We start from the raw sequence: 271,551 nt of genomic DNA on the forward strand, positions 1-271,551 counted from the left end.
CTCCAATTCTGCAGGAAAAAAATTAGAAATTGGCAGGGAAGTTGTTCCACATTTTTATATGTAACTCATTTGGGTCTATATCATTCAGACCTAGGCAGGGCTCTTGAAGGAAAGCAGCATTTCCAGGAAGAGGGTGCTCCAGGAGGAAGGGGTCCCAGCGAGAAGGGGGCCAAGGACTCTTCTTCCCACAGAAGACTAGATTGTAACCAGACTGTTCCAGGACCCGGTGCTGCTTTATCAGCTCCATCAGTCTTGGGAAAAACCTATCAATTTCTCTTCCATGAAGCCTGGATCCTTTACCTTTTATGGATCCCTCCCTATTTCACCCTCTTCATCAACTATTCTGGATCCCTTGGATCTAGCTTTCCTCCTTGCCACTTCATACCTTCTAGAAGGTGCCAAATTAAATTTGTTTTAAACCACCCTAAAAACGAGCAATTGCTTCCCAATACCTATTCTGCTGCCAAACAATTATTCCATGTCTTTTAAATGGAAGGTTTACCATGCTCATATCAAGCAATTAAAATGTACACCTGTTCCTGGCGCCTGCTCCCAGAGGAGTCCTTGCAAGTAGTGGAAGGTTGGCAGTCATTGATGTGAGTTCAAAGCTTTCTTGATGTCTCCATCACTCTACTAGTCACTACCCAAAAATGTAAGAGGAAGCTTGGTACAAAGTCATTCTGGGGAATGGGCTGCATTGTAGCTTTGAGACTACCACCAGTGAGGCCCCAGGGGAGGGGCTCTTGGATTTCTCACCACAGCATAGACAAAGGGAGAGGAGGGGGTTTTTCCACCCAAAGCAATCCTGGGCAATCCCTTAGATACCCAAGCCAAGCAACCAGGTTTAGAACAAGTCCCAGACTGATGAGCTAGGTGGTGCTACTTGGTACCATGATATTCTTGGGGGAAATGATGGTAGTAAGGAAAAGAGCAAACCAACCCCCACGGACACATATAACAAGTAGCCTCTGTTTGTGCACTCCAAGTTTCCCTGGGTGTGATCAGAACCATAGGGGTTCCTCTAAGGCCTTCCTATCCTCTAGCCTTTGTTCATAAGCCTCCTGTGACACATCCAATGACAGGGAGCTCACCACCTTCCAAGGCAGCCCCACCCACAGACACTGAATCCCAATCAGCCTCTTTGCACCCTCTATTCCTAATTCTGCCTTAGAAAACAAGCAGAACAATATGGATCCCTCTTCAGGACCCCAGTCTATCCCATGGTAGAAGACAAATTTGTGAATGAAGTCCACCATGTTCTGCCTCAGTCTTCTCTTCTTTGACTAAGCTTCTTTAGTGATTTTCACTGAGACTGGAGCAGTTCTTGGCCTAGGTTCCATGAGATTGGTTTTAAATATATATATATTGATAACAATATTTCAATAAAATGGGTTTCCTTTGTATTGTTATATGTTTTATGCATTTAAGAATCTTATTCTAAGATGAGGTCCATGGACTTCACAAGCCTGACTATCCAAGAAATCCATGACCCCCCCCCAGTAGAAATGAAGGACCCTGCTAGATGATGCAGTCACTAGCCTCTTCTCCAGCCTCATGACCCATCTCTGGATGCCTCCAGTCTAGGACTATCCTTGAAGTATGCTTCCCAGAAGTGATTGTGATCCTGCTGATGAGTTTGCCTCTGGATAAACAACTCCCTCTCCTCAGGCTTGAAGATCCCTCTTAATAAGACAAGTGATGATTCCCTTAAATTTCAGTGGTGGTCAGGTGGGACTGAGGATGGGAGGTATAGGTCATGCTGTTGACTCGTATTGAGTCTGCAGTTCACTAAAACCCCCAGATTGTTCTCATACAGAACAGTTGTCTAGCAACACTCTCCCACTTTGGACTTGTGAGGCTTATATCTCTCGAACCTGAGGATAGAACTTGGCTCTGGCAGTTTCTCAAAGCACCAGTTCTGCCCTCCTTGTACATTGTCCTCCAGCTAAGACTGAGGTTCAAGGTGTTTTTTTGGTCTCCAGACACTCCAAACGTTTAGCTCATCAACCCTCACCGATGAGTTCACTCCTCCAAGTCAATCAGTGGACATAACTAATCCAGGGACAATAATACATTTAACAAAGAAAGAACAATACACGATTCCCCCACAAATGTGAAGGATACTCACCCACACATGTCTATGCCTTTGTTAGGAAGAATATGAGGAACCTGATGGAGAGGCACCTGTGGCCAGGTGAACATGTGCAGGGACACATACTTGGGACATGCATGTGGTATGGTTGGAGGGACATCTCCTGCCTCCAAGTGTCTCTGACTCTTTCTGCTGGCAGCTTCCTCCTCCTAGACTATGGGGCCCAGGGTCCACCAGACATCTAGTCTTTGCTGGATACATGGCTTCTGTTGGGCCTGGCTCCTTCCAGCTGCCACTCCAGCTTTTGGTCTGATGCTGCTGCTCTCAGAATCAGCATCCTGGCCATGAAGTGCAAGGTTTTCTTCTGCTTCTGACTTTTGGTTTCTGGCTTCTGGCTTCTGACTTCCTCTCATGCCCTCAACCACAATGCTGTCTCTTTTCCTCCAAGCTTGGGCTTTGCCACATTCTTCTTCTTTTTAAAAATTTATTGATTTATTTTGAATTTTATAATTTTTCCCTAATCTTGCTTCCCTCCCCCCACAGAAGGCAGTCTGTTAGTCTTGACATTGTTTCCATGGTAGACATTGATCTCAGTTGGATGTGATGAGAGAGAAATCAGATCTTTCAAAGTATGAGAGAGCAAAATTACATAATAAAATCATGTTTTTTTTAAATTAAAGGTCATTGCCACATTCTTCTTGACTAAATCCTGGATACTGTCCCCAGTTGAAGCCTCAAAAGGACTCAGCCATTTAACTTGGGAGAAATGTTTTCTGTGGCAGAGGAAAACCTTTCCTGGCTTTTCCCCCATGAAATGTATTCTATCTTTTCCTTCCAGAGCCCAGAAACTCCTGGGAATACAAATCATTGTCCCTAGTAAAAATGTGAACCTGCCAAGTAAAAGGAGAGAGGCCTGGGAGCCTGGCCACATGGAAGCAAGAAGGCAATGAAGTGGGAGGTGGTAATGGAGGGGACTAATTGAGCAGCACCAGCACAAACAGCAGACTTCATTAGCAATCTTTGGCTCTCCTAGGCCACCTTCTGTCACAGCCCGATGAAGACTCAGACAAGATCGACCCAAAGCCAGACTCAGCTGCCCCCAGAACCTCTCGCCAGGACAGCCAGGAGGTGAGGTCCAAGTGGCTGAGAGCCGCAGAAGGAAAAGGCAGAGTGTTCATCTTTTAGCAAAGTTATCTTGTTCCCAGGATAAAAAAAAAGTGATTGTGATTAATCTGTCTGAGTGAACAAGATTGTGCCCCCACTCTCAGGAAGCAGGCACTGTGAGCTCCATGGGCAGCCTTAGAGAAAGATAAAGGAACCAAGCTGGGGACCAGGCACTGCCCGGCTCTCTGGAAGCACCATGCCCAATCCCCTTCTTGGGTCTAAAACTACAAGAGGAAACATTTTTGTGCATTCTGCAACCTCAGTTGACGAGTTTGACTGTGCCCAAAGCTTCTCTGACCTGGCCAGGATGTCAGATGCCCAGGTTGCCAGTCCTTCTCAGAGCTCAGCCTTCACTAGCCGACCCCAGCAAGCTCCTCTTGCTGATGCCAGGTCAGAAGGCTGAGGTTCTGAGAAAGACAATCTAATTTCTCTCCCTCTGGCACTTCCATTCAACTGCAAGGAATGGGCTGGAAAGGCAGGGACCCAGATGCCTGCCAAGAGGGGGAAAAAACCTAAGTCAAAACCTTCTGAGCAAGGGAAACAGGAACAGCAGCAATGACCAGTGTCTTCTCCAAGGGAGAATGCTTCAAAACCCTCTGAGAGAGGAATTCCATTAGGAAATCATCCTCCTCCCCCCTGTCCAGCAGATTAGCCTCAGTTTACAGATGAGGAGCCTAAGACTCAGAGCATTTCAGTAGTTAGTAAATGACCCTGTTAGTAAAGGATGTGGAAACAAGGAGTGACAAATCCTGCCCACTGGTGCCAAGCTTTGCTCTTTGCCTCCCTTAGGACCACATTCCCCATGTAGGAGATCATGGAGTGGGCAGCAAAGGCACCTCCAACAAACGGAGTCCCTTATTTGTCATTGACAGACCTCATATGAGTCCTCTGGAAAATTTAGCTTCCTAACTATACTTTGTTCAGGATGATATTTTGGAGCACCCACCCAGTGACAGAACAGCAAGGAATTGGGAACTATCAAACAGTGCATGCCCTTTAACCTCTCAACACCTAGCAGAGATGGAGTCTGCTCTGAGAAATGAGGAAGGGGTGAGGTCAGGGAAAAAACCTAGGAAGACTTCTGGGAACGCAGGCAAAGTGAAGTGAGAACTGGGAGGGCAGCATGGTCATGCTGATCAACTGAGAAAGGCTTGGCTACTGGGCTCCGATGACCCTGGACAATCCCAGTGTTAAATCCAAGACCTGGATTCAGGAATTTATAGAAAATTGGGGCTTGGGAAGCTGGTACAAACAAGAGATTCATGCTTACATAACCCAGCAAGAAGGCAAATCCAAAGGACAAACACAAGTAATCATGGCATTAGAGAGGGTCATCCCTACCCGGCATGGGGGAAAGGGAGTCCTGTTGAGGACTTGGGGTTTGAGTATAGAAGTTTATTCCCTAAAAAATGAATTTGGTGCAGAGCAGGTAAACTGCCAGATGGGGGGGCATTTATACTCAAGTCCCACTGTGGTAGAGAGGATCCTAGAATCACTCATCAGTGGCAGCCTGGAGGCTGTGAAGCTTGTTCTGGGGGAACTTCTTTTCATTAGGACTAGAAATTGGGAGAGGGTTCAAGCTGGCAGCGACGCAGGCACTGCCATTGGCCAGGAGCTGTATCCATCCAGAAGCTAGGAGCAGGAACTGCTTGCTACAGGGCTGACAGCAGTCAGAACAGTGGAGCCAGGCATGCCCATCTGTCTTTGCTTTATGGGGCTGGAGCCTCCCTCCTGGCTCTAACATCAAGCCCAACACCATGGCAGTGATCACCTCTTCCTTCCCCTCCTCCCCCACAGCCAATCAGTGACAGGCTTGTCAACTGTCTCCTCACCTCATCCCAGGGTCTTAGCATCCCTGGCTTCTTGAAATCAAAGCTCAGGTGCCAATTTCTACATGAGACCTTTTTTGATCCCCCAAATCATTAGCATGTCAGCATCTTGAATTTTGATGCAAGCTTTTTTCTAACTTGTCTCTCTGACTCTTTCTCCCTGCATCTCTTGTCTCTTCAATGTCCTTTTCTTCCTCTCTGTGTCTCTCACTCTCTTCCCCCAATTCTCCCCCCACCCATTTCCTGTCTCTTTTTCCTCTCTCTGTCTCCCTCCTCTCTCTAGGTTTCTCCCTCACACCCCTCTCCCCATCCCCATCTCTGTCCTCCTGCTCCTCTGTCTCTCTCTCTGTGTCTCTGTCTGTCTGTCTGTCTGTCTTTCTCTGTCTCTGTGTCACTCTGTCTGTCTCTCCCTCTCTCTCTCTGTCTCTGTCTATCTCTCTGTCTCTCTCTGAATCTCTCTGTCTCTGTCTCTCTGTCTCTGTCTCTCTGTCTGTCTCTGTCTCTGTCTCTGTATCTCTCTGTCTCTCTGTCTCTCTGTCTCTCTGTCTCTCTGTCTCTCTGTCTCTCTGTCTCTCTGTCTCTCTGTCTCTCTCTCTCTCTCTCTCTCTCTCTCTTACCCCTCCTTTGGGTCTTTGTCATTCCTCTCATTCACTTTGCTGATTGGCACAGCAGCAAGAGTGAGCCAGTAGTATCAGACAGCTCAGACTGGCATTGAAGTGGGGCTGCTGCTACCTCCTGCAATCCCTGCTGGCATCTTGCCCCCTTTCCCCTGTCCCCCCCTTCCTCCTCTCCCCCACCTCCTCTGTCTCCCCTTGCAGGAGCCTTCTCTGCTCCCTCCCCTCACTGCCCTCTAATGAGGCTACATACTTTGAGGAAGCCTGGGCCAGGCAGGGCAGAGGCAGGGGCAGGGGCTGCGCAGGGCTTGCCATTCCCCTTCCGAAGCCTGCCAGGCTGGTTGGGCCTTTTCCCTCTGGGCCCAAGGCTCTGCTCTGTTAAGTTTTGCTTGCTGTTAGTCGGCAAGTTTTAGATGGAACTTCAAAGCTAATGGGCGGAGCAGATTGCTGTCTTCAATCAGTCTGAGATTCCCTGGCAAGACCCTCCCGGGCTTCATGGCTTGTGGTTTGCTGACGGGCACATTTTTCAAACTTCCCAAAGTCCACAATTTTTAGAGAACAAGCCCTGACTTTCACCCATATCTTGCCAGCTGGAGAAATGGCCTTGAGCAGGAGAAGAAGTGCCACAGACCTTGCAGGGGGTCTGGCCACCTTTCTCAACCCCAGGTTCCTCTGGAGGAATGAGTCAAGGTGCAGGAAATGGCCAAGGACAGCACTAGCCACCACCAGCCCCAGCTGCCATTTTGTTCCCTTCCTCCTTTTCACTGACAACCTTCTCCAGTGTGCTAGGAGGGAAGCAAAAGAACATTGTGGGGAGGGGAACAGAGCCACTGCTGGCTGGCAGGGATTGGGCAATAGTGAAATGAGGACAAGGTTATATAGGGCCTTGAATGTTAGGCTAGGGCAACCCTGGTGAAGGGAGCCCTGGAAGGTTGGGTAAGGGGAATTGCATTTGAAAGCAACCTTTTACAGAAGATTCAGCTCATAATAGTGCATAAGTTCACTGAAAGGTGGGGATGGGGTGAAGTTTCAGAGTCCTTCCAGCCCAACCTGACAATTTGCTCTTGAGCTTCTCGTCAGAGGGAAGCTCAAGATCTCCCAAGGTAGCCCACAGTGACTTCCAACAGTTCTGATGATTATGACAAGAATTACCTTCCTGTAGCCAGGCAGGATGGGGTGGAATGGGGAGTCTGGGACCTTCTCCTTGCAGGTTCTTCAGATATTTGAAGGCAGGGATGTGCTCCTCACCTCCTCCCCTAAATCTTTTTTTCCCTGTGTTGCACATCATGCCCACATTCCTCCAGAGGATTCTCCTTTGACATGGATTCTCAGCCTCCTGACTTCCCTCCCCTAGATGCCTGTCAGTTTGCCTATGGATTTTCTCCAATGAGGCACCGATACCTGAACATCATCCTACTAATGGGGTCTGACCAAGAAGAATACAGTGAGGCCATCACCAGCCAGGAGCTAGACCCCCATCTGTGTGTGTGTGCAGCCTGAAGTGGGTCTGTTTTTAGAGGCTGGTGGATCAGTCTATTGAGTTTTACCAAGATGGCAGCTCATTAGGAAAAGGGGAGAACAATAATTAACATGGTGCCTACTGTGGACTGAGCACTTAAGAAAGATTTTCTCATTTGAGCATACCACCACCCCCTCCCTCCTCCAGATCTTTGTCAGACAAACTGCCTCCTCTCGGTCTTGGGATGTTGACTCCCCAAGTAGAACCCTTTACATTGCTCCTTATTGAAATTCAGCATTTTAGATTTGTGCCAGTAGTCTGGCCTGGCGGGATGGCTTTGGATCCTGACTGTCACCCAGGGTGAAAGGTGCACATTTGCTGAATATGCTAAAGCAGAGCTCAATGCTGCCTACAATAAAGCTCCAAATGAAGAGTTTTGGACAGCAATTGGACCATGCTAAAATACCCCTTGTATTGTCATTGTAATTAGCTTTGTAAACTTTGAAGCACCATGTAGGTGTGAGATGATTGTCTGTTCCTTGGCAATGGAGACTTCCAGCTCTATGGGGAAGAATATAATTCACTGTCCCTCTTTCTCTTACTCATGTACAATTTGATGCTCTTAGACAAGTCATTAACTAAAAGATGTTCAAGGATAGGGCCAAGCACAGATGCAAAGAGCACTCCACTGTAGGCCTTCTGCCATGCTGACACTGGACCATCATATTTTCTGAACTGGGCCTTTCAGTCCATTCCAAATTAATTTATTTGCATTATGATTATCTAACTCATCCATAACTTTCCATCTTACTCACAAGAACAGTTCAATTAAATTTGTTAGGCTTAGGAGCGAGCTCAGTGAGTAGAACCTAAGTGTTTCTGGGTCTGAAAACTAGAAGACTTGAGTTCAAATCCAGCCTCAGAAACTTAAAAGCTGTGTGACTCAGGCCAACACAATGGATAGTTCTAAGTTTGGTTTCCACAATTGTCAAATGGGGATAATGAGAACATTGATCTTGCAGAGTAGTTGCAGGGGCCAAATGAGAATAACATATGTAAAGAGCTTTACAATCTTAAAGTGTTGTATAAATGCTGAATAGTATTACTATAATTGAGGTCAACTTTATGTCATTCCTTGACCTGTTGGTCTAAGAACCATAAGAAAATGAAAGGCAGAAAGAAAGCAAGAAGGAGAAAGAGAAAAGAAGAAGCAAGGGAGGGAAATAAGGGAGGGGGGAGAGAGGAAGGAAGGAAGGAAGGAAGGAAGGAAGGAAGGAAGGAAGGAAGGAAGGAAGGAAGGAAGGAGGGAGGGCAGGAGAGAAGAAGGAAGAAAAAAGTCAGTTTAGCTTCTGCACTAGCTGTTCATTAACACCCCTTTTAATAATATATTGGAAGATTTTGTCAAAAATTGATATCAAACTCACTGTCACTCAATAAAACCATAGCAAATGAAACTATTAACATTTAGGAGATAGAAAATGACTGACTTCCAATGAGAACACCTCTTTGAGCATAAACTATAAAACCAACAACAAAATAGAAAATAGACTAAAAATGCTAAAGTCTGATGTGCAAAGTGACTCCAATCTGACCCATCTGAATGAACCATTGACATCAGAAATGTGAGGTTATTAAAATAAACAGGCATCAGTGCAGGCTATCACCATTTCCAAAGGAAATTTAACCAATATAAGCCAACTCCCACAAAGCAAAGATCAAAAGAACCTGGATATGCCTCACCTAGCAAACATTCCCCTTACATGCTTAGCTGAGAGATATGGTAACAAGGGTAATGTTCCTTTATAATATAAACAGCTCACAGTCTTATGGAGGACGATGGCAGAAGGTGAGTAGGGAGTACTGTTTTCTAAAACACCAAGGAGCCATGAAGGAAATATCTGGGTTAGAGAAGGTTTGGTAAGGCAACATTCAGCTGGTGTTTGAGGAATTAAATTTGGGTCACAAAGGTAACAAAAAGTGTGATCAGGTAGCAATGTGTTGGTTGGCTGGTTCTTGTCCTTCATTATTGAAGAAGACCCAAATGACATCACTATGTTTGAGACAAATGACATAGTCTCCTACTGTGGCTGATCAGACCAATATGAGCTCAGAATGTCCTGCCACAGACTGGACACAAATAGTCCTCTTGGAGTACTTACTCTAAACTTACTGTATCTCACATTCCCTTTGAACTGCTTCCATTCTGCTTTCCTCATAGAATACAACCTCCTCACTGATGAGGGCACGCCATGCTGGGCAGTCTTGTGCCAGTGGCTCCCATGCTGTAAATCAGTTCTAAAGTTCTTCAATGAGACCTTCAGGGTGTCCTGGTATGGCTTCTTCTGAGTTCTCCATAAAATAGTTGTTGGCAAGCATACATCTGGCATCATAGTTGCCTCTCTGTAGTCATGTTGGAATGCTCGGCAGTTTAGCTTGAGAAAGGACCTCAGTGTCTGGGCTATTCTCCTGCCAGGTGATCTTCAGAATCTTCCTAAGACTATTTAAATGAAAGCAACTCAGTTTCCTGACACAGTGCTGGTGGACCATCCAGGTTTCATAGGCATTGAGGTCAACACAACAGCTCTGTAGACCTTCAGTTTGGTGATCAGTCTAATACCTCTTCTCTCCCACACTTTCATTCAGAGCTTCCTAAATATTGAGCTAGTTCTGGCGATGCAGATGTCATCCTCATTGTCAATGTGAACCTCCCTGGAAAGTACCTTCCACTGCCAAGAGAAGTGAATTTGTCCACAGGACAAAGAAGGCAAAGAAGCTTCTCAATTTGCTGTTGGTGGTTCCACATATGGATGGGGTGGTGTTGGCTGATGGAGTGCCTGGATTGTCTTGTTAATTGTTAGACCAAAATTGGCACAAAAAGCAGAGAACTGATCCAAACTCTGTTGTGTCTCAGCTTCAGAGGCTGCATTGAGGCACCACCATCTGCAAACAGAAGATCCTGCACCAACCCTCCCTCCACTTTGGTCTTGTAGCTTTTACAAGTTGAAGCATTTGCCATCAGTGCGATAGCTGACCTTGATACCATGTTCACCCTCAGTAAAGGTGTTTGATAACAGGACTGAAAACATCATGCTAAAAAGTATGGGAGCAAGGACACAGCCTTGTTTCACTTCATTGGTAACTGGGAAATCAAGGAGTATTCCATTCTTGGGATCATGGACCTATTGAAGTATGAAGATCTAAGAAAAGCAAAGGAACTAGACGAGATGACTTCTAGTGTTTCTTCTTTCTAAATCTATGACCTCACTTTGTTCATGGGACACTGAAATTATTTTCTTTCATTAAATTTTCTTTACGTGTTTTTAAAAAATAAAAAAACTGCCCAGAGTTCTTGCCTAGCTGGGAAATCTGGAGTGGAGTTCACTTTTATCCTGACGCAGCCAAGATCCCTATGTTCCTGCCCTCAGGTCTTGGTACTCACACATGTACAATATCTTGGCACATAGTTCTCTACCTTCACTGCTTCTGTTTGATGTTTCCTTTGCCCAAGCTAAACCCCAGTATTTCATATTCCAGTCACGAGTCTCACCCCATCAAGTCTCAGAGTGACCTCTGATTGGGGCAATGAACATTTCTCTCATTGTTGCCAGTTCCTGGTATACTGTAGGAGCTAAATAGTGCTTGGTGATTAACAGAATAATTGATGTTAAGAAAGACCTTCTCTTATCACATTGGCTACAAAATTTAGTGCTATCCAGTGTGATGACTTGATTTCTGAAAGTTGTGCCATGACAAAGTATGTCACCTTCTCCTATAGACTGCCTCCTTGGAGTGTTTTCACTGACCTGGCAGACCTCGTTTCATCACGGTTTTGACAGCAGCCTTCCTTTGAATGACTGACAGAGCTGCGAGGTTGCATTTTAGTTTGGTCGGCCAGTCCACAAAGAATATGCTTTTCTCGGCCAGGGCTGAATGCTAGCATGGCTTGGGTGAAGCCAAAATTGTCTTATTGTCACTTTAGATCAGAGGCTATAGAGTTAACCTGTGGATGACCCCAGAACCTAAATCCAACTCCTTTATTTTACACATGAAGAAACCGAGGCCTAGGGTGGTTCAGTTATTGTTCCAGGTCACAGCTCTAACTTAGACTAGACTTGAAATTCAGCACTTCACTATTCTCAAACATTTCTCTTTGGACTTCACTATATCCTAAATGCTCTTCTCAAACCAGTCCCACTTCCCAACCCCTCCCCATTTCCCTCCATTCTTGTTGCCAACTGACCTCATGTCCTCACTTTTCCTATGTCTTTGTTCTTGACCCTCCATCCTTCCTCAAAATTCCCCATGGTGGCTGCCCCACCCCGCTGGGGCCCTTGGTCATCCCAGTCACCCCTATCTTTCTCCTCTTCTGGAAGTCCAAACAGCAATGGAGGAAGAAAGGGGGAGCCCAATAACGTGCAGCTCTCAGGTTTTGCTCCATCACCTGTCTTGTGCCCCCAAAGCAAAGGAGATCACTGTGATCCTAGAGTAGGGATGGGGTTAAGGAAGGGCATCCCTTTCTCTTTACAGGACTGTCAAAAACTGCTGCCAGCCCTCTGAAAAGCAATTCAGAAACACCTGAGGACAAGCAAGGCACTAGATCCTAACCTGAGATTTTTAAGTGGAAGGAAAAAAAGGAAAGAGAAAAGAAAGGAAGGGAGGAAGGAAAGGAGGAAGAAAAGGAGGGAGGGAGGGAGGGAAAAGAGCCCTAGAAAGTCCAGGACATGTGCTCCTTGGATCGATCAGCTTAAGGGGTGCTCCTGAAGAGTCTCCCCATGTTCAACACTAACGGGTAGCATTCAGCATTTCTGATGGCAGCTCCGGCGTCTTCTCCTGAACAATTCCTCTTGGCTTTCTCAGTCTCATGCCCAGGGTGGTAGGCACTGGGATTTCTCCAGGAGTTTTTAACAAGCTGGGAGCAGCACTCAGACTGGAGTGGAGGAAAAGAGCGAGTGGTAGAGAGGAGGTTCAGGAGATGCTGGGGTCTTTGCAGACTTGGGGGACAGGTCAGATAGTGGCCAGCAGCCCTCCTCCCCCAGGCCCTTGTGAGTCCCCCAGGCTGGCCCCATGAGTGCTTGTTGGAGGCTGTACAGAAAAGCTGAGCTAACAACCAGTGCTCTGAGCCAGGCCCTGAGGAAGTCCTGTGGTTACAAAAAGAGTCAAATGGGATGCAGTAGCATGCCAACAAATATGTCCAGTCCAACTAGGCATCAGAGGGAAGTCATGAGTGTGAAGAAGGCCCAGGCAAGGCTTCTGGTGGAGGGTGGGTGGAAGCCAAAAGAGATAAGATGCAGGGTTAAGGAGAGGCATTCTTGGCAAGGAGCACAGCTGAGATAAATGTCCAGGGTCTGGAAATGAAGGGCCACATGGGAAGCTGTAAGGAGGCCAGGGCCTCAGTCTGTAGGGTCCATGGTAAGGAGGTCAGGAGCCCGGGAACATACAATAAAAGGGAAGCAAGGCAAGAGAGGCTCCTGCCACATGCCCACCCCCTCCCACAGCTTTTCCTCAGTAGCCCTTACCCAGGGCTGACTCACTGTCTGGGAGCCAGAGCTGGTGCATTTCTGAACCCCTGCCAACAAACCATGCTGTTCCAGTCTTAGAAGCAGAGATATATTCCATTATTGTCAGTGAGCCATTGAGATAGTGCAGGGCTTTGAGTGCTGAGTTCAAATCCTTTCTCAGACACTAGTTGGTTATTTCACCCTTGTATTCCTCAGTTTCCTCATCTGTAAAATGTGGATCTTAATAGAACCTACTTCCCAGGTCAGCGACATGACCTGTGAGAATCAAATGAAATGAAAACTGGCCCATAGGAAGCATAAAACATATAAATGTTGGCTATTCACTGCCACGGTTATTATCTGCCATGGTGTCCATTCCATCAGAAAGCATAAGCTCAGCTTAGAAGGAGAAGAATTACATGGATGCCCCCCCCAATCCTGGAGGTCCCTGCTGAGTAATCATGTGGGACCCCAAGGGACTAGGCCCCTCCACCTCCTTCGAGTCCTGACCACCAGGCTCTGGGGATGGGGAAGGCCAAAGAACACCAGCTGCCCAGGATTGCACAGAGTTTGCCTCACCTCTCTGCTGCTGCTGACTCTCTGAGTTTTCCTTCAGATATGCTCCCTTTCTCCAGCCCTCACCTCTGAGGTGTCTACTGATAAGTGCACCCAATCCAGGTCCAATCATCACACCGACCCATCATAAGCCTGTCTCCTCTTACAGAAAATCCACAGGCTCATCCCTTCCTGCCGGCTGACCCCCCTTCCTGTCTCTACCACTTCCATTTTCTAAAGAAATTACACTTTAATCCTCTCAGACCCCTTGAGTGACAGCTGTCCAAAACCACTCATCCCAGGCTAAGAAAACACAATTGTGGGGAAAGTCAGAAACCCAAACAGCATGACTGAAATCAGCTCCTTTGCTTGAATCTGAGGTTTGAGGAAGGGGGTCGCCTCAGAGTTTGGACTGGAGAAGCTGGAACCTGAGGCAGCTAGCAGGGCAGGGCCCAGGGCTGGTGCCCAGGGTCAGGCATCACTATGGAGGCTCAGCCACTGTTGGGGCTCTGCCTGTGACTGGTCAGTCCTGAAGGGAATGCTTACAATGGGGGCAGTGAGTGACTCCCCTGCCCCCACCCTGGCAGTAGTAGGCAGATTCATGGAGACAATCAGTGTCCATCTATAGGAGATCTTGGATCTCCAACCTCATGGCACTCCAGGGAAATGAGCAGTAGAAGCAACATCACCCTCATTTTACAGATGGAAACAGAGGAATGAGGCAGAGCTGAGGTTTAAAGCCAAGCCATCTACATCCCATCTTTGGCCTCATTAGATTTGCTGATGATACAAAGTGTAGAGAGCCAACATCTAGAACCCCAAGGATCTTGAGAGATCAGAAAGCTGAACTGCAGATAATACTATGCAATCAAATAGGGTGAACACAAAGTTTGTGGGGTTTGTAAGCTCAGCCAGACAAATAAAAGTAAGACTGAGACAAACGGCATTTCATTAGCCAGAGATCTGCAATGTCGGGCCCTTAGAGGAGCTTCATAGACTCTTGTTGACTGCCTGGCTTCCCAGGCTTGGGCAGGGTGGGGCTGCTGAGGGACAGACAAGAGGAAGCCCAGACTCTCTGGGCCCCTCCGGGCCTCTGGCTCAGAAGTATTTACCCCCAGGGAGAGAGAAGTGGGGTCTGAGGCCAATGTCTTTGAGAAGTTGCCTAGAATGAGCTTTGGGGATACAGTACTCCAGTTGCAATTTTCACAATCGAGGAGAAGACGGACTGAAAAACCCATTTCAGGAATGGTTCTCTCATTCCACAATTCTGCCAGGGCGTCCAAGCACCATCTGCTTTAACACAGGCTGGCCCATCACTCCTTGCTGCCACATTAGCAGGCTAATGAAGGCAGGGTGCTGAGAGAAACTGCCTGTGACAAATTAAATCTCTTGTTTCTATTAAAGGGCCTCTTTCAGGATGAACCGATGTGGCTTGATGTCCCCAGAGCTCCCTGGACCGGACTTGTGGGCAGCAGCTTGGCAGCTGTACCCAAAATCAACTCCAGTTTACATCCTCTCTCCTGAGAGCAGAAGAGGGGTATCCAGGACGCCATTGGTGCTCTGTGCACCTCAGGTGGAGATGAATATGGGCTGTGGGCTTCGGGGAACCCAGAGCCAGCTCATTATTTGGGCAACGGATGGATGGTCGGACTTGTGGGCTGTTTCCAAGAGAGGCACATAGCATCATTGTCCTCCAAGACGACCCATTTAGGGGTTCTAAATAGGGCTTGTTGGAAGTAGGCCACCACCTGAGAAAGCCAGATCGAAAGACATATCAACAACAGAGATCTTCCTAGGCCTCTCTAGTCGATTCTAGCTAAAGGCCCTTGATTCTATGATTGTGTGAATTTATGTGATTAACCTCTTGGCTCCAGCCCCCACCCACCCGGGAGACTCATCTCTTCTCCTTTCCTTCTGAATTTCCATTCAATGCTCCCTAATCATTTAAGCTCCACAAGGAAGTTGAGCCCTGGAGTATGGCTTAACTCTATGCAGTCATTATCTGCTTCATGGAACCTAAGGACTAAAATCAGGATGGTATTTAAAAGTTAAAAAAAAGTTAACGCCATTCCTTTTGCTCCAAAATTTCCCTTGTTCTCCCCTCTCGGTCCTCCCAGAGCCCCCAAATTGGATTGATAGATTTATTTCAATTTGTCCTAAGTCCTAAAGGGTTCCATGGTCAAACTAAGGTGAGAGAAGTTGCCTAAGAAAGTGCAGTTGATAATGGGTGGAAGGGCCAGAGAGTGAGTTCCCATTGCAGGATTAGATCTCCAGACCATGGACAGCTCCCACCTCCAAGGCCGCCACTGTGTTCCCCAGGGTTATCATTTGCCATGGAGTCAGGAAGACCCCAGTTCAAATCCAAGCTCAGACCCTTAGTAGTTGTGACTCTGGGCTAGTCCCTGAACCTTTGTTCTGTAGAACTGAGACAATAGCAGCTGCTTTTCCAGGGTTGTTGGAAGGACTGAATGAGATCATTGCAAAGCCCTGTGCCAGAGCATCGTCTGATAGAAAAGGGAGTTGATACTGTTAGTAGGAGTTTCATCAATGTTAGTGGAGAAGGTAGGGCTTGTAGAAAACCAGTCAATTCTCCAACATATCCCCTGGACTGTTGACTCAAGACTTGGGCAAGGTCTGGTACTACTCCTAACCCCGCCCCCACCCTATCCATCTGAAGCAAAAGCTGGACTGACCCTTTTCCTTCACTGGACAGACTTCAGGTGAGAGAAGGGACAAGGTTGTTGGAAAAGAAATACTTCATTCACAGAGTGTCAGGGAGCAGACAAGGAGACATTTCACTGAAAAAATTTCCCACCTCCAAGGATGATTGGGTGCTGAACTGTGGTCTGGTTCTCAAGGGGGACAGGATGTAGGCTCAGGACTCAGAGTCACTTAGGAGTAAATGGGCACAAGTTCCCTTTAGAGGACAATGTGAGATGGGGTCATGGGGCTGATGAGATGTGCTCTGGTCTCCATTTGCAGGCTCCTCGTGAACTCTATGGGAGGAAACTTGGAGAAGTAAGAGAGATGAGATAGGACTCAGACCTGGCAAGGACTGAAGGAGGGGCTAAGGTTAGCATAAGTAAATAACTCACTTCTCAGCATTCTTAGAGATCTTTCACTGGGTTCCAAGTGACTTACCTTCTCTTCATTCAGCCAATCCTCCCAAATTCTAGAAGAAGAAAGGCAATAGATAGATTCTGCTGTCCCATAGTGTCCCCAAATAGAAATATGGGGGCCCATGCTACCATCTAGCCCTCCCCTTCATCAGAATAAGTGATATCAACCTTAATATTCTCAGGATAAATCAGGGAGTCCATGAACTTTAAAAAAATTTTCATATTTCAATATAATTAGTCTCTTTTGGAATACTATTTATTTCATCTTATGCATTTAAAATAGTATTCTGAAAAGGGATTCACCAGACTGCCAAGGGATCTGACACCAAAAAGATCGAGAATCCTACATGAAACAAGGATTGAGGACCCTAGATCTAGAAGAAGACTTCTCATTTTACAGAGAAAGCAACTGAGATCTAAAGATGTGAAATGACTTGTTCAAGATTTCACAAACAGAAAGCATCCAAGCCAGGGGAAGGACCCAAATCCACCTACTAGAGAGGCAAGATGTTTTTCACTGCTTCTGACCTAGGAAGAAGGACGGTACAGCTAATGGGAGGCCATCTCACTGGTTTGTTTTTGTGGAGAGATAAAAAGGAAGATGATGGCCGTTAACTTGATTGTTCACCCAAAGACAATAAGAAATGCAGTTTTGAGAGATGGATATCTTGTAGTACAATGCTCATGAAGGGCATTTGCAAAAATATCACCAAGAAAATAAGAGCAGCTATTGTGGCAACATTTCTTGCAGAGGATGAGGAAGTTGAAATTCTGCGAAGAATGGGACATGAACTTCCAGGCAGAATCAACATGAGCTTGGCTGTTTGATGACTTTATTGCAACCTCAGGCAGTTGTGGGGCAGCTGGCAAGAGCAAAACTAGTCAGCAGTCCAAGATTGAGAAAGGAGAGAAGTCAATGGCTTCGGAACACCAGATGCCTCAAGCTTATACCATGCCAGGCAACAATCAGGAAATGAGAGGCATCAAAAAAGATCCCTTCAAAAGAAACTGCTTATAACTCCCTGGCTTGTTGTCTCCTCTAAGTCACCTGAGGTGAGGTTAAGTACCTTTAAGAGTGGGCTTTTTCATCCCCAGCACCCAGCACAGTATCTGCTTGTTGGTTGGTTGTTTGACTCAATCCTCATCTCTTTCCTGGGCTCTGGTCTCTCATCACCAATTGGCTGTTGGACATTTCAAACAGTATAGCCTGTAAGCATCTCCAACTGGATGTCCTGGAAGCATCATTAACTCAACATGTCTAAAACGAAACTTAACATGTGTTCCCCTCCAAAACCCAGATGCTCCCATCTTCCTAATGTCCATGTTGCTGTTACTGTCTCTTCCTTCAAGTTACTCAGGTGCACAACCTTAACAACGATTATCTACTTGTTATTGCCTCCCCCCAGTCCCAAGATCTCCCCCTCCAACGAGAAGGTCATGTCAAGCTAAGAGGAGGAGCATGGAAGGTCCAGGACCCCATCCTTGGGCAGCAGACAGGATGGTCTTGGTTTGCTTCTTTGTCCTCATGGACTTTCCTAAAACACAGCCAAAGCACTCGGAGAGATGGCTCTCCCCATCTATTTGGGGCAGGGGAGCCTCGGGGATACAATGGCCCTGCATCATCCATGTCAAGTGCTGAACTTCCTGTGGGTAGAAAAAGATAACAGTGAACAGGTGAAGGGAACCTGGACAGAAAAGGACTGGAGGAGGGATGATCCACACTTCGGGGTTGTCATGACAGCTCAGAAATCGTGCAGGAGGGGCTGTGGCTGTGCAGATTTGCTGCTCTGGTTGTTTACTGGCTTGCCTTGTAGTCTTCAGAAGTGAGAACTGAACAAGCTGCTTCTTTTCCTCCCTCCCCATCTGTCCCACTCACCCAACCGTGAGCTAAGCTGATTAGCTTCTGGGCAAGCAGTAGGACAAACAGTGGATGAGGAGGTCACTGGGTCCTGGCTTTAGTCAAACAGTCACATCCCTTCTCTAAACAATCCTCCCAGGCTCATGGCAACCCAGCTCTCCTCCCTTGACTTCACTTTACTAAAAATGAGATTAAGGTCCATGAAGAGATGTGGGCTTGGGAAAACCAGCCTTGGGGTTGCTGTGACCTTTGGCCAGAACTGGCCTTCTGGATGCCCTCTGTGTGCGCCTGTGCATATAGTCATCACTGAAGAGGCCACAGGTCGGCATATTGGGAGGGGGCAATCTTCAGTCCCTTTGTCTGCAAGAGCGGACATCATGGGTGGGTCTTAAGAAGGAGCTTGGAGTATTCAAAGGACACAAGGTCGAGACCCGGTGAAAGGGGCTTCTGGGTGGTTCCTGCCCATGCCTTTGGACTCCAGGGTCTTCCAAACCATCTCTTTTTCATCACCAGGACTTCTTCTAATTGTCTGCTTTAGGTAAGGGCCTTCTCAGGGCAGGCTTGCACAGGATTGTGGATAAAGTTCTGCTCTTGGAACCAGAGATGGGAGAGCAGGCCCTGTCACAGATTGAAGCTCCCCCCCCCCTTGAAAATCTATGTACCTTTATACAATGCCAATTCCTACTCTAATTAGGAAGAGATTCAAGCAGCATCCCTTCTGATGAGGGCAGAGAGCCAAGAGCTAAGACTCATTCTCTAGCAGAGCTGGTCAGTCAGTCAGATATCTTCCTTCTGACCATGGCAAGCGACCGTAGGAGGCGGGTCCTGAGGACTGATGATTTCCCCTCCCACCTGAGCTTGCATTCTTCAGTCATAGCCAATGTCCAAGCAGTGGATAAAAATCAGTACATTTACTCCAACCCAACATGCTACTGGAGTTGTTGGTCAATGTATAGCTATAATGGTGCTCTTAATCTTTGGACATGTAAGCATAGATGAGCAGAGCTGTAAGACAAGGGGACATCTGGAGCCAACTTCTTATCAGTACTATCTGATAACTGGACCAGAGAGGCCAAGTGTGTCTGGTTAAAAAAAGGGAGAGATGGAACTCATTTTATTTCCTTCCAAACCCAATTATCTTCCAAAGTTCCCCATCTTTGTTGATGGCATCAATAACTCACCATAGGTTGGGGTGTCTCCTTCCAAGACATAATAACTGAACCCATGGCAGTTGATGAGGTTATTAAAGGAGAGAGAGAGAGAAAAGGGTCTAGGACAACACCTTTGGCGATGTTCAAATGGATAGGCTAGGCTACGGGTAAGAGGATCGTAGAATGGGAGCATTGGAAGGGACCAGCAGCCCACTGGACCAGTGCCTGCACAAGGAATGAGAAATCACGTAGACCTGCTCCAAGGAAGGGAAGCCCACTCCTTGAGGCACAGAGGCCATTCTATATTGGTTATGGTATTTCTCCTGCCTTAACCATGTTCACCCATTTCTCCTGGTTGCCTTCAAAATGTTCCCCTTGAGTCTTTAAGTCAACTGAGCCTCATGACATCCAGGAGAGTCCCTGCTCATGAAATGACAGTATTACAGGTTGGGCCAAATGAGGTCAACTAAAGGGTTTGGGTCTGATCTATTTAACCTGAAAGGGCCAGGCTAGAATCAATGGGAGGAAACTGCAGAGAAACATTGATTTTAAAGTTTGGAAAAAAAACTTCCTGGAAGCTAGAGCTGCCCCAAGATGAAATGAGTGACCTTGGCTTAGCTGGGAGACCTCCATTGAGGTCTTCATTTGCCTGGAGTGTTATAGAGAAAATCTTTCTTTAGGTTTGGATTTAATTAGTTGCCTCTAAGGTCTTTTCCAGCTGCGAAAGTCCATAATTCTCTGAATTGTGGATGTTTAAACTTGGTAAATCCTATTTTTTTTAAATCTTCCCTTTAAAGATAAGGAAATAGAGGTTTAGAGTAGCAAAGTGACTCGCCCAAGGTCACATAGCTGGTAGCATAAATGGTGAAGCCAGGACTGGATCTCTCTTTGGACTCTTTGTTCTTCACCATTTCTGCTATATGGATTAGTCTCTAAGTTAACAGATGGCAGAGAAAAGGTAGAACTCCCTCCTCTTTTGTGGGTAGCACAGATTTAGAATGAAAAGAGACCTAAGAGGCCATCTGATTCATTGCTCCTATTTTGCAGATGAGGAAAGGGTCCTTCTCCCTGCTGGCCTTTTTTTTTTTGTTGTCTTTTCCAGACCAGTGGTAATTCTTCTTGCAAAAAATAAAAACAAAAACAAACAAAAATAGCAATCAAGCTGCTTTTGTTTCCCTCTCCTTCCTTGTTATCATGATCTCTCTTACTCCAAGTAATAGTTCTGTCCCTTTTTTGAGTCTCCACCCACTAGGCATGTTACCCTCCATTCCTTCTGAGCCTAAGCCCTCCCAACAGCATGAGCTGCATATGCACAATGAGCCCAGGGCCCTCCAAGAGTGAAGGGCTCTTAGAAAGCACCCATCAACATCACTATCCTCCAGGAACAGGCTATAATCTGGGGCCCTTGGACATAACAAAGGCTCCCTGGATGGAGTCCAATGTGGTAGGATGACAATGAGTGTACATATCTTGGCCACTCTTCTGAAGCTTGCACTGGAAGTCAGTTGGTGGCAACCTATTTCTCAAGTCCAATGATCATGAAATCATAGTGGTTGGTGCATCAAAAGAAGTATATGGCATGTGACTCACGACGCCTTTCCTAATCTTCCACCCCAGCTGTGGGGGTGCCCCTGAAATGTCCTCAAGGGCATGGACTGATTCACTTTTGCTTGTTAATTAATTGAAATGTGGGGCAACATTTCCCAGGAGCCTCATTCAGTGGTTTAGTCCTGGGCACTCCACTAGGGCCTGGAGCTACAAAGGCAGAAAAGGAGATAGTCTCTGCCCTTCAGGAAACTTAGATTCTAATAGGAGAGAGATCACAAAAATAATTAAGCTGCAAAGGAAAAATGAAATAATTTTTTACCAGGGGAGATCCACCAATAATTAGAGGATCTGGATAAAACTCATGGGGCAAAGGTATTTGAGCTGACATGGAAGAGATCTTGGGAGTTTTGAAAGTAGGGATGAAGGGGCGGCTAGGTGGCGTAGTGGATAAAGCACCGGCCTTGAAGTCAGGAGTACCTGGGTTCAAATCCAGTCTCAGACATTTAATAATTACCTAGCTGTGTGGCTTTGGGCAAGCCACTCAACCCCATTTGCCTTGCAAAAACCTAAAAAAATAGTAGGGATGAGGAAGTCACTGCTAGGCACTGAATTACAACATATGTTTGGAGACGATTGTAATATTGAAGGGGAAGAAGAGTGCCAAGGCCAGCTTGGTGAGACAGAACCAGAACCATGGGTAACATGCCCGAAAGGGTTTGAGCAAGATCGGGAAGGGCTTTGAATGCCAGAGGAGTTTGCCTTTGATCCTCAAGTGACAGGAGTCATTGGAGCTTCTGGACCAAGAAAGGGATATGATCATTCCTGCACTGCAGGAAAAGTGCTTCCATGGCTGTAAGAGGATAGATATTGGAGAAGGAGACCAATCACCATATTCCAGGCATGACATGGTGAGTGCTTGCACCAGTGTGATGTCAGAAGAGAGAAGGTGCCTATTGGTGAAAGATTTGATAATGGATATGATGGGGGAGGAAGGGAAGAAGGGAGAATGACTCTGAGGTTTCCAACCTGGATAACCAACTAATAGAGTCCTCACTAGTTTGAAAGAGTTGTTTTGGACACATTGAGGTCAAAATGCCTCTGGAACATCCAGTTGCACCTGTCCAGTTGGCAATTAATTGGCACAGAGTCAGAATTAGGGGGATCTAAAGCTATCTGGTCCATCTGAGAGCAATCTGCCCAGAGATGATAATGGAACAGATGACACAGCTGAGACAGAGTTGAGACAGTACAGATGGAGGACCTTATCTAGGAAGCTACAATTGCTGCTTCAGTTTGGGTCAAAAAATAGGGAGAAATGCTAATGAACAACCTCAATTAAAAACTAAAGTCATTCATTTGTTAGAGTTCAATTAGGTTAGAGCCTTGCTTTGGGACCCAAAGGTCTTCCAACATCACTTGGAGCAATCCCCAGTCCCCTAGCTGCAGTCACTAGGTCTGTCTTCCCACTCTGGAGACCTCCACCACTGCATTCTCCCATCTGTGCCCATGTGGTGTCTCTGAACCTGTGAGATATTGGAAAATTCGCTTCTCTGCTTTGGGGACGGATGCTGACATTCTGGCTCTTTTTTCCCTCAGTTGTCCCTTCCCTTTAACCTCTTGACTTCTGGCAAGTTTCTGGCTTACCCATGGACTGCTTTCCTCGGTAGAATATGAACTTCTTGAGGACACCCCCCCACTTTTCTTTGAATCCCCAGCTTTCAGGTGCTTAATAAAAGTTGGTTAATGGAAGTCAGATGCCAAAATCTGGAGACTGACTGGGTATAGGAATTGTGGGAGAGGGAAGAGGAATGGCTGACTCTAAGTTCTAAACCGGGGGATTGGGAAGGTGTCCCCTCTCTGTAGCTCCAATGTCCACCGAGGCACAGGTCATGTGGGTGAAGATGGAGCCTATACCCTGGTCAGCAGAAAACATTACTCTGAGAGACTACATGGTATAGGTAAATGTATTTTTATTTTGAACACTTTAAATCCCTTTGTCTACATAGGACAGCGTCTCATGCTCGTTTCCGGCTAGGTCTCAGTGTGAGAGAAAGCTCATGCAGGCCATAATATTGTCTATCTATACAGAGAATACTGCAGGGTTAATCTTAGGGACAAGTTTAGTGGCTGGATTATATTCATACAAATTGACCAATTGCTAAAACCACAATCCAAAGAAAACAACCCAAAGTCTGGAAAAGCGAATGACTGTAAGTTACTTGAGGGCTCCCTCCACCAACCTTCACAAACTGTGCTTTTGTAGACTGGGCTGCCAGCACCTGACCTGCCCCCCCCCCCAGCAGGGCTGGCATGGCAACCAGAGGTGGCCTTTGGAGGGACAATACTGAAACAGAAGTCCAGGGATTCCTCTGGCAATGAAGGAAGCTGTCGGCACAAAATGGATAAGACATGGCCTGGCCCTGGAGGGCTTGGCGAGCCTCTTGCTAATCACACCAAAATCCTCATCCCATCAAGTCCAATCTGGCAGCCCACAGCTGTTCTTCAAGGTCCCAAGAGATAGCACTTGAAGAGATTCCATGGAAAGAAACCCCACATTCATTCCCTGAATGCCAGGCTTCTGCCCACAGAGCCACAGCCTAGTCCACAATCTACAAAGTGGAGAGGGGCGCTGCTTGTGAGTTCATCTACCTGTCTGGAGCCTGGTCTTAACCTCTAGTCCCACTGAGGACACCCACTCCACGACAACGAGGATGAGGAGGGGAGCCACTTACCAGGACTGAGGGGCTCTCGGGTCTTCCTGCCTCAGGCATCATCCTGCTTAGTTTGGATTTGATTGAATTATTTCCCTGTGGTCCCCCTCCCATTAGTACAACCATTTCCCAGAATTGAAGAATAACAAAGGCAGACTAATTTCATTCATCTTTCCTGTGCAGTGACTTCATTTTAATACTTGAAAAGGACCCAGTCATGCTTCTAAGATGACTGTGAATGACCCCTGCAGCTGAAATGATTGGGTGGAGTGGGGGACAGAGATGAAACCATGCCCTTCCTGTCCAACAGCCCACCTGGCATCCTGAAAGTGCCATGTCCAGTGCTGGACACATTTTGAAGATTGGCTACGTCTAAAATGCAATTCTGACCAAATCAACAAACCAACAAATATTTATTAATTACCTATTATATGCAAAGCACCGGAGATACAAAGGCAGAATACTTTCCAAATGTTTGTTGGGACTCTGAGGGGCATCCTGGAAAAATCTAGGACTTGAGCAATAAGAAGCCCCAAGATAGACTCTCTCTCTCTGGGTAGGGAGTCCCATTGCCTCAACTGGTGAGGATAACAGTCTCAGTTGGGGATTGGCTCTGTGGGCACAAAACTGGTGAATGGGGGTGAGAGTTTCCAGCATCAACAAGCCCCCTGCATCAAATGGTCACCCATGACCTCCTGCTCTGGCAGAGTCACAACTGAATCTCCAAGGAGCTCAGGAAGAGACAGGACTTTTTCCATCCATCCTATCAGATGACTAGACCCCAGGGGCTGCAACAGTCCATCTGTGAGTGACCAAAGGGTGATGGTAAGGGAAGCTCCCTCCCAGAGCCCAGGAGGGTGTCCTCCATTCTCTCCATCTTCCAGAGAGACCTCTTTTGAGGATAAGGACAGTTGCTATGAACCCAAATCATTAAAAAAAATGAAACCATGGTAGACAGTCATGGTAGCTGTTGGAACAAATCTCCCTTGCCCATTTGCAACCTGAAGCTATTCAAGGCTTCTTTTTCAGTGCTATTTGAATCATTGGGTGTACAATTCAGATTTCTGATGACCCAGGGTTCAGCATTCCCTTAAAGGGAAATTTCAAATCATGTCCAGGAAACTAGGGAGCTGCAGGTAAAGACATCCTCTTGTTCTGGCAGGAGGCCCTGAGTCTTTGCCCCCTTCCATCCCATAGACCTGCAAGCTGTTGTCCTATGCATCCTAGCATTCATTGTAACCCTCAAAGGATCATGGGAATCCCCTGTGGGATGAATCCAGGTTCTGGGGCACTCAGGCTACCCCACATATAGAAGGGAATCCCTTCCTTACAAGGGAAGCCTTTGATTACAGACTTAGTAGTTCCCAAAGCCTAGAATTCCAGAGGACAGCAGCACCTGTGGGCATAGCCTCCTCTACCCTGGGAACAAAAGACTCCCAGTAAAGGGGACAGCAAACCTTAAGGAGTTTTGTCCCCACTCAGAAAGTATGACCACAACTGGGGCAGAGCAGCAGGAAGAGGAGAAGCAGGGTCGTGGACTTCTTATCACACAGCCGGGACATGCTGGACAAAGCGGGACAACTCACTTTCCTAATATTTCTAGAGCAGCGCTTCAATAGACAATTTCTTAAAAATAGCAAGATTTGAATTACAAGCTCTCCCCACCCCCTTAGAAAAAATACAACATCTTCTCTATCGACAACAATAAAAATGCAACAACAAACAAGGTATTCTTCAGTGCAAGAGGTCGCCTCCATCCAAGGCAGTGACACCATTCAGACGCCTGTTAGCTTCTAGGTAGGAAAAAACAAAGCCCCACCCCCTTTCACCTGTCTTTAATAAGACAACCAAAAGAGGCTCCATTTTGATTGTATCACAGGCATGGTGGAGATTCTTCAAGAGTTGAGTCCTTAGTAAATAAGAGACCACTTCTTGGTCATAGTGAACACGAGTCGAGCCCCTATCAATGTGCAAATGGCATTCAGGTGCCCAGCGTCTTCTCTGGCGTGGGCTCTCAAACAGTCAGTGCCGGGTCTCCCTTAGGGCAACGTCCCAGAGAACTGGCCTCCCAGCGATTCAGCAGTCACCTAATACAGACAGTGGCAAGTTTGACACTAGATAAGAGGATGGGTATTGCATTCATCCTTGACAGGTTCCGGTTTCTGCAACTACGAGAGATGAAAAATGTTCCCTAGGCGACGGCTGGTGATCCCACCATAGCAAAGTCACCCAGCTGTCCTTGTATGTGAGTCCTACTGCTAAGTGACCAATGCTTGCAGGTGAGGGGTCTGTGGAGACCTGCTTCGCAGCCAGAAAATGTGTGCTTCAGTGGCAAAGGGTAGAGTCCTTCACTAATCCTGAGTGTAGCAACAAGGTATCTCCCACAAATCTTCTGAGGCTCACATCCACTCCACCTGACCCACTCCTATATAATATTGTCTGGTAGCCTTCCAGGCCAAATCATTTCAGTCTGTTAAGCATCTTTGATAAAGCTAGAAGAAAATTGAAGAAAACCTTGCTATATATTTTTCAAGTATTTACATCTGTTTAATTCATTTTCTTTCAATTTTGGGATGATCCTGAGGCAAACATTCTTATTCACTCACTAGAATGAAAATAAGGAGGGGGAATTCAAGACAAAGGAAAGTTCGAGGCCAGCCCAGGAGCTGCCACCACCAATCACTGCCAACTGTTCTGTGACAATCAAGGCCCAAGCAGTCCTCAGAGGGATGGCCTGACTGGTAAGACTAGGGGAGCCCCATACTTCCGTGATCATTAAGGGACACATTTTCATTGTTGATTGTACAAAGATAAAGAATCGAAGGCTTTCCATATCTGATGCCATATTAACCCACAAGAGATTTGAAAGAGATGGTAGTAAAAGGGGGTGAGGTCCCAAGCTCTAATGAACCCATTGGCCAGAGTCAGCCCTGGGGCTGGGCAGACTGCAAGAATGCAGAGAGCATACCCCAGCTGATTTTTCTGGTGGGAGAGGGAACCCCAGACAAACCTGGGTGCTCTCCCTCGTCCATTCTCTTCCTTCACTTCTGCAAACACAGACGCCTCCTTGCTGATCAAGGTGACTAGCCAGAAAGCTGATCAGACATGATGACAATGAACAGACTCCCTGACACTGCCATGCCTCACCTGGCCCCGTCCTTGAACCTGAACTGCTCAAGATTTTTGTGCAAAATCGCTCCCATTCTTTTCCCCATTTCAAGGACTGTGAAAGGCCCTATTCCTAAGAGCGCAGATTCAGAGACTTTTTGTAAAAATAAATTTTTTAAAAATAATTTGAGAAAATTATAGAAGTGTCCACTCCTTTCTTAAGGGAAAAAAAAATTCCCTTATAAACACAATACACAATTTCTATTTCCTCTCACACAAAACCTGAATTTCTAGGTTAGGTATTTCCGATCTGTTTTCCCCAGAAATCCTCCTCCTCATTCTTCATGTTCCACCTATTAAGGACCCTTTAACAAATATGGTTCACAGTTGCCCAAGCTCCATTTTTTTTCTTGTCAGAAATCTAGTTTCCTTTCTTTTGCAAGGACCTGAAGGGAATAATCACAGTCACTCGGGCTGGTTGAGGCTGCCTCCTGGCCACCTTCCCCTCATTTCTTTCCAAGTGTGGGTTGATCCAAAGGGAGTGACTCGGTCTGAGGTAGTTACTGCTCCTCGTTCAGCGGGTTTTGGCAGCAGCAATGGTGGAGGTCCCCTTCCTTAGCGTTGGCTCTGTTGCCACAGGATGCTGCTGCTACATTAGGCAAGTGAGACCTTTCCTCTCCTGGAGACTCCCACCTAGGGGAGAGGCGCCTTTTTACCAAATGGCTTGGAAAGCCATCTTTGACAATGGGTCCATGGGAGGAGGCATGCCAGGCCATTCTGACCCTTCTACCCAAAGTCTGATAGGCAGGAGAAGCAGCCCTTGATCCCTCTTCCTTGATATATATCTTTTTTTGGACTGGCTCCGTGGGCAGACAAGGATGGAAAAGCCTGGAAGAAAACCCGAGCCCATCCTTGCCATAGCTCTCTGAGCAAATACAAGGAGCTTTTGGACACCTGACCCCCAATCTCCACCAACAGGCCATTGGGTTTGCTAATTCAAGTTCTACGGGACACTCCCCCCCCTCACATCCATGGGACAAGGGGTCAGGTCAAAGATGAATGTAACTAGATCAGGGAAGAGTCCTAAAGTGAAGGTTCACAAAACAGAGCTTCCCCCAAAGACCCTCCTAGTGACTCAGGAAGGAGAGGCAGGGGGGGGGGGCTGGCATTCAAACATTGTGCTGGCATTCAAACTTTCTTAACTAAACCCGCTGGTTCTTAAAGGTGCCCTAGGAATGCTAAAGCTGTGATTATATTCTGAATTCCGGGGATGTAAGGTCTGTGTGTGTGTGTCTGTGTGTGTGTGTGTGTGTGTGTGTGTGTGTGTGTGTGTGTGTGTGTGTGTGTGTGTGTGTGTGTGTGTGTGTGTGTGTGTCTATATCTACCTACCTATAGAAGGAGACAGGGGCTGGGGGCTGGAGGGGATCAGCTACTAGGGGTCCACATCGTCTACGCTCTACAGACCTAGTTGTGGAACTTACAATAGACGTCTACTGGTTTCCAGTTGATAATGTAAAACAATGAAGACTTTACAGCTGGGGAAGGGGTGGTAAGGATGAGAACTCGGACCCGGGTCACAGACTCATAAATCCGGGTGGGCAAGACCATGCCTCGGCAGCTGGCTTCTTCAAGGACCCGGGGGGGGGGCTGAGTGGAGACCACCCTCCTGGGTCACCCTCTGGCTCCAGGCCTCCCCACGCATCCTCTCAGTCCACACAGCTTGCCCAGGAGGAGCAGGGAGGAACGTGGGGCTGAAACCCTTAAGAGGTTGCAAGTGTGGACAGCACCCTGAACCTGCTCAGCTGACCTGGGCCAGCTGGGCATGCAGGAGAGACAGGGAGTGAGGCCTGGTCTACACTGTCTACACCGGGGCTCTGCTAGAGAATCACACCATCACACCTGAGGCATCAAGAATAAAATGGGACAACACAAGTGGATGAAAAGGAGATGAGTGCGAGTTGCTGGTTAATCCTAAAGAGGCTGTCTGCGTGCACGGGTGTGTGGTGGCCTGGACACGTGTGCGCCGCGTGTGAAGGGCTGTGGAAGCATGTGTGTGTGTGTGTGTGTGTGTGTGTGTGTGCATGCGCATGTGGCCAGCGCGGTGGGGAGGGGTCACACGCGGGGGCTCAGTGGGGGTCCAGGCCATCAGGGAGCACAATTGAGGGAGAATTGGTCCTGCTCGATGGGCTTTTCCACCCAGGCGCCGAGGCCCGCCTTGAGGAAGGCCCGGAAGAGCGACTCTTTGGCAGACTGGTACTCCACGGCACCCTGCTTACACTCGTGGTACATGTGGGGCTTGCCGATCTTGGTGCGCAGGTGGGAGGAGAGCTGGGGAAGGAAGGACAGGAGGTCACAGCCAGGCCAGATGGGGACACTCTTTTACCTGTAAGGAGGGTGCCCCCCCACCTAAAAGGACGTCTCTTTGTGGGCTGATGGAGTCAAGACAGAGCTGAGTGTGAAAAGGACCTGTACACCCCCACGAGGCAACAAGGAAGAAGTCCCCCAAGAAAGGCCGCAGGGAAGGGGGATGGCAAGGGCCTTCCCTGGCTCTGGAGGCTGGCCACACCTCCTCTCCACAGAGGGGAGACCAGAACCTGCTTACTCCAGACCAATGCTCTCTACCCAAGCAGCCAGGGATGGATGAGGAAGCTTCCTGCCTTGGATGCAGAGTCATTGGGACCAAACTCAGAACATTGGGGCTAAAGTCAACTCCTTAAAGCCAAAGATGAGGAAACCAAGGGAGCATGGGCATCCTTTTACTGCCAGTCAGGCGGAAAATGTGCCAGTCCCCCTTAAGGACCCCGGGGGCATCCCAGCCACTGCTCCTTTTATCACAAGATGGGTTAAAATCTGGCTGCAGGTAAGAGTGATGGGGTGGATGCTGCTCTGGCCAGCTAAACAGAGGAGGCAGAAGCCCCATACTGGGCACCCCTAGCCTCAGCCCAGAAGAAACCCTTTTGAAGGGAGGGAGACAGACCTACCTTGGCATGGATGCGTAGCCAGCGACTGTAAAGCGCTTGTTTGCAGAGGCGAGAGGCCCGGCCCATCTCATCCTTGCCGGTGGTGGCATTAATGACCTCGAGGTTGGAGTCCCCGACTGTCCAGTTGACACTGAAATTTGGGGCTTTCCCTGGTTGTCGAGCTTCAGCATTGCTGATTCCTGGAACAGAGGGAGACAAAGCTCTTGGGAGCCAGGCAGAGACCAGTCCATCTGGTCCCTGAAGGAATTCGTGGTAGAAAGTCCCAACCACGCACACTGTGACCACACACAAGCACCGGGGGTCTCCCACTGTCTCTGAGATGCAGCCGGACCAGCCATGCCCCTCACCACCCGGCTGCCCCGATGCACAGCCCAGGAGCAGACCCACAGAATCAGAAGAATCGTGCAAGCATGTTTCTGAGGACGAGGCGGGAAGGACTCGGGCAGACAGAGGCAGCATGGGAAGGACCGTGGACATCCTAACTATGCTCCCTGTGCCAGCCTACCCTCTACCGCAAGGGCTCCAGAGCCCACTCTCCAGGGCCCATGGGTGGCCTCAGCCCAGTTTGTCCTCTACTCTATTCTAGGTCCCTTCATTCACCGGTTGGACCCAGTCAATGAGCCCCTCCTTGGGCTCTCCTTCTGTGTCCTTGCTGCCCGTCCAAGTCTCGGGACCATGCAAACTTCCTTGTAGAAGAGGCTGATGAAAGGCTGCAGATGAGGCCTACAGCTGAGAAGCTGACCAGATTAGGGGGAAGTGAGTCAGTGGTCTGGGCCAGGGTCTTCTCCTTAGTCAGGCAGCTGGGGGGAGGGGGTGCCACAACATCCAGAGCACTATACCTGGAAGTAGGAAGCCCTGAGTTCTAATCCAGGCTTAGACACTTTCTGGCTTGGGGGAACCTGGGCAAGTTCCTTCATCCCTGCATGCCTCAGTTTCCTCAACTGTAAAATGGGGAAGCTTAATGATCATATCTGTAAAGTGCTTGGTGCAGAACTCAAGAAGGCTTTCTGCCTTTCCTTTCTTTCTCCCTCTGAAAGCCCAGGGCCCTGATTTAGCAAACTCAGTTAAGAGTAGAAAGACAAACCTCAGAGAACCAGAAGGACAGTGAGGGAGAAGAGGGAGGGGAGAGAATGGAAGGAGGGAGAGGAGGAGGGAGAGGGAGAGGAAGGGAGTAGGGAGAGCAGAGAAGAGAGGAGAGAGAAGAGAAAGGGAGGAGGGAGAGGAGAAGAGGAAGAAGATGGAAAGGAGGGTAGGAGGGAGAGAAGATAAAGGAGAAGAGAGAAGAAGCCCCTGGGCAAGGTCAGATGAAGTGCTTCAGGGGTCACCATAGCCCCTAGACAGCCCTGGAGCAGCAGCCCCTTTCAGGAGTCTCCCTGTCCTGATCTGTCCAATGAGAGCACTAGTCTAGAGGATGGGGGTGCCTCTCGGCTGAGCCATTTGCTGGTCAACTGAGAGCCCATTTGTCCTGCAGTGACCCAGCCCTGGGAGCAGAGGCTTGGCCCCCAACCTTTCACCATTCTCTCACAAACACATCATGCAAACATCCTCTAGACAGAGGTTGATGGTCGCAGTATCCTTAGACTAGAACTGAGGGGACTCAGGCCATCCAGGCTAAGCCACTCATGGGACAGAGTACACTGCATTCTTGGGAAACGTCCAGGAAGCAGGGCCCAGGACAATCTCTCTGAGAAGGAGCCATGCTGGAGACCTCATTGAGTGACATTTTTACCAAACACCTCCGAAGCCTCTCAGGCTCAACTCAATTTGACATACAGTAAGTGCTTCATATGTACAAAGCCCTGGGGAAAAACTGAAGCCACTGGCTCTCCAAGGGAAGCCCCTGGAGACACAAATGACAAGACAAAATCAGAATCGAAAAATATAAGAATGGGGAAGGGAACTAACTGTAGACTTGAAGGCAGGGCCAGTGCCTCCAGCTGAGGCATCCATTGGCAGGTCTTCTGGAGGAGGTTAGAAATGGTGGCAGAGATTCCTTTGGGGGATGGGCTGGGCCATGGATTCCATGTCAGGGCAGCATCTTCTAACGGGGTCATAGAATCAAATGGTCTTGAGTCTAGCCAGGGCAGTCATCATGCAGGATGTGTGTGGGGATGGGTGTTTGAAGAGAAGTCACTTAGAATGACATTGCTCAGTCATTTCAGATACCTCCAACTCTCCATGACCCCATTGGGGGGATTTCTTGGCAAAGATACTGGAGTAGTTTGTCATTTCCTTCTCCACTTCATTTGATAGATAAGAAAATTGAAGTAAACAGGGTTAAGTGACTTGCCCAAAGTCACTTAGCTAGGAAGTGTCTAAGGCCAGATTTGAATTCATAAAGCTGAATCTTTCTGAATCAGGTCCAGCACTCTATTGACCATGTCTCCATCTAACTGCCCACTTGTAACACAAAAACACTAACAAAGGGCCTTGTGGCATACCATTAAATAAACCCCATATGCAAAAAAAAAACCCTTTCTTAAAAAGAAAGGAAAGAGTAGGGGCTCCCTGTTATAGTCCAGCTTGGGTGATGATGGAAGGATGGTGGGATGGGACAGGGCAGGAAGGGTTGTGCAAACTCACTGGGTGAATGGAGCAGAACACTGAACCAGGACATGCACAGGAAGAGGGTCCAGAAGAATTATCAGATATCCTCTCTACCATCAAGAGGCTTATAGTCTGGTGCACCAAAGCTTGAAGAAGACAAAATATAGAGCTAAGGTCAGGAGCAATGATCACTGGGGCCATCAGCTCTGATTGATGGGCTCAGCCCCCAGATAGCAAGCATGGAAGATCTGGGAAAGTAGAGTTTTCAGTGAGTTAGGACACAGGCGGGTACACAGCTGTCTTGGTGAGTTGTAGGTCTACTAGCCCAAGACAGGAATGAGCCAAGTCAAGGGCCTTGGAGGAAGGAAGAATTTTCTACTGAGATGGAATCTCCTCTCCTCTTGGACATCTAGTCACTCACCTGGCTTGTCTTATTCCCTCATCAGAGTCTAAAAACTTATAAGACAAAGAAGAGTCATTACTTTTCATTTAATTCTGACAAAATAGGGTTAACAGGGAGAAAAAACCCCAGGTGATCAAAAGGTCACTGACTTATTGCAGTGTCCAAGCCTACAATTCCAGCCAAATTCACCATAGCTGGAGTATGGGGACATATTCATCTCTCCCTATAGTAACCAGGCCAGATTGTGGGGTCATTTATCCCCTTAGTAACCAATCCAGAGGGTCAGAATAGTTCAAATTCCCATGATCCCTCCTAGATGAGGCTAGATTTTTCACTATGTTTTCATTTGTGTAGAAAACAGGCCCACTGCCAAAGTAGATCAGGCTCTCCCCCACTTATGCCATGGACTGAAAGGGAGTCCAAAGTGCTGTCCCCTCCCCCCTTGGGAGGGTTCATGACCAGAGGATCCATAGCCCAGCCCATGCCTCAGCCATGAAGGAGATGAGAGGATGGAGGTGCAGAGGAAAAGGAGGTGAAGAAATTCTTGAAGTTCATGAGAGCTTGTCTTGACTCCTGACCCACTGCCTCTCTTTATATTGCCTATGGGTGGTCATGCCCTTGCCTCCTCCATCAGGACACAGGCTCCATGAAGGTAAGGGGTGCTTCCTTCTGTAGACTTGGATCTGTGCTGACACCTCATCCAATAAGCATTAATCAGTGTTTGGTGATTGATAAGACATGACAAGTTAAATCTTTGATCATGCCACAAAAAAGTAGAATGTGAGAAAACAGGTTGGAAATATGGATCAAGACCCAGAAATTCGAGGTCAACTTTTGCTGTCTGTGGCTGTGTCTAACAAAGATTTGGCAGAGATTGGGGATCTTGGGGTTCTTTGACTCTGCTTCTTCTGCAAGTGGCAACAACCAAGATTTCCCCCAAGAATATGGGGTCATTTTTCAAGTCTCTTGAGTATTAGCAACCTTTCATGATCCTAAATTGTCCCTCTGGCTCCCTTTAATGTGATACAACTGCTCTCTTTTTCCCCTTTCTTCCTCCTCAAGGTCACTTCTGTGTCCTCATGAAGTACACGTTTGGGGTTGTGTTGGAAAAGCCAAACTGGGGGGGCGGGGCATGGCCATGGTCCAAGAATACACTTTGTTAGCATGCTATTGATGGAATGAAGTTGAAATTTAGAACACAAGCATGTGGGTTCCAATATGTGCAAGTGTTGGGGGGAACCTTTATCTCAAACTGTGAAGGGTCCAGAAATGTTACAGGTTTAGCAAGAAATTTTAGAGAGGGAGAAAGGACCCCCTAGCCTTGAAAGAAGAAAAAGCAGCAGTTCATCCTCTCCATCTAGACTAGGGACTGTCTTGACACATGGGTGCGTGTGCTTGTATGTGAGTTTGTACATGTGAGTATGTATGTGCAAGTATGGGAGTATGCCCATCTGTGAGTGTGCATGTGCAATCCATGTGTCTGGGACCTTGCTGGCTGCCTCGTGAAGCCTATCCAAGTTCTCAGAGGCCCTGATATTCATCCACAGACCCTTTGGGAAGGCCATGGACCCACAGTAAGAATTCCTGATATAGACAGAGACATAAGAACACTGGGGAAAGCTGTTTGCTATTAATCTAAACTTTACTCCTTTCCCCTCTCCGCCATTAAAAAATTAGCCATCAAGGGATGATGCTGAGCAAACAGAAGCAAGCAAAACATTAATGACCTTTTTTTAACACAAAGCCGGTAAGTGCTTGATCCCAAGTTGGGAATAATAGAAATGAACTGATGAACAAAGCCATTTGTTGTCCTCTCTCCAGACATCTGTGTGGATGGGGCCAAGAAACCAGACGTCAAGGTACAAACTCACTTCTAACCAATTCCCTTCCTCAGAGAAGATTTTGCTACATTCTCCAGGTCAGGAGCTCCCTGTAACCTTCTCAGCCACAGAGGAAACTGAGGGCTTTGCCCATAGAAAGCCTTGCAAATACTTGGCAAGAGCTCACTTTTCACACCAAGACCACACCACTCCACTGTTTCAAACTGGTTCAAATAGACAATTTCTCTTCTATGAACTCACAACTATCACAGAAACTCAGTCAGAAAGGAGCCCAGGGGCCATCTTGTCTCACCCTATACCTCTATAAGTGGCCATTCCTGGCTTAACTCCCTCCAAGGAGGAAGAACTTGTTCCTTACTTGAGCGACTCACTGATTCCACATCACAAGAGTTCGCATTGTTAGGAAGCTGTTGTTGTTTTTTATCTGTTGTAAATAATATGTCTGCCATTTCTCAATGACTCCCTCTCCCAGCATTCCTTATAACATAGCATGGGGGACAAAAGAAAACCAGGGCAGTAGTCAAATTAGCATCTCTGACTTATGAAATGGAAGAATATTTACTAAAATATAAACTACCCAGATTAACTGAAGAGGAGATAGAATATCTAAGCAAATCCATTTTAGAAAAAAATTCTATCAACCATTTAAAGACCAATTAATTCCAACTATCTAGAATAATAGGCAAAGAAGGAGTCCTACCAAACTCCTTTAATAAAACAAATATGGTGATGAAAATCAAATGAGGAAGAGCAAAAACAGAGAAAGCAAATTCCAGACCAATTTCATTAAAGACTATGATACAAAAAAATCCTAAATAAAATACTAGTTAGGCAACTATAACAATATATTGCAAAGATTACACACTGTAACCAAGTGGGGTTTATAGGAGGAATGCAGGGCTGGGTCAATAGAAGGAAAACCTGTAACATGATCATATTGATAACAAAAGCAACAAAAATCATATAAATGTATCAAGAGATGCAGAAGATGCTTTTGAGAGGATACAACACTCCTTCCTATTTTTAAAAAAACCTTGAAATCATAGGTATAAATGGATTTTTCCTTAGTGTAATAAGAAACATTCACCTAAAACCAAGAGCAAACATTATCAGTAATGGGGACAAGCTAGAAGTCTAGCCATTGAAACCAGGAGTGAAACAAGGATGTCCATTATCACTAATATTATTTAATATTTTACTGTAAGGCTAGCAATAGAAATGAGAGAAGAAAAAGGAAATGAAGGACTAAAAAAGGAGCAATGAGTGAATAAAACTATCTTGATCTGATAGTATACAAGAGACTCAACTAAAAATTAGTTGAAATAATAATTTGAGCCAAGAAGCATTCTAGATATCACCAAAAAAGACTTGCAAGAAGAAATAGTAAGAAATATTTCATTAAAATAATCTCAGACAAATCCAGGAACAACTACACAAACATAATTCTAAAACGATTTTTATACAGTGATGTCAGATTTTAATCACTGGAAAAATCTTCATTGTTTATGGATGGGCCAAGTCAATAAAATAAAAATGACAATTCCACCTAAACTAATCTACTTATTCAGTGCCATCCCAATTAAGCTACCAAAAAATTATTTGGAAGAATAAATGGTCAAGCATATCAAAAAAATTATGAAAAACATGTAAAGGAAAAAGGTCTAGTAGTCTGAATTATAAGGTTGTAATTATCAAAAGTATCTGGTAATAGTTAGAAAACAAAATAATGGATCAATGGAATGGAATAGGTAATCATTATAATAATCTGGAATTTGTTAAACTAAAGATCTAAACTTTTGGGAAAAGGATCCACAGTTTGATAATAATTACTGGGTAAACTGGAAAGCAATCTGGCAGAAATAGGGTATATAGACCAACACCTCACATAATATATGAAGATAAGATCAAAATGGAAACATGATCTAGACATAAAGGGAAGTATCATAAATAAATTAGAGGAGCATGAACCATATTACCTATCAAATTTATGGATAGAAGAAGAATTATGAATAAACAAGAGATAACACTGTGAGATATAAAATGGATAATTTTGGTTACATTAAATTTTTTTAAAATTTTTTTAAATTTTATTTCTGTAAGGCAATAGGGTTAAGTGATTTGCCCAAGGTCACACAGGTAATTATTTAGTGTCTGTCTGAGGTCACATTTGAACTCAGGTCCTCCTGATTTCAGGGGCAGTGCTCTATCCACTGTGCTACCTAGCTGCCAATGATAACATTAAATTAAAAAGGGATGTAAAAATAAAACCAATGTAGTCAAGATTAGAAGGAAAGAAGAAAATTGGAGGAGGAGGGGAATGGATAGCTTCTTGGATAAAGGCCTCATATCTCAAATAAAGAAAGAACTAAATCAAATTTATAAGAATAAGCCATTCTACATCTGGTAAGTGGTCAAGGGATATGGATAGGCAGTTTTTGGAAGAATATGGTAAAACTATATACAACGATATGAAAAAAAATTCTCTAAATCATTATTGATTAGCAAATGTAAATTAAAACAACTCTGAGGTACTATCGCATATCTATCAGATTGGCTAAAATCATAGAAGGGCGAAATGACAAAAGTTGGAGAAGGTGTAGAATAACTAGGAATCTTAAAACACTGTTGGTGAAATTGTGGACTGATCTAACCATTTTGTAGAGCAATCTGAAATAATACCCAAAGAGTTATAAAACTGTATGTACTCTTTGACCCAGCAGTGCCACTATTAGGTCTATTTCCCAAGGTGATTGGGGAAAAAGGAAAAAATATTAATAATAACTCTCTTTGTGGTAGCAAAGAACTGGAAATTGAGGGGATGTCCATCAGTTAGCCTGAATAAGTTGTGGTGTATGATTGTGATGGAATACTCTTCTGCTACAAGAACCGAGCAGCTTGATTTAAAAAACAACAGAAAGTGCATCAAAAGTGCATACTGTAATGAGGACCAAGAGAACCTTGCAATATTGCTGTTCAAAGAGTGAGTGACTAAGCTCTTCTGAGTAATATGATCCTTCAAATCAACTATGTTCTCAAGAAAAATGTTCTCCACCTCTAGAGAAAGAACTGATATATGAAAATACGTTTTTGTAAGGTTCCACATATATATCTATTCCAAATGTTGGCCTTCTCTAGTGCAGAGTTGGGAGGGAGAGAAGGAGACAACTTGGAATTCAAATTGTTACAAAAAAAATACAAAAAAAAATCTGTACTTCATTCCACTACCTAGAGTCTGTCTACCATGCTTTGCTGAAATGTGGGAGGAATGCTTAAATCTCAGGTCACTGACAAAATACTTGCTCACTGCAGTGTTGAACTGAATCTTATTAAATTCACCCCAAAGCTCTAGCTTGTCCAGACTTTTGGAATCTTGAGTCTGCCATGCAGTGCATGAGTAATCCATTCAATCTTGTGTCATCAGATAACTGGAGGGGCATGCCATTTTAAGCCATGGCTTGAGTCACTGGTGAAAATGCTCAATCAAGGACCAATGAGAAAGGTCACCTGGAGCAAGCCAACCCTTTGGAACTAGCCATTCCCAACCCCATGTGAATGGATTCAATGGGATCACTGTCATGCCAACAATACTTCATTTTGTACCCAAGAAGAGGCTCAGAGATTTTGTCCTATGTTTTACTAGATGAATTCTCAGCAGTCTTCTGTTAAGTGGCAACTGTCAAAAAATAAGAAAAAAGAAATCAGGCTTATTTGGTATGAATTATCCTTGATGGTACCATGATGATTCTTGGTAATATTGCTTCTTTTTTTTCATACCATCTATTGCTTTGCAAAACTATGTTTTAAAATTCTCCAGGAGTCAAAGTCAAGCACTCTGACCTATGGTTGGCAAGGTGTTATTTTCCTTCTGGAAGAGTGGGACATTTCCCATGCTTCAATTCTGTGACACTTCAGTCCTTCTCTTTGAACCTTTTAAGATCATGTCCAGGAGCTCAGCAATTGCATTTGTCACTCTTCCTCAGAACCTGTTACTTGAACTCATCAAGATGGCTAGGTTGTCTTATTATCCTGGGCATTAGCTCCCTCTTAGTCCTATTTGTTTCCTCCTTTCCATTTCAAGATTCATTCTCTTTGATAGAGAAGACAGAAGCCAAATCATCAACCCATAGATTCTACACCATGGGCCTGGATCACTGATTCTTCTCCACTGCCAAGGAAAAAAGGCTCCTACTTCCCTGCCCAAGAGTCTCTTAAACCTCTCTTTTAAGCCAGGATTCAAAACTCTCAATCCCATTTAATAAAGACTATGAAACATATATGCTACAGAAGAGTTTTATCTTAGTCATAACTGTCTACACAGTGGAAGTTGAGACTATGACCATAGAATTCTAAAGGATGTATCTAGTCCTGTACAAACATGCTGGCTTATTTAGAAGAATAGCATATATACTGCAAATAGACTTTCTAACAATAATCCTGAAATATGAGACATGATTATTGCTAAAAAGAGGAAGGCAACAGATTGCTAGATCTTTGTAACTCTTAGCAAGGAGGAGAGCATTACTATTGTTGTCATTTTTTTAGTCATGTCTGATTCTTCATGATGCTATTTAGGGTTTTCTTGGCAGAGATACTGGAGTGTTTGGAGATTTCCCTCTACTCATTTTATAGATGAGGAAACTGAGGCAAATAGAATTAAGTGATTTGCTCAAGGTTACACAGCTAGGAAATGTCTGAGGTTAGATTTGAACAGGAGGAAGAAGAGCCTTTCCTGACTGACCAGTTAATCTGAGCACGATGGTGCTCCTTTGCTGTCCCTGGGGAGGGGGAAAGAGAGAGGAGATGTAAATACAAGAGCACTAGTCTCTTTTGAGCCATGGTGATGCATTCTCAAGAAGGTGCTCTACTTCTCTGCTGAACCTCAAGCAAAAGAAAAAGGTTGGAGCACAACCCAAAGATTCCTGTTCCTCAGGTCAAGCAGAAGGGAAGTGAGTCAGGTGAAGAGTCTTGGCTCCTGGGTATCAGGATCCAAGATCACTGTTCAGTTGCCCCATGAAGATGAAGCACCAGCTGAGTTCTATGCTCTTCTAAGACAAGGAACAAGCATCCCCTCACCAAAGAGGGAGTGTCCTAATCTGTTCACAATAGAAAATCATTGCCTTCCTTGAAGGTCCAACTCAAATTTATTAATTCAATCAATATTCATTTGGAATCTCAAGTGATGAGTGCTGGGGGAACACAGGAGGAGGCCATCAGAGTGAGGAGACAGCATAGGCTTCCTTCTCCAGATTGTTGCTCTGTTGCCTTGGCTCCTCTCAAAGTATCTTGACAGGTACCTCTGTGGCACACTCACCCAGCCCTAGAACCAAGGGTCACTGCTCTTCTTCTTCTCATCCTGCCTAGCCCCTGGTGTTCTTGCTGTGTGGTTTCCATGGATTGGAATAACAGTGATGGTGATCACTGGCTTTTATAGAAATAAAAGGTTTGAAAAGTGCTTTGGGCATATGATCCCATCCCAAGAGTTTTGGGAGAGCAGTGCATATGAGTGCATGGGTCCTGCCCTTGTTCCATTTTAAGATCCCTAAAGACATAGTATGTGCATCAATTATCCTTGTCTTTCTTCAGAGCATATAGCAAGTGCTAAATAAATGGTACAGGAATGTTGATTGTCTGTTGATTGTCTGAGGTGATTGGTGAATAAATTGCCAGGCTGGCCATTCAGATGTCTCCAAACTCATTAGTGTGAAAAGAACCTAGGGTGTAGGGGTAGGTTTGGGAGAAGATGGCCTCCATGGAAGGGTTGCTGATGTGACCCTGACACAGTCACAGGGAAGCACCTCTTGTGGGGCCAGAGATGACTGGATTGACAGAAAGCAAACATCACTAAGATTCTACACAGGCTAAGGAAAGTGCTGTCTTTAGCAGAAAGAGAACAATGAGGCAGCCAACGAGAGTTAGCCCCAAGGTTCCCATTATCTCTGCATGTTTCTCTGGAAGCACAAAGCTTTCACATGATCCCAAGGATGGATTTCAGCTGCAGTGGCACAAATGTACTGTCCCAACAGGCAGGCACTAAAACGGGCACCGTCAACTAGCAGAGGAGCTTATCTTTCTGAGGCTGTAAATTGAGAACTAGGGTAATGAGTTAATTATAGGCCACCCTGAAGAGAGCAGGACTGACTAAGAGACTCTCTAGAGTGTCTAAGTAGTTTTAGTGAACGGGTCATCCCAAAGGTTTTATAATGAGGTTCCTGCTTAGCAGCAGGTGTGCCCCACTTTGGGGATATCGAAATAAGAAGGTAGAGTTGACAGTTCTCCATTAGATCCTCTTTTCTGCCCCTTGAACATTAGAGCATGGTGCCGCACTGATACCAGGGAGCATGAGAAGCTTCAGAGGAGGGACAGCCAGGTGAATGACAAGTGAAGGTTCAGAGAAGGTTCATGGAAGAATATGGGATGGGGAGGTGGGGAGTCCTGGGGAAGAACTGATAGCAATACAGGAAGACCTCCCAGAGACTCCACCTTAGGCCCAACTGTATGGCTTGGTATAACTTGGTCACAAGGATGTCCTTTTCTGTCTTTATTCCCTGACTCTGGAAGGTTCATCCACTCCCTTGCCCAAGGGCCCCTCCCTCTATAATAACTATAATGTCAGTTTTCCCAGTCTGACACTGGGTCCCTCTGGTGTGTTTGGTGAGTCTCTTCTACATCTGAACTCTGTTCAAACAGAGAAGGCAAGTTCCTTGAGAGAAAGGATTGGGTCTTATTCCTCTTTATGTTTTCCAGTGTCTAACAAGAGTGTCTTACAGGGAATGCCTAATCAGCAATTTGTACGCATCATTCTTACTATCTGCAGTGTTTTCCAATACACTTTCTTGAATATGGAAAGATTATTAATAGATGCCTTAGGGTGAACATGCTTGTCAATACAATTATAGATTAAGTCACAACTATCTTGGATTCTGTCCCTGATCACAAGCCACCTATTCCTCTTCCCCACTGCATTTCTTTTTCAAAGAAAGAAAAAGTGGCCCATTCTTTGGGTCCAAGAACTGGTAGAAACTGGTGGAGACAGGGCCTGGGTAGTCCAAGCCCAATTCAGTACAAGGAGACAAAGAGAGCATTCCCACCTGAACAAAAGAAGTAGTCTTGAACAGCAGAGTCTAGAGAGAAGGCCTTAGAAGACTTACAACCCTGTTTCCACTGCACCTATTCTGGGCTTATCTTATTACCTTCTGCTCCTCAGGGCCAGGAAAGCAGGGAGGTGTGAAGATAAAAGTTGTGAAGCAGCCAAACCAATTAAATCTGAGGGGGAAAATAGTACCTTCAACTGGCCTTGTTTTGTTTTTTAGTCAGGAAAAAAAAAAACTCAACAATTTGTGAGCTGACCAGAGAAATAAATGAGATCAGTGAGACCAAATGACAATGATTACAATGAAATCATCTGCTTCAGGGAGACTTGGTGTGGTGTAAGAGGGACAGTTAGAAAGGCCTGGCTGTGGGATCTGGTCCAGTTCCCTAAAATTTCTAAGCTCTCTATGCCCCAGGCTTCTCTCCAATACTAGATATTGCAGAAGAGTGCTGAGGCCAGGAAGTTGGTCAGGTTTTCTCCTTGCCTTGGAAATCCCAAGGTTGACACTGAGTAGAAAACACCATCCTTTATTTCATGAGTAGATGCAGGCCATCACCAGTGGGGGCTCCCCTTCCCAGCCCATCCACACTGGCGTGTTGCAGGTGCCTTGTCTTGAGATCCTCTCCTCCTGAGTTCCCTCAGAGTCCACCCCAGGGCATCCTTCAAGACAGCACAGTACCAGGCTCTGATCACCTGTGATCAGACCTCCTCTGGTTCTCACCAGGACTTGACTATCTCTACTGCCAGTCATACATCTCTTAGAAGAGAATTTGTCCACCCTTCTTGTTACTAATTCATTGCCTCTATTTCTAGAATTTTTTTTAATCAGAGGAGAGTTCAAGGTTTTACAAATTCATTTTGACAACCAGATCCTCCCTTTCCAGTTTTCTTCTACCTTATTCTCCTCCTCATTCACGGCCATTCAGCAACCCTAGCCTCCTGGGTCTTCATCCCATTCCCACTCTGGACATTCTCACTGGCTTTCTCCTCCCCCTCCTCATGTTTGCCTCCTGGCTTCCCTGACTTTCTTTAAATTTTAGCTAAAATCCTGCCTTCTGTCCTCATCCCTCCTAATGTTGATGCCTTCCTGAATGGATCTTGTTCATGCAGCACCGTTTGTATGTTACCTTCCCTACAGACTGTGAGCTCCTTAAGGGCAAGACCTTGTTGAATAGTTTTGCCACTAATTTCTTCTGTATCCCTAGTTTTATCACAGTTTCTGGCACTCAGTGCAAAACCATGCCAAGATAGGACAGAGAATCCTCCCATCCTGTGGGGAAACTGAGCTCCCCAACAAAGAAGGAATTTCTATGTACTAGTTTTAAAAGAAATAGAACTATGAAAAGCACATTCTTCTATGTCTGGTCATGGGAAAAGGAAGAAATGAGGTAGGAAGGATGTGTGAAGCTGCTTCCTTTGCACCATGTGGAGACTGCCAACCTTTGAGCTCTTAGTCAAAAACCAATGGAAGATGGCAGCCCCACCTTGCACCCTTTTGAGTCCACTGATGAAACAAAGAGCAAACTCTGAGCCACAACGGTTGAAGAGATGAGGATTCAAGGGATGAACCAAACAGGGAGGGGGAATGCTGAAGGAGATCAGCCTTTGGGTCAGAGAGCCTCCCAAAATGCCAAGAAGTGTTGGAAATGGAAGATCCCCCAAACAGACCCTGCACTAGGGAACCTTTCTGTATCCCTTGCACAGACACGTGGGCTTTGACTGTTTCTGGAGAGAACCAGGAAGTTGTTAACTCAGTTCTTTCTTAATCACTGAGAACCTGCCTCCCTGCTCCTTGAAGCCACTCAATGTCCTCAACAATAGATTTGAGTCTTTTCTTTCTCAGAGAGTGGTCCAAATGGACAAAAATAGCATATCTGGGCCCTTAAACTTTCTCTTCTCCATGCTAAAAACTCTGAGCTCCTCCCTACATTGTTTGGACAAGAAAGTCTGCCTATACCACACCAGCTTGGACTTCCTCTGAAGTCTACATCCTCTCCTTATGGGGGACATCCTTGAGTCATCCTGACTTTGTGAAACTTTGACCTCAAATTAACTGAATTCAATCCAGAAGTCTTTGAAAATATTTTTGTCTAATAACTAATATTAATAATAGTTAACATTTATAAATGTGCCAAGTACTAAACTAAGCACTTTACTAAATGCCAGGCTCTTTAACAGACTCTTGAATTACAAAGATAAATGCCCTCAGTCCTCAAAGATTTGGAGATGATTAAATTTGGAATCAACCAATCTCTCCAGTTTTGTTTGACTTTATGGATTTTCCAAGCTAAGCTGCTACAATATGCCTAATTGATTTTAAAATAGTTTGTTTTTTCTTTAACTTTACTTAGATTTCCCAACCTTCCAGAAAACCATCCATTATGTCAAAGTTTTTTTTAAGAAAAGGAGACCCCCCCCCAGCAAAACCAACTGACATTAGAAAAAACAGATCTTATCCACAACCTTTCATAATCATGGACTCCAACTCCTGCAAAGGAGAGGTGGGATATGGGTATTTCTTCATCTCTTCTTTGGAGCCCACCTTGGTCATTCAGATTTCACAAAATACGCTTTTGATTGTTGTCCTTTCCATTTTCACTATTGTGGTGATTGTGTAAATTGTTCTCCTGACTCTGCTGACTTCCAAGGCATCCGTTCACATAAGTCTTTCCGTGATCTCTCTGTATCCATCATGCTCATATTCATCTACCCTCTGTGTATTCATATTCCCTGAATGATGAGCATTCCCTCTGTTTCTATTTCTCTACTACCACAAGGAGTGCTTCTGAAAATATTTTGGGCTAATAGCTAATATTAATAATAGTTAACATTTGTAAATGTGCCAAGTACTAAACACTTTATAATTCTTATCTCATTTGATCCTCACAACAACGGGGGTGGGGTAGGAAATATTATTATCACCATTTTGCAGATGAGGAAACTGAAGCAAACAGGGTCACCCAGTCAATAAGTCTCTGAGACTGGATTTGAATTGAACTCAGCTCTTCCAAATGCAATGCCTAGTGCTCTATCCTCTACCCCACCAACTGTCTCTGTTTCGAGTCTCTTTTTTTTAAATCATAGATCTCCTTGGGGAACATGATGGAATCTCCAGATCAATAAATGATTTATTTTACAATCAATGCTAGTGCATCTCATTGGACAATTTCTTCTGAAATATTTGCTGGGAACAACAAGAATTGGGTTGATCTAGGATTTCTAGAATCTACTTTTTTCTTTTCTTTTTTGAAAATCCCAAGTATTCATCAATTTCAGGTCCCTGGAATCTTTTCCATTTTCTATTTCTAAAAGACTTCGAACAATGATCCTGAGATTATACCAGCAAACTGGGTCAGCACAATAGCATGGTCTAATCTAAAACCTGGAATTCATTATACCTCTTTTAAGATAACCTGGGAAGATAACAAGGAAATAATTCCTGCCTACAGGGGCATTAAGAACCCTGAGGGTTGATCCCTCCCAGGTGGATTTGGAGGGAAGGGCAGGAAATTAGTTTAAAGAGGACTTTCTCTGATCATTTTCTTTATTACTTGCCTCTAGACCCAGGTGGTCCTGGATGAGAAAGTGAGGCTGGAGACTAGCACAGCACCCCCTCACTTAAATCCAAGTCACTGGTATGTCATAACATTACCTCCCTGGTGTTAGGGTTCTCTTCAAGAACAAAGAATAAGAAGCCATCACTGAACTCCCTAAGAAAAAATCTCCAGGGCCTGATGGATTCACAAGTGAATTCTACCAAACATTTAAGGCACAATTGGTTCCAATTCTATATAAACTCTTTGGAAAAATAGGGGAAGATGGAACTCTGCCTAACTCTTTCTATGACACCAATATGGTGCTGATACCTAAACCAGGAAGAGTTAAAACAGAGAAAAAATTACAGACCTATCTCCCTGATGAATATAGATGCAAAAATTTTAAATAAAATCTTAGCAAAATGATTACAACAAGTTATCATTAGGATAATACACTATGACCAAGTAGGATTTATCCCAGGAATGCAGGGTTGGTTCAATACTAGGAAAACTGTCTCTATTGACAGTTAATTCTATTATTAACTATATCAATAACCTATCAGAAATCATATGATTATCTCAATAGATGCTGAGAAAGCTTTTGACAAAATACAGCACCCATTCCTACTAAAAACACTAGAGAGTGTAGGAATAAATGGATTGTTCCTTAGAATAATTAGCAGTATCTATCTGAAAACATCAGGAAGCATTATATGCAATGAGGAAAGGCTAGAGGCATTCCCAATAAGATCAGGGGTGAAACAAGGATGCCCATTATCACCACTATTATTCAGTATTGTATTAGAAATGTTAGCTTCATCTCTGAGGTACCACCTCACACCTCTCAGACTGGCCAATATGACCAGAAAGGATAACGATCATTGTTGGAAGGGTTGTGGGAAATCTGGGACACTATTACACTGTTGGTGGATCTGTGAACTCATCCAACCTTTCTGGAGAGAAATTTGGAACTACGCCCAAAGGGTAAAAAAATGTGCATTTTTGATCAAGCAATACCACTACTGGGTCTATACCCTGAAGAGATCGTGAAAAAGGGTAAAAACATCACTTGTGCAAAAATATTCACAGCAGCCCTGTTTGTGGTGGCAAAGAATTGGAAATCAAGTAAATGTCCCTCAATTGGGGAATGGTTTAGCAAACTGTGGTCTATGTATGTCATGGAACACTATTGTTCTATTAGAAAACAGGAGGGATGGGAATTCAGGGAAACCTGGAGGGATTTGCACGAACTGATGCTGAGAAAGATGAGCAGAACCAGAAGAACACTGTACACCCTAAAAGCAACATGGGGGTGATGGTCAACCTTGATAGACTCGCTCATTCCATCAATGCAATAATCAGGGACAATTTGGGGCTGTCTGCGATGGAGAATACAATCTGTATCCAGAGAAAGAACTGTGGAGTTTGAACAAAGACCAAGGACTATTACCTTAAATTTAGAAGAAAACTGATATCTTATTGTCTGATCTTGCTATCTCTTATACTTTATGTTTCTTCCTTAAGGATATGATTTCTCTCTCATCACACTCAGTTTGGATCAATGTATACCATGGGAACAATGGAAAGACTGACAAATTGCCTTCTGTGGAGACTGGGGGGAAGCAAGATTGGGGGGAAAAATTCTAAAACCCAAAATAAATAAAATCTTTAAAAATAAATAAATAAAAACTGGTCCCTTTCATGTAGGTGAATAATTTACATGGATTGGGCACATCTATGTCCACAAAACAGGCAAATAGTCATCCATGTATTTTTTACATGCAGACTGAACAAGCCCCATTTCTTCACTGTTCCCCTTCTGATCTCGGAGCTCTCCTACTGGCCATGTCTGCTATTGAACTGATGAAAGCAAAGACAAATCCTTTTACCTCACAACTCCCCTGGAGGGGAGTATGGGTCTCATACTTCCTCTGTGGTGTTCCCCTGGAACCAACATCTGCACACTCTTCACGCTGCATCCCTGGGCAATGCAGACAAGCCTGACCAACCAGTCAGTCGAAAAGGACTGAATCCAATCATCTTCAAACCATACTTGAGTAGAGTAGCTACAAAGGCTATCTTCCTCCTGGCTTCTCCCTATCGAAGGCATGGGGCAGGACCTCTTGGAGAGGAGCCAGGGAGGTTGCACAATTCTCAAACTACAGTAAAACTCAGCTCCTCCTCCAATCAGAAGGCCTTTAGCCTTTTCTTTAGCCAAGCCAATAAGATGATGTCCATATTCCAACCAACATGCTCCAAGAAAGTAGCTGAAGCCTTCCTCTTCTTACTAGCATCTTCTCCCTTCTCTTAAACTGCCTTAAAAACTCTCAAGCAGAGCCTTGTGTGGCCAGTGGCTCCTCTTTCTCTATGAGTTATAACTGACAAAATCAGCAATGAAAATAACAGTTCTTCCTTAATCATCTAAATGATGATGATGATGATGATGATGCTTGTCCTTTGTTCTTGAAGAAGACCACAACATCAGGGAAGGCAATGCCATGACAAGCATATGTATTTGATGTGAGTGAGGTGGAACTATGCTAAGTCACCTCCAGAGCCACCTGGGTCCAATGGTCAGATATGGATCAGGATGACTGGAGGTGACCCTGAATGAGAGGCAGTCAGGGGTAAGTGACTTGACCAAGGTCACACATCTAGTAAGTGTCTGAGGCTGGATTCAAACTCTTGTCCTCCTGACTCCAAGGCCAGTGCTTCAGCTACTGTGCCACCTAGCTTCCCTTATCATCCAAATAGTTATCTGATATATCCCATTGTGACAACAATGCTCTATCATGCCAGGTTTTTCTCTTCTGAAACAAGTTTCTCGATTTCTCTAATTTTTCCTAAGCATGGACTTTGAAAAACTTTTTATGCATACTAGTGCATTTCTTGTTCTTATCAACAACCAAATCGTCCACATTAGAAAGGCACAATTACTTATACACACATATTTGTGTATTATGCATTTATATATACACACATACAATAAAACTTTTACAAGAATACAGTTAAGTTTCATGGCTGAGAAGCCTTTCAGAAATTCTGGGAATCCCATTTCACCAAAGCTAGCACAATTTCTCCCCCCAAACCCTTGACAATCTAGCTGTTAGTTATTTCTTAGTAAAGAACATATATTTGCACAAAATTAATCATTCAAAAATATAGGGTTAAATGTTTAGCCACGAGAATAGAATGACATACTCTTGTTCCAAATATAGTACAAATGAAGAAAATTATTTTTCTCAGTCATGAAAAATTAATTTGCTGAGTTATTATACAACCAGATCCTAGAGAGTATGTCTTAGACCCATAAATAGAAATAAGGATTGCAATTTCAGGCTACCGCATTTGGTCTGTTTTAATCCCTGTATTTTGTTTTTCCTCACTCCAGCTTTGTTTGCAAAATGCTTGTAATTTATTAAACATGCTGCCAAATAAAATTCCATCTGGCTTTTTCCCCCCTCTAAAATCAAAGACATGCCAGTAGCCAAGCACAAGAAAATAAAGCAGAGGATGCCCGCAAAGTAGGAAACACATTTGATTGGTAATAAGAGCTTCAATATTAAGCTTCAAAAAGGAAATATTATAAACAGTGAGCAATAAAGGTTTTGAAGAGGATAAAAAATACCTTCACTGTGTCCTTTTAAATAAGGGTGAGCTTAGAAGTTAGGACCCTTGATTCAATTGCTCTTGTTCACTTTACCGCTAGCCACTGACACTCTAAAAAACAGTAACAAAGCTTTAAAAGCAGCTCTGAGACATAGGGAGCAATACAGCTACATGTCTTAGCTAGAGGCTGAGATTCATCTTCTCACCCCAACTTAGCTCCATGAGTGAACTGGAGAAGATATGGGGGAGGGGAATCCATCAAGCAGCCTGGGGAGCATGCATGACAAGATCAAGATCACCCCCCAGCCGGGTGGGCAGTTGGGGGGAGACCCATGGACATCTCTCTGCACTTGAGTATAGGATTCATGTTAAAAAGTTGCTGGGAGAGACACTTCCAGAATCAAAACCAAGCTCCATTTTCAGGACAAATTTAGAACCTAATCCAGGAAGGAGCCACAGAGAAATTGGAATTTACCAAATCAGGCAGAAAGCTTCAAGAAGAGAAGAACACCAGGCAAGTAAAAACAACAGAGGGCCCACAGAGGGCCCATGGACACACTCCAGCTTCTTTCTCCAAAGCTGCTGCAGTCCTGTTCCCTCCCCAGGGGTCACTCTCACACAGTCTCTAGTGGAAGGACCATCTACCTGGAAGTTGCAGACCCTGCTCCCTCTCCAAAGGTTGCTCTTACACAGTCTCTAATGGAAGAACCAACTACCTGGGAGTTGGAGCCCCTGCTCCCCCTTAAGGGTCACTCTCACACAGTCTCTAGTGGAAGGACCATCTACCTGGGAGCTGCAGTCCCTCCATAAGAGACACTCTTCCTAATGGAAGAGCCAGAGGACGTCAGCCAGAGCAGAAGCATTGCCATCTTTCTATTAGATACTTGCCACTCAGTAAAGGCCGGTTGAGCACATACAATGGTGGAAGTTCTTCGATGTCTGAGATCCGTTGGTAGACTGCTCTGGAAAGGTGGTCCCCATGGTATAAACTTCCCAAGATGATGCTTGAGAAGTAAATTGGCTCCACAAAGAGGCTCAGCAAGGATCCCTGGATGCCCAACACGTTCCACCTACAGGGCAGAAGAGAAGCATCTTCCTCTTAATGCACCTCCTGGAACCCCCTGCCCCCTGGGAAAGCAGCCACCCCTAGACCTTCTGAATGGACATCCTCTCCTGATACTGCATCCACCCCAAAGGAAAGAGTCAGTTGATTTGATAGGGAACTTTTGGAAAGAAAACCAAAGTTAACTGGCAGCGTAGCTTGGAAGCCCAGGCTTCTTCAATGGTGCTGGAGTGACAGAGAACTTATGTCAGACACAATTCATCATGAGTTCATTCAACACAAAAACTTCCCTCTTCCCAAAAGGCCTTCTCAGAAGAATGTTAGCCATCCCCTCACATACACAACATCCAACTCCCTTGTTCACTCTGGTGCCTCTAGGCTGGACCAGTCTTTGGGTCCCAAGTGAAGTTGGTGTTTGATCTCAACCCAAAAACATCACTGGGTCTCAGGACACCACTCTGCATCAGAGAACCAGGAAAATTTCTGAGAAGCAAGCAAATAAATGAGTATTTTTCCATCAAGGACTATAAAAAAACAAGAATGGTAGAAAGTCTTGTCCTGAAAGGTACAAGAGCTTGGCCATCTGGGCAAATTTTTATGGGACCCCCAAGTCTAACTGCGGTTGATATTTATAGATATTTATGTGTGGAAGAAGCAAACATTACTTGATGTTGCTGAGCAGATCCTCTAGGGAGCCAGGATGTTGTCCTTCCTAGCTTTGGGGTTGGTGCTAAAGGTTTTAACTGAGTTCTAACAGCCCTGTGGACATATGGCTGATTGAGTATTATTAATTGCCCTGAGAAATGCAGAGAGTAAAATAAAATTCAAATTTTATTTGAACCTGGAAATTTATCCTTTTTACTCTTACTAGAAATAAATCTGCATTTGAGTGCATTTTGTAGTTTACACCTGCATTCTAACCTGGATCTTGAATCACTGAATTGGTCTGAGTTAGGCCTGGTGCAGAGTAACTGACCTGACTGCTAGGAGTTAGATGTAATGACTTCATGATTAAGTTCATTGTGGCAGTAAAAGAAACTGAGTCTCTGGTGACCATACCCAGGCTAGATGTAGGGACCCTTCTGTCCTGGGGTTATAACATTCTTAGAGATATTTGGGCAGTAGGATAAGGACAGAGCTCCCACTAAACCCCTAGAGCTGTTCCAATGGATGCTCGAGAAGCTTGACAGGAAAAGTGAAAACTTAGCAAAATTATGCATCCCTTGGCTCTTTCTGAGATTTAGAAAAGCTGGATTAGTCACAAGGAAAATGAAGATAAACCATCCTTGTGTATTTGGCAGTTAGAGGCAAAGGGTAATGAGCTTTCCATCTTTGAAGGAAGAGAGGGGCTTATTTATGGATCTAGTTCCAGCCCTGATGAAAAAGACAGTGCTAATGGGGGGTGGGGCTGATAAGCTACAGTTGGAAAGCATGATCTGCTAAATGGAAGAAAGGGTTCAGCCCTGCCTCATTGTGAGTTATGAGGGAAGACAATAGTAGAAGTGCTGCTGAGCACTGCAGGCCTGGACTGATGGGAAGAGAACCTCGAGCCATTCCCATGACTCCTCTCAGTCTCCTAATCCTCCAAGAGTCAAATAGTCCATTGATTACCACTAAGGAATTTGGGAGGTCACAAGAAAGGTTTACAAAGCATGTTAATGAATCATTAAAACGATAACTATCAAGAGTGCAGTCTAATGAGGTCAGTTCAAGCCCTCAGAGTTCCATAGAACTTCATGCTCGCCATGGATTTGTGTTGACAAAGTTAACTAAGCCAGCAGGAAAACCAAATGGGGATATCGTTTTCAAGTGGCTAAAATGAACTCCTCCAATGGGGTAAAGGGGAGTTGATCTTTTTTTTTTAAAGCAATATGTTTGCTAGACTGAATATATGCCCCATAGTCTCTAACTACCATTTTCTAAAATCAGCCAGATTCGGGTGCAATGTGGATGGAACCCCACCTGAATGGGATGAGGCCTTCACCACCAGACCTGCCTAGGAAGATCAACTGGGGAAATTTGTGTAGGAGAGCTGGCAGCTATTCCGGAAACCGGGAGGGGACAGGAATGAGATTCTTTCACATAAGAAATTTTGGGTCTGACTTTTAAAACATGGTTGAGCTTCAGGCTTAAGAGAATGTTCATAAAATCTTATTGGGATATCTGGTCTGGGGAATGACACCAAGAGGAGAAATCTCCTTCCCAAGTGGCAGTGGCTAGAAGGTCCCCTCTATGGGGATTGAAGATATTGTGCATGCTAATCAGAGGGATGCATCATGAGCAGGGGGATCATGAGACCTAGAGAGTATCTCTAGAGACATTTAACATAGTCAGTTATTTTGGGCAGAACCAAATGGAAGCTCCTGGCATTGCCAGAACCATCCCTCCAGCCCAACCCCAGACATATCCATATGTACTTGTGAAGTGTCTTTTTGCATAGCTTTGTTCTGTCTGTTTTAAGGAAGTTAAATGGCCATTAAATTCAATGATTTGGTACACCAGGTATTGGGAGACCTATTAACTCTTCCCATGGGGTCAAGTGTCATAAGCAACATGTGAAAATGCCTTCAGTGATGGGTCAGACAAGATTTATATTCATATTGATTCCTGACTAATTGTCATGGAGATCTTCATAGCTGAATAGTCTGGAGACTGGAAAAAACAATACTAAGAAAGCAATTAAATTTGACCTTTGGGATCAAAACCAATGGAGGAATTTTGCTGACATTTCCCATCACATGCAGGTGTTTGTAAGGCATGTTAAAACCAACCAGAGATATCATGCATTCTCTACTGAACTGAACAATCAGGCTGATACCCTTATAAAAATGGCAGAAATTGGGGACTGGATCCATTATCGATGAAGACATGATGCATGGTGAGACAAGCATAGGACCTTATGACCTCCTTAACTTGGAACAATGCAGTTCTGTTCAACAATGGTCTTTGTGCCAGTTGGAGAAGATGCCTTTGAAGAATCAGGAAGGCATGATCCCACCAAATATTTCTCAATCTACTCCAGACTAACAGATTATGGATAGAGGATTGCAATGCCAGTTAAATTTGCCACCACACCAAACACAAGAAACACTCTTTCAAAACACATCCATCTTCCTTATAGGCCCCTGATATCATTGCCACTCATCAGTGCTCCCATTTTACCACTAAAAAGGTCCAAGATTATTCCCTTCAAAATCATATATACTGAATTTTCCATTTTTGTAACTATCTTTGGCAACTCAGAAAAATTCTATCTTCTCTCTCTCCTTGCCTTCACTGCTGCCACCCTCCCCAACTCTCAACTGAAATAGAAAGAAAAATAAAGCCTCTGTTACAAATATTTATAGTTAACTAAAATAAATTCCTACATTTGCCCTATCCAAAGAAAATGTGTCTTAAACAGCACTTGTGAGTCCTTCGCCTCTGTTGGGTAAGCAGCATGTTTCATTATGAGTCCTTTGGAATTGATTGTGGTTGATCATTCTGCTGAAAGTTCCTAGTTTTTCAAAGTTGTTTGTCTTAAAATACTGCTGTCATTCTATGAATTGTTCTGGTTCTGATCATTTCCCTCTTCATCAATTCATATAAATCTTCCCAGACTTTTCTCAAACTGTTCCCTCAATCGATTCTTTCTGCATAATAGCATTCCAACATATTCATAAACTATAACTGATTCAGTCATTTCTCAACTGATGAGCAATTCTTCAACCTCCAATTCTTTGCTACTGAAAAAAGAGCTACTATAAATATTTTTGTTATCTTTAGAAAATATTTTGCTTAAGACTTTTCCCTATCATAAATTTCCCTTATTATTCCCCCTTTCCCTTCTTTCTTCTTGTTTCTCTGTTGAGTGAGATTCATTTCTGTATACAATTGAGGGTAGAGGTTCAAGTGTTGCCCATTCCCCATACTTTTTATTCATTGTTTGTATATATTTCTTGCACACCATTATTACATGAAATAATTTCCCCATTCTTCCTCTTTTTTCTCAATATATTTCTCTCCCTATCTTTTCATTCTTTTTTTAAGATCAAGGTACAGCAGAACCAGTCCTAGGTCTTCTAATTAGACTCCCTCTTTGACCCTTGGTGATGTCAGAGTTTTGGGTGAATACATGTATTATTCCTCCATGTTAGAATAGAAAGTTCACCCTTGTTTATTTCCTTATGATTTTTTGTCTTGTTCCTTGTTTGACTCCTGTGTTTGTATTAAAATATTTCTATAGTTTGTCTTTTTTTTTTATCAGAAATGTATGGAAGGGGCAGCTAGGTGGTGCAGTGGATAAAGCATCCACCCTAGAGTTAGGAGGACTCGAGTTCAAATCCAAACTGAGACAATAATTAGCTAGCTGTGTGACCTTGGGCAAGTCACTTAACCCCACTGCCTTGGGGAAAAAAAGAAATGTATGGAAGTCCTCTATTTTATTAATGATCTATTTTTCCCCTTGTGGTTTATACTAAAATTTTCTGGATAAACTGTTCTTGGTTCTAAGTTTATATCCTTTCCCTTCAAGAGCATTTGTCCTAAGATCTCTGCTCTTTACAGCAGGGAAAGGGATGGCTAGAACATGTATAATGGTTACTGTGGCTTATTAATTTAACATTAATTTCTAGCTGCTTGTAATATTTTTTCTTTGACCTAGAAATTCTTAATTCTATTATACTTCTAGAAATTTCCATTTTTCAAATTTTAGGAAATTATCAGTGGATTCTTTCTATCTGTTTTTAAAAGATCTGGGAAGCTTTCTTTTAGAATTTCTTGAACTATAATGTCTAGGATCTCTCTCTCCCTCTCTGTCTTTTAAAGTCAAAGCTTTCAGCTAGTCCAATAATTCTTATATATCTCCCCTTGAACTGTTTTTCCAGGTCAGTTGTTTTTGTTATGAGATACCTTACTTTCCTCTCTATTTTTAAAGATCTTATTGACTTTAAAAAAGTATTTCTTGTCTCATAGAATCATTGGCTTCTCTTTGGTCCTCTCTAATTTTCAAGGAATTTGTTGCTTGGGCAATGCTTTGTACCTTCTTGTGCTAAGTTGTTAATTCCTTTTCCATTTTTTTCTTCCACAGTTTTCATCTCTTTTCCAATTTTTTCCTCTAGTGCTCTCATTTAATTTGCATTTAGTTTAAAATCATAAAAAAAACAACTTGTTCCATCATTTTCAGGAATTCTAGTTTAACTTTTGCCCAAGCTGTGCTTTTCTTTGAGGTTTGCTTATGGCACTTGTGATGTCATTGTCTTCTTCTGGGTCTGTGTCTTGAGTGGATGACTATTTAGGGGGATCCTTTTTTGTTTGTTTGTTTGTTTACTTGCTCATTCTTGTAGTCTACTTCCTGCCTCCCACTTCTGGTGGGAATGACTGGGTTTCCCCTGGGACAGAGACTAGAGATGGCACTGGAGGTTCTGCTTTTCTAGCAGAACATTAGTCCCCAGTCCAAGAATTTAGAAACTCTTTTTTTATATTGGTAATTCTAAAAAGACTGTGTTGTTTTTGTGTGTATTATGTTTCTTCTCCATCATTACTTATGAGCTCAGAGTTAGTTTAAGGTTAATTTTCATGGTAGAAGCTCTCCTAGAAATTTGGGACTTTTCCACCAAATAGTGGGATATTGTAGGAAGGAACCTGTAATTTGTAGGGTAAGGGAGTTCTTTTAAGGAGGTAAGGGGATCACTTTACTGCTTTGCCTTCTAAGGCAGAGCTGTCCAAAATGAGGTCCAAGGGCAGCATGTGGCTGGCAGGGAGATTTTATGTGGTCCTCCTGTGGGTTTACTATATGCTTTAATAAATGAAGCCAAGCTATTTACAGAACTCTCATTAAATGGCAAATCAAAATATATTGTCTGTTGTTTCAAGAAAAACTTTTAAAAGTAAGGTTGGATAGTCCTGAAAGCATCAAAGGCTCAGCCACAGGAGGTGGGGTGGGAGGTTTCAGAAGAATTCTCATTCACACTTTACATGTTGTCTCCCCAGTCTCAATCTAAACCCCTGAAGGGTGGGACTCTTGAGCTTCTTGGAACCTTCTGTGCTTGGCGTAGCACCTAGAACAAAATAAATGCCTCTTCATTGCCTGGAGTGACTTGAATAAGGAAAAGCCTAGAATCTGAGGATCAGTCATTGACTTCAGAAATCTTTCAATCTATTTATGACTAATGTCGTAGACCCTCCATTACATCCACCTTTCTAACCACTTGGAGAGTTATTCCATGACCATGAAAACTATATTGAATTATACACAATGAGCTTGATAGCAACTTGGAGGCAGACAGTCTTTCTCTGGTTTTCTGACCTCTACCCAAATCCTAGAAACACCTGGTAAATTAAGTCTAAGACTAATAATAAAAGCTCACATTTCTACAGAGTTGGTTCTGTGTTGGACATGGTGCTAAGGACTTTACAATTGTCATCTCATTGAATTCTCATGGCCATCTTGGGAAATCAGGGCTGTTATTGTCCCTATTTTATAGATGAGGAAACTGGGACAAACAAAGATTACCACAGCTCCCTCAGTAAGAAAGTATCTAAGGTCATATTTGAACTCAGAACTTCCTGACTCCAGGCTGAGTGCTCTATCCATGCCCCTAATTCATTTTAATCTTCTAAGCAGCAAGAATAAAGACCCATTTAGCTCAAGAGCAGTCCAGGTCAGAAGAAGCACTGTGGGGCTCACTGCAGAGTGACATACTTCAGATCTGAGATGTAATCCAACTCTGACACAAACCCTTTATCTTAGCACCAGGCCTGGAGGTAGGAAGAACTCCCTGAGTTCCAATCCAGTCTCAGACAGTTTCTAGCTGAGTGACCCTGGGCAAATCACTTAACCCTGTTGTTAACCTATTGTTTACTGAAATTTCCTCATCTGTAAAATGAGCTGGAGAAGGAATCTCCAGAATCTTTGCCAAGAAAATCCTAAATGGGGCCCAGAGAGTCAAGCACAACTAAAAATGACTGAACAACAACATCTATCTTATGGAATCAGCACCTAGAGAAAAGGAAGTGAAGGGCCCTGGGTCCAGGCTGACTGAAGACAGGTCTAAGGAATATGGGACACTGAGTCTACAAGGATATGATGTGTCTTTGTGTATGTGAGGACCTGTCATCTTCAAATGGGATTGAAATGGTTTGGTTTCACCCAGAAGGAAGAGCCATAGTAGGGGAGTGGTTGTTGTGGATGATTTGGATGCAACGCGAGGAAAGCTTCCTCCCATACTTCAGTCAAATGGACTGGGTTGGAAGGTGGTAGAGTCCCATCTGTTGAAGTTGGTTGGACTCAGTGGTCCCTGATGTACCTGTCATCTCTGAGACTACGATTTTGGGACAAGTCTTGGGGGGGGGGAGTGGAGTTGAATCTCAGTTTTTTTAAATCCGTAAAATAGGCATAGTACTATGTATCTTCCCAACTTTAGATAGCACTTCGTGAGTTATTTCAGATGTACAATGACTTGAATAATAAATTTAATTCAATGCCTCACTTCTTGGAGCTCTACTATTGGCTTTAGAACATAAGGAGAGACACAAAGCACATTGAGTCATGTTCCCTATCCCCATTCATTGATATGGCTAGACTGGCAAGATCTGGGGGTTGAAGTGGGATATGCCCACAGTTGCTGCTGCCAGTGTACCCACCTTGAAGTTACCAAATCACCAAGAGACAGAGTGATAGTAGACCAAGACCTGGATCTTAAGGGAGAGGGACCAGGTTTGAATCCTTGGACACCAACACCCTGGCCCTCTCTGACCCATTGAGCCCTAGACCTGGGAGTCTCCAAATCAAACCATCAAAACCAGCTCCCCTAGTCCTTCTAGGATAACAAGATGAGGTGATAACCTGCCCCCCATCTCTGTTCCCGGGTCCCCATACTCTATCAATGATGTAGGAGAATCAATGAAAGCTGACCTTAGAAAACAGGGCCACCAATAACATCCCTTGGGTGATCTGGAAAATTTTCAGCAGCCAGACAGGATCATTGGTCATGATCTCACTTTAATGAAGCCTACCATTCTACCAGGATTCTGTGTTCATCCTACCAACTGTTTGATCAGACACTTGTCCTCCTGATCCTCTGTAATCTTATTCAAATAACAATTTGATAAGGTGTTAAATCAGAGAACAGAAATTCAAAACTCAAATCCAAAGTTTTAGAAAGCCTGTATGTAACTCTGGCCACCTCAAATATCTCTCCTTTGCTTCAATCTCTGATGAAGATGGGATTCTCCTTGCCAAGACCAAACTAATGGTTCCTATTTTTAAATCCTCTCCTATCCCCTTCAGGAGTTTTCTCCTCTAATTATTCCCCTTTATCTCGCTTATTTTCAGTCTCTCTAGATACTGATTCCTTCCCTGATGCCTATGAATGTGACTAGATCTCACCCATCTTTCCCTGTGACTCTCCATTTCCTCAGGTTATTAGCCTCCATCTGTCTTTCCTTTCATAGAATAACTACTAGACATGGTTGTCTATCTTCATGGGCTCTACTTCCTAACTTTTTGCTTTTCTCACTTAAATCTCTCTTGAAATCATACTCGCTACTCTACACAAACATTGCTCTCCAAGATTACCAAAACTGAGTCTTAATGGCTCTATCAAATGGTTTTTTTCTGTCCTCTTCTTTCTTGGGCCCTCTGTAGTATCTGATGGTTCTTGACTGGCCCCCTCTACTCTCTCTCCTTCTTGAAAGTCTTTCTTCTCAAGGTTTTCATGAAGTGTATTCTCTCTTGATACTCCCACCATCAATGAGACGGCTCCTTCTCAGGCTCCTGTATAGGACCATCATCTACATCCCACCAACTACCTGGGTGTACCTTAAGACTCTGTCTTGGGCCCTCCTCTCTCTACATGATTCTATCTGCCACATGAATTCAAATATCACACTGATACAAATGGCTCTCAAGAAGACATCTCCTGCCCTTAATTTCCTTCAGCCCCATATCTACAATTGCCCTCAAATATCTCCTCTTAGATGCCCCATTGTTTTCTTGAACTCAGCACATCTAAAACAAGTCATATTCTCTTTCCCTATAAATATGTCTCTATTTAGGACTTCCCTCTTTCTCTCATGGGTAGCACCATTTTCCAAGGCACCAAAGTATCAATATAATCATTTTTGATTCCCCATTCTCCCTCACCCTATATCCAATCAACTCCAGAAATGGTAGATTCTCTCACCTGTCCCCTTATGGTCTTCTTGCTTGACCACTGCCTTAGTTCAGGCCCTCATTACTTGGTCTGTTCTCCCATGGACTGTTGAAATATCCCAATAATTATTTTTCCTAAACTCATCCCTCCTCTCTCCGGTCCATCCTTTCAAAAACCATCAAATTGATATTTCTAAAGAACAGACCTGTGCTTCCATAGGGTCCCAGGACTTAATGCAAATGCTTCTGTTTGGCACAAGTTGATCTTTCCAGACTAGTTTGACATCACTCGTTCATTCTCTATTCCAGCCATTTTGACTATTTGCTTTATCCTCCAGGTAAAGAAAGATGAAATCACAGAGTTGAAAACAGGTTGTATCTGACCACCTGCATTTCCTTTTCTGAAAAGGTTGCTTGTTTGGTACATTGGAAAACAGAGCCTCTGATGCTATTCCTGTAGCAAGGGCAAAGACATAGGTCAGAAAATCCCAAGTGTTAATTCTTTCAAAGTCAGTCAAATGGCTGGATCCAAAGCCTCATCATTCATGGATCAACATCCCCAGGAGGATCTTCCATGGAGGGCCCCAAGGAACTGGATTTGACCTGCACTGGTAAACTTTCTTCTTTTTAAGTCACTGGCTTTGGATAAAGACATACCTGGAAGGATTAACTAGCCTGCTGGATAAGAGGCAGGCTTCAGAAAGGGCTCCACAAGTCAGGGACCGGGCTGAACCATGTCTAATGAAATTTAATAGGAACAAATATGAAGTCTTCCACATAGATACAGAAAAAGTAACATCACTAATAAAAGCCAGGAGAAACCTGACTAGATCTCTGGGGGCACAGAGGGCTAGGCCTGAATTCAAATTCTGCTTCAGACATGAGCCATGGGACCAAGTGGCTTAACCTTTGCTACTGCCTCAGTTTCTGCAGTCATAAAGTGGGGGGAATAATAGCCCAAATCTCACAGGGCTGTTGTAAGGACCAAATGAGACAACATCATGCTGAGCACACAGAAGATGCTAAATAAATGCTTACTTCCCTCCCTGACAGTGCTGAGTAGGAGAACATCTTGGGGTTTGAAGGGCTATAAGCCCGATTTCAATTGACAGGAGGAGATGATGGCTAAAAAAACCCCTACAGCTTTTTTTAGGTCACCCATGAAGGCAGGCATTCACCATGTGATAGGTAGGCACAATCGAGAGACTCATCACCTGCCCCTCCAGGTGGGTGGTGCCCTGCCCTGAGCAGAGGATGATGAGGGAAGTGCATTCATGGAGAAGCTGGCATCTTCAGAGGAAGGCAACCACAACAGTGAAGAGTCTCTACCACTCAACCAATAAGTGTTTAAGAGTCTAAGCGAGGAAGGTCTAACCTAGAATTCTGACCATCAGGCTCTGTCTGTAGAGGTTGAGCTTGGAAGGGTTTAGTGACCCTGGGTCACATTTAAGAGGGGCTTCTTTGAGGTCAGGCTAGGTCTCCTACAATCAGATCTCAATCGAGAAGCTATGTAAGGAAATAATGCCTAGGCTGCTCCCTGGGTTGTTGGCATTCTGGGCAGAAATACAAATGAAACTTCTTCTTGTCCCTGGAAAGGATGGCAAAGGAAGTAAGCCAGGCCCTGGCATGTTCCCCAGGCCACTCAGTCAGCACTTGGGTTGTGCTGTTCCCTCCTTTCCAAAAAAAAAATACCATCATTTCTGGTCTGAGGCCTAAACTGGGATGTACTAGCACAAAAGCACAAAAGCCAAGAAAAGAAGGGCTGAGAATGTGCCAGCACTGCTGGCCTCACTTGTCAGGAATGAGTAATGGGTTCAAGTGCTGCCTTTGAGGGATGGGTCCCCAAGACCTTCCTCCTGCACCATGACTGGCTGTCGATAACAAAGGTAACAGGTCCAACCTCCACTCCCACCCTCAAAACCTAAGCCTCAAAGACACTGGTCCCAGTGATTCACACCAAGATACTGAAGAAGATACAGTCTTCCCATTGGATGGTGAAATGGAGAAGATGTAGAACAACCAGGTTCTCAATAATTTCCAGCCAAGAAAATGTGGGCCTGGGTTTTGACCACAACACAGGAATGGGCAGTTGGCTAGGGCCACAGGAAGAGAAAAGTCAGGATCTGAACTCTCGAGTCCACTTTGGATTTCAATCATTTGCTCACGGACCAACGTCTGGCTTGACCTGACTCCCTGCAGCTTCAGACTCAGGGTCTGTGGTCTTGGAAGAGAGGTTGTGGCCTGAGCTGGTTAAGGTGCTTCTGGAACCTCTCCATCAGTCAGGGAGGATAGGATGAAAAAGGCTTTGGGGGGGTGGCCTTTGGAGAGGTGGAAGCTTCTCCATTCCTTGATGCCAGGTTTGGGAAGGAGAAAGTCTCATTGAGCAGGAGATTCCTGCTGTGGCCTTCCAGGGGATCACGGGGAGGGCTCGGGAGGAAGGGGGTGACAAGCATAAGAAAGTGGTCTCAGCCTGAGTTCCAGAGAGAGAGAGAGAGAGAGAGAGAGAGAGAGAGAGAGAGAGATTGCCAAGTCTAGCAACTGCTGTCCTCAAAGGAAAAAACAAACCATTGCCTTTTTAGACTGAAAATTATCTCAAATAGAAACACTCCTCCAATCCCTCCAAAATATGATTTTCTACCATTTTTAGACAGAAATGAATAAACACGTTTCAAACTTTCAAAGTAAGGTTATTTAAAATCATTCTCTACAGAGAAGAAATGCCAACATATTGATGCCCCCCGCCACATAGGAATAAATGGGTCAGTCATCTACAGGATGAATTCTTGATTCTGATGGGAAAATCCAAGGTAAAAATCCAAATGTGACCCTTGGCTAAATCTAATTTCACTGTGAGATGTTGGCCTCATACCAGGACTTCCACATTCCTGGCCCAGCCCTTCCCTTGGCTGCAGGACCTAAGACTACCCCCCTGAACTTCCTTTGACTCAGTTTTCTCACCTGAAAATGGGGATGAAAGCATTCAGATGATCCATGTCACCTATGCTCATGACTGCCCCAAGGGAGGCAGAGGCTTCCTCCGTAAACTATCTGCATCATCATCAGAGAAGGTACACCCTATCCTGGACTGCGTTCTCATAAGTCCCGAGTGGAAAGTCTATGGGTGGAGGGGGCAGCAGCTCCTTTTGCTTACATGATTTTGGCCAAGCAGATCTGAGACCCAGGTGGAGGCTCTGAGGGAACTCTCACAGACACTGACCCCCACACAAAGGCCCCTTCTGGCCACACCACACTGGCAGCTGGCAGACAAGCTCCAGTCAAGGACCAGCTTCTATGTGCCATCCTAAGGCCATGTCCCCTCTCCAGCACCTCCCCAAAGAACTAGAAGCCCAACCCCCCCTTACTTTACAAGCAAGGAAACTAAGCCCCCAAGAGATGGGAGACAGTCTGCATTCCAAGCAGATTCCATGGCAGCCAACTCAGTATTTCCAACCCATCCACCAAGTCTTTTGGAGGGAGTAGCCTAGCAGCTGCACAGCTTAGAAGGAATGGTTTTCTAGAAAAACAAAATGGCAGACCATGGGCTGCCTCTAGCTCTGTCTCTCTCCCCAAAAGATAGAGGTGAGTATGTGGTGGATGGAAGGGTAGGAAGAAACCAGAGGTGAAAATGCTAAGGAGGAGGAAGATTTAAATGTGGAGGTAATAATGACTGGAAGGATCAAAACACAAGTTCCCTCCAACAGTGAGGCTGGCCAGGAAAGGAGGCTGAGGAGGGCTGGAAGGGTCGATGGCCAAGGACTTGGACCAGGGATGCAGATACACAGGATGGCACCGAAAAGCATTAATGAAGTGTTTACTGTCTACTACACCTTGGAAAGACACAGAGAAAAGTAAGCCTGGAAACTGGGCTGGAAGATGGTGGGAGTAGAGAGGTCAGTCCAGGGGAAGGCCTGGAGCCAGTTTCTAAGAAGACAGGAGTGGCAGCCATGCTGGACTACCCAGCAAAGAGAAGGAATGGGCTGCTGGGAGGGGTGGCTCCTGTCTCTTTCTCTGTCTCTCTCACTCTCTCTCCTCCTCTCACCTATCTCCCTGTCTCTCTCACTCCCATTTATCTCTGTCTTGGCCTCTGTCTCTTTATTCTGTTCTTATTCTGATTCTAGCTAGGAGTTCATATGGGAAGCCAGTCCATGGGCAGTGACTGAGGGCAACTAGGGCAGAAAGACCTTGAGACCTCAGCCAGGCACAGAACTGACATGCTAAGAAGAGGCATTCCCCCCACCCCAGTCCTCCTTGCTTCCAATTTTCCAGAATGTCTCAGGAAGTGAGGCACTGAATGGACAAACCCAAGTGATGGCTGCCCATGGTCACTGTCCTCTCTAAACATAGAGAGGGAACAGATCAGGAGTGTGGGGAGGGCTTTCAGTTGAGGCCATCATGGGGTTCTCCAGGGTTGTGACCCAGATCCATGGGCACAGGCCGGGAAGTCCTCCAGCAACAGGGGTTCCAGTCCTTTGCAATTATGGTAGCAGTGCAGGCCCCCATCTCACCTGGCAATCTTGTCACTGCAGGACATGGTGAGTAGCCGCTCCCCCTGCAGCACTCCATCCCAGGTCTGGATCGTCGTTGTTGACCTCACAGGAATGGTCCCCTCCCCTGACTCGATCTTGGTCCGGAGCTGCCCTCTGGCCTTCCTGTTTGGGTGTCTGTCTGCCTGATCTGAGAGAGAGACAGAGGTGAAGTGCCCTGGGGAGGCCAGTCTGCAGGAGCGGAGGAGACTCACCCTCCCTACTGCCAAGACACACCCAAATCTGGCCCTTGGGGAGAGAGTCAAGGGTGAGGTATCCCCTTGAGTCAGTGTTTTGGACTACTCTGGGATGCTGAGACCATTCGCAATAGCTCAGTTATTTGAATAAGCCCAGAGGAACCAGCCTTGGAAAGGATGTCTATCTTCAAGTCTTAATTATTGATTTAGAACATCATTGACTATCAGCTCCTTCCTAGCCCGACTCAAGTAACTGTCTGTCCCTAAAGAGAGTCACCGGAGCAGCCCTGGAGTCAGGAGTACCTGAGTTCAAATCTGGCCTCAGACACTTAATAATGACCTAGCTGTGTGGCCTTGGGCAAGCCACTTAACCCTATTTGCCTTGCAAAAACTAAAAAGAGAGAGAGAGAGGGAGGGAGGGAGGGGGGAGAGAGAGAGAGAGTGAGAGAGAGAGAGAGAGAGAGAGAGAGAGAGAGAGAGTGTCACCTACCATCCTGCGCTGCTTCATGGGGTGAGAAGATCCTGGCATCTCCACATGGAGAGGTGCTGATATAGAGATGAAATTGGACAGTCTCCTTCAACTTGAAGCCTCCACGCTGGGATTTCATGAAAATGGATCTCTGCTGGTCCTCTCTTGTACTGAAACAGAGCAGAACTGAAATCAAGGGACTGCACTGGGCCCTCCCGGCTGGGGACAGTTTTTAAAGGTAGAATACTCTGATTATCTAAGAATGTTGACAGCACACACTTGAGTTCCCAGCTGCCCAGGTCCTCAATTAAGTCATACCTGAGGACCATTGCTGGTGCTCATATCCTCCAAACCTAGGATCATTTCCTTCTTCATTCTCTCTTCATTTATTTTTAAATTAAATTGTTTTTAATTAATAAGCACTGATTTCCTCTGTCCCTTTTGAAGAAACCAAGCCCTTGTAACAAATATTCATAGTCTACTAAAACAAATTCCCCCATCAGCCATGTTCGATAGGTGTAACTTTATATCTCATCATATCTTTGTCTCTCTCTCTCTCTGTCTCTGTCTCTCTCTCTCCCACAGGCAGTAAGGAACCTGCTTGATCATTATACTTGGTCATTATACTGAGCAGAGTTCTTAAGTCTTTCAACATGGTTTGTCTTTATAATACTGATTTTATTGTATAAACTCTTATCCTGGTTGTGCTTAATTCACTCTATAACAGCTCATACCAGTCTTCCTAGTTTCTCTGAGACCGTTCCTTTCATTATTTCAGATGACTCAATACTATTGCACTTATATATCAAGATTTAGGAAGCCATTCTCCAGTTGATCAGCATTACCTTGATTTCAGTTTTTGCCAGTATAAAAAAGAACAACTATTCTTGCACATGTGACTCCTTTTGCTCTTTCTTTAATCTCTTTGGGCTATATAGGCCTAGTAGTATTTGTACGGTTTATTCATTCTTGACCATGCTTCCAAATTGCTTTCCAGAAAGGCTGGCCAATGCAAAACTTCACTACAGAATATGAGCCTGTTTCCCCACAGCCCCTCCAGTATTTGTGATTTTCTTTTTTGCCAATAATGTTAATCTGATAGGTATGAGATGGAACCTCAGAGTTGATTTAATTTGCCTCTCTCTAATTAGTAGTGTTTTGGATAATTTTTTTCATATGACTATTGATAGAGTGAGTTTCTTCCTTTGAAAACTAACCAATTTGAAACAATTTTTACAACTAGTATTTCTGACACAGGACCCATTTCTAAAATATACAGAGAACTGAGTCAAATTTTCAAAAAACAAGCCATTCCCCAATTGACAAATGGTCAAGGATATGCAAAGGTGATTTACAGCTGAGGAAATCAAAGCAATCCATAGTCATATGAAAAATTGTTCTAAATCATTACTTATTTGAGAAATGCAAATTAAAGCAAATCTGAGGTGCCACCTCACACCTCTCAGACTGGACAATATGACCAGAAAGGACAATGATCATTGTTGGAAGGGATGTGGGAAATCTGGGATACTATTACACTGTTGGTGGAGCTGTGAACTCATCCAACCTTTCTGAAGAGCAGTCTGGAACTACGCCCAAAGGGCAACAAAAATGTGCATCCCCTTTGATCCAGCAATACCACTACTGGGTCTGTACCCTGAAGAGATGATGAAAAAGGGTAAAAACATCACTTGTACAAAAATATTCATAGCAGCCCTGTTTGTAGTGGCAAAGAATTAGAAATCAAGTAAATATCCTACAATTGAGGAATGGCTGATTGTGGTATATGTATGTCATGGAACACTATTGTTCTATTAGACACCAGGAGGGATGGGAATTCAGGGAAGCCTGGAGGGATTTGCATGAATTGATACTAAGTGAGATGAGCAGAAGCAGAAGAACACTATCCACCCTAACAGCAACATGGGGGTGATGATCAATCTTAATGGACTTGCTCATCCCTTCAGTCAAACAATCAGGGACAATTTGGGGCTCTCTACGATGGAGAAAACCATCTAAATCCAGAGAAAGAATTGTGGAATTTGAACAAAGACCAAAGATTATTACCTTCAATTTAGGGGGAAAAAAACTATTATCTTATTGTGTAATTTTGCTATCTCTTATATTATATTTTTCTTCCTTAGCGATCTGATTTCTCTCTCATCACATTCAACTTAGATCAATGCATACCATGGAAACAATGGAAAGACTAACAGACTGCCTTTCTGTGTGTGGGAGGGGGGGTGGAGGGAAGCAAGAATCGGAGAAAAATTGTAAAACTCAAAAGAAATAAAATCTTTCTTTTTTAAAAAAAGAAAATTAAACAATTCATATTCTTTTTTCTCAGTTTTTATTCTTACAAATTTGATTCAGTTCTATATATAACTCAGATATGAAGCCTTTTATCATAGAATCTTGTTGCAATCTTCAATTTTTGTATTAGTTTTGTTTTGTGTAAAAAAATAGTTTTATGGAATCAAAATTGTTCATTTTATCTTCTGTGTTCTTCTCTTTGTCCTATTTGGTCATGAATTGCTCCCCTATTCATAGAACTGAAAAGTAATTTCTTTTTGATTCTCTAATTTTTTTATATCAACCTTTATGTCTAAGTTGTGTGCCCATTTGGAACTTGTCCTGCTATGTGATAAGAGATACTGGTCTTTACCTAGTTTCTGCCAGACTGCTTTCCAGTTTTCTCAGCATTTTTGCTCACAATGGTGAGTTCTTAACCAAGAACTACTGCGGTCTTTGAGTTCATTTGCTTTTGTCTATCCTGTATCTAAGCTTTTGCATTGATTTCTAAAACTAACTCTATTTTGTAATCAGTATCAAATTGTTTTGATGACAGAAGCTAAATTTAAATAGTTGTTTTAGAAGTAAAAGTGGTTAGACACCACTATATCCAGCTGCTTCTGGACACAATAACTGGACCAAAGTGACATCTCCATGACTACATGAGGTCTCTTAAGAAAACAGAAGTACCTAGCTGTGTGGCCTTGGGCAAGCCACTTAACCCCATTTACCTTGCAAAAAAAAAAAAAAAACTAAAAAAAAAGAAAAGAAAACAGAAGTAAGTGACCTGGGACAGACAGTGGGAGCTGAGGACCACGTCCCCCTCCTCTGTCACCCTCAGCAGCTCTCTTGGGTTGGCCTTGTCTACACTCTGAATTTTTGCTGCTGCTTCCCTTTCCACTATGCTGAGTTACTCCAGGGCAGGGACCAACCTCTCAAATGTCAAGTGTCTCAAGTGCTATCGGCCTGAACTTACCTCAGGAAGAGTTCAAGCTGCGTGTACAGGAACCGGATCAGGGACCTCCGAGATATGATTTCTGCATGACAGTCATTTAGGGCGAGGCCTCGGTCACTCATGTACTCCCCGTTAATGCATTTGGTTCCCGTGGAGACGCTTATCACCTGGGCATCTTTGACATCTGTGCCTGGGAACCAAAGATGTGTCCCCTTGGTCCACGAGCCCTCCATCCCTGATTGGTCACTTCTCTGGAGACTCTGCCCATTCTCTAATGACTGACAGACTCTAGGGGATGACTTGGTATCTTGGAGATTCACCCCACAAGCCAAGTCATGGCAATCTGGATCATACCAGGCTCTGATGAAAATTATACTTTGGTTTTACAAAACCCCTCACCAATGCAGAACAGGCCAGGGGTGGTTTTCACAGAACTGAGTGGCTCATAGTACTCAGAGGAACTCTTTGGGGAACACTGGAATAATTTCCTGGGATATACCTAATATCCTTCTTTGCACAGACAGCAAACCATCATTAAGACTTATCCCATTGCTTGGGGGCTTCCATTGGCCTTGTGACCAGTCTCAGCGGTCAAGGTGTTAAACAAGGTTATGAGGTCAGCCATGGGAAAACAATGGAAGAAACCATTTAAAAGTATGTCACCCACCAGGCAGGTCTGTCATCCAGGAATTATACTGAATCAAAATACAAGACAACTGAACTTGCAGAAGAATTGAAATCAATCCCTCCATTGCTTGACCTTCTTTTCTTGAATCATTTGAAAAACAAAACCAAGTGACATTTCTGGAGAAAAAGGCCCCTCTGGGTCCTTAGAAGGGCAGATTTCTGTACAATGGCACCCATGAAGAACTTCCTGCCTGGGCCTCCCCACACACATATATACTCTAAGACACAGTGAACCCCAACTCCGTTTTTGCCCAGATTCAAGGGAGATAAGTAGCTGAAGTTTCCCTGAGCTTTGATGGCCAATGAAAAAGCTCTTTATAGTGATAGTAATGATAGAGATCCTTCAGTCAACCACTGGATACCCCCGGCGGGGAGGGCAACCCCACTGATTAGCAGCTTTCACAAATCCTGCATGTTTCGTAAGGCAAAAGGAAAGGAAAACTATCTTCCTGTCAGACTGTTTCTGCTCTAAAAAAAATCCCAAAGCATGTCATAGATGCGGGCCCCCCTCTGGCCCAGCTGCCTTTACCCTGAAGACTTCATAGGCATGCTCTCTGCCTCATGAAGGACCAGTGAATCTGAGATGAGTGAGTCAATGAGTGAGTAAGCCTACTTATGTGAGTGGGGGAGAAGACATAGTGGCATTAGTTGGGTCCCCTTTATAGATGTGAAAAGTAGCAAAGTTGGAGAGATGGAAAGATAACTTAAAAAAAACACCTTGTCTTTTTTCTTTTGGTCATGCCATTTTTTTTTTGTATTGACCACAATAACAAAATGGCAGTCCTGCAAACTAGGGCACTGCCCAGGTTGTGTTTGCGACTTCTGCCAAATCCACTGGGCCTGTCCAGGAAGCTGTTCTGACAACCCACTTAGGAAGGGTGATCTCTTGAGTAGTAACAGAACCACCTTACTAGACCTGTCAGAAGGTAGAAAATACCTTGAGAAGTCCATGGCCAACTGCCAACAATCCCCTGCCTGATCTATGATTTGAGAAATTCTAAGCAAAGTTAAAACAGACTGTGGCAAATGTGTCTAAAGGGAATGTTAGCAAGCTTTTGTCCTTCAATAAGAAAAGCAATCCATATACAAAAGAAGCAGCCACAGATGAACAGGAATATACACCCTTGTTCACAGGAAAATTCTCTCATGCTCTTTCTCTCCATCCCTCCCTTTTCCCTCTTTTCTCTCACCCTTACCCTCCCAAGAATTAGTCTGGTCAGACTTTTGCCACCCCCCCCACCTAGAAGGACTCTGGGGGAGCCAGGAGGAGGGAGCACCAAAGAACCACACCAGGTGTAGTTCAGCAGCAAACCTAAGCATGAGGGGTCTGGATGGGAGTCCCAGCTGTGCTTTTCTCTAGACATTCAGCTCTGGGAGGGTCCATTTCCTGTCTATGAAATGGGACCACTTATCCTTGCATTCCCACACCTTCCCAGCTTGGAGAGGAGAAAGCCCTTGGGCAGTAGAACTACCAATAAATGGGCCACATTTGTTTTCCAATACTGTAAAGATGGGTGGCTGGGAAGTTGAGGGAAGAATTTTCCTTTGTGGGTGGATCAAGTTTGTCCCCCCGCCCCAATGCTGTGAGGAGCCTCCCCCACCCCCTTCCTTCACTGCAAGAAAAGGCTCCAGTATCTGCCAGACAAAAATCCCTTCTTGTCCCTCCCCCCCCCAGCCCCTATCCAGGCCACAAGAGGATACCCTGCTCTTCCATCAGCCCAATGACTCCATTACCTGTTGTCATGACAACTCCGGAAAGTACTTTTCTCCGAGCATGGGGCGACGTGAAGTTGTCCGTCAAGTCACTGAATTTCTCCACAATCAGGCGTGCCACGGAATCGGCGAGAACCTGGGAACCCCAGAAGACCCCCCCCTTAGGTGCTGATCCCTCTGGCAGAAAGTCCTCATCTCTGCTTGGGCCATGCTCTGCTCCCCACCAGCAAAGGGGGGCAAACCAGGCTCCTCGGGGGGCACTGTTGCCCATACATGGCCACCCTCAGGAGATGGGTTCCCCATTGTCCTGGGGCAAAAGTGCAGCGAACCCTGATCCACCTGGCCAGGGTGATACTCACCTTAAGAGCAGCAGCATTGTACCTAGGATATGACAGGAGAACACTGTCTTATGACAACCATTTAAAAACATTCATTTTCCTGAAGAAAGCCACCAATTCTGTCTGGATTCTCTGACATCACCTACTACAGAACATTCCCTTCAAAATAGCTGGGACCTGGAAGGCCCACGCTGCAGGGCCTCTCTCTTAGGAAGACACTGTTCTGCAGATCCCTCTGACCCAAGGGTAAAGCCCAATGATAGTAGAAAACAGTCTGGGGCCTTGGACCCAAAGAGGAGAAACATGTCAATGAAAAGGAACATTTTTAGATTCAAGAAAGGTTAAGTTTTATTTAATCGAGAGGCAGCTCCCAGGTGCAGTCGAGAGAGTCAGGTGCTAAAGTTAGGAAGACACAAGCTTGTGACCCTGGGCAAATCACTTCACCAAGGCTTGCCTCGGTTTCTTCCCCTGTAAAATGGAGCTAAAGACAACACTGGCCTTGCAAGGTCATGATGGTCCAAGGAGACGGTATTTGCAAAGTGCTTAGTGCAGGACCAGCCTAGTCCACAGTGAACACTGACTAAGAGATGATTTTTATCTGATCTACTCTACATCAGTTTATCCACCTGAGTTGTCAGATCACAAATGCTTCAGAAATGAAAGGGATAATAAATAGAATAACAATAGTAAAGAAAGGAGAAAATAAATCTATCCGACTGCATGCTCAACCTTCTCTCTAGGTAAAGACGTGTGAGTAGAAACGGCTCTTCCTTCTTGGTCTGGACCTAAATGTTCATTGGTTTGGGATATTTGGGGGGGGCGGGGAGAAGTCCATCCACCAATGCAGCTCAGAAATGCCGCTAACTCTGAATGGCCAGAGAGGGTTGAGCTCCAGATTTCCAGGCCATGAAGTTGGCCTCCATGGCCCAGCTCCTCTACCCAAGTGGACTTTTTAAATAAAGTAAATGCCTTTATGGCCTCAAGAAAAGGAAAATGTTGGAACAAAACTATTTGTGTGAAAAAGCTGCAGGTGAGAGGGGTCAAGTTACAAATCAAATTGGCTTCAGATGTTTTAAAGGCCAGAAGAATGTCCTGCTGACCCCACATCCATCTGATTAGGAGTAGATTTGATTGAGTGGTTGGGAGGTGGAGGTTGACTTGTGAACTCTGGCCCAGGCCACGGGTTGGTTGGGCTCAGCTAGACCCCAGAAAAGAAAGCTTCCTTGGGGGGCAGGCAGTCCCCAGACATAAACTTGACCCACCTGAGTTATTCCAAATTTCAGTGAGTTCAAGCCCAGCCTCAGGTTGGCCTAGACCAGGGAAGGACCCACTGCACCAGTCAACCTGACTGATGAAGGGATCCAGGAAGCAGGGCTCCCTGTCCTCATCCCACATCAGCAGATGGTAGGGACTTCTTCATTCTTGGTCATCAGGCACTGAGAATGTCCTTGATTTCAAAGGAATAATGCAACCAATCAAACCCTTGCTCTTACAATGAGCAAAGGTATCTGAGTGTGGCTTTCCTAACAACACGAGACACTCGAGACACTCGCTGTGTAGGTCAGACAAAATGAGCTCCATGGTCTTCCTCAGAGACTGGGATCCCTTCCCCACCTGACCATCATTCTCCAGTCTCTCCTTGAACCATGGTCTTCTGCAAGGGAATGATGGCCTTGGGGTAATGGAGAGCTTCAGATCTGATACCAACCCTGTTGCTCCCATGCAACTCTCCCCAGGAATGTGTTGTTTGACTTAACCTTGGTATCACCTGGCATCTCAGGTCTGGATGGCTTGTGGTCAGGTCAGTAGGTGGATGTGCACACTGTGAGAACTAGGGTCAAGAGTAGAGGAGGAGGTGTGGACTCAAAGAATGGCTGTTCTTTGGAAAAGGATTCGGGTATGAGCTATCATCTTGGAAGAAAGCCTCAGAGCTCCTCTTGTTCAACCACAGAGGATATGAACCTTCTCTACATGTTGGTGCAAGGGGCTAATACACTGTGGCAGCCCCCTCCACAGTGGTCGAGAAGGAATATCTAGTTATATTGAGCCTCTCCCTAACCCTAGGATCCAAGATTTCTGTTTCAGTCATTTGAGCCAAGAAAAAAGCATTTACTCATTTTTCCAGATGAGAGTCTTTCAAATCCTCAGAGGCAGCCAACATGTGTTCTTCCTCATCCCGACCCTGTCAGGATGAACTTCTGCATTCCTGTAGCCTGGTTGACTGCCCTCATCCCTCACCATTTTGCTCACCTGTCTTTGATGCTGTCCCAGCCTCCCTAAAAGGGGTCCTCCCTGAAATTCAGCACCAGGCTCAAAGAAGATGACCTCCTTGAGCCCAGATACTGTGCCTCGCAGGCTAAGATGGCATTGTTTCCTGGCCCCTGGCTGCAGGAAAAGAAGGATAAGGGCCTGCCACTCATAAAAGGGACTTCATACTGAAGGAGGATGCTTGCAGCCCATGCCCAGCTTTGTCACACACACATACACACCACCACCACCACCACCAGCTTGTACTTCCAAAACATGTTTTAGCCAAGGGCAGGAGGATGGAGACATACAGCTCTTTGGGAAAGAGCTGGAAAACAAAACCCAACAAAGGGTCAATTATCAAGAGAGTCATTGAAGAGAATATAGTACGTGGGGTAAATGGCACAAAGCTGAATGGGAGAGGAGCCATTAAAGGACAGGTTGGGGGATTGTACAGAAGGGACTCAATCAGTGGGAAAAGAGAGAGAAGGCAGTGGGAAGGAATACTGGCATGGCGCTTTGGGTGGTGTGGGCCATCCCAGTCTGAAGGGAAGCTTTGGGTGGAAAGGTAGTCAACCAAGACACACGAGCTGCCCCAAAGTCTCCTAAGAGAAGGCACAGCTCTGTTCTTGCTGGTTGACCTGAACACATGAAATGACCTTCAGCATCCAACACAACAGCAACTGGCCTTGGAGGACAGTCACCAAAAGCATGAATGGGTCTCTACTGGGTCAGTGTGCTGGGCCCTTCCCAAGATGGACTGGTCCTTTCCCTGTAGTTCCTGAGTTTAGGGAAGCTTCTGGAATTTATCTCTGGGCTCCCAGCTTTCTCTCTGGCCATCCCCCCAGGCTTGGACTGCTCTGACCATTGAGTTCCCTTGCTTCCTTCAAGTCCCACCCCAAATTCCATCTTTTCCGGAAAGGCTTCCCCACCCTTCTCAATTCCAGGGCCTTCCCTCTGTTCATTATTTCCTCTTTATCCTCTAGGGCCAGCAAGGGGGTTCAGCAGATAAAGCTCTGGCTTGGAATCAGAAAAACTCCTCTTCCTGAGCATCAGACACTGGTTGTCACTTAACCTGGTTTGCCTCAGTTTCCTCATCTGCAAAATGAGTTGGAGAAGGAAATGGTCAACCCCTCCAGTTTCTTTGACAAGAAAACACCAAAAGGGGTCATGGAGAGTCAGACATAACTAAAATGACTGAAAAGTTTACCCTCTGACTTGTTTGTATCATTATCTAATTGTCTATAAGCTGCAGGAGGGCAGAGAGCACCTTTAGGCTTTGTGTCCCCAGCACTTAGTGCAGGGAATGGCCTATAGAAAGTGCTAAATCAATGTGGATTGATTGACTGATTGATTGATGGGCTGATTTAAGACTAGGGCAACCATTCTGAGGATGATCAGGGTAACCCACTTTAGGTCAGCATCACGATGCCTCCCATCCCCTGGAGATGCGAGGCAGAAGCAGGGTCCTGGGCAGGGTCTCAGCAATGGCAGCACCTGTCCCCAGAGGCCTTTGGATTGAGCCTCAGGGAATCAGGGGTTATAGAGGGCCTGCTCTATGCTGGACACCAGCTTCTTTTACAAAGATTATTTCATTATTGCAGCAACCCAGCTGAATGGGAACCCAGCAAGGTGTCCCATTTTGCAGTTGAGGAAACTGAGACAAGCAGTGGTTAAGTGACTTGCCTAGGGTCACACAGTCAATAATTTTTACAATAATTTTGTGAGGTTGGATCTGAACACAGGTATTTCTGCCTCTAAGCCCAGGGTTCTGGACACCATGGCACCATCAGCTCCCTCTCCTTGATGACCAAGCTCGACCCAGAGGAAGAGCAGGAAGAGAAGACATCTCTCTGCCTTTACAGAGGTGGGGGCCTATGGGAGTAGAAGACTGCTTATCACTCAGGCAGAGATTGGTATGTGTATTCAGTGCCACTAATTTTGAAACAAGAGCTATCCATTAAAAAGAGAGGGAGGGTGTGAGCCCCCAGTTCTGGGCAGGCCTGGATGGCAGATTCCGGAGGGCACCCCATAGTATGGGCAGACACTTTATGTCAGCTGGGAAGCTAGACCAATGACTGGCTCCCTCCAGCCCACCCCAGGACCCTAGGCCGGCGAGGATCCCCAGGACTGAGCGAGAGTGCGAGGCTCTCTGCCCACCCACTGGCTCAGAAGACCAGGGTCTGCCTGCCCAGAAAGGGTGACCAATTACTTCAACAGCGAGCTCAGGCTGGGGGGTGGGGGGATGGTGGCACAGCTGGGGTTTTCTGAGCTCTTCGCATGGTGACTGGAAAACTCTTAACTAGTTGTTGAATTGCTATTGAGGAGACAATTGGCATTTCCTGTTCCCCCAAGCCCACAGCCAGGTGGGGTGCTCAGATCCAGAGCTGCTGCCTCCTGCCTTGGTGCCAGAGGCCGACTCTCCAGAAGGGACCCTGATGAGCATGTATGTCTTGATCCCCATACCCCTTGAGGATTGTTCTGCCATGATCAGCCAGAGAAATTCTCCAACTCCATTCACCTCCAAGCATTCAGGGGCTCAAAGAATGCTGGGTCTAGAGCTAGAAGGTCCTCAGGTGTGGCCCCTCATTTACTGAGAAGGAAGATGAGGCCTAGAGATGGCATGGGGGAGAATCACAAGATTCACATTCAGGCCTTCTTGACTCAAGACTAACATGCCACTCGTATACCTCATTGTTTCAAAAAATATGACTTTGACAAAGTACAAGCTTCGAGCCCCCCGCAGCCAAAGAGACCAAGGAAGGAAGAGATTTTTATTTTATCCAGACATCATGGGTCTCTTCTGGATGGTACTTTATATGGAAATGATATTCCTTGGGTCACCTTCGGCAAAAGGACAAAACTTCCACCCCTTGGCCACGGGACTTAAATTGGCCAATTCTGGCAACAGTCTCAATGAGACTATTTCAATGAGCCCACAGTTGGCTCTGATAGATTTTAATTTTTCCAACAGAAATGAGTGCTGCCCCACCAGCCAACCTTGAGCTTCACAGAGAAAACGTCTTATCAGGAAATTGGAGCAGAGACTTTGACAAGAGGCCAAAAAAAAAAAAAAAAAGAAAAAAGAAAGAAATGATTAGGCAGCCAGCATCTCTCCCTGAAAGATCAGACCAGAAGGACCTGCAATGAATGGCCCAGAGAAGAAGGGACACTGAGCATGAGGGTGACAGGTGCAGAGGTTGGAAGGGCAAAGACAAACCTCCTATGGAGACTGGGAATACAACCCCAGGCACTTCCAGCTTCCCTTCTCCAATCCCGTTTTTGATGGCCCATAAGGCTGGGGGCAGCTCATGAACTTCTTTTGACCTCACTTGCTCATCTACAAAATGAGGGGGTCCACCCAGTGCCTGCCTGCAGAGGGACAACAGCCAAGTTACCCTCATCTCCAGAGTTGGCGTGAGCAGGGCAAGCAGAGAGATGCTCCCTGAGGACAAGGTGGGGCACTTGGGACCTAGGAAGACAAGGAAATAGCAGGGGTTCCTGAGAAGCAGAGCCCTCCAAAGACAGATCTGGGGCATCCAGCTCCTACCTGTCCCTCAGATCCCTGCTTTGGAGGGAGACAGCAATGTGGTTTTCCTGTGAGAAGTAATCATGTTTATGGAAAAGGAAAAGAGGAATTGAGAATCCTACTCAAGGTCTGATTGTCCTTTAAACAGCTCATCCGCAGCTATAATGTAAAAGAAACGTAAAGGAAGCAGACCCCACTGGGGAGGAGAAGCAGAGGGCAGCTCTGGGGGTGTTCCCCCAACAGAGAAGAGAATAATACCCACTATTCAAACATGGGGGGATCTGACCATTCCAGAAAGGGAAGGTGAAAAGATCAGTCTGATCAGCCCTTTGGGGGGAACCCCTTTAGAGGTGACTTTGGTTGCAGAGGACACTGAAGGGACATCTATGGCCCAGACATCCTCCTGAGTGCTAGTGAATTATTGATCTGGGATCAACGCCCATCCGGGCAAACTGAGAATTCAGTCCCCAAGGGAAGGGCTACGTCACCTGTGTCAGGGTCAGCCACAACCCAAGTCCATCATGAGCAATTCCAAGGGAGAGGGGAGCAAAGGGATGGTGAGTCATGAAGGGTTCATGGCCCACCGTGTCCCAGGGAGAGCCAGCTGGGGCTCTGGGCATCAGAGTCACTGTCACAATCTCTACTCACCTCTAGGAAACATGGTTCCAGTGCCCCCCTAGAACAGCCATTTCCTACTTTTCAAACCAAGTAAAAATGCTACACAAGCTCACCAGCAAGCATTCCCCAGTCAAGACAAGCTAAGAGGTTTATGCTGCATGGAAAAAAATCACCTGGAACCCACTGATTCCCTGTGAGGGCACAGCCCAGTGCTTGCAGGATCTCACCTGTGGCAGATGCAGCTGCAGGCCCTCCTTGGGGATGGGTTGCCGTGAGGGCGTCTGGTCCAGCTGCATGTGGAAGAGACAGGCGAGAGCAGACTGAGCAGCCCGGGCTTTGGCCAGCTTCTTGTTTCTCCCTGACCCCTCAAAGCTGTGTCCATCCACAGCCACTGACATGACAAAATTCTTGGCGTGGCTCTCACCACTCTCTGAGAGAAACTCGTACTTCAGGCCCGGCCGTAACTCATTCAGGATCATCACCGGGTTCTTGCCACTCGCTGATGGGTAGGGTATAGGAAGGGGAAGGGGTGACTGTATGAGGGCATTAGGGACTGCAGACACTGACACACCATAGTCTGTATTGGGACTGAAGCCACCATCTCCATTGGAACCCAAGTAAAAGGGACCTTCAGACGGAATGGGAGTTTCAAATCCATTGAAAAGGGTGTCGGGAAAGTCAGCTTGATCTGACGTAAAGTCGGTATTGACAGAGAGGGTCCTGCCCATGGCCAGATGAGCCTCGGACGCATTGGGGAACTGGACGAAGGAACGCAAGGCCTTCTCGGCAGCATGCAGCTTGGCCTTCTTCTTGGTGGGGCCGGAGCCTTCAAAGGCCTGGCCATTCACCTCGACGGCCATGACAAAGACAGGTGCGTGCACAGGTCCTGTTTGGGAAAGGAGTTTGTACTGCAAGCCAGGCTTGATCTCATTGAGCTGCATCAGAGCATTCTTGGGCAAAATGGGCCCTGGGATTTTCTTCCTTCTCTTCAGACGGAACTTAGGGTGGCCATTGGTGCCATCTTCCAGAGGCCGTTTCCTGCTGGTAGCACCACCTCCTCCATTGGTGAGCTGAGCTGCCTCCCCAGAACTCGGGGTGCTGCTGTCTTTGGGTGGAACGTTGTCCAGGTTGCGGTTTTCCTTGACATCGGTGCTGCTGGAACCTGCGTGTGCCCAAAAGAGTAACTTACAACGCCTTCGTTGTAGGACCTTGTAAATGCAAAATTTATAGATTCCTTCATCTCTCTTTGTAACTGGTTAAGTGATGTGTGCTCCCCAAACCTCCTCTTCTGGGCGACAGAACCCCACCCCACCTCTGCCTCAAGCACTAGCTAGGAATCAGGGTGGGCACAGCAGAGTCCACTGAGATGGGCATCCATGCTGCTTGGGGTGAAAGGACCTCACACTACACCATTCTGGAGAGTCACCCAGAGAGAACGGTGGCAGGTGGTCAATGATCTATTAATCCAATGATCCATCAATAATACTAATAGAATGGCAATTCCCTACCAGCACTAGCAAAATGTGCATTTGGCTGTAGCTATACTTTTTTCCATTTTGTTTGACTAGAATCTAGTTTGTGAGGTTGAATTGAGGCACCATTTTGAGTTGCTACAATACTTTTTAGAAATATGTATTCAAGACATAGAGGCTAATTGGCTTTGTGGGTATAAATATTCAATGTCTGTGCTTCTTTGATTTGGTTCACATTCTCACTAGTATAAGAAACTGTTTTTGTAACTGGTGCCTGTTATTTGGGGCAGCTTTGATTGGGGGAGGAAAGGGTTGGAGCTCTGCTTTCCAGCCTCATTCTACCCAGTGAGCACATGGAGCTCTGACTCTCTAGGGCACGTCATCAAAGAGAGTTCCATCTGCCAATGAAGCAAATAGAAGTTGGAATGGAGAGTTCCACCAGCAAATGATGCCAGCAAAGCCCCCAAAGAGACCCCTCAAGAACTGTGTCACTCCGCCTCTTCCATTTCTGCTTTTAATAAAGCCCCAAAGAAATATTGCGGAGGAGAATCTGATTGCAGGGCATGATGGAGAGCTGGCATTCAGCCCCCCAACAAATCACTAAGTTCATGGCAAAAAAATTATTTTGGCTTCAAAAGAAAGGAAAAAAATCACAATTCCCCCTAAGTTTACTTATAATTTATTTTAAAAGATGGGGGAAATGATTCACTTTTCTTGATCTGATTAAATTTGATAGGATCTACCATGAAGCATATGGGTAAATAATTAGAGATTTAAAATTGGAGTGTCTTAAAAAATGAAGCCCCTCTATTCTTAAAAAACAATTTCCCTTTATGTGTTTTAAAAAATACACAATAAAATGTTTTAGATGTTTTAGATAATCAAATTAACCAGCCATTTTAGACCTCTTGGAATGGTCCCTCAAGGACCTCATAATGAGGGATGCTTTTCATGAAGATGAGCAAACTGTCTCAAATGTGTGACCATTGGCACCAGGTATGCCAATGAAAAAGTCAACCCTTACTCCAGGGACTAGGCCAAGGCTCTCGGCCTTCCCCTTTCAAGAACTCTAATTTCCAGTGGAAGACTCATTCAGGTTGGTAAAAGGATAAGAAGGTTTTTAAAGCTTCCTCTAAGCTATCCCAAGTGGAAGGGTGCTTGCCAGTGGGAGATTCTAAGCAGCCACTTCCACTGATCGAAAAGGACCTTTTCCCACCGTCGGCCAGGCACACACACACCACTTCTCCCAGTTGACAAAGCTGATGGAATGATTATTAAATTTTCATTTATAACATCCTCCAGCAAAAGCTCGATAGGTTACTCCTTTCGGTGCTCAAAAAACAAAGGAGAGAAACAGAGCCAGAATGGAGATTTAGAGATTGACACAGGACAAAGAACATCGCAGGCGCAAATAGCACGCATGGCACCATCTCTAGAAGTGGTCTTTGATCCTTGGTTTCACGGACTTTCCTGCAGCTACTGGAGGAGTCCCAGCAGCCTCTGGGGAGTGCTAAGTCCTTATTGTCTGATGCGACCTTGCAGGGGAGAGCTAGCCATCTGAGTCAGGGAATTGGGAGGATGAAGCCCAAACTGAGGGTCTCTCGAAAAGGCTGCTCTCTGCACACTTTGGAACTAAGGGTGGGGACAGGGCAACCATTTCCATGACATTGTTTCTATTGAGAAGAAATTAATATTTCAATAATTCATAGGATTTTGCTGATTAATGAATCAGTGCCAAAGGGTCCTATGGGCAAGCCAAAGTAGTTTCTCTGAGCTGCTCATCTTTAGGTGACTTGTGAAGGTGAGATTCCTGACTATTGACAAAGACAAGTCAGGTTCAAACCTGCCAGGGACATCAAGGCAAGATTCTGAAGGGAAAGCTCTGAGATGGCAAGGAGCCCCAGGACTGCCCAATTCAAGCACATTGCCATCAGCAGGGTGGTCAAATGGCATCCAAAGCAAACCTTGACCTCAAATGGATTTTTTTTTGTCCTTCAAGGATTTATTTTCCTCCTCATCACTTAAGAGTCAACCATCCCCTCCCTCTCTGACCAGGCAGTCAAGTGGGCACAAGGGGCCCTGAACCCTTTCCACAGACCTTGGGTGGGGGTTTCTCTGTTCTTGGATCATGCCTGAAGCTAGGGCGTAGGGAAAGCCCTTCCAGGGAGCAGAGGAAAAAAGAGATTTTTAAAACTGCCTCTGTCTTGGGAGCTGATCAGCCCTGTTCCATGGGTCCCTGCATCTAGACCAAAGCCTTGAGGACCAAGGGGAGGCACAGGCTTCTCCCCTGACATGCCCTGGAGACCCTCATCATTCTGACCCTTTGCTGAACTTTGGGCAGTGACTCTGGAGAAAAGGGAACTGGCTGCACGGGCCTGACCAGGACTGAATTCATGAGCAACTTCACTTCTTCAGCTGAAGACCCAGTTGGCTCAGGGTGGGTGTGGGGGTAGAAAGAGAGGGGACTCATCTAGCTCCTGGAAGAGCATGAGAGCAAACCGGATTGGGTGGGGACACTGGGGCTGGATTATCAGTGGAGAGGAAGCAGCTTTAGCAGGGGAGAACCAGTCATGGAAAGGTTATTTGCAACAGTCCCTGGCACCCTGAGCAGACCCTACCTTAGGCCTAGAGGACTGTCCTTCAAGTGGGAAGGGGAACCTTTCTAAACCAAGGAGAGCACCTGAAAGATGCATCTTCCCTGGAGTCTGAGACATCTGAGTTCAAATTGGCCTCAGATAGTTACTGGCTGTGTGATCCTGGGCAATCTCCTCTGCTTGCCCCAGTTTCCCCATCTGTAAAGAGGAATCATAATAGCACCTACCTCAAAGGATTGCTGTGAGGATAAAATTAGATAATAATTATAAAGCTTAGAATGTGCTCGAACATAGTGGGTGTTTTACAAACACTTGTTTCCTTGTGAACCCCCTGGCAGTGGGCAGCCTGTCACCCTCTAGAATCACCAGTATAGCCCCCTTACAAGAGGGCCTTTCCATTCCATTCCTTATTAAAATAAAGATTTAGAATGAGGTGATCAGGTGGGCCTACTTCAGGGGCTCAGTCTGGTGGTGCTAGACCATCCTCCCTCCCCAAGCTGTCCCATCCCTTTCAAATGGTACAGATCATCTCTGGAATCTAAGGGCTGTTCCAGAGGAACTGGGGGCTCCCCTCCCCCCAAGGCTGTATGGGACTCTGCCAAGCGAGCCCAGATAAAGAAAGACACCCTGCCTGGAGCCTCGCTCTCCAACACAGGACTTCAACCCCACCAGCCACCAGGGAATCAGCTTGAGGATCTCAAGGCAGATTTCTTGGGGGTAGGTAGGCACGTCCTGGAGCCCAGAGTGGCCTCAGAAAACAGACAAAACCATCCCATCTTCTGACCAGCAGGCCTCCTAGTATATATAACATATGACCTACATACCAGAGGTGTTCAATAGATGGGGATAGATTTTTGGAAAGAGCTGGAAGGAATATGACGCATAGAAAGCTTTTCTGCATAGCTTGTCAAGACAAGCAGTTTCTTTGAAAATAAGACTGCTGAAGGCCAGAGGATCCCAGCCTTGGGACAGGGATCCTGCCCCACCAAGGGTCCAATCAGCCTTGTCCGAGGTGCAGAAAGGAGCTACCAGCAGGCTGGGCCCCTCATACCCTGCCCATGCTCACTGCCTTCTGGGGAAAGGACCTGGGCTGACCTTGCCCAAGGAAATTTCTCTAACTGGAATCTTTATTTTCCTAAATTTTCAAATGGCAACAAATATACATCTCCTGAATAGTTTCAGGCTTCTTTGTTTAAAAAACCAATTGACTCCCCTTCTCCCCCTGCCCCGCCCTGCCCCCAGTTCATAGTGATTCAGTGATAGTATTTTACAAGCGGTTCTTCTTGCTGCTTCCCCAGGTAAGCGAGGAGGCTGCCCAGTGGCATTCCTTAAGGATCTGTGAGATTGGTCTGAGCTGAGCTAACTTCCTGCTTCTCCTCAAGACTTGTCTCAGGATTTTGCTAATGCCCCTGGTCCTGGATTGCATGCCACATTCAAGACAGGCTCATGTCTTTAACTCCTGAAGACTGAAAGGATGTTAGGGAGAGATCCTCCTGCCCAGTTCCCACTGCCAGTGACACGCCATCTAAGCTGCAGAAGACCAAAGCTCTCCCATGGGCCAGGAGCAATGCCAGTCCCAAATGAGACAAGACCAAGGACCGCTCATGCTCAGACACAGTACAACCAGTCAGGGAAGGCAGGGCAAGCTTCCAGTGTGGCTGGGCTCCCTAGCCTCACGGGAGCAACTGACCCCCAACCTGGCCCTGATGAGTATGACATGAAGCCATTTTAAACAAGACTAAAAAGCTCAGGGTCTCAGTAGAAACCATGCTGGGAGATGACCCCTAATCAAAGAAAGTCTAAAGGACATTGAGGCCTGGAGCTCCTCCGGGGCCACTCCCCAAAGTACAGGCAGAATGTGCTTCTAAGGTCTGATCAAGACCACAGAAAGGATGGGACCCATGGCTCCCCAAGCCACCGCAAGGCTAGGAGCAAGACCTTTGCCCTAGCAAAGAAAACACAGTGATGACATCAGTTCAAAGAAGGCAACGAAGTTCATCTGACCAAAGCCTACTGGAGGGTCTCCTGGCAGCCTTTCAGGGATCCACTGCAATATGCAGGTGATGACCAGGGCATTTTATTCAACAGACAGAAAAACAAGCTTTTCTCAGTTCATTTTATTAAATATATCGGTAGCCAGTCCTGGCAGGAATCATTAGCACATTTACAGTTCTTCAGCTGGAGATAAAAGAGGTCTCATCCTTGGACTCCCTCAGACATAGCCACACACACACACACACACACAAGCGTATGCCCATGCACACTTACATGTACATACACCCCTTGACGCTCACACCCATGCACAATAAACATGTGACTAGACACACACACATCCAGGAATTCAGACACACAAAGGCGTCCATGCATACACAATGCACATACACTCACACAAGCACACATAAACACACACATGCATGCATACACAAACCCCCCCAGACATACTCATAAGCACTCACACATGCATATATACACAAACACACATTCACAGAAACATTCACACACACACACATTCACACACATACAAACTCAAATATTTATGCACATAAGCACACACATTCATCTCTTATACACACATACACATACACCCCCCCTCCCCGGTGTCTGATGGCTAACATAGAAAGCAGAATAAAGTGATGGAGGTCAGAAGTCTTGTGTGTTCAGATATAGGCCACTTCCAGGCCAGCCTAGGCCCAGGGAAGTTGATCTGGGTTGGGCTTGGTCTTCAAGGACCATTCCAGCTATAGGAGCCTCTGGTGTGTCCAGTTTCTTTGGAGGTGCTGGATCAGCCCTCTATTCTTATTAATGAGTCTGAATTTAAGCTTTGAGCTGGCTCAGGGACTGTGCATCTAATTCTGGCAGGAAAGGAAGGGCACATTAAACTGGAATAAGATTAAGAGGACCATAAACACAAGCAATATTTTTGTGACTGTTTGGTCAGGACCCTGCTCCTCAAACAAAAGGGCTGCCCACCAAACAGGGAGCCTATGCATTGCCCGCAACCTCAGGGGAGTAGTTGCAGGGACAACACAATAAAGGAGGGTCCATGTGGGTGTGTGTAATTCTATATTGGTTGGCAGGCAATGGCAGCCAGTGAATTCTGCTGTGCTCAGACTCAGATCAGAAGGTTTGAGGGAGGTTGGTATGATTCTTTCATTAGGATGAAGACAAAACCATAGGAAATATGCCATTCAAGGTTAGAAGCAGACTGATCGCGCCATTTGAAAATTACTTCCCTTAAACTGGTCTTGTATAAGCTTATAAAGATAAAAAGTTCATCTAAGAAAATTAACTAGTTTTACAGTATAGAGACCTAAATCTTACTCATATTTTCTTCATCATCTATATCCATGGTGAAACACTTTGGCTGGTTTCTTGACTGGCGGAGATTGCTTCTGTCTGAAAGACAGCAAGAAAATTGAACTTAGGTTATCTGTTATACGAATTATCTTTTATAAGGAAGTAATTGCTGCATTATTATGAATTTGGGAGAAAAGCAATTTGCAAAATAATTGTAGCTGCTGAAATCTAACCACGCACAAGAGAAATCCCATTCATGATGAAATGCCCCACCTCAGAACTGGTCTTCCTACTGGATTGCTTGCCTCGTGCCCCCTCTTCCTCTCTCCTTCTTGTCCTCTTCCTTCTGTTCTGTGCTTCAATTTGGGATCTTTGACACACATTCATGGTTTCTGAATCGGGTCCATGAAGAAATTTGGAGGGAGAGGAGAGGGAGACTGAATGGGAACAAACTGCACTTTAATTTTCACTACCCTTTGATTTCTAATCCTCACTCAGCATTGTGTTTTCTTCATTGAGAAACAGGATGTCGAGGAGGGGTCCACAGGTTGAGTGAGGAGAGCCAACTAGATCTTGCCAGCCCCAGACCCATCCTCCCACCCACTGAGGACAAATTAAGTCCTTCCCAGCTCAAAATGCATGCTCCTCCTTTAGGATGTCTACATGGAAGTTATTCCACTACCGGAGCCCTTTCCTTCTTTGTAAGGGGATGGAAGGCTCAGGGACCACCTTTATGAAGCCTTTCCTTAACCCCCCAGCCCCACTTTGCCTGCCTTGTATTTCACTGCTTTTGGGACTGCACCAGTTTGTGTGTGTGTGTGTGTGTGTGTGTGTGTGTGTGTATAAAATATACATATAATATATATTATGGGTATGCTTACTTCCATAGATGTCAACTCCTTGTGAGTAGGGATGGTTTGATTTGAACCTACAGCCCCGGCTCCTAACCCAGTGACGGACACACAATAGACACCCCAAACTGGATGACTGACTGACTGACTGTTGGAGATTTCCCCAATGCTGGAGTATGCAGTGAAGAATGAAGACCAGTCATGAGCACAGAACTGGATTTGGGAAGCAAATCTTTTGAAATAAGTCATTTTCTTCCAAAACCTGGAAGAACAAAATCAAGTCTTGTCAAAAGAATATATGGACCCAAACCACACCAGAGTCACCATCAGCCCCATTAGCCTGAAAAAATCATGGGAGATCTAGAAACACTTTCCATTATTCCCCATGTTGAAACATCCGTAAGTGTCTTAAGGCAATAAATGAATGCTAACAAAAGGAACCATGCAGCAAATTACCGAGAATCAAACTGTGCTCACTGAAGAAAAGATTCAACATGATAACAATGGAAAAAAAAATGAGAACCAGCTTGGAAGATGCCTCGAATGCTATTAAACCACCATTTCAGAACCAATACTTTGCCATTGCCCACCATTCACGGCATTGAATTTCTCCTATAATTTCTATGACAATGATATTCAAATAAAGGAAAGAAAAAATTACACTGTGCCCAGCCAGAAAGGAACTAATTGTTCTGTTTGGCTGAAGACGTTGGGAACAATCCAACTGCTAGTAAGAGTAAGGGTCTTAATGCTCTCCAAGATTCGACACCCAATTCCAGAAATAAAAAACTTGGAATGAAGGCACGATGCTCCCAGTCTGCTCCCTAAGAGGGTGGCAGGGTGAACCTTTGTGTCATCCAACCCCAACTGGTCCCTTTGCCCAAAGTCTTAGGTTTCATGGTCTCTGCCCATTTGGGGCTGCCCTCTAGGGGCACCCAGTACACATAAACAAACTCTTAAGGAACAGCCCTTAAGTACTTAGAGAGAGGATCATGTCCCCCACCCTCACACTTTCTTCCCAAGGCTAAACATCCCCCTTTCCTCAAGCCTGTTCTACTGCCCAACTCTGTGGTCTTACACCAAATGGTCTACCTTTCTTGGGACATTCCCAGCTTACCCCCCAGTCTTTCCTACATTATCCTGACCCCCCAGACCTTAAAGGACAATTATATTTCTGATGTCTTCTGAAACCATCTGTGTCCTAATCCCTTAGCTTGGCTCAGTGTTCTGCTTGCTGAGACCTTCCCCAATCCTGAAATCTTTTCCCCATCTTTGTCTCTTCTGCTCATTTATGGGTGGGTCTTGATTATTTGACCAAGTCACTGTTGAAAGTGTGAGAGTCCCCAGCCAAGGGGCAGCTAGATGGCACAATGGATAGAGCACCAGTCCTAGAGTCAGGAGGCCCAGAGTTCAATTCTGGCCTCAGACCCTTAATGATTGCCTAGCTGTGTGACCTTGGGCAAGTCACTCAACCACACTGCCTAGCCAAAAAAAAGTGTCCCCAGTCAAGCACAGAGAAGTTAACCAGTAGATAGACACTAAGTGAGCACCTACTGTGTACTAAAAAAGCTGTGCCCAGCAAGGAGGTCCCTGATATAGAGCCAAGGGAAGGGAACAAGCATCAATAGGGGACCTACTGTGTACCAGAAGTGGTACCTGGCAGGGAGGGTTCCAACACAGAGCCCTAGGAAGGGAATAAGCATTAATGGAGAATCCTGTGTGTGCCAGGTACCAGGTTATCTCATGGATCCTCACAACAACCCTGGAATGTTGGTGCTATTATCGTTTGTATTATAATAATTATTATCATTATCTCCGTTTAACAAATGAGGAAATGAAGGTCAATGGGACTAATGACCAGGTGAGGCTGGATTTGAACTCAACCCCGCCAGGCCCAGAGCTCTGTGCCCTGTGGGGCCCTTCAGCAGCCTCTACATAATCACCTGATGCCTCCACTAAAGAAGCAGATGCCACAGGGCCCCACAAGCTGGTACAGTAGGAGAGAGTGGGTACAAAGTAGTGAGGGAGGCGAGCCTCTCTCTTCCCTGGTCCATCTCCCTGGCCTCGGACCCGGGTCTCCCTGGCCTCAGCCTGCCGTAATCTTCCTTTTTCTGGCAGGATCCCAGCCCTCCAAACCTGGCTTCCATTTCTCTGCTGCCATTTTCTAACTGGACTAGAAGGCGAGTCCCTGGGCATCAACTGTCCTCTGGAGACAACTCCCCATTTTCCTTTTTTGCCTGACTTGTTTCTCTTTGTGTCTTCAGGATTCCACTCTCTGAGGCGACCCATATCTCTGGGTTCCCTTGTCTTGGGGTTCCCTTGGGCTGTTATGAAATGGAGCAGATCCTTCCCAAGGTGTTTCCCCTCTGGGCTCTCAGGGATCCCTCATCTTTGGGAGGAGGAAGGACGACGCAGGAACCATGAGGGGCCCTGCCCTGGGCAGGGGGAGTGCCAGAGCATGTCTGGGCACCCCGATACCCCATCCCTGCTGTCTATAGCTGGTGAGAAAGAGGAGGGAGGAAGAGGAGGAGAAACAAAGAGATATAGGCAAAAAGAGAGACAGAGACAGACACAGAGACACAGACAGACAGACAAGCAGATAGAGACAAAGAGAAACAGAGAGACAAGACAGATTGGGGCAGAGGGTTTCTGGCTGTGTTGTTTGCTCTCAGGACGTCCCAGGGTCCCGAGACCCACCTGAGCAGTTACGTGCAGTCATCCCCATTTTGGAGGCGCTTGGGGAGACAGTCATTAAGAGGCACAGCAGGGACACTCGGCAGGCTCCCACTCCTGCAGCATCCCCCAGGGTCCGAGGTCCTGCCCACGACGAGGGAGGTAGCTGCTGCTCTTGCCCCTGGGCCAGGGGAGGACCCTGACATGACCCAGCCTTGTGCTGGGATGCCTGGACCACGTCTGGCATATGCCCCCCGCCCCTCCCAATGGCCCCACCATCACACGGCTGCCTCAGACTGCCATGACCCCAGCTTTCAGCGCCACCTTCCTCCCTTTGGTGGAGGCTCTTGCCTCTTCTTTCCCTGGCCAGCCTAGAAGGCTCTGGCCACAGGCTTCTCTGCCTGCTCTCCTGGCTCCCTCTACTGCTTCTCTCCAGTCCGCCGTCACCACCCTCTAGCTATCCTCTCCAATGCTCCCAACTCCTACTGAAGAGCATGGGCATTTTTGATGGTGGCATCCAAGGCTTCCTCGGTGGAGCTTTTCCCCACTCCATATCTGCTCCCTGTCCTCCCCCACCCCTGCGTCCTTGTGCATCACACTGTCCCTCAGCCCCGCTGCTCCCATTACCCAGCTGAATGCTGACTGGATTAGAAGGGACTTTCTCCCATATATATACCCATAGCAGATAAGGGTCTGTCTCTGGGACCCTGGGCACATCCTCCTCTCTGACTTTTTCACAATTTCCACTAAGACCCCGAACCATCTGCTTCCTGAAAGATGCGGGTGGTCCTGAAATTCCCACCTGGGAAGGGCCTTGGGTCCCAGAAACTCCACTGAAGACCAGCCCTCTTCTCATTTGTCCCCAGGCCACACCTAACCTTAACACTGCCCCATTTCTGCATTGTTATCCCCATTAGAATGTAAGGCCATGGAGGGCAGGCCTGTATTTGCATTCCCAGTCCTCAGCATAGGGCCAAGGCCTTCAACAATGCTTGATAACCCACCAACAAGGAAAGGGAAGGAGCTGGAATGGTCATTGCTAAGGTCTCTTAGAACTTCCATAGTTGAATTCTGGGGGGGACCAGCTCACTCATAGTTGTGAAGTGACATGCCCAGGGTCCTACAGCTCATGGGAGCAGACTCCCAGGTTTTCACCTTAACCCTCCTGTTCTTGACCATCCATGCCAGAGTCAGAATGGAGCCAGCATTCCCGGGGGCACAAGAGAGTTGTTGCAGCTCCTCTGCCTGGGGCAGCCACCTCCTCAGTTCTTCTCACAAAATAACATGGCCCCAGAAGCCCGCCTTCCCACCACCACCACCACCACCTTCCCCCTGCCCTGGGAAGATTCTCAAATAGGCCAAGATTGGGATCTCTCCCCTCCCTCTACCTAAGCCCTTTCCTGAGGGATAACTCTTAAAAGCTATAACCTATTTCTTAGCCCTGAGGCTGGTGCTAGCAAGCAGATTCAACCAAGACTGGGCAGAGAGTCCCAGTTGCTCCCCAAGTCGCTGAGGGGCTCTGGCCTCTTGGCTCCATGGAGGCTCCAAGGCCAGAAAGCCAGCTCTTCCTGGCCTCCAGGCCTGAGAAGCTGCTGGCACCACCAGCAGAAATGGCTGCTTGGGCACAGTACCAGCTGGGCTGCAGACAATGGGTCTAATGCTCTGACGTTGGGTCCAGATAGACCACCCAGACTTCCCACCCTTTCCCTCCAGACAAAATAGCCAAAAAACTCTGAATTCATGGGGCCTGAGGGGGTGGGGGGATCACTTGAACATTAAAGTGTCTTCTATCTTCTTTGGAAGAAAACAGGCTGGTGCAAGATCCCACCCTCTCTGAGTGCCAACCTCCCAGAAGGTGCCTGGTGATGGCAGCTCTGGAGACAGCTTTCTCCCCTGCCCCATTCCCCCAGTGCTTATGGCTGGAGCAAAGGGTGAAATTCCCCAAGAGTCAGTGTGCCAGAAAAGATGCCCCCGGCATCCTGCCAGGCTGTCAGAGCTGAGGTGGAGCTGGGACACCAAGAGAGACTGGGCAGGAAGCTTCAAAGGTCTTAGGAGATGCCAAGCATCATACAGACAGATCTAAACTAAGGTCCTGTCCTCCCAAAGCAGAGCACACACTCCAGTGGTGGAGAGGATGCTCCTCCCCACTCTCCCCCTCTCCTTTGCAGGGTAGGGTATTGGGGAAAGGACTGGAGTCTGGGATCTCTCCACTGAAGCTGGAGCTCAGGGGAAGGGAAGGAGATGGCCAAGACCCCCCAACAAGCTGACAGGAGAGCTGCCTCTTATCCATGTATACCAGCTCTTGAGTCCAGGCTCTTCCCAAATATGTCCCACCCCCTAAGAAGACAAACACCCAAACCTGGTAAGAAGACAAAAGCAAAGCTAATAGAAAAAACAAAACCAAACTGCCAACCTAGCAAGCCAAATTGAGCCAAAGCTGCGCAGAGGAGAGCCCCAAGCCACTCCCCAGGCCACTGAGGGGGACTCTGGCTTCATGCAAAGGGTCCAAGGGCAAGAGTTCAGTAGAAATAAACAGACTCAAAAATGGAAAAAAGAAAAGCAAGTTCCTCCTGTCTGATGCAGGCAGTATTCCCATCAGTGGCTACTTGGACCCTAAAAGGTTGATCTCTCATTTAGAAAGAAGTTTCCACCTCAGTCTGTGTGGGAATTTTGGAACACCCCATTCAACTCTCCCCAAGAAAAGTGCATGTAGCCCTGTTGGCATTGTGGGGTTCAGGCTGAAAGTGCTCCCCAAAGTAACCCTGCAGTGTCCCCTGCGCAGCATCCCCTGCAGTCTCTTCTTCTCAGAGATCTATATGAAGATGGCTGGTCCTCAAGACTTTGACAAGTAGGAACAGCCCAGAACCTGCCCTTCCTACCACAAAAGAAGACCAAAAGTTCACAAAAAGACTCTCCAAACAGGACACTATTGTTCCTATGCTGGTAATGTAATGCACCCCCCCCACACACACACACACAAAGTCACAAAAGCTCTGGTCTTACAAGCCTCCCTTTGCTCTTTTTTATATTGAAGTGTTCCTCTCTTGGATGACTACTGGATTTACAACCTAAAAGAAAATTAGGGCTGCCAGGAGAGTTCATCACACCTTCCTCATCTGTCCAGGGTCTGGTCAGGGCCCTTCTAGGAGGGTCACCATGGGAAAAGATCAACCTGGATCATCACTATCTCCTCAAAAACTTAACTGATACAGGTCAGTTGCCAATATGTGGAGCCCAAGAGAGCCCAGGAGCCTCTTTAGCCAACAGACAACTGCTCACCATGCCAAGAGGAAGAAGCCAGGGTAGCCCAACATAGGGCAACCTGCCCTAAGCACAGCATGTTCTGGTCCTTTAAGCTGGTTGGACAGAGGGCAGGAGTCAGAGAAGAGGCTTGAGCAGGGTGGTGGTCTGATGAAAAGTGCCCTTCAGTCCCATTCACCTGGTCCAGGATACCTGGGGAGCCACAGAAGGAAGAACTGAAGTGACAGGAGGACTCCAGGCTGAATCAGACTGTGAGGACAATGTCTGAGGCTAACGTTGGGACCCTGAAGTGGGAGGTTGCTGAGTCACAACTAACTCACTTCCCTATTTCAATTTAGCAAAAACCTACCTCACCCTATCAAGCCAGTATTTTTATTAAGCCCCTGCTAGGGTGTGCAAGAGGCACAAGGACGAAAATGAACCAGGCCCTCAGCAGAGAAGGATCCATCCACACAGGAGGACAGAAATAGATTACAAAATGAAGACAACTTCATCTGAGAAGGGAGGCCACTTGATTCCAGTTTATACTGGGGACATTTTTAGTATTTTTCCATTTCAACCAATGCTTGCATTTGGCCCGACCCAAAGGCCTGTTTCAGTGAAATGAACTATTTCTCCTGTTCATTTGAAGGGATGCATATCAAACCGAACGTGTGCAGATTTTGACATGAGATGTAACAAACCCTGAAGCAGAAAGGCTTTCCCACTTGCTCTGTGGAGAGGGCCATTTCCCCATGACTGCCATGTTTCCCATATGAAACACAAATGTAAATGCACTATCAGTTCCCCTGAAACATAGCAGTTGGAGAGCAACCCTCCCTTTGTACCAGCTTCTTTGAAAAGCAACTTCAGAAGAGATCTTTAACTCATAACTGGACTACCTCTGGCCTGTGAATTATTTTCTATTAGAATCCATACACTTAGCAAAAATTCTATGGCACTTTAGAAAGAAACTCGGAATACAAGAAAGGGCACCTTCCAAAGTATTTCCATTCTTCATTTTCCTTTTTAAAAAGAAAAACAAGCACCACAGACAGCACATTTGCACAATGTGAGATCAAAGTCAGAAATGACTCTTCCCCATTGGGAATCCTATCATTCCTGTCTCTCACCTTCAGCTGCAGGTGGCCCAAGGGGCTGCTTTTGTTTCACCTGGATTCCCTTTGATCAATGGCAGCTCTAAGGACAGCTTTGCTCTACAGCTGACTTTCCTTCTGAGCCACTGACAGCACAGCAAAACTGAGCCAAGGTTCAGAGGATGAATGAGGCCCAGAACATCATAGTCTCAGGCAGCTCTCCATTTGCCTTTGTCCTTGATGCCCTCCTTCCTGCCAGGCCCATCCTCCAAGGGCACATGGCTCTCTGCGGACAATTCACTGCCATACCCACCTAGCAATGAAGCAGAGGCCGACTTGGCACCAGGTTCTTTTGGGATGACATCACCAGTACCATACGGCAGCCATCGCCACTCTCGAGACACACACCCTGCTATAAAGTTGTTCAGCCAGTCACCCAAATTCAAAACTGTCATCCCTGTGGCACCAACTTGTGTAAGGTCTTCTCTCCTAACATTAGGTTTGCTACCAGTTTTCCAAATCCCCTGGCCCATAAGTGGCAGCTCCATTGAATTCTGTTCTCTGTTGGTCTAAAGCCAGCCATATCCTGGAATCTGGGTAGTCACTGAAGCCAAATCATCCCAGGTAGAGAGGAGAAGACCAGTCTGTACACTTTTAAAGGTCTTACATATGGGTATCTTCTTTCCACTCTGATTTTCTAATTCTCCTTTGCTGCCAATTCTCAAAACAGCTGCTCTGGTTAGGGCTCTGGTCGTCTCTGTTTCCTGAATGAACACCCCATGGGAGAAGATTATTAAACAATCACTGCAACAAAACAAACCTTCAAAATGCACCACCAAAGACCCCCTAAAAGCCCTTCATGAGCAACAGAAAGACTACAGCTGCCATAGACTGCCCAGCTCCAGGTTCCATGGGGCTCTGTATACATCTGTACCATGACTGGCCAAGACTAAATGAACAGTAAGGACCCTGCATCAAGGAGGAAATGCTCCCAGAAGGCCAAAGTGAAGAAATGGGAAACAGCAGTGAGGCAGGTCCTGCAACATTGGAAGACAAATTCCAAAGACCAGAGAGGCAGAACAAACCACACATCAGAGAGTACTCAGAAATCAGAAAAGCAAACAACACATACATGTCAGTCCCTAGAATGAGGAAAAATAAGGGCAGGGCAGAAATTGTTTATTATGACTCTCAAATCTGAATGAATAAATGTCAAAGTAGAGTATAATTATTCTAGTTCATCTCAGCATTGGAGGTAGACCTTTATCCAAGGGTTTCATTTTGGAGACTGAAGAAGAAATGGCAGTGGGAAAGAAAATGCCAATGGACAATGCAACCTTTCCTGGAAGAGGGAATTATGAAACAGTGGAAGCCTCAGTAGAGTTGACAGACCACCAATGGGTTCTCCAGCCCTGCCTTCTAAAAGACGCACGCCTCCCTATTATATGACCACCCCTGTGAGGTCCCAATGAACTGATCTTGGAGCTCTCACAAAACCAAGTATCTGCCTCCAGGAGGTTATTTTAACTTAAGAATTCTTCATTTAAAAGGCATGCTGAGCTGGGTCAGAGTCCCAGGAGCAAATGTGTGAAGAATGGAATAGTCAAAGACTCCAACCCACTCTTTGGAATAAACTGAGTATTATGAACAACAGGTTTTTAAGAAACATATCCAGATAAGCATTGCTGACTTCAGAGAAAATAACCTTTGGAGGATAGACAGAGACTTTCATTAGGCTGGAGAGTTGTATTTTGGGGCCTTCAGTCAGTTGCTAAGACACACACACAGACACACACACACACACAGACACACACACACACACAGACACACACACACACACACCCCTCCCTTGATGAAGCTTAAGGAACCTTTTCCAAAATACCATTTCCTCACCTAACTTCAAAAGAGAACAAAATGATAGATTTCAGTTAATAGTGAGTTAAAAAACAATGTTCCTTTTCCCCCTCTGGCAGCCTGACTTGTGGAGCCCAGATGCAGCCCAGATGTAGCCCAGCAGCCCAAGGCCCACAGCTTTATAGCTGACCTTCCCTCAATTTGGTCAGGATGCAGGATCTGGGACAGTCACCAATATTCTTCCCCAGTCTTGGCTCTGAATGACTTTTCTCAAGTCCTCTCCCACGGTATAAAGATTGGTTACAACTGGGAGCCTTCAAAGAAATGGCCAGCAAATAATACTGGACATTCTAAAGGCAATTGGAGCTTTCATTAGTCCTCGAATAAACTGATCTCTGAAGCCTTCATTCTGGGATCAGCACTTGGGCGTGTTGTATGTTCTGTGGTTCTGTTGGCTTTTTTCTAGGTTTTTGCAAGGCAAACGGGTTAAGTGGCTTTCCCAAGGCCACACAACTAGGTAATTATTAAGTGTCTGAGACCAGATTTGAACCCAGGTACTCCTGACTCCAGGGCCAGTGCTTTATCCACTGCCCCACCTAGCTGCCCCTTCTGTTGGCTTTTTTTTAAAAAATTCCATTATTTTGCAGGCATGTCACTCTTACCAGAACCATAAAAGTGCTCTGAACCAGGGCAGAAAGCTTGAGTTAGTCATGTTCCAAAGAGGCTTGGGACTTCTGAGCCTTAACCACCCCCTACCCCCTTAGTCACCAACCCTAATGAGCTTTCCTCAGTCTTCATCTTTCTCAACCTCTGCCTCCTCGTCTCTCTAGATTATGTGACACTTCTGTGTCCTGGCCATCCCCCACTCTCTGACCCCTCCTTCTCACTCTCTTTGCTGTATCTTTGCCCAGGTCATGTCCATTAGCCACAGTTGTCCTCTTCTCTTCTCCCTCTAGATTACATCACTTGGGGACCTCCTCTGCCCACATGGATTCACTTCTCATCTCTGTGCTGATGATTCTCAGATGACTGGATCAAGCCTGAAAGCTCTCTGCTGATCACTGGTCTCTTACCTCCAGTTGCCTACTGAGCATCTCCACCTGGATGTTCTCCCCAAAGAAACCCATTAGTAATCCTCCCCTTCCTAATTTGCCCTGCTACTATCAAGTTCAGCCATCAAGACTTGACCTCTCCCTCATGACCCATATGACCAAATAGGAACCCTCTTTAATATCCTGAACCATTGGATCTCCTCCTACCTTTCAGGTGTCCTTATACCTTCATTCCCACCTCACCATGTGCCACCCCACACATATACACTCTCAGCATCACAGGAACAATGGTCCTCACTTCTTCCTCCCACCAAATCCTCTATCTCCTCATTCCAGTCATTTTCCCTGGCTGCCCCTGCCTCCCATCTGGAATTCTACCCCCCATCTCTACCAAGTCCACAGGAAGCCTTTGTCCAATCCCCTTCCTGACAGTGCCATCCTGCTGCCAGTGACTTCCAATTTCTCCTGTATGGCACCTGTTAGTATGGCCTTGTTTGCATGCTGAATTCCCCTTGAGGGCAGGGACATTACATTCCTTTGCCTTCCTTGCAGGCCCAGCTCTCAGCACAGAGCATTTAATCAATATTTGGGGATGACTCGTTGAGTTTCACTATAAATATTGGTTTTACTGAGCACTGGATCTCAGCTTATCTTACTTAAACTGTATAATCTGATTTAGAAAAATCCTCTCCCCAAGGTTTCTTCATTAATTTTCAGGATTTTTCTGGATGCTAATCAAAAATCTAAATAACAGAATTTTTTATTTAAAAATTTTTATTTTTATTATTTTAAAAACTTTTATTTTTTCTAAATGTATGTAAAAACAATTTTTTAAATTCATTTTTAAATTTTGAGTTCCAAATTCTCCCTCTCCTTCCTTTTTCCCTCCCTGAGATAGTAAGCAATTTGATAGCAGTTACAGATGTGCAATCATGCCAAACATATTGCCACATTAGACATCTTAGTCAATGTATAGCTGTAAGAGTTGGACTACAAAGAGAGCTGAGGCTTTGGAATGGTGGTGCTGGAGAAGGCTGTGGAGAGGCCCTTGGGGAGAGCAAGAAGGTCAAATCAGTCATTATTTAAAGAAATTAATTCAGGCTCTTCACTAGAAGGTCAAATACCAAAGAGGGACACCAAATGATAAGGTAAGATTCATTGGAAAAAACCCTGGTTGGGAAAGATTGGAGGCAAAAGGAAACAGGTGGCAGAGCAGCCCACAAGAGTCCCACTCAACAGATCCCAAGCTGCTCTCCCAATGAGCCTGCCTGGTAGACAGAGGTGGAATGGTCCCTAATAGGACTCTAGGCTAGAGGGTCAGCCCCCCACCATTACAGCTGGATTGCATTGGGAAGGAAGCTGCCTGCAGCTCTGGGTTCCACAAGCCAACATCAGCGCCCCTGCCCTGTGCCGAGCTCATTATGGCAAGGACATTGATGGTGCATTTGCTGTTCCCAATTTTGGAGAACCTGAGATCATGTTCATATTGCCAGCAAGGCAACAACCACTCAGAAAGGAGAACCTTAAACCCAAAGTGACTGTTCATTAGAAAAAAAGAGGAAAGAACCTTCTTTGTTTTAAAAAAGATTAAGAAATTCATATCCATGAATCAACAGGATGGTCTCTTCAGCCCAGACCCTCACATACAGGCTGACATATAGGGTAGACAATTATTCAAAGTGATTGTGAAAGGAGATCTGACATATAGAAAGATAAACAGGCATGAGGGAAGGGGAAGAGAGGGAAAGGGGTGGAAGGAGGAGGAAAGAGAAGAAGAAGGGGAAGACAAAGATAAGGGAAGGGGAAGAGAAAGGGAAAGGGGAAGATAAGAGAAAAGGGAAAAGGGAAGAGAGAAGGGGGAGAAGGAAGGAGAAGAGAAAAGGGGAAGGAAGAGAAAGGGGAGGCAAAGGGAAAAGGAAAAAAAGGGAAGGGAAAGAATGGTGCTTCTATGTAGGTCATTATTCAGGGAGTTGCTCCAATAACCCAACCCCTTTACTTCAATATTCAAGAACATTGTCAGCTGTTGTCTGAAGCCCTTAGAAAATGTCTGCTCCAATTTGGATCCTGGTCTGGGGCTCTCAGTAGATGAACACAGGATGCCTGAGCAAGAGAAGTGAGAGTGTAGTAAAGAACTCTCTCTTTGGCTCCCCAAAGACTTGGTTTCAATGCCCATAAATGAGCCACTAAGACTTGGGCAGGATGGGACCCCCTCAAGTTCAAGGGAACACACATTCTCTCTTGACCCTCAGAGAAATTTGGGCCCAATAGGGCCTTTGGACAGAATGGTAAATGTGGGGACACACCTGGAAGTTTGGAGAGGGCACATGTAATCTGCCAACCCAGGCTAATTCTGCAGCACCTTGGCAGCAGGGAAATGGCATGGGAAGTCTGAGACAAAGGAGCAACAAGCAAAAGGAAATTGGGGTGGGGAGACCTCTCTGAAAGCAGAGAAGCCAAGACCAGAGGCATTGAGCAGTCCAGCTGGCAAAAGCTGAGCCATCATCACCAGGGTTGACTTCTGTCTTGTCATTGGACGTCAATGACTTTGGAAGGGAGAGTGAGGCTGACATTGGGTAGATCTACCTCCATTAAATCTAATTCATGTACCAGTCCAGACACATGTCGTCACTGGTCCACTTCAAAAGGGAAGGACCAATTCCAATCACTGCCACCTCCTGTGTGCCTAGGGGCCTCCCTTCTCCTACCTATAAAAGAGGCAGATGGGGTTGCTGGAAGTCAGAAGAACCTGTGTCTGGGGAAGCGGGGTAGATGCCAAAGTGCTCTTTGCAGGTAAGGATGCCTGTGATGGGGAAGATTCTCAGCCTGTCCTTCCCCCCCCGCAAATTACTATCAATGTGGCCTTTCTTCACTGTCCACATTTTATTAGTTTCCTTGAAACTTGTCTGCCCTAGATAAAGTGCAAATGTATCACCGAGAAGTCTTACAGCAGAAAGCTAGTCTATTTTAGTTGCTAAACCAGGTTGCTAGTCAGTGGCCAGTCCCTTCTCAGAAAGTCAAATGCTGAACAAGTCACCCATGGACATGCACTGGTCTCTCACTTGACCAGCTCTAGAGTGCACCTTCCCATGGCGGACTCTTTATTAACAATTTTGAAGCCAATTCCTTCTAAAGAAACAAACGAAAATTCCACATTCCTTTTTTGTGAGGAGAGCAAGCCTGCAGCCTCCAATGATCTTGGGCGAAATGGAAAATGATACTAAGTATGGCACTAGGGGATGTATCCCCAATATCAGTTAATCTAGCCAAATTCTTCCCAGTACAAATCTGACAAGAGATCTAAATAAAAAGTCTTGTCCCAAGGAAAGCTGGAGTGAATTCCAGGGAAGTCTTCTTTCTGAGTAACTTGTGCTTTTTCCATTATGCCCAACCTTCAACCCAGGGTGTTTGTGGACAGAACCACACCACCCCAGGAACCAGGGCTTCATTTGCGGGCACCACCCATGAATAGCAAATGGGCAGAGGAGCAGCCCAGTACTGACTCTCAACTCTCCCAACAAACCATTTTCCATAACTAAATGACTCAGCTCACATAAAAAGCTATCTCCTATAGAATGAAAGCCTAGCACGTTAGAGGCCTATTTATAGCTTCCTCGGATGAGGTAAGCTCTAAAAAATGGTTGCAATCCCATCAGGGCAAATAGGCTTTTATCTGTGCCTGGGAAGAGGTGAAGCCTTCAACATTAAACACCAAAACATTCAGCTTTTATTCAAGTCCCTTCTTTTTCTCCTCAATTAACCACATGTGACAACTAGCAAATCAAAGGGAATTAAACTAACAAGGATTTTTTAAACAACCACAAAGTATAATCTCAGGGGTCACCCAAGAGAGGGGGAACATCTGGGTCACATCCTGAGGTGTTCCATGTAAGAGAGAGCCAGGCAAGATGTCAGAAATGAGCTGACCTTGTGGCCCACCCTCAGTCAAGAAAAGCCACCACAATAGAAGCAAGTCCCAAAGACTTCCATTCTGGCCATTTGTTGTGTAATTAAGCCATCGTGGGCTTCTTTAAGCTCCTGCTTGTCATTATTCTTTCCTAGGTCGACTGACATGGGGTTCTTTCCCCAAAACTTGCCAGAGTCTAATTACATAAGTTTAATTCCTCAGGGTCCTCCATTTGCCCTATCCCCAGATCCAGTCTGTGCCCAGAGTTCTATCTGCCCAGGTGGACTGGCACAGACTCTGCAGTTGGGTCTGGCTGTCACCCAGGGCAGGGGTGACTCTGAAGCCACACCAAAGTGCTTCTCTTGCTTGCCCCAGTAAAAGATCAAGTGCAGAAATACTAATAATGCTTAATGTCCCTACAATGCTCGAAGGCTCACACCATATCTTACAAGGGTTATCTCAGTTCCTCCTCACAACTCCCCTGAGGTGGGGGCTGATGAGGCAGAGAGAAGGGACTTTCTAAGCTAGGCTGCCCCTGAAGCAGGATCGAACTCAGGTCTCCCTGCCTCCAAGTTCAGCATTCCATCCACCAGGGCATAAGCTGTCCATTTTTAATTGAGAACTTAAAGGGCTTATTAAACTAAGGAGTGCCACAATTGAGTGGTGGGCCCAGAGCCAAGAAGACTCATCTTCCTGAGTTCAATTCTAGCCTCAGACACTTAATAGCTATGTGACCCTGGGTAAGTCATTTCATCTCTGTTTGCCTCAGTTTCCCCAATTGCAAAATGGGGATAATGATAGAACCTACCTCACAAGATTTTTGTGATCAAAGGGGACAGTGCCTGGCACACTGTAAGCACTGTTGAAACGCTGCCTTTCTCATCCTAGAGGCTAAATGTTCTAAGGCCTTTAAATCCACCCTTCTACAACATGAACTCAAGTCATGCCCCTCCTAGTCACCCAGGCCCTCCTGGCTGCCCATCCCACTCAGATGGAGGAAGCTAATGGGCCCTGGCCTGCATGTCCTTCCAAATGCCCAAGCAAGGCCTTGGCAGCTGGTCTGGCTGCCCCATCCCACTGCTGCCTCACCCTGAGCCTGCAGACCACAAAAGTATCTGGATGTTGATCCCATTTTCAAGCTTCACTTCTCCCATCCTGGCTGAAGAAATGACTTTCCTCATCTCAGACTTCAAGATTTCATTGTTCCTGATGTTCCTCTCCATTATTTCAGCCCCTGCTCAAGCCTGAAGAGATCTTTGTGGAACCTGACTCTGGGGTCCAATGTGTTTGTTGGCTGTCTCTCTGAGATCTGTGGGGTCTGCAAGTCTGCTTAGATTGGTCCCTCTATCTCGAACAACGTCAATGCTAAGAATGGAGCAGGGAATGGGTGCAGACTCTTTGAGTTGAACCACTCAACCAATTCAGAAGCCAGCACTTTGGACCAAGGCCTAGGCCACCTCTTTCCATCTTCTCAACAAGAATGGAGGGTACTGCCTTCTCTCAAGATCTTTACTCAAATCCCCCAATCATTCAAAAAGGAAATGAGGCTAGCTTGGCATGACTTGTGATTATGAAGAGTGCCATGTTGGCTCTTTTGACTGTTGCTTCTTTCCCTAAAAGTTCATTGACCCATAAACCCTGAATGGGACCCAAGCCTGAAGCCAGGCTCAACTGCCTGGTCCGCGTGTGACCCTAAGCAAGTCACTTTACTCTATATCTCAGTTTCTTCATCTGCAAAATGAGATGATCTCTAGCTCCATGAGTCCTATGACCCTGGATTCAACTGACATTCCTCTGACACATTCTCACACACACACACACAATTCCCTGATGCAACAACAGTACCTCCTTATTGTCTCTAGGATCCAATACTCCTTCATCTTTATCTCAACTCTTTCAAAATCTCTACTTTTCGGTGCTTTTATGATGAACACAACTACTAGTGCAGCAGTCTCTGTCCTATTTAGATCAGCAGCTATATACATATTGGGAGTGTGTGCTCCAGTCACTGAGCTCTTAGGGGCCCTGATGGCCCCAGACTCAAATCATCCTTTACCTGCCTGCTATTCCTGTGCCACTACCAAATTAATGGTGCCATGAAAGGGTGTGCTATGTGACTGTCCCAATGGCCTATTCCCCACCTCTGGGACTCCTCAGAACCAATACATTCCTCTCTGAGTCTTACTCAGTCTTCCTCCCATTGATAACATGAGGATAACCTTCCCTCTAGATTCTACCTGCTGGGGTTGTTAGGAGACATACAGTGGACAAGAAGTTGGGCCTAAAGATGATAAAAATGAACAGAGCAGACTAGATAGCTATTGGGAAATGACCCAGAATTTCAGTGACCCCAATTTTCCTTGACAGTCATAATTCATCCTTTCAATACTGACATTTTACCAATAATTTTACTAGCATTGTTGAATGACAGTGACACCTGGAAGATGACAGTCTATAAACCATTAAAGATGAGTATCATAAGGAGAAAGCAATGGGGAGATGAGCACATGTTGGATGTGAGGAGGAAAAGGAAAAAACCCTCAAATAATCAGAATAAAGGACACCATCTAACTGGTTATGAAAAAAGAGAAGATGGGTTGGCCACAGGGCAAGACAGAGGACAGCAGGACAGCCATCATGGGTGTCCTGAATGATGGGCTTGGGAAGGACATGGGATGAGACCTCACTGGATGGGCAGGCAGAGGGGGATGTGATTGGCTTCACTGGAAGGGTCTCCTGGATGGGGGAAGTTTTGGTCAGGGACCTGTTTTTAGTCAATTTCTCCTACTATACTAAAGAACAACCCCCACAGCCCCCCACTCCCCCTGCCCCCCCCACACACAGGAGGGGAGTTACTTGGAAGCAAGAGAGCCCCACCCCAGTCCAATTCTGCTCACGCCTAGATGCATGATATTGGGTAGATCACTACTGCTCTAGGCCTGTCTCGTCACTTCTAACATGGAGGGTGGGCTGAATGGCCTCTAAAGTCCTAGGCCTCTTTCTCACAACAGCCAAGTCAGCCGGATTCTAAAAGGAACCCCAAGGCACTGGCAACCACTTTCTCTTCAGATTTCCCATGATCACCAAGTCTACCCCCAGAGGGTAACTCAAAAAAATGTTCTTTGTAAATATAGCCTAACAAAGCCATTTTAACATTATGTGTATGTATTTAGATGAAACACATACACACACACACATTTACAAATATATATATATATATATATATGTGCATGTATATAAACATATATATATGGAGACACACATAGAATAAAAGCAGAAGCCACATTATTACAGAAAGAAGACAGGATGGAAGGGTAGCACATTGACCCAACAGCGCTGCAGTGGCAGAGGCCTGACTTGGGACACCCCCAAACAGGCTCAGGAAGGAGTCCAGGGAGGCCAGGAGGCATTTTGCTCACTGTCTTCATCATTCCCACTTCAGCTCAGGGACCAGCTTCTCTTAACTGCCAAGGCATCAGTTGGAATCTGCGATGCTAATAAATCTTTAGAAGATGAACTTTTCAAATTAATGTGTCTATGGGTAGCTAGGATTATGTCTATATCTAAATTGGTCACAAATCAGAGTCCATTAACTCCAAACTTTTAAAAATGAAGTCCCACTATTAAGGAAAGGATTAACACATGTAAATGACCATTTCAATCAAATAGGTCCCTATTGGGAGCTGGGGAGGAGAGAGTGCGCAGTTTGGGCCCAGCTCTACAATCCCAGAGAGACAATCGAGTTTCCTGCATTTTTGACTCTGAAAGACCAAAGTCAGTGTTTTTCGAAGCCTTCTTGCAACATGTGCCTCATACATGGGTCAGAACCGTATGAGAAGCCTTGACCGATGCCACAAGAGGAGCCAGCCACACTGTTTACCATCTGGAGAGCATGTCCTCCACCCGGTCCAGATGGTATAGGACCATCACAGGGATGGTGAGGCCCTCAGTGGCATCAAGCCTCTCCTCCATGAGACCCATGCTCACTCTGTCCAACCAGAACAAACTCCATGGGGTACAAGGGGAAGGACGAGGTCCATAATTTCACTGGCAGAAGGAACTTCCAGGTGAGGAAAGACCTTCTACCAACACAAGTTGGCACCCTTATCCCTGTCATTTTCTTTGGTGAAGCTGAGTTACACATCAGGGACACATGGTCACAGACACCGGCAGAGAGGCACATTCAGAAAAAAGAACTGGGAAGCGGCAGGTATCCCCGACCACGGCCTTCCCTGTGCTGTTGAGTACCTTCCTCTGGCTATTTCCATTACCTGCCTCACACTCCTGCCCAGCTACCAGTGTCCCCCTGAAGCACAGGTCTCACCACATCCTGCCCTCTGTTTAGCTTTAAAAGACCCTCCTAACCTACCCCCCACCCCGACCTTGGCTAGTGCTGCTCAATTCCCTACATATCAATTCATATAAGTCTTATCAAGTTTTTCCTGAGACCGGCCCCTGCTACATGTCTTGAGGCAAGAATTGATCCCTGTTCCAGGACACTCCCCCATCGGTGGGCTCTCTCTCAGATGCTAGATCTTTGGCACCATCTAAACAGCTTAGTTCCAACGCACCCTCCAGTCCAACTTTTCTACTTCAAATGGAAAAGCTTGTCTAGGGTCAGAGACCCCTCCCCACAGCTTCTCCCAGGACCTGAGCAGATCTCCACCCACAGGGAGTACTGAAATGTGCACTGAATTAAATGTTCAGGTGGAAGCTTCCCTTAAAGGGTGGTTATCAATGACATATCAGTGGCTACAGTTAAATATATATCAGACTTACTGACCCGGGATGCTCTTATAATGGGGTGAAGAAGCATGGAAGGGTTTCTACAGGCCTTACAAACTACTTGACCCTCCAGTGACCTGAGAGGTAGGAGTTAGATTATTTTGAACACTCCACAGATGAGGAAACTGAGGCTTAGCATGGCCCAGTAGAGATAGTAGCCCAGGCTGGTCTGTCCTGAAGACGTTTGGCTTTCTTTCCTCATCTAGATGGGAACTTCATGCAGCCCACCTCTAATGTGATGTGCTCAGGTCCCAAGGAGATCTTTGTCTGAGACTCAGAAAGGTTGTGGGCCATGGCCACAGTCTCAGGGCTCAGGAGTCTTACACCAGGATCTGAGCCTGGGTCTCCCAGTTTCTGAGACCAGGACTCATTCAGAACAACTGTGTCTGAAGCCTCCCAGGATCATGGCCAACCTGACTACCCATCATCTCTCTACCTATTATAAGCTGCTTCATAGTCAATGCAAATGGAAAATTAATTCGCATAGATTGATAAGAGGGCAAAGGGACACTTGATAATTACAGGGGCAGGGGAGCCAGGTCCTGAGCAGAAGCAGCCTTGGCAGCTTAGTGAGAGGGCAGCCGGCCAATCTCTGGGCTGTTTCTACCACCTCCAAGTCCAAGTTGAGAGTGCAGACCTCTGGACCTGGACAAAACATTTGATTTGATCCCTGAATTCTGCAGATGAGGATGCCTGGGCAGAGGGCCCAAACAACTGGGGCAGGACCAGTCTTGAAGGTTGAGTCTGACTCCTGCTCCTTACTTGTAAGTGTGTATCTAGGGTCAATGGCAACTGCTTCCACGTCTACATCAGCCTCTGAACCAAATGAAAAGTCTAGAGTGTAAAGCACACATACTATCAAGTGTGGCCCAGGGGCAATAGTCAGCCTTGGGCACAACCAGAAGACCATTGGTATGTGCTGACTGTGTGATCTTGGCCTCTCATTTGGATGGTAAGTTACAGAGGGAAAGCTGCCAGTCTGTCTTTCCCAATGACATAGGGTCTGGCAAACAGTGCTCTCTGACCAGCTGACCCAATTCCTACCCATGTATAGATGGCTTGCCCACAGAGAGCCCACTTCATTCAGGGCTTAAACAATGACCAACCTCATCTTCAAAAGCCTTTTGAGTTTGAATTGAAAAGCAGCTTTTATTTTGTTTATGCCATGAAAGATGAGCCTAAAGCACTGTGGGTGAAGTCAGTCTAAGTGCTCACTCCTGGAGATCCCAACCCCAAACCCAGACAGTACCTACTTCTTCCAGGAGCACCTGTGGAAAGCCCCAAGACATCCAGCAACAGAAACTGATGGATCTTGAGGACTCGCAGCTGGTTCGGATGTTGAACCATTCAACAGTACCAAGTGACTGGGAAGAACTCCTGAATCTTCAGGATCCTCCAACACTCTCCCTGGATAATGGCTTTGAAGGCTGGGCCTAAGTAACCCCAGTGGTCAGTTGGTGGCTGCTATTTCCATTTTTTTCCAGGTATGACTGTAGAGAATGGACTGTAAGCATCCCAGTAACCAGAAGTGGGTGGGTGGGGATGCTGCTATTCTCTGAGCTCTTGGGCTCTGCCTCCACATGAAGAGGAGGGGAGATGATGGCGGCATGATCTACACCTCACATGCCATCTCTCCTGCCCTTCTTGGGAGCCTGGCTGCTTTTTCCAGGCTGACTCACCTACCCCAGCAATAACACTTTCTCCTGTGAAGAAAGGACCTAAAATAGTTTCACCTTTTGACTCAGAGATTCGGCTGCTGGTCATGTACCCCAAAGAGGTCAATGATAGCAAAGTCTCCTAGATCCCCCAACATCCTTTTTGTGATAGCAAAGAACAGGGAACAAAGTAGGGAAGTTGCTGAACAAATTGTGGGACAAACATGTGACAGGACTGAGTTATGAAGGGAAGAATTCAAAGAAGCCTGGGAAAATGACCTAATTATTCTTACCTTGCTGTTTTCAACTTGTTCGTGTTTTGTACTTGCAAATCAACTTTTCTCTATGTTTCAGAGCGATAATACCATAGATTTAGAGCTGAGGGCCATCAAAACCAATCCTCTCATTTACATTTGAGGAAACTGAGGCACAGAGAGGTGAAGTCATTTGCCCAGGCTCCCTTGGCTAGTAAATGTCTAAGGTAGGATTTTACCCAGGTCTTCATAATGCCAAGTTCCTTCCTACCATCACAGTGCTCCCATTTCTTAAGAAGCTGAAAGACTGGTCTTCTTGCAAATGAGCCAGTTTCCATATTTGCATACGTAGGCAGTCATTCCACTGAAAACAGTGGCAGTGCACATCCATACTGACTTTCCTATGTGAAGCCATTCAGGGCATCAGCTCTCTGCTGGGGCAGGCTGGACGCTGAATGGGCGGACAGCATAGACCTCTCTTTATGGACTTAAAGAAAGGATATTCCCTTTGTGAAATCTGCCTCAGGAAGGCAAAAAAAATCATGACTCATGGGAAATAGCTATACACATACATATTTCCAAATAGTCACTCTTCTCAGTATTAATTTGACAATTCACAGTACATAATGCTCATTTTATTATCTGGGCACTGAGAACACTGAGGCACCTTGCCCAACATGAACTGAGCTGGAATCTCCTCTGCCAAGTCTCCAACTTAAACACCTCTTGGATTGGGGAGTTCACTACTCCTGGGGTATCCGACCTATAGAGATCATTCAGATGCCATCCTAAACCTAAAGGAGCTCATTTTTCACTTCCATTCCCTAACTAGCCCTTCAGGCTGCTCCCCAGCTACTCCATCCTCCCTAAATCGTGCTGCCAGAAGTTGAACACAATTCGCCAGACATGAGTAGAGGCGCCATGAGCTGCTGCCTCCCCTAGCTGGACGTTCTGCCTGTGCCGCAGCCTCCCAAGAGTCTATTTTCAGGCAGCTGGCCCTCTTCTGTTAGCAAAGATTAGTTCAGCTTCCCTCCTTTTGATCAAAAAGGCCCCTCATAGGGGTGAGCAAAAACTGACCCCACAAAAGCCAAGATTAGCAGGACTTTGGGGTTCTTTATAAGAAGGACATGAGAGAAAAACATATGAAGCCTCATTTGTGTCTTCCTAGTTGGGAACTCATGACCAGTCTACCAAGGCAAAGGCCCAAGTTAATTCTGTCTCACCAATTAAAGTGTTAATTAGGCAAATTCATGGTGCAAACAACATGGTTGAAGAGACAGAATGAAAAAGAGGGAAAAAGAGAAAGAAAAGGAGGAGGACAAGGAGAGAGGGTCACTGCACCAACAACCAGGTTTTTCCTTTGGCAAGAGGCAGTCATTTCTGGTGTAGATAAAACAGATTAAAAGGATTCTGACCATGATGACCAATTGAACCAATTACTGTGAACATGTGAAAATGGTACCCTCTCTTTGAAATGACTACACCATAGACTTCTTCCTGGGTAGGTCACACCTCTCCTCCGGTACACACTGTTTCTACCTGCAGCTGACCCAGGCCATTTTGCCCTCTGCTCCAGCCATCCATCTTGCCACAGCTCTAGGACCTAGCCCCTTCAACAAGTCCCATCTCCTAGTTCAGGGGAAGCAAATTTGCTAGGTTTGGAAGCACTCTTCCCAGGACAAACAGCCTAGCAAGGAGAATGTGTGCTGACCATAGGAGCTCTTCTCTACCTTGTCACCCCCAGCCCAGACCATGCTTCACACCCCATGCACCTAACTCCTCAGACCAGTTTGGGGCCTCACTGTGACTCTGGGAACCTATCAATGCCCCCACTGCTTCTGGAAGAAGGTTGGACAGTTGGCCTGGACCACGATTCTAGTCACTCACTCTGATTTACCAGACCCAAGCACTCTCTTCTAGGGGGCCACTGGTATGAGAGTGTTGTCTCCCCCCTCAGATGAGAAGCTCCTTGAGGGAATGAACCATCACTTTTTGCATTTGCATCCCTAATGCTTAACCCAAGGCCCAGCATACAGTAAGTGCTTAAATAAATACTTGTTCATTCATTCATCCATCCTTCCATCCACCTATCCATTTGATGGTTTGTTCATTCAAGTGTCCACCTTGAAGATAACACAAGCTATCAGGGAGGGACCGAGCCAGGGGTTTTTTCTTCTAACTAAAGAACTAGAAAAACAATGTAAGTAATGGCACCAATTTAAGGGGGCTAGATGTAAGAGCTCTGTCCAATGGAGCCACCAGCCCTGATTCCAGAGCCCCCATGATTAAAGAGCCTCTGTGATTCTGGAGCTCCCATGATTCCAGAGGGCCTGATGAAGCCAGTTCCCCACCTCCCTGGAGAAAGAGGAGAGGGAATGGATTCAGGGGCTAGAACAAGGCAAGCATTTTCTAAGACTCCATCCCTGTTTAGGGCTCCAATTTATTTTCCTTAACTAGGCATATTTGTTTCAAAGGTTCTTTCTTTCTTTCTTTCTTTCTTTCTTTCTTTCAGGTAGAGAGAGGTAGGAAGGAAAAAAAATAATGCCTGCTAATTAAAAAATTATTTAAATGGAAGAAAAGCAGAGCTATCCAGCCCTCTTTCTTTTCTAGCCAGCCCCCAATGCCCTCTTGTTCTGGTCCCAGAACCCATTGGGCCAGCGTGGTGGCTGTCTTGCAGAAATGGCTTCAGATCCTCAGGGTTGCTCCTCAACCAGCCTATGGTTCCAAACATGTACCAACGGAAACATGGTAGTTCCCTCTCCTGGCTAGGAGCCAAAAGACTGGCCTTCCAGGAGCCTAAGAGGAGCCAAGAAGGTCTTAGCTGAACCAGGACCCTTAGAAGTCCCAAGTGAGCAGCTTGTGTTCTACCAGGCTTAACAGGACAGAGTCCTTCTCTTCCTTATGGGAAGCTGGGAAGAGTCAAGACACATGTCACACAGAGTTGGCATATGTGGCCTCCTCACACTGGCTATAGGTGCTCCTTACATATGTCACAGACAGAAAGTTTATTCTAAAAAGTCCTGAGAAATAACTATGGAATAAGGCTTAGTTGTTGAAGGGGTTAAAAGTCTTTAAAGTCTAAAATACCCCACCAATCTGAAATGATGGAAGGAGAGCCTGTTCTCACAGTATTTACAGAATTAAAGGATTAAAGCAGAGATTTTTATTCATTTCAAATACAATTGACATTGGAAAAGAACCTAGTCAGGAGTTCCTTGATAAAGATGAGCTGAGGTAAACACGACTAGTCCCCAGAGCGTCTCCTGCTGCCAACGTGTCCCAGAAAAACTAAAATCCTTTACTCAGAGAAATAAGGGCCTGACTAGGTATAGCCATGAAAGGGGAGGGCAAGGAAGTCTTCCTTTCTTCAGTTTTTTAGGATGAGAAAGTGAAGGGTGCAGGCCTCTAATCATTCAGGAAGGAGGAGGAAGTGGCTCTGAACTTCCAGGTAGAAGCAGATTTCTCTCTGGCCTTGGGAGACTCAGATTTCAAATTTTCAAATGAGCGGTCAAGAATTCAGGAAGCCAAAAGCCGGCTTCTCACCAGCTATCTTGTGGTAGGAAAGGGGGTGGGGGTGGGGGCCACAGCTGAGGGTCTTTCTTTCAACCAGTGCACTCATTAGACTTGAATTCTCCCCAAGAGCTTTCCTGGATCTCCTGAGTGCTAACGTTTGGGTTAGCTCTGAGTAAGGACCCTTCCTTCATGAATCTTTAGAAAGCAATCCTGCTGATTCCTCTGGCCACACAGACTGTTGCAGACAAAGAGGAAGGGCCCCCTCCCGAAGAACTTTTTTTTTTAGGTTTTTGCAAGGCAATGGCGTCAAGTGGCTTGCCCAAGGCCACACAGCTAGGTCATGATGAAGTGTCTGAGGCCGGATTTGAACTCAGGTCCTCCTGACTCCAGGGCTGGTGCTCTATCCACTGCACCCCCTAGCCGCCCTGGAAGAACTTTTAAAATGGAATATAAATGTAATATTAGTGAAGTCAAAATGCCTCGGAGCCAAATAACAGCGAGCTGCCCAGACGTTATAACGATCCATCTGATTCGGATCCTGAACCTCTTTCTCCCTGGATCTTTTCCTATCTGCAATAACTCGGAGGTTATTTTATAGAATAAGCCAATGAAAATGGGGCTACAATCTAATGAGCATTATAAACTATCATTTCTTTTCCCTTTGATTCAGTCTTTGCACCATCTCTCCCATTTAACCTAAAATATTCTCACACTTACTGGCTGATGTATGAAAGAAAGACTCGTCAACATTCTCATTTTCCAGCATTGACTAGCACACAAAGGGGCTGTGCCCTCCTCACTGAGGTTCCCAATGAGCCCAAGGAGCCTTCCTCTCCCAGGATCTAACCAGGAGGCCGCCGGCCCCCTCCCCCCTTCTCTTGAGGGCCATAGCAGCCCAAAGCACAAGAGATTGAGTATCAGTGAGTTCCATCTAGGATTTGGGAACAGCTTCCAAGATTACCATGTTTCCCCGACTTTTTTTCCTACCATCCAAGGGGTTTCCATGCTCCCTTGGGCAGCTGAAGGCAGGAGGACCTTGGGGCAGGACCCCTTCCCCCAAGGTGGTTCCCATTCCTTTTGTCGGTTACACACTCCCCCTCCAACGGGGACCAGCTGGGTCTTAATTCTCTCGGGGGGTCCCTGAACCGGCAACGTCTCTAGAAAATCAGGGGGCAGGGAAGGTAGCCTCAAGCAAAAGGATCCAGAACACGGGGACACCTTTCAGTCATTAGCCCCGAGTTCTCTGGGAACGGCTGCGGTTTTACCTCACCAAGAAAAGCCTTTCCCACCAAGGAGTCTATACTCAGGAGTCAACCCGGGCACCCCAAGCACTGCGAGCCTTGAGGCCCTCCTGGGTCATTTCTGGAGACCCCACAAAGCCTGAGCTCCTTCAGGAGTAAACCCACTGAGGGGCCGCCGGACCAGAGAAGCTGGGGGGGGGGGGCGGTCCGAGGGCGTCTCACAACTCTGCACAAAGGTGGGGGGCAGGGAGGAGGGAAGTGGGTCAGAAGAGGGGTGCTGCTCCTGTCCTGGCCCCCCAGAAGGCCCCTGGCTGAGTTCCATCTCACACTCATTTTCACACGAGCACCCCTCCACACACACACAAACACACCCCTTCTAGACAGCTACAAAGCTACTAACTTCTGGAATTTGAAAATGAATGTTCTGGACCCAAACGCTGAAGCTGGGGCGGGGGGGGGGGGGGGGCCGCACCAGGTAGCTAGAGGGTCCCCCGGAGGCTGGTTGGCCCCTTTCCTGGGATGCTAATGGGGACCGCCAGCCACCTCTCGGGAAGGGAAGCCCCATCACCACCCCGGACCACCGGGCGGGCAGCCCCCCGACAGGCGGGCCCCCCGGCGGGCAGGGCCCCTCGCTACCTCTCCTCTCCGAGCGCCTCCTGCGCCTCCGCTTCCAGCGCCGCCTGGCACCACTGGCCAAGGTCCCCATGGTCATCGTCCCCGGCAGCGGCCCGGGCGGCCAGGCGCGGCTCCCCGGCGCCCCCGCGGGGCCCCCCGGCTCCGGCTGCATCGGGCCCAGCGCCGGCCGGACCCCCCGCGGCAGCCCGGCCCCCGGGGCCGCCGGCGCATGGGATCGCTGGTCCACGCGCGTCCGCGCGCGCTCCGGGGGCCCCCAGGGGAGTCCACGGGGGCAGGAGGGGCCCGGGCCCCCAGCGGCCGCCGCGATCCCGGAGGGAGGCTCTCGGGGCTCCAGCCCGGGGCGCCGGCGTGGGGGGGGGGAGATCTGGGCGGAGTCAGCGCAAGGGTCCAGGACCCCCGGCAAAAGCTGGGGACCCCGAGAAGCGGCCCCGCGGCGCCTGCCGCTCACGGGGGGAGTCTACGAGAGACAGAGACAGAAGGTCCCGAGTTCAAGTCTCCCCGCTGGCTCCTACTGGCCCCGCGCCGGGCCAAGTCCAGGTACCGGCCATCTGCAGCCCCGCCACAGCCACAGCCCGCGCGGGCGGGAGGACGCTTGCCCAAGGACCTACTCCGATGAAATCTCGGGTCAGGACCCTCCCCCTCCTCCTCCTCTCCCCCTCCTCCTCCCCTTCCTCCTCTTCCTTCTCCTCCTCCCTCTCCTCCTCCCCCCTCCTCCTCTCCCCTCCTCTCCCTCCCCTCCTCCTCCCCCTCCCCTTCCTCCTCCTCCTTCTCTCCCCCTCCTCCTCCCCTCCTCCTCCTCTTCCTCTTCCTCCTCCCGCCTCGCCCCTCCAGGGCCACCCCTGGCCATCCTGCCAGCTCCTCCCGCCTGGGCTCGGAGTCCCCAAACTACCGGTGAACGAACTCTGGGACCCCGAATCTCACCGAATCCCCCTTGGTCTGAAGGGAGTACTAACCCGTAGCCCACTGTCCTGTGGCCTCCCCCCCCTTGGGGTGACTTCCCCTGAGACGGCCCACCCCCTCCCCAAACGAGCCTTGTTCCAATTTTCACCCAGACAGGTTGAGTGATGGTGCATGTCCAGGCATTTTCAGGTGGCCCATCAGACCACTCTCTCAATCTGAGGGAACAAGAGGGCCTTGGCAGAGCAGGGATGGATGCTGGCACAAGACCCCAGGAGGCAGTCATAACAACTGGTAATTTACTGAGAGAGATCCCCCTGAGCTCTGGGGGGAGGGAAGGTCTGCAGCTCTAGGAGATATTGAAGCTCCCAACCCCAACCCTTTCCTTTGCAGCCCATTGACCTTAGCCCCCAGAAGCCATCCCAATCCACCAGGTGGCCTCCATCCCCACTAGAGAGTCTAAATGTCCACCGAGTGCAGGAGCGACCGGGAGCTCCCCGTTGCTCAACTGGGCTGGTGACTGAACCTCCTGTGCTTTTGAGGCACCAAATTCATCTGTGGCAGACTGGACCCAGATAGAAATTCCTCTGGGTTTCCGAGGTGGAAGCCATCTGTCTGGGGACACTGGTGTCATGATTCATGACTTTCTGCCCAATGAACATGGCCCTCCTGCTTCTTCACCCTTTTCAGTCCCTCCTTCCAAGGTCACAAGGCCAGCCTGATGGCTCTCCACTCTAACAACATTCCCCAGCACACTGAGTTGGCCAGCTGGTGGTTTGGGCTATCTCTGCTTGGCAATGCTCTGATTTATCTGGGGTGGAGGTCTTCCAGAAGTCTCTGCCTCTGGGTCCAACACTGACCCAACATCAAAGCACAAGGACATTAGGGAGGGTAGGCAATGGGAGATCCTCCAGGTCGGAGATCTCCAGCCCTATCCAAAGCCTGTGATGCAAAAGAGGAGCAGAGAACGGGCAGGAGAGGTCTGAGACTTAGTCTTCGTCCTCATCTTTACACAGATTCACCACATCTCCTCATGATCCCAGTTCAGAACACATGACCTAGACATGCTTTATTCTCTCACAGTCTTGGCCTTACCAGTAAGCAGGTCAACTAGAAAGGCAATCCTCTGCCCTTCAGTCCTGCACTTAGTGCATCCCTTCCCCTTTTACCCAATCCAAACCCTGAATGAACTACTACCAGTCAACTCCTCCCCACTCCCTCCCCAGCTATATAATGAAGCTCACAAGACATGGCTCACTATTGCATGAGAAGTCTTTTCCCTGCCATATTTCCCATCCGGTCTTCGAAAGTCAGCTATACCAACTCTGTCACTTCTTCCTTGCCTAATACTTTGCCAAGAACACTTAGAAAACCAACACATTAATAATGGCAAAACACATAGAAAAAAGGAGATTATGAAGATTTAAGACAAACCAAACTGACAAATAGATAATTTGATAATAGCAATTAAGTACAAGTGCAAAACCAAACTGGCAAAATAAAAGAGAAATTCATAACAGATAGGGAGTGAATAAAGAAAGTTATCAGAAATTCCATATCCCCAAATCAAAATGGAATGGATGGATATCTACAAAGGATGGAATGCTAAGGGGTGGCTTGGCTGGCACCATGGAGTATAGAGTACTAGTCCTAGAGTCAGAAAGACTCATCTTCATGAGTTCAAACCTGGTCTGTGTGATCCTGAGCAAGTCACTTAACCCTATTTAACTCAGTTTCCTCATCTGTAAAATGAGATGAAGGAAATGGCAAACCACTCCAGTATCTTTGCCAAGACCAAGAACAACAGCATGAAATACCAAAATCTACAAACAGAAACTAGATGATCGTTGTAAACAAAAGTATCTCAAAAAAAGAAACTGGGAAAGTCATGAATAACTACCATGAAAACAAACTCCAGATCCAGATAAATTCCCAAATGATTTCCATCAGACATTGAAAAAACAAACAAATTCTTGTGCTACATAACTTGTTTCCAAGAATAGAGAAGGAAGACAACCTTTACACACAAACATGGCACTGATTTCCAAATCTTAGAGGGATAAAACAGAAAAAAAATAGAGATCTGTACTACTCACAAATGTGGGTGGTAAAATACAAGTGAAAATACTGACAAAGATTGCAGTAATGTAAATGATTCATTACAATCACACTGGATTTAAAGTAGGAATTCGGTAGGACTCCAACAATAAGAAAACAATAAGCAAAATAAGTTTTATTGACAATGAAAACAAAACTGGCATTATATCATTAGATGTACAAAAACCATTTGATAAAAATAAAGCATTCTTTCCATTAAAATACTATATTATAGCAACTATTATAACTATATAATATGTAACTATTATATAACTATTATAACTATATAAAATACTATATTAAAATACTACAAAAGCCCCTTTCCTTAATATGATCTGTAAAAATATAGTATCAGTAAAACCAAGAGTTAGCAGTATTCATAATGAGAAACGCTTCTCCAACAAATTCAGGAGGGAAGCAAAGGATACCTACTATCATTATTATTATTTTAATATATATTAAAAAATATGAGTCATAGCAAAACAAGAACTGAATGTACTAAGTAAGAATAAGGAGACAAAATTTTCTCCATTGATCAATGGACAAATGAATTAAGCTGCAAATCTCTACCACGGTTGAATAAGGTGCTAAGTATTATATGATTTACCATTATTAGCTAATCAATTGTTAAAATTAATCAGAAAAACTGCTTCAGCAAAATCATGCACACCTGTTCTTGTAGTCATTTTCCATAATTCTCCTTCATCCATTGGAATGTTTTACCCATTTGGCCTTTCCTTTGCCTGGACCTCCCCCTAGGGCTCGGACCCTGCTCCAGGGACCCTGGGCTTGGGCAGGTCAGCTCTCTCCAATTTCTCCACAAAATGGAAATCTCCCTGAAGCCAGGGGCTGTCTTGTATTTTTTCAGTCCTCAGCACAGTTCCTAACACATACTGAGTCCAGGTACACGGGTCTCACTGGCATTCCATGGGCATGGCTCTGCCCTCAGAAGCAAACAGTCCTCACCCTAGAAAAGCAAGGCATCACCAGCCTAACCCCAGAGGCCCTGGAGAAGTTGACTGTTTCTCATCCATCCCCTTGATCCTCTCAGATCAGGTCCCTCATTTCTTCCCCCAAACCTGCTCATTCTCTGGAGCTCTGTTACGTCTCTAAGGTCATTAGCCAGGCAGACAAAGGTCCTCCAGCTACACACAAGTCCTAGTGGGGTTTGCTGGCCCCTTATTCAGATGCCTGATATCCTGTTGGCCTTCAAGCTGCAGCATCACCAGAGAGAGACTATCAGCTTTCCTTGGAGAGCTGCAGCCCCAGGCTGACCACCACTAATGGAACACCTGCCATAGGGCAGGGAAGGAAGACCCCAAAGTTGAAAAAGACATCTCTCCCCGGTGTCTGGGAGTTCCTGCATTAAGAGAGATATAAGACTTGTTGGCTGAATGAACAAGGGTCTAAATGGAAAGCTCAGAGAGTTTGGAATCAATTGGATGGTGCCCAGACAAAGGAGTCAGGGTCTAAAGACACACAGACTACCCTAAGGGCAGATCATCCAATGGCTCCTCAAGACAAGTGCAGAAAAAGCCCACTTCTCAGGAAGCCAGGAAGAAGGAGGAAGAGGAGAGGCAGCTAGGTGGTGCAGTGGACAGAGCACTGGCCCTGGAGTCAGGAGGACCTCAGTTCAAATTCGCCTTCAGACACTTAATAATTACCAAAAAACATCACCTGTACAAAAATATTATAGCAGCCCTGTTGTGGTGGCAAAGAATTGGAAATCAAGTAAATGACCTTCATTTGGGGAATGGCTTAACAAACTGTGGTCTATCTATGTCATGAACATTGTTGTTCTATTAGAAATCAGGAGGGACAGGAATTCAGGGAAGCCTGAAGGGATTTGCATGAACTGATGCTGAGTGAGATGAGCAGAACCAGAAAAACACTGTATATCCTAACAGCAACATGAGGGTAATGATCAACCCTGATAGACTTGCTCATTCCATCACTGCAACAAGCAGGGACAATTTTGGGATATCTGTGATGGAGAATACCATCTGTATCCAGAGAAAGAATTGTGGACTTTGAACAAAGACCAATGACTATTACCTTCAAATTAGAAAAAAAACGTTATCTTATTATGTAATTTTACTATCTCATGCTTTATTTTTCTTCTCATCACATTCAACTGAGATCGATGTATAACATGGAAACAATGTAAAGACTAACAGACTGCCTTCTGTGGGGGGTGGGGGAGGGAAGCAAGAATGGGGGGATTGTAAAACAAAATCAATAAAATCTTTCAAAAAATAACTACCTAGCTGTGTGACCTTGAGCAAGTCACTTAACCCCATTCCCTTGCAAAAAAAAAGGAGGGAAAGGACAAGAGCTCATTCAGCAGGGAATGGGCTTACAGAGACAGGAGCATCTATTCCCTGCGGCCAGCTCCGGGAATGAGTCCAATCATGGCAGAAAACCATTTGGAATGATGCCGAGAGAGTGACTAATCTGAGGGCAGCCTTTGGCTCAGAGAGCCTGCTGGGAAGCAAACCTGCCCCAAAGAGATCACAGGGGAAAGGGTCCACAGGCACAAAACTATTCACAGAAGACTTTTGGCAGAAGCAAAGAACAAGAAGAAAGTAGACGTCACCACGAATGAACTTTGACTAAACAGGTTCTGGTCAAGGGACATAGCTGTTCTGTGAGAAGGGTCAACTCTTGGTGGACCAAGGGAAGCCAAGCCAGGAAAACAACGTATCTAGTGAAGGGTCTCGGCTGGAACAAGGCTGCATTGATGAATGACCTCTTGATCCTAAAGAAGAGCTGAGAGCGCTCCCCCCCTTTATTCAGGGGACTGGATGGGGGGGGGGGCTAAGAGTACAGAATACTATTGATCTGATGTTCTAGGCTCAAGCCAAGCCAAGACAAAAGTAAAACCAGTCCCTCCCTGCCTTGGAGGAGTTCTGCCCGGCATGTCTCCACACACAGCAGACCCCAGCATCACTGAGCAGAGGCAATTAGTCTGAAGGAACCAATGGATTCTAAGGGGCAGGAAGGAGAAGGACCATCAGGGCAGTGCCAGCAAGCAGCTTTGAAGACAGGAGGTAGATGGAGGTTTCCATGTGTGAAGGGCCAACAAGAGGAGTCGACATTCCATCCTCAGAGTGAGAGGAATATGACCCCCAACCAGAATCAGCTGACACTTCCTTTCAGAAACACACTGATTATATAAAGGGCTTTAGTTTAAAATGCACAAAAATCTTGTTATCAATCCAATTACACACAAAAAAATGGGTTATTCCCACCATTCTGGAAGCTCATTTTACATGGATATAAGGGAGACATTGTACTTGGAAGAATGAAACTTTGGATAATTCCGAGATTTTTCCAGCCTCCTGACATTGCTAATAATTGAGGCCTCAGCCACTGAACAGATCCTCCCTGGGGGGAGAAATGGGAAAATGAGTCACAAAAAAATGAAGAGGAACAGAGAGAAGGGGCCCCACCCCTGTCCCTTAGCCAAAATCGAAGTAACCCTCCCCTCCCCTAATTCAAGGATGCTGGGTAGAGTATAAAAATATTTACCTAAAATGGATAGTCAAAAAACAAAAAACCAAATAAGAGACAGAAACAGGGCAAAGTTATGGGGGGGGGCATATTATTTAATTTTGTTTTCATGATGAAAAATGTTTTGAGAGGATCAAAACCAACCAGCCTTGGAAGAAAACCCTAACCCACTGGAGGCTCCCAGGCAGCAACGTTCCTGGCCTCATCCTTCTGGCACCACAAGGGAACGGTGGTCACCAGTGGTCTTTACACCATTTTGGTCTTTAAGCCACAGGCTAAAAGTTGTTTTTCCTTTTTAAATGATTTCATCCAAAGCCCAGTAAATCTTCCCAACATAATAAATGCCATATTTTTTCCTTTATTGAAAGTCAGAGTAATTTAAGAATCTTTCAGCATGACAAGGCAAAGGATTCCTAATTATGGTAAATGTGTGCACGGCGAACTAGAGATTACACCTAATGGGGCGTCAGCTCTTTTCCCTGAATGTTAATGCATTTGAGTCTCATCCTGGGGAGGGCAGCCAGGGTGGCATCATTCCCTTCCTCCACAACTGGGGCCCGCCGCTTCTCCTCTCTTCCTCTGCCTCTCCAGATCAGGGAAGAGAACTATAGGAACAGAACCCCCTCAGGGGAGCCAGCAGGGCTCCCCCAAAGAGCAGACTGGGCACTGTCAGACTTCACCCTCTGAGGAAACATTCTCCACCTCTCTACTCCGACTTGACTACTATGTACACCAGACTTCTACCTCCAGTTGCCATTTATTTGCAGATTATTAAGGGTATAATTCTGAGAGAAGGTCATAAATAATCATATGTCATTCAGCCCCTGACATTCCAAGTATTCAATTAATTTTATTTTTGCCTGTGCTCTTAGAGTCACCAATGTTTAATCAGGTTTTCATTATGTTCTTTGGCAAAACGATCACAAAAAAAGGGTTCCTTCATAACCAAAAGAAAAGAAAACCTTTGCCCTTTTGAGTTTTTAACTTCTTCAGGTGAGTCCTTTAGACACAAATGGTCTCCTTTGCCCTGGGCCAAACTTTTTCTGCCCCACAGAGATCTGAGAGTGACCTAGAACTGAGGTTGAAACACTCAAAGATGTTTAGAAATTGTCCTGAAACGCTCTCTCTTCAGAGCTGGCTCCCTCACCTCCCACCCTCTTCGGAGACCCTCCCAGGACCCTTGTGGCCTGCCCTCTCTGGCAGCAGCACCCACTCTACTGCCAGAGACAGTCACCTACCACCATAACCTGCCGTCTCAGCTGCTGATGAGGATCTTCCCAAAGGGCACTCCTTGGCTTGGTGGCCTTCATTAGAAAGCCTCCGATGGGCCATACTTAGGCCACCAGACCTCTGCCACTGGACTGTCCCCCCACCCCGCCACAGACACACATACTCTATGACTAGTCCCACCAGGAGCCTCCATCCTCCTCTCCTGACCTCTCCCAGCCCCAGTCATCCCGCTTCCTGGGCTTCCCTGCAGACTTAGCTCAAGTCCCACCTTCCACAGGAGACCTTTCCCAAAGATCTCTGCAGCATTGGGCTGGTTCCACCTCCCAACTACTTCAGCTATCAACAGCCCTCCAAGTCCCTCTGACTGAGGCCAGCCCTCGACTCTCATTCTTGCCAGGGTCTCACAAAGCTGCTCCTCCTCTCCCCATCACTCAGCACTGCCCATCTCTCATGGTCCAAAATACTGCTATCATTGCTCCTCTCTTCCTATCTTACCCTGCCCCCCAAGCTCGTCCCATCCTCCTCCTGACTAATAGGCCCTCTGCGCCTCGTTCTTCTCCCGGACCACCCTTGATGCTCTGGGCTCCCGTTTCTCCTATCTCAACCCCGACGCTTTGGATGACCAGCTCATCCATCCGCTCCCAGAGGGAGCTCCCACAAACCTAGGTCCTTTGGTCTCTGCTGGGCCATCCCTTGGGGTCGGCGATCCTTTCCACCTTTCCTGACTTTCTGGTATTCCCAGTAAGCACACCACCCACTCTGACTCCTACTTCACCGACTTCCTCAGCCAAGAAGTCCTTCTCCCCCAACTTGCCTTCCTCCTATCTTGCTCGGGCCTCAGATGCAGCCTCTCAGTGGTCAAGGCTCATTCCTCTCCATCAGCTCCTGGTCCCATCCTCTTCAGAACTTCACCTTAATCATTCCCCTACTTTCTCTTAAGTTGAGTCTTCTTGTCCCTGGATCCTCCTTCTCCCAGACCTCCAAGCAGCCTGGGGCCTTCCTCCCAGATAACTTCTGCCTACACTGGAACGCCTGGAAAGGTCTGCAGGGTCTTCATCGCCGCCATTCCTTCCCTCCCAAGCCTCAGACATGCAGCTGCTTCATACCAGGCCAGGGAAATTCTCCGTGTTAAGCAGTGGTCTGGTCTTCATCCTACTTGACCTCTCCAGGGCTTTGACCCAGGCAACCTCTCTGTCCGCCCTCTGTCTATGGCTCTGCCCCAACCTTAACTCTCTCTCCTTGCTGCCGGGGCTGGGGCCTTTCTTTTCTCACCAACCTCTGGCTCAGGAATCCTTCTGGGGCCTGGGGCTTCAAGGGTCTGTTGGCATAAGAATGGTGGGAAGAATGAACTCCACATGTGTCTAGCCGTGTAGCCCAGAGGCACGCCCAAATCCCTGCAGAGGGCACATCATCCTTCCTGCCACCCAGGTTGGCAGGCTCAGAATTCCCCAGGGGTTCTCCCCTTGTCCTCATACCACCCCCACCTGCTCTGAGCCCATCTCTCTAGGTGACTGTGTCTCTCAACCCCACCTTCTGAGTCCCTCGGCCTGAACTCTCTCCGGCTCCTTGTTGCTGCCCCCCAACTAGTCCTCCTTGAGGTCGGCTGCCAGGCTGGTATCTCTAGAGCACTGTTCTGTCCATGACAGCCTCCCACTCCAAGAGCTCCCTTCGTGGAACCAACAGATTGTCCGACTTCCTGGAGTCTTCCATCAATTATTCCTCTTCATGTGGCTGGTGCTGCTGCCAGGATGGCATCTCCTGCCTTCTGACCTGGTCCTGAAGCTGCCACCTCAGACTCTCTGGGGTACTGGCCCTTGCCAGCCACATCCTGAACAGTACCCCCCTATTCATTTCTTTTCTGAGTCTTTGTCCTGATGGCAACAAGATGTCTCTGGTCAATAAGGTATCATCCCCTATACCCTAGTAAGCAAGCCTGGCTCAAGTCTTCAGGGCCTGATGCCCACATGCCAGGATAAAGGCTGGAAGGACACACCAGAAGGGAGGAAGCAACTTCCCCTTGGACTTGGCGCCTCAGATTCAAATCCTGCCTCCTGCACTTTGGAGTCATGTGACCACTGGCAGCTGCCTTAACAGAGAGGGGGTCCGGGGAGTGTGAGGCCGACTGCAGTTTCCGCTACTACCAGAAGTTTGCTTTGGCTCCCAGAGGACACAGGGAAGTTCTCATGGAGAAGGGAGTGAGCTGATCCTGGGGGCCAGGGAGCAGCTTCCAAAAGCCCCTGGGGCCTCCCAGGGACCCACCTCTAGAGGTCGGTCCCTGAGCCAGATTTCAGGGAACATGGGAATGAAGAAAAGGAAGCCTCCCTCAGGGTGTCTCTGGCTTGGCTCCATCCCATGGGCGACAGCTTGCTGGCAGCAGTGAGCACACAAGGCTTCCATGACACTGCTCCCCAAGGGGCTGCCTTGGCAGGGGGCAGCATCCTTCCGGCCTGGAGGCAGGTGGATGGGAGGCCTTCCTTTCCAGGAAGCCGACGGTCTATTCACGGTTCAGAACAGTCGCTACAGCCACCACCTCTTGGAAAGGCCCCGGCCTCTTGGGGCATGGCCCCAGCTCAGCCACTCTCCTCCAGGCAGGCAGTGTTTAGGAAGCCCCTCCTGGGCTAGGCCCTACTGAACATGGGCACTCCATGTGAGGGAGCACCTTTCTCTCCATGACCTCCAAGAAGCCACAGACGAAGCTGACCAAGAAAGGGTATCACTGTGGTCCCCACACCTCAAAAGAGTCTCAACTGTGCTGAGGAGGCCTCCGAGGTCCAGTCTGGGGCAAAGGACGGTCCATATGGCCCAACAAGAGGCCAGACCACCCACTACAGCCTTTCACAGGCCTAGCACCATTCTAACAGAGTAGCCCCAGCTTTAGGGGATGAAGGATGGGTCTGAGGCAATCCCTGGTGACCCTGGGAAGTCACAAGCTCTCTGGGCCCAAGCCTCCACCTCTCTGAAATGAGGGGTTGGATCCTGCAGTCACCATGCCAGCTGCATGCCCCACTAGACAGGACACCAGATTGGAACTCGTTTCTCAAAGGAACTCCAGAAGCAAAATGACCAAGGAGGGCCCTTTTCACTCCAGAATTCTCTAGTCCTGTGGCAGCAGCAGGGACCGAGGGTGAAATTCTGCTATTCATTTTGGGGTGCCCTCAAACTAAGAACAGTCTTTACCAACTAAAATCAGTTCAATTGGATTGGAAATGCTCAAGCCTCTCTTAGCTGGAAGGCTGCAGTCCCATGCCCAGGCTGGACCTACCCAGCTGGACCTGTCCAGGCTAGGCCAGGAAGGGCTCCTACCCTGAATGGCTAGTGTCCTCTGGGAGAACAATCAATCTCCTGAGGCATCCCCACCCTCTCTCGGCTGCCAGGGGGCCACGAAATTTTGCTCTCTGCTCCAAAGTTAGGGGAGAGCCTGGTAGGCTTTGGAGGGTGGCCCAGGGCTTTCCAGAGTGGACACCTGTGTCCCCCGCCTGCGGCGGCTGCCTCCACCAGCTGCCTCCACCGCTGTCCAACAGCGCCATCTGCCTGCCGCAGTGCTCCAGACAGCCGGAGAGGCCAGGGCAGAGCCCACAGACACCCACAGACATAGCCACACTCACCTACAGACACACACACTCACAGACACACAAACACACACTCACAGACACACACAGAGACACAGACACATGCACTCACACATAGACACACACTCACCTACAGACACACATGCACTCACACACAGACACACTCAACCAGACATGCACACATTCACACACATACACACACTCACACACACACACACACACTCACCTACAGACACACACACACACAGACACACACTCACAGACACATACAGACACACACTCACCTAAAGACACAAATGCACTCAGACACACATAAAACACATACACAGACACATACATTCACTCACACACAGACACATACACTTACCTACAGACACACTCACGCACAGACACTCTCACATACACAGATACATAACACACAGACACAGACACACACACTCACCTACAGACACACATAACACACCTACATAGACACACACAACACACCTACATAGACACACACAGACACACACTCACCTACAGACACACACTCAAAGACACACAGACACATACACAGAGACACAGATACATTCACCCACAGACACACACAGAGACACAGACACATACACTCACACAGACATACACAGACACACACTCACCTACAGACACACACGCACTCACACACAGACACACATACTCATCCACAGGCACACACACTCACACACATACACATGCTCACACAGAGAGACACAAAAAATACACACTCACCTACAGACACATGTGCTCACACACAGACACACACTCACCTACAGACACACACACATACAGACACACACACCTACAGACACATACAGACACAACACACACTCACCTACAGAAACACACACTCACACACAGACACACATAAAACACACACTCACCTACAGACACACATACTCACACACAGACACACACTCTCACATACATAGATACATAACACACAGACACACATACATAGACACACATTCACCTACAGACACACATAACACACCCTACACAGACACACAAACACACAGATACACTCACTCACCTACAGACACACATGCACTCACACACAGACACACATAAAACACAGACACATACACTCACACACACACACTCAGACACATACAGGCACACACCTACAGACACTCTCACATACACAGATACATGACACACACACTCACCTACAGACACACATAACACACCTACAGACACACACACACACACTCACCTACAGACACACTCTTACATACACAGATACATAACACACAGACACACTCACCTACAGACACACATAACACACCTACAGAGACACACATATTCACCTACAGACACACTCTTACATACACAGATACATAACACACAGACACACACACACAGACACACTCACCTACAGACACACATAACACACCTACACAGACACACACACAGACACACTCACCTACAGACACACACACGCACACACACACACACACACACACACACACACACACACTCTTGTGACAACAGAGAACTGGATAGAACATGGTGCTACAGGGCAATGGCCAAAGAACAAAAGAGCTGGGATCGAGAGAGGAGAGGAAAAGTGAGACAAGAAGGCCTCAGGGGCCTAGGGAAGCTGGGTCAGTACCTCTGACAGGGCAGGCATGAACGAAGACCCCACTCCTGCAATAGGGAGACGACCCATGAACAGAGGCCAAGGAGCACCAGCAATGAAGGAGCACCTTCACCCCAAGCCAGCACACTCCCCACCACCACATTGCCTCTACCCAGATCAGAAACTGAGGCAGGTCAGAAACTGAGGGTCTAAGGGAGTTTCAGGCCCAGAACCTTCTGGGCTCTGCGGCCATCTCTCTCTGACCCCAGTCGTGTGGCTACCCAGGGTTAGGAAACTCGTGGTCTTTGGCATCTGTGCCCCAGAGCTCCCCTGCACATGCCCTTCACAGCCAGCCATGGGGAGGGGAGGCCTAAAGCAGCAGCAGTCCGACGATCAGGATGCTCAGGGGTAAGTCACAGAAAGTCTGGGCTCCCGTCTCTGGTGCCGGCATCAAGAGCCAGACCCAAGAGAGCACCCCCTGAAGTTTGCTCAGCACTTCCATCAGACCCTCCCTCTTTGGATCCGGCCCCATCGGAAGGCCAGAGTCATTTAGAAACATTTTTCTTCTTGGCCACTGGATGGCACCCACTCCTAATAATGCCAGATGGCTCAGCCATCTCGTCCTCTAGGCCCTCTGAGCCCCTCTCCATTGCCCTCACCCTTCTGATCGAGCCCCACGCTGTGCCCCGGCCCCCCAGGGTCACCTTAGGGCCGCTCCAGGAGCAGCACCAGGGTCTGCTGGGGAATGGTGGGGGCACAAGGGGAGGGCGCTCTCCGTGGTGCTGCAGTAGCCCTTGGTGACAGCGCCATCATCTCAGGAAGAGGGCGCTCTGCCACCACAGAAGAAGGCCCCAGGCTCTGTAGTCCCAGTGCCACCACAAGCCAGGCAGTGCCTCCCCCCACAACAGCCTTGGATTTAAGAACTTTGCACATGTCCCTGTGCACACATCTTTATATTTACATCTGGCACCTACGTCACTTTGTCCTGATGCTGCCAGCATCTCGATATGCTCGTGCTGACCTCCCCTACCGGAGCAGGAGCCCATCGCTAGCAGGCCTGGGTTCAATCTCTGTCCTCCTATCCCCAGCGCTGAGCCCACCCGCTGGCCCAGAGCAAGCTCTTCATCAACAATGTTTGACTAATTCATAGCAGCATTATTGATTATTGAAAGCAAAACAAAGCTGGAAGCCACCCAGCAGGTCCACAGCAGAACCTCAGGGCATATGATTCAATCAACTAAAAAGATCAAGAAATATGGGGTGGGACCTCTCCCAATTCCCAGTGGGAACTGTGGGTTTAGAAAAATAAGTGAGGGGCTAATACAGCCCGTCCATAACCGAAAAGTCACTAATGAGGACTTGAAGGAAGTGACTACATGAGGAAAATCATTACCATGCGAGGCATCACCAAGCTGGGTTAGGGGGTAGAAGGAAGGTTTCTGTGGAACCCACTGTGTCAGAAGCCCAGTGAGCACACGACCAATCTCATTTCACTGGATCCTCACAACAACTCTGCGATATTATTATCCTCAACTTACAGATGAAGAAACTGAGGCAAACAGAGAGTCAAATAGCTAGTCAGTGCCTGAGGCTAGATTTGAACTTGAGCTTTCCAGATTCTAGGCCCATGATTCTGTGCCTGGTGGCACCACTCACTGCCTTAGTCAGGTCCATAAATGTTTAATGATTTACTGTCTGGTTTGGAGGCTCAGCAGCCCAGAATACGTAAAAGGCCGGAAGGAAAGGGAAAGCATTTCCTGAAGACTCAGGGGATTACTGGGGTGGTGAAGGGAGCTGCTGAGGGGGGAGGAGCCCCTCGAGGGTCCCAGAGGAGCCCAGTTAAGTGCCCCCCTTGTATCTAGAGGTAGAGTATGTTTGTGAAGGTCCTTCTCTTAATACAGGCATTTCATTTATTTATTCATTCTCCATGCTCTTTGCCTTCCTCTAGAAAATCTTCAGTGAGAAAACCTCCTTCCCAAATGTGGTGCCCCGTGAGCAGTACAACACAACACAGCCCTTGGGGCCTCTCTCACCTCTACACCTTTAGGGCAAGGGCCCTCTTGATGGGGCCCAAGGTGGTGCCACCTCATCTGCTACCACCTCAAAACATGGACCAGCCTGGAGCTTAAGTCTCAGCTCCTCGGATCTTCAGACAAATTACTAACTCCTGAACCCATGCAGCCAAAATATCGAACACAAGTATCAGAACTGCCATGTGTCCCAGCCTAAGCGAACCTCATTCGCTTCAGCCCAGTGCTTTGTCCTGGCAGGCCCCTTTGATGCTTGACTTAGTCATCCCGCAGGGAAGTGAGCCCGCCTAGCTCTGGGTCAGGTGTAATCTGAACAGCAGGCCTTCGAAGCCAGTAGAGAAGCCTTAGGTAAGAATGTGAAGCCACACAGGACCAGATGGAGAGCTGCTCCAGAGACCCTCTTCCAAGCACTCTCCCCTTTGGACCCTAAAAAGCAATTCACTTAGTCCATCTAACTGGACAATGACTTGATCACATCTGTTCATGCTTTCTATAGGAATAGCATGTGGTACATTATTAAAAGCTCTGGTAAAGCCAGGGGGACTGTCAGGAGGTATGCCCCTAGCTTCCTAAGTAAATAACCCTGACAAACCAGAAGGAAAAGTCTGGGGGGGGGGGGTGCTGCTCTGGAAGAGTCCAGAAGCCAGAAGGCTGGGGGGGAGCATGGCTTCCTCTTCTGAACAGCACTTAGTCCTCTCCTTCCTGACACCTGCAGAGCTTTGCCAAGAATCAAAGTCAAGTTCACTGGCCTGTAGTTTCCCAAAGTCATTCAGGACACGAACCCCTCCCTGGCTTGGCACTAGGACCTCATCATCTGAGATCACCAAATGTCACCTACTCTTGGTCCAGATCTCTTTGCAATTGTCTTTTTCTTCATTTCTTGTATTCCATCCATGGGCTACAGCTAGATTCAGAGCCTTGAGAAAGGGGAGGCTGTCCTCCTCACATGCCCCTACCACCAGAGAACTGCTGGCGCAGGTGCCCAATCAGAAGCACCTTTGGATGTGTCCCCATGGACACTGGGCTAGCCTGACCATGCTCAGAGGACACAGGCCTTCTCTTTTTCTCTTTGTCTGTCCATCTTTCTGTCTCTGTGTCTCTCCATCTCCATCTCACTCACTCCCTCTCCAGTGGCTAGAGGGAGGTGCAGGGAGGAAAAAGTTCTTGATAAATGAAAAAACTCTATAAACTGAAAACAGCTGCTCTCTCAGGCCTAGAGGGTGCAGCTTGCCTGGGCCAGGGAAGAGCAAAGAGTGGGCAGGTTGACAGCAGGTTGGCAGCAGGTGCTCTCACTAGTCTGTCTCCTACTGATCTTGGAGACTGAGTCCTGTTGGCCATCGAGAGGCACTGTTGGTAGAGAAAATGGAAGGCAAGGGTCCAGCAGCCCAAACCCCCTCACTGCTCTATGTCCTCAGTTTCCCCATAATGTCTACAATACAAAATGAAACAGAAACTACCCTTGGTTTGTTTTCTTGCCCTTGGATAGCCCTAGCTTGTCCTGGGTGTCACCAAGACTGGCACTACTATGAGATGCAACCCCTGCCAGCTCTGTTCTCTGCCAGTCCCAGCCCCACCTTTCAGTTCAGCCAGCTCCTCTGAGCTCCAGGAATTCTGTTATCACCCTCTGTCCACTCTCCAACACCTTGGGACACACATGGCTCCCTATTGCTTATTGGATTAAAAAAGAAACTATTGATGTTTATTGAGTAGAGGAATGATACGGTCAGGTGTGGACTGAAGGAAAGTAGCTCTTAAAGCCTTACTCCCCTGGCCCTGCCCCAAGCCTCCAACTTGAGAGGCCACTGATCCTCCTCCCATAGCCTGTGACCAAGCTGAACCTCATTGGTGGCATTCCCTCTTGGTCTTCATGCCCCCTACCTATAATGTAGTCCCTCCAAGATGTGGCTGAGGTGCCATCTTGGGAGTGAAGCCTTCTTCAACTCTCCCTCCCAAGTGGCTCCATGTCTACACAGTGTGTCTGTCCCCATTTATTCACTTCCTATGGATTTTACATGTACCTGTCATCTCCCTGTCCTTAGGAAGAAGGATTTCATTCTTTGCCCTTCTATTCCCACACCTAACACAGTGCCTGGCTCATGGTCAGCACTTTGGATTCTGACTGATGCAGTGACCACCCAGGACTCTGAGGACTGGTGAGGAAACCTGTTCCCCACCTCCTATCAGAGGCAAGGGTCTGAGGTACAGAATGATACATGCAGCTTTGGATAAGGCAAATGTAGGGTCTATTTTGATTGATTCTGAATATTTGTTACAAAAGTTTTGTTTTTTTCTCTTTTTTCAATAGAGAAGGAGATAAGAGGAGGAAAAAATAGATATTTTTTTAGGTTTGTTTTTTGCAAGGCAAATGGAGTTAAGTGACTTGTCCAAGGTCACACAGCTAGATAATTATTAAGTGTCTGAGACCGGATTTGAACCCAGGTACTCCTGACTCCAGGGCCAGTGCTTTATCCACTGTGCCACCTAGTCGCCCCTTCTAGTCTTTTTTTCTAAAAATAAAAACAACTGAAATTTTGAGTCGATATTGTTTAGTCCCTTGAATAGAAGGATGGGGCCTAGATGTGCAGTTTCATTAGCACAAGGCATTCCAAAGGAGGAAAGCACCCACCTTCTTTGCCCCTGAGAGTTCTCCAGTCCCCTGAAGAAGCAGGTGAAATATTTACCCAGGGTCACGGGCAAATGGCCACAGGCAGACACATGCCTGGCCTCATGGGAGCTCCACGGACCTCTCTCCAGGAATGGAAGGCATTCCCACAGAGGTTCTCTCCAGGAAACCTGTTCGCCAGAGAGCAATCAATGCTCCAAGGAAACTGGAACCTGCAGCTCAATCAATACCAGGGAATGGTCGTTTGTCAACCAAAGGAAATGCAGACGTATCCTAGTTATCAGGGACCAAATCAAGGCAGAAGGTGTACCTTGCGCTGCCATCGACCCAGTGGAAAGTGGAAACTCCCTCGGGTTTTTTGGGCAAGCAGATCTTCACCAAGTCTGTGTACCAACATAAAGATCGATCTCTTTGGGAATTCTGAAAACTGTAACGGGGAGAAGCATTTGTATGTCAGTGGAATTGCTCTGCCGGTTTCATAATTACTATAAAATGGGAACTGGTGATGGATGGTTGAGGAAGAAGGGCTACCCACCAGGAGGACTTCTGGAAGGGAGTCTCTGGCTGTCTGACTCTCCTCTCCACCTGCCATCTGCTGCTGTCTCTGTCTGTCTGCTGTCTCTGTCTGTCTGTCTGTCACTCCTCTCCTCTCTACCCCCCCATCTGCTTCTGTCTCTTCTCTCTCTCTCTCTCTCTCTCTCTCTCTCTCTCTCTCTCTCTCTCTCTCTCTCTCTCTGCTTCTCTATGGCTGTCTCTCTCTCTGTCTCTGTCTGCCTCTCTGTCTCTGTCTCTCTGTTTCTCTGTCCATCTCTCTCTGCTTCTCTGTCTCTCTCCCCCATCAGTCTCTCCCTGTCTGTCTCAGTCTGTCTCTCTCTCTCTGTCTCTCTTTGTCTCTCTGTCTGCTTCTCTCTGTCTGTCTCTATCAGTCTCTGTCTCTCTCTCTCCCCCCTCCCTCCTTTTCCCTATCTCTCATCTCTGTCTATCCCTCATGGATCTCTCGTCCCTCCCAGTTTTGGAACACCCACCACCTCCTGGATCTCCTCTTCCCTTTCTGACAGCTCTTTCTCTGTCTCCTATGCTGGATCCTCCCCAAGTCACACCCTTTAACCACGGGGGTCCCAAAGAGCTTTGTCCTGGACCCTCTCTCTCCAGACCACTTCCCTGGAGGACTGAATGATCATCTCTATGTAGATGATTATCCAAGTCACCTTTCCTGCCCCAAACTCTCTCCTGACCTCCAGTCCTGCACCCCTAGTTGCCTTTCAAACCTCCCAAACTGGATGTCCACCCTCCATTCAGTACACACACACACACACACACACACACCACCACCACCACCACCACCAACTACAACAGACCCCAGCAGCTTCCTATATTGATTCTACAGAATCAATCACAAGATGCTCTCCTTGGCCCTTCCTAATGCACCCCCTCCTCCCTTTCTAGTCTTATACTAACTCCTAGAGTGTGTTCTTTCCCCACTGCCCCCCCCCACCCCAGCCTCCTGGTTGTAAGGTGAACAAGACCCTCCATCTCTCAGCAGTTGAGATTTTCTCTGGCCATCCCCAGCCTTGTGGAGGGCTCTCCTCATTTCTATCTCCTGGCTTCCTTCGAATCCCAACTAAAACCCCTCCCCCTCTTCATTCTGGAGCCTTCCTCTGTTCCTTCCTTCCCCTCGATCCTGTCGAGAGCTTGCTTTGCACCCATTTGTTTGTCTGTTGACTCCCCACCAGATTGGAAGCTCCTGGAGCGCAGGGACTGATTGTATTTTGCGTCTTTTGGTATCCTCAGTACCTAGCAAAGGGTCTGGCTCACAGAAAATTTCAGGAGGAGGTACCCAGCAGGAAGCCAAACATATCTGCTCAAACACCAAAGCAGACTGCCATTCAGGCGGACTCCCCAGGACTCCATTTGGGGGATTTTTTGGCAGATATCCTGCAGTGCTCTGCCATTTCCTGGACCCAGCAGGGTGAAGTGACTTGCCCAGGGCCAAACAGCTAGAAGCGTCTGAAGCAAATCTGAACTCGGGTCTTCCTGATTCCAGGCCTGTGCTATCTAGCGGTCCCCACCAAAGCAGAACAATGCCCTGGGTGGCCACCGTCAAGGCCTCCTGAACAAGCAGCAGATGAGCAGAACAAACTCCCTGTTGGCCACAAGGGGGAAGTGTTGGCCACAAATGGGGGCTCTGGTTAACTAAAATGTAGCAAGAGATGGGGGGGGTCTGTCTTTTTTTTTAAATGTCCCATCTCAGACAACCTTAAACAATGAGAATGCCTTCATGAGGAATGCCCACCCGGGTCAGGGCACCCTTCCCCATGTTCCTCCCACTGTGCTGCTCACACAATGAACCTTTAGCCATCTGACCTGAAAAGGCAGTTGAGCCAGACTTTCCAGGGCGAGCCCCTGAAGCTTAGGGCAGTCTGAGGGCCACCGGGGTTGCCAGGAGCGGAGGGTAGGACTCCAAGGCTGCACACAGCAAAAGCCTGAATCCAGCAGTGGAACCCGGACACGATGAGAAATAAACAAACGCTCCCTTGGCCTAACACAATCCCAGCCAGGCACTCCTCCAGTATCCCAGGAACCCCATGGACAACCCTCCCTTGGCCCGCCGGGTGCCCTTCAGGCAGGTTCCCCTGGGCATTCCGGGGAGCATGCGACCCTCTGATGCTGCCACTGCTAAGAATCTCCCCACAACTGAAGACCGGGGACAAAGGGAAGCAGGATCTCTACAGTGAGCTCAAAGTCTGTCACCCGATAAACTATCATGCCGATAAACCGGACAAATGAGCCACATCCTTCAGGACCCTCTGCCAGGGTCTCCCAGTCTTCACCCCTTCTCAAAGACTAAAGGACTGAACAAGAGGGAACACCTGGGGGCCAGGGGCCCCACTCCACCCTCAGGGAGCACTTCCTCTATGGGGAGGTCAGAAGAGCCAGATGATCTCAGGAGACAATTAGGGCTGGCAAGGAAGGTGGGGAAAGGTGGAATGGGCAGTTGGAGGAAGAAGGGTGGACAGGCTGGGGTTGGGAGAAGAACCAGAACACAGCTTGAGGGTGGAGGCCAGAGCCAGGTCGGAGAAGGCTTTCACTGCCCAGCCGAGGACTCGGGCAAGAGGGAGAAGCCAAGTGAGGGGGCCAGATGAGTTGCTGGTTACAACTGACACCCTCCATGGCAGAAGATGCCAATGACCCAAGCCAGCAGGAACGAACACATGTCCCCTGGGAATGCACAAAGAGCCACCCAGGTAAATTTGTTGCTTTTTGGATGACTTGGCGCATGACCTAATATATCCGGAGATGGGGCACAGGCTTGCATGCTGGTCTCCCAGATGGGAGGCCCAAGACTGCCCTGGAACCCGGGTCTCCTGGAGCTCTGCCCCACTCACTGCTCAACCTGAAGCTTGTTCCGGTCAATACGCCCTTACCTCGAAGGCTGCTTTTGCGGCGTTTAAGGCGAAGGCCCCTGTGCTGGAAGGAGGAGTCGGATGAGCGAGGGGCCACCCCGAGGATGGCTTCCTTCCGTTAGTCAGCCAGTTTGCAACTGGACATGGAAAGCTTCACTCTGAGGAACCAAAGAAACAGACACTAACTTTAATATCTTAGTAAATTAAATTGAAGGCTGAGACCATTTTCACAACAGCCCATGTCAAAAGCATCTCCTGGGAAGGGGGGCCTCAGCCAAAGAGGCCTTGAGCAGACAATCTCCCTTTGGAAGGGGTTCCTGCCAAATGGTGGGAATGGACCCCAGGTTTTAGGCATTTACCTTTCAAACCCGGGGACTCCACATACAAACCGACCCATCCAACAGGGAAAGGCATCTGCCCAGAGGGAGCAGGGCACTGGTCAACACTGCAGCCTGCCTCACTTCTAGCTCTGCTAGTCATGATGCTCACTGGTGACCACAGGGGCACCACTAACCCAGCACATCTGGTTGGACCACTGCATCTCTGCTCCTAAGGATCCCAGAGACATCCCCAAACCCAACAGGCTCACCAAGGAGTGGCTTTGCCTCAATCCCTGCTCACCTCCCAATGTCCCCTATGTTCCAGACCAGGGTACCACCATCATGCCAGGCATCCAGGGTTCACAGCCTGTCCCTCTTCAACTCTTACTTCTCAGTTCAAGGCCCTTCCCAACCTGGTTCCATCCTGCCTTTCCAGATTGCTCTCCTCTAAGGCCCAGCTCAAGTCACCCAGCCTCATTCAGAGGGCGCTTCTTGAATCACTGGTCAGACTGCTGCCCTGCCCCGGTCCCTCACTCTTTATGTTGAGGCTATCTTATCTTATCTATGTTTCTCTGTGGACAGACTAGACTCCTCCAGGATAGCCCCCCCCCTCTCCCTTGGCCTGGCAGAGGAGACACGAATGAGCCCTGGAGTTCATGCATGGGGATACGGGGGAGCTTCTCCAACAAGCCACCCCCAAAAAAGTGGTCAGAGTACCCTTTCCCAGCCACCATGCCCCCCTTCACTTCCTAGCATACAAGTGCCAGTTACCCAATATAGAAAGACACTACGAGTGGAGACCGGTTATCTAAGAAAAGAACAAATCCCAAATGGGAAGCCAAGCTGATGGGCACTGGAGGACACCAAGGCCCTGTAGAAGGTGACAGTTCACAGGAAACCATGAGGGGAGGGGACAGAAGTTTCACCACGCATGCAGTCTAAATGAAGATGACCTGCTGTCTGACAGAGCCCAGTGAGATGAGACCGATGGAGGCTCCCAGAACGGGGGGGGGGGGGGGGAAGGCTGGCTTCAAGGTCAAAGGAAGCTTTAAGGGTTATAAGCATAGTTTGAACATGAATGGATTTACTCCTAGCATAAATTGTGAGGAAGGTAAAATATATGGTCTAAAGTGAATTATAGGGAGAGAGGGCAGGGCCCAGAGTCAGAAAAGCTCCTCTTCCTGAGTTCAAATCAGGCCACAGACACTCACCAGCAGAGTGACCCTGGGCAGGTCATTTCACCTTGTCTGCCTCAGTTTCCTCATCTGTAAAGTGAGAAGGACATGGCACACCACTCAAGTATCTTTGTCAAAAAAAAACATCAAATGGGATCATGGAGAGATGGACACAACTGAAAAATGACTCATCAACAGCCACAGATGAAGTATTTTCTATTAGAACAGGGGTGGGGAACTTTTATTCTGCCAAGAGTTGTCTGAATATTTATGACATCATTCTTGGGCTATATTGCTCATACATTTAATTAATTCACCCCTAAAAAGTACTAGATTTATTGAATTTCAAGTCCCCTCCCACACTCCCCTCTACCCCCTATCTCCCTCACCCCCTTGCAATTGCCTTGACAGCATCAGCCCAATAGGACCTGCATGCAGAAAGGCTGTCCAACACCTATATTACTTATTTGAATCAGACCCTTTTAGAATACAGGGTACCCCAGGGGAGGCACCTGCCCTCAGAGCCTCTGCACCACCAGCTGATTGAGATTATCACCCCCATCCCCCCAAAAACTCAGCCTTCCTTCCCACTCGAAGGGCCAAGCCTCTCCTGCTTCTTGCAGATACCTCAACCCAGCAGAAAGGAGCCATGTCCACCTTCCCTCAAGGAATAAGCTCTGGATTCACGGGCCTCAGTCAGTCTCTTTCAAAACAGTAAAAAGAAGCAGGTGCTCTCTAAGCATCCAGTATGAGAGCCACAGTAGGAGCCCCCCAGCAAAGCACCCAAACATCCTTCTAAATCAGGACCCATGCTCTTCCTGGACTCTTTGGCACTGAAGAAGTGGGGAAGCCTAGGGATCCTTTCTTAAAATCCCACTTTTAAATGCACATAGGATTACAAAGGAAGCCCATTCCACTGACACACAACTATCAAAAAGTAAAAGAAAAGGCCACAAGGCCCAGGTAGGATACCCGGTAGGATGACCTTGATGCTTGGGATTGAGCCTTTTAGTGGAGTCATGTCTGGTCATAGAGGTATCCTGGTGAAGAGGCAAGCCCCCCCCCCCAAGAGGACTGGGCAGCCCCTCAGAGGAGACCGGAGCAGTGGGAATGGGGTCCAGGGGATCAGTCGGAGAATGTCCATTAGCATCAGAAAGTGGAGCTAGGCAAAACCGGAGCATTTTCCTAGAAATTGGCTGGACAGGCTATCATTTTTTTTTTGTTTTGTTTTAGGTCTTTTGCAAGGCAATGGGGTTAAGTGGCTTGCCCAAGGCCACAGAGCTAGGTAATTATTAAGTGTCTGAGGTCAAATTTGAACTCAGGTACTCCTGACTCCAGGGCCAGTGCTCTATCCATTGTACCACCTAGCCGCCCCAGGCTATCAATCTTTTAAAAAGTCTGCTTAGCCTCTTACTAAACAAAAGATGACCATGTCTTACATAAGAAAAATTTGGGAAAAAAAGCAGTTGCTTCATTTCACAATGAACAAGTCAATGGACTAGACAAATGGCAAAATACCCAGATTACTGCTGATAAAAGGACCAAGCAGCATCTGCCACCATTTTTCTGGGCACTTGCTTCTGGGCCTCCCATGCGTCAGAGAAGAACTGGAGAGGAGGTCTGGCTGTGTGTCCATGAGCCCGACCATCCGCCTCACCCACAGTGTGGTCAGTGAACAAGGCATCTTCGGTGCTGTCTTGACAAAATGCAAAATCAATTTCCTAGTGCACTAATGTAATATATTTTCTAAATAGAAGGTATTTTCAGCTCCCTGTCTAATTAGCGTGAGCAAGCCTTGATGATCTGACAAATTCTGCTTCCAGTGGCATGCACTTCAAATGTCCTTGAGCCTCCAGCTAGTCTGGCTGCGAATGGCCAGGAAGAATTTGTTGACTGCTTCCTGAGATCTGCCCAACAGGGCTAAAATGAGTTGGAAAACTTGGCAACAGCCTAGACAGAGAATTGCATACGTGGAAAATCTCTATTCACCACAAGACTTAGAGCATGCTTTTCTGACGGCCACAACCATGGGTGAGTAACCGCAGAACCACTATCAAAGGAAGAATACCAAACTACAAGTACATGAGAAAAATCCTCAAATAAAAGAAAGGCAAATCCAAACACCCCTTCTCTCTCCCTCTCCTTCCCCCACTTCCAACCCCGCTCCCAGCCCCTGAAGGACTTCACTGTCTGCTCTCCTGCAGCACCTTGAAGCCCACTGGGCCTTTCCATCTGACATGTTATGGACCCTCTTAACAGAGAGAATAAGCTCTCTGAAAGCAGGGACTCCAAGGCTTTCCTATGGTTCCCACAATGCTTTACACACTGTTTGGTACATAATGAGACTAAATAAATGCCTTTTCATTCCATTACACTTTGGCAAAGATGACAAAAGACAGGACTGGAAGGACTGGAAGGACTGGACAAGCTGTGGAAAGGACTCCCTGATGCACTGTTGGCAAACTTTGAAGAGAGTCAACCCTTTGAAAAAGCAGCTTGGGATGAAACTAAGAAAGTGATGAAAATGTCTATGCTCTTTGAGCCAGAGAGGTCACTGCTACAGCCCAAGGAGGTCAGACAAAGAAAGGCTCTAGGTACCAGATGCTGGAAGGGGTTATCATTTTCTTTTCCAGCTCATTTTATAGATGAGGAAGTGAGGCAAACAGGGTTAAGTGACTTTCCCAGGTCACACAGCTAGTGAATGTCTGAGGCTGGATTTGAACTCAGGGATCCCTGTGCCACCTAGCAACCCTACCACTTTTTGAATTGTCTTTAAAAAAAAAATAGCAACTTTATTTTGCTTCTTTCTATTAGCTTCAGTAAACGTCTTTCATTTCTCTGTTAGTAGGATAGTCCCTTGGGGATCATGCCAAAGCTGGAAAAGAGAGGTAAGGGTTCTGGGAGGGTCAACTTTAAGTTATGATGTAATTAGACTTAATAAAGGCTTTGTTCTCTGAGGAGTCTTTCTTTTGGTCAGTGATCTCATTAAGGGAGGGGCCTAGCTATGGAATCTCTGGGTCAAAGAGTATAGACTTTTAAACACTTTATTTGCATAATTCCAAATTGTTTTCTAGAAGACTAGTTAAACACATCCAAAGCTGCAGCAACAAAGCATTGGTATATCCAACTTTACCTGTAATTCCACCTAAGAAGTAACCATTTGGTCTCCTCTCCTGGCTCTTAGGCCTAGTGACCTTGGAAGGGCATTTTACCCTTGGCTTTCTCATCCTGGAAGTGGTTTTTTCATCTGATTGGTTGGTTCTTTCCAAAGCTTTCATTTTAAGGAAAGTTTTCTATTTCTATCTTGCATATGGACACCTAATAAACATAAATTAAAATCAAGGTAGCCCAATGGACAGAGTCCTAGAATCAGGAAAAGCTCTCCTTTTTGTCATTTTTCAGTTGTTCAGTCAGGTCCAATTCTCCATGACCTCATTTGGGGTTTTCTGGAGAAGCTGGTCATTTCCTTCCCCAGTGGATTCATTTTCTCAGGGAATCATAAGTTAAATGACTTGTCCAGGGTCACAGAGGTAGGAAGCATCTAAAGTTAGAGTTGAACTCAGGTCTTCTTGACTCCAGTCTCAGTGTTCTATCTATTGAGTCACCAGCTGCCTCTAAGACTCATCTTCCTAAGTTCAAATGAACTGGAGAAAGAAATGGCAAACCACTGCAATGCTGTCAAGAAAACCCCACATGGGGTCACAAAGTGTTGGAGATCACTAAAACACCAGAACAAGACAGAAGGTCAGAAGTAGTAGCAGTCACCACAAGCACTACCTTCTCTGCTTTCTGAAGAGTCTGCCCCGCATCACCCTATAGCAAGAGTGTATGGGGGGCAGCTAGGTGGCACAGTGGATAGAGCACCTGCCCTGGAGTCAGGAGTACCTGAGTTCAAATCTGGCCTCAGACACTTAATATTTGCCTAGCTGTGTGAACTGGGCAAGCCACTTAACCCCATTGCCTTACCCCCCCCCAAAAAAAAACTAAAAAGAAAAAAAAAAGAGTGCATGGAAATGAGAAATATCTCCCCACCCAAGGCTCCCAACTCCCTTGCTGCTTCTTGGGTAGCCCATGTTTGAGCCACCTCCTGCCCCAAGATGGTCTCCCAGAGAACAGGTCAGGATGGTGTTTTTTAGTTTGGGTTTTGTTTTCTTGCTTTTTTTTTTAATCCCTACTACCAGACCCAAGGTGTTTGGCATAAAGTAGGTTCTAAGAAATGCTAAGTGACTGGAGTTGACTTGACAAGAGCAAACACCCATCAAGTACATGCCACCACCTCAAACCCTGGAAGATGCAGGCCCTGAGAGAGAAAAATAGAAAGAGACAGACACAGAGATGGAGAGACGTAAAGATGCCAAGAGACAAAGAGAGAGAGAGAGAGAGAGAGAGAGAGAGACTTTCTCCTGGTTTTCCTCCTTCTCTGGCCACTTGCTGGATTCTCCTCCAGATCACTTCTTCTCATTGCAAATGTCCCCCAGGGTTCTGTCTTCTCTTCTCCCCCTATACTACCTCCCTTGGGATCTCATCAGTTCCCAAGTTTTTAATCATCATCTTTATTCAGATGATTCTCAAATCTATGTTTCCTGCCCCCAAACTCTTTGCTGGGCTTCAATCTCACTTCTCCCACTGCCTTTCAGACATACTGAACTGTATTCCTATAGATACTTTAAATCTGATATGTTCAAAATATGTTATTATCTTTCCCCCTAAACATTCTCTTCACTATGACAGAGTGTAACAACCCCCTCCAAGTCCCAAAGGCCTGAATCTAGAAGCCATTCTGGACTCCTCACACTCTCTCCCTTCCCATATCCAATATGGTGAAAAGGTCTACCAATTTCACCTCTGCCACAACTCTTGCAGGTCTCACCTTTGAGAATCTCCCCAATGCCTCCTCTTCTTGGCTCTGACTCGGCCCCTCCCCTGGGACACCCTCACCACCTCACACCTGGACCCTGGCAATAGCTGCTAGACCTGTCCACCTCAAGTGTCTCCCCAATTCCATCTGCCTTCCATTCGGCCACCAAAGTAATTTTCCTAAGGCACAATTTCAGCCATCCCATCCCACCCTTACTCTGCATTCAGTAAGTTCCAGGGGCTCATTATTGTCTCCAGGATCAAATCCGAAATACTCCTTTCAGCATCCATAGCCCTTCATCACCCAACTCCCTCCTTTCTTTCCAGTCTTACCTTAGTCCTTGATGCCTGTTCTTTGACCCAGTGACCCTGGTTTCCTGGCTGACTCATGAACAAGATCCTCCATCTCTCAGCTCCAGACATTTTCTTTCTTATTTTTAGGGGGTTTTTTTGCAAGGTAAATGGGGTTAAGTGACTTGCCTAAGGCCACACAGCTAGGCAATTATTAAGTGTCTGAGGTCAGATTTGAACTCAGGTACTCCTGACTCCAGGGCTGGTGCTCTATTCACTGTGCCACCTAGCTGCCCCATTTTCTTTGACTTTTCCCATGCCTAGAATTCTCTCCCTCCTCTGTTCCAACTATTGACTTCCTTGGCTTCTTTTAGGTCTCAACTATAATCCTATCTCTTACAGGAAGACTTCCTCAACTTCTCTTAATTCTAGTACCTTTCTTCTATAATTATTTTCTATTTATCTTGCATAAAACTTGCTTAGTATATATTTGCTTGCTTGCTTGCTATCCCCCTATTGGATTCTGAGCTCCTTGAGGGCAGGGATTGTCTTTTGTCTCTTTTTTGTACAACTGGTGACCAGCAAAGAGCCTGGAACATGGGAAGTTGGCTTAATAAATGCTACTGACTGAAATCCTTCCCAGTCAGAATCTGAAAACAGCTCAAACCAGATTGACTATCAGATGAATGGTAAAACCAGTCATTGCTACAAGGATTAAAAACACAGATTATATCAGTTTGGCATGAAGAGACTCAGTCAAGGAATATGTGGTAGAAATGGAGAAAGTACTGCCTTCCTATGCATGGACAATGGGATTGTCTCCAAGAAAAGAATGAGAGTCCTCCAGTATGCTCCAGTTTACCCAGATTGCCTCTGTTGTTGTTCTGGGGCTCCTATGACCATCAATCATTCTCTCCCCCACCCCCCAATACAGGAATTTCCGAGGTAGAGATGGGTCTGAATTAATGCTGATCCAGGAACTTGGCACTGGTGCCAGCAAAGTGCCTGCCACTGAACAAAGCCTGGAGGTTGGCTGATTTTCCCTTCTTTGTCTTTCTTTTGAAAACAGAGCCAGGAGAACATCTTAAGTCTGTACAGGTCCTGGTTGATTGACTTCTGCATAGGGTTCTAGAGCTAGGGCAACAGTGGCCAAACCAACCTGACCATAAGAAACTTTGGGGACCCAAAATATAGTGACAGAACCCAACAAATGCTAGGGTGGAGAAGGGGTAACTGAGGTCTGAATGTCTTGGTGTTAAAGGAAGAGCCCAGAAGACTACTGCTGTAAATAGGCCCTTTTCAGGCATTGAAGGTTGGGACTGGAAGGTCACAGTTTCCTTCTAACTCTGTGATTCAGAAATTTCAGTGACCTGGAAGAAATTAAATTGATTTCCAGAAGGAAAAAAATTGCTAAACAATTAGTATTTCTGACACATATGCACTTAGTTCCACACTTAACATTTTGGAGGTGAAACATAGCTCCAACAAGAGAAGGTTTTCTCAAAAATCCTGCTCCCAGAGAAGAGAACTTCAGAAAGCCAAACACCCAAGCCGGGGATGGAAGCCAGCTATTGCCAACCAGAAAGGTAAACATACATGTATTGGCAGATGAGCTCAGGGGATTTGGAATTCCCGTTGAACAAGTACTCTCGGCACCCAAATGACCACTCATCACATTCACAATCAAATCTTCATGGTTCTCGGTGCTGGTGAAGCTTTGCTTCAGGAACCAGGCAAGAGCTGCTCCCCCTACCTGCCCATTCCTAATCGTGTCCACTGGTCACAGCATTCTGAGGTTTTCCGTTCAGAGTTGCCTTGATTTTTGGTGTTTTGTTTCTTCTCTATACTTCCTTCCTGAGTACATGAAGGCCTGGGTGAGAATCAGAGTTACTTAGTAACTGGGAGAATCAAAAGAGCCAGAATTGTATCAGTTTGGTAGTTGGAAACAAAAGAATTTACTATTTCCCTGTTTGCCCTTCCTCCTTGAAGAAGACTAGAAGACAAGCAGGTGAACTGGATTTGGATGGGGAGGTGCTGTGCTAAAACACCAGTCTTCCTAGCAACGCGAGCCATCTGGACCAATAGCCAGATATGGATCAGGATGACTAGAGATGGCCCTGGATGCGAGGCAGTCATGGGGAAGTGACTTGCCCAAGGTCACACAACTGGTAAGTGTCTAGTGCCTGAGAGCAGATTTGCATTCAGGTCCTCCAAACTTCAGGCCCCTTGCTGTATCCAGATGCTTTCTCTATTTCCCTCTAAATAAGAAAAGCACACATCTATGAGGAAAAGTGGTGAGGAAATTCATATAATTCTGTGTGTATGTGTGTGTATATTATACATGTGTACATATAAATATAGATTCTTGTTTATGTTTGTTGATGGTTACTAAATTTGGAAGGAAAAGGGGAAGAGAAAGTACAATATTTTCTACTCTACTCATCACATCTTCCTGTCTTCCTCAGTAAATAAATCGACATAAGACAAAGATACAGCTTGGTGAAGGGGTCAGAAGACTGGATTTGTAATCAGAAATACCTGAGTCTGAATCCTGCTTTTATAATTATTTTCTGAATGACCACAATCTCTCTAGGCCTCAGTTTTCTCACCTGTAAAATGGGGCTAATAAGAGCCCTTACCCCACAGGTCATCATGAGATTCAAAAAGAGCTTTGCAAGCCTTAAATTATGCAAGAAATGGAAACCCATTTCATCAGGGACTTTGTTCTGTGCAGACACACAAAATGGGAACATGTATTAAATAACCACTTAAATGAAATATAGAAAGGAGAAAGAACAAAGCAGGATGACACCTTGGGTGAGGGGGAGCAGAGAGGAGGACAAATCCAAATGTTACCATCACCTTTGAACATCTCTAACATGGCCTCCAAAGCCTTTGGATAGTCACGGCTGCAGAGCAGAGACTTTGAGCTGGAAAGGACCTCCCTCAGATTGAGGAAGGGGAAGAAAGTAGATTCCACTACAACCTATCACAGAAGTGACCAATTGGTCTTTGCTTGAAGACCTCCAAGGGAGGGAGAGCCCAGAATCTCTCAAGGCTTACCTTCCCAAGCTGGAAGAGTCCTAGCCTGAGCCTCAGGCCTAAGTAAGTTTTTTTGTAACTTTCTCAATTCTCCAGGTTTTTCCCTCAGGGTCAAAGAGGTCATTGCATATGAAAACACTTCAAAAACCTAAAGAAAGCTATCTAGTTCTGTCTTCCCCAGACCCTTTTTGCCTCTAAACCAAGTTCCTTCAAGTGACCTTCACAGAAGTATGGACACCAACCCTTCCCCACTTCCTCTAGACACTCTGAAGCTCATCACAGCTCTTTCCAAAGGGTTCTCAGGGCTGAACAAAGCATTCCAGATGGTGTCTAAGCAGGTAAAGGCCAGTGGTCAATCTCCTTCTTCTGTACCTTATAAGAACACCTCAGATCAGTCTTCCTTGATCAGTTGCCCCATCCAACTTGTGCCACGAGGTGAACTTGCAGTCTCCTGACCCTCCCAAAATTCTGTCTTTCTCTCCTGATCCCCCTTGTCTGGGATGGAGAGCAGAGTGAGCAATGGTCTTTACTCTTGAATCAGTAGCTGCTGACAGCTGGCAGCTATAAAAGCAGCCCTGATCCTTTTGGGGATGTGTCTAATGATTTCCAACTGTCTTTTGGAAGAAATTAGTCACAAGAAGAACCAGAATCACAGGTATGGAGAGAGCCTCAGAGCCCATGTCTGAGCAAGGATATCCTTTCTAGGACATTTGGGTTTTGTTTTGAATCCTAGTAATACAGTGCCCACTTCCTCCCACCCTCAGCAGACCATCCATTTGTGGGCAGTTTTCACATTAGGTAGGCTGATCTCACTGGGAGTCAGAATCACCCAAGTCTTATTCCTACTTCTACTATTGAGGACCATCAAAACCAAGCATCTCTGTGTCCACACACATCTGTCTAACTCATCTAGTGCTAGGAAGAAGACCTGCTTCTCAAATCTGCTTTTTCACCACCTGAGCTAGGTGACCTTGAGAAAACATCTTCTCCTCACTGGGTCTGTTGCCTTTGCAGGCAGGAGACTTTGGGAATGTCTACAAGCCCTTGGCCTCCTCCATTTCAAGGGATCTGTGATCTCACCACTGTATCAAAGAGCAGATGGTGCAGAGAAACAGTTGCTATGGAAACGATTGAAGGTAAATGGTATCTTTCCTTATCCCCAGCTAAGCTACTGCAGCTCAAACAAAAACATAGCCAGCTCCTGGAAGGGTTTTACACAGAAGAAGCATATCAAAGGACATTCACACCACCGTGGCTCCCCCAGAAGCCCAAGAGTCTCCTCATTGACCAGGACAGCATCTCACCCCAGCCACAGATTCCACCAGTTTTGGCAGAGCAAGAGGTTCTGAGGAAAATGAAGACAAGCCTCCAATAGAGAGTGAAGGAGGAAACAGAGGGTTCACCTCCATCTCCCTATATCCATCCACAGAGAGGGAGTGGCAAGTGCCTCCATCATCTTTTATCCAAATTCTCTCTTTTCTTAGTCCAGCATGCAGAGTTTAATTGAACTAAGTTAAATATGAACCAAATTCTACTGAAAATCACTTGCAAAACTAGTCCAGAGAACCCTAATGGGCTATCCCCAAAGGCAATCCTCTGTCTTATATACTATGTATGCATGAGGTACTGACTGCCAGGCCTAGATGCAGGAAGACTCACCTTCCGGAGTTCAAATCAGACCTCAGACACTTATTAGCTTTGTGATGTTGGGCATGTCACTTAATCCCATTTGCTTCAGTTTCATCATCTGTAAAATTAACTGGAAAAGGAACTCCCTCCCCTATCTTTGCCAAGAAAACTCCATATGAGGTGTGAAAAGATTAGCTGGCTTGTTCTTGTCCTTCATTGTCAAAGAAGACCAAAATGACATCACTGTGTTTGAGACAAATGACAGCATGTTCAACTGTGGCTTCCACAAGTTGGGCACAAATAGTCCATGGGAACACCTGGGGTGGGTCCTCTGAGCTGCTTCTATTCTGCCCTCCTCATAGAGCACAGCCCACACTGATGAGGGCATGCCATGCTGGGCAGTCCTGTGGGCAGTCAATCCTAAAGTTCTTCAATGGGGCCTTCAGGGTGTCCTGGTATCACTACTTCTGACCCCCTGGGGAGCACTTACCCTGAGTGAGTTCTTTGTAAAATAGCATATGTCTAGCATTCTAACATGTCCAGCCCATTGTAGTTGCCTCTCTGTAGTAATGTTAGAATGCTTGGCAGTTTAGCTTGAGAAAGGACCTCCGTGTCTAAGATCTTCTGCCAGGTGAGCTTCAGAATCTTCCTGAGACAATTTAAATAGAAGTGGATTCACTGACATGGCACTGGTAGACCATCCAGGTCTCACAGACATAGAGCTATGAGGTCAGCACAATGGCTCTTTAGTCCTTCAGTCTAGTAGGCAGTCTACTCTTCTCTCCGCCTTTCTTTCAGAGCCTCCCAAATACTGAGCTAGCTCTGGCAATACGAGAGTCAACCTCAATGTGACCCTCCCTGGAAAGGACGCTGCCAAGGGAAGTGAATTTGTCCACAGGACTTATAACTTCTCCATTTGCTGTTATTGATGGTTCCACATATGGATGGTGTGGAGCTGGCTGATGGAGCACCTGGGTTTTCTTGGTGTTCATTGTTAGACCAAAGATAGCACAAGTAGCAGAGAATCCATCCAGACTTTGTTGCATCTCAGCTTCAGAGGCTGCATTGAGGGTATCACCATCTGCAAACAAGATCCTGCACCAGACCTCCCTGCACTTTGGTCTTGGCCTGGAGCCTTTTCAAGTTGAAGAATTTGCCATCAGTGTGATAGCTGACCTTGAGGCCATGTTCATCCTCATTGAAGGTGTTTGATAACATGGCTGTGAGAAGAAGGATTGATACAGAGGCAGTAGATGGGTAAAGAAAGCTGGTAGTTCTGGAAACCTACTCTCATCGGGAATGGGTTATGGAGGGAACAATATGTAAGAAGGCCTATAGAAGGAGACATAGATTAATGGGGAGGGAAAATAGAGGGCACTTAAGGAAAGAATTTTTTGAAGGATAGTTGATTAAAGAATAGGAGAGCAAATCAGTGAGTAGAAGTGGAGTAGAGGATAAAAATAAGAGATGCACACAGATCAAATATGTCTGATATATATATGGGTCTATATCTTAATGTAAAAGTGTGTGTGTGTGTGTGTGTGTGTGTGTGTGTGAATTATAGCAACCTGCAGGGAAGTGGGAGAAAAAAACACAAAGTAAACATCAAGTTCAGAGAACAGAAGAAAACCTACAAGGAAGCAAAGAAAAAGATGAACAATTTTGAACACAATGTGTAGTATTTATTATATTGGCTTTCTTGAAATCAAAATTTATGGTTTGATATTATTAATCTTCTCTTATGTTTTGCTGTAAATATGACAACGTGTTTTTTACAAAACAGCATGAAAGCTCCTCAAAAAGAAAAGAAAGAACTTACAACCACCATATTATATGTAACACAGAATTCAATTAAAGATGTTTTCATAGATGAGACCCATACACCCTTTTACAAAAAGAAAATCTCAAAATACTCAGTTAAAGGTGAAGTAAGCATTTAAGTCACAAGAGACAAAATAAAAAGACAATGTGGTTTTATAAATTAATGGGAGTATAATGTTGGTTATAACACAAATATGCAGAACATCAGTGACAGCTCTAATGAACTTGAAACTTTAAAGGGATCATGAAACAAAATGATAAAATCATTTAAAGAAAGGGAAAAGACACCAGAGCCCCCGAAAGTTGACCATGATGAGGCCAAGTTCCCACTTCTGACCCTGAGCACCACAGTCTCTGACTGGGGATGGGGAGTGGGCAAAGCCCAAAGCACAGAACCTTTTGTATCTTGGGAGCACTTCCTACATGAGAGGCAAGAAGTAAATGTAGGAGAAACACTCATTGATCTAATTCCATGGGTCAGAGGAATTGACACAAAGGCCAAGTCAGGAGGAAGGCCTCAAGTGAAGTGATGTTCCAGCAAGACCACCTGATTCCTGGCTCAGGAAAGTCATCTCCTAGCAGGAACATGTGATGCACACTTGGGTCCAGTTCATCAGCCTGGTCAAGGCTGAAGAACTCTTCTGGGGATCCTCAAACCAGCCTATCAGGGTCATTAGAATCACTGCAGGCAAAGTAGAGTCAATAGGGTCCCATTAGGGGAAGCAGGAGCATTCAGTGACAATAACAAGCCCATTTGTAACTCAAGAGCCACGACACTTCCCCGTCTAAAGTTAGTCCTGTTATAATTTAATTATCCAGAAATCAGAATTCTGTTATACTTAAAAAAGGAGTCATTTTCTCTCTTAAGAAAAATGAGAGGGGCAGCTAGGTGGTGCAGTGGATAGAGCACCAGCCCTGGAGTCAGGAATACCTGAGCTCAAATCCAGCCTCAGACACTTAATAATTACCTTGGCTGTGTGGCCTTGGGCAAGCCACTTAACCCCATTTGCCTTGCAAAAACCTAAAAAAAAAAAATGAGAACCAGAAGAACATTGTATATCCTAACAACAACATGGGGGTGATGATCAATCTTGATGGATCTGCTCATTCCATCAGTGAAATAATCAGGGACAATTTTAAGGGATCTGCAACAGAGAATGCCATCTGTGTCCAAAGAAAGAATTGTGGAGTTTAAACAAAGACCAAAATCTATTACCTCCAATATAAAAAAAAAGGTGTCTTATGTACTACATAATTTTGCTATCTCTAATATTTTATTTTTTCCTTCAAGGATCTGTTTTTTTCTCTCAACACATTCAATTTTGATCAACGCATAACATGTAAACAATGCAAAGTCTTCTTTGGGAGGGGGAAAGGGGGGAGGGACTGGATGGTGGGGGAAAAAGTATAAAATTCAAAACCTTACAAAAACTGATAGGTAGAAACTACTATCGTATAGAATTGGAAAACAAATAAAATACATATATAATCAAAAAAAAGAGAAAAATCAGTAGCCTGACTGCTATTCCTACAGACCATTTAGAAGCATCAAGGCAAAAGCAGAGATGACATCTGTCATGGTCCTTGGTTGGTCCCAGTGAACTCTGAGAACCCTGTGGGAGTCATGCCTGGTGGTCAGCAAAGTCCCAGACTCTTCTGGTTTGATCCACATAGGATGTCTCCAGCAGGGACTAATGCTGCTCCATCCTGTCTCCCCCTTGTCACCCCACTGTCAGAGCAGTTCCAGTCAATGGCACCAAAGAGCAGACACCTTCCTCCAACAGACAACTAAGGAATGTCCTTTGTGACCTTGCCTTCCTCTTCTAGGAGCTCAACTAACAAAAGCTCTGGTGGCAAAAAGTGAACACTGTGGACCTTTATAAAGGTCACCGAGTTTGAGGCAGTTGCCCCTGGGCCACAACCCTGACTGGCCGGGGCAGGAAGGGCTAGACCTGAGTCACAGGACTTCAGGAAAAGAGAGCACAAGTAGCAGAGAATCAGGAGTCAACCAACATTTATTAAGCACCTGTGTTAAACCCTGGAGGAGCTCTCAGTCTGATGGAAGAGACATCATGTAAACAAATCTCTACAGAACCAGCTCTACAGACTAAACAGGAGATAATGAACAGAGGAGGGCTGGCAAAGGCTTCACCCTGGGCTTTTAGTTGGAACTTGAAGGAAGCCAGGAAGCTCAGTGGTCAAAGCAGAGGGGTTGGCCAGAGAGAACACCCAGAGCCTAGAGACAGACACAGTCAGGCCCAAGGCACTCCTTCAAAGAGGAGTGGGGTGTGAGAAGACCAGCAAGGTCGAAGAGAGCTGAATTAAGAAGGACTTTGAATGACAAGCAGAGCAGTTTGGTTTTGCTTCTGAAGGCCACAGGGAGTCATTGGAATTTGTTGGGGGAATGAGGGGTGGCATGATCAGACCTGCACTTGAGGAAAATCCCCTTCTTGTGGGTGGAGGGTGGAAGAGAGTGAAGAGAGAGCAGGGCTTAGGCAGGCTTAATATTCATCAACTGACTGATTGAAAGACCTGAGGTAGGAGACAAACCAGCAGCTTGGCCATGACCAGGTCTATTCTAAGTAGCTGCATGGCCACCTCCTTGGGACTTTCCAGTCCAAAGTCCCAGGCTAAGTTTCTTGTAATAAAATTCCAATTCTGATTAATAATGAAAGGCAAGGGACGTCTAGGTGGCACAGTGAATAGAGCACCAGCCCTGGAATGAGGAGTACCTGAGTTCAAATCCGGTCTCAGACACTTAATAATTACCTAAATGTGTGGCCTTGGGCAAGCCACTTAATCCCACTGCCTTGCAAAAACCTAAAAAAATAATGAAAGGCAAGACCAATTTAGGGGGAACATTAAACTTAGCCTCTCAGACACAAGTGGGTAAAGTCTCTTCAAGTCTTGGCCTCAGCATCTTCATCACTAAAATGAGGATAAGAATAGAGCCAACCTCAGAGGCTGCTGGGAGGACCCAGGTAGAGAAAATACCTTGGCAAACCAAAAGCCCCCAACCATTCTGGGTGACTGCTAATAGCAGCCACTGCCAGCCTGGCAAAAGGGAAGGAAGACAGAGTCTCTTAGAGCAGAAGTTATTGAGAAAGCCTCTGGTACATGGAAGGACAACCGAGCCAGGCTGGAGCATTCCCTGGTCAGGAACCTAGAGGAAGGGCTGCTGTCACTTGCGGTGAGAATTTTGTTTAAATCAATAAGATCTGAGTTATCCCCAGCCAGGATACCTTGACTGAACTCATGGGTTAGAAAGACACTGAGTAATCATTCAAAGCAGTCTTTGTCTGGCTGGGTCATATGCTATGCACCTAGGAGTAGTCACTTCTCTGGGGCCTCCCTTAGTAATGTTTTCCCTCAGTGGTCATCATTGAAGGGACCAGCTGGAAGGCAGAGACTGGCTGGGATTACATGGTGACACTGGAACACCAGTCCAATGGCATGGGCAAAGGGCCTGATAGAAGACTGGAGGAGAAAGCGTCATCACTGGCAGAAGTGGCTGGCAAGGAAGCTGAACTGGACAGAGGCTAGCTCCTAAAGAACTAGAGTAAGGAAGACATGCCAGGCAGAGAGCAAATAAATACACAGAGGCAAGAAGCCCAGTGACTTCTGAAAGCAACAAGTTCAGAAGCGAGAGTGAAGGGGCGCGTTCTCCTAGGGAGGGTCAGAGGGCAAATCTGGAGAGCGAACAGGAGCCCAGATTGGAGAGGGCTAGGCATGCCAGGCTCTCCAGTTTGGGCTTGGCTCTGTGGGAACAAGAAAACAATGTAGGTTTATAAGTAGAGAAAAAGAGAAAGTTAAAGAGAGAGAGAGAGAGAGAGAGAGAGAGAGAGAGAGAGAGAGAGAGAGAGAGAGTCCAGCTTATAGTGATGTGGGCAATAGGGCTGAGAGTTTGGTGAAGAAACATCAAGTGCCAAGGAAGAGTTGGAAGCTCATGGTCTCCTTCTGCCCATCTGGGAGTGACAAGGAACCAAGGGACTGAGAAAAAAAGGTGGCAGCATGGAGTGAAGCATGGCTATTGGAGGGCAATGAGCTGGAAAACATCGGAAAGACAGAACCTTTGGAGAAATTGGGACAGAATATTTCATGGTCTTTCTAGTTCATGGGTCCTAATTAGGAGTTGTGCTCAAGCAAGAGTTCTGGTCCTGAGGACAGATCTGAAAAAGTTTGCAAATTTACATGGGATAACAGGACATCTCTATAGTCACAAACTTCTAACCAAAACGTGTATTTCCTGCAATTATTTAAAAACCTGCTCCTGAGCAGGGCTTCCCAGGCCTCACCAGATGCCTGACACGGGGTCTAGGACTCAAAGAAGCCAAAAAGCCTCCCACTCTAAAGGGAGATAAGATCACAGCAGCCTTAGGGGAGAAAGTCATGAGGTTGGGCAAAAAAAAAAGAGCAGGTTCCCATGAAGATCTGTTCCCAAGGAGGGACAGCCAAGGTGGAAGTACCTTCCCTCTGACAGCTCATTTCCACATCTCAAGATGGCAGCTCTAATGTTTATACCCCCTATCTCACTCATGGGTTGTTGGAGGAATGCCCTCTGTTGACCCTAAGATGCCATGTGATTTTTGGGTTATCCTTATCACTTGAATTACTAAAGAAAAGTGCATGGAGATAAGGAGAGAGCAGGACAATTCTGGGAACTGAAATAAAGCAATGGTGGAATTCAAACAAAAATGGCAGCTTAGACATTTTTATTAAGCTAGAAATTAAATAAAAGTTAGCACAATATTCAGTTTAAATGCCAAAAGATCAAGATATTAAACAAGAAAGCAATTAGAACAAAGAAACAGGATGATAGGCTAGAGAATGAATGTGACAGAGAAAAAAGGTGAGTTTCTGGAACCATTGGTGGCCACCCCATGCTCGACACATCATCAATACTTTAGTAACAAATGGTGTCAAACCAACAAATTCTTTAAAACTTGACTGCTTTGAACTGAAGCTGAGTGAGAGGAGCAGAACCAGAACATTGTACACCTTAACAGCAACATGGGGGTGATGATCAACCTTGATGGATTCACTGATCCCATCAATGCAACAACCAGGGACAATTTGGAGCTGTCTGCAATGGAGAATACCATCTGTGTCCAGAGAAAGAACTGTGGAGTTTGAACAAAGACCAAAGACTATTACCTTAGGAAAAAACCGTTATCTTATTATGTATAATTTTGCTCTCTCTTATACTTTATTTTTCTTCGTTAAGGATATGATTTCTCTCTCATCACATTTAATTGAGATCAGTGTATACCATGGGAACAACGTAAAGACTAACAGACTGCCTTCTGTGGGGTGGGGGTGGGGGAGGGAAGTAAGATTAGGGGAAAAATTGTAAAACTCAAAATAAAATCTTTCTTTAAAAAAAAATTCACTGCTTATAACATTTTAACTTTTCTAAAAATATGACACAAAGCACCTGTAAGAAAGAATGGTTCCTCACCACCAATGAGGAGGAAATTAAAGTAATAATTCGAAATTATTTTGCCCAACTCTATGCCAATAAATTTGATAATCTAAACGAAATGGATGAATATTTACAAAAATATAAGTTGCCCAGGTTAAATGAAGAAGAGATTAAATACCTAAACAACCCTATCTCAGAAAAAGAAATTGAACAAGCCATTATTGAACTCCCTAAAAAAAAAAAATCTCCAGGGCCTGATAGATACACAAGTGAATCCTACCAAACATTTAAGGAACAATTGGTTCCAATTCTATATAAACCCTTTGGAAAAATAGGGAAAGATGGAACTCTGCCTAACTCTTTCTACGAAACCAATATGGTACTGTTACCTAAACCAGGAAGAGTTAAAACAGAGAAAGAAAATTATAGACCTATTTCCCTGATGAATATAGATACAAAAACCCTAAATAAAATCTTAGCAAAACGATTACAACAAGTTATCACTAGAATAATACATTATGACCAAGTAGGATTTATTCCAGGAATGCAGGGTTGGTTCAGTATTAAGAAAACTGTTAGTATACTCAATCATATCAACAACAAACCTATCAGAAATCATATGATCATATCAATAGATGCTGAAAAAGCTTTGGACAAAATACAGCATCCATTCCTATTAAAAACACTAGAAAGTGTAGGAATAAATGGACTGTTCCTTAAAATAATTAGCAGTATCTATCTGAAACCATCAACAAGCATTATATTCAATGGGGAGAGGCTAGAGGCATTCCCAATAAGATCAGGGGTGAAATAAGGGTGCCCATTATCACCAGTACTATTCAATATTGTATTATAAATGTTAACATCAGCAATTAGAGAAGAAAAAGAAATTGAAAGAATTAGAATTGGGAAGGAAGAAACAAAACTCGCACTCTTTGCAGATGACATCATGGTCTACCTAAAGAATGCCAAGAAATCATCCAAAAAACTACTGGAAACAATTAACAATTTTAGCAAAGTTTCAGGATATAAAATAAACCCTCATAAATGCTCAACTTTTCTATATATGTCTAGCAAGATACAGCAGGAAGAGCTAGAAATAGAAATCCCGTTCAAAGTAACCTCGGACAATATAAAATACTTGGGAGTCTATTTGCCAAGACAGACTCAGAATCTTTTTGAAAACAATTATAAAACACTTCTCACACAAATTAAATCAGATTTAAATAATTGGGCAAATATCAACTGCTCATGGATAGGTAGAGCTAATATAATAAAAATGACAATTCTAGCAAAACTAAACTATCTGTTTAGTGCCCTACCAATCAAAATTCCAAAAAATTACTTTAATGAGTTAGAAAAAATTGTAAGTAAATTCATATGGAGAAATAAAAAGTCAAGAATTTCCAGGAGCTTAATGGAAAAAAGTGCAAAAGAAAGTGGCTTAGCCCTGCCAGATCTAAAATTATATTATAAAGCATCCATCATCAAAACTGTTTGGTATTGGCTAAGAAATAGAGTGGTGGACCAATGGAATAGACTAGGTGTAAAAGCAGGAGATCATTATAGTAATCTGCTGTTTGATAAACCCAAAGAGTCTGGCCACTGGGATAAAAATTCCCTCTTTGATAAAAATTGCTGGGATAATTGGAAGTTAGTATGGAAGAAACTTAGATTAGACCAACACCTCACACCCTTTACCAAGATAAGATCCAAATGGTTACAGGACATAGACATAAAAAACAATACTATAAGCAAATTAGAAGATCAAGGACTAGTCTACCTGTCAGATCTATGGAAAGGGGAACAGTTTATGACTAAGGAAGAGTTGGAGAACATCACCAAAAACCAATTAGATGATTTCAATTACATTAAATTAAAAAGCTTTTGCACAGATAAAACCAATGTAACCAAGATCAAAAGAAATGTAGTAAATTGGGAAACAATCTTTACAAGTAATGATTATGACAAAGGACTCATTTCTAAAATATACAGAGAACTGAGTCATATTTTTAAAACAAAAAGCCATTCTGACAAATGGTCAAAGGATATGCAAAGGCAATTTACAGATGAGGAGATCAAAGTAATCCATAGCCATATGAAAAAATGCTCTAAAATCATTATTAGAGAAATGCAAATTAAAGCTTCTCTGAGGTACCACCTCACACCTCTCAGACTGGCCAATATGACCAGGAAGGATAATGATCATTGTTGGAAGGGATGTGGGAAATCTGGGACACTATTACACTGTTGGTGGATCTGTGAACTCATCCAACCCTTCTGGAGAGCTATTTGTAACTATGCCCAAAGGGCAACAAAAATGTACATACCCTTTGACCCAGCAATACCACTACTGGGTCTATAACCTGAAGAGATGAGGAAAAAGGGTAAAAACACTAGTTGTACAAAAATATTTATAGCAGCCCTGTTTGTGATGGCAAAGAATTGGAAATCCAGTAAATGTCCTTCAATTGGGGAATGGCTTAGCAAATTGTGGTATATGTATGTCATGGAACACTATTGTTCTATTAGAAACCAGGAGGGATGGGATTTCAGGGAAACCTGGAGGGATTTGCATGAACTGATGCTGAGTGAGATGAACAGAACCAGAAAAACACTGTACACCCTAACAGCAACATGGGAGAGATGTTCAACCTTGAAGGACTTGCTCATTCCATCAGGGCAACAATCGGGAACAATTTTGGGCTGTCTGCAAAGGAGAGTGCCATCTGTATCCAGATAAGGAGCTGTGGAGTTTGAACAAAGTTCAAGGACTATTCCCTTTAATTTAGAAAAAAACAGATCTAATCTTGTTACCTCTGAGACTTCTTGTCTCTTCTTTAAGGATATGATTTCTCTCTCATCACACCCAATTTGGATCAAGGTACAACATGGAAACAAAGTAAAGACTGACAGAGTGCTCCCCATGGGGGAGTAGGGGGAGGGAAGCAAGATTGGGGGGAAAATTGTAAAACTCAAATAATATCTTTAATAAAAATTAATTAAATATTAAAACAAGAATGGTTCCATTGACTGGCTGGAGATTCTAGATTCCCACCAAATAGCAAGGAATTGTGACTGAGAATCAGCCCATCCATCACACACCTTATGGAGAGCTCCAGAAAGACTACACAGTTCAGGATGGGTTTAGCTCCACGATGCTTTGCCTTTCCAACAGTTCACCTAAGGTGAACAGGACACAAATGCCCAAGGAAAGCTGAGTGTGCCAAATCATCCCATTCAAGAGGAATCTTGTTGGTCAGTTGAGTTTTGGTACTGATGGGGCAGGAGAGACTAAGCAGAGTCTACACATTCCATCATAGACTCGAGTAAGACATCTCATCAACAGAACAGTGCCCAGCCCCCAGTCTAGGAGCACCTTCAACTCCCCTCAAGACCTGGCACCTGACATAGCTGTAGCACCTGTATGATACAAAGGTATCTGGGCTGGGAAGGAGACAGTTGAGAGCTGCCATGTCCTCTCCAAGGTCTTGTCTGATCCAAGTGAACCCGTTAATTCCCTATGCACCATTTTGGTATATTCATTATCTTCCTTTATTTGGGTGCATATTGAATCCTGCCTCCCACTAGACAGTCAGCCCTTGGTTGATTTTGTCTCTGCATCCCCAGCTTAGCCCAGTAATTAGTAAAGAAAGTTGACAAAAAAGGAAAATGCCAAATGGCAGAGGAACTCTGGGTAAGCAGACACATTGGTGGATATTCTGAAAAGCAATCTAGAACCAGGCTCCAATAGGGGCCTTTGACCCTTTGGCCCTGCTATTAAGTCTCTATACCAAATAGGTGTAAGAAGGAGAAAAAAGACTCACATCTAAAACTATTTCTAGAAGTTCTTTTGTGTGGTGTCAAAGAACTAGAAATTTGAAAAACGACATTGCCCATCAGGAAATGGCCGAACAAATTAAGGCAGATGAATATGATGGAATACAATTTTGCCATAAAAAATGATATCAGGGAGGGTTTCAGTGAAGCCTGGGAAGATTTGTACAAACTGATGCAGAGTGAAGATAGCAGAGCCATTTATACACTGTCAACAACATAGTAAAGACTTACATCTCTGAGAAACTTAAGCTCCCCAACTCCCACCAGACTCATGATAGATGGTGCAGAATGAGAGATCTATTTGAAGAGAAATGACCAGTGGAGAAACTTGTTTTGCTTGACCACACATATTTGTAGTGAGGGTTTTGATTTCCTTTTTAAACTATATGTGGGGGGGGGGGAGGAATGAGTTAGATACATTTGATTTTTGTTCATTTTTTAAAATAAAACTTAATTTTTTAAAGAGATCCAGTGATGAGATCTACTTATCTCACCCTACTGATAGAGAGGTGAAGGACTTAAGTTGCAAAAATATTTTAAACATGGTCAATGCAGGGATTGTTTTTTGCTTGACTATGCACAGCTGTTACAAGGTTTGTTTTTTCTTTTTCAGTTTGCAGGGGAAATAAAGTAGGAGGGAGAGTGGGGCTAGAGACAGCATTCCCCTAAAAAAAGAATAAAAAGAGAAGGAAAGTCAAAGAATTTCAGACAAGCAGGATGCCCTTGAAAGTTACAAGTGGAACAGATGTACTATCTAGTAAAAAAGAAAGACAAGCTTTACATAATAGAGATTTGTATACAACCCGATTTTTCTGTTCTCCATTGAACATGGAAATATTCTCTTTATTTGGTATTTTTTAGGTTAAAAAGAAAAAGGGAAAATGGGGGGGGGAGACTCCAAAATGTTTGTCTAGCATCTTTCTGAACCTCTGCTGACATCCTGATCCAGGGTTTCCATGTAGATATGACCATGAAGTCAAGAGAGAGTTCACTAGGTGGAGGCAGAGTGAACACACTGAGGTCCCAAGGACTGCTGTGGACTCGTTCTGAGAGTCTCCCTACCAGAAGTTTGTCCATCCAACTAGCTCCAGTCCACTTGGGAATTCACTGGAGCTGGGGTACAGGGGAAGGAAGCCTGGCTGGGGAGCCAGAGCAGCAGGGGGTCAAAGCCTGCCTCAGACCTCACCACCAGGAGGGATCTTGCACCAGGTCTTCACCTTCTTGGGCTTCAGGTCCTTCTCCACAGACACTCAGGGTGATCAAGTCAGGACTTGGGGCAGGGGGTGACCTCAGAGGTCATTCAGTCCAACCTCCCTTTGCAGCTGAGGAAACTGAGGCCCAGCATGATCTAATATCTCAAGCAAGGCCCCACAGAGGCTCAAAGCCTCTCAGGTCCCTCCAACCTGAGATCCAGGCTTCTGGATCTGGAGTCTCCTCAAGGGGCAGAGCCCACAGGAAGAAACCCGGATCTTCTGAAAAATACAGCGAGGTCAGCCATGGTTGAACTCTTCCTGGTCCCAGGACAATTCTGTCAAACATGGCCCTTGGCTCCAGACCGATGAAAATATGCAGAGAATTTGAATAATGCCACAACTTCCCGGGGAATTCCTAATTAGCACGAATCAGGACCCGGGTACATTTTCTTGTTTTCTTGTATGGAGCCTCATCTCAGGGAATCCAGGGCTAAACTATACAAGTTAATTTAACAAACACATAATAAACACCAACTGTTTGTAAAAGGCTGGGGCTGCAAGGACCCTGGCTTCAGATACCTAACAATGACAAGGTAAGGGGCAAGCAGAAGTAACAATCAGGTGGTGATCAGGGCAGGCTGCTGAAGGGGAGGGCTCCTGAGCAGAGCCTTGGTCACGGGGGACAGAAGGCTGAAGGCAAAAAGCCTTCCATTCCATTGACATCAAGTGGCTCCCCCAATGAGAAGGGAGCCCCTACTTGACACATTATCTCAGAGAGTGGCCCTGAGGACTGAGAACTCATACCACCAGTCTTCCTAACCCTTGTGTCAGCTCACAGTCTGTAGAGGCCAAGATGGACTCTGGTTGACCTGGGGTTCTTGGGCCCCAGAGGAGCCCTTCAGCTCAGATTCCATCTTTCTGAGGCTTCCCAAGAGAGACAGGCCTAGCAGAGTTCACAGGGAGAACCAAGGGAGGAGGGAGAAAATGATCATCCTACTAAAAGGCTAATTTAATCATAAGCATATTTTATACTTAACCCCAAAAGATAAGAGAGCACAAGATCTTTGATGTGGACCCCTGAAGTTACCAAATTCAACCCATTCCTCCTACAGAAGAGGAAACTGAGGCAGAAATGAAGTGACTTGGCCAGGGTCACCCAGAGAGTAAGCATCTGAAGTGAGATTTGAACCCCTGGACTCCCTCTGGTGGGGTTCAACATAGCATGGACAACTCTAATTTGAATATGATCGAAATGATGACTGGTTCTCTACACACTTCAAAGACAGTCCATCCCTGGAGAAAGGAACAACCTAAAGAACAGAATCTAACAGTCCTGAAAGAAGGACTGTGCCAAGAATACCTAAGCCAGAAAGGGTTCAAGGGAACTACCACCTCAGGTCTGCCTTTGTCAGCATGCCAATCCCAGAAATTCAGAAACTGGGGGCTGGTCACTGAGGTCAGCAGCCCCCAATACCCAGCAAGTGGGTTCTAAGCCTCTACTCAAAAAATATCCAGCAAAGGAAATACCAGGCAAGGATGAGAAAGTCCTCAGGACCACCAAGAGGCAGGGAAAGCGTCAGAAAGGGACTCAGGCCTGAGTTGGGACTGGCTGGTCCCTCTTCTTTTCCAAGCCCAGTGACTAGTGGAGGGCTTCTAGGCAAGCCTACCCTTCCCCTGGACCCCCTCCCCATCCATCTCGGGCAGACCTAGTCCTCCCCAGTGCCCAGGACAGCCTTCAGAATTGGCTATGGTACTCAGGAGATGAGGGTTCCACCCCAGCCCACCCTCAACAGCGCCTGACCAGAGGCCTCCTAGCTGTGTGACCCTGGGCAAATTAACCACCTTCTCCCCTCTGATGCCTCATCTGTGAAATGGGGATAATTACAGCTCCTGCCAACCAGCACTTGCAGGCCTTCTGGTGAATTGGTTCCTGTTCAAGCCAAATGTCTCCTGTCACCCTCCTCCTGGCCTCACATACCCCAAGTACCCCCAGCCTTGTGACAATTTAGGGGAAAGCTCCTAATCTTGGTATTGGAAGAACCACAAACTAGACAACATTTGGGACTGGACTGGCCCCCAAAGGAGCAGGGTCTCAGAAGCCACAAAGGATTTTTCCACCTTTTAAACCCATTTTATGAGCCCTATAGGGCCCATGTCAACAAGGAGAACCCTAGGATTTTCAAAATATTTCCCCCAAAGCCGCTCCTGCAGGCCAGCCTCAAGTCTGAGGAGAATCCTGGAAAGCCACTGGCTCCTATTTACAGGTCCTAGGGACCAAAGAACACGAGAGGGTCAGAACCATCTATAAATTACCCACAGGCTCACTTAATTGTGAGTCAGAATCAGTCTCTGAAAGTGTGAGCGCACATGTGTGTATGTATGTTTGTGTGTATGTGTGTCTGGGTGGGATGTGGTATGCATAAGTGAGTGTGTGACATGCACGCTGTGTATGGGTGGTGCTGTGGGGATGACACTTGAGCTGCTGAAGCAAACCACCACAACAAAGAATGGACATTTCAGTACCTCCTGAGGCCCAGCTGGTTGGTGGGCATGGCCCATGATGGGGCCAGGTTTGGGGCACCACCCAGCTGTCGTCCGAAACCTTCTGGAGTGCCAGGGACACAAAGATTTGGCAAAAGAAGCCGGAAAGATAAAACGCCAGCACTCTGAGTTTCCTCAGCTGATGCCCTCCAAGGGAAAGGGCCCAATCTGAAAACTGGCAGCCCCCAAGGACCCGCCTTGACCCCCGAGGCCTTTCAAGCTTCTGCCTAAATGAAACACCCAGAACAATCCAAGGAGACGGTTCTGAACATGCCTGCTTCTGATGACCAAACTGGCAGCTGCCTCGGGGAGAGAGGCCCGTGCCTAGGCCTATTTTAGGCACCCCCTAGGCTGCTGTCTTCCTTCTGATTCATACTGAAGCATAAATTACAGCTGTCCTAAATGTTGCCATACTTAGAAAAACAAACTAAAAATAAAGCTTAAAAACCCCCAACTGACAGTAGCAGTTGCTAGAAAGGAAGGCCAGCCCACAATGGGAGGGCTTCACTGATAAAACACTCCAGGAGATAGTAGTAAGAAATAACCTCCTCCAGTGTTTTTTCCTAGATTCATCTAAAATAATGATAGGCCTTATTCTAACTCGAACCCTGACTGCTTCTAAGCTTCAGGGACTCAACAGTATGGATGTTCAGGACCACCTAGGCCTCCCCTCATTTTCTAGAGGAGAAAAACAAGGCCTCGATTAGAGATGAGCCCAAGGTCACACAAGTCCCCTGTAGGAAAAGAGAGATTCAACTGCTCCTCTGGCTGCAGATGGAGTCCCAAAGTAAAGGCAGCCTAGGGCTGGGCCTGGGACTAGGACTAGGGCAGTTCCTAGGATGGTCTAGAGGGACAATGTCCAACCTCCTCCCTTGTGTGCCCTTATTCATTTCTAACAATCACAAACACACATAGCTATATGGCAACAGATTTACTGTGCTTCATTCTTAATAACTGAGAAAGAAATCATTCCACTAAATTTTATCAGAAACACATGGATAAAGCAAAGAGACACCAATATCACTAATGACTACACAGGACAAAATGTTAAATACAATCACAGCAAAAAGACCAAAGAACATTGTTCCCAATGGCCTACGTGGACTTAGAGCAGAGATGCAAGGATGATTCAATATTAGGGAAGAAATTAATAAAAACTATCATGGTAAAAGCAAAAAAGTCCCACAAAACCCCAAGAAGCATATCAATAGATATAGTAAAAGACTCCCACAAGATGAAATATTCATTTTTAAAAAAAAATTATAAGAATAGGTATATGAGGGAAATTTAAATATGATAAAAAAGTTTCTCCAAAATTAAAAGCTGGCATTATATATAATGGCAAAATAGTAGATTTCTTTATAAAAATAAGGTTAAAGCAAAGATGACTCCTCTCACCACTAATATTTGACATCTTTCTAGAGACCATGTGACAACAGGGAGACAAGAGAAATGAATCAAAGTGTCCTTCGGCTTCTAAAATTCCAAAGAATCAGTCAAGAAACTAAGTGAGATCATCTGGACTCATGAGATCAAGCAGATCATCATTTCTTAAGGGAGAGGGCAGTAGCCTTGACTTTTCTTTAGAACAATGACTAAAAACAAGAGGAAGGACTAGAGAAGGAAATCCAACTCACAATAACAACAAAATTGGTCTGTTCTCTTGAAGGCTCTGTGGAGACACCCTGGAGACAAGAGAGGAAGGAGCATTCTGGCTAACGGGCATGCGTGTCCACACAGGCTCCACAGACAGTGCCTCACTGATCCCACAACAACCTCGGGAGGGGAGGTGCTGTTATACTGATTTACAGATAAGGAAATTGAGACTGAAAAAGATTAAACTGAGAAAGCGCTGGTGGTATAGTGGATAGAAGGTGGGCTGCAATTCAAATCCAACCAAAGGCATCTTAGTAGTGGCTGACCCTGGGCAAGCCATTAAACTTCTGTCTACCTCAGTTTCCTCAACTGTTATTATTCTTCCTTTTCAAAGAATTTGAACATGGATTTCAGCGAGGCAAAACTGTACAAAGCTGTGGGTCTCACTCTCTTCCCAAGTCATTGATTAGGCAAAGTCAGAACCACCAGAGATGTCTGATCAAACTCCAAGAGCCCCACAGCTCCTGCTTCAGTCACTTTCTTAGCCACCAGAATAAACTGCTCTCATCCAATCATTTCTGCCAGAGTAGAGTCTTCACATGTGTGGGGTAGATAGACATCCCCCTTACTCACCAATGGATTTGAGACCCCCCAGTGATCCTCAACCTAGTTTTGGTTTATTCATGGAACTGTGAAGTGTTGCAACCATTCTGGAAAGCACTTTGAAATTATGTCTAAAAAAAGACCTAGACTCCAAAGAGATCAAAGCATAAGGAAAAGGATCCAATATTATTTATGGAAGCACGTTTGAAGTAATAAAGAACAGGAAATGAAGGATGTTCCTATCAATTAAGAAAAGGTTGACAAACTATAACATGAAAAGAATAAAATACTACTATGCCAAGAAAAATAATGAAGGAGATGGTTATAGAGAAATCTGGGAGGATGTGTATGAACCGAGGCAGAAGAACCAGAAAAACATTTCCTACAATAAAAGCAACATTGCAAAAAAAACATGAAAATAACAGTAAATGCCATGGAAATCAAAACAATAACTGATCATGATTTCAGAGGCCCAGTGATGAGCCTAGCACTCTCTTCCTAAGAGAGGGAAAGGATTCAAGGCGTAGGTCTTTCTGTTGGATATGGCCAATTTGGGAATTATTTTTGTCTAATTGTTACACATTTAGGGTTTTATTTGTTATAAAGGTTTTATCTTTCTTTCTTTTTTTAACCCTAATGAAAGTAGAGGTAGGAAGGAGAACAAATGTAAAAAAATCTAACTAAAGAAAAAAAAGATTCTAAAGCCCAGAGAATCTCAATGATTTCCCCATGGGCAGTAGTCACAAAGGAAGGATGTGACCAAGCTGCAAATTGAACACAAAAACCAGATGTTCATATCAATCTACCACAGCTGTCTGTTTACTTCAGAATACTAAGGAATCTGTGACACCTTCCTGCAAGTTCAGGAGATCAAATGCTGTTTCAAAAATTTCCAGGATCAGAAAACCATCATGTAATTAGCCTTGTAGAACTGTGTGACAAACTCTCCAAGCCTATCTGTCACCATCCAAGTCAATAGGAATCCCATGCCTCCTGGACAATGCCCTCTCTACTGGAGCATCTCAAGGGCAGCTTTGTCTGAGGTCCACTCTTCCTCTCTCCAAACACTCTCATTCAGGTACCTCCCCAATTTCCACAGCCTCAGTTCTCTCTACAGGTGATTCCCTGACTCATATTCCCCAGGTATCCACCCTCCCAAATGTCTGTGGAAGGTGCCGCCCTTCTCCCCACCAACCCAGCTCCTAAGCCACCTTCAATTCCCCACTGGCACTGACCTCTCTACCCCGCTTGCAGTCAGATCTTATCACTTCCCATAGAGATGCCACCCTGACCCTGCATAGTCTCTTGCCACTTCATACCCAGGTTCTGCCTTCTGGTTGTCTCTCCACATCGCCAAGGGCCTGCTAGTAAATGTTTAACAACTGTACCTCTAGGGGAAAACCCTGTGCAAAATATGCTTTTAAGTTCCATCCGCATTACCATTTTCTCTATTGTTTTCATGATTCCAGGCAGTCCATGAAACAAGCCCTGATTTGTAGCATTGACTGTAAATGCTCACACTGAAAATGTGTTGATTGGCTCTTGAGCTGGAGGAACTGACCCAGACCCATCCTATCCCACAAGTCTCAACTTGTGGTTCTCTGAATTCCGGTGGCTCCCTCTCCCTTCCAGGCTTAAAGACAAAATCTTTCCTTCGATGTCTAAAGCCTTCATATCCCCATCCTTTCCTCCTTCCCAAGTTTCCACTCTTTGCTCCCTGGAGAACACACTATTTCACCTCTCCATATGGGGCTTTTGCACGGCCTCACCCCCCATTGCTGGGATGCCCTCCCCCCATCTCTACCCCCTGATTCCCTTCAAGGCTTCAAGACTCAGCCTGGGGGAACTGAGAGGACGAGAACAGCAAGAGGTTAGTTGTGAGAATTGAGTGAGCCAAACCAAATCCATCTAGGGACTCTAGCTCACTTCCCTTTCTGTCTTATGAGAAAACGCCATTCAATTGTGGGAACTAGGAGAAAAGCGTATTGCACTGATTGGGCCTAGCCCCGCATGGCTGGGAAGCTCCATCACCCCTCCCTGCTACTGAGACTGCTGACCTTCTAGAACCCAGAGCAGAGCCAAGACTGACCCAAGCAAGTGCATGAAACTGGCAGTGTTGTCCAGCACGTATTGTTTCCATGATCCTTTGCTTCTTCCCAGCCCCTGGGGGAGAGGGGGGCCACATTGGCTTCAGATTTCAGGGACTTGTACCTGTTCACTCACCCCTTCCCAACTTGGAAAGTCCTCCAAAGAGAATCAGAGGACCAAAATGCAGCCCTGTTTTCTTTTACAGATTCAGGCTTTATTCAAGGTGCAGGCCTGGGCTGAGGAAGGGGTCTGGTCCAAGGTTGTTGGGCAATGGGCTTACATTATTTAATATATCAATCTGCTCCTTCCAGGTCTCACACAGAGTCCCCTTGTCACATTGTTATCTATTTTACTCTCATCATGGTTTCTGCCTAAAGAAGAACAGAGGAGTGATTGTCAATGACTGTTAGACAAATATAGCTACTCCTTTTCTCTCCTCTTTCAGGACACTAACCTTATAAAAATAAAATAAATGAGATTATTCACTCATGATCTGTTCTCACTGAGGCTCGGTTGTCTCTCTGTGATCACAGCTTCCTTTTCTGGTCATTCATTATTCAACCTTTATTCTATGTACTTGAGAATCTGACCAAGAATCAAAATGATATTCATGGTTCTCTCACTTAAGGACTCACTCAATTGTCCTCTCTTCCTTGGAGATCACAGCATCTTTCCTTTACTAGCCCCCAACAACAGTCACTGGCAGAAGCTTATCAGGAGTGTCCACCAGCATTTCTTAGGATGAGAGACTTGCCAAGGGCACCCTAGGGATCTCCCCACCCAGTTGGGGTGTTAGCTCCATCAGCCACTTTAATTTTGACTCCTGGCTCTCCCAGTTCCAACTGGCCCAAGGTCCAGGCCTTGCCCTTCTCTGACCTTCTTACTTTCTCCACTAGAGTGTTTTTAATCCAATTTTTGTTGGCCCAAATGTTCCTTGCTGGCATCAGCATGTTCTGGGCTTGGGCTCTCTTGTCCCCTTCCCCCACCCCTTGTTCCTTCTATAGCCACACAGGATGCTGAGACAACTCCCCACTCCTTCCCTCCTGATTTTTTTTCCTTGTATCTTCAAAATTTTGTTCCTGAAAACTTCCTGGTTTGACTTCACAAATGGAAGTTTAGACCATGGAATCTTAACTGTGCTTTCTCTGAACTCCCCAGAATCTGCTCGCCCCAAATCTCAGGTGCTCACCAGCCTCTTTCTGGCTTTCCTCTCCTTCTCTAGACCAAATTTTCTATCACAGATGGAGACAATCATCTTTTGCTAGTTAGGAGGAACCCAGTCTGGAAGAAGAGCTCCCTCATTTAAGGTCCTTGGGCAAGTCTCTACTTTTGGCAAAGAGAAGATTCCATCAGAAGACTGAAGAACCAAAGTTCTTCTCCTCCTCCCCCAGTCCTGAGCTTGTTTCCTCCTGTATAAACTGAAAAAATCAGACTCCAGGAGCCCAAGGTCCCTTTGAGCTCCAAGCCTGTGGGCACTGCTGAATTGGGCACAGTTGGATCCTGCAGACTTCCGCTCATTGTCTTTCCAGCACTAGAAGTTTTACAAGGGACTTCCTTCACAACAACAACCCGATTCTCCACATCTTAACCAGTGCAGACAATGAGGCAGTCTGGGTTAACCACTCTTTCTTCTTCTCAAAATCATGGAGCACACTGAATTGCCAAGAACATTGTGATCCAAACATTTGCTTTCAAACCCAAGGTCAGTGCCCCCAGGTGAAAAGCACCCACACTGAGGCACTCACCACCAGCTCACTCTTGACGGACCTGGCACAGCTCATGGCTCCCTTCTCCCTGGCTTTTCTTCTTGGCTAACTTTGGTCTGTTCACTTGCACAAATCCTCTAGAGGGGGCACCTGCCCACCCCTAAGCTTGATGTTTTTATTCAGTTTTTGAAGAGATCACCGCAACAGCAGAATAGTGCCCCTCGGTGGCCACTCTGAAGCATCCCTGCTGGCTTGCGCCCCTTCTCAGCTTCCCATTGGGCCACCATAGTCCTAATGCTCCCAAGTTGGGGAGGTTTCCAGTACATTCAACTCTTTCACCAGAACACTGGGGTGGAAAAGGGGCATTTTAGAGCAGGGGTCAAAGTCTGGGGTCATTACAAGTACTGCTCAGTTTGGCCATGAGAGACTTAGGCACATGTCCATCTGGTGACTAACTCAGGGCACACACACTAATGATGCTCTTGCTGGGCTGTCCATAATGGTTAACCATAATGAAGAGAAGCATTTACAAAGAACTCATTATGTGCTGGATCCTGTTAAGCCCTTTACAAATATGATTCCTGGGAGATGGTGTTATGAGGATTCCCCATGTTACAGAGGAGAAAACAGAGACAGAGACTGGTTAAGTGACTTTCCTGGGGTCTCACAGCTCATAAGTGTTTGAGGCCCTATTTGAACTCCTGTCTCTCTGGTCTGGAGTCCACTGAATCAACAAACTACTATTCATTCAGAGGCAACACGGACTCTTCATCCACTTGGTTTTTCCAGTATGGATTGCTAGGATGATCTCAAGTCAACACAGGTATTACTGAGGAGTCCTTTCTAATTTCAGGGCTCACTGAAACCAGTAGAACATCATGTGCAAACAAGGATATCTGAAGAACCCATCAATCCTGAAGGTCCTGGGCAGAACAGCTGGCATGACACACCTTCAGTGGCCCCTATCTCCCAGCTCCCCTGGATCCTGACGATCAAAGGAACATCACCCACCAGCCATATGGGTGTGCCCTAGCGAGGAATCGGACTTACCTGGCAAATGCCTGGTTGACAGTGAGTCATTATACTGAATGCTGCTCTGCTGAGCAACAGTTCTTTTTTTGTTGTTTGTTTTGGTAACTAATAGATACCTATCAGCCATCTCATATTCTCTATACCTTTGGGTTTACTGAAACAAAATCAAAATTGTCACCTGTGGAATACAGCCTTAAAAACTTCCTATCTGGTTCAGTCTCCTATTTTCTTCCTGGATACCCTCGCTAAAAATTTTCTGGAGATGGAACAAAGGAAGAAGGGATGAAGGAAATGATGCAGAGGAAAGTGTGAGTCTATGTCTGTGTCTCCTCTTCCAAAATAGGAGGGTAGAAACAACTGACTAGTGTGATTCACCTTCTTGGCCCTGCCTCTTAAGAGAGAATCAGTGAAATGGGAAACAATGAATCCACAAAAGGAATATCCCACAAGTAAATGTTCTACCTTAAAGGTAGACAAGGAACTAGAGAATGGGAAGAAAGAGAGGCTGAGCCAAAATGGCAGAAGAGTCTCTGGCTTCCACACGGCTCCTGGTGGCTGTTCTTCTTTTTCAAAGAAGGAACTTGAACTATTGGGCTGTACTTTGGGGAATTAGAAAGGGGGTGAGGTTGGAGGTGGGGAAGACATCAAATGACCCAACCCAATTAGGGTCTTGCCAGATCAAAACATCATATGGAATCTGAGGTCAGAGGCTAAAGATGACCCTGTTCTGAATCCAGGGGCAGGGGAGCACTAAGCTGCCTGTTATCACCAAGGCAACATAAGGGATAAGAAACAGCCTCAGAACTAGGGCAGGAGATTATAAGTGGGTTGGGGTGATAAGGGAAGAACAAAACTTGTTCTTGGGACATTGGAGACCTGGAGCTCAAGGACAAGATGCTAAGTTGAGTGGAAAAAATTGAACAAGGCTAATTGCACCTGGAAGGATATAGAAGGGCTGTAATCGGCATTTGGCCATCTGGCCCCCAACCACTTTTTACCTCTTGCTCCAAGAAATATCAGTATTACCACTGGAAAGAACCAAGCCTCCCCTCACATCCCCTAGGACTGCCTAATCCTAAACTCCCTTCCCTGGTCACCTTTCCCTATCCTTCTAGAACAGTAGGCCTCAAACTGTTTTAGCTCAGGATCCCTTTTACACTCCTCAAAATTAATGAGGACCCCCAAGAGCTTTTATTTATGTAGTTATATCTTTTGATAGTTACCATATTAGAAATTAAAATTAATTAATGTTGAAATATTAATTCATTTCAGACTAATTATTACATGTCAACTTAACAGTTTGTGGAAAAAATTATTTTCCTAAATAAATTAATGGAAAGAATAGCATTTTTAAAATTTTTTGGCAAATCTTTAACTATCTGACTTAATGGAAAACAATTGGATTCTCTTATCTGCTTCCAAATTCAATCAGTTGTGATATACTGTTTTTGTAAACATATATAAAGAAAATCAGGATTCACCCAGTTTATATACTGAGACAAAGAAGAAGTAATAGACAGGTAAGATCTCAATATTATTATGAAAATAGTTTTGACCTAGAGGACCCCCTGAAAGGCTCTCAAGGACACCATTGAACTAGGTGAGTGGGCTCCTTGAGGGGAAAGACTGCCATACACACATTCAGTGCCCGGGGAGGGGGGCACTGGAATGCCTTTGGACTGATTAATTGAATCCATGGAGGGAATGCCATCCAGATCAATGAGATGGCCAATGCATTTGAATATCTAGGTTAAATATCTCTCATCTGTAGGGGAAGGAGGCTGGGCTGGATGAGGTCCCTAAGGAGGAATGCCTCAGAAAGCTTTATTAAAATATGTGTTGGGATGGATTCTCCAATGCTCTACATGAGCCCCCTGGCTCAACTAAATACAATACTGTGGGGAGCTGCCCATTGAATACAGGATATTTTGCCAAAACCTGCTGTCCCCTCCTGGGGTTCCCAAGAAGTTAACAGAGACAAAAATTTACATCTTCCTCCTCCCAACCACTAGCAATTCTTTTTTTAAATTTTTTTATTTATTTAAGGCAATGGGATTAAGTGACTTACCCAGGGTCACACAGCTAGGTAAGTATTATGTGTCTGAGGCCAGATTTGAACTCAGGTCCTCCTGACTCAAGGGCTGATGCTCTATCCACTGTATCACCTAGCTGCCCCGACTGGCAATTCTTAAAGGCACAAGAAAAGGCCTTTTGTGTTTCCATTTGCTTGTTAACATATGTATTTCAATATTTATTAATCTATCCTATTAAAAGTAAATTCTGATGCATCTCACACAAACCTCCTTCTCTGGCAGCTGCCCCATCAATCATCCAAGTCTCCAATGTTCAATTTTCTCTACATGGCTCCTACCCAGATCCAAACATTCCTAGCCTTAAAAAACAAAATACAACCCTTCACCTGACCCTGTCATCCCCTCCAGGTTCCCTACTAGATTTTTCCTGTATTTCTCAGCCAATTCCTAGAAAAAAAAATCCCATCTAACTCCCTGCTTCCACTTTGTCTCCTTCCGTTCATTTTCCAACCTCTTGTAATGAAGTGTCAAGTCTTAACTGTCATAATTACTTAATTGCTCAACACAGGAACATAGATTGAGGGCTAAAAGTGTCCTTGGAGGCCACTGTCCAACAAACCGAGGCCCAGAGAGAAGTAACTTGGCCCAGTCCTATGATCTTTTCTCAGTTCTCCTGCCCCTACATTCTCTCCTTTGTCTCCTTGGTTGGACCATCATCCATAACACAGCTGCTAACCAGGGACACATCCCAGGTTCAGTTCTGAGACCTCTCTTCTCTCTCCAGGTCTTCCTCTCAGCAACCTCATCATCTACCCCAGGTTCAGTATTGGGAGGGGCCTCTTGCTGGAAGTTTCCTTGTTCTGATCTCTGAGGAAGCTAGGCATTCTAAGAGGCAGTGAGTAGCAGACCAGGACGGGGTCACATAGGATTAGGCAGGGGTCCCAAAAAGGTCAGCTGTAGCCACCAGGTGGGTGGTGAAAGTTGGACAGGGACATGGTCACAGGGAGATCCCCTGGCAGGTGAGAGGAGCATGTATCAGGCAAGGCTGGGAGCCCAGATGGGAGGTTCCTGGCTCAAGCAAGAAGAAGGCAGTCAGTCATGGAGGTCCTGAGCCTGGAGACTGTCTGGCCTCAAAGACATGCAATGGATGGCCTAGAAAACTTGGGTCCAAAGCAAGATTATTTTTCCCATTTTAAAAATTCAGAATTTAACAAACACCAACTAAAATTATGTCCATCTTCATAGCAAAAGAGGGAAAAAGGGCTATGGGTGAAAGTGTCCTATTATTTGCAGTTTTCTTTCCTTCTTAAATATGAATAATTTCAGCACATTGCTTTCAGGGACATCCAGCTTTTCTGCAATTCTTTCCGACCTCCCCTCTGTCCAGAGTGATTTTCTTCCTAAAGGGCAGGTCTGACCTTGTCATCCCCTATTTAATAAACTGTAGGCTTCCCATCACCTCCAGAATCAAATACAAAACGTTCCTCATCACCTGACCCTTCCTTCCCCTTCCAGTGTTCTGACACCTTCCCTGACATGCCTCCTGGCTATTTCAACAAACTCCATCTCTCAGTTCTGGGCATTCTCTCTGGTCATTCTTCAGGCCTGAAGCCTCTCCCTTATCTGCTCTACCTACTGATCTCCCTGGTTTCCTTTAAGTCCCAAATAAAATCTCACATCCTACTGGAAGCCTTTCCCAGTCCCTCTTGATTCTAGAGCCTTCCCTCTGTTTTTATTTCCTAGTTATCCTGTAAAGATTTGTTTGCAGGTTGTGGATCTCCCCTCCCCCTACCCCCATTGATTCTGAGCTCCTTGATGCCAAAGAAGATGACTAATAAAATGCTTTTTGACTGCCTGACTCTTCCGGGCATTCTTTTGCATTCCTTTCCATTGGATTCCTTTCCCTAAGGAGGGAGACAGAGAGAGATAGAGAGGTCACAAGTCTTTACAAAGTTGTTGCCCTTGTTATATAATTGTTCTCAATTCTCATTTCATTCTGCATCAATCCTTTAGAGTCTTCTTAGATTTCTTTGAAACCCTCCCTTCTATAATCTTCCATGATGTGATGCTGTTCCTGGACACTGGTAAAAAAAAAAAAGTCATTGGGGGCAGCTAGGTGGCACAGTGGATAGAACACCAGCTCTGGAGTCAGGAAGATCTTAGTTCAAATCCAGACTCAGACACTTAATAATTACTTATCTGTGTGACCTTGGGCAAGTCACTTAACCCCAATGCCTTACAAAAAACAAAACAAAAAAAGTCATTTCCAATTGATGTGCATCCCTAGAGTCTCCGGGGTTTTTTGGCCACTAGAAAAAGAGCTGTCATAAATATTTTTGTGCAAATGGATCCTTTCCTTCTTCCTTGATATCTTTGGAATAAAAGGACCAAGTGGAAGCATAGCTGGGTCAAAAGATATGTATAATTTACTGATGTTGGGGCACAGTTCCAAGATGCTTTCCTGGATAGTCAGGCCAATGCACAGCTCACCAACTTTCATTAAGTGAGTCTAATTTTTCTTTTTTTTTAACTTTGCTAATTTGGCACAATATGGAAACCCAGAGTTTCTTTAATTGTATTTCTCTAATTTCAAGTGATTTAGAACATTTTTTCATATAGTTTTTGTTAGTGTGGCTATCTTCATCTGAAATCAATGTGTGTATCCTTTGGTCATTTATTGATTGGGAGAATGATTCTTAAGTCTTATAAGTTTGAATTGGTTCCTTATAAATTTATATCAATTTTCTGAAAAGACTTTTCTTTTTTGATGGCTATTTTTCTTCTAATTTTAACTGCTTTGGTCTTGTTTGTTCAAAAATCATTATATATATATATATATATATATATATATATATATATATATATATATATATATATATATATATATATATGGATGGATGGATGGATGTATATATATTGCTTTTCCAGTTTTCCCAGGATTTTTTTTTTGTCACTATGAGTTTTTATACGAGCAGTGTTCAGGAGAGAGTGGAGAATAGAAGGGCTTGACATGTTATAATCCCTGGAGTCACAAAGAGTCGAACACGACTGAACAACAATACCAAGAGAAGATAGTCTTTGGATTTATTCAACACTGCTGCTATGATCATTTCTCTCTGTATGTTGTTTGCCTAACATGCTCCACTGTTAAATTCTTGATTTCCTAACTAGTTCCAAATGGTTTGATTGATTACTAATTCTTAGAAAAGTCTGAGATCTGGGACCATTAGGTACCCTTTAATTTTTAGTTCTTTTCATAATTTTTCTCCTGATTCTCGATCTTTGTTCCTCCAGATGAATTACTTTTTTTTCTAGCTCTGTAAAATACTATTTAGGTAAGGCATTGAATAAGTAATTTAGATGGTATTGTTATTTTAACTATTAGCACAGAAAGAATTGTTTTGCACAACTTAATATGTATAATTGATATTGTATTGTTTATCTTCTCAATGGACAGGGGAGGAACTGGAGAGAGATAATTTGGAAGTGAAAATAATTTTTTATAAAAATTTATTAGTACAGTATATTCACAAGCAATTAATATTTCTCCTATAAGTTAATTCTGTATTTCTACAAAGAGTATTTTATGGTACATTCATAAAGCTTCTGTGAGTCTTGGTAGATAGAACTCTGTGTGCCCTATATATTCTGTCATAATTTTGAATTCTATAAAATTTCTATAGTAGTTTCCATTGAGTTGACAAGAAATAAAAAACACTAAGTATCTGTGAATTCGCTTGGTGTCTCACAACTTTTCTGAAATTACTGTTTCAATTATTTTTTGTTCATTCTCTAGGATTCACTAAAAAATATCATCTGCAAAAAATATTAATGTTATTTCCTGTTTTCTCTTTACCTGTGTTTATTCTGAATATCTCTTTCTTGTCTTACTGTCATAGCTAGCAACTCTAGAAGTATACCAAATAATAATGGTGATAAGACATCCTTGCTTTACCCTTGAAATTCATGGAAAGGCCTCTAGCTATTCCAATTATATATAATGATTCTTGGTTTTAGAAAGATATTATTTACCATATTAAGCAAAGTTATCTCTAAGTCTATGTTTTCAAAAAAATGAACAAAAATGTGTTGGATTTTATCAAAAAGCTTTGCTAACATCTGCTGATATAATCATAGGGCCGTTATTCTTTTTGTTATTAATATGATCCTTTATCATATACTTTTCCTTATATTGAGTTCAAACATCCATTCCCAGTAGAAAAACCTGGTTATGTTGTCTAAACTTTTTTTTTTTTAGGTTTTTGCAAGGCAAATGGGGTTAAGTGGCTTGCCCAAGGCCTCACATTTAGGCAATTATTAAGTGTCTGAGGCTGAATTTGAACTCAGGTACTCCTGACTCCAGGGCCAGTGCTCTATCTACTGTGCCACCTAGCTGCCCCTTGTCTAAACTTTTAATGTGTTTTCAGGAATCCCTTTGAGAGGACTGTATTTAATATTTCTGCATCACTGTTCATCAGCAATATAATTCTACATTTTCTTTGATCTCTTCTTGATTTGGGTTGACTATATTTGTGTTGGTAGAGTTTAGAAGGATCACTTCTTTCTCTATTTTTGCATTTTACATTTTACTATTATTGTTATGTGAATGTTTGATAGAATTCAGTGGTATCCATCTGGTTCTGATTTGTTTTGTTTTGTTTTTTAATTTGGGAACACATTTAGAGCTTATTTAATTTCTTTATCTTGGGCTGGGTTATTTAAGTAACCAAATTCTTGCTCTGTTAATCTGGGCATTTTATTGTTTTGTAAATATTCATTTCAATTAAAATTTTTTAGTATTATTGTCAAAACAAAATAAGTCTGACAATTTACCTTATTTCATCTTCAATTACTGTGAATTCTTTTTTTATTTTTATTATACACACCTTGGTTTTCCTTTTTCTATTTTTAGTCAGACCAGCTAAATGCTTATCTATTTTATTTATTTGTTTTTAAATAGTCTCAAATTTTATTTTATTAAGTCAACAGATTTTTTTGCTTTCTATTTTGTTCATCTCTTCTTAAATTTTCAGGATTTCTATCTTGGTGTTCAGTCGGATTTGTTTGGGGTTTTTTCCCATTTCTTGCTTCTCTAGTTTTGTTGTTGTTATTATTGTATTACCAACTCACTGACTTGCTCTTTCTCTCTTATTGATGGTGCATTTAAAGATATAATTTTTCCCCAAGGAAAATACTTTAGCTGCATCCCAAAACTTTTGGTCACCAAATATTTAGGATTAAGTTAAGTCTCCCATTACCTCTTATTCTTTTTTATAAGTCCTTTATTGAATTTGATTTTATTACATTATCATTTATTTTATTTGTCACATAACATTACATATTATTATATTATAAATAAAATCAATAAGGATTTTTTAAAATTTTCTGCATATCTTTGTAAGGATTTTATGTATGCCTTAATATTTATAAAAGTGCCAAAATGGATGAGAAATATGTAAACTCCTCTATGCCCCCCATTTAATAACTGTTAGAGGTCTATCATATCTAACTTTTCTAAAGTTCTGTTCAGGTTCTTCTTTCTTGTGAATATTTTTCTTTGATTTGTCTAAAAGATACATTCAGGTCTCCCACTATTAAAGATTTACCATTTCTTCCTGAATGTTGATTTTCTTTTATGTATTTAGATGTTAAGTCATCATATGTAGAAATACAAATGAAATATTAATATTGGTTCACATCTATAGTACCTTTAAGCCTAATATTGCCTATCTCTTTTTGTCATGGCTACAATGTTCACAATCACAATTGCTACTCAATAATGTTCACCTGAAGCATTATAGAGTTTCCTAGTTAAAATTCAAATATGAGGAGCTAGTGTTTCCATGAGGGAATTCTCTCCTAGCACTTCTTGGAAAATATCTCTCTTTCCAAATCCCAAATCTTGAGGGAAAAATTAGTCAAGAAATCAGAAAAGACTACTACAATTTGATCAGATTAAAAGGTTAACAATCACCACAGAGATATTACTGGCTTGAAGGAATCTACTAATGCCAAGTTGAAAACAAGAAAAGCTGATAGCTAGGCAGAGTCAAAGGCTAAGTGCAACATGTATGGAACCTGGACAGGTAGCATGGGATCTGATCAATCTTGCTTCTAACTGTTAACATGCTAATATGTTCAGGGACTGGTGATAACTGTCATTACTGAAATATAATAAGTATTGATAAGTTTACACACATAGTATATTTATGCTAGTTCTATGAGTAATGTTCCAAGAAATAACAAGTTTTGGAAGAAAAGTAAGTATTCAAACTGACAAATCTGACAAATTATTCTATGAAGTGGTATTAATCTTACTAAAAAGTCTAAATGATGCAATGAAGTTTGCTGACATAAATACTACAAAATATATATTAAACAAATTATTTTAGATATGCATAATAATAAGCAAAGATTCTGAAGAATGCTGTTAGTTAAGAAATATTAAAGGAATCAGTTGACTTGTTAGCAGATTTGTTACAAATCACTATTATAATATATTGGCTCATAATAATAATACATCATATATTTAATGTTAAAATTTTTACAGAAAGCCTCTGAAATGTTTAGTATAAACCTATCACAGAAAATTTGTTCATTGTTTATTATTATATCTGCTCAGTATTATTTTGTCATGTAAATAAAATGTTATGAAAAATAGAGTGGTTTTGAAAATTCCACTTCTCATTCCTAATTCTCAAAAATTAATATCTCTCATGAATTCAGACACACTAGGAAAGCATTTCAGTGTGGATGGGAAGAGGTTACAATTCATCTTAGAGACAAAAGGAAGCCATGGGCATTTCTTATGTAGAGGAGTGGCGTGGTCAGACTTCTGTGTTGGAAAGATTATTTTGGCAGCTGTGAGGAAGCTGGATTAGGCAACTGCCTGGATGTTGGGGAGAAGGGAGGGGGAGAGGTCCAGGATGGTGCAGGGAGATTGGAAGGATGAAGAACCAGAGTCAGGGGAAACAATGAGAACGGGCATGAGGGCAGTGATGCCATAGGTAGGGAGATCCACCTGTCAGCAGATGCTTTTTAAATTGTAGAGTCTCCAGGCTCACAAGGAGCTGACATTCTGAAGAGAGACCCCCAAACAGACAAAAATATATATGCCATCATGATAAAGTCAATCAACACAAAGGAGGTAGGGTATCTGGGAGGCTTCATGCACAAGGCAGAGCCCAAAAGCTAAATGTGGAAGAAGAGAGAAGGAAGGAGGGTATCCCAGGTGGAGGAGACCACCGGCCCATAGGCCAGGAGGTGAGAGATGAGGAGCACACAGGGAAGCGGAGGACAGCCCCTGACAGGGAAGCAGAATGCCTGGCTGGTCAAGCATCTGAACTCAGGGAAGCTGAGAGGGTGAGGGGAGGAGGGCCCAGGACAGAGGGACCCAGCCCAGGAGGATCCATCTGGCAGGTGAGGAGGCTTCACTGCACAGCTGGCACCTCCCTGCCCGCTCCAATCTCCTGCCCCCACACAGGCAGGCAGGTCAGAGCAGCCAATTCTCACTTTTTTAAATCTGGGGGCACTTTTTGATACTGGATTTAACCCCAGGTCACAGGGAGGAGAGGGAAAGAATCGTGGTTGGATTTCATCTACCTTACAAGAAACGATCCTAGGGCATCTGGGACAAACCCTTTCCACCTGGACCAACACTTATGTCATATCTGCTCTAAGCCAAGCCTGTTCCAAATCTGGAGGAAAGGCAGAGATTAGATGAAACCTAGACCCTGCCCTCAAATAACCAACAAGACAAAATGGTACATTTTGTAGTGGAAAGAGAGTATAGTGGCCTCAGAGACCCCAAGACAAGGGTTGGAGGGCAGCTCTGCCACAAAATAGCCAGTTACCTTGCCCTTCAGGGATTTGATGTGGCGGAGGAGCTGCCCACCTGCCCTGGTAGAGGGAATGACCTCTCCCTGGAGTGCCCTAGCTCAATCCCATCCCAGGTCCATTCCTTGCTCCTTAGGCCCTGCGCATAACGGCTATGAAGGGCTGCCCAGCAAGGTCTAAGGAAGTCAGTCTCCCATCAATGAAATGACCATGGTCCCTTAGTTCCGAAGGATCCCCAGTGATCCTCTATCTCTCCACTGCTCTTGACTTTAAGGTTGAGCAAAGTGAAGGCCAGAGAAGCTAAACAATGGTTGCATAGCTGGCAGGGGAGGAGGCAGATCTTGAATCCAGGACTTCCTGCTGCCAAGACTGCTGGCTTGAGACCTATTGAAAGGATGGGTTACTTAACAGAAATGTGTTTCTTTTTCCCTCCCCCGAGGTGAGCCCCACTTCACAGAGAGCCAGGCTGGGAGAAACTCCAACTTAGGAACCACATAAATCAGCTGTGGTTTACTTAATGTGGGACAATCTCTTCACTTGAACCTCCCCCAAGTGCTGGCCTGAGTTCAGGTGCCGGGCATCTGCGCCAGACTATTCTCTGACATCGGATATTTCATCACTGACATCCAGGTGGCCCCATGGAGAGAGAGCTCAAGGTGGAGTCAGAAGACCCGAGTTCAAATCCTGCCCCAGACACCTACCAGCTGTGTGACCCTGGCTGAGTCACTTCATATCTGTTAGCCTCTATTTCCTCAACTGTAAAATGGGAGTCATAACAGCACCTGCCTCCCATGATAACATTTGTGAACTATCTTAGAAATTTTAGAGCACCATGAAAATTATTATTTATAATTGTCCCTGATGCAAGGGACGTGAGTCACCTTTGTCTTCTGGGACCTAAGCCAAGAAGGACAAGGTTATGAAAGGAGGCAAATTGTTTTCCAAACAAAGGGATACAGTGTTTTCTGTGTTGTCTCTGGCCCCTTCTGACCACATTGAGGGGAGGTTTAGACCAAGGCCCAGGAGTCTTTCAACCCAGGAAGGATAAGGGAATGATGAACATCAGAGAGATCAACATGATATAATTGGACAAAATACAAATTAACCAAGAAAAAAAAGGGAAGTGATGGAGTCCGAAGGCAGGTTGAAGCTGATAATTTGTCACATTCTTATTTTCTTTCATAGCATGACCAAGATGGAGATGTGACTTATGTGTGTGACCTCTATCATGAAGGCGCATGGGGCAAGAGTGAGGAAGAGAACTGGGAATTCAAAATTCAAAAAAAAAAGGTTGGGTATTTTTTGACAGAAAAAGATCATCACCCACCAAAAAAAAAGACTAACTCAAAACAAAAGCCAGAGACTAGAGTAGCAAGATCCCCCAAGGTCTGGGCACACCTGCCTCATGTGCAGCCTCATCTGGAGTGATCAGCATGGTGGGCATGCATTCAGGGGGTGAAGAAGTCAAAATGACTCCCAATGACCACTTACAGAGCCCCCTTTTTCTCTGCCTTGGTGGGGGAAGGGAGAGGCTGGAGTTACTGGCTCCTTCACTCCCACACCACCCACAATGTCTTCCACCTCACCAGGAGCAGGCTCTACACATGGGAAATCATTCATTAAAAGTTCCTGAAGAAACCAAAATTGCCTCTATCTTGGAACTCTCTTCCTGTCCCCCCAGTGAGAAGAGAGGCCTCAGAGGGTGGTCTGCTTTGTGGCGTGACATGTGATCCTGGACCCTCCATGTTAGTGGCCCTTCTGACGAAAGCCCAGAAGAGTGTGGAGATTAGCTCCCATGAGATGGTCTAGGAATGCAGCTGTTTGGTTTCAGGAAACAGTGACAATTTGGAAAGAAAGAACAGAGAAGGAACAGTTGCTGTCACAGCTTTGACCTCACCCAATGAGCAAAGACCCTCCTTAGACATCAATGGACCCATCGGGGGGTTGGGAAGGCATCTTAGGGCAGGCAGTTCTATGGGCCCACCAAGCCCCTAGGAGGCCAGGGCAGTAGGAAGGTCACTGGGTCAATCTTGGGTGCTCAGCCCCTTGCTCCCTTTGGCAGGATTGTAAATGGTGCTGACCACTCCAGCCAAAGCGTCTTTTCCTCTTTACTGAGGGTAAAAATACAGCAGGGTGAGGCTCCTCCCGTCCATGCACAGGAGGGAAGGGGTATGAAAATTACAGTGACACCCCCCAAAACTCATGGTCTTCAACAATGAGAAAGATAGAGGAAATGCCCAACCAATGGCTCCCCCCAAAAGGGAGAGAGAAATTAAACTCGGTGCTGAAAAGGAGCAGGCTCCCAGATGAGGCAGGAAAAGAACAATCTTGACACTCTGCCCCAGTTGATAGTAGTGATGGCAAGAGATGGGGCCTGGAGGATGAGGAGGGGGTTTTTCCCCCAGGGACCAATGGATTCAATGGATTCTTTCGCTGGGCTGGCTGGTGGCAGATTTCTTCAATTCAATCTCACTTCCAGACTCTCATTCCAGGGATCTCCAAGGGCATGCAGACCTCAGGGTGGGAGAGGGGGCCCTATGGCAGCAGCAGGTTCCAGTGGGGAGGGGATGGAGAGGGAAGCCCCGCCAGGCCCTGCCCCACTTCTCACCCCATTCCAACTCCTTGGTGACCATATCCAGCCTACTCATCCTCCTGGAGCAGGAGAGGTCTTCCTAATGCTCCAAAGCATGGTGTCTGTCCCTCCCCAGTCCCAAGCTATTGACAGGGAGGGGATTTGATGAGCCCATTTCCTGCCAGAGACCCCCCCCTCAGTCCCCCACCCCAACCAGCTCCATAGTCCTCCCTGGGGAGACTCTGGTCCTTCATGGTTGCCCATCCTCCCAAAGTCATTCCTGGGGATTCCACAGAACAGCAGGCAATTCCTAGATTCTTAAGCTAAAACTATCTCTGCTGTATCACACCAGGTTGGTAGGAGAAGGCCCTGCCCCTGCCCCTTCTACTGTGCTTGGTAAAGCCCCAGAACCTGGGGTCCCCAGAGTCCAAGGGATGGCTAGGGAGATGTCAGGGGGATCCATGAACCTGGAAGGTATTAGAAAGGCATCTCTGTTCAGTAACCTCTCACTGAAATTCAGCATTTCTTTCCAATATGGATGTAGGCCACAAGATGTGATCAGGAGAAGGGATTCCCCGGCTTCTCCAGATGCCAAATAGGCTAAGACCCCTGAGACTCAGGTCACAGGCAAGGGCCAGGGAATAATGAGAACCAACTGCTCAAAAATCAGAAATCACCTATTTACTTACTTCCCCCTACCAAAGGAACCCCATCCCCCCAAACCTTGTGGGTGACAGAGATTAAAGCGGGAATGTAATAGTGGGGAAAGCACCTTTTAAAAAAAAAAAAGATTCACTTCCTTACCATGGAAACAATATAGACTAACAAACTACTTTCTGTGGGGGGTGGGGGGAGGGAAGCAAGAATAGGGGGAAAACTGTAAAACTCAAAATAAATAAAATCTTTCTAAAGAAAAAAAAAAGATTGATTTCACCAAAAAACCACTTACCCAAAGTCAGGCTCTCACTAGGCCACAACATGATTAATTACGATTATCCGACTCTCTACAATCCCATTTTAAGGTTGTCTTGGCAAAGATACTGGTGGGGGGTTGCCATTTCCTTATCCTGCTCATTTTACAGATGAGGAAACTAAGACAAATAGAATTCAGTAACTTGCCCAGGGTCACCCAGCTGGTATGTCTAAGTTGACATTTTAACTCAGTTCTTCCAGACTCCAGGCCTGGCACAAGGCACTATGGCACACTGCCCCCAGCTGCCTCCTCTCTCCTTAACTTGATTTCCAACAAGTACAGGATTGGCCAGAGGTCATTTTTCCACTCTCAACTCAGATTTAGAGAAATCTGAAATTTTAAGCATCCTCCTAGGCCCCTCTACACCCCAACCCAAGACAAAGGGACAAGAGGAGAAACTGGAGGTCCCCTGGTCCCCACCCTTCATACAACCCCACCACCATCTTTAGCTGCAGAGCCCAAGGAGGAAAGGCCAGTGGCCCAAGGACAGAGACTGCGAGCTGGCCACAGCTGGAGGTGTAGGGAAAGGACCGTGCAAAGATGCTCCACACAGCTAAAGCATTTCCAGTATCTGCCAGAACAGCTCTGATCATAGCAAGAAACCCCCAAGTTGGCAGCAGATGCCAGGGAAGGTGGGTAAAGCTCCAGTCTGAGCTTGTAAGTCCAGTGACCAGAAGCACTGGCACTGATGCTCCAAAAGAGCCTGAGACCAGCGAGGAAGCTTCCAAAAAAGCCAAACAAAGGGAGGTGGAGAAACGGAAGGTCCCTGCCAGAATCAGACAGAAGGACGCCCACCAGGGATGGAGAAAAGGCTGAGCTGCCCGCCTCCTCTCCTTCTTGGGCCAGATGTGTGATTTCACACATCTCAGGAACTCCCGATACAAACACTTCTCCACTCAGGGAGACTAGCAAATACTCCGAAACTTTGAAATCAACATGGTCCCATAGAACCCTAGAGGCAGGAAAATCTCGAGTTCAAATCTAGCCTCAGACACTCCTGAGCTAAGCCCCCTCCCCCTCTGAACCTCACCTCCTCCTCCTCTGTAAAATGGAGGTGACACCTGCTGGTCAGTGAAACAGCCCTGACAGCAACATGAAGCTTTCCTGATCCCCCAAATGACGGTGCCAGCCCCCCACCCTTTACCTCCCTTGGATTTCTCAGTGTTATTGACCTCCCAGGGAAGGTTCAGGGAAGGCCACCTACACCACTCCATCAAAAGCACAGACATTCTGGGGCATCACTCCCCCTGCTCAATCACTCTGCCAGCTTCTTTGAGGTTCACTGATATCTGATTGGAGCAAGACCAACAGGCAGTGGTCACCTAGTGCTCCTCAAACCACTCCAATCAACAGAGAAAACACCAGTCAATAAAAGTTTTCCAGGGGGCCCAAAAGGGTTTGAAAATGCCTAGGCTACGCCTACTATCCTAGTAGCTAGCTCCACCATGGACGTCCAACTGCAGCCCACTTTGCTAAGTCCACTAGTTCTTTATAGATTCCAAATTCAGGGTTAAACGGTGTGTTTTAAGCACAGCTGCTGGTCAAGTGGGCAGAATGCTGTTAGGTATTTGTGGACATCACTGGATTCACAGTTTTCTTCACTCCTCTAGGCACTGAAAAATACAAGCAAGCAATCTAAGACAAAAAATGTTTAACATTGGGTAAAAGCAATGAGAAATAATAGCATTAAAGATTCACATCACTAGGTACAAAGAACCAGAACTGCCCTTCTTTGCCAAAGGAGATGTCACGAGAACAATTCATCCAGCTGCTCTAGAAAGGCACGTTATTTACCCATATGGAAGATCAGCCCCCCCCAGAGTCCTTTCCATGTCTACATTCAGAGGTCTTCACTCTAAGAGTCTTTTTAGTCAATGCATCCTCCAAAACAAGTTTTGCAGTTTCTTAAAAACTTTACTGACAATTCTTTTAGTTTTGAATTTTTTTCAACATCTTTTGACAGAGGAAAGTGGAACAGGGAAAGGAATAATGAATTCTTCCTCTAAGACTCTCACTCTCCAGTCATAGAGACTCTGGTGGGCCGCTGAGCTTTGTGAGGATGCCCCCCAGGACATCACCTAGCAGAGAAGTGAGCAGCTAGCGTGGAGCACTGCTAAAGCAGGTAAGGAGACAAAGCTAACAAAGAAGCAATCCAATGGAAGGAAGAGCATGGAGCAGCCTCAGGAGTCAGGAGCCAGATGGATGCCAGCAGGGCAGGCAGTCTCTATGCCCAGAGGGTAAGATTCGAGGGAAGCCAGTGCTGAGCAAGAGAGGGCTTTGGTCCACTGGGGTCCCAAAGAATCTCAGGCTGCAGTGGTTCAGAACCCTGGACAGCTCTGCGGAAGCCAAGGCCCCGGGAAGGAGAGCAGCCAGTTGTCAGCTGTCTTGACCCGCTCTCCAGGGTTCTCATCTTCGCCCCTTTGCTGCACTGCCCATCACCCGTGCCCATGAGCCCAGCAAGGGAGAAACACATCTGGGGTCCTGCCTGGAATCCAGAAAGCAGATGTGTCTGTGTGCATCTTGGGGAGGAGAGGGGGCCTCATTTCAGGGACCCTCAGTACCTAAATTTAGATTTCTCAAGTTCAAAATGTGGGAATCTATGAAAAGCAAAGCAACACTCCTTCTCCAAGTGAATCACTTACTGCTAAATTAAAAGCCCATAATGTTGGCAACCAATCAAAATCAAGCAGGTTCGGAGGCCCCACCTGATGCCCATAAATAGTCCTCAGATCCCCACTCATCAGCCCTCCCACATCATACTGATAGCCAGTGAAAATAGCTCCCATTTCGATGGTACTGAGTGTGCCCTGTGGGCCAGACCCTGTGCTAAGCACTTTACAGTTAGTAGCTGACTTGAACCTCCCAACCCCGCTGTGAGGTAAGGGGCATTGTCCTCATTTTAGAGATGAGGACACTGAGGCAAACAGAGGGTTAAGTGTCTGAACTCAAGTTACCCGACTCTAGAAATGGTGCCCTTATCCACTCAGACTCCTTGGGATATGCAAGACACCTTCTAAACCCAGGGAGAAACCTAGAAGACGGGACCAGGGCCCTGACTCAGCCCCTCCTACCTGTGGCCTCCCTTCCAATACCTCTTGTGCTCAGGGCCCTGGGAGGCAGCAATTCAATCAGCTACTTCATCTGGCGAAGATCTTTTCTCCTTGAGTGATGCATACTCTCCCCTAGAGAAAGCCACGTCTTCTCATTTTGTATTCTCTAGGGTACTTCCCAGAATGCCACACAGACAAGGAGTCAATCAATACTGGACTTGGTCATTTGTCTTTTCCTCCCCTTACCCCAGCCCCCTTAAACCATCCTGTGCTTAGCCCACTGTTAGACGCATCACCTGCAAGTCCTGCCTTACATCAGAAAACAGCCACCACAAGAGCCCCATGCTCCCAAGCTATTTCTCAGCCTATTCTCGCCTTGCCAAAATAAAGACACAACTCGGCCATTACAGACTTCAGAATTACAAGCTATCAACATAAGAACTGGCAATGCAGGTAAGATCTGTGATATGGGGACGCATGCAAATGCTTGGTTCTCAATAGAAAAGGTTCTCCCAGAAAGAAACCAAAGAAACAGACAGGGAAATCCCACACGTCAAGAGTCTGTTTCTGACAATGTTGGAAATCCAGAATTGAGTAGAAACATCACAAATTGGAGAGATAGAAAGCCATTTCCAAGTGAATGATCATCCAAAGGGTTTAAGCAGGTAATCTTCAAACAAACATAAGCTGGTCACACTCTTTAATCACTAGGTTCTCTGGGCTCCCCCTTCCACCCTCTGTGTTTCTGTGAAGCCAACAATATAGTCTAGACCACAGCTCACTCATTTGAGCTCATGTTGTCCCAAGAATCCTCCAGCAAGGGTCTTCACAGAGTGTCAGAGGCCCTCTTCAAAAGCTTCTGATGCCCTGGGGTGACCAAATAGAAACTCAGGCATGCTGAGGCGGCCCCCAGATTTTCCAGGCTTCCATTACCTAGAAGATACCTGCCCACACACCACTGCTAGTAGGCATGGATCGTGGGCCCTTCTCTTCCTATTAAATTCTGAGCCAGGTTCATTATCCACCCACAATGCTCATCTAGTCAACTGTCCATCAGTTCTATGTCCAAGTCCAGACTGGAGGAAAACATATGGACAGAACTCCTGAGTGGCCATCAGACTTCAGAGGAAGTTCAGTCGCATTCTGGGACTTGGTCATCAGCACAGCATCACTCTTGAGGTCACAGGACCTGGGGAGTACTTCACCATCAAGTGGGCAAAATACCATCCAGGACAGCAGTCCAAGCAGCCCTCTCCCATGTTAGAGGGCTACTGGACCATGTGATTTCTTGTATGATCTCCTCCTTATTGGAATAAAGTCTGGACAAGTCCAGCTCAAGAAGGGCTTTTTCTGCCGTGGTCAGACCTTGGATTCTTGATATTTTCAGCAAATTGTAAGATAGTGAAAAGATAGTGAAAAATGTCGGCCCCAAAAATTCATGAGCCAAACCTCTTTCCCAATTCATCCTCTCTTTCAAGCATACTCTTGATAAACATACAACTCCTTCTCAAAAACATATTAGGGAAAAGAGAGGGTAAGCACAGAAGTCAGTAGATCTTTACCTAAGGCTTTAGCTCCAGATCACAGACGAGAAGTGTGAGTAGAAGGCAGGGAATGCAGCCCTTTCCTAGGTCTGGAGTTCTTTGCACTTTCTCAACACCTTCCTGGGTTTGACCTCCATCCTGGACATTTTCTAATCACAAGAGATTCTGAATGCTATTGAATCTAGGCCTAGAGGGAAATTCTGGATTCTAGAAGGAAGAACTGACTTTCTCCTGCAGGAGCAGATTCCATTTAACCATCTCTCATTTCTCCTCTTGCAACAATGCAACCCAAGTGTAAGAGTCCACATTTATCTATTGAATTATATCTGCTTGGGTTCAATTCAATGAAAGCTGTGATCTGCAGGGATCTGCTTGGAATCTGTTACTGGCAGTTACGTATCCCTCCTGGCTTTATTTTTACCTGTGAAGTTGATGGGTCAGACATTTAATTCTTCTTGAGAATCACTGACAAAAACATAAAAGCATAGAGGTCAAACCCAGATCCCTGGGGCACTCCACTCAGGACACAGAACCATTACCAACTATGGTTGGGGTCCAGGTAGGCAGCCAATTCAAATTCATCTAGCAGTACTAGTGTCTTGCCTTCATTGTCTCCCTAAGGACAGCATGGGATAAGGCATTTTGCTTGGGAGTAGTCATGACCACCAGCCCCTACAGCCACCATCCCAGGAAGCCACATCAGTACAACTATGATGCAGCAGCTACCTCAGTACTACAGACCCAGAAAAGAAAGTTCCCAACCCCCAAAGCCTTGATGCCATCCAATGGTTCAACAATGGTCTTATGGATGGAAATGATACTCGGAGGGAATCTGTCGCTGTCTTCCAGGATTCAGGAGACCATGCCATCCATCCAGCAGCAGGACCCCTAATGGAAATGGAGAGCTGGGGGCAGTCTTGTTTTGTCTTGTGCCCTCCCTGATTCCACAGCCTAAGGAAGCCATTGAGGAATGCCTTTTCTTTCTCTTATCTGCTAAAACTGTTACCACTGTTTCTGAGCTACTACTCCAGGGATCCATCACACAAGAAGTGAGCTGAGGCTGGCATGACCTGTTCTTAAAGAAGCCACGATGGCCCTTTGGGACCACTGCATCTTTTTCCAAGTGTTCATTTAACCAGCTCTTTAATAATGCGTTCCAGGACTCTGCCAGGAATCCCAAGCAAACTCTTTGGCCTCCAGCATGCAGTCCGTGGCATTTACTTCTTTTAAAAGGGGAGCCATCTGCCTCTCCCCAGCCCTGAGGTACCTCTTCTCCACCAGGTTCTGAGCTCATCTGGGCCAGCAGATTCAGATTCCTTCAACTCCCAATGACCCCACCAGCCCTTTGTCAGTCCAAAGGCCCTCTCTTAGACAGCGCAGAGTGAGTGAAGACATGGGCAGCTCTGCTTGGGCAGTGATCCTGGCCTGACTTGGACCATCCTCTTCTCCCCAGGAGCTTTTCACCATACTGTTGCTGCCTGGAGCTTTCTGCAGCTTCTGAGCTAGTTGTGTTTCCACTCACTCTAGCCTGAGGGGTCATCACACAGGGTCTGGCAGACAGGAAACAGGTCCTTCCTCAGGAGGGTTCTCATAACTGTGAATGGATGGTAGCAAACTCCAAGGGAGCTGGCTGCCTGGCTTTCTTTGGACCCCTCCCACTTTCCTCTTCAGAAACGTGAAGCTTCCCATCCCTACAGAATCCTTAGACCATAAGAGAGTAGCTTACCTTTCTCTAAGTCAGACTATTCCTGGTTTTCTCCTGGCTGAAAGGGTCATTTCTTATAAGATTCCCATCATTTGCACCCCAAAAACTAGGTCCTGCCAGCTGGTGTGAATACGTTCCAGAAGACAATCACACTTTATTGAGGGAAGGATGAAATTACTGCCACGACAAGGCACGGGTCATTTGCTGCTGTGCTTTGAGAGGAGAGAAAGTCCCCACCTCCTCCCATTTCTCTCTCAGGTCACTGGGTCAGGCTTTGGATTGTTCCCAATTCCCCATCCAGGTCCTCCTTCTGTCCAGGGGATCTGTAGTGCAGACTGATGATAAGATCTTCTTTCCTGCCACCAACAGTCTTCACACAATGCTCTCTAGAATGAAGTTTCCTGAGTTTCCTCAAAGTTCCCCAGGCTGCCCTCTCCAATCCCTAACTCAGTTTCCTATCCCATTTCTTTTACATTCATTCTCTAATCAGGAGTCTCACTCCATCAAACTCAGGGATAACCCAGAGGTGAAATTCACCTCTTTAGCCAAGAGTCTTGAGTTCCTATTGCTTACGAACCAAATTTTGTGTACTTGAGTCTGGACCCTGGGAGACTCATCCTCTCTTGGGCTTTGTCTCAACTCTGACTCTTCCCAAAGGTGCCCTGCTTTCTATACACAGCTCTGTCATGGTGCTGGCTCCTCAAGAAATGACAAATTCAAAGAGATGAAAAAGACAAATGACATGATACAGAAAAAAGGGGAAACAGCACAAATTGACTACTGAAAAAATCAGAGCAACCACAAATCTGAAAAGCAAGAACGGGAATGAGAAGGGCAAGGAGGCAAAAAGGAGATTGGGGTGATTTTGCTTAAGTTAATTTATCCCTTTTAGACAAACTAAGACCTGCCTAGAACTGACACTGGAATCTGGTGTACATCTATCTAAAAGTGTGTTTAAGCATTGAATAAAATTAAGCACAGAATTGTGGGGGTCAATGAGCCTCCAGTCATCCTGTGGGTTGAAGTTATGACCCAATCTATCAGGAGGAAGGTATCCAACCAGCCCTGGGTCCCCAAAAACTAAGTCTATCTTTCTTGGCTTTTGTCCAGTGAATCCTTTCTCTATTCAAGTCCAATCCACCTCAGAACTTCTGTCCATACCCCTGCTTCCTCAATCCCCCTCCAAATCCTCTGTCCCATCAAGACCCAACTCAATGTCTGCCTACTCAATATAGGGGAAGGAGAGTGGGAGAATCCCCCAACTACCATGACAACAGCCTCCCCATTAGACTGAGAATTAAAACAGGAGGAGGGGAGATTGGGGAGTCCTAGACCAGGACCATCCCTAGGCCACACACGCTATCATTACCGAGTGTGTGACTGCTGAGAAGGGTCTAGCGGAGAACCCATGATCACACACACACATACATACACATGCACACATACATGTGCACAAACATGTATGTATGAACACAAAACCACCCACATGCATGGAAACGAACATACACACACACACACACACCTATACACACAAACACACATGCACTCTAGAGAGTCTGAGTTCCTTTTTTTGCTGCCATTTTGTACTTTTCCCAGATGCCGGTGTTTAAGTCTGAGCTCAGAGAGGTAGATGCAGGGGAAAGAATGCTGGAGGTAAAGAGTCAGAAGGCTTGGGTCTGAATTCCCTACTTTCCCATAACAGCTCTGAGCTCCAGCTCCTCACCTATAAAATAGAAATAACCTGGGTGGCACACCTCAGGACACACTCTAAAATAGGAATCCATAGAAGATTCCTCATCAAACTGGAAGGACCCTCAGTGGCTGAGACCAGGAGCCCAGACTCTCCAGAGAGTCAGAAGTGAAATTAAGATGAGAATCCAGGCCCTAGGCCACCCCAGGTCAAGGGCCAGATCCCAGGCCGGGCCCTGGTCACCTGCTGGGTAATGTCCATTTCTAAGTTCATGAGGCTGGACCAGTAGTCACCCTAGATCTGGAATCAGCCTCCACAGGGAGCCTTCTCTGAGATATTTTGGGTCTCCAAAAGAATCTTGCCTAGTGGTAGGGGCAGCTAGATGGCACAGTGGTTAGAGCACCAGCCCTGGAGTCAGGGCTGAACCTTGGCTTTTGAACCTGAGTTCAAATCTGGCCTCAGACACTTAATAATTGCCTTGCTGAGTGACCTTGAGCAATTCACTTAACTCTATTGCCTTAAATAAATAGAATCTCTATTAAGAATTTGCCAGGACTTGGTTCTGGAGAGGCATCTTATCCTTCCAGGTATAAATCCCTGGAATGGGGGCGGGAGGGGGAGTCACCTGTTCCTTTGCCTTCCCATGCCTAGTAGAGGGTCTGGCACACAGTCAATGTTTAATGAGTGTTTGCTGAACTGAACTGAATTACATGGAGAGGAAGTATAATAGAATCAGCTCAGTCCTGAGTTCAGATCCTCGCTGGCTGGATGACCCTGAGCAAGTCACTCATCTCAGTGGCTTCTCAGGGGTCTCAGAGATTGATGACACCTCCCCCTTCCTCTAGCCCAGGAGACCAAAAGTCCCAATCCAAGGTACATGAGGAAGGATCTGGGGCCCCTCCTCCAGTTCCCTTTCCACAAATGGGTGGAGGAATGAATTTTAAAGGCTGTCAGAAATCGAGACCATTTTCTTAAGCAGCTTCATTATGGAGATCAATTCAGGGAAATTGGGAGGAAAAGGAAGCAATGGCTCTGCTGTGACCTCCCCCATCTCACACTGGAGAGCTGTGAATGTTCCTTGATGGTTTCCGAGGCTGGCCCACAGGAGCCAGCCAGCCAGTCTAATGTTAGGAAGACCTGGATTCCAGACCACCCTCTGGATCCAGGAAAGTCACTGCTCTGGAGAGTCCTTTGGACGAGGTGCTCTCCAGGCAGCGGGGCAGCTAGGATCAAGCAAGGGGCCTGGAGTCAGAAAGGCCTGGGTTCAGATTCTACCTTGGACCACCTACTAGCTGCAGGAGCCTGGGCTCACTTCCCCTCTGTGTGCTCCAATTTCCTCAGTGGTAAAATGGGACTAATAACAGAAGGTCCACTTCACAACCCTCAAAGCTCTAAGCAATATTAGCTGCCGTGATCTGAGTGACCTTTCCATAGGTATTTCTGAAATGACCTTCTAACCAGGCTTAACAGAATGGACATCAGTGAGCAATCTCACAAGCCTTGTAACTTGCCAAACCACCCCAACCCAATGGGGTTCACTTCCCCCAGGGACCCCTGATATGGGACCCTCCTCAGTTTCAGAACAGTCAGCCAGGGAACCCTGTAGCTGGGAGGGGACAAGGAAAGAGGGCAGGGAAAGGCCGGGATTCCCTCCAGGTTCTTTTGGACCCAGAGCCTCCGCACCATCTTCTCCCGCTGCAACTCAAGTGAATTTTCTCTCCTCCTGGGAAGACGGAGCAGGCCCCTAGTCCCTGGCCCAGGAGGGCCTTCCATAAATAGCTCTTCAACAAATGATTCTTTGATGTTTCCTCGGATGACTTCCTCATTTCACGGGCAAGAAACTTGCCCGAGAAACTGACAGCTCCCCCAGCTCCTGTGACCCTGGCTCAGGTCTCCCCTCCTGCTGCCTAGGCACCCAAGTTCGCTCAGGTAAAGAGCTCCCAGCAACTCAATCCAACAAAGCATTACCAAATAGCTACCACAGTGGCCTGGATGGATGTTCCCTGAAACCTTCTGACCACTGTCAGTATAAGCCACTTCTATTCTGGCTTTCTGCAAGCCGTCTACACTGAGAGCCATGACTCACTTAGTGCATTCTTGTCTTCCATTTGGCCGCTCCCTTCGCCAAGCTCCAAGGGTCCTCATCTGCAGAAAGGATTGATAACGATCACACCCAAGTGTGGTGCGGTAAGCTCTCTGCACACTAGAGTCATGCCCAAGGAGGAGATATTCCTACAGAAAACATCTTTCGATAACTGCCCCACTATTTGTCTCAGTGGCACTGTCCACCATCAAACTGGGTGTCCTCATTGCCTTGTGGGTCCTCATCTGGCTCCATCTCCTGGGGGAATGTGGGCCTTCTTCAGGGAATTCCTTTTCCATATGTTCAATAACAAATGAATATGCTGAGGGGCAGCTTGCTCTTGCACCCTGGCTTGGCTCCAGCCCCCTTTTTGAGGCGTCTTTTCCTCTCAGCTCACCTCCCAACCACATTGGCTCTCCCTTGTTTGCACAGCTGAAGGCAACAAAGGGGTGCCATGGGGCCTGGAGCCAGAAAAGGCTGAATTCGAATCCAGACACAGACTTACTGACTGGGTAACCCTAGGTGAGTCACTGTCTGACCCAGTTTCCCCACCTGTAAATAAAACTAATAGCAATAATCTCCGGGGGTTGAAGTGAGGATTGAATGAGATCATCTCTGTTAAAGCAGCCAGCTAACGTGCCTGCGTCCTTTCTCCTGTTGGCTTGGAAGCTCCTGGAGGGCAGGGACCCACTGGGCCCTCTCTGGGCAGCCACCTTCAGCTTGGGTCGCTGGGGGACCTCAAGAAGCTTACTCAACTTCTCTGAGCTCAGGCACCCACCTCTGGGGAAGAACGCCCCGAGCATTTATGTCTCAAACATACAACCTGCATTCAACAAGAGAAAAACAGGGAAATCTTGGGACAGGATGTCGCGTCAAGTCAAAAACGATGCTTTTCCTCAAACCTTCCAGCCTGGAGAGCCTAGCTAGCACTCTCCTTCCTTAAAGGAGATTGAAGACGCACAATCTAGGTGGATTCAGACTTTTATTTTGAGACATCTGAGCCCTTTTATTTGGAAAGGTAAAAGGGTGAGCTCTGCGCCCATGCAGGCGGAAGAATCCAGGCTGTTGGCCACACTGCAGCATGGAGACTGGGGAAAAGCCGGCCCTCAGACCTTCTGGCCTTCCGATGCACACTCCATGGCACCCGGGGAGCCTAGCTTTCCCAGAGCCCGACGCCCCTGAAACCATGGGGCTGACGCACAGGCCAGAGGAACAGATGGCAAGGCTAAGCTGGAGAAAATCAATGTGGCCCATCTGTGCCAAGCGGAGGGACCGCCTCAGACTGCCCCTGGAGGCCAGGGGTGCCGTGCTCCACTCTCCTGGGTTTGGTCTTTCCCCGATGGGCTCAGAACAGCAGGCACTCTGCTGGAAATGCCCCCATGCCAGGGAGACAGCTCCGAGCACCAGGAGAGGGTCAGAAGCGGATTCTAGGTCATTTGTCTGACTAACCTTAGTGCCGGTCAATAGTTTGGAAGTGACCTCCATCACAGAGCTGCCCGATCAAAGTCACACTGGGCTTGTTCTCGGTCCCATTCAGAGCAGTCACAAGTGATTGCCCCTTGTGGGGGAAGGACCTGGGGGAACCCACCCAGGAACCAGGTAGCTTCAGACCACAACAGTCAGGCTCCTTGGAACCCCAGTCTCAGAGACTCGCCCCTGAGGAAACTGAGGCCCGGCAAGGGGAAGTGCCTTGCTCAAGGTCACATAGGTTGCAGCGAGTGGTAGTGGTGGAATTTGAACCCAAGACATCTGCCTTTTACCCAAGTTACCCCAAGCCCTGGGATTTAAGTCTTCTCCTCCTAACCCAGAGAGGAATCCAGGGATGAGAAAAACAAGATTCCCATAAACACCATTTTTCAGGAAGGCAGCCACAGAAAGCCTGTGGACCATCAGAAGCCCTGCATTAGCAAAGAATGGCAGGACTGGGCAGCCACCGAGCAGGCCCCTTCCCCTAGGGGACGGCAGAAGTCAGTCAGGAGCAGTGCAATGGGCTGGGGGAACCTGGCAACTTTGGGGAGAGCTGGGGGGAAGGGGCGTCTTTGAGAGAGTGGACTATCCTGCCCTAAGCCTGTAGATCACTGGGGTCCTTGTCAATGAGAAGGAAGCCCGCCTTCTTTCCTTCAGCTGCTCCCCCAGTCACCTGGGGAAGTCCTCCAAGCAGAGCCACACGGAGGCCCCCCTGTCCTGGTCTCTGCATGGGCACCTGCCCCTTCCACCAAGGCCCCTGAAACAGTGGTCATTTGGCTTGTCGGAGGGGAATGTTGGTACTTGGGGCAGGGGGAGCCCACGAGGCAGGACCCTGCCCACTTACTCATGCAAAACCAGACAAGGATCAACTCCCATTCCGAGGGGCATCAGAAAAAGGGCCAAGTGGGGGAATGCAAAGAAAAGCTCCTCTCTGTTGTGCAGTCAATAATCCTAGAGCACATCCGAGAAAACTTTCTTCATTTTAAAACACTTTGTCAGTCTCTGAACTGTAACGGAGACGGATCCCAGCGGACCCAGCAACCAGTCCTGTAGGAAGAGTCCACGGTCTGGAGACGCCTCTGAGAGCAGTCGGCTAATCACCAGCCATCACAGGGACGTCCCCGTGACCCTGGCGACTGACCATCTCTGGGAACGCAGGGGCTGGGGCCTCCAGGGACTCTGGACTCCCTTCCAGGCCTCGGGACAAGTGCCAGCCGTCCCCAGCTGGGTGGCCTCTCTGTGCCTCAGCTTCTTCTTTGGTACAATGCAGGCCGGCCGGCCTCGGAGGTCCCTGCCAGGTCCAGGACCCTGACACGACCCTCTAAGGTGCCACCTTCTGCCGCGGCATTCCTTACCTTCCCCACCACAAACAGCTGAACTGAGGTGGAACAGGAGTCTACACTGGGCATCTGATCAAAGGCGATGGGGGGGGGGGCTTTTCTGCCTTCCCTGCCTCCGCCCAAGTACCAAGAATCCCCTCCACCAGGCCCAACAACCGGCCTCCAGCCCTCTCTCCTCTTCACAGCTCAAACCACACAAAGATAAGATGCCCGGCTAATTGAGTGCCGGGCAAAAGAGCCATATTTTCCTCTTCAGCTTGGGTAGGGGAGGGGGCCGGTCTCAGTTTCCTTGCAACGTGAAGAAGCCACGGGCCACATGAGAAGATAACAGCAATCGCCTGATCCCAAATAGGTCGGCATCTCTTTCTCCCCTGGCACGGCCCCAAGGACGGGGTGCCCCGTAGCCAGGTGGCCCCTTTCTGCTCCCAAACAGCCCGGTCTCCCCGCTGCCCACCGGGCCCGGGCCGGGCCGGCCCTGCTCGGCTGGGCACTGCCCTCCCTCTGCGGAGGGGGCTGCTCAAACTTCCCGGGGCCCCGGCGGGCACAGCACCCCAGCAAGCTGCCCTTCCGTGCCCGGCCGGGGCTGGACGATGCCGCCTCGGGGCTCCCGCTGGCCCCCAACACCTCCCCGACCCCCCAGCCCGCAGGTCTTGCCTCAGCTCGCGAGGTGTGTGTCCGCCTGTGACCAGCGTCGTAAACCGGGGGGCGGGGGGCGAGGGGAATGGGGGGGAGGGGAAGGGGAGGGGGAAGGGGGCCCTCGCTGAGCCGGGGGGGGGGGGCATGGCTAGCCTGGGGGTGGCCAGGCTGGGGGTGGCCAGTGGGGGGTGGCCAGGCTGGGGGTGGTCACCCGGGGGGCCAGTGGGGGGATGGCCAGCCCGGGGGGCCAGTGGGGGGGTGGCCAGCCCGGGGGGCTCAGCCTTGGGGGGGGCCGGCCCTCCGCCCGGAGCTGTCAAGATGCAGCACCGACGTGGGGGCGGGGAGGGGCAGACTGAGACAAGTTGGGGCGCCCCTGTCTGGGGGTGCTGGGGGCCGGGCCGGGGCCCCCCCGGGGGCCGCGGCGGCTTCGGCGCCCAAGCCTGGCAGCGCCCGCGGCCCCGGGGGGACACCCCACGGAGGAGCACCCCGCGGGGGCCACCCCACGGGCCGCTGCGCCCGGGCCGGCGGAGGCCGGACTCGAGCCCGGGTGCCCGCTCCCACGCGCGCCCCGCCCCGCCCCCCGCGGAGCCCACGCGCGGACCCCCCGGGCCCGCGCCGGGAGCGCGCGTGGGAGCCCGTCACTCACCGTCCCCGAAGGCCACGCGGCGCGGCCGCCATGAGCGCCGGCCCCACTCCGCTCCGGCCCCGCGGAGCCCCGCGCCCCGCGCCGCCGCCGCCGCCGCCGCCGCCGCCGCCGCCGCCGCCGCCCGACTGCCCGGCGGCCCCGCGCCCGCGCCCGCGCCCTCCGCCCGCCCGTGCCCGCGCCCCCGCCCCCGCCCCGCCCCGCCCCCGGGGCGGGGCCTGACGTCACGGCGCGGGGACGCGCCCCCGGGGCCCGTGCGCACGCGCACTCGCCTCGTCCTGCCCCCGGCCGGCTCCAGGCCGCAGCGTCCTCCTGCCGCAGCTCCGGGCCCGGTGGCCTCGGCGCGAGAGCCGGGGGCCCGGGGGCGGGGCCTGGGGGCGGGAGGCGGGGCCGGGGCCGGGCGGGGGGCTCCTATTGGAGCGGAGCTGGCGCGGAGGCCTCTGGGGGCGGGCCCGTGGGCGGGGCTTTCGCGGCCAGCAGCCCTGCGGCAGGCCAGGCCCGGGCGGCCGGAGGCGGGCTCGGGCGCTCGGGGGGGCGGGGCGGGGGCGTGCCGCTGCGCTCCTATTGGGCCTGAGCTGGCCTCGGAGGTGGGGCTTTGTGGGCGGGGCCCTGCGGCAACCCGGGCTAGAGTCGTCAAAGGAGGAGCCTGGCGGCCGGGAGGCGGGCGCTGGGCGGGGCGGGAGAGAGATGCCGCGCTCCTATTGGCTGCAGGCTGGCCGGGGGCGGACCCGTGGGCGGAGCTCCCCGGCCGTCAACCCTGCGGCAGCCTAGCCCCAGAGGCCTGGGCGGGGCCGAGCCCCGAGGGGCGGGGCCATGGCCACGGGTGTGGGCGGGGCTTCCGCAGGACGGGACCCTTGCCCCACCCCCACCCCACCCCCGCGAGGGCCAGCCTCCGTGTCGGGGCGCAGCGGGCGGGCCCGGGGGAGCCGCGGCCCGCTGTGGGACCCCGGGAGCCGCCGGCGCCCACCCGGGTCCCACCTGCGGCGGCGCCTGTGCCGAGGAGCTGCGGGAAGGCCAAGGCCAAGCTCAGAGCCAGCTGCATCGACTCAGGCCAAGACACCCAGGAGCCAAGACACGGAAGTGACTCGGCCAAGGCCACATGGCAACTTAGTGGAAGAGCGGGCCCTGGGCCCTTTTGGGCTGCCAGTGGGGCCCAGTGATGGGCATCAGGGTCCCCGGCAGCCAAGGACGGGCCAGGATGGGAGACAGCAAGTCGCGTACGCCGAAGGACGATGAGCTTTGCTCAGGACCGGAGCCAGGGCCACCTTCCCCAGGAAGCCCTCTTTACCCAGCTGTTGGAGCTCTCCCCTTGCAAGGGGTCCCCGGCTGTGCTCCCCAAAACAGAAGCCTCTGGGAGGATTGGCTGTCCTGCCTTAGAGAGGAGCAGGAGATCCTTCAGAGGTGTTGACATGAGCTTCCTGAGCTCCCCCTCCGCCCCCTGAGGTCTCTGTCCACTCAAGCTTTGGGTCCTCTAAGGGCTCCCACCCCCTGCCTAGCCCCTCTGGGCCATTCTCCTCCAGCACTCACCTCCTAGGCCCCAATTGCCCTGAAAAGTGAAAGGATTGCGTAAGTATGGAATGGATGGAGTGGAGAAAAGGAAGACCCTAAGGCTGGTCTTAGCCGGATGAAGCTAAGCCGAGGTCAAGAGCCCAGCTGCAGCCGGGCTGGGCCAGGCTGAGGCCTCTCCCAACTCTCTCCAGCTGCCCCAGCTGGAGATTCCACTGGGCCCAGCGCCTCATGTCCCAGGTGGGACAGACGCTGCCTGGGCCGGGCTCCCAGACAGCTGCCGGCAAAGACGGTGGAGGCTGGGCCAGGACTTCTTTTTGAAGGGTGAGCAGCTTCTGAAATCCAACATCAATCCTAGGGTGTCTGTCCCAAGGTCACGAGTAAATTAGGGTCCACACCCTCCTGGTTGGCTCCTCCCAGCCTCTGGAAGAGCTTTATGGACACCAGGGAGTGAACTCCTCATGGAACAGAAAGAGAGAGAGGAGAGCCACAGAAACTGGGAAAGAAGGAAGGCCAGACTCAGACCCAAGCTTGACGGCCATCCTTCGATTAGCAAAGAGACAGGCAGATTTGATAAGAATGAAACAGAAAACGCCATTCGGGTTGCCCCAGGATTCTGTCTTCCAAGAGCTTTTTCTCAGGGTCTGTGCAGCGGGGCTGCCAGGGCCCACCTCCCCTCTCCAACTGCGTCAGAATCCCATCTGGTCACATTCTCCTCAGAACCCAGGAGAATGGGAGCTTCTTGGAGCCAAGTGCTGCCCCTACTCCTCATGTGACTAGAGGGACTAGGCAGGGGCAAGTGGTGGAGATAGGGGGTGAGGGAGGACTGGAGGTCCTGCCTCCCTTGCACTGGTCAAAATCTCTGAGCCTATTGTGTGTGACCCTGGGAAAGTCCCTGTTTACCTCAATTTCCTCAATTGTGAAATAGGGATAATGATAGTAGCTACCTTAAAAGGTGGCTGTGAGGATCAGATAATCTCATATTTGTAAAAAGTACTTGGGACACAGTGTCTGACATGGAGGGATGCTCTACACATACCTGCTCCCCTCCCTGTGCCCTGGGGAGCAGTTCCCCAAAGCTCCTGCAGCTTCTGGACACCAGGCTCTCCCTCTTCTCCTGCCTCCTTTCTGGGTCTGCCCGAGCCTGGAATGCCCTCACTCCTTCTTGGTTCCTTCCCCAACTGATCAGCTCCAATCTGTCTGGGAGCTCGGAAGGCAGGGACTGTCTCTTGACTTGCTTTGTTTTCCCAGAGCATAGCCCAGGACCAGCACACAGCAGATGCCCAGTGATTGTTGACACACTTGAGACAGTTAGCCTCCATGGTTGCTGAGGTCCCTCCTCACTCTGGATCTGGGATCCCTCCCTTCTTCTCTGAGATGCCCTCCTGCCCTCCAGTCATGGCCCACGTGGGCTGCTCTCTGGGGTCCTGTGCCCCAAAGAAACTTGCTCTGGTCACCCAGAGCAGACATTTCAGGAAGGCATCCCCATCATTGGGCTTAGTAGGGGAACAGAGTTTGGAAGCCACCCAGATTGGAAGCTGGGCCTTCCTCTCTTCAAGAACTGGTCGTGCTTTCATAATGTCCCCCTCTCATATTCTGTTTGTGCTCCACAGAGAGAGTGTAAACACTCCCCAGCACAGTGTACACGAGAACCACCAACTAAAATCCATCAAAGAAATCCCTGCTGATGCTTCACAAAGAGCTTGGCAAGCCAGAGTTGAGGGTGCTTTATGTCACTACCGTCAACTTGACAAGTTTATCTTTTAAGCAAAACACCAGTGAGAAGGACGGAGGGTGCTCCAGAGTTTTATTACTGAAGGGGATGAGGCAGTGACCTAACTCATCTTCTGCATTCCACAGGACCTTGTGCAGAGGAGGAGCGTGCCCTGGAGGGAATGTCCGTTCCTGCTGGGAGGCCCAACAAAACAGCCATTACCTCCTACCCTCAGTTAGGCATCTACCTTTCCCCCCACTCTCCTGTGACTCCAAGAAGCTGGATCATGGACAGGGGGCTCAACCAGGGAAAATAATTTCAGTGGCCAGGCTGAACCAGGTAGAGGGTAACCAACAGGCCTTAGACCTGTTGGTGAGTAAGGGCAGGGAGAGGGGAGGGGTGGTCCTCCCCAAGCATGTGAAGACTTCTCTTGGTAGAAGGGGCAGATAAGAACAGTGGCCACCTAGAGGGCTAAAGCAACTTCTGGGGAGGCTTAGAGCTTGGTCAGACATCAACGATTTCAAGGTCATCTGCTGCATCCCAGGTCACTGCCAATCATCCTGATCTTTGTTCTGCCACTGGACCTTGATGACTGTGGAAGACAGAGTGAAGACAAAGACTGTGTGGCTCAGGCCTCACTTCTCTCCAGTCCAGGAGCAAGTCAAGACACCACCTGTGACATCATTTATCCTCTTTGAAAATGAAAAATAAACAGTAGGTGCTTAATAAATGTATGTTCCATGTCTGATCTATCCCCCATTCCATTATAATCTCTTTGAGAGCAGGTGCTCTTTTCTCTTTCTTTGTATCCACAAGGCTTAGCACCCAGTAGGAGCTTAATCAATATTTGTTGACTGACTGACCAATCCCTGGACTCGATCATCTCTTGGGGACAAGGTTCACTTGCTTTTTGTCTTTCTATTTCCAACATTTCATAAAGTATCTGGCATACAGTAGGCACTTCATAAATGCTGGATAATGAATTGATTGACATTATTTAAGAGAATGACTCTGTCCTTTTAGAAGACACTTGGTGAGGGGTGGCTAGGTGGCACAGTGGATAAAACACTGGCCCTGGAGTCAGGAGTACCTGAGTTCAAATCCAGCCTCAGATACTTAATAATTACCTAGCTATGTAGCCTTGGGCAAGCTACTTGACCCCATTGCCTTGCAAAAACCTTAAAGAAGAAGAAGAAGAAGAAGAAGAAGAAGAAGAAGAAGAAGAAGAAGAAGAAGAAGAAGAAGAAGAAGAAGAAGAAGAAGAAGAAGAAGAAGAAGAAGAAGAAAGAAGGAAGAAGAAAAGACACTTGGTGCTGCTCTGGATCTCCACCTCCATCAGAACCTCTTCTGTACAGCTTCTACCAGGGAGTTGGCCCTTTTCTGGGTCTGCCCCCTTGAAAGCAGGCTGGGCTTCCTTCGATGACAGCCATCAATCAGACCATTCCTGGAGCTTTTTTAGCAGAAGCTGGAAGACTCTTGTCATTGATGCAGAGGGGATCCTCCCTCAGGTCTAGGCTGGCTAAGGGGCCTCCCAGAGGTGCTAGGAGAGGGGAAATGAAACAGCCTCTGGGCTCTAGGCTCCCCAAATCAGCCCCAGGAGCTTCTGTAAGATCCAAGGTATAAAGATCAGAAGCGTTCCTTCCCTACCCTCTGCTCAGGAGATCAGGGACCTGGGGCCATCTCAGGAAAGTCAGCCACTTCTGGAGATGCTAAGTGGAGTGGGAGGGGAACTACTCTCCCCTCCATCCTTACTGACCTCCCTAGGCAAGCATTTCTCTGAGCTGCAATGAGTCATGGAAGGCCATGGCCAGATGTTCATCTCAGGCATTGGTCCTAATCCTTGGGCCCCTCATCACTTCCCAATTCTTGTCATCTCTCTGAGACAGGGTCTTCGGTCTCTGCCTTCCACCCATTTGGTTCAGTCACCCCAGGCTGTGGTAGGGATGCTGATAGCCCCCTGCAATCCCTGGATATTCAGTGAAACAGATGCCAAGGTCCAATCCACTGTACCTCCGGGTATCAGTCATGGGTCAGGAAGACCTCCAGGACCCACAGGACCAGTGCATCCCTGGTCCATGCATGCAGGAGATTGTCTGCCAGAACTGGCCCCCTAGGATAAGCTGCCATCCTTCCACAGAAGCTCTGCCTGCAGGACCGCCCAGCAACTTTAGTAAGGGATGCTGGGCTGGCCTCAGGAGCTGTGCCGCTGCTCAATTCATGCTTCCTTGTGTCATGTAGAAATGATGGTCTCCTAAGAGGCCAACCTGAGTTTATTAAAGTGGCAGAGTGTGCCAGGGGACCTTGCCATGGCTCCACGATCACATCCAGATTCCTCGCTCATCAAAACCTGCATCAATGAGCTGCTCTGAACTGGAGACAGAGAAAAATCTGATAATGGACATGAGAGACACAGTAGCCTAGGGCAAGGGACACAGGCTGGCCTCAGAATCCAGCAGACCTGGGGTCGAGTCCTGTTTCTGAGGAAGAAGGTGGCCCTATCATCCTCTCAGGGCCCCCAGGGTTAGCTGAGACCCTTGCTAACTAACCTGCACCATTTCTGATGAGCAAAGTTCACATTAGCCCTTCCCTGCAATGATGAAATCACAAGTCTGAATGCCGAATAATAATATATGAGTGATTCATAGGTTCATACTGGAGCTGGGGACCTTCAAGGCCATCTTATTCAAGTCCCATATTTTACAGAGGAGGAAACTGAGGCTCATCAACATTAAATGACTCACCCAAGGCCATACGTGGAGTGAGAGGATTTGAATTCACTCCAATTTCAACATTCCAACCATTCTGACTCCCAAGCTATCACTCTCTCCTGTATCCTCCAAGTGCTGAAATCAACCTGGAGACCTACAGATCAAATGGGAGCCAGCCTTACCCTCAGGAGCCTGCAGTCTGCCTGGGGAGATATCCAAAGGAGAGGGTGGGAGGAGGCAGTCCAAGGAGAAGAAAGCTTTTAAAAGCCATTAGATTCCAGGGGTGGACTCAGGCCATGCAAGTGGGAGGTGAAAGTCATGGACAGGTCTCAGACCTGTGGGCCTAGAGAAGAGAGGATGTGTGATGCTGAAAACAATGGTGGGAGCAGCCAGATGGGCCAAGGGGACCCCAGAGATTTTCCCTAAAGGCCATAATAAGCCACTGAAAACTGTGGAGCCAACATGAAATGGGCAAGGCCAGAATTGGGTAGGGCTGGTGAGGCAGCTTTTTGGAGATGGGTAAGTCAAGGGAAGAAAGGAGGCCACAGACCTAGATCCCTTCTGTGAAAGTTCACAAGCTACCTTCCATTTCTGGCTTATTCCCCAACTTTTCACTTACTTTGGTCAGCCAAGGACTCCCCTCAGAGCTCTTGGAGTGACCATGGGAAGTTATGGGGTTTTCTTAGTACTGGCACCAATGTGTTCCCCCATGATGATCCATTACCCACCAAAGCTCTCCATCGTATAGGAACAACCCACATCTTCCTAGGATTCTAGATCTGTCCAGTGCTGGAAGAACCCTCAGGGGTCAGAGTCCAACTCCCTCTTTTTTAGAGATGAGAAAACTGAGGCCCAGGGAATAGAAGTCACTTGGGTTCTAAACAGCAGAAAAGAGATTTGAATTGGAAGCCCTTGAACTCCATATCCAGTCCTCTTTCCCTGGGGCACTGAAGCCTTCAGCCACAAACTTACAAAGAGCTTTCAAAGTATCTGGTTAGGGCCAATAGAATGGCTCCCTAGTGCACACTGAGTTCCTTTCGGAACTTTCCAGCAGCTTCTTCTCTCAGATCTCTCCTCCTCCTACTCCAATGGACTTTGTGGCCCCCCAAAATGGAAGAGAAGCCCAGTCCACATGAAGCTCCCCCAGTTGAGACACCCCCCCCTGCCCCACTGCCCCTGGTACCACTACCATGGTGAATGGGCCCATCACCAGGTACACCTACTGCAAGAAGTGCTGCGAGTGCCAGTCACACAAGATGATGCAGTACAAGAAGGGCAAGGACTCTGAATGTGTAGGGTGAGCAGCATGGTAACAGTGGCCAGATGAAGCCCATTGTCACCAAGAAGGCCAAGACCATGAAGAAGATCATGTGGAGGCTAGAGTATGTGGAACCCAACTGTATGGACCAAGAGGAGGCTGACCATAGAAGGCTAGAAGCATCTCAACCTGGCAGGAGACAAGAGAAATGGACAAGTGAGCCAGGTCTTAGCTGTTTCAGAGTGACCCTGGGTTTCCCAGAGAGAAAAAAGTGACCTTTTCTAGGCTTTCTGCACCATCAATTTCTCTTTGGGGTGTCAGGTCTTCAGTTTTCATTGGCTCTGCCCTCATGTTTCAGGGCCGCCATCTTGGTATCTGATCTATCTCCACCAAGTTTAAGTTTCCATTACTTTAGAGGAACAGAACACCAGAAGAGTACCCACCTGTGGCAGACAGTCCCCCTACCACCAGAGTTACCTGCTGTGCAGATGACCTTCTCCATTTGGGCATATGGCCAGTTCTTATTTCCATGGCTGAACATTGACCCAGACTGTTCCCTTGGGGCCAGAGGGCCCAAGCAGAGATTGGCTGTGACTAGTAGTCACAGAGTACTGGATGAGGTCTGGTGGGGCCAAAGCCAGCTGAGGGAGGTTGGCTGGGTTGGGAAAGTTCATCTCAGGAAAGTCTCAGCTTACAAGGGGACAAAACAAAAGGCTGGTTGTATGGAGCAGGATGGTCAGTTGAGGGGTAGCATGAAATACCAGGGAAATGTGGGAGGAGGAGAGACAAGCAAGGTATCCAGGACACAAATGGAAAAATATGTCTGGAGTCTAGGAGGGAGGTAAGAGAGACCATGTGTCCAGCCAGGTCTGAACTGGAGCCAAGGAAGTTCATTCTTTGGTTTTTCATATTCAACACGGCAAGCATTTCTCTGAGCTGCAATGAGTCATGGAAGGCCATGGCCAGATGGCTGCTCTGTGGCCAGTGGCAAACATCACAAGGCCCAGAGAAACTCTTTGCTAAAGACCACCTGGAGAAACATGGAGAGAAGGACTGACTGGCATCAAAAGTCACTTGGGTTCAAAAAATCAGCTTCAAAAGCAAACGATAGAAGAGGTTTAATTAAACAGCAGTTTGTCTGGAAAGGATCCGGGGTGTTAGTGACCTAAAATTCAATGAGTCAGCAGTGTGACCTGACTGCCAAAGAAAGGTAATAGGGACAAGGCTGCCAAATTAAAGTAATGGGGCTTTGAGTTCAGTTCTGAGTTTAAGGACACTGAGAAACTTAGAGGGCATGGGGTGAAGGTTGATGAAAACATAACGTACAGGTCAGGGATGAGGACGAAGGCTGTTTAACCTGGAGAGGCCCTTGGAGGTTAGGAAGAAAGGCTCGTCATTTTCTACCTGTTGTCCTTGATTAGAACACCAGCAATGGGCCAACGCAGTAGAGGGGCAGATGGGAACCTCAGAGCAATCTGCATTAGGCAGAACTGGAATGGGCAGCCTCGGTGGAGATGCAAGCGTGCGCTTTTTAGGGCGGTAGAGGCTGGGACAGGACAAGAACAGCAGAGAGTTTCCTAAGGCAATCAACATAGTTCATCACTAGTAATCCACTTGTCCTTCCCAGTTCTTTTAGAAATGTGTAAGTTGAGGCGATTCCAAGTGAGTAACCTGCCTGGGAGCTTCTGAGTTGCTGCCATTGCTTCTCTGCCAGCCCCAGTCTAGAGCTGGGTGATGATGGTCATCCACATGAGCTTTTGTGCTGAGTCATTTGATTACTCGAGGTCCAGACTCCCAACCGATGCCTGTCATCTCCCACCTCATCCTCCTCTTTCTCCTTAAAGCTGCCTTTCTCTTTGGTTTCTGGAACCCTGCACTCATATAGGTCCTTATCTACCTGGATGCACCTCCTGCCCCCAAACTCTGCTCCCCCAAGCCTCAACCCTCAGCCTTTGGCTTTTTTTATCCATCTGCTTTAATTTCCCCAGTGACAGGGAACTCACTACTGCAAGGCAGCCTGGTCCTTAGTCAGACAGTTGTCCGAGTGGCCTTCCACTGCCCATGAGGAATCTGCCTCTCCTTCACCCCGACTCCGACCGCTTTCATGTCACCTCCAACCCAGTGTCTCTGACCAGAAGTCAACTAGCTTAGCTTGACCACTTCCCTTGAGGAAGGGGGTTCTTCAGTCAATTCGTCAACAGGCATTCAGTGGGCCAGGCTAAACAAAGCAGGCAAAACTCTGCTCCCCTGTCCTTCAGGAGCCCGCAGTCTATTTGGGGACATCAAGTCAATGTGCATGCCCAGGAACAGACAAGATCCACACATGCTCTTTCTCCTTCCATCTCCTCTCTTGGGAGGAACTGCCGGTGTCCCTCTGTTGGGCATGGCCCCAGGTCGGAGTCAGCCATCAGGAGCAGAGTTATGCAAGTAATGTGACCAACCAGGTGGGCAGCTGCCCACTCTGAGGACAAGCCCACGATGGAGCCCAGCAGCAGGGAGCCCAGTTCCCCCAGTTGCCTCACATCCTCCACCAGCAGGAAGAAGAAAGGAAATGGGGAGGATGTGTTCTACATGGTCAGACAGGACCCTGTTCCTGCTGTCTTTGTTGAAATGCCTTTCTTTGTTCTGAGGAAGGGTTCAGGTGTAGGGAGGAAGGAGATGGAGAAGAAACCAGTCTTGGGGGAAAATCACTGCAGAGAAAAATGAAAGACAATTCAAGCAACCCACCAAACCCCCAGTTTTTCTAGACCTGTTTGCTTCCTTTGACAAGACTGCCTCTCCTCTCCCTAGGTTTTGGTGACCCTGTTCTCTCCTGGGTCTCTTCCCACCTGTCTGATCACTCCTTCCCAAGCTCCTCATTCCCATCGTGTCCCCCATCAGAGGTGATCCCCAAGATTCCTCTAGACTTATCTTTCCTCTCTCTCCTGCATTTGCCATTTCTACGTAGATGACTCACAGACCCAGCAGCCCAGCCCCAGGCTCTCCTGAGGAGATTCAGTTCCTCGTGGCCGACAGCCCAAGGTCCTGGCTATCCCAGAAACATTTCCAACGCCAGTTCACAATCTTTCCCCATAAATGTCCTTGTTCCTGTTGAAGGCATTAACCCCCTTCAGGCTTCCCGGGTGGGTGACCCTGGAATCCTTGACTCTTTCACCCTGCACACCCGCTCACCAGATCTTGCCATTTCTCCCTTCCTCTCCTTCCTATTTGACCCTTTTCTCTTTGGTCCTTCATTCAAGGCCCAGTCCTGACCTCCCTCCTAGATCACTGGGATAGCCTCATATTCGAGCCCCGTGGCTCAAGTCTCTTTCAATCCATGAGTCAATAAACATTTCTTAAGCACCTTCCATGGATGGACCAAGCCTTGTGCTAAGTGCCGGGGAGACAATAAAAAGCATGCACACACAGCAAGCCATAGGATAACCAGGAAATAACTAACAGAGAAGGTGCTTGCTACAGGAGGGGCTAGGGAAGGCTTCCTGTGAGAGGTGGGATTTCACTTGGGACTTGAAGCGGTCACAGCAGAGCAGGACCAGGGGACACCAGAGAGAAAGCTCACAGATGAAGGGTCTGGTTTACAGAGCAGCCAGGAGGCTGCTCCGGGCACTGGATGGAAGAGGATGTCATAGGGATTAAGATATAAGAAGACTGGAAAGGGAGGAGGCGGAAGGCCAGGAAGGGCTTTGAAGGCCAAACCGTTTTGTGTTTGCTCCTGGAAGCAACAGGGATCCTCTGGAGTGTTGGAGGGAGGTAGGGATGATGATCCAAACTGTGTTTCAGGAAGCAGTTTCATGTTACTGGGGTGCAGTGGGAAGTGGACTAGCCTGGAGGATGAGTACCTGCATATGAATCTCAGAAGCTAGAGCTATGCCCTCAGTGGGAGGTCATAGAAGTGACTTGCCCAGGAGCACATGACTACTCAGTATCAGGGGCAGGATTTGAACCCAGGGCTTCTTGCTTCCCAGTCCAATCCCTAGCCACTCTTCCACACTGCCCCCGGATTCTGCTCTGCCTCTACTGCCTGTGTGATTGGGGTCAGGATAGTAGGGCCATTCAGCTTTTGATTAAGCCGATACCTCAGGCAAAAGGCTTTGACCTCCCTGCTGAGATTGAGATAGAGAGGAAACAAGGCTTACTACCTCCCTGTCTTCAGCTGGGAGTCAGGGGGTACTTTCTGAAGCTGCCTCTCTCCAGACCTGGCTCTCCCCATTTTTTTCTTGTTTCTTCCCATATCTGCTCTCCAGTCAACTGACTTCCCTCCAAGATCCTGCTTACTCTCCCGCTCACCACCCTATCTGCTGCCGACACACAGCATCCCCCCATTTCTAGCTTTCTCATAGACCCCAATTCAACTGAACACCAGCACCAGACTCCTCTAGTCATCTGCCACTGGCCTCCACTGGCCACCTCTCATCAGCCTCCTCTGGCCATTCCAGATGGACACCTCCCTGCTGGCTGGTACCAGCCACCTCCATGCCCATGCAACCAGAATTTTTGACCTCCCTTCAGATTTTGGCAGCACTGATTAGAGTCTCCAGTAGCTTCTTTCCCTTTCCTCTGACTGATTTCTTGCTCATCCTCAGTCCTGGTCTTCCTGGAAACCTTGGACATCATTGGGTTTTGAAGGACTCCCTGAAAGAAAGTTAGGAAAAAGCTTGTGGGTGGCAGAGCCCACTGCCCAGATCCAGGCTCTCTAGAAGTTACTCTAGGGAGAGGTGGGGGCTGAAGGTCTGCCTCCTGGGCACTGGTTTAATGACCCATGAGCTGCACCTCTAGTGGTGATTTAAGGTCTGATCCCAGGTCCAAGTACAGGCAGCTCAGAACTCAAGGTCACTCTGCTCTGCCCAGATTCCCAGGCCCCCTGAGGGGAGAGAAGAGGCCTAGACTTTGCTATGAGGAAGGGACCCCAGTGACTATCTGTGCCACACTGACCCTCACCAACAAGGGCCCATCTGACCTCACCTTCTGACCTCTACTGAAGAGCAGCAGGGACTTGCCCAGGCAACCAAGTTGGCTCGCCAATGGAGAGCTCTCACTGTCAGGACCTTGTTCCTGGAGACCGCCAACATCTCTGCTGCATCTTGTGACTCCTAGGTTTGTGCCCACCTGAGATCTTTCTACCCACAGAGATTCCTGGGCAAATCAAAGCAAAAGGTTCTGAAAGGTCAGCCTGGTTTTCTGGCTACCTTCCAAATGAAGCCCCCTGAGAATCTCTGCTTTGTTCAGTCCAATCCAAGAATCCCATCTTCTGCCTATTCTCTGGGCTGGGCAGGCCCCAGGCAAGATTCTGCTGCCTGCTGTCAAGGAGCTTCCATTCTCCTGCTCCTCCCTCAGGGGCTCCAGTTTTATCCAGTGGGCAACCAGGCTTCTCCTGATCTGACTTGCGTCCATCCCACAGAGAGGGAGCCTAGAACAGGGCATGGGTTCTAGCCTTGGAGCCAGGAACCCTAGGGCTCCAGTCCCTGCTCATGTTGGCAAGTCCTTCCTCCTTCCTCATCCTTGGCTTCCTCGTCTGTAATAAGGGGATTGGATTTTACTACCCTTCCAGCCTCAAGTGAGGCACCTATTAATAAATGGATGGCAGCTGATGTGGGGTACAATGAAAGAGAAAACTCTTGGCAGTCTCAGTCAGAAAAAGCTTCCCGGACAAGGGGTTCTGAGCCGTATCTGATAGGAAGAGCAGGATTTTGAAAAGCTGGGGTGAAGGAGGGCATTCTGGGCAGGAGAGAATGTCTGTGCAAGGACATGGAGGTGGGAGACAGAACATTGCATTTGGGGATGAGCTACTGGCCGGAATGTGGGGGCTCCTAAAATAGTGAATGGCCTAAATTCCAGGCAAGCTGAGGTGTTTGCATTTGATCCAGGAAGCAATAGGGAGCCCCGGGCTTGTTGAGTAGGGGAGTGACATGGTCAGATCTGGGCTTTAGGAATATCCCTTTGGGAGGAGAAGCTCCAGGAGGCTCCTGCATTAGTGATTACAATGAGGGCCCTGGATTGGGGTGGGGCAGAGCTGGAAAGGAGAGGATATGCTAGAGAAGTTGTAGGGGGAATATTCATCTGATCTGGTGCTCACCTGGGTCTGAAAAGTGGAGGAGAGCCCCCCACCCCGATCATCCGAGTTCAGCCCTTGTGGCACGGCAGATGAAGCTGGCATGCAGACTGTTACTACCACTTCATGACCTAGGTAGGCTTTCTCCTGGCCTCTAACTGACCCAGGCCTCCCTCTCGCTGTGCAGAAATGGTCTTTTCACGGTCACTGCCTCTCTTTCTGCCATGGCCCAATGGAGCATGAGAATCTGGAACCTGATCCCATTTGTGTCCCTTAAAGGGTGCCCTTAGAGAAGGTCCCAGGAAGGCAGGGCCTGCTAATGGGACGCCCTGAATGGCTGGCACCATGGGACGAGCCTGGGAGCAAGGGAGGTGATGGGCTCTAGAGGGAGAGCAGTCTCTGGGAGCTGATCAGCTGAGCATTCTCAGTGGGATGTGTTTGGTTCAGAAACACGGCCTGCCCTGAACTCTCCTAAAAGCAACTCTTGCTGGAGAACCAAGGGAGGGGTCTCTGGGGAGAGCCAGAATATTAGAACAAAGGGATCAAGCCTGAGTCACCTCCATTTGCTAGCCAACTGACCCCTACCCATCTCTCCAACCACTGACTACTTGCCTTTTATTGAGAACCTCCCATGGGCCGGGCACTGTCCTAAGCCACAGAACAGAAAAGCAAAATAGACATTTTTAAGTCCCTGCTCTCAAGGAGCTGCTGGTCCACACACAACTGCCGATGATGAGCGAAGGACAGGAGGAATTGGGGGTGCCCTACAGAGGGAAGGCTTCAGCATGAAGGGGGGGCAAGAAAGGCGTCCTGGAGAAAACAAGCTTCAAGGATGCCAGGGAAGCTCTCGGGGGGGAGGCTGAGGACAGAGACAATGCCAGTCAGGAAAGGGAGGTGCCAGGAGGCCATGGTCAGGGGATCATGGTCCAGGGAGGATGGAAAGTGAGGAGGGGGGCCTGGACTTTAGAAACAAGTTGAGGGGCTGGCCCTGTTGGAGGAAAAAAAGGTGTATTTAAGAGAAGCTGTTGACATTGGGAGGCCCAACCTAAGGGGGGAGGGGAGGGGGGCAGCTGTCTAGAATTAGGTAAGGTCTGCCCATGCCCCTCTGACCCTGCAATCCCATCACTAGAAAGTAGATAGTAAAAACAAAGGCCCAAGAACAATGGAAATGTTCAAAGTAGTCCTCTGTATTGGCAAAGAGCTGGAAATGAGGGGAAGGGCCACTTACCTGAGGGAGAGCTGGAAAAAATGGTATGTGACTATAATGGAATATTCTTGTTCAGCTAGAAGTGAAGAATGTGAGGTATTCTGAGAAATATGGGCAGATTGGTGACCCAGACACTAACCCAGGGTCACCAAGATAGTGAGAGTGTTAGGGAAAGGTGGCGAGCATTTACCAGCCAAGGGTCTTTGGCACCCCCGCTGCGTCAGCCTTTGGGGTCCCCACTCAGGGGACCCATTCGGGTCACCCAGGAGCCTCCACCAGCTCTGGCTGGCCAGCCCGTCCCATCTTCCTGTTCTGTCTGCATCCTTGACCTCCAGCAATAGACACATCCGAAGGGATGGGAGGCTGAGGAATAGAGGCAGGGTAGACCACTGAGGCCTGGCCAGTCAGCTGGGCAGAGGCTGCCGGAGCCTAGAATGCCCAAGCCTTCAAAGGGACTCGGAAATTTCTAGATGGGATGTCTAGCCACATTAAGGGCAGGCAGTGAGGGGGCAGCAGGTGGGACAGAGCTGAGCCTCCCCTCTGACTGGGAAGGATTGAGCACAGAGGCTCTGTTTCACCCACTGCCCCTTCACCATACATCCCTACGGGGGGCAAGCAAGAGATAGATGGACAGAGGCAGGGCTCTGGGTTCAAATCATCCATAGGCCATGTCCTTGAAAATCCCTGCCTCTCTCTGAACCTCCATTTTTATCTCTGTAGAATGGGGTGGGGGAGCTCTGTGAAAGGTCCCAGACGGCAAGAGGCTGATCCTGAGGTCACCTATGACCAGAGACCCTGAGGCCACGAGTTCTACTGCAGGGAGGAGGGGCTCACAGGTTTCCCCCAAGAGATGATTTGAACCCTGTTGATCCCAGAAGGCCTGGGCCTGAGCTGGTCACTACAGAGGCCAGAGGGGCCCCTGGGCAGCCCCCCGGGGACCAGCACTTCTTTGTTCTCTCCCTCTGCCCTGCTGGGGACTGAAGCTTTCATGTGCTTCTGGGCTCTAAGAATTCGCTGGGGGGGGGGGCTCCCCAAGCTGGCCGACCAGGGAACTAGGCAGGGCTGGCCTCTGGCTGCCCACTAAACATGTTTGTAAGGGGAAACCTCTCATTAAAGATTGGAGCAGCAAGAAGGCAGCTCAGGGCTCTGAAGAGAGGGCTGACTGTGGTGACAGAGGCCCTGAGTTCAAATCCCAGCTCAGCCCCTTTCTCCCTGGGTGATTCCCTGGGCCTCAACCTGGAGGGCCTCAGGGTTCCCAACCAGCTCCAGGGCTGGGAGCCAAAGTCCCAGGGGACTCCCTGGTTGACTCCCCAGAGGACTCCTTTCGTTTCCTCATTATTGTCTTCCAGAGTCTGCAAACATTCACTTTTGAACAAATCCCAAATGTTTCCTCTACATAGGGGGATCCTAGGACAGGGAGTTGCTATTTTTGGCCTAACAGGGGCAGCCGGGAGAGAAGTAGACCCGGGAGATTAGTACTGCTATTGTTCCCATTTTACAGATGAGGAAACTGGTCAAGTGACCCGTCCAGGGTCATATAGTCGAGAACTCTATTCCCAGAGAAATCAGGGGTATGGGTGGCTGAGTGGAAGCTGAAGAGGCTAGAGCATGTGAGATGACTTTGAGAATCCTGGCTGACCCAGGCCCCAGGCTCAAAGGCCCAGGCTGGCCGGAGCAAGCGCCAGTCGGCTTGGGTCATTCTCAAACCCCACTGAGATCTAGTCCAAGAAAGCTTCTTTTTGACACCTCAGTTTGAAAGTCTGAGTCGCGGGAATCTCTGGGCAGAGTGAGCCCTCCTCTGGAGATGGCGCCAATGGAAGGGACCCTCCATCAGGCCTTCCTTCGGTCCCTGGTAGGGAAGGGTCTCTGTGACAAGACTTCCTTTTCTCCAGGGGAGAGGACCTCTGAGGGGGACCTAGCACAGCCCCCCACTCACTGCCCAGAGCTGAAGAGGAGGCTGAGGCCCTTCAAGATGGAGCAGAGCCTTCTCCCCAATGAAGATGAAATGATACCATGGTAGGCTGCATGTGCTCGACAAGCCCACCCCCAAGTTACCTTTATGACCACCTAACCAAGGTAACCAGTTGCGTTCTCTTCTGCCAAGTGAGTCACTGAAGCCCTCATGCCAGACTAAACGGACCTCCTGGAAAAGGGAGAACTCACTCCCTGGTCAGGCAGGCCATCTGGCCGGGTGTGGCCTCCGGGGTCCCAGGGCAGAGTCTTTGGAAGCCTGGGTCCTAGTGGAGGGCACCTGATCCAGGGCTCATTCCTGGGCTCTGTGCCGGGAGTTTCTTTCTCAGTCTGTCTGTCTTTCCTTTTTCTTCCTCCCTCCTTTTCTTTTCCTTTCTCCCCCCCCCCATTTCTTTCTCTTTTCCTTCCTTTCCCCCCCAAAAGACATAGAGAAAGGGCTTCTGGGGCTGGGGGTGAGGGAAGACTCCTCCCCAGCTTGGGCCTACCACAGTCCCCTCCACCGGCCCTCACAGCCAGGTCACGCTGACATCTCCGGATTGCAGCCAACATGGCAAGAAATTTGCAGCTCTCCACGCTCAAGGGCCTTTTCAATTACTTATCATTTTGTTATTTTTTCCTTTTCTTCCCAGAATTACCCAGGGGACACCAAGTGAGGATGAGACATACAGAAAGTGTCAGCTCGTGAGGATTCAGATGTTTGCAATTGTTTTGTGGGCAAAATCACAAAACTTCTCAAGTCACTTAAATAGTCCTTTCTCACTTCACAGAAACTGAACAATGAACCCAGGTCCGAGAGTTCAACTTTTCTTAAAACATGGCCATGGACCTGAGAAACCCTCTCCTGGGCAGCCTTCTGTCGGGCAGCTCTGTCATCTGAATCAGCACAATCTCTCCTCCAAACTGCCCAAAGAAAGATTCCTCCATGGCAGCTCCTACCGCTGCCACCACCACCATCACCCCCATCGCTGCCATCACCACCACCCCACCAGTCACTTCATCCTGCTTGCCTTGCATCCAGGACCATCTCCAGGTATCCCTGATCCATATCTGGCCACTGGACCCAGATGGTTCCAGAGAAGAAAGTGAGGTTGGTGACTTAGCACAGCGCCCCTCACTCCAATGCATCACTTCCCTGAGGTCATGGTCTTCATCATCATGGGCAGAGGACTTATCTATGGGGGCTTCTCATGTCCTCCAGGACCAGCCTGGCATTTGAGGATGCCCATCCTCCCTCTGTCTGTCTCCATTCCCCACATTTGCCGGGGATGGCATTTCCTTCCAGTCCAGTGTCTCCATCCTCTCCATCTACAGAAAGGGACTGAAGCTCTAGTCCTCACTTCTCCCCACTAGCACACCAAAGAGATAACCCGAAGCCTGGATTTGCTTCTTGTCAGTCCCCTCCTCAGAGTTCCTTCACCCCCTCCTGGAGCCACTGCACTGCCTCCTGCTCTCTGCCGGGCCCCAGGACCCCTTCCCAAAAGTCCATTCTCTCAGAGAGAGAACCCCCAACCTAGCTGGGGATAAAAGCTAAAGGGTCACCTTTCCCAGGAGTATTTATTTGCATTTTAATGACCAATCTAGAAAATGCAAAAGCCTTCTCCACTCAAAGGAATAAATGCCTAATGGTAGAATTTGAGACACTCCTGACAGATGAATAGCAAGCCATGGGGAAGGGAATAATCAGTGTGTTGAGGTAGGTAAAGTGCTTGGCAGATGGCATCTCTTTGGGTCCTCCCAATAACCCTGCGCTGGTGGACACCCCCTTCACAGGTGAGAAGACTGAGACATTTGGCAGTTTTTAAGTGACTTGTCCTGGTCACACAAATAATAAATATCAGAGGTGAGATTTGAACTTAGGTCTTTCTCTCCAGTCCAAGCATTCTCTATCCATTCTCTATCCAGCTGCCTGGACATGAGCCCCTGAGCACTTAGGGCTCCCTATTGTTCCAGGCCCTCCATCCCAAAGATCTTCCCTCACCTACAACCACCAGATGAAGCCAAAGCTGACCAAGTCCACTCTGAGGAGTGAAGTTGGGGCTCCTTTCCTATCCTTCTGGTATGGAACCAGAGGCCCCAGTGGTTCCTCCCCAAAGGACTTGGCTGTTGAATGGAGCAGCATTGAGTTCCAGGATAACTGGGTGGGACCCTCAGCCAGGATGTTGGCCAACACTCTCCATGAACTTAGGATAGACACTGACTGCAGCAAAGCCTCAGATGCCAATGATATTCATATCCTCACCAGCTCTGACAAAATTCAAAGAAATCCCCTACTGAGGGGGCACCTGGGAGGGACCAGGAGCAAGCAGGGTTGATGACTGCCTTGCCCAGGTCACCCACTTGTAGCTCACAGAGTTGGCTGGGGTGTTCTCAGCTCCTCCCTTTGGTTGTGGATGGAAATCATGCCTAGAACCCTTTGTGGTTCTGGAGGGTTGGTGGACTATCCCTCTGCCTTCCCCAACATCAGAGCTATTTGGGGGCTCCAGTTCAGCCCCCTCCTTTTCCTGCTGCAGAAGCAGAAGACTTAGAACAGGGGGTTGGCTCCCACAAGGCTGAGAGAGAATCATGAGCATGCCCATGGCAAAGACTTTCCCAAAATAAAAGTGTTTTCACAGGAGAAACCCCCCAAGCTTACAGGATACTATAATTACACTTTCAAATGTATTCCAACACAAGAGCAAAATCAAGTGTTTGGGGCGTCTCCAGCCAAGGCCTGAAAAGATGGGGTTCTCCCAGTTAGAGATTCCTGGTGAACTTGGCCGAGAAGGAAGCACCAGAGACAGGGGGACACAGCAAGGACCAAGACAAATGGCCCCCCTGGAGTGATGGGGTGGGATGTAACTGGCATCCAGGCCAAGAAAGGGCCAAAGTCCTGGAGCCTGAGGCCACAGGCTCCCAGGTAGATGAGGTCCGGGGTCAGTCGCGAGGGGCTAGGTAGCCTGGGCAGTCCATGCTGAGCAGTCACTACAGCAAAAAGCCCAGAGCTTTGGGGGATCAGGTCATGTTGGACAAACCTTAGCCTTCTTTGCCTCTGGCTTTCTGAGCTCCCAAATGATCTGCCAACAGGCCCCAGCCCAAGGGTTACTAAGCACTTTGCTCTGTCTTGGGCCCATCCTCACAGCCACGTTGGGAGCTAAAGGCTCTGAGTACATTCATTTGACAGATGGGGAAACTGAGGCTGAGAAAGGTCAGGGAACTTGGGAAAAATAATACTAATAAGTGAAGAAAAAAGATTGAACTCATTAGGAACCTCAATAGATGCAAGGGGCTCCTTTCATTTCTAGAAGGGGGCAGGAGGAAGAGGAGGAAGAGAAGGAAGAGAGGAGCTCAGTGATATGGTTTGAGATGACCCTGACCCCTCTTGAGGCCTACAGCTCCTCTGCAGCCCTTCCTGTCCACGCTTACCATTCCCCAGGACCGAGACTCATCTGCTCCCTGGGCAGCCTCCTGGGTGCTCCACACTGGATGAGGGAGGCCTTAATGGACAGGCCAGGTCAGAGGGCTCATTGCCGGGAGGGCTTGGCATGTTTGGCAGTGCCCTGGGGGGCAGGGGCCAGAGGCAAGATCCAACAGGACATTCTCTATCCTGCAGGAGGAGGAGCCTGGTGGGAGAGTCCCAGACTGGGGCAGGCCCAAAGCCTGGGGTCCAGTCAGGCCCCATCAGGATCTGTCAGCACCACCATTTTGTCCTTGGCTCAGAGGCGGGGGCTTTCCTGGCATCTCTCCAGACCCTGATGGAAATTCAACCCTGGACATTGTGCCTCCTTTGCTGTATGGAGAAATGAAATCCCTGCCCCCCAGCCCCAAGGGGCTTCAGAGCCCCCAGGTCAGGGTTCAGCTCCCTCCCTCACTGTAGTGGATTTCTCCTTCTAGAAATTACTTGGTTCCCCCAGCTATGCTCACTTGTTACAAGACTTTGTCCTTTTTATCATGGGAATGGGGAAGGTGACAGGGACAGAAGCAGATTTTTTTGTTCATTCAAAAAAAGAAAGAATAAGGGTCAAGAGAACATTGAGGGAGTAGACCTGGGAAGCAAACTGTGGAGTCCTGAGGAAGTCACTCCTGTGCCTTGGTTTCCTCATCTGAAAAAAGAGAGAATTGCCCTTCATCCTGTATCTAGGATTCGCTGAGCCTGTGAAGAAGGAAGGGAAAGTCACCCAGGGTGGCCTGAAGATCGTTATATAGTGAGCCAGTCATGTGATCCAAGTCGAGCAGTCCCAGGCTCAAATTCTATCTTGGATGCCTACTTAGCTGTGGGACTCTGGGGAGCGGGAGCTGAGATCCACACTGATGGAGGGCATTTCCCCACTGGGGAGTTCCCTGTACCAATGGAGGTATCCCCCAGAGGTATACCCTATCTCCTGGGGTATACCCTTACCTTTCTTTATGATCACCATTGGGCAGGTCTGGGCAGAAAAGAAACAAAACCAACCCTAAAACCTTAAGTGTTGTGGGGACATTGGTCCAGTCCTGGCGAGGGAGATCCCCTCATTTAACGCAGGTCATACAAAGCCTGGGGATGAAGCCAAACCCTTGAGTTCAAATTGGCTCCTTCCCAAGGTGACCTGACCAAGAGCCTCCACCTCCCCCAAGGAGCCTCCCCAAGGCTGGTCCAGCTGCAGGCCCCTCCAGATGACTTGGAGGGTCCAGAGTCCGCCTGTCTGTCTGACTGCAGCCCATGGGGGCAGGCCCTTCCCTGGGGCTTGAGCAGATGCTACCCAGAGAGGAAGGAGAGATGGGGTCCATGGCCCCACAAAGATCTGCGGCTCAGCCACATTAGTCTCCATTTCCTCATCTGCAAAATGGGAATAAAATCTTCCCAGCCTCCCAGGGCTGCTGGGAAGACCAGATGAGAGACATGCATAAAGCTCTTGGAGGCCACAACTGGGCTCGGTGACTCCTATTATCAGATGAGGAGACCGAGGCCCAGAGGGCCCTGTGCTCAAGGCTCATCACTAGTTTGGAGACCAGACTTGACCTCAGAGCCACGCACACCCTGAGCTTGGAGAGCAGCTCATAGGTAGGGCCAAGACCCAGGTGTGAAGCCCAGGAGAAAAAAAGTCACAGGCACCTGCCCTACCTCACAGAGAGCCACAGGAAAACCACGCTGTTCACTTCATTTCCCACTCTACGAGGCTGAAGAGCTTCCAGCCTGTGTCCACAGCTGTGAGAACAGGGGGCAGTGTGAAGGGCCATGGCTAAGGACAAAAACTCAGTCCATTGGAACAGGTACCCTTGAAACCGAGGACAGAGGCTGGGGGGCCTGGCCCTGGGGTTCCCTATCCATGAGTTACTGCACTGCCCTGGGAGGTGGCAGGGCTGGTCATTGGAGGCCCTCGGAGGCTGGAGGGGCCTGAGAGGGAGAAAGGTGCCCTAGATCACCTGAGACTAAACTACGTCTTCAAGTCTAAGTCCCAGAAGAGGGAACCAGGTGTGGGGCAAGAATAAGGCCTCTGACCTGGTCTGGAAGCACCTGGGGAAAGACCCAAAAAGGGTCTGCTGGTGAGGGTCAGAAGGAAGGCTCGCCTCTCAGCCACATTCCCAGGCAGAACAGTGATGGGAAGCCATCCAGTCGGTTAGTCACACGGCCATCCTGGCCCAGTGGGCAGGAGCACTGGGCCTGAAACATTCTTCCCCTCATTCACTGCCCAGGGCCATGAGCAAAACTGGAGAAGGATTCATCCCAACACAGCAACATTATGAAGACTAACCCTTCAAAGGGATGAAGAGTGCCTGGTGTCCAGGATGCCCACCCCTGGCCAGAGGGAGGCTCCAGATTGAAGAATGAGGCTCATGTTTGGGGGCATGGCCGGGGGTGGAAGCTGGCTTTGCTTGACTGGGCATATTTGCTACAAAGGGTTTTTTTTTCTTCTAAAATGGGGAGAGGGGAAGAGAAAAAATAAACACTTTCCATTGAAAAAAGAAAATAAAGAATAACAAGCCTGTAACCTAGGAATCAGCATTCACTATTTTTGAGGGAAAGAAATTCAGATCAAGAAAGTTTAAGGGAGTGACTTGTCCAGGGTCCCACAGTGTGGTAAGTACCTGAGGCAAGACTGAAAGTTCCAGTCTTCCTGACACCAAGGGCAATACTCTACCCACTGAGCCACCTAGAAGCCTCTTTGGGAAACTCCCCCAGGGGTATACCTTGACCTTTCTTTATGATCACCATTGGTCAGATTATCTCCTCACCCCTGCCAAGGCCTGAGAGGAGAGTGAATCCTATCCAGGAGCAGTTGGGCCTGTGTCAGCCCTCATCCATGGATGGTTCATGGAAAGAGGAGGCTGGGGTCCAATCTGGGCCAAACTCAACTTGGGTGAGGGACCTAGAGAGCATTAAACAAGGAACCCAAGAGAATGTGTTTAATCTAATTCAATAAACCTAATGCTTAATGTGCCAGACTTTGTACTAGGAAAAAGAAAGAAAGAAAGCCCTGCCCTCAAGGAGCTTCTAATCTAATGAGTCCCATGGAGTCGAAGCCAAGCACTGGAGAACAGCCTGGAAAGTTGGGAGCCCTATGTCCGAGGGAGATAGTGTGGCAAAGACCAGAGTCCAAAGCAAGCCGAGTCCCTGACCTTTAGGCTTCAGATTCGGCCAGCTTCAGCCCAGTAATCACCTCTGAGACAGCAGGAGGTGTTGAAAGATGTTGTCAAGCCCATTACCAGTGGTTCCAAGACTAAGCACAGTGCCTTGTTTGCCCTAGTCTAGAGCTGAAAGACCACCACCCAGCAAGGATGATTCCTCTTGGCACAGGCATGGGTATATCCTGTGAAAGGTGGGGTGGTTCTGCCCTTCAGACAGAAAGGGTACATGATTGGGAGTCAAGAGATCTGGGTTCAAATCTCATCTCAGACACTAGCTGACCCCAAGCAAGTCATTTTGCCTCAGTTTCTCAACTATAAAATGCCCACCTTCCTCAAAGGACCACAGTGAAGTGAGTATTTTGCAAACCTTGAAATTGCTCTAGAAACAGGAATTAAGTGATTTTACATGTATAACTTAAATTACTCGTCATGGGGAGGGGAAGGAGGAAGGGAAGGGTGGGAAGAGAAAAATGTGGAACTCAAAAGCTTACAAAAAGATGAATATTTGCCTGTAATTGAAAAAAATAAAATAACATCAGAAAGGAAGAAAGGAAGAAAGGAAGAAAGAAAGAAAGAAACAAACAAACAAACAAACAGGGATTAAGCTGATTCCACTTAGTAAAGTTATGGTACAGATTTTGGCACCATCTTGCATGAGAGTGGCCAGGAGAGAATCTGTGAATTTCGATTCTTTTTTGAAAAAATAAGGACAGCAGAAGGTTTTAGGTGTAGCTATGGACTACAGATGCTGTGGGATGGTCGCTTGGATGTGGTGCAGAGGAAGGCTTCCTCCTCTTCTCTCAGAGCACAGTCACATTCCATCACGTGTACAGGTCTTTCCCAGATGGATGGCCATTCCCTTTGCTTCTAGACAGGAAAAAAAACTGTTGCTCTGAACATTCTGGTGTGTGTGGGCCCCTTTTCTTTCTCTCATTGACTTGGGGCACATGACAAGCAGATCTCTGGGTCAGAGCATAGGAACATTTCTTATTATTATTCCAAATGACTTTTCCAGAATGGTTGGACCAACTCTCCCTTCCACCAAGGGTCCATTCATGTGCCAGCCTTTCCACAATCCCTCCAGCATTGCCTACACCCACCCCTCTCTCCTCATCTTTGCTGTTTTCTGGGTGGGTTCTCTCATTTATTTTTCCATCTCTTCTAGGGAAGTGCAGGGATTTGGCATTCCCAGATTCCCCTGTGATAGCCGATCACCCAGGCTCTCTGCCAACATTGTTGGAAAGTGCTGTCAGTTAGTTGTTGAGATTCTGGAGAGGTGCTAAGGCCAAATTCTGGCCAATTGTTTTCCATCCTGATTGTTGTCTATTTTCTTACTAGGTTTGCAGATAAAAAGATGCTTTGAGATTGGGTCCTCTTTCCTCACATTTTTGAGATTCCTGTGGACTCTCCCTTGTCTTCAAAAACAGACTAGCTGGAAAATAGAAGTCCTGTTTCTTAATTTTGGATGTAGTATATTTTTCTCCTACCTGTAGCATCCTTCCAGGGCTCCTTCTCAGCTTCCCGTGCCACTGATAGTTTGCTCTCCAGAGGGGATCCAAGAGGTTCTTAATGCTCACAAGCCCCCATCTGATGTGCTTTCCATATCAATTAACTGGTCGATTTATTAACTTTTTAAAAAGGGGGATTATTTACTGATATGGCATTTAGGAACAATCAACATTAAACATTGTCCCCAAAGTCGGGTACATATTCCCACAAAAAGTATATATAAAGTCCATGAAAAAGTTGGCTCAAATTTGTGGCAAAAGGCAAAGTCCTTTTCTCCCTTCTTGGAGTCCTCTACAAGTTCCATTGTTGAATGCATGTATATATGTGAATGTGTGTGATGTGTGTGTGTGTATATGTGTGTGTGTGTGTGTGTGTGTATGTGTGTGAGAGAGAGAGAGACAGAGAGACAGAGACAGAGACAGAGAGAGTTAGAGAGACAGAGAGAGAGAGAGAGAGAGAGAGACGGCCGGACGGCCGGACAGACAGACAGAGACAGAGACAGAGAGAGACAGAGAGACAGAAATTCTCTGCAAAGGTCAAGGCCCATGAAGAATCCCAAAGGCACATTGCTCTCCACCTTGAGGAGGGCATGTGCCCTTAAGGCCCCCTTTCCTGGTCATATCTAATTTGTCCTCCTCCAGCCCCTGCTCCAATGTCTTGTTTGTTACTGGTCCAGCCTCTCTGATGACTTGGTCAAGAGAGGGGGAAGAGGACGGCTGCGACATTCCTTCCTTCTCAGATCACTTCCCCCCATTTTGCTGACCTCTGGCTATAGGTGATAAGCTTGGCTCCTCTATTTGCTTTTCACCATTTTCCTGTGTGAAACATTTGTCTTTGCTCTCCCTTAGTTTCAAGAGCCGTCTAATTCTTTCCACCAGCCCCAATACATTGGGTCATCTGACTTCACTTCCAAGGGTTCAAGACCTTTATTCCTCCAATCCTGCCTAATCCTCTAATTCAAATGTGCCCCACCCTCAACAGCCCATTCATGTAGCATTATTGCATTTTACTATTATACTCATTGGTGATATGAGGTGCATTGTAGTCATAATAAATATTAAAGTCTATATGTGACCCTTGATGAGTTATTGTTGGGTGATGTGGCCCAGAAGAACTCAAAGGTTGGACACCCACGTTGAAGTGATTGATTGATGCCTCAAACAGATAAGAGGATCAGGGCATAGAATCACTTTTTGTGTCATTTCTTGTTCTTCTGGAAAATTTTGTCCAATCTGAACTGAGGCTTTTTCTATATGCTACTTTTCTCTTAGCACCAAAAAAATCATCTCTATGTTGTTGTGGTTTTGAGCTTGGCAATGAAGTTTCTAGGGGAGTTGGATTGTAGATTCATCCTTGTTAGCAGCCTCGGAATTGTGTCAAATTGGCAGAATTGGTTACTAGTCAATAGAAAACTGAACAGAATGATTTCTTGAAATTCAACAGCCAGTCTTTTTTTCCTCAAAGCTCTGAGGAAACCTGCTCTTTCTCCAACTTCCCTGTTTGGTCCTCCACATGTATCATTTTCCTCTAGTAGATGAATCTAGCAGAAAAATGACTTTGTAGTTTGCTTATCTGTTTTCTATGCTGATTCTCCAGTGGGGGGAGAATATTGTCTTTCCCTGAGTCTGTTGCTTTGTTTACATTTCCAGCTGCTATTTCCAAACTGTCGAGTTTCATCATGATCTCATTCTAAGGCTGCTTCATCATGCTCAGGTCCTTTTTACTTTTGCTAGCCTCATTTCTCTCTTCAATTTCTGTAATGGTCCCTCACCCATTTGGTCACAGTCTGAGAAAATCTGAGTTTCATTTCTGTAGTCCCCATAGTTTCATCTGAGGATATCTTTCCTCTCATCCTTCTGCCTTCACTGCTCTCAATCCACAATATTTCTTCAATGATTCTTGGGGCAATTCTCTCATAGGTTTCTGAAACCTCTTCTCTTTTGAATGTTTGAGTAATCTGGTCTCTTTTGACTGTTTAGGTTTTGCTATTTTGAGAGACTACTTTTATACTTTTGTTTGTTTGCTTGTTTGGTTGGGGTTGGGGGGGGGGGGTTCTTCTAGCATTTTGTCCATAGAACTCCAGAAGCTTGGATGTCAAATGGCATTCTTCTCCAACACTGCGGAAGAGCAAAGAGCAGCCTAAACTAGGCATGGGCCACTTGGCATCTAGTTTTGGTCCAACTTTGAGTTTGCTGCGTGGTCTTGGCAGGGGAGGGGGCCCTGGTAATGTTATGGGTGATAAGCCCAGCCTTTGATTCAGGTCCTCTGAAAAAGTCCAAGTCTGGGGTGCAGAGGGGGTTGCCTTATCATATAATCTAGCTCCCTCACAATGTGGGAATTTCCTTCATCAAAGTAGGACAATGGAGAGAACTGGGACACTCAGCAGTGGTGGGAGATGTCCAGGCTGGACCAGGTACCCCTAATTCTGCCCACTGTGATCCACTGCTCACCATTCAATAGGAATGGTGGCTCCTGCTCAGCTCCTCTGAGGCTTTCAGGCTTGATATTAATCTGACCAGAGCCTCAACTCAGTCCTCTGAAGTTCAACCAATGTCATTAGTCTCACTTTACAGGTGAGACTACCAAGTCTCTTATGGTTCCACAGTCAGTAAAAGGTCAGAGGAAGGGAGCTATGTGGACCAACTCAATGGCTATTGTAGAATGGAGCAAAGGGGCTCTTCTGGACCCCACCAATCAGACACCCAAGTCAGCTTGGACCTTATTCAGAGTCAGATAGTGAGCAGGGATTGGAACCCAGGACCAGCCCTTCTCCACTGTCCCAAGTCACCAGCTCTGCTTTTTCTGCCTCCCAAAATCTCTGATTAGTTAGGAGACCTGAAGGAGAGCACTGTCATCTCATTAGGCAGTGAAAGGGTGGAATGGAGATCCAAGAGACTGGAGTCATTTAAATTCACAGGAAGAAAACTCATGAGGGCTTTCTCAGGGTTCATTAGAGGTTGGAGGCTGAAGGATTATTCAGACCTGCTCTCAGCTGCTCAGGGAACCCAGAAAAGGGATTTGAGTTAAAGCCAGGGAAATTTAGAGCAGATTTATAAGGGGGATAAGGTGTCACTGGACTGAACCAGAATACCTGGGTTCCTGGTTAGCTCTGAATTAGCTTCGCTACTGATTGAGCTCCTTGAGGTCACCTGTAAAATGAGGTGCTTGGCCTGGAGGACCCCACTACCACCACTTCTATATCCCTTTGTGACAGTAATAAGGGGTTCATGGGAGCAAGGCCTCTGAACTGAGTGCTGGATGCTGGGCTGCTGAGCCCCTCAACCCTGATCCAGTGGGTACTGGGCAGTTAGGTTGCTGCCCTTACTTCTGCCCATCTCTAATGGCACCTCTCCTTCCCAGCCTCCCCCTGCAAGGGGATTGGGACAGTCTCCATTCTGGGTAGACCTGTTTCTCTACCCATACAAAGTCCAAAATGAATTATTTTTGTTTCTTTGTTGGAAAAACTCCACTGGGAAAATGCCTGCCCATCCAAAATCAACATTTCAGCCCAGGAAGGCAGCTCTGATGCCAGGCACTTCTTGGTGAGGGCCGATGGTAAGGAATCTTGCTGCGGATGCTTCCCTGTTAATGGGCTGAGCTATGGGAAATTATCTCTCAGTTCATTCCTGACAGCCCTGGTAGCCTTGCCAAGTTCAGGTTGGCAACCAGGAGCCTTCCTGAGACCCTGTCCTGAGGCAAAGGCATATCCCTAGGCAGATTCTCACATACACTTGGCCTTTGCCAAGGGAGTCTTGTAGCATCAGAATCCAGTCCTTCAAGGCCTGCACTGCCTTCATTACCTTGGGTCACTTTCCTGAGTGGGTAAGGCTCTAGAGGATAGCAGAGGCTCTAGGGGCACCCCCTGGCGTTGATAAGAGTAGGACCAACTGAAGGGAAGAGGGGAAGGGGGTTCCCAGCCCATCTTGGTGGCTGATCTCAGGGTGAGCAAGTCTCACTCTTAATGAGGGTCCTGGAGGACAGAAATACTGAAGTAAAACCTTCTATAAAAGCAGGTTTAGCTGCAGCCTCCCCTGTCATGGGCACCTTTCCACAGATGCCCATGAGTTTGACAATGTTCTCCCTAATTTGGCCCCAGAACTGAGCTGGTGTCCCTGAACAGGGACAGACAGCTGCCCTGTGAGTCAGGACCTAGGGTGGTGATCCCCATAGGCTACCTGGGGGGAGGGTGGCTCTCAAGGTTGTTCTAAGGGCTCAATGAATCCCAATGAGATCTTAAGATTTAGACCTGATAACCCTTATCCCAGAGGAGGCAGTTAAGACTTCCCCAAGGTTATGGAGGAAATAGGAAGGAGGTGTGAATTTGAACCTAGGTCTCAGGAGTCCAAATCTAGCCCTCTCTAAAAAATGTTCTGAGAGAACCATCATGTTCTGTACTGCTGAGGCAGCAATTGTCTCATGTTCACTTGGATTTAGAGCTCTCTCTCCATCTGTGCAGGTGCCCCCAGCCAAGGCTACAGCCTTTCTCGAAGCTTCAGGACAAGACACCACCATCTGTGAAAAGCAGATGTCTCTCCTGCTTCTGAAAAGGCCATCCTGAAACCCTTGGCAATGAAAAAAGAACCATCTGTTGTCCTTGCCCAGGAGGACCAGAAAGAGCTGCCAAACCCCAGTACAAAAGTCCTTGCTAGTCCCTTCATCATTGTGTAAAGAGACAGACTTGGTCCTCCTACTCTATCCAGAGAGACACTGAGTTGCTCTTTGGGACCTCCTTGTGGGCTCTGTCTCTTCTGGGGTCTGGCTGTTATCCCCCATCCTCTCTGCACTATCATGGAGTGTCTTTCCACATCAATGGTCTCACTCAGGCCTGTGGGATGCCTCACTTCTCTTGTCAGCTTGAAGAGTTGTGACAGTTTATCCTTTCCATGGAAGGCTGACAGACTACAAGCTTCCTACTTCATTCATGTGTCAGCCTCATGGACAGAACTGTGGGGTTGCCACCAAGACCCTGGGTGACCTTGAATAAGTCAGTCTCCCTGCACTTCAATGTCCTCTAAAATGGGAGAGGGGGAGAGAGAGGTTTCTAGATTAGAGAGCTTCTATGAGCTCACCCAGTTGTGGATAGGGCCCAGTGTTCTCAATATTCCACATTCTAAGTCCCATATTGGATCTTCTGTCACCATCCTCTCAGAATAGTAGTACTGAGGGGTTTTGAGTCAGAAACCATCTCATGCCCACTTTGCTCTCATTGGCACCGATACCCCTTGTGAGGCTACAGAATTTAGTGCAGCAGCTGAGGAGAAGCCACAACCACCTGGGGAAAGTACATGTATGTCATTTTGTTGGGAACAGGGGACAACAGATATAGGTCATTCTGGGGGGGAGGCACCAGGAGCTGGGAGCCATGGGAGGGGACAGATGAGGAATGGGGTCCTGGGGCTGCCAAGCAAAAGCGTGGAGTCACAGAGGTGGAAGGTTCCATGTCTGGTGAGGTCTTAGGGAGCCAGTGGAGTTTATAGAGGAAGTGTGTGGAGGAAAGGCTGGAGAGGCAGGACAATCAAGAAGAGGTCATTGCCATAGACCAGGCAAGAGGTATTGAGGCTCTATACCATGGGGCTGGCACCATCAAAGGAGAGAAGGGGATGTATCCAGGATATGTCACAAATGTGGAGATACTGTGACTTGCCATGGAAAAAGAAGGCCAGGAGCCTGGGGAAAGAGGCTAGGGCTACAGAGGAGGTTCTGGGAAGAAGGAGCTGGGAGGACCCAGCTCAGGACCACTTAAAAAATGAGTGCTAGGAACTGGCTTCAAACCCAGGCCTGTACCCTGTCACCTCCCAAAAATAACAGTGACTGCCCTCAAAGAGCTTATATCCTACTGGGGTAGGTGACAGAGACAGATGTGGAGAAAGGGGAACCACAGGTAAAGAATTCAAGAAATGGGGGGGGGGGTCAGGGATTCAGAAAGGTTCGAGTTAAGCACTGGATCACATGCCTCCTATTACGGCCTGGATTTCCTACCTCCGAGAATGCCCCACTGGGCTCAGGTCTGGCTCTACCAACCTGTCTATCCATCCCATCCATCTATCCATCTGAACATAGACTTCCAGTCAACCCCTAGATGCTACATTCTACCTTTGTGATCTTGGGCATGTGACTCCCCTCAGTTTTCTCATCTGAAGTGGGAGAAGATGTCTACCTAAAGGAGGACCAAGGTCCTTAGAGGCCATCCCTTCAGCTATCCCTGAAGTTATGGTTGTGGCTCCCTGACCACATCCCTCCCATCTTAGGCTCTTGGCTTCTCAGCTGCGGGCCCATCCAAAGGAGATGCCTTGCATTCTTCAGGTCTGACTGGCTGGCTTGAGTGGCCAATGGCCTGGGCCTGAGCTGGGACCCTCCCCTGTGCTGCTGGCCCAGGCCAGAAGAATGCTGCTCTCCTGCCATCAGCCTGTGGACTATGACCTCGATCATTCTCTGATCTAGGAGCCCAGCAGGAAGCAGGATTTCTCACTTGTCGGAACACTGCGTCCTCGCCAAACCGTTAGGCCTTGATTTTATGTGGGACAGTGGCAACCGATCTTTCCAAGCCGGAACCTCAGCAGGCCGGGCCTGGCTCAGGACGGAGCGGCCCAGCATCTGAGCCCAGCTTTGTCTCCATAAAAACCCAAATAATGTCAAGTGATGAATTCCTGAGGCTAAAAATAAAACTGGAACCAGTATTTCTTAAGGCACATACCCCCGGCCAAGACCGCCACAGTCTGGCTCTTGGGCCACAAGACCTGCCCGCCCCTCCAGAGCTGGCAAGGGGCAGCAACTGGTTCTCCTGCCTCTGCTGCTCAAAGCCTGACCTGGTCCTTTTGCCATTCCCCCAGATGGGCATGGATATGTCTGAGAGCAAGACAAAGGCATTCTCCCCGAGCCACCTGGAAGAGCCCCCTCAGGAGAGTGAGGAGTTCAAAGGAGACACAACGGATTAAAAGGGAGACCTGGATACTAAAAACGCACATTCATGTGAGGAACTCCAGAGGGAGGAGCGTGGCTGAGGGTCCACAGAGGCCAAGACTGAAAGGGACTTTTATAGATTACCTGGACAAGACAGGTGAGAAGCCCAGAAAACACATCAGAGCCCAGGCAGAATTAGGAAAGACTAGTAATGGAGGACTTCGAATATACAGATAACTGCTGGAATGTTCTCTCTCCCAGGCTGTCTTTCTCTTCCCCACCTCCCCTTTCTCTTTCTTTCTCACCCTCACTTTCTCTTCTCTTCTTCTCTTCTTCTTCTCCCTCCTCCTCCTCTTCTTCTTTTCTCCTCCTCCTTTCTTCTTTCTCTCTCTCTCTCTCTCTCTCTCTCTGTCACACACACATACACACACCCCTCATCCCTCCCTCCCTCTCTAGAAGAAAACAAAGTGGAAACCCCAATATTGTGTTTCCTCAGTCTCTCCCAGGAAGCTACTGCCAGAAAGATGGTTTGTCAAGGGGTGCCAGAACCAAAGCTAGAGGGGGCTGCTCATCAGTTGGGGAAGGACGGGAAAAGCTACAGAATATGGAATGTAGCAACACAAGCTGGCTGTGCTATCAGAAGGGAGGAAAGGGACCGTTCCAGGAGCTCCCTGGGCAGGCCTGTACAAACTGCTGCAAGGTGAAGTCAGTAGAACCAGGAGACACCCCCTTATCCCAAGCACCTGCCCTGCAGGCCCAGCGCAGGGGTGCTGAGGTCGGCTCTGCCCTCGCCCCCACCCCATCACAAAGACATTTTCAGATGTGGCTGATATGAGGATTTGGTTTGTTTGATTGTATATGTTTTTCCTCAAGATGGGGGGAAGATGAGAGGGAGAAAAGATTAATGATTTGTTGATTAAAAAAAAGAAAATTTAATTTAGAAAAATCTAAAAGTCCTCAAGAATTGGGACCTGTCATTATGATGACAGCTGAGATCCCTGGGTGGACTGCCTGCTGTCCATCTGCCATGACAGCTTTGGCCAAAGGGGCAGCTGTGAAGGCCAGGCTCTTCCTCCCAGTTCCACTTCTTCCACCTGAGGCCCTCCCTCTCTCATCTTGCACCCTCCCAACAAACGGGAGGGAGTTGCTGGGAAGTACAAGCATCCAGTGTGACTCCTGGGCCCTCCCTGATGCGGGGTGGACATCCCAGGAGCACTTTGCTCCCATTCTATCATATGTCTGAGTCAGTGGAGCCATCACCAGCCCTCCTGAGACTGCCAGCAGGCCAAGAGCTGCTCTGAGGAGGGGGGAGGGGAGGAAGGAGGGGGAGGGGGAGGAAGGCAAGCCTGGTCCAGACACCTGGCCTGTGCTCCTTCCCCTCTCACCCTGAGCTTATCCCAGTTCTGAAAAATGCCTTCCTCCCTAGGCGCTTCTACCATGATGCAGTGACCGAGGATGGATTACCCACACCTGGAGATGAGGTCTCCCAAGACGTAAGGTCTCTGCAAGCAGAGCAAGGCCTGGGAGGAAACGAGGTCACAAGGGATCTCCCAGCTCCAAGACAGGAAGACGGCAAAGATAAAGCATGAAGGGAAGTTGGAGATTGGGGAAGGGGGAAGGAAGAGAAGTGCCCGGGGGGGGGGTCCTCCAGGAAGCTCCTACCCCCACCTCCCTTGCCTGTCTGGGGCTGGAAGCCCCATTTGTCTTTGCCTCCCCCTCCCCCCATGCCAAGCACCCACAGCTCCCCTGGCACCTCCCCTGGCCTGGCCCAGGGTCAGAGTGTGCCAGCCTGGCTCCAGCCAGTGCCTGGTGCTCCAAACACACCTGCGAGCCTGCCGCAAGGCCGATGGTTGACTAAGGACTTCTGGGGCACAGGACAGAAGGGCCCCTTCATTCACTGGCGTCTGCCTTTGTTCATTCAGCCCTACCGGAGCCAGGCCTCTCATAATTGTGAAGGCTGAATATGGGGGGAGGATGTGCTTGGTACTGGAGCCCAGGCGGGTCAGCATTATCCCCTGTGTCTTCCCCCTCACTGTGCCTCAGTTTATTCTTCTGTCAAAGTAGGGGCCCACACCCCAAGAGCAGATTCTCCATGGGGGGGGGGGGCTGGAATTTGATGCCTTCGAAAGAGGAGGAGGGGGCAAGAAAGACTTGGGCTAGCAGGAGAGAAGAGCCTACCTGGGGGTTCCTAGGAAACCTGTTTTGGGGAGCCCTGCTTCTGCCAAAGACCAGGGTCTCTGGGGACCCCAGTTCCTGACTCATGCCCTCTGTCCCCCCTTTCTTTGAAGAGCCCTCCCCAAGGGGTTTCCTTGGTCCCCTGGCCCTAGTGCAGGAGGGACTGTGGCCTGGTCAGGTCAGGTCTGGGAGCATGAGCTCCCAGCTAGCCCTTGAGCCATCAGGCTGGTGGGGTCCCTTGCCCACAGGGGAGGCCAGCTGGAAGGGGGCATCAGTTGTGCCATGTCTGGGCTGCTAATTCTGCTTGTCAAAATCACTACCTGCCCAGGGGTCTCCATCCACCCCTCCCTTTCACAGAAGCCTGAGACTGTGATTGTGGGAATCTGGGACTCGGGGACCCTGCCAGGTCCGGAGAGGTTGAGCCAGATGAGTTCAAAGCCCAGTGAGTCAGTCCACTGGTGCCACTTTCTGATGCCGCAGCCACGGGAACAATTTGGAATGTTGTTCTCAAGGACTGTAGTTTTGAATGAAAATGTTTCCTCCGGCCTAGTCCTAGAGGAAGACCAAAGCTAGACCAGACCCCATCCTTAGGGAGTTTCCACGACTCACCCAGGGGATGGAGGGTCGGCCAAGGGCCATCACTTACCTAGAGTGGAGCTAAGGTGGAGGTAGATAGGCATGCCCCATCCAGGTACAATGAGAGACTTCATTTGATCACAGATCCAGAGCTGGAGAGGTGGGGGCAAGGGGTCATCCAGCAAGGCTGATGAGGACAGACCAGGGGATGCGACTGGGTCGGCCTGAAACATGGGGCTGGTGAGGCTACCGCCAATCAGGACTTATGCCCATTTTTAAAAAACTGGGTTTGTGCCAACTCCAGCACAGAGGGAAGACTCCCAACAAAGGCTGGAATGAGGAGCATCAGAGGCTGAGGCGGGCAAAGACCCAGCCATCAGGCTGGGATGGGGGAACACACTGGGCAGAATCCCCCCACCAAAGCCAGTACCTGGGCTCTTTCCTATAGGCCAGGGTCCCAGGCACTCTGACGCTCGGATCTTGGGCTGGGAGATTTGCAGCAGCCTAGGGTGGCCGAGGACAACAGAGCAACTTGCTCTGCTTCTAAATAAAGGCCTCTGCCATGCCTTGGCCTCTCCCATCCTTCCCCAACAGCCAACCTTTGACTTATGCATCTGCAGGATGCTGGACCCTTTGGGGGGTGATGCTTCACCTCGTGCTGCTGGTACAGGGATGCCGCTGGGGCAATACAGCGAGACTACAAATTTAGCCATTTAGCCATTTAGCCATTCCGGAAGGAAGGAAGGAAGGAAGGAAGGAAGGAAGGAAGGAAGGAAGGAAGGAAGGAAGGAAGGAAGGAAGGAAGGAAGGAAGGAAGGAAGGAAGGAAGGAAGGAAGGAAGGAAGGAGAGGGAGAGAGGGTGGGAAGAAGAGAGGAAAGAATCATTTTCCATCTCCATCTTCAAGACCCCAGAGAGGTCAGCCTGTGGCATATCTCATGCTCACCCTTTCCTGGTTGAAGCAGAAAATTTTGACTCTTAATGAGAAGTCTCCTGGGCCCAGTAGTTATTAAAATCCTTGCACTCTCATGTTGCCCCCAAGGTGCCCAACCTATGAACTGAATCCTTGCCAAGTGGACCAACCCTGGTGGGCGGTCAGCTCTGGAGACACTTTTGCCCCCCTGGGCCTGCACTGCTGGAAGCCCCCTCTTGTCTCTCAAATTTCCCAAAAGGAGAAGTCACAAAGAGATCTACTCTGAGTGGGGCTGGCAACATGGGTGTCCGGCCTCCACAGGCCAGACTGTGTCAGGCTTGCAGTCAAGGTCACAACCTTCAGGGTGACCTTGATCCTGTTTCTCTTCTGGCCCCAGCAGCAGGTGATGACCAAAGGTGACTCCAGGCCAGAAGGAGGGATGTGAAGCCCAAGTGAGGAGGGGGTGGGGCACCTACCACCAAGCACCAGTGGGCAGTGGGGCCCAGCTTGGCCTGTCACAGCTCATTCCTCAGAGCTGAGCAAAGCCTGGGGGTTATTAAAGCTGCTTCATTGAGTGGGGCCATCTCCAGGCCATGCATTTCCCACTGGATTCTCAGGCCCTGAAACATGAATAATCTTCGATGGCGGCAGCTCCCCTCAGCAGTTCAGAGATCTAGGACACCCCTGGGAGACCTGTTATGGACCGCGCCATCCACGTCCAGACAAGGAAAAACCAAACAAGCTACAGAAACTGCGTGAACACCATGTTCACTTTTTAAAAATTTCTCTTCTGGTTTTCCACCCTTTCCCATGGGTTTCTTTCTTTTCTTCTGGTCTTAATTCATCATACAGAAAATGAGTAATGTGTAAACATGTTAAACACAAATGTACAAGGACAGTGTGCACCAGACTGTTCACCGCTGAGGGCAGGGGGTGGGAAGGGGGGACAATTGGGTAACTTAGAGATATGCATCTGGATGGAGGGACAAAGACTTCATAACGCAAAATTGGAGAAAGAAAAGAAAATATCGATAAGAGAAAAGAAACAGAGTGTGCAAAGATACAGTCACCAGAAGAGACAGGGAGAGAGGGGAGGGGAGGGGAGGGGAGGGGAGGGGAGGGGAGAGAGACAGAGAGACAGAGAGAGAGAGAGAGACAGAGAGAGAGAGAGACAGAGACAGAGACAGAGACAGAGAGACACAGAGACAGAGAGAGACAGAGACACACAGAGAGAGACAGAGAGAGAGACAGAGACAGAGAGACAGAGACAGAGACAGAGAGAGAGACAGAGAGACAGAGACAGAGAGACAGAGACAGAGACAGACAGAGACACACAGAGAGAGACAGAGAGCAAGGAAGGGAAAATGACTATCGAGTGAATCAGAAGACTCTCAGGAGAGGAGATCTCTGGGGAAGGTGCAGGGGGCGCAGGGTGATGGAGCCCCAGGCTGGCATCCCTGTTTTCTCACTTTGTAACCTGAGGCTAGAGGCCTCTCTGTGCTTCCTCAGTTTCCTCCTGGGTTTGGGGACTGGCTGCATTCATTTCAGCTCTCCAGGGTCTGGAGACCCTTCTCAGGTGGGTGAGGGGCACCTTGGGGCCTCCTCTGGGATGTAGCGCCCCGGAGGTGCTGAGACCTCTGGTGCCAAGTCGTCTCCCCAGCCTCCCATATATGGCCCCAGGCCGGGCCAGAAGAGGACCTGTACTCTTTTCTTTGGTTGCCCACTCTCCTCTCCACATCCCCCCCCAAGGCCTCTTGTTGGGTGAATTGATGGATGGATTGCCTCTTTCTCTCCTTGGCCCCTCTTCTTCCTCAGAGTCACCCTGCACCCCTGCCCTTCCCAGTGAGAAAGGCTGCCTCCCTCCTTCCTCCTTTCCTGAGGTATCTACATTGTAAAAGGGGGTGCCCTAGTTCTCTGCACTCTCCCACCTCCCATCTTCCCTCCCCGTTTCCTCACCCTTCCCCACATCATCATCTGGTTCCTGGACTTCCTGGGTGACCTGCTCTGGACAATCTTGAATCTGTCAGCCCCCCGCCCCCACCCCACCATCCCACATGCCGTCAGCATGCGATGAATATGGAACAGCTGACCTCTGCAGGGTTGGAGAGATCCCCTCCTGCCTGGGCCCAGGACTCTTCCTGCAAGGCACCCTGGAACCCACCCCAGCAGCCCAGAGCCCACCCCAGTGGCCCTGCTGTACTGGGACGTATTCTAGACTTGGGGTCGGCTCCTACCCCTGGCTTTTTTTTACAGATGCCAACAACCGCCCCCTGCCTCATTGATGACATAAAGCAGCGTTCAGAGATGAGCTGGAGTCAAATCACTGAACATTCATTTCCACAAACTTCCCTTCCAGCTTCTCTGGGATCCACTTGCCAGGACCTCCCGGCCTCAGGGAAGCAGCTCCCAAGGCTCCTCCAGCATGGCGAGCATTCAGGAGCTATGGGCACCTGAGAGCCCAATGGAAGTGGGAAAAGATGGTGGGGCACGAGGAAGGGTCCCTGGGGGGAGGCAGAGTGGCCCAGTGGTTATAGGGCTGGCCAGGAAGTAGGGGAGACCTAGGTTCAAGTCCACCCCCAACACCAACCAGCTGGGTAGCAGGGGCAAATCAGACAGTGCTCAGCCGGTCAGTCGACAAGCATTAAGCACCTGCTGTATATCAGGTATCACTCTCTAAGAGGGGAGACGATCCGCAAATGAGTGGCAAGCAGGCAGGAGAGAGTGGTCTCAGGAGATCTAGGATGGGTAGGGTGAGTGGGCTTGGACCAAAGGTGGGGGGTAAGATGAAAGAAGTCAGAAGGAGAGGGAGCAGGTTTGTATTTGCTTCATAGGCCATAGGGAGCCACTGAGGGTTATTGAGTAGGGGAGTAGCATGGTCACGGCTGCCCTTTGGGGGCTGAGGGAGGAGGAGAGGCTGGAGGGTCTGAGGCAGGCAGAGCTCCCAGCAGTGTAGCCGTAGTCCAGATTGTGGAGATGGGGGTCCGAATGGGAGAAGCAGATCTGAGGGATGTTAGAAAAGATAAAACAATAGGATCTGGCAAGAGATTGGATGGGGGGGGGGGGGAGTGAGTGAGGAGCTGAAGGTGTTCCAAAGCTGTGAGCTGGGGGTGGGGGCAATCCTGGAGAGGAACTGGGGCCTCTCTCCCTCCTTCCTCTCTAGACCCCCTGATGCACATGCAGCCTAGCCCAGCTGCCCCCCACTTCCACCTCTCTGACCTCCATCCTTTACTTATCATGTGTTAAATAAAGACTCTCTGGCTCTAACGTGCCGCTGCCCTGGCCCTTGACTGCAGGGCTTCTCCATACTCCTCCTCATGGCAGCCTGGGCCTCCAGGGTGGGTCTAGGAAGGTCAGTACCACCACACCAGCCCTGGGTCTACACCGATGGTGGGCTGGTGCTGTGCAGGAGAATCCAGGGTGGCCTCCCAGCTTGGACTGTGTCTTTGGCTGGCAGCTCTGCCCCAGAAGGAAACAGCAGGCATGACTGGGGGAGCACAATGTAGGCACAGCAGAACAGGAAAGGACCCCAGAGACAGAAGAGAAATAACAGCAGGGTGGCATCTTCCTCCCTGGTGGCATCAGCCTTTTCTGACCGTGCTCCTGGCCTTGGCATGAATGCTCAACTCCACTCTACTCTAAGGATGCCTGCAGGGGTCTGCCCTGAGGAGGATGGGCTGCTAGGCCAGGATATATCACCTACAGGAGGCTGGCCAGCGAGGGGGCAGGGAGATGATCAGGCCAAAGGAGGGGAGACCAGATCTGAGCTAGGGAGAGCCCAAGGCAGCAGGTGAGGCGAGGCAGACCCAGAGATCCTCCTACACAGCCTGGGGGAGCCACCACTATACCTGGGGGTATGCCCTCCAGTCGTGGCCATGGGTCCAGGACTGAACCTGGCCTCCTCCGGCTCCACATTTCCCATGTCGCTCCTTCTATCTCATACCCTAGAAGATGGGAGCATTGTTTTCCTCATTTGACAGAGGAGGAAACTAAGGCATGCAGTGTCACAGGGGGAGGAGCCTTGGTTTGAATCCAAGGCCAGAGCTTTTTTCAAGAATGAGGTGGTGTTGAGAAGAACATTGTCCATCCTAACAGCAACACGGGGGTGATGGTCAGCCTTGAGGGACCTGCTCCCTCCATCAGGGCAATAAGCAGGGACAATTTGAGGAGATCTGCAATGGCAAATCCCATCTTGGACTTGAAACAAAGACCAAAGTCTATTACCTTCAATTTAAAAAAAAATTGTCTTCTGCACTACATCATTCTGCTATCTCTAATGTTTTACTTTTTCCTCAAGGAGATGATTTCTCTCAACACATTCAATTCTGATCAATGTACAGCCTGGAAGCAATGGAAAGATTATCAGACTGTTTTCTGTGAGGGATAGCGGGGGAGGAAAGGGAAGGGGGGGGGGAGTGTAAAATTCAAAACCTTACCAAAAAATGATAGGTAGAAACTACTATTGTATAGAATTGGAAAGCAAATATTTTTTTTTTAGGTTTTTGCAAGTCAATGGGGTTAAGTGGCTTGCTCAAGGCCACACAGCTAGGTCATTATTAAGTGTCTGAGGTCACATTTGAACTCAGGGCCTCCTGACTCCAGGACCAGTTCTTTAATCCACTGCACCACCTAGCTGACCCAACAAATAAAATTTTTATATAAAAAAAAAAAAAAAGAACTAAATCAAATAAGTGATTTTTTTTTTTATTTTTTAAGGCAATGGGATTAAGTAACATGCCCAAGGTCACACAGCTAGGCAATTATTAATGAATGAATTTCTTCAAAAACTAATAATAATTAGGTGGGATTCAGGACCTCTCCATAGACCTGGGCAGGGTGGGTGCTACTCCTGATTCTCTGCGTACTCTCAGTCCTCCAAAGAGGCAGACACATGTGGGTGCCCATGTGCATGCACACACACACACACACACACACACACACACACACACACACACACAGCTAGCCCAAATTCAGAGCTAGCTGACTGAATGTACCAAAAAGCCCAGAGAAGACTTCCCCGAGGAAGGAGCCCAAGAGCAGAGCTGGTCCAGCCTCTGTTCTTCAGGGACCTACAACCCAGCCCCACCTCAGGGCTGTCAGGAGGAAGGGGCTGCTGCAGTTTCTTCCTGCCGTCATCCCTTCGGCCTCTGCCCAGGGCCTGCCAGCCTCCAGTCTTCAGGGCACCCGAGGATGACCCACTTTTGAGAGGAGGATGAGCTGGGATGAAGCTCCATGGAGACGCCCTGCAGGACCAACACACCCATAAGCCCGTGTCCTTGAAGGCTCCCTGCCGTTGCCATGGGTAACTTCAGGCTTTAGAGAGGAAGAGCTGTCCAAGAGGGAAGGGGGCAGAGCCCACTGAGGGGGCTGAGAAGAGCTGGCCCTGCACCCCTGGAACCTAGACAGGTCAGACTGCGTGGCCTGTGATGGAGGCTCACCTCAGCGCTCCCTTCCAGGATCAGGTGATAATGCCAAGCACAGGTGAGCAAATGAACTGGCACAGGTGAAGAGACAGGAGAGGGAGCTGTCATTCTAATTGGCAGAGAGCATAGAGAGGAGGGCTCCGCAGCAGGGTGCATGGAAAGGCCCTGAGCATCTTCATTTTCAATGCTAGAATTGGGGAATTTCTGATCCTGAACCACCTGTGCCCACCTTGCCCCAGCTCACCCCAAGACAGCTTCCTCTCTCAGACCACCGCTCCTGGCCCACCCTGGCCAGTTGGGATCCTGTCACAGACGGACTTCGACTCTTCTGGTTTTTTAAGGAAGAAAAAGTTGAATTTATTTGTCGGATAATCTGCAATTTAATTTTACAGTTGTTTAAAATGACATAAAATGGAATATACGATTATGGGCCACATGTAAATAAAACTAAGCCTCAGGGGAAACGGGCATGCTACCGGTAGTAGCCTTGAGAAGCCGGGTGCAGTTGATGGCTGCAATCTTGAGGCGGCGGATGGTGTTTGCAAATTCCCAAGGAATTTTTGTGGAAGGAGACGAAGGCCGAGGAAATCTTACCGTGAGATGGACATAATATCCCTGGCTTCCCACTCCGTGTCCCATCATGGTGTCAGAGTCGCCCCCAGCCTTGGGATGGGAGGAAGCTTATGGGTTTACGAGACTTTGTGTGACTGGATGAATCTGGTTGAGAGCCATTGACTCTCCTCTCTTACAAACTCAGCACCGTTTAAATTCAGTTAAAAATTGGTTATTCTGAACTTAGCAACCCCTGGGAAATGAAGATTTTTGTAGACAAAGAACAGGAAAATAGTGAATAAAACCCTGAAACTCCACTTTCAATAACTCCTTCCCCACTCTTCTGAGCCGACATCTTGGTTTGGCTGGTTTGGGGGCAACCTCAGGCCCAGCCCAATTCTGGTTGAAAACTTCCTGGTCAAGGAAACACGCAGTCTTGCGGCCAGTTCTAAAAATGGCCAGCTCCTCACTGCTTCTAGTTGATTTTGGCTCTCCTTCCCCGCCCAGTGAGGCAGAGACCCCAGGCAGACCCCAAATCCCTACACGCTCACACACACACACACACACACACACACACACACACACACTCACATGCACATTCATTCACACACACACACACACACTCACACGCACATTCATTCACACACACAATCACTCACGCATATACACACATTCACACACACAATCACTCACGCATATACACACACATTCACACTCACACGCACACTCATTCACACATACACACACAGACACACTCACTGCACCCATCCCTGTCCTTGAAGCCCCAGAGTAGGGATGGCCAGGAGCTCTACCTGGGGTCCCTGGTCAGCTTGTTCTGGCTTTTCCCATGTCACACGAGGAGCATCTGGTTCGGAGGACTTCGAGCCAGCCTCGGCAATGTCAGAGGACATCACCGGGAGCACCTGTTCCTAGGCTGCAGCTGTTGGGGGTGGGGGGGGCTTGAATCCAGATTGGAGACAAATGACAGCTTCCTCCTCCAACACCCCACAAATAGCAAGGAAAGAACCCACTTCCCTCTGGTCCATTCTACACCTTCACTGATCACCTTCCCACCCTGGAGAAACCTCTGCCCTGAGGCCCCGTTCTCCTCTCTGGATGCTGTAATCCCTTACCTGGACCCCATTTTCAGGAGGGGTCTCAATCACGTTTACTCCTGACTCCCTGACAAGTCCCTCTCCTGACTTCTCCTTCTCCTCCTCCCTCTCTTTTCCTCCCTCCTCCCCTCCTCCTCCTCTTCCCCCTCCCCCTCCCTTCCCCTCCCCCCCCCCAGCTTCTCCTCACACCCTCTGTGGTGCTCAGCATGTCTGATTCAAGGCCAGGTAAAGTGATGGGGCCTGAGCAGCTTCCTCCAACCCACCAGGAAGCCACAAGAAGTCCAAAAAAGGGAAGCCCTTGGGTTCTGTGGCCCCAGCAGGAGGCCTGGGCCGCCCCCCAGGGGTCAAGGCCCTTCCTGTTCAGCTCCACTTGGTGGATGGGTCTTGGCCGCCTGAAGCCCTTTCTGTTTTATGGGGTGTGAGGAGACGTCAGGATCCACTTGTCCCAAGGCCCCGTCTGGAAGTCATCATGAGGACCAGGAAGCCCGGGGAGGCCAGAGCTGGCAGCGGGCCCCTTAGTCTGCCCTCCACACTGACATGGCCCACAGCCATCCTTGGAAGAGAGGTGGCTCATGGGAAAATCCACTGCTCCTCCTTTCCCCGCTCTATAAAACAAGGTTGGGGGAGGAGGGGGTGCCTGGACAGGCAGAGACTCTTCTCTACAGCTTCTGCCCAGCCCCAGGCACCCTGGATGAGTGCTGGGCCTGAGGTAGGGCCAGAGGAAGCAGCACATGGGATGTGTCCACTCCATACTTCAGCCTCCGTCCTGGACTCCTGGGGTCTCAAGAGTCAGAGCCGGAGGCACAAGGTCGTCCAAGATGAGGCAAAGCCTGCTGCCTCCCTGCCTTCCCACACATTAGATAGGACCCCAGCAGCCACTGGTGTGAACCCCCTCTCCAGGGCCCCCAATGAGCATCATCCACCCAGCCCCCCCAGGGAGTCCTCCCATCATGAGAACCCTACCCCCCTCCTCTTCCCCTTCTTCCCCGCCTCTCTCTGTCTCTGACTCTATCTCTCTTTCTCGTCTCTCTCCTCCTTCTCACCACGTCCATAAAACAGTTGGGTTGGGTTTGAAGGTAGCTTGTACCCCCACATTCTGGGACTGCTGGAGGGGAGGGGGAAGGGAGGTCGGAGTCCTTTAGGGTTGGGATGATTCAGAATGGAAGGAGAGGGGCAGCTAGGTGGCATAGTGGATAAAGCACCAGCCCTGGAGTCAGGAGTGCCTGGGTTCAAATCTGGTCTCAGACCCTTAATAATGACCTAGCTGTGTGGCCTTGGGCAAGCCACTTAACCCCATTTGCCTTGCAAAAAAAAAAAAAAAACTAAAAAAAATATCTCAACACAAAAGAAAATAAACATACCTTTTGAAAAAAAAAAAAAAGAATGGAAGGAGAGTAGAGGCTCCCACCCTGAGGACCGAATGATCAAGAAGGAAGCACAGACATGGCTTCCAGAGAGGGAACCCGGCTGGAGAGTCGGTGGCTCCTGCTCCGAGCCCCAGCCTTTGTGGGGCTCTGCTTGGTCTCTTGTGGTTCCTGGGTGGAGCACAGGCCCTGGTGGGTGCCCACCCCTCCTCCTGGAAGGGTGGCTTCCCGGGGGAGGAAGAGGCAGCCCCAGAAACCCTGGCATGCCAGCCTGCTGGCATTGACCCCAAACCCAGCAGGATGGGCAGCTGGGCAGACAGTGAGCAGGCAGCCAGTGGCCCCTCCCCGAGAGGCTCCCTCAGGAAGGTGGGAGCCAGGGGCTTGGAGAATGTCTGGGAACGCTAGATAAGAGGCAGGGAGAGCCGGGAAGCAGAACTTCATAGCTGCTCCGGCTGCCCCAAGAGCTGTGGGGGGGCGCCCTTCCTGTGCCTTCTCAAGCCTTTGCTGCTTGTTGTCCTTGGCCCCAGTGTGGGGTGTGTGTGTGTGTGTGTGTGTGTGTGTGTGTGTGTGTGTGTAATGTCTGTGTGTGGTGTGTGTATATATGTATGTGTGCAATATCTGTGTGTGTGATGTCTGTGTGTTGTGTGTATACATGTATGTGTGTAATGTCTGTGTGTGGTGTGTATATGTGTCTGTGTGTGTAGTGTGTATGTATGTGTGTAATATCTGTGTGTGTAATGTCTGTGTGTGGTGTGTGTATATATGTATGTGTGTAATGTCTGTGTGTGTATATATGTATGAGTGTAATGTCTGTGTGTGTGGTGTGTGTATATATGTCTGTGTGTGTGTGTGGAGGGGGAAGGACCAGGATGCTGGGGGAAAGGCTTCAAGCTCCCCTTTCCCTGCACTGGCTCTCAGGACTAAGTCCCCCAAAGTGCCTGGGGGCCCCAAGACCCTGGAGCAGCAGAGGGGGTGGGTGGAACCCGTCTGTTCCAACAGCCTCATTTCACAGACAAGGAAACTGAGGCCCAAGGACCTCCCAGAGGCAGAATCAGAATTTCCACTCCAGTATACTAAGACCCAGTCCATCAGGACGAGGGACAAGACTCAGAACCAGGACCTTACTGGTAGAGAGAACTCTTAGCTGAGGAAAGTCCCTCCACCAGCTCAGATATCAAGCTGTTCTAGGGTGAATTCTCTCAGAACTCTACTAGGAGAGCCGGGAGAGGTGGAGGAACTCCCCCAGGCCCCCTCAGGACTGGCCCATATCTCCTTAGCTTCTGGGCGCAGCCTGCTACAGAAACATGTAACGTAGCATTTCAAAGAAGCTCCAAGATGGAAGATTTCTCCAGCTAGAGGTGATGAGGGTTCGAGCTGGGTGTGAGTGATTGTGACTGTGAGTATGAGCGAGTGTGTGTATGAGTGTGCGAGTTTGTGTTGGGGGTGTGTGTGTGTGTGTGTGTGTGTCTATGTAGGATAGCAGGGACTAGGCTTACACAGCCCTGGTGCTGGAATACTCTGGACATGTGATTTCTGGGGATTGGGGAGTGAAAGAACAGAACTGTCCCGACCCCATGAGCCTGAGGGGGGGGTAGTGCCCTCTTTTTGCAGGAGAACCCTTTGGCTTCATCTCCATGGAAACCCATGCCTGGGGCTGGGTCCAGGGAACCCGTGGCCACAAGTTGCTAGGGATGCAGCAGAGACGGGGGCAGACCCCGAGGGAGGCAATTCCCAACAGTCCTACAGCCGGGCAGGGCAGACTCTGCAAGCCAGAGGCAGCTGGAGATAGCCCAGGGATTCCCAAAAGACATTCTCTAGAGGAGTCTGGACTGAGAGTTGATGGATTGGCAGCAGAAGGACACAGTCACTATGGGAGGATTGGAGGATTGGGCAGCACACCTCTGACCCTGCTCAGAGTGGTGCAGACATCCACTGGAAGCAGATTTTAGCCTGGTTTTGTATTTGACATATATGTGCAATAATAACAATGTCCCTTTCTCTGTGGTCCCCAAAGCCCTGGCTCAGCCCCTCACCCACTCCCTGGGTCCTACTGACAGAATTAGCTCCATGGGAAGACTGGAAAGTCCAGACAGAGACTCTTGGCTGGAGCTCAAGTGAGCCAAGCTCCATCTGACTTTCCAGGAAGAGGATGTGGGACTCCCACAGAGATGGCCAGAGCACGCCGGAGGCAGCACCAAATCGACCTCCCCATGGACAGAGGATTGGCGCCCCCTGGAAGGAGGCATCCTGGGAACCTTTTCCTTTTTATCCACAGCCTCCCAGACTTCTGACCTCCAAGCCTTGGATAACGTATCTCACACTATGTCACTGTCAGGAAGAGATACTTGGAGCTGAGAGCATCCATCAGTCAGTGGGTTCCAGAAAGTTGGAATGACTGGACCCAAGATTGATCCTTAAAGGGTCTGGGAAGGAAAGGCCTCCAAGGGCCTCTGCCTGGTCTCTCACTGGGACCCCTTTTTATCAATGAATTGGATGAAGCGAAGAAGCAGCGAAGGCTTACAAGGACAGGGAACCTATGGGAAGACAAGGCAGGATTCAGAAAGATCTGGCCAGGTAGGAAAGGTAGATCCCATAGGATAAAAATGATGTGAAATGGGGACAAACCTAACATCTTAAAACTCGAGTTCAAAAATCATCTTTGTAAGTGGCTGCTTTTCCTCACTTCCCCAACCAGTTTCCCACAGTTCACCAAGCCCTGTGCTTGGGTAGGCCATTCTAAAGATTCCGTGAAGAGGAAAAAGCCGATCTATGAGGCAGTCGTTTGTCACGTGCTTTCAGCTCTTTTTTTTTCAGAAATCATCATGCTCATCGCTAACACTGAGATGGCGTTTCTCTGCATATCTTACCTCACTGGATGCTGTTCATGATCTGTCCCACCCTTCTGGAATCACCCCCTTTTTTGGAAATATTTTACAATCCATTCCTAGCTGCCATGGCCAACTTCTTCTGTAGCAAGGGTCAGGTCCTGCTTCTCTTCCCAGCTTCCTCGTCTTATCTGAAATTACAACTCGATCCCATTGCAAGCCAGCTTAGAGCCAGCAATGGCCAAATATGGAGCTCCCCCTTTTGCTTCTGGCATCAAACCATCACTCACTCAACCTGTTCTATTTCCCAGTTGCCTGTTGGTCTCCTCCTTCTCCCCCTCCCCTTCTCTTCCTCTTCTTCCTCCTCTTTCCCTTTCTCCTCCTCCCACTTCTCCTCTCCCTCCACATTCTCCTCCTCCCCCTTTTTCTCTTCTTATTCATTTACTCCACACATTAGGACAACCTATCCATGCTCTCTAAAGCTCCATTTTCTCTCCATTTTGGGTGGGGGCTTCTTGTGATAAGATACTGCTTACATTTTTCATCATCTTTTGGGTTTTTCAAGGTTAGTCTCCAAGTCATCTGGGCCCTTGCCCTCACTTAAAAAAGAGATTCCCTGTTTGTCAATCCAGCCTCTTGGTTTGGGCCTCCCGTGATTGGTGACTGTTTTGCATGATCTAAGAGTCTCTCCTTACTTTTATCCCCGTCTCACATCGAGTATGGAGCTAGGAGTGAGAAGATGTAGGTTCCAATTCCATCTTAGTCTTTTCTTGGATATGTGGCCCTGAGCAAACAACCAAAGTTTTCTTTGCCTCTATTTCCTCCTCGGTCAAATGAGGCATGAGTCCAGCCTCTCCAGTCCCTTCCAATTCTAAATCTGGATTGGGATTGGAAAGCTTCTTTAAAAACAGTTCTAGTTGGAGCGCCTAGGGCCTTTTCTCACCCTTCTCTTTTCTCCACAGCCAGTGAGCTGACAGAAGTTTCCAGGTAGCTGATTCCAAAGTCATTTCCTTTTGAATAAAGCTACAGTCAGTTGTGTCCTCTGTTGGTGATGATGCAGGGTTGCCCCTCTCCCTGGAGGAGATGGACATCAGCAACTACACAAAGAGCTTCTCTCTCCCCCCTCCCCCCATCATGGCAATGGGGTTAAGTGACTTGCCCAAGATCACACAGCTAGGTAATTATTAAATATCTGATGCTGTATTTGAACTCAGGTCCTCCTGACTCCAACACTGGTGCTCTACCCACTGCCACCACCTAGCTGCCCCTCAGTTATTAGTTTTATGGAGTTTGTCCCATAATTCATAATTCATTTTCTAATTGTCCACATTACATCTCAATGTTATAAGGAATATAGCCCCTGAAGCTCCCAGTCCCAAACACAGCTCAACCATTGGGCAATTGAGTGGATGTGTGTGATGGACACCTCCAAAGTGAACCCTATGGCAGAGGTTTCCAGTAGTTGGTGGATGGGTCCACGACTCAGCCCCCTGAGAAGAAAGCAGTAGCCCCATGGAGCAGGAATGGAGGAACAGGTAGAGGTGGGCATGTATCAGCATGCAGGAGCCATTATTAGCAGACTGACTGGAAGCACCCTGAGGATCCAAAGGATGTCTCCTTCACCTGATCTCCCCCAGCCATGAGCAGGAGCAGGATACAAAAGCCTGCCCTTAAGTCACACTCTTCAAGGGACCATCCGTCTGATCCAAGACCCCTTGTCACACGTCTAGATATTTATTTGGCCTTTAGGCTAGGCAGCACAGGATCTTTGACTGAGTAGGAGAGAGACAGGGTCAAAGACAGAGAGAGAAAGAGGAATGGACTGACCAAGAGGGAGCTGAGAGCTTCCTCCTGGGATTTCCCACCACCTAGGGTTCCTAGTCCTGCTCCTGGGTCCAGAAGAACCAGACCAGAGAGCCCTTGGTCTTCCTGAGACCATCATTAATCTCTAACCAAGCCTCTTCCACCAAGCAGGGTTGGAGGTCACAGCTTCTCCAATATGGAACCTGGGTGCTCTGATGGAACAGAGTGGCCCATAGGAGACTCTCCTGTGCCCTCAGGACACTCTCCTTCTTCAGGGCTTTTGACTCACTGATGAATCGAGTCACCAGTTTAAAGTAGATCAGTGAATCAATAGCCATTTATTATGCACCCTCCTTTTGTCTGCCAGGCCCTGCCTTCAAGGAGCTTATATTCTCTCAGAGGAAGCAACACTTGCAGGTCACTAAAGCATTTCTCCCACCTCCTGGTCTAGTCCTGACCCTGAGTTTGGGAGGTTCCACAGATCTCTATTAAATTGTGTTTTGGTTGATTTGACTTCAGCCAATCTAGATTCAATTCAATTGAATTAATCTCTGACCCTGTGCCACTTGCTGGGGACATAAAGTAAAGATGAAGCCCTCCCAGTTGTGTCCTCCTCTCCGCCAATCCAGAGAGCATTGTTTGTGAGCCTGGATGAGGTTGGGGTCTTTCCCTAAGTCATAGCACAACAAGGCCAAGCAAGGCAGGAGCAATGGTGGGCACATCCCCCAACCCCCCCCAGACTTCTCCCCAAGTGACACTGATGGGGTACATGACATGCTGTGAAGGTACTTGCTCAGCCAGAGAGGCCAGCCTACCTGCCCAGCTCAGTCCTCAGACTCACACTTTAGGAATTCACTTTGGCAGCCATGTGTGAGGGGTGGATTAGAGAGAGGCAGCCAGAGCCAGTAAGACCAAGGAGGAAGTGACAGTAGACATGCCAGAGAGAGGGGGCAACCTTGGGCAGTAAAAGGTCAGCCCATGGTATAAGGAGGAGGCAATGCCAGTGGAGGGAATGCAAAGCTGTTTATTGAAGGCAGGAATAGTGGGCCTGGTCCAAATAGACTCCAGCAGTGGGTAATTGGGCAGCACACTCTTCACAGGATATGTGATATAGGAAACAGAGTGTTCTGGTTTCCATTGGGATTGAGAGTAGCTTGGGGTCTCCATGGAGGTTGTGGTTTGTTTGAGGTCTCCCTGGAGATTGAAACTTGTTTGGAGTTTCTATGGAAGTTAGGAGGGCAGCTAGGTGGTACAGTGGATAGAGCACTGGTCTTGGAGTCAGGAGGATGGGAGTTTGAATCTGGCCTCAGATACTTGCTACTTACTCGCTTTGCACCTTAGACAAGTCATTTACCTTTGCCTCACCTCCAGGGTCATCTCCAGTTGTCCTGATTCATATCTGGCCTTAGGACCCAGATGGCTCTGGGGGAGAACGTGAGGCTGGTGACTTAGCACAGCCCCTGTCACTCAAATCCAATTCACGTCCTTGTCATAACCTCACTTCCCTGATGTCATGGTCTTCTTTGAAAATAAATGGCAAACATTATTAGGATTAGTTTTCTCCATTAAGATTCACTTCTTGGGGCGGCTAGGTGGCGTAGTGGATAAAGCACTGGCCTAGGAGTCAGGAGGACCTGAGTTCAAATCTGACCTCAGACACTTAATAATTGCCTAGCTGTGTGGCCTTAACCCCATTGCCTTGTAAAAACCTAAAAAAAAGATTCACTTCTCCAGAAGTGACACTCAACCAGGATCAACTGGACAAGAGTAAATCCCGGACCTGGATTCAACAGGCAGGAACCCCGTGAGTGGACACCTAACTAAGGACACTCTGGATCACCAGAAGAATGGAGACATCCTCCCTCACAAGAGCCAAGGAAGTTGGGAAGAGTGAAGGGTTGGAGGGACAGAGTAATTTTGGGTTTGGATATTGACTCTGAGATGCCTATGGATGCCCAGCCGCCATGGTGGATGACAGGGCTAGAACACAGGAGCACATGTTGGGGATTCATCTATCACCAGTGATAAATGACTTTTTGTGGGGCATGAAGGTCATATCCCTGCTTTGGCCTTTGCTCCAGCCTCAATGTGCAAAATAAACATGAAGGAAGCTTCTTAGGATCATTGGAATGATCGTTTTTCTCAATGGTGAAAACAACATTGAAGCCCTGGAGGAAGATGGGTGGATAACATAAATAGCAGCTCCTCTGACTCTGAACTGGAGGTGATCTCTGTGGAAAGAAGGGCAAGGGGGCCAGCCCCAAGCAAGGTCAGTGCTCCACAGCAGCCCAACCTTTAGCCTTACTGGGTGCTTTCCAGAGTCAGGTCCTGGCATCCCTTCCTGTGACATCTGCTGTCCCTGTCCAGGACAGATTGAGAGGAAGCGTCAGCTTCACCCTGTGCTTTACTGGTCCTGATCCCCAGTTCCCCAACAGTCGGTGGTTCCCGGTTGTCTGCCAAATGGGATTCATCTGATATCTTCAAAGGAGACTCTCCCTCAGGCAGCCAGGAGTTGATCTTGGGTTACCTTCCCACAGAACAGGCTCAGAGAATCTCTCATCCGGAGAAAACTCCAATATGGATCTAGCAATGAATTTCATGCCTTTCTTTCAAGGCCCAATAAGAAATGAAGCGGAGAACTCATCTGGGGAGGGGGCCCCCAGTATAGAAGCTCTCCTTGGGGAGAGGCCCAGGAAGCAGGCCCAGTGAAAATATTTCCTTGAGGAGGGGACCTAGAAAGTGCAGCCCCCCAGCAGAGGAATAGTCTTGGCCAAAACCATTCTCAGGCAGTTCCATGAAGATGTCCCATATAGGGAACCTGGCAGAGTCAGGCTTCTGGAAGTAGGGGGCTCCTTTGAAGGCCCCTTCCCTGAAGCCTGCCCTCCTTCTCCTCCTCCTCCTTGGCTCCCCAACCAGGCTCACTCTCATCCACTTAGATCTGCCCCCATCACCTACCATTGACTTGAAGTCCCCAGGATGGCGTCTTTCTAAATCAGATAAGGTGGGTTTGCCTCCAGTCGGCAGCCTTACCGTTTCCCCCTGTGGTAACGGGATCCTCAGGCTTCGGACCCTCCTATTGTGCCTTTCTCTCTGAGGCCCCCACAAGGCTCAGGCTCAGGATAAGGGTCTATTATTGGGTGGCATTGAATGTCCCTGACGGAGGGGCCTCTGAGCTTGGCCCATCCAACCCTCTCTGATGACAGGTTCATTCATTCCTTCAATAGCATCTATTACTCGTCACTATGTGCTAGGCATCGGGCCAGGCGATGGACAGACAAGGCAGCCCAGCCAGGGAACAGCTGCCATTCTATCCTGGTGGGGAGGGCAGGGATGGGAGAGGAAGGGGGGAAGGGAGGGAGACATCATGTAAACAGACAGGAAAGGAGTCCAGAGGGACTGAGCTTTGCTAGGACCTAGGGAATCTGCGGGATGGAGATGAAAAAAAGAGTTCATTTCAGGCAAAGGCATGGAGGCTAGACATGGAAAGCCTCCCTGTTTAGGTTCAGCCATCAGGAGCCCAACCCACCCAGCTTGGTGGACGGGAGACGGAGTCAGAAAAAGAGACGACAGAGAGACACAGAGAGTCTGCACCAACAGCTGTGGGAGTGGTGTGACTCGGGTGTGACCACCGCCAGGGATCCTTTGAGCTCTCAAACAGTGAAAACCTCTCATGACGCTGCCCACATTCATGTCCTAGAAATTCCACTGCTTGCAAACAGAAGTAGCCAGGTTCGGGCGCCAGCTTGGACACTGATAGGACACGGAGTGGGGTGTAAAGACTACCTGGTGGTCACAGTAGCCATTGTGTGGTGCCAGGTAGGTCATCTGGCTTTCAGTCTCAGTTTTCCTAGCTATAAAATGGGTGCACAACTCATGGGGCACTCTAGGAAAAGTGCTTTGTAAGCCCCAGCATGGCCTAGGAATGGCAGGAGGGATCCAACCATTTCCCATCTTGCCCTCCCTGTTCATTTCTCACTCTGTGGCTGTGACCAGGACTGAGAGAAAGGGGAGAGACCTCAAGCGTCATTTCACTGAGGGAAGGTCTGGGATTGGTCAAGGGTATTAGGCTAAGCTGCAGCAGATCCCAAGTCAGAGAGGAAAACTGGAAAGGGCTGTAGAGGGACCGGGGACAGGAGCTGAGGGAGGAGCCGCAGGCAAGCCTGGCCGCCGTACCACCATGCCTTGGGCACTGGCACATGAGGCTGAGCCTTAGGCCTCCAAAGCAGGCACGGGCACCAGAGGCTGCTCAAACCTTGTGTTTTTTCCTCCCAGCAACATGGATCCGTCTCAGAGAGCTGGTTGGTGACTCCAAGTCCACACATCCAGCAACGCCAGGCAGCAGGCGCAAGGAGGGCATCCCTCAGAAGTGTCAACTCTAGCTAGTTTATAGCAAACCCTCCAGGAGGAGCTGGTATTCCTGGGAGGGCAGTGGAACACTATGTTAAATCTCATCCAAAGTCCTAGCTCCCGAGCTGAGAAGCCGAAGCACCATAGGCCTCTTGCTACCTGAGGTCTTTTATTTCTAAGATGAGACAAGGGATGGAGATAGAGACAGAGAAGGGGAGACTCCTTGAGTTCCTGGAGGATCCTGGAGGAATTGAATCAAGGACCATTTCCTTCAGTCACTCCCCACCAGCTCTTCCGCAAGCTTGATCAGACAATCAGGACCAAGTATGGCTACTCTATGGGAAGTCTGGGGTTCGAGCCCACTGTGGAGTGATGTGTCTGGCCCCTTGAGCCACTGAGGGACCCTCTCACAGGCCCAACAGGGTGAGCAGCGTGCTCCCCCCAACGCGCTCCCCCAAACCACGCCTCTCCCTTCTCGCCATTAAGTCCTTTGTCAACTGGATTCTTCCAAGGTTGCAGTGTCCCATGATCCAGGCCATCTAGAACGAATAAAGGCAAAGAGACGTGCAGGCTGGCCCAGGGAGCGGGTCCTTTGGCGGCCAGTCCAGGGCTCCCTCAGTGTAGCCAAACCTGGGCCAGCGCTGATAGCCCCACCTTTGGGCTTTCTGGGAAGTATCTGGAGGGGCATCGTCAGGGCTCCCAGGGCACAGACCATGGGAGTTTAGTCCTCACCAGCTCCACAGATGGTAAGGCAAGCGGCAAGAGGAGCTGACCCATGAGGAAATCTGCTCAAAGGTCAGTTCCTGTGCAAAAGGCTGGAAAGGAAGGAAGCCGGAGTCAGCTGGGGCCCGGGGCTTGGCTAAAAGAGAAGGCTCTGCCCCTCCCCCAGAGTACCTGCCCCCAGCCCCTGGAGGGTGGCTTCGCAGTCCTATCTGGCATAAGCACCTCACACCCTGAACTTCTCCACAGGCCTGCGGTGGAGGGACGCAGGTTCTGTTAGTCCCACTGAAAAGAAGAGGAGACCTAGACCTTGCCCAGGGTCCCACAGCAGGATTACCACATCTGATCACCTGTAATAGAGAGTGAAGAGGGAAGGCTGGCATCGGAAGGGCCAGGCAGATAATCTAGGCAGAAGGAACCTGGCAACAGTGGAGACAAGGCGGGCAGTCAGCCAGGTAGCTTGCCCAAGAGCCAGCCCCAGAGGTGAAGAAGTGGGCCAGAAGAGGCAGCAGGACAAGGACCCAGAGACTGACCCTCAGCAGCCAAGCTGCCTCCAAGGCAGCCCCTCTGAGGACAGGAATGATGGCCCCTGGAGGCCCCAGTGCTGACCTGGTCTCCCTGGCCTGGCCCTGAGGCCTGGCGGCCTGGACAGGGAGGGCAGGGCCTCTGCTTCTATTTTCATTATTTCTGCAGTTAAGTAAGAAGGGAGAAAACAGAATCTGCAGCCCTGTGGGAAGAGGAGCCAGAAGACCTTGGTCTTGTCTTGACACCCCTTCCAGGTCATTGTCTGAGTTTGGGAGAAAGAGGTTCCTCTCTCTCTCTGTGCCTCAGTTTCCTTCTCTGTCAAATGAGTCCAGCACCAATAGGAACAGATCTGATTGGTTTAGCCCCCAACCCTGCAACTAGAAAGCTTCTTCCTGGGTCCAGTAGTGAAGGCCGAGAAGCTGGCCTCCCAGCAGGAAATGATGAGCCCCAGAGAGGCCGAGTCCTAGGACGGCCCAGGCCTGCCCGGGAAAAGAGAGAGAGAGTCTGGGAAGCACCTGGCTAGCTGCAGGTCTAGTCCTTGCTCGGGCCTCCGACCTACAGAGCAGACTCTGCTGGAGCCATCCAGCTAGGGGGGCATCTCCCTCACTGGGCAGGCCCAGAGGAGGGTTTCCTCCTAAAGTGTGATTTGTGACTTCCCTGCTCTACAACCTTTAGCGGCTTTCTAATGCCTCCCAGAGAAAACATCAAGCTCCTGAGTCTGACATTTGGGAAAGGCGCTGGCCCCTTGTCCCACTCCATACCATCTTCTAGACTCTCCATGGCTCTGTCCCTTCACAAATGTCTCACCTCTTAGTGCTTGTCTAGTCCCTTCAGTCTCTGCTCCAGGGGCATGATGTTCCTCCTCCCTCCCTTCCCTCTCCAGTCCCTCCTCTCCCCACCTACAATAGACCTCTCTTCCCTCTACAGCCCCACCTAGAAGAGACCCCTCCCTCAACATTTCTATCAGTAGTAATCCTTCTTCATGAAGGTCTAATATGGAAGCCACCTTCTCCATGGAGTGACGCCTCCCCCATTCACACACACACACACACACACACACACACACACACACACACACACACACACACACACACACACACACACACCTCTAGAGGTGAGCTCTTCCTCCCCGAGTCTCCTCTTCAACCTAAGTATCACCAGGATTTCCCCAGATGTTCTTCCCCAGATGCTTCCATGAAGGGAACTAAAGACTCCTCTTGGTGACATTCTATTGGAGGTAGAAGGGGAGATCTGATCACCTGAAACCAGGCATTAGAAGGTGGGCTCATGAGCCCAAAGGAGAGAAGACAGAAGGGTTAGGACAAAGGCCTGGGCCCTGAGGCTTAGTCTGGTCCCTGAGGGTCCCAGAGAGATGAGTGGAAGGGATGAGTGAAAGATGGGAAGAAGTTCCTTTAGGACAGTGAGAGCTGTCCCAGGGTAGACTGCATTGACTCAGGAGAGGGTAGACTCCCCATCACTGGAGGAATCCAAGCAGAGTCAAGAAGCTTGCCTGTTGGGAATGGGATGGAAGGACTGGGCTTATGGTTGCTGAGGGAAGGGGCTCCAACTTTTCTTTCACCTAGAACTGGAGGGACCTCCGGAGTCATGCTCTCCTTTGGGTTCTTCCCATGTCTTGCCTTCCTGACTGACAATGGTGCTGAAACAAAGCAGACCTACCCAGAGCCATGATGCAGGCACATGATCCAGCCTACCAAGACTCAGTTGGCTCTCTTACTTTAGAAGCCCCTATTATTTGTGGCCTAGACTCTGGGCATTACTGTGGTTGCTTGAGTTTTGGGGTTTTACATTGGTTTTACTTCTAGCTCCTTTCTGGGATCTTGCCTCCTGTGAGTGCGTGGGGATCCCACCTGCTCCCCTTTTTCCTTGTCCCTTCCCTTAAGCTTGGGTGATACACAGAGGCAGTCTTCCTCTCCCACCCTGTGGGATTCAGGTTTGTTTGGTCAGAATGACAAGACAAACTTAAACATTATTATTTGTTAGGTAGGCTCCATCTCTGCCCAGGAATCTATCAGCGCTGGGGCCAACCTCATTCTTAGACTCCCACATGACTGTTTTCCTTCTGCATTTCTCGCCTTCAGTGGCAGAAGGGAGGAAAAATAGAACCTGCGGCCTTCTGGTCTTCAGGATCCTGTCTAACACCTAAGCAACAGTCGTGGTTTTTGGTTCTTTCTGGAATAGTCAGTCAACATTGAATGGAGCTTGTAGGACTGGCCCAGTGTGGAGGCTTGCCATGAGCGTTAATAAGTCCTTGGGAGGTGACTGCAATCTCTCAGATGCATGTCCCAAGACGATGGATGATTACCTTATCTTTGTTCTCAGGTTGACAGCTATGTTTCAGGCTGTCTTGCAAATAGAAATGCCCTCATGTGCCTCACTGCTAGCCTTCCAGAAGTCTGGACCACCACTCTCCATGGTACTTTCTGTGCAAGAATAGTTGGGTATGACCTTATTCTAGGGTTATTGTCACTTTACCTTCTGTTAGTAAATATTTTATGACTTAGACTCCATAGCTTCATCTAAACAGGTGGACAACCCACCTGTGGGGGCTTTGGAGACCCAGTTGTAAACAGTCAACCTATGTCTGTCTCTACACCGGGGTTACACCTGGGACCCGGAGAATGAGGTGACCATCCCCATCTGGGGGACTCTCCTGGGGGGGGAGGTGAAATAAGTGGGCCAGTTTCATCTCAGGAAAAGAAATCCTGGAGTTAATCAAGGTCTTGGGTCCTCTGGCATTTCCTGGACACTCTGCTCCCAAGGGAACCCTGACCTTCTCTCTTGATCATATTCCATCATGGAAGGCCATGGGTCTCCTCCAGGGAAGAGTTTGACCTGTCTTCAGAAGAGATGAGGCCAGGACAGGAGAGGGGAAAGATGACCCCACAGAAGGATAGGACTGGAGGGAGCCAAGGGAGCTTGTATTTGATGTCCATTCTTCCACTCATCACCTTTGAAACCTCAGGAGAGAACTTTCCTTCCTCTGGACTCATTGACTATTCTGACATGAGGGGGGTGGACTAGCATCTCCAAGGTCTGTCTTCCCAAGGAGTTACCATTTTCTTGGCACTAGCCCCAGTTCTTGGCAGACATTTTCAAGGTGAGGCCTGCCCTGACATCCCTTGTTGAGGATCTTTCCAAGGTCCTGTGGTGGTCCTGGAGGCCTGAGCAATATCTCACCAACCTGCAAGGTTTTCCTTTCTCTCTCATTTATTAAACAATTGGGCAATTAGAGACAAAGAAGTTTAAAACCCAAATATTATGAGTGTAGGATTGGCATCCAAGCCTGGAGAAGGATGATCCAGTGGGACAGACACGTCCTAGGCGAGGCTTCCTGAGAGTGGAATGAGTTCAGGGAAGAAGTTTCTCACAGCCAAAGAAACCCAGAGAAATAACAGCATTGCCCAATACCCCTTCTCAACCAGGCCAAGGGAGGGGGAGGCCAGTGTTGGACCAATGAGAGGCAAGAAAATCTGTCCTGATAAAGTGAGCCCCGACAATGACCAGGGCAACAAGCACTCTGAGCCTAATTGGGGGCGGGGGGTTCAGCTGAGCCAAGCACTCATCCTTCCAATCTCCAGAATCCCGGCAAGCAGGACAAACACCAGAGTGGAGAGGCCGGGCACAGGAGCTCTGCCCAATAGCCATTGGCCTTCCCTTAAAAATCTGGTCTCTGAGCAGCCTGTGAGTGGTTCAGTCCCTCCTCCAGCTCCTCTGTGGGCTGTGGTCTTGTGACAAGGGCCAGTCACCCTTCAGGATTGGCTTCCAGTGCCACTTGAGCATGAAGGAATAGAGTCTGTGCCCTCACTCAATGACTGGGGTCCTGTATAATATACATGATCAGTCTTATTCCTCCTGAAGACAAGGAGAGAGGGGTGGAAGGCACTAACCCTCAGGGCCACGCAATCTCTGTGGTTCAACTTCTTTCATCTACACTCCACCCATTGGCCTCTATGGTCCCTGCTGGACCTCCCTCATTCTGTGACTTGGGGATCTTAGCCCTGCCTTGAGCAGCCCAGACTGCCTGGTGAGGGACCACAGGGGCTGGTGGGGATCAGGTGTCTCAGCTCTCACAAATACCAGACCCTGGAAGTAACTTCTGCTCCTCTCAGGGTTTCCTTCTCTAGAAGGGGGAGATTGGGTAGAGGCCAGGTCTAGATGGGAATTCCAGGGCCCTCTTACGGACACTGAGCCCAATTTTGAAGAGAGCTTTGGGAATGCCTCCCTTTCAGCAAGGTCGCCAGCACGGGGGTGCTAAGTGACCCATACCAAGGGGAGGAGGCCTCCAGGAGCAAACCTGGAGAGAATAAAGCTGGAGAAAAGCCGGAGCTGGGCTTGCTCCCCCCCCAGTTGAGATGCTTGAGGGAGGTGTCTACAATTAACAACAGTTAAGCCCAAGGATGTGGGAAGATGGGCTGTTCAATTTCCCACAAAATTATTTTTGTAGGAAAAACGTAGAGCTGAGCATGAAATGCCAACTACAAAGTCACATGACTCAGCACAGGGAAGGGCTTGGAGACCACCAAACACCACAACAGGAGACACCAAGGCCTCCAGAGGCCCAGAACCTCAGCTTCAGATGACAAGACACGGAGAGCCAGCAACACACTTGGAATCTGAATCCAGAGCCTCCAGCCGCCAGTGTCCATTCCTTCCCTTGCTCCACATGGTTCGGTAGGTCACTGCTGCATGTATTGGGAGGGGTGTCCCAAGCCCACCGTCATCCGCCTAGTGCGCCTGGGCTGGGCCTCCTCTCTTAGCCCCGGCTGAATTCATATTGGATGCCTGAAATGAGCCCAGTCTGTAAAATGGGTGGGGGGTGCCCCACTGAGCAAGCAGAGGAAGGCGGGGCCCTCCAGGCCAGGTGCACAGGGGCATGTTTGTGAACAAATGATCCAGTTCAACAAACAAGGCCCTGACACTTGACCATCAATGTGATGAGCTCCCCTGGCCCCAACACTCACAGAGGGGGCTCAGAGCGGGGTGGGGGGATGCCCTATCCACACAAGGCCAGAGAAGGCTCAGGAAATGTCCCCTCTGCCTTCCTGGCATCTGAGGAGGGCAGGAAGGCGGCAGGAAGGCTTCCCCTGTTTATTCTTGGCACCCTCAGGTTGGCAAACCCTGCAGTGAGATACCATAGAGTGGGAAGTTTACAAATAAGACACCTGAGCAGGGCAGAGAAGGAAACCTTACCTGTAATGGTGGAGTGAGAGGCAAGACCTGCCCTTGGGAGCCAGAAAACAACAAAGAGAAAGAGCAGAGATGTGTGCTCCCCGAGGGACCCGACAGCCCCGGAGGGACACACTTCTTTTCTGAGAAACACCGCTGCCAGTTCAGAGCTCAAGGGCAACCCTGAGAGACCTGCTGTGGGCAGTGTCATCCACATCCAGAGGAAAATCCACAGAGTCTGAAGGCAGACCAGGCTCACTTTTTAAAAAACTTCTTTGATGGTTTTCCTTCCTTTTTCATGGGTTTCCCCCCAGTTCTAGCTCCTCTTTCACAACATGCCTGATATGGAATTGTGTTAAACAGGCTTATACTTGTCCGACTTTTACCAGACAATTCACAACCACGGGGAGGGGGAAGGAAGGGAGAGTGGCAGAAAAATGTGGAACTCATAAATCTGCAAGTGGATGAATGTTGAAAATCTACCATTGTGTGTAATTGGAAAAAGAAAAGAAAATTTCAATTAAAAAAAAAAGAAAAAAGAAACACTGCTGCTCATGTGTATGTGTGGTAGGGAAAGATGGATGAACGGGTGGCTGGATAGATAGATGGATGAATGGATGAATGGTAGGTACGATGGATGGATGGGTGGGTTGAAGGAGGGGTGGATGGGTGGATAGATGAATAATTGGATGAATGGATGGATGGATGCACGGATGAGTAGATAAATAAATATGAAGAACTCCCTTCCTGTTAAGGGGGTTACAGACACATGATTTAGAGAAGAGTGAAAAGAAGTGGGTCTCTGCCAAAGTAGTTGGGTAGGCTAGATGGACATGAGTTATGGGAGGCAGGAGGATTTGCAAGGCAACAAAGATGACCAGTTGGAGGGTACTGTCCTTCCTGGAATATCTGGTTCTCCTCAAGGGCAGGCCTATCTGCCATCATGAAGGGTGGACCTAAAAGCCATGTTCTGAACTGCAGGCCTTATTCTGGAGTCAAAAACAGATTTGAAAAGGGGGAAAGGAAACCTGAGTGAAGTCACTAAGCAACAAGACCTCTGTGTAGGGTGGTGACTCTTTCAGCAAAAAAGCACTGATTTGGCACCTGTGCGCCAGCCCCCTGCTATTCCAGTGTCCCAAAGGGTAAACCCATCCATAGGCCTGGAGTACCAGCTCTGGAACCCATGACTGTACCTTGTGAGCTGCCCTCCTGCCAAAGGGAAGCCTGGCAGCCTGGCTGGCCACATGGGGTGGGGGAGGAGAAGCCAGGTCTGAAGACCTTGAGCTCCTTCCTCCTCAGCCCATCCAGGCAGATGCCACCCACCACTGCAGAATTTATCCTTTGTTTGGGGACTCATTAATTCACATTTTAATGATTCCCTTTGTCTCCTTTGAGGTGAGAGGCTGCGTGGGTGCCCCAGGTACAAACCTGGAGGGTGCCGAACTGCTGTGGAGACAGATGCTGGCCCCTTGGGGCTGCTGCTGGGGTCTTGGCCCCTCATGGAGGGAGGAGAAGGCTAGGGGAGCCAGGCAGAGGGTGGGCAGGCAGGCCGGGCCAGCCCATTTCTGAGGTCCCCAGTGCTAGCCTCAGAAAGTGAGCCCTGGTCCAAGTCCCAGGGTCAGGAAGGCCCCCTCTGCCTGCAGAGGCCTCCATTCCCCTGGCAGGATCCACTGGGCCCACCTCCAGCTCTCAGAGGGAAGCTCATCATGTCCAGGCACCAAAGGGGCCAGTGGGAGGCCCCTCTCCTGAGAGGCAGGAGCCAACTAGGAGCAAAGAGCACAGAAACTGGAGGTGGAGGCCGGGCTGTCATGAGCTGAGGAGCCAGAAGGGAGAGAAGGCAGGAAGCTTCCTTCCCGGCTTGCCTGGCCCCTAGTATCCAACTGTGCAAATCAAGAGATTAGGGGAAAGGAAAACATGTCAACCAGATGGCTCTGCCCTCCCCCATGGACCCCCAGAGGCATGCTGGTGCCTGGGCCTGCTGAAAAATGTGGCTGTATATGGATGAAACCTTCTCCTGGGCCCAGGCATGGCCCCCATAGGGCACATATCAGGGCAAATAAAGCCAAGCAGCCCCCATCTGGTTCATGCCAGGGCCCAGAGCAGGCAGCTTAGGAATCCAGCCCCCAGCTTCACCCCCCCCACAAAGACTGGCTCTGTTTTGGGAACCAGAAGAGTGCTCCAAGCCCCAGGGTCTCCTCAAGCAAAAGCTAGAGGTGAGGGAGGGCTGGCAGAAGCCTTGGGTGGCTCAGGCTCGCGTGGACAGGCAGGGGCAGGGCCCGGTGACCTGCTCTTTGGGCACGGGTTTTTAACCCTGCCATTGTCTGAGTCCCCACCTCATTAACCTGCTTCAAAGGTTCTGGGTGACGGGCGAGAAGGTGGAGCGGAAGAAAGGAGCCCAAGAGTCAGGGACTGGACCAGGAAGGAAGGATGGCCCCAGAAAGGGCCCTGGGGAGGCTGGGGGAGAGGTAGGGGCAACCCCACCCCAGCAACCTAATTCCAAGTTTTCCTCCACAGCTAAAATGTGATATCACAGTAGGACACCAATTTTGAATGAATGAATGAATACATGGAGCCATCAATTTTGGATGGGACCTCAGGTCCAAGCTCCAGATGAATTAGGTTCAGCCCTGAAAGCGCAGCTCCCAAACCACAACTTTGGGCCTGGTTTTTCCCGATTCATGGGTTGCTTCTGGGAATTTTCTCAATGCAGCTTTGATAGGGTCTGGTCCAGAGGTCCAAAGGTCAGCAAAGGCACTCTGGGTAGCTCTGTATCGCTTCTGGGTACAGGATCACCCTCTTGGGTGAGTCCCCCCTCCCCTGCAGTCAAAAATGTACAGGATTGATGCTTATCCTTTCCCTGCCCAGGTTACCCCCAGATCCTTATGGACCTCCAGTCTTGAGGGAGCTCCCCAGGTCGTGGACTGCCCTAGAAGAGGAGCACATGGGGGGAAGCGATCCCTTCCAGAATCTCCTCCCCAGTAAGTCCCATAGGCCTCTGAAATGAAAACGGCTCTGGGGTTCTCCCCCCAGAGAGACCATTGCTCCAGTAATCCTATGGAGATAGGCATACTTGGGTGTATTTGGTCTCACTGATATTTTTCTGCCAAGATTCTCCAGGCCTTTTTAGGGTTCTGCCCAAGGAGGCTGCCCTGGCGGGGGGTGGGGGCTGGGACATTTCACTACCTGGCTGGGGCGGCAGGGTGCTATTGAGCACTGTCAACCTTGACCTAGAATCTCAGAATTCGGATGGACAATGGTGGACACCACCCAGTACAATCTGCTTCTGACCTAGAGCCCCCCTGCAGCACCCCCTCCCCCTGCAGCCTGGTCCGCACCTGAGATCTACACAAACCTAGTGCCTTTTAGAGACCTGCCAGTCTCCAGGGCTCCAGAGCTGGGCAGAGGGGCCACTCCCTCCCTGGGCCCAGATGCTGCCTTTCTCATTTGACCTTTCTTAGGCCCTGGGTCTCGCTGAGACCCTAATTCCAGCCTCTGTCTTTATTAGACACCTATGATATGTAGAGGGCTATGCTGGGCAGTGGGGATCAATCTTACAGTCTGCTGGGAGAGAAATGATGTGATCAGAGAAGAAAAGACCAAGTCCAGGTACTATGATGAGCTTTAGCCATTACAGACTCAGATAAGGAAACTGAGGCACAAAGTCTGTCTGGAGGTGCCCAGACAGCAAGTGGGCCAGCTTGGCTTTGGCAGTGTTTCCATTAAACTTTCTCTCACCCCATACCCCCCACCCGCTGTTGGAGAAGCTCATCTCTGGCACCAAGGACAAAAGCCCCTTAAATGATTATTTCCATCCAGGTCTGTCACACCAGGTGACCATCACCCCAAAAGTCACCAGCAGAGGGAAAGGACCCAAATGTACCAAAACATTGCTGTCCTATGAGTTATAGGGAAGGACTGCTGTTGGGGGGGGAGCCTCAGTGGGGAGTGGAAATGAGATGACCCCCTCCCAAGTAGCTATAAAGCCTTTAAACAGACAGAAGAAAGCTAAAGGAAGCCCAGAAAGGGACGTTTACAGAGGGCCATTTTGTTGTCTCTCTGCTGGGGCTGGCCCCCCTGCCCCCCATTCTGCATTTGGAGGTGCCTGTCGAATCCCCAGAGAGCGGTCATTCTCAGGAGCCCCAGGCTTCCTGCTGTATCTCCTTATCAAAAACCAGAGCTCCCAAGCCCCCTACCAGTGCATACACCACCAGGAATCAGCTGACAGACCCCAAGAGCTCAAACCAAAGGCATTTACTGAGTCAGCAGAGACAGAATGGTAGTTCCAAATCCCACCTCCCACAAAGCCTCCATGGGGGGAACAGGCATGGGCATACCTAGACTCAATGTCCTTCCTTTGCTGGGGGTGCGTTCCTACTGTCCCCCTCTATGGGAAGTTTGCAGGCTGGGACCCCTGGGTCTCTGGCTGACTGCAGCTCAGATCCCCACTTGCATGGCTAATTCTCCCCCCAAGTCCACAGTTGGCTCTCTCTTCTCCGTGCTCCTTGAAGCTGCTTCCTGCCCATGATATTGCACAACAGGTGTTATCTGGTGAGGGGCTCTACTTAAGGAGGCCAGGGCCCCTGGGGAGGGGGCAGAGGAGGAGAGGAGACTGTCTCCTCCATTGCCTTCTGGTTGAGGTCCAGGGGTCATCCTTCAATGAGCCACTGCTTCAGATGCTCCCGCTGCAGGCCACCAGGGCCAGGGTCCATCTTAGATCGCTTCACCATTGGACCTTTTGCATCCATCCAGGAGAAGAGCTTCAGACTTCCTAAAGGGACCCTGTTCTTTTTTTTTAATTTATTTTTATTAAAGATATTATTTGAGTTTTACAATTTCCCCCCAATCTTACTTCCCCCCCCACTGAAAGCAATCTGGCAGTCTTTATTTTGTTTCCATGTTGTACATTGATCCAAATTGAGTGTGATGAGAGAGAAATCATATCCTTAAGGAAGAGACAAAAAGTCTAAGAGGTAACAAGATCAGACAATAAGATATCTGTTTGTTCAAACTCCACAGTTCTTTGGATACAGATGGGATTCTCCATCGCAGACAGCCCCAAATTGTCCCTGGTTGTTGCTCTGATGGAATGAGCAAGTCCATCAAGGTTGACCATCACCCCCATGTTGTTGTTAGGGTGGACAATGTTCTTCTGGTTCTGCTCATCTCACTCAGCATCAGTTCATGCAAATCCCTCCAGGCTTCCCTGAAATCCCGAAGGAACCCTGTTCTTCATGAGCATAACACCTAATTTGAAATTTGATAATCTGTCCTTTTAATTTACTTTTTAAAAATTATTCTAACAGTTGAATGTTCCCATCCAGTCTTTTTTTTGTTCTGAATCATATACTAACAAGTTCCTATTTGTAGCTAATGATGTTCACAGTAAAAAAGAAAAAATGTAAAACCCTGCACATTGTAGGCCGGCCTTTTAGCTGAGAAGCAGCCGGAAGGCCTGTGACTAAATGGCCCAGGACTTGCATGGCCGTGGGAAGAGATCCCATGCACGTGGCACGAGCAGAGACAATGATGCCCGCCTCCAGCAGGGTCCTGGATCTGTTCTCCAGGAGCAGACTAGAAAGCAGAAGCAGCTTCTAGAAAGGTCTGGACCCTCCTCCCCAGACCCTTGCTGCTCTGGCTCTTGCCTCCAGCCTCCCCTCCTTCCTTCCTGCCCTCCAGGCCCAGCTCATGGCCTTCCTCCCTCCGGCCTCGCATCCACGGCAGCTCCACGTGGAGGACCCCTGAAGCCCCCCAGCCTCCCAGGTCATTCCTCTCCTCTCCAATTCCCAAGATATCTATCCGACCTTGGCCACCCTCAGCAGGGGCCACACTGGGACCTCTCTATCACCCCAAACACCCACTACCAGGTGAACCCTGAAACCCCCTGGTCACCTCCATCCTCCTCCAGTCTCCCTGTCCCTCAGGACACTGCCCACATTCTGACCTAACGTTCTTGAGGTCAGCACAGCCCTGGCTCTGCCCTGGGATCCTTGTGCTTCTTGGAAAACCTTGAGCCACCCCCCACCATCTGCCTTCTCTGCTCCTCTCCGAAGCCCTAAATAGTGCACAGTCATTCATCCATCAAGCACCCTGGACAGCTGCTTCCTCCGCCTCCCGCTGCCACCTGGTCAGGAGTTGGACGTGGGCTTCTGGCCATTCCCCAGGGGAGGTGGAGAACCACTCTGGCCCCACAGAGCTGACCCTCCCTTCTCTGGCCAGCTTGAAAAGTGATCGGGCCCGGGGACACTTCTTCCTTCTGGGGCCTCCTCAGGTAGGCTGGGTCAGAGGTGTGGGTAGATCCCCCCTCAAGGAAGATGCTGTGGACAGGGCCTCCCCAGGTTCACAGTCAGCTGAAGCTGCCTTGCCATGCTCCCCCCATTCCCTCAAAGGTCTGTAGGCCTCCCCATTCATCCTCTGGCTGTCCTCCAATGCCACCCCACCCTTCAAGGGGCACCAGGAGGGACCAGGAGGATGCAGAGAGCCGGTCTTCTTCCTGCCCTCCACCGAAGCCTGTGGCTGGAGGCGACCAGACACCAGTCCCTCTCGGTCCTTCCTTCAACCAGAGAGCCTCCCACGTGGCAGCCTGGCCTCCAGCCCAGGTGAAGCTCAGAGGGCAGAAGGGGGAGTAGTGATGAAGGAAACCTCCCGGATGGCCTCCTCCCGGGCCCCCGGGTCCCTCGTCCAGTGGCACACCACTGCTGGTCAGTGGCAAGACCAGAACTGAACTGGACATGAGTGGGGCTGGACTTCTGGGCTCCTGTCTGTCACCAGTTAGAAATAATTCACTTTCCCCTCCAGCTAGGAGCCCAAAGTGCCGTGTGTGTGTGTGTGTGTGTGTGTGTGTGTGTGTGTGTATGTGCACGCGTGCACGTGTGTATGTGTGTGTGTGTGTGTGTGGGTGTGGGTGATGTGTGCACACCTCCAAAGCGAGACGGGGAGGCGGGCCACCAATGCTAGCAGAAGCTTTGAGGTTCTGGGGCCAAACAGGCCCACCACACTCAGAGCAGAGGGAGAGGGTGACCCTCTGCCCCCAGGGGGGGAGGTTTTGTTCTTCTTGGGGTCCAGGGAGGGAGCTGGGCTGGCAGTGGGGAAGCCACGCATGATCCCCCTCCTCGTCATTCTATTATTTGGCACAAATTGAGGTCAGCTCCCACCCCTTAGAAGAAGGGGGCTGCCTTGTGGGGGTAGCGATATATATGTAGCTGGGAGTGGGGGTGGGGATACCTGTCTAGGAACAAGCCTGACCAGAGAGGAGCTGAGCCACAGCCCTGGGGTCATAGCGAAGGATTCCCAAGGAGCCTGGGCCAGTCCCAGCTTTCCCCATCTCTGTCCCAGGAGACCCTTGGGGTGGGGGAGACGGAGGATGAGAGCAGTTGGTTCCCCGGGCTCCGAAGGCCTCCCCGCTGCATCCTGGGCCCTCCTGACTTGGGTCCTGCTGTCACTGGACAGTGAGGTCTCTGGGGGGGGTGTCAAGCAGCCTCACCTCAGTACACGAATGAGTCCACCCATCCCCAGGACAAGCTCCGGGGCTGGAGAGAAGCAGCCCCCCATCAGAGGGGGGTGGGGGCAGTTCCTGATCTGTCTGGAGTCTGAGAAGACCCACCTCCGAAGCGCTGCTGCTGAAGCCCGAGCAGACTCTCTGGGCCCTTGAAATGACTTTCTAATGTTGGGGACAGAATGGGAAACAGAGATGAGGGAGAGGAGCAGCGCCCCCCAACCTCTAGTTCTATGGTCAGATAATTTCTAGGCAGATGGTGCCCTGATGTCATCGGAACCCTGAGGCGTAGACCCCTGGGGTGAAGGTCTCTCTCTCACACACACACAACACACACAGACACACACAACACACAGACACACACAACACACACATACACACCCATACACACACCACACACATACAACACACACAACACACACATATACACACATACACACACAACACACACATACACACACCACACACACACACACACACACACACACATACACTCACACAAAAGCAGCTCTGGGGCAGGGGAGCTTCGGGTGTAACACAGGCTCTGTCCAGGAAGACCCCAACTGACCCCTGACCTCTTCCTCTCCCCTCACCCCTTTCAAAGGAAAGCAGCTTTTGGACGGTGCAGCCCTTCGCCGGGGAGGGGCATGGGGGCAGTATCCCACGGAGGCCTCTCTCTCTCTCTCTCATATTGGCCGAGGAATATATTGGAAACCTTCATTTTATGTTTTGCTCGGTGACTCAAGAAGCCCCCCACCCCACCCCCGGGGACACCCCTGGCATTTCTGGGCTGTGGTGCATTCATCCAGGAAAAGGAAAGAAGAGGAAGGTCACTGAGCCTCTGGAACATGGCCAGACTCCAACGGGGGCGGCCTTAGGTGACTCAAGCCACGGGGGGCTGTAAGGAGGGCACCAGGCCCTCTCCCTGGGCCTATGGCTCTGCCGCTGAGTGTAGACAGACACAGCCGCTACTGGAGGACATGGTGCAGCCGGGAAGGCGGCGGTGGCTGGAGATGCAGTCCTCTCGAGGAAGATGTCTTCGTCCGTGTCGCCCAAAGGCTTGGGGGGCATCAGCAGGCCGAAACCGAGACCCTGGACCCACTCTTTACCAGGGTGGACAATTCCTGCCCAGGAAGCACTGTGGACATGGAGCCTGCCCGCCAGAAGTGGACATTCTAGAATATTCTCTTCTCTTCTGGGGCACATGCCAAGCAGGCAGCTCTGCAAGTTAAGGAAGAAGAGGGTCCCAATGCCAGCCAAGGCCCTGTGAGGCCTTGGAGCCTGAACCGGGTCTGAGAGGTATAAGAGAATCCTGAGGGCCAAAGATGAGGAAGGAGCACCTCCCAGATGGAGCAGAGAGGCAGGAGAAGCGAGCTCCAGGGTCGGCTTGGCAGCCAGCTTGGTTGGATTGTGGGGCTCAGGGCTTGGGGGGAAAAGCTAGAAAGGGGACCCTGAGTCTGGACTCGGAGGGGGCCAGAGGGAGAGAGGAGTCAGGGGTCTTCTTGGTGGAAGGGGATGTGGGACAGCAGCAAGTCGGTGGGTTCCGAGCCACCCCGCAGTCAGTGGAGCCACTCTTTTCCCACCTTGGGCCTGTTTGTTTGACCCCTTCCACCCTTCAAGGGGCTTGGGGAGGGGGTCTTTGGATGGTCATAGGCATCTAAAACTCAGTCTCAGCCAACCAGAACACGTGAGCTTTTCCCCAAACCCTTCCTCCTGTCCCCCCCACTTCCTTATTACTACCAGGGGCTCCATCCCCTCCGGGCCCTCAAGCCCCCAACCTAGGAAATATCTTGGGCTCCTCACTCCCTCTACCCCCCAGATCTAATATTGTGCTGGGGTCTGTCGTTGTCTCCCCAATATGCCCGCTTCTCCCCTCTGACCCTGCAGTAACCCCGGTGCAGCCCCCCAACCCTCAAGTCTGGACTATGGCAATGGCTGGTGGGGGGCTCTTCCCACGCCAGGCCGTCATCCACTCAGTCACTAGATGATTCCTAAAGCTCCACTCAAGGAGCTCTGGTGGGTCTTCAAGCCCCCCCCCAACCCGGCCCCCTCTCTCCTCCCAGGTCCTCAGGTCCTCACCTCTCCTCAGACCATCCTCAGGCCCCTGAAGGCTCTCCCCGAGTCTGTCTCCATTCCGGCATCCACTCCCTTGCACATGAATTTCTCGTGGCTCCCTAGTCCTCCTCAGACCAGGTGCCTGCTCCTCCGCTGCATCCTGCTCAGTCTCTGCTCCTCTCACTGCCCCAGACGCTCCCCATGCTGCCTTCTGACTTTGCCCAGACCTCAGGGCACCATCTGCCATCTCCAAGGGTGGTGCCCAGGGGATGAAGGCCCTCCTCCTCTTCCTCTCCTTCCTCCTCCTCTCCCTGAACCCTTCACCTCCTTCCAGACTCAACTCCGGGGCCGCCCCCAGCTGACTGTGCTCTCTCCTTCCTGGTGCCCCCCCAGGAATCCCTTGGCCCCTTCCTTGTCCATCTTCTACACGCTCTCTCCTAGAAGCCCCCATGACAGCTGTCCTGCGCCCGTTCCAAGGAGGTGCTCCTAGCAGAGCCCCCGGGACCCCTCTCTAGGTCTCCTGGACATTGAGCTCTGACTTGAGGTCATCTCACCAGATTCCAGACCCCCCCAACCCTAGCCCTGGCCTCTGGGCCGAGACCTCCCTGAGCCTGCGACTTAGCCAGGCTCCAACCCTAAGATGCTCTGGCTTAGAAAGCTCCCCTTGGGTGTCCATAAATGTAAGAGGAGCCTTTGGGGCAAGCCCAGGGCCTGGGCAGGGGTCCATCAAGGGCTCCTGAGTCTCCTCCCTCCTCCTAGCCTTCCCATGGGGGCTGGTTTACTCCTACTTGGGGGCCCAGGGGAGAGGTTGGAGGCATTGGGGGAGGGGAGGTCCTGCTCTGGGCTCAGCCCTCCGGCCCATTGGGGGCTTCTTTCAGGGCATTTGGGGGGGGGGCAGCAAGGCAGGGCCAGCCTTGGACAGATCACCAGCCCAATGGGTAGTGGGCTCTGGCTTGTTCTGTAGAGACCAGGCAGAGTGGATGGGACCAGATTTGCCTCTGAATCTCCAGCTCTAAAAATAGGGCCACCCAGCCCTCTCTTGGATTCCATAGTAACAACCTGTCTCTGGCTCCTGCGGGGACCAGCAGCCTTTCCCATTTTGCCTCCCAAAGTTGGGCCCGAGCATCCCGGGGTCTCACGCCTGGTGCGCCTGGTCCTCCAGGAGGCAGGGAGGCCAAGCAGCAGCTGAGCCCTGAGAGGGCCCAGCCCGAGGCCCAGTTTGGCCTTCGGTCAGAAGGAAGCCCAGGCCCCCAGCAGGCTGGACACCTCGGCAGCGGGCTGGTCACAGGCTCGCCCTCCGGGAGCATCCCCAGGTGGTCGCAGGTCCAGCCTGTCTGGGAGACAGCAAGCGCCTGGGGCTTGGAAGGCCTCCTGGGGTCCAGCTCATGGGGGGAGGGGAGATGACTCTAGGGAGCCTTGGATGGCCACAAGAGGAACATACTACGGCTGAAGGTACCTGGGGAGCAGTGACCCTAAAGTGTGGCCTTTCCCAGGGGGAAGCATGGGCCTCCCTGGTGGGGAGCCCCACATCCTAGCTGGACTCCCATGGCAGGAGAGGAAGGAGGGCAGGCTGACTGCCAGCCTCTGAGGCAGGGGAGCCTGGGCAGGGCCCCAGCCTCCACCAAGAGGTGTCCCCCCCAGGAAAAAACTTCCAGGGAGAGGTGTCCTGTTCCTCCAAGTAATATCCCCCTAAAGGGCTATGGGGGGTGGGGAAGCAGCTGGTGAACCTAGAAGTCTTTTGAGAAGGAACAAGAAAGAAATGGAGATAAGGGAGAGATGGAAGGGGGGGAAAGAGATGGAGATGAGGGAGGAACAGAGGGAGGGGAGACGGAGGATGGGGAGGTGGGGATGAGGGAGAGACCGAGGAGCCCGTATCCATGCCCTTCTAGCAACAAACCCTGCTACAACGGGGGCCGGGCTGCAGGCAGCCTTCGCTTGGCAATGCCACGTGGTCAAGGCCTCCCAGCTCCGTTTCCATCTGACTCCAGTCTAACTCTGCTCATGGAAAGCCTAGCCGGGCTGATGCCAAGTGAATCAGGGCAGTCCCAGAGGGCAGAGGCAGGAGTGGGTCCAAGAGGCTCAGCCAAGAGACGTGCCAAAGACGAATGTGATCCGTTGGCGCTAGAGAGAGGCTGAGGAGCTGCCTGGAACATGATCCTCACTTTACAGAGAAGGAAACTGAGGCCCAGAAAGAGTCACCCAGCCCCCTGATGGGAGGAGGAAGACTGATCTCAAAGCACTGAGGGAGAGACAGAGAGAGATGGCGAGCGAACCTGGGCCTGTAGTGCCTCTGTTACAGGGAGTCCCCTCAGCAGGGCTAGTTACCATTTTAGAGCCCCAGTGGGGTGCCCTAAAGGGGGAGGGGCTAGCCCGGAGACACCCAGCCAGGATACGTATGAGATAGGACCTGGTCCTGGGTCTTCCAGTCACAAATGGAAATCCCAAATACAAGATCTGGATGTCATATTCTTGGAACAACTAAGGAGGCCCCAAAGGGAAAAGTCTGTGTCCTCTGTGGAGTGGGGGCCTAGGGGAGTGGAACCCAGGACGAACTGAGTGATGGAGTGAGAGAAGCAGCAGAGGGACGGACAGCCCAGTCCGGGAACTTGTCATCTCAAGGGGGTGGCTCACCAGGATGGGGAACCAGACCAGACCAGGGAGATGCATGAGGACACAAAGGTGATGCCAGAACAAAGGCTCCAAGCTATCCCGGCAGTGCCTGGGAGTCACTGAGGCACCAGGCTCCACCTCTTCTGTGTGAGGGCAATGACATCATCATTGGCCCCAGCAGGTTTGGGGGTGTCTCAGGGACACCTCTCCTTCCCGTACCCTCACTCCCACCCAGCCAGACCTCGACAACAGCTCTCCCATGGATCATCTTCCTGACTCAGGAACCTGCCATGGCCCAGCTCTGCTCAAAGCCCACAACGTTCCCTCTTGAGTCCAGTCCCCTGAAGGTCTTAGCAAGATGGTCCAGATGCCATATTGGGAATGCCCCTGTCTTTCTAGCACATTCATCTTACGCTTCTCTGTTTCAGCCCAGTGATCCAGCTCCCAGCCCTCATACACGCTCCGGGCTCTCCTGCCTTCCTTCCTCCCCTTCACACCCTCTAGACCCCAGCCCTCCTGGCCTTCTGGCTATTTGCCCCCTTAAATACTCCCATCTCGTGGGTGAAGCCAAGATGGTGGCACAAAAGCATCAAACCAGTTGAACTCTCCTAACATTTCCCTCCAACCAACTTTAGGGTAACGCCTCACATCAAAGTGAAGCGGCAGTCAACAAAAGGTCGGAGCCAGACATTAAGGCAGCTAAAGAGGTTGGTGGAAGAGCGGGGGCCAGCGGCCGTCACAGCTCTGGGACCTGTCAGCCTCTATAAGCTGAGACAGTTAGGGGTTCAGACGGGGACCCTTTGCTGGCAGCGGGGCAACTGGTGCCCGACTGGCCCCTCTAGTGCCCAGAGATGAGTACATATGGTCAGTCACAAGGGAACAAGGGTCCTGGTCACATTTCTAGGGCCAATAAGAAGGCTGGCATTGGGGGCTGCAGGCCCCAGAGCATGGACCAGGAGAGCAGTAACCACATCTCTCCCAGGATCACACCAAAAGCAAACCCCCAAAACTAGCAGCACAAAAACCCCGAAGTTTAGGACAGGGCGTCTCCGTTTCCAGGTCAGCAGAGGCCAACTTTAACATAAGAGTAGTCAAGGAAAAAGACCATTCCAAAAACTCCATGATGAAAAATGTTGCCTGTTTCCCAAGAGAGAATTGATGAACTCTGGAAATAAGCCACATTTCCTCACTTTCTTAACTTTTTTGCAAAATGGCTAATATGGAGATGTGTTTTGCATGATTTCACAGTATAATTAACTGCTACCATAGTGTTTGCTTCCTCAGTGGGTAGGGGAGGAGGAGGAGGAGGAGGAGGAAGAAAATTGGGAACTCAAAACTTGAAAAAAAGGTTTAGAATAAATAAAAATTCAAGATGCTTATTTCCTTCAAGCCCTGAATGTAAATGTCTTGATGGCAGAAGGAGCTGCCCCCAGGGCTTAGCATGGTTCCTGGCCCTTCGAAGGAACAACACTGACTCCCCTCTTGCTTAGAGAATTAGGTCATTGTCTCTATTCTCACCTTTACTGTGTGACCCTGCTGCCCCCCTCAGGGTCAAACCAGGGTTCCTTGCCTGCGCCCAGGGCTTGGCCACTGAAGAATGTATCTGGAATCATTGCCAATGTGCCCCCACTCTCGCTGGGACTCTTTGCCAGACCCATCTGATGCAGGGTAGGGCAGAGGCCTGTGACCCCAGGGAGGAAGCTGGCCCCACCGGTGACCCAGGGCTTCTGGAGATGCGGCCACCCCCTTCTCCCACTGCATGCCCCTCCCTGGTGGAACCGATCGGGCAGACGCTGGGCTTGCCATTCCGAGGAACCGAGGGAAAGACCCACAGAAAACCAGGAGCAGAGATGTCAAAGGGCCCTCGGAAGCCTCTGAGTCACCGATGAGGAAACTGGGGCCCAGAGAGAGCCTGCCCAAAGCGACCCAGGGAGTGAGCAGCTGACAGGATTTGAACCTGTGGCCTCTGCCTCCGGCTCTGTCCTCGACCCACTCTGGCTCTCCCCAGAAGATGACACCCGTAAAGCAGGAGTTGTGGAGCATCCACTCTGTGGCCAGGGGACCACTGCCCAGGTGAGCCTGGCCGGGAGGGCGAGCTGCCTCGTCCTCCCCGCAGCCTCCCCACAGCCCACCCCAGCTCCCTAACCATCTTCATACTGCCCTGAGCATCCGGATCAAAAGAGAGTTCCCATGGAAACCAAGACTTCCCGTAAAGAAGCAGCTGGAGGTCAGCTCTGGATGGCGGGCCGCAGCTCTGTGGGTGCCCCTGCTTCCGGGGTCTCTCAGCCTCCTCTTCCTATGTTTAGTTATAAATCAAAGAAGCTTCCTCCGTCCTTCAGAGCCAAGGACCCTTCGTGGCCTCAGAGAGACTGACCTCATGCCCTCCGGACATCTGCATAGATACTCGCACTGGGTGGGCTTGGGCGCCACTGGGAACTCCAGCTCCTGGGAGCAGAGGAGCAGTGGAGGGGGAGTCTGGCGGTCCCATGGGAGCATCAGCCGTGTCTCCAGAAAACATAAAACCCCTCCAAGTCCCATGGTCTAGAGAAGCTCCCTAGTCATCCCACTCCTCATGTCAGGAAGAACCCAGGAGGGGCAGCAGGAAGCCATGGCCCGGGGAGGAGAGACTCCAACCACCAGTCATCACCCGTCAACAAGTGGTCCATCAAACCCATTCCATCTCTCTTTTCAATCCGGTGAGCCGTCCTGGAGACCCCAGGTCCCAGGGAGGAGCATTCGTGGGCATAGTCACCAACTGCCTCAGTATCTGTGTGACCTTGGACCAAGTCACCAGGCCCCTCTGGGCCTCAGGGTGGAACCCTGGCTCAATCCCCTCTTCCTGTGCCTCCATGGCAAACAGAAGGTGGCCGTCACCCCAAGGGGACAAGCATTGGAAGAGATCCGGCCAACCCCCCATTGGGTCACACAGGGAGGGCAGGGGGTGGCATAAGTCCCTAGGGAAGTATCCAAAGAGAAAAGAGAAGAGCCCCCACCCCAGTCCAGAAGGGTCCCCTAACTCCAGGCTCTCTAAGCTTTCTGCTTTCCCAGAGCCTCTGTTGTTCCTTAAAGAAAAAAAGTGTAATTAAGATCTTCTTCCCCAGAGGAGGAGAGAAGTGTGACAAAGCTAATTACCACCATCCTAGGCAGGCAAGAACTGGGTCGGGCCCTACCTCAAGAGGTCCGAGTTCAAATCCAGCCTCTGACATTTATGACTTACCTCAGTTTCCTCAACTGTAAAATGGGGCCATATCAGGCCCCACTTGCCTGGGTTGTTGTGGGGACCCAATGAGAGAATCTGTATAAAGTGCCACCCTGCAGTAGGTGCCCCATAAATGCTCATTCCCTTCCCTTCCCCACCTAGGAAATGTCTGCAGCCTCATTCCATTCACCACTATTCTTAGTGAACCACGTTGCGCAAGACGGCAGGAGGGAAAGAGAGTGAAGAGAGAGAGACAGACGAACAGAAAGTGGCAGAGGGGGCCGGGGCGAGAAAAGAGGGGGAGGAAGAGGAGGTGCAGAAAGGCTCAGCTGCCCAATCCAGGGGCAGGCAGGAAGGCCTCTCCTCAGGTCTCCTCTACCCAGCTGTCCCCTCAGCCTCTGATCCTGCTGACCAGCCCCCTTCCTGGACACTTGGTCTGCCTTAACCTCTGGGGCTTCTTCTTCCCAGTGTCCTTGGCAGGATCTTCACCTCTATCTGGTCATGAATTGTGGCCATCTCCTAAAGCCTGTCTCTGCCCCTTCTGTCTCTCCTCTAACCTCTCTGCCTGGTGGGCTTCTGTGGCTTCCTTGACTATCTATGATGATGCCACCCAAATCTGAGTCAATCCAGCCCCTGCTCTCTTCTGAGGTCCCATCCCCCAATCACTCCTGTCTACTCCTGGGGGTTCTCTGGGCATCTCAAACTGCAAGGTCCTGCCCCCAAAGGACCCCCTAGCAATGAACCAGCTTCCTGCATCTGTCTCATTCCTTTCCTCCGACTGTCCCACCACCAATTCCATATAGATCCCAGAGACGCTCAAGGAGACAGCAGGGATAGGTGGCATATTTAGCCAGAGAAGCCTGGCACAGGTTGGTTGGTGCCCACCTCTCAGGAAGTTCCTTTGAGAGAAGTCAATGGGGCCTCATCAATCCCCCAACACCCCCTTTGTGGTAGGCAGCAGATACCTCAAGGCAGCTACTTTCCAGCTACTTTCTTTGACTTCTTTCAATGAATCTCAGAGGGTCTGGGGTGGGGAGGCAGACCTCAGAGAGTGACAGGGCCAGGCTTCCTACCTCCTGCATCTCCAGAAGGTGGGAAACCTGGGGCCCACTCAAAGCCCTCTTCCTGCACAGGTGCCCAATCTATTTTAGAACAACCATAGCCATTCCTTCAAGTACACCAAAAGCTGTCCAAACCTCCCCCCACCCCCATCTGTCCTCTGGGGCCAAGCAGAAAAGTCTGACCCCCTTCAGCAGCCCTTCTCAAGGCAGATGCATGGGCAGATAGAGGCTGAACAAAATGGCATCATCCAAGACCCAAGAATCTTTGCTTCTGACACACGGCGGCCACTTATTTCCAAGCTTCCTTTGCCTGGCGTCTCCTTTCTGGACCTTCCCATGCTTCTGTCCTAGGCATTGCTCCCTTGGGTGAGGAAAACAGGTGACTCCGCCAACTGACTGTTGCACCCGGGACTCATCTTGCATCCAGGCCCGTCACTCTACCCTCTGTACCCCTTAGGCCCAGCCAAACCTTCCCTTACTGAGATCTCCCATCCTTGACAGCCCTTTAACCTGATCTGTCCCTTCCTTTTGTCAGTCATGTCCAAGTGAGGCTCGTTCCCTCCCAAGGAGCTGATGGATTGTCCTGAGACCCCAATAGCCTTCCGTCCTGCCCACTTGGGTATTGTCCAGCAAGAAGCTGGGGCTTCCCCCAAGGGATCAGAATAAGGGAGCAACCTCAAGACTCCTGTCCTCACGGATGACAAAAGTGAGGCTTGGCGGGAGGCCTAGCCAAGGTCAAGGAGGTGATGGGGCAGGGATCTGGACCAGTCACCTTCCTGTGTTCCTTTGCCAGGCTGGCTGTTCTCAGTGTGGGGTGGCGGGGATTCCACCTAGAGTGAGGAGGTAGAACACAAAGTCTCAAGGAGACTCTACAGCCAAGAGAAAACTGGGAAGATTCACATCCAGAGCCAAGTTTAGCCTCTAAATATCCTTAATCCTAATCTATTTTACTGAGGTTCTGGTAGCTCAGGCTTGGGGCTGTTGTGACTTGTTTTAGTCAGATTTGGAGAAATGAAGCCCCCAGTGTTTGTGGATGCTGGGGAGAGGGGAAGGGAATAAGCACTCATTAGGCCCCAATGGTGAGCCCTCATCTCATTTGCTCCCACAGCGTTGGTTCGGGGCCCCCCAGTGGGCCACCATGTTGGCACAGAGGTTCAATTTCCACGTGTGTTAAGACCCAGAGTGTGACAAACACGTGGTGTGGGCACAGCCTGCTGCACATCTGGGGGCCCCCAGGTCCCTCCTAGATCCTCCAGCCCTCTGTGGCCTCCCTCTGCCCCTACTCTCTAGCTGGCACCTCAGAAGCCATTGGAGGGGTCCCCCCTCTTCTCCCCATGTCCTCATCTCTCAGACATGATGCCTCACTCCCCATTCTGTATCGGTTTCCCATCCACCTCAAGGACCCCATCTCTCTGGGCTTACCCCCCTACTGTCAAGTGAAAGGTCCCTCCCACCTCTGAAAGGACTGAAGCAGGAAAAGGGGGACCCTGCCCCCCAACATGGCCCTCAGCCCAAGTCCACTGGGTCTCCTCCCCAAGTCTCCACCATCGACTGACCCTTTGCTGGGTCAGACAGGTTCATTCTAGTCCTTGGACTCCTAGGATTTGCTGCAAGCAGGGCCTAGGACCTCCATGCAGTGTGTGGGAAAAGCTTGGGGGTGGATGGCAGATAGCCACACTAATCCCTGTCCGCATTATTCATCCACAGAGTAGCCAAGGCTCCAGAGCTTCACCGCGTCCATGTCCTCTGGTGCCCACAGCCCTGACCAGGGGGTGAGGGCCCCCAGGTCACGTGATGGAATTCCAAGACCGCTCGTTTCCTGTTCCCTGGGCTTGGAGTTTCCCCCAAACCTCTCCCCGACTGGGCAGACTGGTCACTGGCTCTGGGTGACCTCAAGCCAATCTCTTCAGCCTGCCTCAGTGTCCTCTTCATCCCTTCTAGCTGGGGAGCTGGGGAGGGCACATGGGCCCTGAGTGGGGGCAGGGGGAGGAGGAAGAGGCCAGAAATAAAGTCCAGCCCAGGGCAATCCCTGGGGAAGAGGGATTTCTGGGGCCAGGGTTGGGGGGGGATCTGCCCAGCAGATTCTGGGAGGGCCCCATTACCTTCAGGAGTCCCCCACCCCTTCCCCAACTCTCTCCTCATTGCACTTCTCTCCCTCCTTCCCTCTCTCCTCTGCATGTTTTTCTCCCTTCTTGCCCTGTCTTTCCTCCCTCCGTCTCTCCTCTATGTCCATCTGTCTCTCCTCCTTCCTCCTGTCCCACTCTCTTCCCTCTCTCTCACTCCCAGGGCCGCCGGCTCCTCTCCTCTGTTCAGAAATCTTCAGTGATTCCTCATGATTCTTCCCCTCTGGTCAGTTTCTAGGCCTGGCCCCCCACTTCCCTTCCCAGCCTTACCTCACCCCACCCCCCTTTCCAGACCTCCTACCCCCACACCGGCCTGGCCTCACTGCCCTGAGCCTGAACCCCATTTCCTGCCCCTGGGACTCTCCATTGTTCTCCAGGCCCAGAATAATTCTCTCCTCCACCCGTTTCCTCCCATTGAAGGCCTCCCCAGGCCCGAGGTCCCCCTGGATCCCTCCGGTGTCACATCCTCAGCCCTTTGTCTCTGCCCTCATCCATCTCCTGCCTCCCAGCTGCCCTGCTGCCCCTGCAGACTGGCCTTCCCTCTCTGGACTTCCGCCATCCCTCTCATCCAGAGCCCGAGTGGCCCCCCAAGCTCAGACCTGGGCCCCATCTCTCTGACCTACTCAGCTCTGTGCCATATTGACAGAAATCACCTGGCACCTCCAGCCCCCACCTCTTCCTGAGCCCCCAACTCACAAGGACCCCTCCCTCTTGTGGACAATGCAGTGCTTCACGGCCCACCCAAGGGCCTGGAACAGGTGGGGGTGCTGAAGGATGCTCTTGGGCTACTTCAGTGGGTTTGCACAAGGCCAAATGAGATGTGGGGGACCAACACCCCAACACTTTCCTGATACTCCAGCAACCAACCCCCATCCCCTCAGCAGCGGGTAATCTGTCACACATACAGCCAAAAACACAGACACCCCTGAGGGTTCAGTCTGGCCCCTCCTCCTGCTCCCCCATGGCCCCTCCTGACACAGGGCAGGGACAGAACTCAACACCACTGATGCTCGATCCTCAGTCTCTGGGAGACTGGCCTAAGACACTCTACTTCAGCCTGGGTTTCCTGGTCTGCAGGAGGGGAAGGACCCACCCCGGGGCTCCCAGACAGGGTGGGGCCCTCAGCACTGACCAGGGACTTCAGCCTCCACAGAAGGGCTGCTGTCTATCTCTGAGGATAGCTCCCTCCATTCTGGGAGAGCCCTGATGGCCATCTCAGAAGGTCAGCTTCACAATGGCCCCAGCAATGTCATGCAAAGGGGGGGGGGGAGGATGAGCATTGCATCCTTAAATGAATAACCAAAGTTGATCTCAAAGAAACCATAAAAAAAGGCTTACCTCCTTCTCTGCAGAGGTGAACGCCTATGGGTATGGAATACTACATACACAGTCAAACTCTGTTAATGTGTTAATGTCCTGACTTAACCTTTTCCCTCCTGTTTCTTTTTAATTCTTTTTTACAATGGGGAGGGGACAGGGGGAGGAATTTGCTAAGTGGAGAGAGAGAGGGCAGAATAGCAAGAATATAATCAGAAATGAAAGTAATATTAAAAACAAGATTTACTGAAATTTAAAATTGACTCTCCTAGAGGTCTGAGTATGTACCTCCCCACTCCCCACTCCCCCTGGTCCAGGTCACCTTGTCCATTGCTCCCTTGGAGGGAGGGAAGGAGCCAATCAATCCAGAAATGCTACCCCCAGCATCTCCTTACCCAGATCAGGCCATTCTCATGGGGAAAGAGGGAGTACTAGGGGAATCCCAAACCTCCGCAAACTGATGTCTGATATGATTAATCATCAATAA

General features: G+C 48.3%; 2 protein-coding genes and 2 long non-coding RNA genes across 5 annotated transcripts; 2 read left to right on the forward strand and 2 right to left on the reverse strand.

Annotated features, from left to right (window-relative positions):
* Positions 1-22,837: 22,837 nt before the first annotated feature.
* ADARB1 (adenosine deaminase RNA specific B1) lies at positions 22,838-192,368 on the reverse strand. 2 transcript variants are annotated; one of them, XM_074189940.1, is made up of 12 exons: positions 192,287-192,368; positions 131,577-131,713; positions 128,462-128,578; positions 83,865-83,939; positions 76,705-77,639; positions 69,767-69,881; positions 67,367-67,535; positions 64,120-64,268; positions 63,415-63,583; positions 49,602-49,783; positions 29,688-29,866; positions 22,838-29,034 (listed from the first exon to the last, which is right to left on the reverse strand). In XM_074189940.1, exons 3-12 carry the CDS (start codon positions 128,472-128,474, stop codon positions 28,852-28,854), a joined length of 2,169 nt encoding a protein of 722 aa, XP_074046041.1. In that variant the 5' UTR covers positions 128,475-128,578; positions 131,577-131,713; positions 192,287-192,368; the 3' UTR covers positions 22,838-28,851. The 2 variants fall into 2 exon arrangements, with proteins under 2 accessions (XP_074046041.1, XP_074046042.1); XM_074189941.1 differs by lacking the exon at positions 128,462-128,578.
* Positions 32,951-85,452, forward strand: LOC141489168 (uncharacterized). The gene is made up of 4 exons (XR_012468930.1): positions 32,951-33,289; positions 74,093-74,246; positions 81,842-82,603; positions 84,730-85,452. It is a non-coding gene; the product is annotated as an uncharacterized LOC141489168 (long non-coding RNA).
* Positions 192,369-203,569: 11,201 nt separating the features above from the next.
* LOC141489573 (uncharacterized) lies at positions 203,570-213,889 on the reverse strand. Its single transcript, XM_074190130.1, has 5 exons — positions 213,774-213,889; positions 213,264-213,529; positions 212,099-212,154; positions 204,432-204,602; positions 203,570-204,101 (listed from the first exon to the last, which is right to left on the reverse strand). The coding sequence occupies exons 1-5, from the start codon at positions 213,887-213,889 to the stop codon at positions 203,883-203,885; spliced, it is 828 nt and encodes a 275-aa protein (XP_074046231.1). The 3' UTR covers positions 203,570-203,882.
* An 8,034-nt stretch (positions 213,890-221,923) lies between these two features.
* LOC141490235 (uncharacterized) lies at positions 221,924-228,253 on the forward strand. Its single transcript, XR_012469102.1, has 3 exons — positions 221,924-222,074; positions 223,618-223,844; positions 225,114-228,253. It is a non-coding gene; the product is annotated as an uncharacterized LOC141490235 (long non-coding RNA).
* Positions 228,254-271,551: the final 43,298 nt, after the last annotated feature.

This window comes from Macrotis lagotis, chromosome 5 (genome assembly GCF_037893015.1).
Source record: "Macrotis lagotis isolate mMagLag1 chromosome 5, bilby.v1.9.chrom.fasta, whole genome shotgun sequence".
Taxonomy (NCBI): Eukaryota; Metazoa; Chordata; class Mammalia; order Peramelemorphia; family Peramelidae; genus Macrotis; species Macrotis lagotis.

Coding starts and splice junctions, on each gene's coding strand:
- ADARB1 (XM_074189940.1), bottom strand. Junction 77,640..83,864: donor AGATGATGAAGAAAATATGA/GTAAGATTTAGG, acceptor GGGCACACGCAG/GTTCCAGCAGCACCGATGTC. Junction 63,584..64,119: donor CCATGAAGCAGCGCAGGATG/GTAGGTGACACT, acceptor TCTCTCTCTCAG/ATCAGGCAGACAGACACCCA.
- LOC141489573 (XM_074190130.1), bottom strand. CDS start 213,889: ATGGCCCTTCACACTGCCCCCTGTTCTCACAGCTGTGGACACAGGCTG. Junction 213,530..213,773: donor TTCCTGTGGCTCTCTGTGAG/GTAGGGCAGGTG, acceptor TGGTCTTCCCAG/CAGCCCTGGGAGGCTGGGAA. Junction 212,155..213,263: donor GGGGGAGGTGGAGGCTCTTG/GTCAGGTCACCT, acceptor TCCCTCATCCAG/TGTGGAGCACCCAGGAGGCT.